This window comes from Eumetopias jubatus, unplaced genomic scaffold, assembly GCF_037043125.1.
Source record: "Eumetopias jubatus isolate StellerSeaLion01/CBP00866 unplaced genomic scaffold, mEumJub1_p1.0 scaffold_14, whole genome shotgun sequence".
Lineage (NCBI taxonomy): Eukaryota > Metazoa > Chordata > Mammalia > Carnivora > Otariidae > Eumetopias > Eumetopias jubatus.
The window spans coordinates 56,698,793-56,987,150 of NW_028274820.1; the positions used below are offsets into that span (position 1 = coordinate 56,698,793).

Here is a 288,358-nt window from a genome sequence, read left to right on the forward strand (position 1 = left end):
CCCATCGCAAAAGTGAAAGACGTGTACGTGGTAACAGGTGAGTGGCGTGAACTCGAAGTTAACTGATGGTGAGGCACTTTGCTCCGGTGATGTTAGTGGGTTAAGAAAGAGCTAGAGCCAAGTGTTCTGGGCTGGGTTAACGATTCGTATGGGTTCCTTCCCTCGCTTATATATTTAATTATATTGTACTCCATCTATGTTTCCAGAATAACTTGGAAAAACCCTGGAAAACTTGTGTAGGAAAAGGGGAAATGATGCTGAATTATCTCTTGTTTTAAGTTTTGAACCTAAAAGCATTACTGAAGTCATCTACTTAAAATCAAGCAATCGTGTGTTGTTTCTATTTTGGGGTATATCTTTTAGATCACGTTCCTGTATTTGTGACTATGTATCAGAAGAATGATCGAAATTTATCTGATGAGACCTTCCTCAGGGACCTCCCCATTATGTTCAATGTCCTGATTCACGACCCTAGTCACTTCCTCAATGAGTCGGCCATTTACTACAAGTGGAACTTCGGGGATAATACTGGTCTGTTTGTTTCCAACAACCCAACTTTGAATCACACATACGTGCTCAACGGAACCTTCAGCCTTAACCTCACTGTACAAGCTGCAGTACCTGGACCTTGTCCTTCGCCTGCACCCAAACCTCCAACACCCACGTCTCCTTTATGTAAGTGTTTTCCAGGTGATCTTTGAGGGGGGTTCCTTAACAGCTAAAAAAGGGGGGGGCGCCTGGGTGGGTCAGTTGGTTCAGCGGCTGCCTTTGACTCGGGTCATGATCCTGGGGTCCCGGGATCAAGTCCTGCATCGGGCTCCTTGATCAGAAGGAAGTCAGCTTCTCCCTCTGACCCTTCCTCCCTCATGTGCTCTCTGTCTCTCATTCTCTCTCTCTCAAATAAATAAATTAAATCTTTGAAAAAAACCCTAATAATATAGGTTACATAATTAGATCCCTAGTTTAAAGGATTGTGTGGAGAGTCTGCTGTGATCCCATTCTGTATGTCGTTCTTTAGCCACTTTATCACCATTTTAAGCTGTTAGAATATGGAAGAAAGGAGAGTACGTTTAAAGTCACTTTGCAAGTAGAATTTCGTGACTTGAGTGCAGCTCTTTGATCTTCCTAATTTGTACTGGTCCTCGTTATGTGTACAGATGCTTTCCCTGTCTGCCCCATCACATTTCTGTTCCCCATTTTTTCCTCATGTGAGAACACACCTTGGCCCTTTATAAGCATGCAGGCCATCCCCACTTTCTTTCTCCCCCCTCCCACATTTCTCCCCACTTCCATTCTCCTCCCTGCTCTGCCCACATCCACCTAGTGTCCTGCGAAAACACAACCATACTTGAAAGTAGTTTCCAGATGGCCCAAGAAAGAATGTACCTTGAGAATATTTCTCGGCAAGCAAGCTGGAAAGACTCTAGACATTAAGATTGTTCTGGATGTAAGGCATAATAAATTAAATTCCACTCTATACTAATAGTATATGAGGCCATTTAAGAAGTTCTTAAGAGTCTACTTTGGAAAGTGTTAGCTTCCATCTGTTGCCCCACCCTACCCCACTCTGCCGTGAGTACTCCGCACCCGGACGACGGCGACGGGAAGGGGACGGTAATAGACGGACATCCTCCCACTGGTCACAAGAGGGCGCCATCACCAAGCCCAGAGGAAATAACTCCAGCACCATGTCCAGACTTGTTGCAATTCTTGTTTTTACCAAAACCTGTTATAAATAATAAATTGTTATAATAGTCTGTTATTAACAAAATGAGAACTCATTAAATTGGGCATGTCTAAATCAGGACACTGTAAGTTATTACTGATGTTGATTCATTCTTTTTTGAAATGTTTTCAATTACAAAATTAATGCATGTTCCTTAATAAAAATTCAAACAGTAGAGAACCCTAGAATAAAAGTAAAAGTCCTATTCACATTCTCCTCCCAAGAGTTAAACCTTGTTAATAGTTGGGAGCGTTTCTTTCCCGATCTTTTTCTATGCCTTTACAAACTGTGTAAGTATATATAGGTGTTGTTGTTTTGATTTTTAAGTAAATGGGCTTATGCTGTATATATGGTTCTATAATTTGCTTTTCTTCACTTAACAAACATGGACATCTTCTTTCCCTTGTCAGTACATAAAATTTAACTCACTTTATTCAATGGCTACATAGTATTTCATAGTATGTATAAACTTAGTATATAAGTAATATAGTATGTATAAATGTATAATTTATATATAATTTATTTAACCATTCTCTTTATCGATGGTTGATTAGGTTAATCCTAATTCCAGTTACAAATATAACTGCATTGAACAACTCTAATCAGATAGCTTCCTTCTTCCCTTTTTTCTTTTAAGATTTTATTTCTTTATTTGACAGAGAGCACAAGTAGGCAGGCAGGGAGGCAGAGGGAGAGGGAGAAGCAGGCTCCCTGCTGAGCACGGAGCCTGATGTGGGGCTCGATCCCAGGACACCGGGATCGTGACCTGAGCTGAAGACAGATGCTTAACCAACTGAGCCACCCAGGCACCCCATATAGCTTCATTCTGATATTTCTGTAAGAGAATTTCTTTTTCTATAAGTATCAACGGTCTTCTTTACAAATAAGGAGACCAGGTGTAAAATTCAAAATAAATTGCAGATGCCTGTAATATCTAGATCTGTCTAGAAATTCCTAAATGGTAAAGGGTTTAATGTTAGTTTATTTAACAGTCTAGTTTTTTAAAGATTTTATTTATTTGTGAGTGAGAGGGAGAGGGAGAGAGCATGCATATGAGCATGCAAGGGGCTTGATCCCAGGACCCTGGGATCATGACCTGAGCCAAAACTAGATGCTTAACTGACTGAGCTACCCAGGCGCCCCTAAAATATGATTTTATCTATCACGGCCTGCTTGATTTCATCAGGATTGTTGTATCACACATTTTAATTTGGTTTCTACCTTTCATTTGATTCCCATGTTTAAAGAAGATACAGGATTGTGTTTACTTACATAATTTAATAATTATAACACCTCCTAGTTCTCGCATCTCTGTGAATCATTACATATTTAGTTCAAATTTCTGCAGTAACTTAATAGTATAGAACTCATGATGTTTTTCTAAAGGGCAAGTAGATGTTTAGATTTTTGGTTATCATGTACCTGTTTAGATTTTGGGTTATTATGTATTACGTATATCTTTTACATTCTCAGCAACTCATCTAAAATGTTTTTATCCCAACTGTCCAGCGTCAGCCGGTGACAGCCCCCTGGAGCTGAGGAAGACTCCCGATGAAACCTGCCACATTAACAGATACGGTTACTTTAGAGCCACCCTCACGATTGTAGGTAGGAGCAGCAGGGGAAGGGTGTTAGGATCTACCCCGGGCCAGCCTCTCGACTCTGGAGGGGTGGGGGCGGGGGCCCTACTCTCTGTTCAACATCATACCACGTGGGCACAAGCAAAGACGCTGCCAGTTTCTAGGTTCCAACTGGCCTACCCCAGCCTTCCTTAGACATTCTGGTGGAAATGAGCCCAGTGTGAGGCCCACCTACTACTGAGCCTGCCCTGGGCCTAGATCCCCCACCCTGTGCATTCCAGAAATCTGAATGTGCCTTGAAGGAAGGCCAGTAGCAAGTTCCCACAATTGCTACTTCCTTCCTCTAGCTGACTTCACAAAGTCCCACGTCTAGTGTGTAAGAAAGAGGGACGAACAGGGCTACCACAGATGGCTGTGTATTGTGGGCACTGCCCACAGGCACCCCAGAGAAGACAGATGGGGCCCGAAGCCCAGCTGAGGCACCCCGGTTCTGGAGATGGGGCTAAATCCCCAGCTGTGCACCCCGGGGCTGAGAGAAGCCAGTGCCCCCTGAGCCCAAGGGCTGCATATTCCCTGGGGATGGGGTTCCCTTTCTCTGAAATTCCTGTCCAGAAGGAATGCAACCTTCTAACACATACACAAGCTCCAGAAACGAAGAGCCAGGTTGGAATGAGGAGCAATTCAGTTTGACTTTGAAAGTGCTGCATAGACACGTATGCATCTGGTGTGATTCTGGTGTGGCAAGGACGCCATGTCTCCGTTTGGTGTGGCTTTCTGATTTATTAAGGAATGGTTGGGTCTGGTTTCTTCTGTGTTTTGATGTGTTTTTCTGTGGGGGGGGTTTTGTTAGACGGAATTCTGGAGGTCAACATCATCCAGATGACAGACGTTCTGATGCCCGCACCACAGCCTGACAACTTGCTGATGGATTTTGTCGTGACCTGCCAAGGGATGTGAGTACATCTCAGGCAGAGGACCAGGCCAAGACCTGAGCAGGGGCCCTAACGCCATTTCCCCTTCAAAGTTGATTTAGATTCCGGTTCATCGGTCAGCCGCGACAAGGAAGGGCCCCAGGAGGTGCTCAGAAGCACACTCTTGCTTTGCTAGATGGAACAATGCTCGTTACCTTTAAGCTGATGGTGAAATTGAATAGTAATTATTGATTGAACACTTACCATGTTCTTAACATCTTGCATCTGTTCTCCTCTTGAATCCTCACCCAATCCTGAGTCTCCTCATTTTACCGATGGGTCCCCTGAGGCACACAGTGATTATAGAACTTGCCCCCATAGATGGTGGGTACCTGCAGAGCATGGTTCACAGGCTATGGTCTGGCTCAGAGCCCAGCTCTTAGGCTCCCTGAGGCCCCTCCAAGTGGTGGGAAGCCAGTGTGGAATGGCCATGTCCTCGCATGAATTAATAGCAATGCCCAATAATCCTGTCTCTCTAAACTTTACAAAGCTTTTTCTTCCTTTTTTTTGAAGTTTTCTTTTTTAATTTTTTAATTTTTTTAATGATTTATTTATTTGAAAGAGAGAGCAAGCGCAAGGTGGGCAGAGGGAGAGGGAGAAGCAGGCTCCCCAGTGAGCAAGGAGCCCAATATGGGGCTCAGTCCCAGGACCCTGGGATCATGACCTGAGCCAAAGGCAGTCACTTAACAACTGAGTCACCCAGGCGCCCCTACAAAGCTTGCATTACGTAATTTGACTTCTAACGGTTTGGTTAGAACTATATAATAGACTAAATATGAGTTAATATATAAATTCACAAATTTATGTGTAATAGGTAAATTAAGTAATTAAAATGTATGTGTGTAAATGTATAAGTTAATCAAGAGAATGAGATGGTATAAAAATGTGGCCTTATCTGATACAAAGGGATAGCTAAGGAGCTCTCCAGCTTGGGGAGGGGGGAGGGCGATGAGAGAGAAGAGAAAAACCTGACGGAGGAATGAGGCCCACTGAGAAGACCGCGTGTCCTGGATGCCACCCCTGCCTCACCAGACCCAGCATCAGCGCGGTCGCTCCCTCCAGAAGGTCCACTCACAAGGGAAACAGGGCCTACCGCAGTAATGCGTGGTCATATCACCTCATGGTTGTCAAACCTCGTTTATTCAAGTCCCAGCTCCACCCCTAACTGCTTGTGTGACCTTGGGCTAGCTGTCTCCCCTCCCTGAGCTGGCTTGTCACCTGCTACACTAGGCTAATCCTACTTTCCTCATCGGGTCACTGAGAGGAATAGACAAGACCATGTCACACACCTACAGCTTTGTGTCTTGCACGTAGTAAATACTGGCTAAACAGCCACTGTTCCTGTCACTGTCAGACCTCTGCAGGGACCCAGGTGGGCCAGCTCTGGCATTTGACAGTATCTTTGCCCCACACCTAAGCCGACCACACCTGCACACATCCTAGGGAGGCCAGGTGTGGAGGAATGACTTGGACTTCGCACAATTTCCAATAGCCCTTTGCCTTTGTGGGGCGGGGGGGCGTTGGTAGTGGTGGTGGTAATTTCTTTCTCCTCCACGCCCAGGGCCACACCTTTCTGAGGGTACAGGGGAAACAGTAGCTCATACCCAGGCTTGTTGAAGAGTAAATTATATGCCACGATTTGACATCATATGGTTTGATATTCTTCTATCAGATGCAAGAATAAAAGAGTAAAGTGGAATTCAAGTTAGTTCTAGTGGAACTCTAGTCAATTTTAGGGACAGGTAATGATTATGATTGTCCCTTTTAAACTGATTTTACATCTCCCTCCCTGGGTGCCGTCTGTCCCCTCAGCATGCCCACAGAGGTCTGTACCGTAGTTTCTGACCCTAGCTGCCAGATCACCTACAACACGGTCTGCGACCCTGTCGATGTGAACACAGGGGATTCGTGCTTCCTGACTGTGAGGAGAGCCTTCAGGGGGTCTGGGACATACTGTCTGAACCTCACTCTGGGCGATGATACAAGCCTGGCCCTCACGAGCACCCTTGTCCCTGTCCCTGCAAGAGGTAAGTTTTGTTTTTATGCTTGTACGAACATTTCATGTTGCAGGAGCAGTGTGTGTCCTATATACTAAAGCCATTCAAGGCTTCACTAACAATGTTTAACTTTATTTCAGTGCAAAAATCATTGAACTATTGTTAATGTGGATTGGACAACTGGCATTAAAGTCCAGTAGCAAATCTACTTAGAGAAGGGATGAGAGAGAGACCCAATGAAATAATGACTAAAGATAAGTCTTCTGACGAAAAAAATCAGCTGTGATCATGGACCAGTAATAATGGGATATGATTACTGCGTGCTCGAAGAGATTTATATGTCAAGGGAAAAGGATAAAGCCTAACATCCAAAAATAACAGTGTTCTCCAATTAACTTATAAAAAGGGGGAGACTGGTACACTGTCGTCGTTAGAATCCCCCTAGGCAAAGACATGAAACCAGGAAGAGAAATGAGAAACCAGCTGGATTGCTGGCTCCTTTCTAATCTGCCATGTGTCCTCTCTTTCCCTTCCCAAATTCTACCAAGCATTACACTGAAACAGTAACAAACCAACTTGCCTAGTCCTCAGATGTTCACCAGTAAACCTACTCTTTGCCGCCCTAGTGCTCGGAGAGGTGAAATGCTAGTGGACTAAGGAATCTCATTGAGAAATTGTCATTTACTGCTGGCTTCCAACTTTCCCAGGCACCAAATTAGGATTCCACCTGGTGACCCTAGCTGAATTTCACTTCAGTCTACCTTGTTGTAAGATACTGCTTTCTCTCTCAGAAGAAACGCTCTGTGGTGGAATGGGAAAGAGGGATTAAATTGTGCACACATTACAACACATGTTTTGCTGCTTCATTTGAGTATTGTTAGGCACAACCTAATGACTAACTCACAACTCCTTTGGATTTGGAGCCTATCTCATAAGGTAAAAATGTACTGAAACATAGATTTACTCATTAACTGTATAAAAGGCAGCTTTAACCTCATTGAAAGAAAAGCTTAAGTAACCATACATATAATTATGTGTATGAGGGCTTATAGTTGGTGAGATCTGAGGCACAGATTTAAAAACAAAACAAGGAGACACGGGTGCCCTGCTTCCTCCAAGGCCGGGGTGGGGAGCTGGGAGGGTGGGGAGGAAGGAGGCAGGCTGGGGCACTTGGACCAAGTGAGTGCGGGTCTTCTGAGCCGTCACCTCCAGGAGCTGCTGTGGTTATTCTTGGGCTGCCAGGGCGGGGTGGGGGGGTGTAGAACAGCCTTTTAGGGTCATAACCTATTCTGTGAAGCTTCTTCGGGGCTGGCAAACCACTGTTCTCTCATCTAGATTAGATGTTTAGACATTGGCTTTCCTTTAATTCTTCTTGCAGTGAGTGGTACCTTTAGGGGACCTGAGCCATTTTCAAAATCCAAATAAAGGAAGCTCAGAAAGAGAGCTTTTAATCCAGGGGGGATTGTAACTTGATGGCTTGGGGTTTCAAAGTCAGAATTTCAGAAACAGATCTTTGGTCAAAAGCAAACCCATAGACTTTCAGCAGAAATGACTTTTATTCATTGATTCCATGAACGTTCGTGAAGCACCTGCAATTCTTTCAACAAATACTCATTGAGCATCTACTCCATGCCCAAAAGAGATGTAGGCATGAGATACACAGTTCCAGACAGAGTGGGGAACAAGATGAAGAAGATCCCTCCCTGCCTTTGTGGGTGGAAAGAGACAACACATAAGATGACATTGTGAAGAAAATAAAAGAAAATAAAACCAGGCATGGAGAGCGACAAGCATGAGGGAGAGAGGGCACAGAGGTTGGCTGTCAGGATTGGGGAGGTCACTGACAGGCCTGCCCACCCAGCAGCATCTGCCTGTGAAGGGCCTTCTCTGAACTGAAACCTTTCAGGAATGAGCAGTCCATTTAGATGGTTGTAGACCACTGGTAGGGCTTGAGTTTTATTCTGTGTATAAGGGGATCCTCCGGCAGGTTTAAAGCATGATCTGATTGATGCTTTTAAAGATAGTTCTGCCTACCGAGGGAAGCAGGGATCATGGGAAGGTGAGAGTGGAAGCAGGTAGACAGGATGTCCTCTCAGGAGGAGAAGACTGGTGGCTGGGACTGCAGTGGTGGCAGAGGGGATGGAGAAAAAAGATAAATTCCAGTTACACTTTGGCAGTAGTGACGAGACGAGTTAATTTGCTGGTTTCCGGGAATACAGAGAAGATGTAATCCCTGCCTTGTGGTTCCCACAGTCTGGTAGGAGAGAAACATGTACAAAGCAGTACTTGCGACACGGTGTGATTGAGGCAGAGGAAGAGAGGCAAGTAGAGGAGTGACACAGGCAGGTGTGGTGACCTGGTGCCCTCGTGAATGTCCGGAAGGCACCCCAAAGGGGTGAAAACTTGAAATGAGCCAGGGGAAGGATGTTCCTGGCAGAGGGCATGGAGATTTGAAAGAGCAGGGGGGAGGATAGGCCACTCCCAGGATTTTTAGCACAGCTGGATAGTGGGAGATGGGGCCAGAGGAGCGGCCAGGAGGGTCATGTAGCCCTTCTTCATGTGGGTGCTGTTGGGTCAGCTGAGACCTGAGCAGGTGTCTCCAGGACATGACATCTCTCTTCTGAGCCCTTGACGCGGTGTTCCAGACATGCTAACTCATTCTCTAAATGGAAGATAAGCTGACCCAAAGACTATGTATTATTTAATGGAAAAGATTACTGAAAACCCAGAGGGAGCCATATATCTTCTGATAGCTCCCTTCCTCATTTATTTAATTGCATTACAAGTAGCATGTCCTCTAGGCGGAAGATGTCGCTAATACTGTCTTCTGTTTTAAGACCCAGCTTCCCCTTCAAGCATGGCAAATGGTGCCCTGGTCTCCGTTGGCTGCTTAGCCATATTTGTCACTGTGATCACCCTTTTAGTATACAAGTAAGTTGCTGCTTTTAACACTTAAATCAGTATAGTATATTGTCAAAAATAAGTTGTATATTCCTGCATAAATGGGCCATTTCCCCTTTTTTGGTTTTAAACGGTCTGTGTAGGGGAGAAAAATCTAACATTGAATGAATACCAAACAAGACTATAATAATTTTGCTGTGAGTTTTTTCTTTTAATCCTAAAAATGCTACCAGACATCATAACTTTACAAAATTGTGTCAGCTTAGTGTTTAACATGTAATCGCAAATTATAGTAGGCAGGCACATTTCTTGCATGAAGAAGGGAAAATAACTATACTTTGATTAGACATCAATGTCTTAAAAGCTGTGGATTGGATTAAATGGAATTAACCCTTTTGTACTTGGCATGTAAGAGATAATAGTAACATATTCCAGTTGGAAATCTTTTTTTTTTTTTCAATCTGTCTAACACATTGTTTTCAGAAAACACAAGGAATACAAATACCTGATAGGAAACGGTACTGGGATTGTGGTCAAAGGCAAAGGCCTGAATGTCTTCCTCAACCACGCAAAGGCCATGTTCTGCCCTGGAAACCAGGAAAAAGATCCATTGCTCAAGCACCAACCGGAAACTGTTTAAATCTTCAGCTTTATTTCTGACCAACAGCTCACTCTTCAGGTGAGCTATTCCAGAGTTGATGACTATTAACTTCTGTTCCTAAAGATTATTGTTAAAATATATACTGGGGCTTAGGGAGGTCCAAAGGGTTTTTTTACGGGCTAAATGATGTCTTAGAGAAGTAAAGAAGAATTGCACTGTGCGCAGCCTCAGCTGTGTTATAGAACTGATAAAAACAGTTAGAACTGCTTTCTTTCATTATGATTTATGTTTCACTTATAATGTCTTAGGTGGTCAGTGGGATAGACACACTATGTCCAAAGAGTAGGGGGAGAAGGTACTATTCATTGGAGTCTGGCCTCAGTTCACTGGAAGGAGAGGCTGGACGCTGTCTAGCTATCCATGTTCCAAGCTAACTGAATGCTACTTCGGTGAACATGCATGAGCTCCTAGCAAAAAAGTAACGGGACAAACACTTAGTGTGATGTGCATGCTTCTTACACTAAAAAAAAAAAAAAGTATATACTAATCTAATACATAGGTGTGAATATTTTCCTGAAACCTGCCATGCCCAGCTGTGTAAAGGAATGCTAATCATTCATTTACTCTGTAGACCTCTACTGAGTACTTTCTGTGTATCAGGCACGCTTGCTAGGTACCCAGCCCTACAGTCAGAGTGCTCACAGTCCTGTATATATATATCTCAATTTCTGTACACTCGGTGCATGTATTTGAAATTATATATTATGATTTTCCAAAGAAGGAGGCCCCTGCTTTTCCTACTGGTTTCTCTATTTGAATGATATAGGGACTTGATCAGTAAGGGTTTTACTTCCATTTGTAATTAAAACTCTCTACCAGATGTCAGACAGGACATGCTTTTTTTTCTCCTTCCTGAAAAATAAAGGATGAAAAGAGATAAGATCTTGGAATTATAATTCTTTTTCCAATTTATTGTTCGCCTTTCTATTGCGTTTACAGTTGAGACACATAAAAAGTTGTTTAGCGCTGCCCCATGGAGCACTGATCATTTCATAAGTATTTTATATTTTGAAATATATATATATAGTATGTTAAATTTCAATAAATGTAATACATAGATATAAATCGGATCGATCTAAAAAAAGGAGTTTCTGTGAGCAAGTGTTCTGGACTCTTTGAACAGTCAGTCTTATATTAAAAATAAAGGCAGGGCGCCTGGGTGGCTCAGTTGGTTAAGCGACTGCCTTCAGCTCGGGTCATGATCCTGGAGTCCCGGGATCGAGTCCCACATCGGGCTCCCTGCTCGGCGGGGAGTCTGCTTCTCCCTCTGACCCTCCTCCCTCTCGTGCTCTCTATCTCTCATTCTCTCTCTCTCAAATAAATAAATAAAATCTTTAAAAAAAATAAAAATAAAAATAAAAATAAAGGCAAGAGGAGAGTTCTAGGTCAGAGATCAGCAAACTTTTTCTGTAACGGGCTGGGGAGTCAACACTTTAGGCTTCGTGGGCCATACAGTTTCTGTTGTAACTACTCACTTCTGCTCTTGTAGCACGAAAGCAGCATTGATGTAAATGAAAGAGCATGCTGTGTTCCAGCAGGAGCATATTTACAAAGGCAGGTAGTAGGCCGGATTTGGCCCATGGGTCATAGTTTGTTGACCAATGTTCTAAACTAAAAAAGACCAAAGAGACACAGCAATCAAAAGTAATTTAGGAATCTAGACTGCATGTTAGCATTAAAAAACAAACCACTATGAAAGGCATTCTTGTGACAACTGAGGGAAATTTGAATACATGCTGGATACTAGATATAAAATTGTTAATTTTCTTAAGGAGTAGTCAAGATTTTCTTAAGCAGTTGGTGGACACCACCATTTAGTCTAGTTCTTTCACTTCGTAGATGTCCTGGAGGCCAAAAATAAGCTATTTTTTTCTGAAATCGTCTCCAAAGATTACAACATTTGCCAAACACAGATTGTTGAAATTCCTCTCTAATTACGTGCTGGCTGTAGGTCAGTGGTTCTCAACACAGATTACTATGCCCCTTGGGGGCACTGGCAATATTAGGAGACGTTTTTGGTTGTCGTAATTAGGGTGGGGGTCCTGCTGGTATCTAATAGGTAGAGGCGGGGGAAGCTGCTGAATATCCTACAGTCTACAGAAGAGCACCCCACAACTAAGCACCCCATGTTATGTGGCCCCAAATGTCAGAAACCCTGTTGTGGACTAAGTGAAGAGGTCCAGAACATGGATGTGAAGACAGGAGGTTTGGATTTGAATCCTGCCCTGCCATTTGAAGCTGAGTAGCCCTGGGCCCGTTTTTTGGCCTTCCTGAGCTCTAGCCTCCTCATCTGTAAAGTGGATATGCAATCCTTCCCTAGCGCAATTCATGGGGCTGCTACCAGTCCACCTGAAAGAACAAATGGACATGACAGCACTTTGTATACGGCAATAGTGGTATATACTCCGTGTGAGGCCCAAGGACAGGAGCAAGGTGAAGAGGTGTTACCATTTTTGTGAGGATTAGGAGGCCGGGACATTAGTTCCTAAAGCAGAAATGTAATATCAGGTTACAGCAGAATCACTTATAGCTTGTTCCAGGTCGGCCAAGCCCCACCCCCAGAGTTTCTAATCCAGTGTTCTGGGGTGGGGCCCCATATCTGGATTTTTTACTAAATCCCAGGTGATGTGGATACTGCTGGTCCAGGACCTGAGAAGTACTGGTCTTGAGATCTCCTCTTCCCTTATCGTATCAACAGGGGGTAGCAGAGAGCAGCAAATACACAGTCGATCACCTAGGAAGCCAGTGGAAATCCCCATCAAACCTCTTCCCTCCATTTAGTCTAACAAAGGGCAGGAGAGAGGGCTGAAATCATGATTTAGATTTATATTCTCCATGTGACCTTGGTAGCAAGTCATTTAATTTCGGCTCATTCGCTCTCTGTGAAATGGGGGAAACAACCTGAAAGATAGTGGGATGACTTGATTAATGCTTGCTGAGAATTAGAACTTCCAAAGAAAATTGAAATGCACAGGTAATAAATTATTCTGGGAATTTCTTATTCCTAGGACTTTTTTTTATAAATGTCTGCACTTTGAACACTTCCGAGTCATTCATAAAGATTGGTTGCCACCGTTGAATTTCCAATTGTTTAAGAGTTTAGAGGGCAATACTTTCAATGCATTCATTACATCCCAAATGGATAATTCCAGACCTAAAGCAACAGGCAAAGAGCAGATGAGAAGACAGTCATCCAGGGGATGAAGGTGACCACCTTCTGACGGGGCTCCCGGTGGGGAGGAATCCCTTAAGGTTTTTTACAAAGAAGCATCCCAAAGCTGCTGGAATACGTACCCTAAAAATTCAGAGGTCAGTTCCCAGGAATCACTCTTTGCAGACTGATTTTGATCCTTCAGCCATCATTTACTGATCCCCAGTATGTCCCAGGCTCTAGTCTGGAGGGGACACTGCTTTGAACTAGAGACAAGGATTCTTCTGGCTTGGAGCTTGGTTCCAGATGTCCATTGAAATGAGGGCCCTAATCTCTGGCCTGGATCCGCCCCCCGCTGCCCCCCATCCTGGCCGATCCCCCATGGCCTCAGTCTAATCTGCAGAGGCTATTCCTCTGTTACTTAGAGCTGAACTGCCATTCCTTTTTGAAATTCTGGAATAAAATTTGCTTGGACAACCTCCATAGGCTATTCGGAATTTGGGTGTCTTAATGCTATTTTAGAATTTAAGCAGTTTGAATTCTCTGTATAATTTTCCCACAGATATCATCATGTCATCTCCCTAATCAAAACTTCTAATTCAGTTGTCACTGTTAATTGCGTTGTATAGGTATTAATGATACAAATTAAATACCAGGGCTGGAGCTTGGTAAGTCCTTAATTTTAAAGTATTTATTAGAATAAATTCCTTTGGGATAAAAAAAAAAGCTTAACTGCTGTTGAGAAGTAGCAGAAGGATTTTGTGGCTGTGGATCTAGTTTTAAGTTTTAGCTTTTGGAATTGAGTTGAGGAAGGTAGGTAGGACTTAAGTGGAGATATCTGAGCTTCAGCCTGGCCTTGTCACTCGCTAGCTACGTGCCCTGAGGCCAGTGATTTTCTCTCTCTGCACCAAAACCTCCTCAACTATAAAAGGGATGAGAGGGAAACTAAACTGGATGAATTCTATCTAAAGTCTTTGGGGTTCTAATGCTCCACTGTGCAAAATGGGGAGGATAACATTATGCAGTTTCCTTACACTGATGTCAGAAGGATTGTATTCTAAATCAGGGGTTGGCACCCTATGGTTTATGGGTCGAATCTGGCTCTCTGCCTCTTCTTCTATGGCCCATAAGCAAAACTTGGTTTTTATATAATTTTTTAATGTTCAGGAAAGGTCAAAAGAGAATATTATTTTGTGCCACATAAGAATTATATGAAGTTCAAATTTCTGTGTCTATAAATAAAGTTTTATTGGAACATAGCCAAACTCATTCATTTATATACTTTCAGCAACTGCTTTTGCATGAAAACAACAGAGCTGAGTAGATGGGACAGAGACCTATGGTCTGCACAGTCTAAAATATTTACTACTTAGTCCTTTATAGAAAAAATGTTTGCTGATCTTTGTTTTAAAGCATTGTTCAACTCTGAACTCAGTTGAAAAACAAGAATTCTTCAGAGAATTTCAATTACGTGAAATGTAATTTTCCTGAGGATTTTGAGCTCTTACCCTCAATTTCATATCACATTATTCTGTAATGACAACAAAGCCTGTATTATCAGACACAGTAAGTTAAGTGTACCTTGTCTGTGAGCCACTGTGGGGAAAAGTCAGAAAAGATCTTTCTGGAAAAAAATATCTAATCCTCTCAGGAGAAATTTCAAATAGGAGAATCATAACATGAAGAACCAAGTGATGAAGGATTTCATAAATCCCCAAAAGTACCAACCATAAAGAAAAAGATTGCTATATTGGATAATGTTCCAATTCTAAAGTTCTATATGAAAAAGACACCATAAACTTCTTGCTTAAAAAAAAAACAACACAATTCTCCTACACTGCTGGTCAAAGTGCAAGATGGAAAACAATTCAGCTGTTTGGAAAAACAGTTTGGCAGTTTCTTATGAAGTTGTTTTGTTTTGTTTTTAAGATTTTATTTATTTACTTGAGAGAGAGAATGAGAGAGAGCACGAGAGGGAAGAGGGTCAGAGGGAGAAGCAGGCTCCCTGCTGAGCAGGGAGCCCAATGCGGGACTCAATCCCGGGACTCCAGGATCATGACCTGAGCTACCCAGGCGCCCTCTTATGAAGTTATATATACACATACCATATGACTTGGCCCTTGTACTCCTAGGTATTTACCCAAGAGAAATTAAGACATGTTCGCACAACAACTTGTACTGAAATGTTCACAATAATGTTATTTGTAGCAGCCTACGTTTCCATCAGTAGGTGAATAAACAAGCAGATGTGTTATGTCCATACAATGAAATACTACTTGACAAGAAAAAGGTATAAACTTTTGATAGATGGAATAACATGGATAAATCTCAAAGCATTATGCTAAAGGAAAGAAGCCAGCCATACTGAATGAGACTATTGATAGGATGTTGAGGAAAAGGCAAAACTATAGTGATGGGGAGCAAATCCATGCTTGCCTGGGACTAGAGAGGAGAGGGGGATTGACTGGGGGCACAAGGGAACTTTTGGGGCAAGGGACACTTTTTAAACCATAATAGTAATTACGTAACTGTATACATTTCTCAAATATCAAATTGTAGGCTTGGTTATCTGTGTTTTACATAATGACACCTCAAAAAAGTTGATTAAAAATGGAAAGATACAGACTGGAAGAATATGTTTGCAATACTTGTAAGCTGAAAAAGATTAATCCCCAGAGTTTACAAAGAACTGTTAGGAAAATGCAAATCATCATTTCACACCCAGTAGGCATCACACCAGTGAGACATCATTTCATACCCAGGAGATGGGCAAAGATGAAAAAATCTGACAAAGTCAAGTGTTGACAAGAACGAACACCAGAACACTTACACTTTGCTGTTGGGAGTTTAAATCAGAACACTGGTTTTTGGAAACAATCTGGCATCATCTGGTGGAGTTGAAGATGCACATACCTGTGACCCAGCCACCTCACTCCTAGGTATAGAATGTTCCAGAGGAACTCTTGGGCATGTGTTCCTGGGGACAAGAACATTCAGAGCAGCATGAGAAACAACCCAAATGCTCCTCAACAGGAGAATGCATACATCAATTGTGATATACAAGCATCAGTGAAGATGAATGAATCTCCAGCTATAAATGCCAAGAGGAAAGACTCGCCAATGTAATAGTGACAGGAAAGAGCAAGTTGCAAAAGAATACATGCAGTATGATGCCATTTACATAAAGTCTCCAAAAGCAAGGAAAACTAAACAATATGGGAAGGTATACAAATATGTCATAAACGGGGTGGGGGGTTGGGTTAGCCTGGTGATGGGTATTAAAGAGGGCACATTCTGCGTGGAGCACTGGGTGTTATGCACAAACAATGAATCATGGAACACTACATCAAAAACTAATGATGTAATGTATGGTGATTAACATAACAATAAAAAATTATTAAAAAAACAAATATGTCATAAACCTATAGAAAAGAAGCAAAATAATTATTATATGAAATTGACCCCAGTGATTGTCCCTGAGGAGGAGGAGCAAGGTACTGTTGGGAGGAGTGCTCGGGCTTCAATAGTACTAGCCATGTTTTATTAGCTGAGCTGACTATAGGTTTGTTTTATTGTTGTTTGTTATATTTTACACGTTATGTGTATTCTTCAGTAGTTTGCAAATGTTTTCAAGTGGGATAAAATAAGAATTTCTAAAAAGAATTTGAAGATAAAGACAACTTAGTAGAAAAAAATTGATTCACGAGCAGACAGTCCACAAGAGGAAATCCAAATGCCAATACATACATGAAAAGATGTTCAGCCACACCAGAAATCGGGGAAATGCAACTGAAAAGAAGAAAGGTATAGCAAAAATAAGCCATTGGTATGGTATGATAATACTCAGGTAAAATTTAAAAAACATTTAAAACAATACTGTAAATTCTGTATGCATACATACAGAGATAAAGAATGGAAAGATGCATGGGAAAGGTGCACATTAAAGTCAGGTAGGGGCGCCTGCCTTCAGCTCAGGTCATGATCCCGGGGTCCTGGGATCGAGCCCCACATCGGGCTCCCTGCTCAGCGGGAAGCCTCCCTCTCCCTCTCCCTCTCCCTCTGCCTGTCGCTCCCCCTGCTTGTGCTCTGACGAATAAATAAATAAAAATCTTTAAAAAAAATTCAGGGTAGTGGTTGTCTCTAATGATGGGGAGAGAGACATGGGATTAGGGAGGGGTGTGAAGGGGCTTGAGCTGAATCTGTAACATGTCTAAAGGGGTAAAGAGGGGGCGCCTGGGTGGCTCAGTCGGTTAAGCATCTGCCTTTGGCTCAGGTCATGATCCTGGGGTCCTGGGATGGAGCCCCGCGTCCGACTCCCTGCTCAGCAGGGAGCCTGCTTCTCCCTCTCCCTCTGCCTGCCACTCCCCCTGCTTGTGTTCTCTCTGTCTCTCTCTCTCTCTCTCTCTCTCTCTCTGACAAATCAATAAAATCTTCAAAAAAAAAAAAAAAGGCGGGGGAGTGATCTGAAACAAAGAGAGCAAAATGAACACCTGGTAAATCTCAGTAGTTCATTTGTTTTTCTCTCCACTCTTCTATAGGTTTGAAATACAGCATTATAACTTTTTAAAAGAATAAGTTATTAACAGTCTTTTCATTCCTCATGTGTAGTCTGGACAACCTTGTAGAAACGAAATTTAAGCCATTGTATTCAAACTTGTCTAGAGTTTTAAAACTTAAAGCCCTGACCTCTTTGCCTTTTCCTACCAAATCTACCCTCCAACTTAAAGACATTATTTCTTATTCGATTCACATTTTTGGTTGGCTAATCCAAAAAATTACCTCACCTCACACAGGCACACCTCAGAGATACCACAGGTTTGGTTCCAGACAATGGCAATAAAGTGAAGCAAATGAATGTTTTGGTTTCCCAGTGCATATAAAAGTTATGTTTACACAATACTGTAGTCTATTAAGTGTGCAATGGCCTTATGTCTAAAAAAATGATGTACATACGTTAATTAAAAGCACTTTGTTGCTAAAAAATGCTAACCATCCTTCAAGCTTTCAGTGATTTTTGGTAATCTTTTCCTGGTGGAGCGTCCTGCCTGGATGTGGATGGCTGCTGACTGGTCAGGGTGGTGGTTGCTGAAAGTTGAAGTGGCTGTGGCAATTTCTTAAAATAAGACAACAATGAAGTTGGCCACATAGATGAACTCTTCCTTCCATGAAGTGCAATGCTGTGTGAAGCACAGAACTTCTTTCAAAATTGGAGTCAACCCCCTCAAACTCTGCTGCTGCTTTATCAACCAAGTTTATGGAATATTCTAAATCCTGTGTTGTCCTTTCAACAATCTTCACAGCATCTTCACTAGGAGTAGATTCCATGTCAAGAAACCACACTTTCTTTGCACATCCATAAGAAGCAACTCCTCATCCATTAAAGTTTGATCATGAGGTTGCAGCCATTCAGCCCCATCTTCAGGCTGCACATCTAGTTCTAGTTCTCTTGCTGTTTCCACCACATCTGCAGGTACTTCCTCCACTGAAGCCTTGAACCCCTCCGCACCATCCATGAGGGCTGGAGTCGACTTCTGCCAAGATCCTGTTCATGTTGATAATTCTGACCACTTTCAACAAACTACAAATGTTTTTAATGGCATCTGGAATGGTGAATCCTTTCCAGAAGGTTTTCCATTTGCTTTGCTCAGATCCATCAGAGGAATCACTCTCTGTGGCAGCTGCAAGCTTACAAAATATATTTTTTCAATAAGAATACTTGGAAGTCAAAATTACTCCTTGATCCATAAGCTGCAAAATGGACATTGTGTTAGCAGGCATGAAAGCAACATTAACCTCAGTGTCCATCTGCATCAGAGCTCTTGGGTGACCAGGTGCATTATCAATGAGCAGTAATATCTTAAAAGGACTCAATACAAGAATACTAATTCAAAGGGATACATGCACCCCAGTGTTTATAGCAGCATTATCTACAGTAGCCACATTACAGAAATAGCCCAAGTGTCCATCGATTAAAGAATGCATAAAGAAGATGTGAGATACATATAATGGAATGTTACTCAGCCATAAAAAAGAATGAAATCTTGCCATTTACAATGAAATGGATGGAGCTAAAGAGTATTATGCTAAGCAAAATAAGTCAGAGAAAGACAAATACCATATGATTTCACTCATAGGTAGAATTTAAGAAACAAAACAAATGTGCAGAGAGAGGAGAAAAAAGAGAGAGGGGGCAAACCGAGCATCAGACTCTTAATTATAGAGAACAAACTGATGGTTGCCAGGAGGGTGGTTTCGGGGGAGAGAAATAGGGGATGGGGATTCAGTTGCTATGATGAGCAAGGGTGGTGTATGGAGGTGTTGAATCACTATATTGTACCCCTGAACCTAATATTACCCTGTGTTAACTAACTGGAATTTAAATAAAAACTTTTTAAAAAAGGAATCCTTTTTCCTGAGCACTAGGTTTCAACAGTGGGCTTAAAATATTCAGTAGACCATGTTGTGAACAGGTGTGCTGTCATCCAGGCTTTGTTGTTCCATTTAGAGAGCACAGGCAGAGTAGATTTAGCATAATTCTTAAGGGCCCGAGGATCTTCAGAATGGCAGATGAGCACTGGCTTCAACTTAAAAGTCACCCACTGCATTAGCCCCTAACCAGAGTCAGCCTGTCCTTTGAAGCTTTGAAGCCAGGTACTGACTTCTCTCTGGCTATGGCAGTCCTAGGTGGCATGTTCTTCCAATAAAAGGCTGTTTTGTTTAGATTAAAGATCAGTTGTTTAGGGCAGCCCACCTTCCTGGATTATCTGAGCTACAGCTTCTGGAGAACTTGCTGCAGCTTCTAATCAGCACCTGCTGCTCCCCCTTGCACTGTCATGTTCTGGAGATGGCCTCTTTCCTTACACCTCACGAACCAACCTCTGCTAGCTTCAGACTCGTCTTCGGCAGCTTCCTCACCTCCCCCAGCCTTCACAGAATTGAGGAGCGTTAGGACCTTGCTCTGGATTAGGCTTTGGTTTAAGGGAATATTGTGGCTAATGTGATCTTTCTAACTATCTAACTACAACTTTCTCCACGTCAGCAATGACGCTATTTTGCTTTCTTATCATTCCTGTGTTCACTGGAATAGCTTCTTTAATTTCTTCTAGGAACTTTTCCGTTGCATTCACAACTTGGCTAACTGGCACAGGAGACCTAGCTTCCCCGCCAACCTCAGCTTTTGACATGCCTTCCTCACTAAGCATAATCAATTCTAGCTTTTGATTTAAAATGAGAGATGTGTAACTCTTCCTTTCGCTTGAACACTTAGAGTCCATTGTAGGGTCACTAATTGGCCTAACTTCAATGTTGTCGTATGTCAGGGAATAGGGAGGCCCAGGGAGAAGGAGAAAGACGTGGGGGCGGGGTGGAGGCGGGGCACCACCTGCCTGTGGAACAGTCAGAAGGCACAACATTTATTAAGTTTGCGAACGTGTATGGGTGCGTTTTGTGGCACCTAAAAACAGTACAGTAGTAACATCGAAGACTGCTGATCACAGATCACCATAACAAATATAATAATAATGAAAAAGTCTGAAATATTTTGAGAATACCAAAATGTGACCCAGAGATGTGAAGCAAGCAAATGCTGTTGGGAAAATGGTGCTGATAGACTTGCTCAACTCAGGGTTGCCCCAGACCTTCAATCTGTAAAAAATGCAGGATCTGTGAAGTGTAAAGGGAAGCACAATAAAATGAGGTCTGCCTTTGTAATAAAACCACTGAATGCTACCAGTGTTATTGGTGCCGAAAGTAACCGTGCCTTTGATGTTATCACCTTGCTCCAGACAGCGGCTTCTTGCATTAGCAGCAGGAAATGGCCGAAAGAGCCTGGAGGAAATGCAGTGTCCCCAGAAGCCACTCATCTCAGGGCTAGACTGGGCCTCGGACCTTTCCCCAGGGAGCTAAGAAAGCCTCTCTGTATTTCAAGAAGCTTGAATGGACCAGCCTGCAGTGCTCCTAATAGTTGTATATATAATATTTCTCAGAATTTCTATTCGGCGTGGATTTGTGAAGCCCCCGGGGAGAGAGGAGAATGGATGTGTCACCACCGTGGGCCTGAATGTCTGTGGTCACTTGCCCCAAACTGTGAAGTTGTAAAGAGGAGATCCCAGGTTCAAATTTGGCCACTTGCCGCCTCTGGGCACCCTCCTGTGGTGGTGACCTGACACAGGGCTGGAAATGAGCCACAGCCGGGACCTGATCAGGGGATGGGAGCTGCAGCTGAGGAGGCGGTTGGTTTGCTCTGAAGCAGCCTGCTGGAGCTCAGCCATCAGGGCTGACGCTCATTTGCTCTTCAGAATTACTCGTGCCATCATAATTCGGAAATAGAGGAAATTCATAAAACTGGGATTATAAAAAGGAAAAGCAAACAGAATCTTTATTCAATTGTCAACAGGTCAGAATAGAAGAAATCAGAGGCCAGTCAGAAATCGGGTTTTGACGGCAAGAGAACAGCCCAAGGTGTTGTTGGTGGGGAGTGGAGCTCTGATTTGCCTTTTGGGTCAGGAGGGCCACAGAGCTCCGCCGTCATTATGTAATACCACAGGAGAAAGCTCATTGACTCAGCAGGGGTGCGGGTTCTGGGGAGAAACGTGTCCTGTGGGTAACATCGTTGTCCGTGCCGTTAGGGACGCCAGAATCTGACTCCCAGCCGAGCTGAAATGCAGACTCAGGGACCTTGCTCCTTAGAAAGACAAAGTTGAGATACATGTGGAGAGTTGGGTCTGAAACCCCTTTCTCTGAAGAGTGTGTGTTGGCGGGGGGAGCGTTATCAAAACTGCTTCTCAGTGTGAAATGACCCACGTGTTTCTGAGGCTTCAGGCAAGGGTAAGATGTTCCATTCTCATCGAAGTAATTCCCAGCGGCAGTTTCTCATAATCTATGATTTCAGAGACAAGGTTTGTCAGCATTGTGTCTTTCATGTTAATTAACAAAAGGTTTTTGTTTCCGTTTGTTTGTTTTTACGATTTTCCTTCCTACCTGAAGTAAAGACTTGGGGGGGATGTTACCCATTAGTGGGGTCCACAGAAAAGCAAAATGTCCCCCACTTGAGAATGGGACCATCTGCTGTTAGGCTTGGATTTTGCTTTCAGTCTGTGCTGCTTTTGAAAGGCGGAATCAGAAGAGGATGATGGTTTGATAATCTCTGCCTTCAGGGGGCTGAGAACAGAGTGTTGAAGCAACTCGCTGAGGGATTTGGGAATTATGTATTAACCAGGGTCTGTGACTAAGAGGACTTCCTAAGATTCTGGACCCTAATAACATCCTGTTTGCTCTGTTTGCAGCAGTCAAAAGGCTCCCAAACTTGTTCCCTGGGGCTTCAGGGGAAGCTAGGAAGGTGGGAAGTTGCAGTCATAGAGGTGTGGGCAGCTAGCCCCAGCGACTGGGGAGAGGGTTAGGGTGCGACTGGTGGAGAGGACACCAGAGGAGCCTCAGGGACCTGCTTCGAAGAGAACACAGAGGAAGGAAGAACAGAGCAAGTTGGGACAGAGCAGAGCCCAGGGGTTAAACTAGAGAAAGGCTGAGCAAGCTTCCCTGATGTACCCACACTTGACTGTGGGGCACTTAACATCACGTCTGGCATATAATTGTTTAATAAATTAATGACTGAATTCATATAGTTTGGGGACTCAGGAGTTTATCAAGTCCAACCTTTGCTGAGTCTGTGCATCAGTTTCTTACACGTTTGTGTGTCCTAATCTGTAAACCCATGAACTTCCTTTTGGTTGCAAAGGAGCCTCAAATCCATATGTGGATCACACATTGTCTTTGGACAGAATAAACAACCATCTCCCACAGCAAATGGATGTAGATGCTAAACGTAATTCGATATAATTTTATTTAAAAGCATTGCTTAGCACACAGCAGCTTTTTGTCATGCGTGTGTGGAAAGAGCCACAATTTTTAAAACAAAAGCTCGTTAAAATTAAAAAGGTTGGGACCACTCCTTTCCAGCCTCAGCTAATGTTCCTCCCTCATTTAAGTTTCATCCTTTTCCCAGATTTCCACTCTTTGTACAGTTTCTGCCCTCAGGAAACCACACAGAGAGAAGGGCTAAGATTAAAATTGCCTCCCTTACAAAGCCCATTAGTTATACTCTAAGTATATTTCTGTTTAAAAATTCTTTTGTCCTGTTTGCAAACCTCCTAATCAGAAGAGGGGGAAATCCTTTTAAAGAGAAGAGAGGAGACGGATCTGGCTCCTGTGAAGTGTGTAGCACAGGTCCTGACTTGGGGGATGCTAGGTAGGTGGTTCTCGTGGCCTGCTTTGTTAACACCCGGGACTGCAAGTACCTGGCCCTGTCTCAGCCATTCAGCTGCACCCAGCAGGACATGCCCAAACGTCGTTGACAGATCTACAAGGAGCTGTGTCACTGCAAATTCACCGTGTGAGCCTCGTATCCCAGGCCTCAAGCCCATTCATTAATGGGCATGGTGACATGGGGGACACTTCCTTCCCAAGAAACTCCAGTTCCTTTCCTCTCTTTCCTCTTCCCACCCAATTTCCTTTGGTTTTTCATATTTAAATGTTTTAATTGATTTCTGTATTTTTTTTCTTTGAAAAAAAATAGAGAGGAGCAACAAGGGCTCATTATTTTATAATGCAAGGGTAAGGCACTGTCTTTCTTCACCTGAGCTCCCCACGGGGCACAGGGTCTGTGTTGCATGCTTTCTCAGATGTTTTGTGTTGGTCTGTCTGGCATGCTATTCATGGCTGTTGCAGAGGGAGTCCAACCTGAACAAGATGAACCACCGAACCTATGGCTTCAGGGCAAACCAGAGCACTGCCAGTGGCTTCTCCCATGAAGGACCATATGAGAGAGTAGGGGGGAGACGCCTTAATGTTTAAGGTAGGTCCTATGGAGTGAGTCTGAGTTCATCTTGTGAAAAGGTGGAGGAAGGGCACTCTAAGAAAATGGAATAGCATATGCAAAGCTCGGCATTGAAAGGTTATGGTGTGTTTGGAAAACAGCAAAAAGCAGACGGTGCTAAAATAATTTTAGTAGAATGCATAGCAGCATGAAGGGAGGAAAAAGTAGAGATGGATTGGTGACAGAGCTGATGGGGACTCAGACTGAGGAGGTGGGAATGAAGACAAGAAGTTGAATTTTTTTTTTAAGATTTTATTTATTTTTTGACAGAGACAGGGAGAGAGGGAACACAAGTGGGGGGAAGTGGGAGAGGGAGAAGCAGGCTTCCCGCTGAGCAGGGAGCCTGATGTGGGGCTTGATCCCAGGATCCTGGGACCATGACCTGAGCCCAAGTCAGACGCTTGACAACTGAGCCACCCAGGTGCCCCAAGAAGCTGAATTTTTAAAAAATCCTTTGGAGGTAGCATAAGCAGGATCTGACAATGGATTAGTTATTGCCAGGAGGTCCTGGAGTGAATGCAACCCAGAGTTTAGGATATGAGGATGATGATCCATTAAATGAGATGGCAAATACAGATGGTAAATCAGGTTTGGGATGTTCAGAGAAAAGGGTAGTAACATGGAGCTGATGGCAAAAGCTAGGAGAAACACACCAAATCCAAGCGTATGTTCTGGGAAATGGAAGTGAAGAGGATGAGACTTAACTTTTATCTGTAATACTGTATTCTTTTTTTTTTTTTAAGATTTGATTTATTTATTTGACAGAGAGAGACACAGCGAGAGAGGGAACACAAGCAGGGGGAGTGGGAGAGGGAGAAGCAGGCTTCCCGTGGAGCAGGGAGCCCGATGCGGGGCTCGATCCCATCATGACTGAGCCGAAGGCAGACGCTTAACGACTGAGCCACTCAGGCGCCCCTGTAATACTGTATTCTTCTTATTTTCAAAACTAACTCGTATTTGGGGTGGTACACACAGGTACTTATATTAGTTTCTGTAGTTTATAATTTCCCCAAAATTAGTGCTTGGAGTTTTTTTCTGTAAGAGAAATTAAATAATGTATCAAGAATTTGGAGTACCTACTGTGTGCTTGGTACTGTTCCAGACATTTGGGATATTTGCCCCCTTCTCCTGGTTTCTTGCTTTCAGAAATTACCAAGCTTGGATTTCAGAAATTGCTTCTAGTTTTGGCTTGGCCAGAGGCAAGTCACTTTTCTTCCCTGGGTCTCTTTCAGCTCTCAAATCCTATGGTTTAATAGTGTAACTGGACCTCAGCATTCTTTGTTCTCACAGAGGTGGGCCCCACAATGCAGGCTCTTGGCCTAAACAACACCATACAGAGAGTGTACACGAAGAAAGTTTCCCAAATGGTCCTTTACACCTCTACCTCCCGCCCCACCCCACCTCAGAATAACAGATTTTCTTCATGGGATTTCAAATTTGCAAGGGAATCTTGATAATTTTCTTGGTAATAGGCAATGAGTAGGAAATTTTATGTCCTAATTCCAGCAATTATTGCAGGATTTATAAGCATAATGGCCAAGAAAGAACTCTTGGGGCATTTTACAGTGCAGCTTACTAAGCTTATTTAAGTAGCACGGGTACAGGAGTCGGGGGTAGAAAGAGCAGCCCTTTTGCTGTATGAAGCTGGTCCTTAAACGCGTAATGCTCAAGGGGGAAGGGAGGGAGGGGACGTGCGGGGAGTATTCGATCCTACGTATCTTCTTCGAACTTCTTCTACTCATAAAACTAATTTCACAAGATTTCTTCGGTGCTTATCATTCAGCTAGATATTAACTCTTGGTGAGAAGTATAGGCAGTGATGAGACCCTTTAAGAATGTAGCAGCCAGTACTATTTGATCCTTATCAGAACTGTGCAGGCTGTAAGTCAGCCTTTTGGGCTAAAGGTGAACATTTTTTGCTTCTATCCCTCATCGTAATCAACAGCAGCAACTTCCATACATTCAGGACCAGCTCTTTTAGGTTCTGTGGAGACCAGTTCAAAACAAACCAAACTGCTTTCGTGCAGTTTACATTCCAGTGGAGGAAGACATTTAGAGAAGAGAGTGAACACCTTAGCGCACTGCACCACGACGTAGGGCAAAGCAAGGGGTGGGCAGTCAAATACTAGCCCACCGCCTCCTACAGAACCTAAACCCAAATCAGCCCTTCCGGGTCACCGCCCGGCCCTCAGGCCTTCAGACTCCGCCCACCTCCGGGCTCTGGCCCCGCCCACGCCCCTCACGACAATTTTCTAGGCCTTGACGCGTTGGCCTGGCCAATGGAAAGCCGACCTGCTCGGGTTCCATTAAGGCCCGCCCCGTGAGTCGTCGCTCGCCGAAGCCGATGGGCTCCGGAGGCTGTGTGGCGTGGCGGCTCGTGTCGCTGCTGTGGCGTGGGGCCCTATTCCCGGGAGCGGGGCCCTCGGTGGGCCCCGGGCCGCGGCTTGGGCTGCTGGCTGCGGGGCGGCTTAAGGCGGGACCGGCGCTGGGTCTGGCCTGCCTGACACCGGACCGCGCGCGCGGTCTGCATGGCGGACCGGGCCTGGAGGAGAGGGCAGCCGGCCAGGGGCGCCCGGATTCAGGCACAGCAGGTACGGGCCTGGAGGAGGGCGGTGGCGGCGGCGGCCGCCCCTCCGGGCAGCCGGGAGCCGGGTCTCAGTCGAGGAGCCTCTGAGTTCCCCTATTAATGCATTTTCTCTTGGAGTCAGCAAAGCTCCTACAGCTCAGGAGCTGGAAGGGACTTCAAAGATGTTGGCCCCAACTTAAACTGACGTCTCCAAAACCCCAGACGTCCGAATGGCCGCACCGGACCCTTGGCATCACAGCCTCACTGTCCTCAGCTCCCTTCATACTCTTCCTAGCGTCCCGAGAAGTGGACTTGGCAAAAGTGTGAGGGTGTGAGGATTTTGAGGAAGAGCTAGGGCTGGAGTCCAAGAGGTGCATAATAAGCGCTAGTGGGAGACGGGGTCAATTGAAGGTCCTCTAATTATTGCAAGTTTTTAGAAATTTGAGAGATTGTAAACAGATGTCATCTGTGAAAGGTTGGGGTGTGAGAGGGAGAGGTCTTAGTGGACTTAGCCAACGGGTTCTTGGGAATCAGTTTTAGAACGTAGGAGAGCTACAATTTACAGGTTCTAATACTCCAAGGTAAAGAACAGAATATGCAAATCTCTACAGAAAAAAAGAAAGTTAAGTTTTCACAGATAACAGTTGCTACATAACCCAAATGGCTTTATAAGAAAACCTTGAGGATTCAAAATGAAAATCACTGTTAAAGTTTAACTCTCACTGTTAAAGTTTTAGCTCTCCCCAAGGTTGGCTTGGGGCCTGCTCATTTATTCTGCTAGGCCTAATCTTCTTCATCTCTCAAGTGTTAAGATTGTGGACCAGACACTACCTAAGAGCCTTTTCAGGTCAACTACAACTACAGTTGTAGTTCTGTGTATGTTCGAGATGTGTCACTCATTTCCTCAGGTATTAGTAAACAGAAAGCCATTTGTTGTGGATGTATGGTTTTACTTGCATGTGGTAATAGCAAAGGATGTATGGTGGCTCTGTGTAACCTGAACATTCACTCTTCCCATAAAAGTTGAGTGATGCTGTATGAAACCACTGCCCAGGTTTAGCTTCCAGGAGGTCTGGACACTGCTGTCCTTCAAAACATTTAGATTCTAAACACCTTCATGGAGGAGCAGTTGTTTTTTTTTTTTTAAAGATTTTATTTATTTGAGAGAGAGAGAGCACATGAGAGGGGGGAGGGTCAGAGGGAGAAGCAGACTCCCTGCTGAGCAGGGAGCCCGATGTGGGACTCGATCCCGGGACTCCAGGATCATGACCTGAGCCAAAGGCAGTCGCTTAACCAACTGAGCCACCCAGGCGCCCTGGAGGAGCAGTTTCATTGTTAGCTGCTGCATCTGGATGCATACAGAATCTTCTGCTTGGCCACCTGACACAAGTGAATCTTTGTGCATTTCAGATCATACTGGTCCCAAGTTTGACATCGATATGCTGGTTTCACTTCTGAGGCAAGAAAATGCAAGAGACATTTGTGTGATCAAGGTTCCTCCAGAACTGAAATATACAGATTACTTTGTGATTGGTAGCGGAACTTCCACCCGACACTTGCATGCGATGGCCTACTACATTGTGAAAATGGTAGGATGCTTTCTCTTCTCTTCGGAATCATTAATAGACGAGTGTCAGTGCATCATGCTGAGGAGCAGCACTTAAAAAGTGCATGATGTAAGAAGCCCAGATTCTCAGTATTTGCATGTGTTTGATGTTCGTTGATAGTGAAAGTTATGGGGACAAATGAGTCAGGATATTTCTAATTCTTGTCTCTTGTGGTCATTGAGTGAATGAATGAATAAATGAATGAATAAAAAATATAAATAAAAATATAAAAATAAATAATTTGAGGCAGGCTAGAAGACAGTATAACCCAAAGGAATTTCTAGAGCAGCACTGTTCATTGTGGTAGCTACTAGCCACATGTGACTAATTATAAAATAAAAATTCAGTTCTACAGTTGTACTAGCCATATTTCAGGTACTGAGTGGCCACATGTGGCTAATGGCTACCATATTGTACAGCACAACTATAAAACGTTTCCATAATTGCAGAAAGTTCTATTGGACCGTGTTGGCCTGTAGTTTAATTCAAATGTTTGAATGTGTCCAGTGTTTCCAAGCACTGTGCTGGGTATTGGAAGGATGGAAAAGATCTAGTCCTCACCCTCCGAATTCATAGGTCCAGTTGAGGAAAGGGAAGGCAGTTCATTTTCTAATTAGACTGAATAGGAATCAGAGTGAGGAATATACTTGGAGGCCTTTAGCTGATTCTGATAACACTCTAAAGGGGAGCATGACCTCTCTCAGCTAGTAGAAAATTGGTCAGACAGTTAAGACCAAAACAAAGTTAGGTTTGCCTAGAGAAGGGTGGTAAAATAAGAAGGGGACTGAAAACAGAACCCTGGTGCAATATGGCAAAGCAAAGGAAGATTCCAAAAAGTAGTTGGAGAGACAGAAAGAGAACCAAGAGGGCATAGAGTTATAAGTTATAAGACGGGGTTGCAGGATCTCTGTTAGATGTTCTAGTGGGACAGAGTAAGATGAAGACTTAGACGTGACCATTGCACTTGCAGATATAAAAGGAATGGGAGGTTTTCCATTTTAACCATTTAACCATTTTTAAAAGTGTGCAGTTAAGTGGCATTAGTTACATTCACATCATTGTGCAGTCATTTACCACCATCCATCTCCAGAATGTTTTTCGTCTTGCAAAACTGAAATTCTGTACACATTGAACAGTAATTTTCCATTCTCCTTCTCTATCCTGGCAACCACCATTCTGCTTTCTGTCTCTCTGAATTCAACTACTCTAAGTACCTCATGTGAGTAGAATCATACCCTATTTATCATTTATGACTGGCTTATTTCACTTAGCATAATGTTTTCAGAGTTCATCCATGTTGTGGCTTGTGTTGGAATTTCATCTTTTGAAGGCTGAGCATTTTATTGTATGTATAGATCACATTGTATCAATTCATCCATTGATTTTCATTTGGGTTGCTTCCACCTTTTGGAGATTGTGAATATTGCTGCTATAAACGTGAGTGTAGAAATGTCTATTCATGTCCCTGCTTTTAATTTTAGGATTGGAATTGCTGGATCGTGATAATTCTGCTTTTAATTTTTTGAGGAACCACCATGCTCTTTTCCTTAGTGGCCACACCACTTTACATTCCCACCAGCAGTTCACAAGGGTTCCAGTTTCTCTGTATCTTTGCCAACACTTCTTATTTTCTGGGTTTTTGATCACAGTAATCCTAATGGGTGGAAGTGGCATCTCATTGTGGTTTTGATTTGCACTTCCCTGATTAGTGATGTTGAGCATCCTCTTACATGTTACTGGCCGTTTGTATGTCTTTGGGAAAAAGCCTAATGAAGTCTTTTGTCTATGTTTTAATCAGGTGGTTTTTTTTTGTTGTTGTGAAGTTGTAGGAGTTCCGTATATATTCTGGATATTAATCCCAAAACAAGTATGTGATTTACAAATATTTTCTTTCATTCTTTAGGTTGTCTATTGGTAGTGTCCTTGGATGCACAAAAGCTTTTAATTATGATAAAGTCCAGTTTATCTGTTGTTGTTCCTGTGCCTTTGGTGTCATATCCAAGCAGTCATTGCCAAATGCAAGTGTCATGTGTCAGGAAGCCTTTCCACTGTGTTTTCTGCTAAAAATTTTAGGTGATATGTTTAGGTCTTTGATTGGTTTTAAGTTAGTTCTTGTACATGGTGTAAAGTACGGGTCCAGCTTTGTTGTGTTGCACGGAGATGTGTAGTTTTCCCTGCTCCCTTTGTTGAAAAGGCCGCCCTTTTCCCATTGAATGAACTTGGCACCCCTGTTGAAAATCATGATTGTATGGGCTTTCTTTTATTCCATTGGTGTCCCTTGCTCACTGGTTTTGTTTTTAAGATTTTATTTATTTATTAGAGCACAAGCAGAGGGTGGGTGGGGCAGAGGGAGAAGCAGGCTCCTCACTGAGCGGGGAGCCTGAGGTGGGGCTTGATCCCAGGACCCCTGGATCATTATTTGAGCCTAAAGCAGATGCTTAACCAACTGAGCCACCCAGGTGCCCCACCCTTTTTTAAAAGATTTTTATTTGAGAGAGTACACAGGTGGGTGGGTGGGCGAGGGAATCTCAAGCCAACTCTGCGCTGAGTGTGTGGCCTGTCACGTGGCACAGTCTCGCGACTCTGAGATGAGATGATCCGCGCTGAAACCAAGAGTTGGATGCTTAACTGACTGAGCCACCCAGGTGTCCTGCTTGCTCACTGTTGTGATTATGAAAGCTCTGTAGTTAGTTTTGAAATCAGTAAGTTGAGAGCTCCAACTGTGTTCTAACTTTTCAAGGTTGTTTTTGGCTTTTTGGGGTCCTTTTAGATTACATATAAATATTAGGATGGAATTTTCTACTTTTGCTAAAAAAGTCTTTGGGATTTTGGTAGGGATTGCATTGAATTAGCTTTGGGTAGTACTGACATTTTACCAACGTTAGGTTTTCCAGTCCCTGAATACAGAGTGTCTGTTTGTTGATGTCGTCTTTAATTTCTTTAGCAACATCTTGTAGTTTTCAGTGTACAAGTCTTTTTGTCTCCATGGTTAAATTTATTGGTAAGTATTTTATTCTTTATGATTCCATTGTAAATGAAATTGTTAATTTCCTTTTCAGGTTGTTGATTAGGTAGTGTATAGAAACACAGCTGATTGGGCATGTTAATTTTGTATCAACTTTGCTGAATTCATTTATTTTAACATGTGATTTTGTGGAATCTTTGGGGTTTTATACATATAAGTCATGTTGTCTGTAAACCATGATAATTTTATTTCCTTTCCAATTTGGTTACCTTTTTTTTCCCCCGTCCCTTGCTCTAATTTCTCTGGCCAGAACTTCCAGCACCGTGTTGAATAGAAGTGGCAAAAGTGGGCATTCTTGGCTTGTTCCTGACCTTAGAGGAAAAACTTTCAATCTTTCACCATTGAGTAGGATAATAGCTGTAGGCTTTTCATGTATGACCTTTATTATCTTGAGTTTTATCTTTTATCTTTTTATCTTTTAGTTTGTTGAGTAATTTTTATCATGAAAGGGTGTTGAATTTTGTAAAATACTTTTCTGCATAAATCTGAGATGATCCTGTGGCTTTTTTCATTTTGTTGATGTGGTTTATTATATTGATTGATTTTCATGTGGAACCATCCTTCCTTTCCAGGAATAAATCCCAGTCATGATATATAATCCTCTTAATATGCTGTTGAACTGGGCTTGCTAGTAATTTATTGAGGATTTTTGCATCAGTGTTCCTCAAGGATAATGGTCTGTAGTTTTTTTTTCTTTTTTGTGGTGTCTTTTGGCCTTGGTTTCAGGATAATGGTGGTTTCATAGAATGAGTTATGAAGTGTTGCCGTTTCAATTTTTTGGAAGAGTTTGGGAAGAATTTGTGTTAGCTTTTGTTTAAATGGTGGAATTCACAGTGAAACCATCTGGTCAGGGCTTTTCTTTGTTGGGAGATTGTTTTTTTCTTTTTTTTCTTCTTTCTTTCTTTTTTAATTGAGATATAATAGTGTTTGGAGGTTTTCAATTTCATCCCAATTCAATCTTGGTAAGTTGTGTGTTTGTAGGAATTTGTCCATTTTGTCTAAATTACCCAGTTAGCTGATGTGTGGTTGTTCATAGCACTCATAATGCTTTTAAGAAGTCATGTCCCCTTGCTTATTTCTGATTTTATTCAGGTCTTCCGTTTTCTCTTAGTCAGCCTAGCTAAAGATTTGTCAGTTTTGTTTATCTTTTTCAAGGCCCAAATCTTGGTTTCATGGGTTTTTATCAGTTTTGGTTTTCTGTAATCTTTTGTTTCCTTCCTTCTGCGAGCTTTAATTTGTTCTTCATTTCCTAGTTCTCTAAGGTGTAAATTTAGGTGGTTGATTTGGGAACTTTTTTTTTTTCATGGAAGCTTTTATAACTATAAATTTCCCTCTTAACACTACTTGCTCTGTATCCCATTAAGTTTTGGTATCATTTGTCTGAAGATATTTTCTGCTTTCCCTTGTGATATCTTCGACTCATTGTTTTTATGACTTTTTGGTTTTGGTTTTCCTTCTGATTTCTAGTTTCATTTCATTGTGATCAGAAAATACACTTTGCAATTTCAGTCTTTTTAAATTTATTGAGAGTTATTTTACAGCCTACATATGATCTTTCCTGGGGAATGTTACATGTGCACTTTAGGAAAATGTGTATTCTGCTTTTGGGTGGAATGTTCTATTAATGTCTGGTAGCTTCATTTAGCCTGTAGTGTTGTTCAAATCATCTATTTCCTTATTGATCTTGTCTGGTTTTTTTATCCATTATTGAAAATGAAGTATTAAGTCTTCTATATTGTTGTGTTGTCATCTGTTTCTCCCTTCAGTTCTGTCAGTGTTTGTTTCCATATGTTTAGGAGTCCTGATTTTTGGTGCATATGTTTGTAATCATTATATCATCTGGGGTATTTGACCCTATTATCACTGTATTAGTATCCTTGTCTCTTGTAATAGTTTTTGACTTAAAGTCTATTTGTCTGATATTAGTATATCTGTTGTTTTGGACCATTCCTAAGACCCGTTGGGAATAGAGACATGGGATAATAAAATCCCATGAATATTGTCCTGAAGGTTGTTGGTGTAGATGAGGACCAGATGTTAGAGTGAGCTTGGTCCTCTCTCCTCAGAGACACCTTGGTGGATATGAGTAGGATGGCCCTTTCAGAAGGGTTTGGGCAGGAGGATTCAGTAGAGAGAGGATAGGAGGTAGGTAGGATTTAGGGGGGGAAATAGTGTCCTCAACATTTATTATGGGGTGTAGTTAATTTGAGAACTAGCCTGCTCATTCCTCTTAAGATCAAGAAAAATACCCCCACAGACCATCCTCAGTGAGAACAGAGACTTCCTCCATCCCCCCGCCTAATATATAATCTGGCTTTTTTCAGTATAAATACCTGAAATGTACAAGTGAGCCTCATGTTAAGATTGAAGGGAAGGACACTGATGACTGGCTCTGCGTGGACTTTGGTAAGTTATTTTGACATATTTTACAGATATTTGTTTTGTCCTAATCTGGAACTATTTTCAGTTGCAAAAGGATTTGAGATTCAGATTGCTTTTTTTCATGTGAAATTTTTATTATTTGTTTACAGTAAGTTTTAATTATAACCCAAGAGGTCTTACTAGCATGTGAAATCCTCACCTAATGTGATATGTATATAACTAGCCATGCAGGTCAGAAAGATGGTGGAGAGCAGAGTGGATAACATGGTAGAGATGGGAGAGGTCCCACAGTGGTGGTAGAAGGCTTGGGGTGTACATAACATTGGCCCAGAATGACTCTGATGAGTTGAAGGTTAAAGGGCATTCCAGGTAATGAGAAGGATAAGAGCAGAGGACTGGAATTTTGAAAAGACCTAATAAATTTGGGTATTAATATATACATAGTTTCAGAGTATCTCCCCCACAAGATACTTACTAAAAAGGGAAAAACAGTAATTGTTAAGAACTGTGAAGGGTCTGAGATTTTATAACAAGTTAGCTGCCCAGTTTCATGGGTATTGGTCAGAGACTCCAAGCTATTCCTGGGTTAGAGATGGCCAGTTTTATTACTCATCACAGTAACAGTAGCAGCATTTTTTTTCCCACCCGCTTCCCTGAGCCCCCATTTCTAATAGATAGAGAAACACAGGGCCAGATGACATCTGCAGACAAAGTTCTAAGAGAGGAACCCTGTTTCTAATGGGCAGGAAAGAGACCCACATTTGCTGTGGTGGAAGACACTTTTTCTGCTAAGGCTGAGGACCACGTGATTCAGGTGGGAGTGGGGAAATACAGCCTGTGCATTGTAGGATGTTTAGTAGTCTCCCTTCTCTTCTCCAGCCCCATTTGTGAAAATCAAAAATGTCCTGAGAACCACTGCTATAAGTAAACCTGTCCTTTGCTCTGGAGGGAGATGGCCTCTGAGACTGTTCACTACACGGTCATCCTTGAAAAGATAGTCTAGAACAAAAGGCAATCCATGCTTTGCTCATAGGATATGCAGAAATGTGATACCCATGGAGCGTGAAGTTAACATCACCAGGAATGTTACATCTTGCTCCATGTACCTCCTGTATGATGCACTTAGAAAAGCAGAACGTCATTTCTGTGGTATTTTTGTAGGCACGGTATCCATAATTTGCATTTCTAGTAAATCCCCAGGTAATCCTAATCTGGGGTCCATACTTTGACAACCACTGTTCTATCACAGAGGCTTGAAAAGCACAAAAATAAAAGCTAATGAACTGCTTCTTTATTTTTAATTCTTATCTGTCCTTGATTGATAGGCAGCATGGTGATTCACTTGATGCTTCCAGAAACCAGAGAAACCTATGAATTAGAGAAATTATGGACCCTGCGTTCTTATGATGACCAGTTAGCACAGATAGCACCTGAGACTTTACCTGAAGACTTCATTCTCGGAATAGAAGACACTTCATCCCCGACTCCGGTGGAGTTCAAATGAGAATAAAAGGATATGAATTGTTTCAGTCATTATCAGATTTGGATTGGGTTACTTCTTAAAAATACAGCTCTGAAACTCCACCTGATTGGTCAGGTTGTTGTCAAAACAAGCCTTATCTGTGGGCACTCATGCTAAATGAATGTGGAAATTGTAGGTAAGTGAGCTGATTGTCACGCCAAGAATCAGTACACTTAAACTAAAATTTTAATATAGTTTTTATTCCTGAGATCCCAGCAGGATTTCCCAGAGTTAACATTGGCCCCTGTACTCTGCCCACAGTTCGATTTTGCCTGAGTGTAAATCTTATTCTGTAGAATGGAATAGTCGTTTTTTTTTTTAAATAAAGCAAAAAACACATAACCACCCCATTGGTCTTATTACTTAAAAACCTACAGTTCTTACTTTATAGGCACCACTGTAGTATCAAGATCCACAGTAAGTACTATAGAATGAAGATGATAAGGTAAGCACCAATATCTAGTGGTAAATTGAGACTGACATAGTATTAGTAAAAATCTGAGTTTATAGCTTGATTAAATTTGAACATTCACATTTATTCGAAAAACCAGAAATAAAACATTCCATACACCAGGCTGCACCTACTGATGAAAAACTTTATTCTGCATCAAGGTATCTGGAAAACGAAGCTGCATTTGGGGCACATTACAGATGAGGAATGATCCATGTGCGGTGAGTACAAAACTCAATTACAGAATTAGATACTCCATTACCATTGCTTAATTAAAGGTAAAACGATTTGCTAAAGGCTAGAAGTGAAATATGATAGAATTTTAAACCAGCAGAAATAAATGCAGCACCTATCTGTGTGTGTGTGTGTGTGTGTGTATATATATATTATATATATATATAAAAACAAACATGAGAAAAATTAAACACTGAGGAAGAGCTCTGGCCTAAGCACATCTCACCTGAAATCCAACCAGAAAGCCAGTCTATGATTTTATTTTTGCAATTCATTATATGAAAAAATTATGAATGCTAGGTGAATTGTGTGAAAGGGCACTTTTTGGCTAAAACTACAAAATGAACTGGTTTTCTGAAAACATTTAGGAAAACATTTCAAGTCTTTTTCAAAATGTTTAATTGATAACAGTGATCTTCAGAATTAATTGATAACAGTGATCTTCAGAAAAACGTATCTAGTCTGTAGAAATTCATCTTGAAATACAAAGGAGGCCATATTTTTCAAAGGCTTATTATATATGCCCTTCAGATCAGTGTGATAATGATGATCAGAAAAACGTATCTAGTCTGTAGAAATTCATCTTGAAATACAAAGGCGGCCATATTTTTCAAAGGCTTATTATATATGCCCTTCAGATCAGTGTGATAATGATGACTGATCATTCAATGAACAAAAGCAACAATTCTGAGAGCAGTGTGGCCTTGGAGACCACCCACACCCACATAATTGTACATACTGGGCTTTGCCATCAAGTTTAGGAATGGGCACATGAATTCAGTATTCTGTATCAAAGGTCAAATGTCTTCTCATAGTCATTCAAATTATATTCCAGATACTGTTTTCTGGTATCCTCTGCTTTTTGACTTTTCAAACAACTGGTTGCAGAGAATACAGAAATCCTTCTGTATTTTATGTAATATTTTAGGTAGCCTTATATTTTTCTTGATCATTGTTTAAAAATCTTCAAAATAGCTTAGTGAGGCTCATGACAGTGCCTGGCACATGGAGATGTAGCCTTGATACTGCCCTTAAACACTGTCCCACCGTCTGAGTACCCCATTGGTCTTCACAAAGCAGTTCTGTTGGGGTCTGCTCAAAGTGTAGACCAACTGGTCTGAAGTGTGTTGGCAAACTAAGCATCCCGTAGGACAAGCTGAAGCTTGCTTTTTGCCAAAGTCCACAGGGGCTGCATCTCTTCATCCATGCACTTTAGGTAGTGATAGTCTAAAGCACAAAGCATTTTTATGCATTTAATCACGTAGCCAAACAAAAAAAACTGAAGTCTCCTGAAACTCATTTAAACTAGCCGTTCCAAAACCTCCTGCAACCACTTTGCTCTGTTTAGTACCATCAAAAGAGTTCCCTACCATAAACGAAAAATTAAATGGTATTGCTGCTCTCCAAATATAGGCACTGCTCCATATCACTGAACATTTATTGGACTTTCCAACTAGTGGTGTCAAAAGCCTCAAAAAACCTGAAATTAATTTTCCAGCTTTACGGTCACCAGCCAGAAGTAAAACTTTTCTGTTATTTTCCTGTTAGCTAATTAAAGTTTTTTAAAAAACTGTTGGACTTTTATCTTTATAAAGTATATAAAATTTTTCAAAACAAAAACAAAAACAATTTGCTTTCATTGCATTACTGAATACCTGAGGTAGTTGAGTAAAAATGCACGTTTAATACCCCTGCCAACACCATTCAGCACTTCCCTTAGGTTATTCATGTTAGTGTTAGATAAAAATAAAACTGAGAACAGTTTTTCTATGCTAATAGCTTAAGTTGCTGTAATCATTCTATTCTGATCCAATTTTAACAATTGGATTTGGGAGCAATCTATATTTTATGAATTTAAGTGACTGCATCATTAAGCCGATTTCTGGCATTAGGGGGGTATATTAAGAAAAATTAGAATATTTGTTACACCGAGAATACAACAAAAGGGAAGTGCAGAGCTCCTCTCTTTCCCTCCCTCCCCCCACTTATTTTTTTTAAAGCTGGGTGTCATACATTTCAGAGAGCATAAAGTATACATTCTCACAGAGACAGGAGTTCAAAAGTTGCCTGGTCCTCAGAAACAACTGGCTAGGTAAAAACTTGTGCATGTAATTCTGGATATTAGGGGTTCAGCGCCCATCTGTTGGTTAAGCAATCTGTCTTTGGTTTGGCATCTGCCTCTGTGGTGGGCTGTTTCCTGAGCCTTTACTTCCGTCTTGACTGAGGTGGTCCACTTTGCAGAGCTTTCTGCTGTTGGTGCTGTTTTACCTGAGTCAAAATTTCCTGAATTTTTCTCTGGGCAACCTGCAAAAGGAGAGGGATTTGAAATTTCTACCTAATCAAAGGTTACTAAAAGTGATTTTACTCTTCCATTTCACCAACTTCAGATTTGAAGGTTAAAGATACATACTAGTTTAGTTTCCTAGTAGTCTGAAATTACCTGCTAAAAAGGGATTAAGCGTGTTAAGCACCAAACAATGCTGAAGATTTATATGGGGTGGGGGCACACCCACAGGAGAATTGCTTCCATTGGGGAAAGAAGCAAAAGAGCTTACCACATTAGAGCCCACTTGCCTGGCAAGCATAGAAGTGACCAGTTATTTTCACAACCACTTGGTCATTCTCATCAGGTGTCTGGTCACGAGGGACAACTACTTCTGCACTTGACAAATTCTGGAGCTCATTCACCTGAACAAGATAAACACATCATGTTAAATTGAGGTTTTAAAAAAAATTACCATTTGCTGAGCACTTACTATGGGCCAAACACTAAACTGTGGCTTTACAAATTGCATCTAATCCACTGATAATTCTATCAGGTTATCAGTACTGTGCCCATTTCAAGATGATAGTAAACTAGTAAACTATCTAGTAATCTAGATATAAACTAAGACTTAGCCAAAAAAATTGATTTGACCCATTACACAAGTGAATGGCAGAACCAGACTGAATCCCTGAAAGTCTGATTCCAAAGTGGATGCACTCAATTACTTCAAAATTATAAACAGCTTTGAAAACACCTTAGAAGTTATATGTGCTAAAGAGAAGCTGGCAACCATTTGCTTTTTTGTTACAGAGGTAGGTTATAAAGGTAGATGACATTTTAAAAAGTTTTCTTTCCATCAAGTGTGCAAAAATCAAAAGCTGAAGTTACGTCAACCAGAAATGCTAAGTGCCCCTTGTACATGAGAGTCCTCCCACACAAAGTGGGCTGAAAGCAAGGCATTACTTCGACTAGTGGCTGACACCAACACTCAGGAAGAACAAAAGGCAGTCTTCTCCAAACCTTGGCCCAGATGATCCTGCTTTTATAAGTTAGCCCAAATTCAGGGACTTGGAACTCCTAAGTACCTTTCAACGCTTTCCCTTTCATACCACTGCACAGGTTTTGCTGATGTACTTGCCGTTTTGCCTCCTTTTCCAATAACTCTGCCAGCAGCAAAGGACGGCACTCTGATATGAGCTTCAAGTTTCACCTCTTCTTTAGGACTAACAAAGTTTTCTTCTTTAATTTTTCCATAAATTCTTCCCTGAGCCTACAGATGAGAACATATCCTATCAGTGTCATTCATGAAGGGAAAGAAGGTCCATTAATGTCAGAGATGGCCCAAATCCACTGGAATGGCTCTTGGTAGGGACACCTGCAGGTGATAGACTGTTGCAGATGGCCTAAGAGGCAAAGTTAGGAAGGTTCACAGTAACAACCAGGCATCACAGAGGTGGCAACTGAATGACTGACTGAAGAATACGATTTATTCTTTGAACAAAAAGAATTAAAGCCAATTAGTACTCAGCCTAACTAAAAATAAATCATTTTTGTGGGCAAATGGCCATTTGCCCTCAGATTGTAAAAGGTAAAACCTTTCCTGCTTTCAGTAAGAAAGTAATTGCGTTTTTCTTGAGGATAAGAGATGGGGAAGAACTATAGAGCCAGCTGTGTCAGGGTCACACCTGCTGAAAGGATATTTTCTATTGAAGGGTTTCTTCATCTTAGCCAAGTGGCTTCTACTTTGAATAAAGCGACAAAATCAGGTTAACACACACTTATGATATAGTCAACACATCCTGATACCTACTGCATGCAAAGAGACATTATGCTTAAGAAACGTCTATTATGTACAGCCATTAATTTGCTCTAGTATATACCAAAGGATAAAGAAGTCAGAGTTGGTTTAATCTGACAAGCTACCAGGGTCAATCACAAAAACAAAAGTACCCAACACATTTTACATTTTCACTGGTGCAGAAATGATAAGCTCATTAGAGGGGGTTACAGAAAAAACAAAAATCCATCTTGGTACCCTATATTCCATTCTCATGTCTCAGGCCACAGATCTAGGTATTAACACAAAGGACATGGGAATATATATCCCTCTTCCAAAACAAAAGCTCTCGAATTCATCAGAAAAAATATGGGATAGGAGGTTTACCACTCCTTAGATCTCTAAAATAATTCACTTGTAATTATCACTGATCACACAAATATTTAAGCATTACAGCTTTTCTTAAATATTCCATTTAAGGGTGTCCGGGTGGCTCAGTTGTTTAAGCGACTGCCTTCGGCTCAGGTCATGATCCTGGAGTCCCGGGATCGAGTCCCGCATTGGGCTCCCTGCTCAGCGGGGAGTCTGCTTCTCCCTCTGACCCTCTTCCCTCTCGTGCTCTCTATCTCTCATTCTCTCTCTCTCTCTCAAATAAATAAATAAAATCTTTAAAAAAAAATATTCCATTTAAGATGACTATACTATACCACATGGGCATTGAAGGATTCAGGGAAACAAAGCGAGTTTCCCAGCATACAAATATAGGAATTTTAAGATAGTAGTTCCATTTATAAAAAAGAGCTCAGCACGAAGAAGAAACATACAGTAATTGATGTCTATGTTTATCTTTTAAGATTTCAAACTAAAAGTGACTGATCCTGTAGGTTTGGGATAGGAAACAGTTTGTAACATTTCTGAGTTAGGACTTCAACTGCCTGGACCAGAAGGCTGGTGTGAGAGACTAAATTTCTTCACCTGAGTTAGACCCCAGCCAACTGCACCCACATCTCAAAGCACCTCCTTTTGTTTCCTGTTCTTTCTGTAAATGAAGTGAAAAAAGCTTTGGATTTTTACTGAAAGATCTATGAAAGTGATATTTTAAAAGGGGGGGAATTGGGGAGAAGTAGGCACTGTTACTAGCTGCATTTTAGAGCTAAGGGAACGTAAGGTTCAAGAGTTGTCCTGTTATACAGGTGGTAAGACTAAGACATGGGTTTGGGATAAAGTAGTTAAATTCTAATGCAGTAGTTATTTTTACAACACTTGTACTAAGTTTTACGGGAGAAATCATGTACTTGAAAGTATGTGTTTTAGAATTTGGCAGAGTCAGTCTGATTCATCCCGAGTCTGCTGAAAACCACCATCAGCTTATTTATATTGTGCTTCCTATGTGGCAAGGAATATTCTAAGCACTTTATATAGTCTTTATACCTTATAACCTTGTTTCAACCTTGTGGGTGTTCTAATCCTCATTTTACAGCTGAGTAGCCAGAGAAAGGTTAAGTAATTTGCCCAAGGTCACACAGCAGATAAATGATAGAGCTGGGATTTGAACTGGCAGCCTGGATGCCCAGTCTCTGCTCTTCATCAACTCTCATTATACAACGAAGGGCATTCCAGCTGCAAAGGTCCCAAACCCCAATAAATATAAACAGTGGTTCACACCAGGACACATGCCAGAAGAGTTTCTACCATTTCTGCTTCTAAAATTGGAAGGATTAGAGTGATTTGTGGTCAGACTCTGGACAAGGGCTCAGAGTTAATAGAAGGGTAAGAGAAAGGAGGGGGGGGCATTTTAATTCAAGGTTAAGGCCTCTCAAGGACAAGAGGGAAATTTGAGGAACAAGCTTTCCACGGCATAATAACCGGACAGGTTTGTAAATGTCAGTCTTAAAGGTCTCACCTTCACATAGTAAGAAGGCACTGAGTAAATTCTCCTTTGGGAGATAGGTAAACTCAGCAACCATTACAAAACTCTCAAAATTGAAACAAAGTCTTGTTTGTTTTTTGTTTTGAAATGTAACTCTGGGTATATTTCTACTCTGTTCTTAGCCTTATGATTTTCCATTGGGAGATTCTTTACTGAGTTTTATTAAGGGAGAAGCCAGGTTATGGAGTTCCTGAAAAGAAAGCATTAACATTCTTTGAATCCATTCATTTGTTACCTGTGCACACACTCTAGAACACATACCTTGAACTGAGCCTCTGGTGGCCCAGTGATAATCACCATCCTCACTTTAGCATCTGGTGCTTCAGCTGGAGCAATCTGTAATAGACACATCAAGGGGGGATGACACGTTCAGGTGCCACTGATAGAAACGTTACATACACCAGCCTGACATTTGTGCACGACTTACTGAAATGTAAAATGAAAGCCTTCTGGAAGAAAGCTACAGAGCAGCAGTGATTAACGTGGGTTCCTTATTTCTGGCTCCTGCCATGAACTGAGCACTTAAATTGTGCCCGGCCCTGATGTAAATGTCCACATGCAATCTCAGGTAATCCTCACTGGGTTCTAATGAGGTGGTACCTGTACTTTACAGAGGGGAAACAAGGCTGAAGAAGTTGAGTTACCTGGCCCACCCATGATCACATAGCTAATCCAGCTGGAGGGAGAATTGGATCTTGTCTCCACTGCCCATGTTCCTCATCACTACACCAATGGTGCTCAAAGTGTGGTCTTTGGCCCATATGCATCAGAACCCCCAGGTCTGTATGTGCAAGGAACTGCTATGTTCACAAATCTAAGACTATTGGTAAATTCCCCTGAAGTATGCTCGTTAGAATAACATGAAATAAACTAGCACTAATTTGGCAGAAGGAAAGTAAATGGCTTTTCTATTTTTGCTGAATATATGAAATCACACAAAAAGCCTGGGCCAGGGGAACTGTTGCAGAGGCTATTGAAGGGAGAGGAAACCAGCATTCTTCCTCAGTCATAGGATTTGGGGACCCAGCTGGTAGTCGTTTTAAAAGAAAAAAATTTGCTAGACATATGCTGTATTAGAAACAAATTCTTACTATTTACCAAATAGATTATTATGTAAGAACAGGAAGCAAAAAAATGATAAAAACTACCCTAAATTCTACCATTCATTATGATCCGTCAGTTACTAATGTAGTTACTAGATCTCTTCCCACACATGTTTACACAATCAAAGAATGTTTTTATTTTTAATGGAGTCATCTTTTCTCTCTTCCTCTGTCACCTACAGCCACGCTAATACTATTCCTACTTTATGCTGGGCACTAATTTTGAGTCTATAAAACAAGCAAATAATTACTTCCCTTTAGTCTAAGCTCTTAGAATTATTCACAGGAAACCCCTGGAACAAAAATATCATTCTTTATCTTTCTGACTAGATTTGTCAATACTGGTGAGGGAGGACTGGGGCTAAGGGCACTCATACATGGAGGTTAAGAGTATAAATTGCTATAGTCTCTGAAAAGCCTGAAAACACATGCCCTTCGACTCACCAAATCTACTTTTATAGACTTACCTTAAAGAATAAGTTTGTATGTAACAATTTGCTAATAGAACATGGCACTATTTGTGCAGAATAAGTTAGGAACAGTCTAAGTGTCCAATAAGTGAACAAATAATTAGCAAATACCAAATATATGCCTATTAAGTACATATATGAAATTTATGTATATGTAAATCTAGCAAAGTGTTAAGAATGGTGGTGCGGGTGCCTGGGTGGCTCAGATGGTTAAGCGTCTGCCTTCAGCTCAGGTCATGATCCCAGGGTCCTGGGATCGAGTCCCACATCGGGCTCCCTGCTCCTTGGGAGCCTGCTTCTCCCTCTGCTTCTCTCTCTCTCTCTCTCCCCATCTCTCATGAATAAATAAAATCTTTAAAAAAAAAAAGAATGGTGGTGCATCTTTCAGATTATGTTTCAGACTTTCTTGGAAACAAAATATTTTACCCTAATTATAAAACCTTTAAAGCCTGAAAGAACACTGAATAACCTAAATATGCAGTTTTTCCAAAGCCAATCTACTAGGTTCTTCTTGCACGTGTCAAAGACTTATTTTTAACTCAATCAGGAAACTTGTAGCACAGTAAAGTTGGTTCAGCCCTCAGTCTTTTACCATCTCTTTCCCTTTATCTGTTTATCTTGGCTGCATTTCCTGTTAATGTATTTTGTTATCTTTTGCTACAAGAGAGCATATGAGGGCTATTTCTGTGTTTTGCTTTTTTATTAACTATTTAATTTACATACAGTAAAATTCATTCTTTGGTAACAAATGCATAGGCAGATAACCACCACTACAATCAAAAATAGTTCAGTCACTCTCCACAATTCTTCCTGCTATCTCTCTTTATATTCAAGCCTATATTCCACCTCCAGTTCCTAGTAACCACTGAATTTTTTCTCTATTCCTATAGTTCTGCCTTTTCCAGATTTTACATACGATTGGATCATAGAGTATGCGGCCTTTTGGGTCTGATTTCTTTCCCTTAGCATGTAACATGAGATCCAACCAACATGTATATATCAATAGTTTATTCTTAATATCCTCTGTATAGGTGGACCACAGTTTATCTATTTGCCCTTTGCTGAACATGTGCTTGCTTCCCCTTGGGCGATAGCTGCAAATAAAGATGCTATAAACATTTGAGTCCAACTTTTTTGTGTACTATTTTTTTTAAGATTTTATTTAGAGATTCACTTATTTATTATGAAAGAGTGCACGTGTAGAGGGGAGGGGCAGACTCCCCACTGAGCTTGGAGCCCTACATGGGGCTCGATTCCAGGATCCTGAGATAATGATCTGAGCCGAAATCAAGAGTCAGAGGCTCAAGTGACTGAGCCACCCAGGCACCCCAGTACTGTATTCCTTTAAATAAAATATCTTAAGGGCGCCTGGGTGGCTCAGTTGTTAAGCGTCTGCCCTTCGGCTCAGGTCATGATCCCAGGGTCCTGGGATCGAGCCCCACATCGGGCTCCCTGCTCCATGGGAAGCCTGCTTCTCCCTCTCCCACTCCCCCTGCTTGTGTTCCCTCTTTCGCTGTCTCTCTGTCAAATAGATATTAAAAAATCTTTAAAAAAAATTTTTATAAAACATTAACAACAAAAAACACCCCACTAGACTGATGTTTTCCTGAAGAAAAATTTCACTGCATTGAGCCATTATCAGTTTGTGCGTATGTTAAACACAATGAGCTATCTCTGTTATATTGTTTCTCAGCATATCAAAATTCAGAATCTTCAGAGCACACAATTCTCTAGTTGGTGGATACCATTAACTGTCCTCTGATATTTGTTATCCCACTTTCCATAATAATAAAATATTTAGCTCAACATTTCCCTGTTGCTCTTTCAGCTGTGTCTGGCCTTCTGATGCAGTTTCTGAGCAATGAAATGGAGATAAAAATATCTTATGGCAGCTAATAAGAAACCTCTGTAAGAGGAAGGTTCTTAGTGTTCTCCAACTGGCTGGACCCCAGACTTGTGAGAGCACAGAATATTGTCATTTGGGGCCAAGAGGGACCAAGGCCATGCCTGGGGAAGATAAGCTAGAACTAACCCAGGTCCAGGGACTTAGTGGGCCAAAACTACCGCACCAGCGGTAGTTGGACTGCTTACCTCCAGACTACTTTTTTCTGAGAAGGCAACTTACTTTGTTGAAGCTGTTGTTCAGGGTTTTCTGTTACACCCTATGTAGCTGCGGTATAGACTGCCACATGCAGTTCGATTATGAAGTGGCAGGACGACTCATGTTCCTGTGACTTACTGTCATTAAAGCACTAACAGCCACGGTTGGCAGAACAGTACCTTAATAGAAGCTCCTGCAAAGCGAGAAAGCTGCTTGATGTGCTGCCCCTGCTTGCCGATAATGGCGCCAACAGATAGGGCTGGGATAAACAGATGAACAGTCTCCGTTTCTGATTGCTGCTGGAAAAGACAGGACATACGTGTGTATTTGGTAAAATTAGGCTATTATCATTGGCAGAGAGGTGGGGGCATTCTCATATGGTAGGAATATTAGGAAGTTGGTAAGAGTGCTGGTAAGAGTTTACCTGAAGTTGAGAACATCTCCTATTCATCCTGAAAGCATCTGAATTTAAAAGGTCACTTTTCTCTACACAGTTTTCTTCAACTTTAGGATGTCACTGATTTACAGATTTAAAAGGTAAGTCAGAGTCATAAAGTTTAGATTCTTGACAAGTGAAATTCTGGGCCACACATCACCGAACACAACTGCATCCAAGGACACCAAGTCTACACCTTATCGGTGTGGGTTTTGCTTCATAAACACATACCTGATGAACTAGTCTCAAAGGGAAGAACTCTTGAGTCTCATTACATAGGACTGAATTGTGTAAAACCTTAGCACCACCATTTGGTACACAACCACACCCAAACATAGGACAGGATTAGAAGAGAACGCTCACATTAGTGGCAAAACGCCCTAAGATTCTTTCCCATATAGTTCGTTATTCCTCCCATCTCTGCCCTTCCTTTGCCACTTAACACACGGACAAATTGGAAAACATTTTTAAGGCTAACTCCTCAAAGGTTCTTCAAATATGGATTTTATCTATACACTTCTCAACTTCCCACTTCAAGCCAACTATGTCCTTCCTGAATCATTTCCCTTCAAATAGTCATTCTTGTAGGGCTAACAGACACTCAAGAGAACACAGTGACTGGGTTCAAAAAAAAGCTAATCCAAGATTCAGTGATGTTACTGGTGAGCTACCGGTTCTAAAATGCAGAAGCAGTGCACATGTTCATATATTAATACTTGCCTTTTTTTTTTTTTAAGTAGACTCCATGCCTAGTGTGGAGCCCACCGTGGGGCCCAAACTTACAACCCTGAGATCAAGACCTGAGCTGGAATCAAGAGTTGGATGCTTAACTGAGCCACCCAGGTGCCTCAATACTTCCTTACTTTCTAACAACATTAAAAAAAACATGCTTCCCAGGATAAGTCAATTCTAAGAAATTTACTCCAGGAAATATATTTTCTAAGACTTTTTTAGAGCAATTTTAGGTTCACAGCAAAATTGAGAGGCAGGTACAGATTTCTCATATATGCCAAGAAATATTTTAAGATGACCACAATTGAATATACTAACTCAATATGCAGTTTTTTAAAAAGTTCACCTACCAACTAAGATTTATAGAGATATTAGAGGATATATTGCAGTAAGAAATGTACACATTAACTACTTGGTAAGAAACACTTCCACAGAATTCTCTCTTGAGCCTTCTTAAATTCCTATTATGGAGGATAGGATAAATTCCATTTCCAAGTACTCAAGTTGGTCCCTCAAGTACTGTAATATGTTCACACAGAGCCATGAAACAGCATCAGTCTAATTTCTAATTTACAAACCCTCTCTAAATTTGTAAAGTCTCGAACAAACAGGTCAACAGTTTGGCTTTCAAACATCCCAGGAACTAGGAAAATCTTTAGAACATGATCATTTTAAGCAGTTTCTGAAAATCTTAGTCAAAGGAAACAGGAGCACTGGGCTCATTCATTTTTACTGGATGTGGAACAAATTTTATGCTACCTAATGTTAGTCCACCAAATGACCACCACTCTTCCAACACAAAAATTACCAGGGGCATTATCAGCTCCATCTTCTCCCTATTAAGCCCAGAGAGCATGGAGCACTCCATACCACGGGTCTATGGGGAGATGGCGCTCAACAGCAGAAACCCACGTATGGATGAATCAGCCATTTCATTTGTCCCTCCACACGCACTTACCAGAAGGCCATTCCACCATAGGACAGTTTACTGACACTATTTGGTAGGAATTTTTTTTAAAAACTAAATTAGTAAACAGAAACACTCTGGAAATAACAAAAAGGCTGGGCTGGTTCTTAAAGGAAAACCTTTTGTCTATGTATCAGTTAAGAAATTGAAATGGGGGCGCCTGGGTGGCTCAGTCGTTAAGCGTCTGCCTTTGGCTCAGATCATGATCGCAGGGTCCTGGGATCGAGCCCCACATCAGGCTCCCTGCTGACTGCGAAGCCTGCTTCTCCCTTTCCCACTCCCCCTGCTTGTGTTCTTGCTCTCGCTATCTCTCTCAAATAAAATCTTAAAAAAAAAAAATTGAAATAAAAAGGGGGAAATATAAGATAAAAAGATACAATGTCAATAAATCTGAAAATATCAAAAATTTGTCTAATAGGATTTACCAAAAATCAGAAGAATTTACATTGACCTAAACAACTGTTAACTTCTATAATCAACTAATTACCTAAAGAAAGCACCAAGCCCAAGTAAGTCTAATTCTTCCAGGCAAAATGCTCAGGAAGAATGACCAAACCCAGCGGAAAAGACGACGTGGGAAACTAGGTAAGGACGGGGGAAATGGATTTAATAAGCCAAAATAGTCAATGAATGGGAACATGCTACAAATAACATGTCTTTGTTTTTTTTGTTTTTTTTTTAAGATTTTATTTGACAGAGACACAGAGAGGGAACACAAGCAGGGAGAGTGGGAGAGGGAGAAGCAGGCTTTCCACTGAGCATGGAGCCTGATGCAGGGCTGCATCCCAGGACCCCAGGATCATGACCCAAGCCAAAAGCAGACGCTTAACCGACTGAGCCACTCAGGCACCCCCAAATAACATGTTCTAATTTGTTTTTTTACCATAACGATACAGCTTGGATCTCATTCATTCATATGGCCCTGACTCATCCCATTAAACAGGGTAGTCCAGCTAGACTCACTACTGCTGACTCATCTCCATGCATGTGTGTTTGTGTATGTGTAGTTAGCAATTTTCAACTAATTCATGTAATGCTGCAATCAAATCTTTGTATAAAAAATTGTGCCCTTGTACAAATACCTCTACTATATAGATTCTTAGAAATAAAACTGAGTCAAAGGTTCTGAACGTTCAAAATTGATAATTATCAAGTTATACAAAAAGTTTCCCCACTCTGTTGGAATCCCAGTTAAGACATTCACGGAATATTTGAGTGCTACCTTTGTGTTTAGCATGGTGGAAGATGAGTAAAAAGCATGCTGAGGTCAAAATTCAAGTTTAGGAAGAAGGCAACTATGATCAGGGAGCAGGGGTATACAGGAGTCCTGTGTGGTGAGAGTTTGTGAGTGTTCTCTGTGAGGTGCATCATCTCATCTACACCTCACTACCCATACAACTAATAGAAACTAACAGCATTTCCGTTTTAAAAATGAGAAAACCGAGCAAAAGAGATTAAGTGACTTGTACATGGTCATATACTGATTAGTGTTGCAGCCAGCATTCAGAGACTTCTCTCTCAAGCCATGTTTCTTAAAAAAAAAAAAAAAAAAAAAGACCCGTGTTTCCAACAGCTATAGATACGCTTTATAACACAGAGCTGCAGAAGTGATTCTTAAGAACAGCCCCGGGGCGCCTGGGTGGTTCAGTCAATTAAGCGACTGACTTCAGCTCATATCATGATCTCAGGGTCTTGGGATCGAGTCCCACGTGGGGTTCTCTGCTTAGCAGGGGGCCTGCTTGTCCCTCTTCCTCTCCCCCTACCCCACTGGAGCTCTCAAAACAGACAAACAAAACAAAAACCCACGTAATAGCCCAACAGAACTCTCAGCTGAGGAGGTGCTGCCTTCCCTGGTGGTATCATTCTTCTATCTACCTCGGTATGATACCTTTCCTGAGTCAAAAGAAATTTCCTATGGGTAGTTGGCAAAAGCTTAAGCCTTTGATTATCAATGTGCAAAAAATGGCATCAGAGATAGTCCATTAAAAATTGTTTATTTGGGGGGCACCTGGGTGGCTCACAGTCAGTAGAGCGTCCAACTCAATCTCGGGTCTTGATCTCAGGGTTGTGAGTTCAAATTCCACATTGGGCGTGGAGCTGCCCACTATAAAAAAAATTCTTTATTTTGAAGAAAAGGGATAACTAAAGGTTAAGAATGATGTAAAGGGGGTCAAAAGGCACAAACTTCCAGCTATATAATAAGTCATGGGAATGTAATGTACAGCTTGATGACTACAGTTAATATTATACAGCATATTGGAAGGTCGCTAAGAGAGATCTTAAAAGTTCTTATCAACAAGGAAAAAACCACCATGCTAATGGATGTTGACTTACTGTGATCGTTTTGCAATATATACAAATATCAAATCATTATGTACCCCTGACACCAATGTTGTATGTCAATTATACCTCAAAAAAATTTACAAAAACTTTAATAGTTTAATTGAATCACACACCAAAAAAAACCAAAAAAAAAGATGCTCCAACAGAACAAGGATCCGACAGCAACAGGTTTGCTCATCAGCACACTTTTTTTTTTTTTTTTAAGATTTTATTTATTTGACAGAGAGAGACACAGCGAGAGAGGGAACACAAGCCGGGGGAGAGGGAGAGGGAGAAGCAGGCTTCCTGCTGAGCAGGGAGCCCAATGCGGGGCTCGATCCCAGGACCCTGGGATCATGACCTGAGCCGAAGGCAGACGCTTAACGACTGAACCACCCAGGTGCCCCTCTATGAGTATTTAACATACTTTATAACTTAAGAGTCTCAATGTTTGTTTCCACTGTGAGAATAAAATAACCACATCACAGAAAAGTTTAAGAAAAAATTCACAATTCCTTCATCTTTACCTGACAGTTATTTTGTTGTATCTGAAGGTACTATTCAAGATCTGCAGAAAATTTGGTTTCCATTTTTTCACTAATTTCTCTAACACTGCCATCAAATCTCTAAACATAAATCCTGTGCCCCTATACAAATACTTCTAAGATTTTTATGTAATAGAAACGCTGGATTGGAGCATTAGCATTTAAAACTGACAGGTTATTTCCAAATTTTCATACTAACACATTTATTTTATGGTCAACATAGATATTCAAGAAAGGGGGAAATCATCTTATTTTGAACCACGCCTTTCACACTTACGAAACAGAAAGCAACATCAGACTCGAGACCCCAGGCCGTGTTTTCTACAAATGCAAATCATCTGAACTGTGCTCTTCTTTCTAAGTCTCTTTCTTGACCTGTAACCCACACGTACCTATTTCCTGTTAAGAGTTAACCCCAAATCCAACTCCAGGAAATATTACTGAGGAAAATCATTGGATTCTGTTTCTTCAGCATATGTATAAATAGTTGTACTACTTTCTTTACAACTTAGTATCCCTGGTGTTTCCCAGGACGTCGTAACACACTGCAGGTCTTAATACAGCAGTCAGCTACATGGAGCCTGCCTGATCTCCATATAAGCACTCTTAGAGCAAATATACCAGAAGAGGGTTTGCCTTCCCACTAAACTCTGAACTGTGGAGATCTGTGATAGGGGCCTGTCCTGCACAGCTTGGCCAAATCACTTCTGTTGCTATTCACCAGTGAAGAACACTGAACGAGTAACATTAGTTCATTCTTTTAGTATTTCCCAGTCCCAAGAATAGTGCCTCTGTGTGCAAAGCACCATACTTCACAGCCTGTCAGTGTGTTCTGTAATGACTAAGTACCATTTATTCCAGGGGACACTTTAAGGCCTTTCTTATTTTAATAACTGAATTAATGAGGACATTGACCATAAATGGTGCTTAATGTTAATATTAATTTGTCATTCTGGTCCTTATGGCAAAACTGATAACATTAATCCTAACTTTTTCTTTAAGTAAAGATAGAATCTAAGTATTTTATCTCACTGAGAACATCTATACCATGTTCTTCTGAATAATATGCCTTTTTTTTGGCCTGACAGCGATAAAGACCTTTTTAATGATCAGACTAAACCCAATCTGTAACTCGCCCAGATCTGCCCCATTGTATTTTGCCATGACTGTGTAATTATTTGTTTTCTGGGCCTTGTTCCAGAAAGATTTTAAGCTGCTCAGAAAATACACATAATCTAGAAGTAAAACAAAGGAGGCGAAGAAATAAGACCATAGGGACCTGAATATAAAAGATGAAGCCAGGAATGCTGTTCTTGTATACATTTGGAACTAAGCTTCCTAGCAGCTAATTTTAAAAAAGAAAATCAGCTGCATAACTGAGTATGCCTGGAAGAGAAAAACTATCCATTTGCTTAGTAAAAAACACTTTTCCCAGGACTGAGCCCAGAGAGCACAACTTCTTTCTGTCTTCAGAGGATTGATGTTAACAGGAATCCTTGGAGCGAAAGCTGCAGAGCTTCGCAAGCACAGAGCGGGCATGTGTCCTAGTCCAGAAGATACTGAAGACAACTCTGCTAGGAGAAAAGCTCAAACCTATGCTACCGCCACAAAAGCTGAACAAAAGCCAAATAATCTTTCTGACATAGTGATGAAAGGCCATCAGCGCTTTTTTTCGTTGCTTTTTGGGAGTGGGAATCAAGTAGGAGTGAACACGTCCAATATGAAGACTAAGAACAAACTGTAAAGTTGTGTGAGGCTTTGGAAAAGGAGGGGTGGTCAGTAGAGAAGGGCCGAAGGGACCAAATTTTAAAGTTAAGACATAAAGAATCCGCATACAGAAAAATGTTCTGTGCTGCAATGAAAACAGGAACAACAAAGTTTGTCAAATAACAAAAGCAGTGTCAGAAAGAAGCAAACTAAACGTACCAAGAGGTGATGCCCCACACTGATGGGCAGTGATGTGCACTCCTGGCAATAGCACCTTAATAAAAAGTTGACTCATCAGAAGTCTGAGGCTTGATGAAAACTTTTTTTTTTTTTTTTTTTAAGATTCTATCTACCCATTTGACAGAGACACAGCGAGAGAGGGAACACAAGCAGGGGGAGTGGGAGAGGGAGAAGCAGGCTTCCCACAGAGCAGGAGCCCGACACGGGGCTCGATCCCAGGATCCCGGGGCCATGACCCGAGCCGAAGGCAGATGCTTAACGACTGAGCCACCCAGGCGCCCCATGATGAAGACATTTCTGAACATCACCCAACTCCCTTCATGCCAATTCCATATCCACCGAGCACCTCCCCAACCGTAACTTTTTTTTATTATGTTATGTTAGTCACCATACATCATTACTTTTTGATGTAGTGTTCCATGATTCATTGTTTGCGTATAACACCCAGTGCTCTCCATTCAGTACATGCCCTCCTTAATACCCATCACTGGGCTAACCCATCCCCCCACCCCCTTTTAAAGGAACTTTTTCTCTGGGAATATAAGGCATCTCACATAATTATCCTATCTGACAATCATTAAACTGGCTCTGTGGGGGTCGCCTGGGTGGTTCAGTTAAGCATCTGCCTTCGGTTCAGGTCATGATCCCAGGGTCCTGGGATCGAGCCCCACATTAGGCTCCCTGCTCCTCGGGAAGCCTGCTTCTCCCTCTCCCACTCCCCCTGTGTTCCCTCTTTCGCTGTGTCTCTCTCTCTCAAATAAATCTTTAAAAAAAAGATTTATTTGAGAGAGAAAGAATGAGAGAGAGAACAAGTACATGAGAGGGGGGAGGGTGAGAGGGAGAAGCAGGCTCCTCGCTGAGCAGGGAGCCCAATGCGGAACTCGATCCCGGGACTCCAGGATCATGACCTGAGCCGAAGGCAGTCGCTTAACGAACTGAGTGAGCCACCCAGGCGCCCCTCAAATAAATAAAATCTTAAAAAAAAAAAAACTGGCTCTGTGGTACAAATTACTGTTGTGTAGAGTTCTGCATAGTAAGCCATGTTTCCAGGATTTGGATATGGAGATGATTCTTATTTACAGAACTAAGAAGCCAGAACAATGGGTTATGATAAGCCCCTTGCACCTGTGACTTTAAGTCTCTGAGATCAAGCTTGAAAAAACTCTTTAGCATTACCCTTTCTTGTTACACATTCTTTGCATTTAGGTTAATGTTCAGCTGCATTATCCTGAACCCTTCGTCCTAAATCTTCAGAGGTGAAGGATGGTCACATGACCCAAGCTGCTTCCCAATGGATTTCTGCCAGATGCCTATCGGCAAAACTTCCTTTGGACTTCTTGGCAGACTCTACGTTATAGCTTGAAATAACATAAGAACAAAGCTGCTCAACTGAAAGTTTGCATAACTGGTGAAGTCTGCCAATGAGTAATTCCTAATCATCTATCATGAGGAGATACAAGAATGAGCAAACAGTAAGGTTAAGTGTATTTACTTTGTGGGGAACAGAATCGAAGACATCACAAAGGCATGGAGACCTGCCTGCCAGCCATCAAGACCAGCCTTCAGGAACCTGGAAGGATGCCAGTGTTTCCCTTTGGTTTGTATAACAGATACTCCTGGGGGTGGGGGGGGTTGTTTTGGTTTGTTTATTTTGTTTTAATGGATTTGAGTCTGGAACTGAAATTAAGTTTACTCAACTCCATGACCTGAACAGAATATTGAAAACTTAAAAAAAAAGGGGGGGGCACAGAAAGTTTCTCCCCATAGCTAAGTAAAACCAAGGCCTCCTAGAGCTACTCAGTGGCTAATACAGTAAGTTATTTACTTTGAATTTTTTTTTTTTTTTACTGACAAAAGAGCTGTACCTACAATAAATCCTAAGGCTAAGAGAACGGATTCAAAAATCCCTTCCAACTCATAAAATATTTTTTCTTAAAGAGCACCTTGAACTATCTAAAAACCTAAGAAAATGTTCATCCATCTTGCCTCTTCGATAAACAGTAAGTTTGCAATTGTAAGATCACACTATTGTTCTGGAGACTTCTGGGAAGATTCCAAAGACGCTATCAAAATTATGAAGACAACAGCACTGGAGCTAACTTCTGCCAACCCGAACGTCAGGAAATAACATTCAGCTATGGATGCTGTTCTATGCTATGCCAGCTTCAGCTCTTGCTGTGTTCAGGGGCTGCCAATTGCCTCTTCCCTACTGTCTGAGCGTTTTTGAAAGGAGCATTTCTTGTCATTTCTAAACTCAAAGTTTGCCAATTAAGTACTGCCTGAGCCAGCTGCTAGGCAGGAACTAGAGACTTTTTGTCTGTTGGAAGAACCGACTCTGGCTCTATTAGAAAAAAATCCACCTGGCAGGTTCCAGTTAGAATACATTGTTGGGGGGGGGGGGGAGGTGGGGAGGTGGGAGGGTGAGCAAAGTTCTGGAATAGAACGGAAGCAAGGGATTTATCCAAAGTCGAGGTCCATCAGTTCGCCTTTCATATTACAAAGCAGCAGTGAGAAAACAGGAGTAGAAAAATGAAACAACTCTAAAAAAAAGAGGAAGCAATACATAAAAAGAGAGTCAGAGTCTTTGAAACATTGAGTCATCAAAACCTACTTACCAGGCAATATACACTTAAAGTAAAAGAGATCCACTGCTAACCTACAGGGCATCAAGGATTAAAGAGTCAACCTTAATAAGTAACCGACTTCCCTGTGAGAGCTTCTAAGGACCAGCAAGCTTCTCATCAGCAGCTGTGGATGCCAGGCTGCGGTGGAAGAGCAACCTCACGTGCTAAGCGCAGACACCTGCCAACCTTTATCCCTCCAACCCAGTTTTTAAATAAATGTCATCACAGACCCTCAAAGACCTACAATACTAGGTTCCTCAGCAAGAAGAAAAGTGAAGCCAAAGGGAAAAAAAGGGATGTAAAAAGAAATGGTAAGAAAAAAAATTGATAAAGCTTTGGTAAATTTAATTATTGCCTTTAAAAACAAGTTTGTGTTTCAAAAAGTGGTGACCATTAGGTAAGACTTAATAGTATTAGTGATCTGAGTTTAGACAAAGAACCGAGTCTAATAATATACAGTGAAGACAAAGCTATTCCAAATTAAATACTTCCCCACCAAGAAGTTCTATACTAAAACAAAACTTGTCAAAGAATTGTTCCCTTAAAACAGTAAATCAGGAAGTTACCTCACAGCTATTTGGAAGTATAGTTCACTCTACCTAGGATCCAGAAACACAGTACATTCTCTGAAAATGGTGTTTTCCCTTTGTTTCGATGTGAAAATGATCTGTAGGAGTGGAATCTGAAAGATCGAATTTTCTCCTCCAGAATCAATTTAGATTATTCTGGGGTTTTTGGGGGGTTTTGTTTTTTTTTTTTTTTTGCATGGTTTTTGTTTGGTTTTGTTTTTGAGAGAACTTAAAAGCTCACCTGCACCCTCCCAGGCTCTGCAAGATTCCTTTTGCAGGTAGTATTACTAAATCCAGTGGGAAAGAATTATTCATCTCTTCAGTTACAGACACGGTTTCCCAGCTTCTCTTGCAGGTAGCTGTAACCGATGTTATGTTCTGGCAAACATGACCAATGCGTGGAAGTGTAAAAAGCTATTGTCAGTGTCCTTATATGAGGTGGCTCTTGATTTTTTATCCTTCATTCTTGCTGGCTAGAATCAGACTCAATGGCTGGAGCTTGAGCAGTCATTCTGATCTGGGAGGCAGCATGCTAACTAAGCCAATAGGAGCACCTGTCCTAGATGATGCAGCACAACCACTACCAGCCTTGGATTGTCTACCCTTCACCTCTTCTGATGAAGAAGGAAAATTCATTTAAACCAATTTATTTTCCTGTAACACAGAGCCAAAGCTAATCCTGATACACATAGCATGCCAAAATATATTTAGAGGCATGAAAACAGACATATGGCAGCATCTCATAGATGGTTTTGGCCTGATATTTGTGGGTTGTAAGAACAGGTGATCCAGAGAAAAGGGGGCAAAAGTTTTTGACCACGGGTTTTTTTTTTTTTTTTTTTTAAGAGAGAGAAAGTGCAAGTGGGGTGAGGCAGGGAGGCCTAAGAAGAGAAACTTAAGCAGGCTCCACGCCCAGCATGGAGCCGGATGCGGGGCTTGATCTCATGCCCCTGAGGTGATGATCTGAGCCCAAATCAAGAGTTGGACGTTTGACTGAGTCACCCAGGCGCCCCTTGCCCACACTTTAAAATAAAGCACCATACAAGGTAGAAAGAGTGACATACCTAAGTGGTATGTATTTATGCTTATCCCAAATATTGTCTACTGTGCATTGCCCTTAATATTTTTTCCAACATTTAAGTCCACCTTCCATAGAACAGTAAACATTACTTGCAGAACAGCAGTTTGGCAATGAATGGGTAACGAAAAACTCCTGATGACCTTTACAAAATCACAAATTTCTGAGCTTCCATCTGCTCCCACTGAGATTTTGATTCATGTAAGTCCAAGGAGAGGCACAGGTCCTTAACCAGTTAAACAGAGCAGCTGTTGTTAACCTTGGCTATCTCCACACTGGAGTCAGCCAGAGAGCTTTTCAAAGTAGTAATACCTGAGTCTCACTCCCAATTCCTACCCTTGGGGATGGACTCTAACACAAAAGGTCCAGGGTAATTCTAATGTAAAGAACAAAAAAACATTTTTCCTCGTAAAGCAGAAAGTAGAGAAAGCTATTCTTTACAGAACATTGCCAACTAATACATGTAAAAGACGACGGACATAAAAATAGTAATATAAGATTAGGCAAATGTCAGCAATGGATATTAAACCCACTGGGGGAAAGAATGTTGGGGAGCAAGACACATATTCTCAAAGTACTACTGATTACATCTTAATCATAGATAGGAAAGATACCTTTACAGTGCAGAAATCAGACAGACACTACCTTAATTTTATGATCAAACAACATGGCCAACAATGAAACACATGACATCATCTGCTTCCCCTGGGACACAGAGAAGGTATTCCTGCCCCCCCCCAAAAGGTACAACCCTGAGCCTAATCATGTACAAATAGTTACTCAAACCCAAATTAGGCGGCATTCTAACCACTAGCCTGGATTTTTCAACGCCCTAAATAAACAAGTGGGGGGGATAGGCAGTAGGTGACACCACATAGGATGCACTCCTGCTAAAAAAAAAAAAAAGGGGACTAGAGAGACATGACAACTGCAATGTATAATCCCTAATTGGATTCTTTACTAAAAACACTGCTATGTAATAGAACATTATTGGGATAACTATGAAATTTAAGTACAGACTGCATATCAAATAATAGTACTGTGCCAAGTTTCTTTCTTTTTTTTGGATTTTATTTATTTGACAGAGCATGCGAGCAAGCACGCACACAAGCAGGGGGAGTGGCAGGCAGTGGGAGAGGGAGAAGCAGGCTCCCCGCTGAGCAGGGAGCCCTATGCAGGACTCCATCCCAGGACCCCAGGATTATGACTTGAGCTAAAAGCAGACACTTAACTGACTGAGCCACCCAGGCGCTCTTGTGCCAAGTTTCTTAAGAGTGATGATGATACTGTGGTTAACATCAAGGTGAATTCCTTGAGGAGACTAAGTTAAAAATAGTACAAAGCTCCCATTAATAATTACCTTTAATTACAACGTTTGTACACATATATACCAAATTTCCAAGACAGGATTATATACCTATGTATTTCTAAGAGGAAAGGCAATTGCGAGCACATATTTTTTGAAATCCACAAAAACAAAGATTTATTCCATTCTGGAGAAAAGGGTAGATTACAGGAGTAGTTCTCCGGATAATTGCTGACACATTCTTTGAGGTCTAAGACTAATATGCAGAGATAAAGTTAGCAGGTTTAAATCTACAGAAAAATCACAAGAACACACTCATCTACAGCAAACACATGCAATATACCCATAATTTATCAACCATTCCACCTAGATAGATGATAGATTTGTCTTCTTTCTTAGCACTGTTTTGAATGCTACCTCCTACACCAATTTAGAGAAATGTCCATGTGTGAAGGTGGGGATTCTATTATACCACTGCCTACGTATATGTAGAATAAAATGCCCACTTGAATTCTGCAAAGAACTTGGATTGTTAAGATTGTCCACATTTTATCCGTTTAGGAAGAGACTTTCCTTTCCTTCCCCTGAAACCACCAGCCCTCAGGGGTTCTGAGCTCCTTCCCCCTTGCAGTGTTTCTGCCGTTACTACCGGCAGCTTCTCCATCTTCCGATCTCATTGGCTGCTTCTACACCTAGCTGATTTAGTTCTAAAGTCTCAGGAAAAGCAAAGACCACCTATTCCAGTGGGATCTTCCTTACATTTACTTTTGATTCGCTTTTATTAAAGATCACTGACCCTCTTACCCCATTCTTAAAATGAAACAAAATCTCTACTTGCTTCAGTCACTCAGATATTTAAAATCATAAAAAATCCTTTGGAAATAATGTTTTTAACATACTCTCCCTTCTCTTAAAAGAATCCTAATTTTTCTTGGAACACAACCCATTACACAGAACTGTATCACTAAATTACAAAACTGAATAAATCTAGATAATATTCCTCTTATTTATGTATCTTAAAAATAGCTACCTAACAATTCACTTTAGGAATTTCTGCACTGAGGCAGCCACATAAGTGTAAAGGACAGAATGTTCTGTAATGCTACCAGTTGTAATGTGAGAAGCTTTACTGATCATGATATGTAACCAGTAGAGAGAAAAGAATTTAAATGACACTTCAGTTTACAAATTGGGAAAGTGAGGGACAGACAGATAAAGGGGCGTGTCCAAAGAGAAAGCTAGTTTAGGACAGCTAGCAGAGATGCAGTTTACATAAGAACTTCTTCAGCACAGAGTTACTTTAAATAATCAGCTCTTTGTCACTTTTAATCAGTGCTGTTTTACACAGAAGTGTCAGGGATACATGTGCCCTAAACTCAGTAATAGGACAAATGCATCTATTTATAATAAAGAAAATAGCAGCCATTATTAGATGTTAAGTCCATAGTCTCTCAAATTCCTGTTTTAGGCTTACTATTACCCTCCTCTTAAACTTTTTATATTATTGAATTATGTAAAAACTAGAAATGCCTAACTCGAGAGAAGAGTCCTTAGAGATAATTCATCTATTTTAGTTTCTTCAATGCGCAGGTGAGAAAACAAACGCAGAGGGAAAAGGAGAGTGACCTATGGTGATATAAAGCGCAGGCAGAGCTGGGCTGGTCTCTCATGGTTCGTCTCCCCCTCCGATTTCCCCCCTTCATTTTTCCCTTCCTTCTCCTAATGTCCTCCATGAGGAAAGGACTTTTAAAAGGCTTCCTTCAAAAAAATAAAAAATTAAAAAATAAAAGGCTTCCTTCATCTTTAACTTCACTTGGAAGTTAACTGCTTTGAAAGGTCAATAAAGGGGCACCTGGGTGGCTCAGTCGGTGAAGCGTCTGCCTTGGCCCAGGTCCTGATCTCAGGGTCCTGGAATCAAGCCCTGTGTTGGGCTCTCACCCCAGGGATCCTTACCCCAGCCCCTTTCAGCATCAAGGTACACACAAGTTAGATACTTCACAGCACCTTTAGCTGTGTTGGAAAGCTTCAGATAATGCATGATGTATCTATTCACACTGATGTGGAGTTGAAATTTTGATGCCTATCCATAGTTTAATGGGCTTTGTTATATGGATTCTGGCACCAAACATGTTCGGAGTGGCAGGTGAGTTGCAGGGGAAGATGCAAATGTTGCTGATCATGAAGGCAGAAACACTGCAAGAGGCCAAAAGTGAAGAACATCTAACACAGTCTGGTGGTTAAGGACAGGCCAAGGAAATTCTCCTTCATAAAGGGATAAAATATGAACAATCTTAGCAATCTGTGTTCTCTATACAATTCCAGAAGCATTTTACTCTACACATAGTCTAGGCAGTGTTATAATGGAATGCCCAACGAATTCCAGCTGGACATTTTCCTAAATTGGTATAGGAGGCACTACTCAAACCATCTAGTATAGAAGAGTCAAACAGGAAGGGAGAGAAGTAAAAACAAATCCATGACGGAAGATCCTAGAATGATGCTAAATTTATTTCACATGACTGTCTACCTCCAATTATCATTGACTATGCAAGAGAATTGTGAACTACTTTCCCAAAAAATTACTATGTAAAGTATCTGCTATGCTGCAATTATTTTTATACTATCACTGGTCTCCCATTTTTGAAACCTCAGAGAAAATGCTCTTCTTAAAAAGCAAATATAAAAATAAGGTTTCTTTCTTAACAGTCTACCTCTTTACAAACAAATAAAAGCTGTTTAATGGTTGCGCACACACATACGTAATAGACCTGTGAGCAAAACTATCTTGAGTTCACTGTTTAAAAAGCACACTCAAGGGATGCCTGGGTGGCTCAGTCGGTTAAGCGTCTGCTTTCAGCTCAGGTCATGATCCCAGGGTCCCGGGATCGGCGGAGAGACTGCTTCTCCCTCTCCCTCTGCTGCTCCCCCTACTTGTGCTTTCTCTTTCTCTCTGGTAAATAAATAAAATATTTAAAAAATAAATAAAAATAAAAAGCACACTCAAAATGGAAAACATGTATTAACCTTTAAAAAATTTTTTTATTTATTTGAGAAAAAGAGCATGCACTAAGAGAGCATATTGGGGGGTGGTGGGGAGGCAGGCTACCTGCTGTGCCGGGAGCCCAACACGGGGCTTGATTCCAGGACCCTGAGATCAGGACCTGGGCCAAAGGCAGACGCTTCACCGACTGAGCCACCCAGGCGCCCCTTTATTGACCTTTCAAAGCAGTTAACTTCCAAGTGAAGTTAAAGATGAAGGAAGCTTTTTATTTTTTAATTTTTTTTTTTTGAAGGAAGCCTTTTAAAAGTCCTTTCCTCATGAAGGACATTAGGCAAAGGAAGGGAAAAATGAAGGGGGGGAATCGGAGGGGGAGACGAACCATGAGAGACGATGGACTCTGAGAAACAAACAGAGGGTGTTAGAGGGGAGGGGAGTTGGGGGGGGTGAGCCTGGTGATGGGTATTAAGGAGGGCACATACTGCGTGGAGCACTGGGTGTTATATGCAAACAATGAATCGTGGATCACTACATCAAAAAGTATGATGTATTGTATGGTGACTAACAACATAATAAAATAAAATTAAATTAAATTAAAACAAAAAGTCCTTTCCTTCAATTTTTAGAAATAACTTCTCCCCCCCCGCCACCAAGTCTCAACCATTTCTTTTGGTATTTAAAAACCAATGTTGACAACCCTACCACCCCAAAACTTCAAAAGGTAATTCACATGTCCACTCTACAAAGGGGTAGGAAAAAAGGTTCCACTGACAGGAACTGGAAAGCATGTGCTGGCTCCCAACTGATAGATCATATGGGAACCAGGTTTTACATTAGAATTTGTCCCAATGAGCATTTAATGTCACATGGCTTGAGGGCAACAAAGTCTGACTGTGGCCCTCTGACTGCATCCCACTCAACCACACAGAAAGCCAAGGTACATTATCTTACCTCAAACTGTGGGTAAGGAGGAGTCATAGCTGAAGGGGGCCCTGAGGTGGGAGGTGGCATCCCTGAAGTGGGTGGGAACAGACCCAAGGCATTCAGATTTAATCCAGGAATTAAATGTGCTTGAAGCTGCAACAGTAAAAAGGTCTCTCATTTTACAATTAAAAAATCAAGTGTAAGTATTTATAAGTGACAATATTCAGATTGTGACCTCTTGTCAAGAAAAAAATCATTTTATAACTCAAATTTTAGAACAAAGCAGATGTTCCATGTGATTCTACTTGAGTATTTGTTCATATTTCTTGATATTTTAAAATCCATGTGCTCATTTGCCCCCTCTTTAATGCAAAGCTACACTACCTTTCTTAAAGCAGGAAACACACCCTCTTCCTTTAATGATCAGCTCACAGTGCTTAAACAAATATGTACTCTGTATGCTATGGGCACACAGTAAATACAAGCTGAAAAACATGCATTAGATGAAGAAGTAAGCAAACAAGATTTGTGCACTGAAAAGCAAACCAGATATACAGAACAAGCTATTAAGAGATCTTTAGTACTTGGATAAAATTTGGCAGCCATGGGTCTAAAGGCCTAAAACAAAGTCAAGATCTTTGCAATCAGGTCCCAGCCCATGTAACTATGGCAACTAAACCTATCTTTGGAGTAGATCCAGGAGCCAGAAAGGGGATTTTGTTTTGGTTGAATTTTATAAAGATTCAGGAAGTGAGGTGGAGATGACAGAGCTGAGATGTGAGCATACTTGAGAAGCTCTTTAAAAGGTATATGGAATTGGATTTGCTCTCAAGGGACACTGAAACATCAGATGAGCAGTGATGATGAGAAGGTAGGCCAGGAAGCCAGTCATGTGGGCTAAAACAATCAGCATTCTTCTAGGCTCTTCTCTCAAAAGGTACTATCATTTCTCTATTTCCCTTCTTTTAGGTGTAGGGCCCCACTGAGGAGTGTGTTTTTCAATCATTTACTTGAAAATTCAAAATGGACTTTTGAAATGTTATATTTTCTGCATCATTCCATCCATTAAGGAATGTCAGCCGTTCACTTCAATTGCCTTCATTGTGCTAGACAAATTATTATCATTTTTAATTCGTCTCCAAGGTTTATGACTGACCAATTAAGTTTTAAATTTGAATTCTTTACAGTTGATTTTATATGCACACTATCTAGTGTAATCCCAGTCCTAATCATGGAATCAGTATAACCATAGTAGCCCCATTTTACAGATGAGGAAACCAATGCTTGGGGACCAACCAAGAGAACAGAACTGTAGCTAATAAGTGATTGAGCTGGGATTCAAACTCAGTTCACATACCTACCTCTTAAGCCCACGTTCCTACTATACTAATCTTCTTCAAATTAACATTGTGTGGAAGATAGAAACCTTTTTAGGTAGGTATTAGCCTTATGTAACAGATAAGGAAGCCAAGTCTCAAAGACTAAATAATTTGCTAAAATCACAGAGAACAAAGCCTAATGTCAAAGCCTTCTTCCCAACTATCCCAGGGCACACTCACTACAGTGCTAAAAATCAACTAGAGACTCCATCTAATGCCGGCACCATTAAAGACATCAATATTTATGTAATTGACAACATCTTTTAACTGTTCATCAAAATAAAGGCATGTCCTCCATATTAAAACTAACATTCATAGAAGCAATATCATTTTCATAAGACTCCCTGATTTTCTTCATTATCTCTTCCTCAGCTTTGGCACATGTTTCAACGTTGCCTTTGACTGTAATGGTGCGCTCTGGATTATACAGCGTCAATTCCTGCAATCTGCAGAATGAAAAAGAGGAGAAAGAAAAAGAATGGAAATTACAGGAGGAAGACAGTTAATTAAACTTCAGCCACAGATGGCAACTAAAACCCAACTATGGTGCCTGGCGACATGTAAAAATGGGTGATCAGACATGAACAATGAGTAAGCCCCCCAAAGACATGAATCCAAGAACTGTAAAGCTGCAGAAGAAAATACTTCCCCCTCCTACCTTCTCAATAAAAATTACTGGGTGTACACAGTTCAATGAAGTCCATGTTTGAAACACAGTGTACTTCTTGCCCAATTAAGGTGAACCTTTTTCACAATTTAACAGTGAAACAAAGAAAATGATCAGAGGGATGTACGGTTTTAGTGGAAACCAAGAACCAGACGTACATAACCTTTAATGAAGATGTTCCTAGTCTGCACTGACCAATTCTAAACTAATTGGCATTCTCATGCAATTGCATCTTCGGGGTCACCATGCAATAAATAAGCATGGAAATATTCCCAAAAAGCAAACCAGAATTCATGTGTCCAAACTTCCTTTTTGCCAAAAATTTTAGAGTTTACATCAAAGTAAGCTGGAGAAAATAACATAAATCAGTCTGTCTTGACTAAATAAAAAAAATGACCCTTGATGATCATTAAGACCACTGAAAAGTTAGAAGACATTAGCAATATTCAGCAACTCCCTACTTGACCTAAGTCCTGCTGAAGCTTCAAAATCCACTCAGATGACATCTGAGACGCCTGAGCCTGAGCCAGTCAACAGCCTTGAGAGAAGCAATGGGAGACTCTTAGCCATGGAAAATAAGACTAAGTACATAGATTGAAAGGATACAGAAAATTGGTGTAGCTCTCCTTCATAACCGTAGTTAAAATTCTCATTTTCACTACTTAGCAGAATGTCTTAAGCTAAACTTGAGCCAGATGAATGGGTTAGTATTCCTTAACTTTTTCTCTAATTTGCTAAAAAGGTAAACATCTACACAATGAAGACTGTTTCGCAGACTAAAAAAGTTTGTTTTTCATCTCTGGTCTCACCTCTCCCCTAAGCATTTTATATTACAGGGTTTTTTTTGTTTGTTTGTTTTTAAATAGCTGCTTTAGAATAGCTTTTAAGATTTTTTTTCTCTTAAAACTCTCCCCTTTCTGGATGTAAAATTCAAGACCGGGTAGGATCATTTATTATGTGGGGTTTTTTTCCTTTACAACAAACAGGACCTTCCAAATTCCTACCTCTCCCTTCTTTGAAAACTCCTTGCTACATGAACATGTTGCCTATCTCTCTTTACCATTCTTCCTCAGTTTATCAATCTCTTCTCACCTCATCTTTTTTGGGTACTCTGCATAAACTAAGAATAGTTACCCTTAGAGAGACCTTTCCGTATAATTTCAGAGGATTCATGGACCCAAGGTGTGGCAGCCAGCTTCCAAGACGACCTACTCTCCAGTGAGTGCAGTCCTCTCCCCCACTGAGTACAGCTGACTTGTGTAAACCGTATTAGAAAACTGACAGTGTGTGATTTTGGAAACTGTGTTATAAAAAAATGCTGCCACTTTTACCTTGCGCTTTCTTGGATAATCCACTCTGGGGGAAGACAACTACCAGTTCTTTTTTTTTTTAAGATTCTATTTATTTGACAGAGAGACCCCCAGCGAGAGAGGGAACACAAGCAGGGGGAGTGGGAGAGGGAGAAGCAGGCTTCCCGCCCAGTAGGGAGCCCGATGCGAGACTCGATCCCAGGACCCTGGGATCATGACCTGAGCCGAAGGCAGGTGCTTAATGACTGAGCCACCCAGGTGCCCTGACAACTACCAGTTCTTAAAGATACCCAACGAGCCCTGTGCAGAGAACTCACACCAACAGCCAGCATGGACTTGTCACCAACATCAAGAGACCCCAAGCCAGAACCACCCAGTTAGGCTGCGCCTGAATTCCTGACCCACAGAAATTAGGTGAGCAATACCTATTTACTACTGTCTCAAGCTGTCAAATGTTGGGATAATTCATTACACAGCAATGGATAATAAACTGGGTTATATATTTCCACTTTAGGAGTATATATCAGAAAACCTAAGACTTCAGCTAGAAAATATGAATATAAAGTATTTAGTGCTTTCTACGTCTTTAGTAGGAACAGATAATGCTTTCAATATGGGTTAGACACCAACAGTAGATTAAGTTTGAGAAATAAAACCTAAGTATGGTGGTACAGGCTAGCTCAAACACCTCTAAAATGGGAGAAACTCTGCTTAATATATAACCTACAACTCAACAAAAGTGCTTGAGAATTTTCTAACTCAAAAGCAAGGCAGCACTTACGGAGATATCGTGATTTTAGTGTCAGTGTCTTGCTCAATTTTTTTAAGGTTTCTTCCCTCCTTACCAATAAGACGGCCTACAAAGTTATTATGGGCTAATATCTTCAAGGGAATCTCTTCTGTGCTGTAAGTAAAAAAGAAAAAGGTCATAAAATCAGGATAAGTAAACCTTCTCCTAGGTAAAAAGACAATATCCACTCATTAAACATTTACTTCCACCTACCATATAGGAAGCAAAATGCCAGGTAGAGTTTAAAGTCTGCTGACCTACATTCTAGTAATGCATGAATAGAGGGCACGAAAAAAAAAAAACCAGAAGTATTTGAAGTTAATTTTTTTTAAAAATACTTATTTGACAGAGAGACAGCGAGAGAGGGAACACAAGCAGGGGGAGTAGGAGAGGGAGAAGCAGGCTTCCCGCGGAGCAGGGAGCCCAATGCGGGGCTCGATCCCAGGACCCTGGGATCATGACCTGAGCCGAAGGCAGACACCCAACGACTGAGCCACCCAGGCGCCCCTGAAGTTAATTTTTAAAACTTTTTTTTTTTTATGCATCTCAGGGAATATCTTCCAAGGACAGATTCTCCTAGTTCACTGAAAACACATTTTACTCAAATCCATATTCCTAAATCCCCAATACCAGAACACAATGTAAATCCAAAACCATATAATTTTGCTATAAATTTTTAAAATGCCTACCTAGAGATATATGCTTAATTTACAGAAGGAACCAGAAGAAACTCAACAGTGATTACTCTTTAGGGGAAGAGTGTAAGAACAGGAAGGGGGGCTTTCACTTTTCATTGAGTACCTTTTTGAATTTCCAACTGATACCTATCACTGTTTGAAAATATCACTGGTATTATCCAGATGGTGAACTTTTTAAAATTTTTCTCTATTTTGAAAGAGAATTATAATTTTATAATATAGCAAACATATAACACCTTATAACTAAAATATATTTAATACATGTTAAAGGTCCCTACAAATTAAGTGCTGTTGATTAGGTCCCCAGGCTAACTCCAGTACCTTATTCTGGACTCTCCTTTTAGGGTAACATTGTGTTGTACATTCAAATGGCATGGAACCCAAACTCCGCTCAAAGTTCCTGTGGGATAGGCATTTAGAGTTTCAACTTGGAACACCCAAATAAATCTCTAGTTTGCCTTAGCACAGGATTAAGGATTTCTCAGCTCCTATCTTCCCTGCTGCTGCAGAGTAGGGCTGGGCACACAACACGAACAAGAGCTCCAGTGAGTTCAGAATAAAGGAGTCAGGATTTGAGGCACATTTTGGGTAAATCCATGCGATACTTCTTGGTCCTTAGGTGGGCTTCCTATTCCCTAAGTGCCTTCTTCTACAGTTAGACTGTCCCCATTCATACCAGTCACCCCAAATCCAAACATGAATGAAAATAAAATCTTTTAAAGACTTATGCTTTCCAACCAAATCAATAGTGCCAACCACCGTAGCTCTTCAGGACAGGATTTCCCTGTGTTGTTCGCAATTCCTAAGAACTGTGTCTTAGAACTCCAAAATCAAACAGTATGAACATCAGCCTCTTCACAGGTTAATCCTCTTTACTCACAATTTTATATCTTGAGCTTCCTTATGCATAATCTCCAGAATAGACTTACAAGCCGCAGAGGTACCTTCAGGGGTAGAGAGGATAGTAATTGACTTCTCAGCAGCACCCGCATTCTCTTTACGATGGACATCAATTCTTACGGTGAGTGCAAGGGAAGAAGAAAAGGAAAGCTGTAAGCACGTATTCACAATTACAGAGTCTGTAAGTACCACCTTCACAGTCATAAGACTTCCGGGCAAAGAGTGGATGACTCACTTCCCTCAAGAGTATAAACTCTTGATAAAAGCTGTCAACTTTGATGCCTTAAAGACAAATTTGAATTCCAGGAATATCCACCACCCCCCATCCCCTTTTCTCAAGTAGGCACATCTTTTCTTTCTCCCAAGCAGTATGAGCCTAATTTTTCAGCTTGGTGTCACAGAGCAAACATCTCATGTCAGAAAGGCTTGGTTCAGACAAAAGGCTTTCTTCTGCTCTAAGGCAAATAGGAGCTGGAACGTAAGTCAAGAGGGCCAGGGTTGGAATCCCACAAGCCACAGTGAATTCATTATGCCACACAGAATATCCACTATCCATCATATGAGACTTCGCTCATCTGTTTCTTCTTGCAAGGCTCTTTCCATATTTTTGCCTCCTTGATAGAGGAAAGTCCACAAACTAGAGAGTGATAGCAATGGAACCCCAGAAGATGGCAATTCTACTTCAAAGAAAACCAAATGGCTAATAAACACAAAATGATGTTCAACCTCCCTAGTAATCACATACAAGTCAATCAAAACAAGAGGTCATTGGGTTCCAGATCTTCAAATAGTTTAGATTAAGTGTTGGCAAGAGGATGTAAGTAGGCACTCTCACACTATGGTGTGAGTGTAGAACAAACTGGCAGGACCTGTCAAAGCAAAAACGCTTATCATCTCTTGACCCAAGAATTCTACTTTCTGTAACACCTCCTACAGATATAGTCTCATATGTGGGCCTAAAGTGGTATTTCTCACCCTCAGCATTATTGACATTTTGAGCCAGATTAGTTCTTTGTTGCGGGGAGTTGTCCTGTGCACTGGAGGATGTTCAGCAGTATCCCTGGCCTATACCCACTAGATGCCAATAGCATCCCCTCATCCAGTTGTGACAACCACACTGGACATAACCAAATGTCTGCTATGGGGAAAGATCACCACTGCTTAAAAACCACTGGCCTAAGAATGTTCACTGTGGCACTACTTACACAGAAAGAAAACTGGAATTATCTTTAAAATGGCCATGAGGAGGAGGTGTTTAAGTAACATGTCATCTAGCAGTGTAAAAACATGTCAAATTACAGGTACCAACATAGTACATGAAAAACAACACAATACATATGATAGGGTTTCTCTCTTAAAGCTACACGTTAGTAGGTACGCAGAACATGTCCTATAAAGTTACATTCCCACCTTAACAATGGCTACCTCCAGGAATAAGATAAAAGGTAATCCCCTCTTTAAAAAAATTTGCATGCTGTATATTTTGAATTAAATACAAAATAAGTCTTCTGTTGTTTAAAAAGTACAAGAAAGAAAATCAACTATCTGGAAAAGTAGATCTGGGGAAAATCAAGTACTGGTGAGTCCCTCTAGCCACTCAAACACTAGAAAACCTACAGAACTCCTGGCCATTAAGAATGACCACTTCAGGGTGCCCGGGTGGCTCAGTTGGTTGAGTGACTGCCTTCGGCTCAGATCATGATCCTGGAGTCCAGGGATCGAGTCCCACATCGGGCTCCCTGCTCGGCAGGGAGTCTGCTTCTCCCTCTGACCCTCTTCCCTCTCGTGCTCTCTGGCTCTCATTCTCTCTCTCTCAAATAAATAAATCAAATCTTAAAAAAAAAAAAAAAAAAGAATGACCACTTCAGGGGCACCTGGCTGGCTCAGTCGGTTAAGCGTCTGACTCTTTGATTTCGGCTCAGTTCATGATCTCAGAGTCCTGAGATCAAGCCCCATGTCAGGCTCCCTCAGGCTCCGTGCTCAGTGGGGAGTTTGATTGAGATTCTCTTTCTCCCTCTCCCTCGGCCCCTCCCCCTCCTCTCTCTCTAAAAGAAATAAAAATGAAATAAAATGTACTTGGTTTAAAAAATAAAAAGAATGACCACTTCATCACACCAATAAAGTCAAAGTTTGGATTTCATTTTCTTAAATGTTTGAAAACTGAAGTTTATCTCAGAATTAAAACCTAGACCTAAAAATAAGGGCAATGAGTAGGTGGGGGGATGGGTGAGATAAAGGGCACACTTAACATGGTAAGCACTGAGTATGTATGCAATTGTTGAATCATTATATTGTATACCTGAAAATAATGTAACACTGTATTGTAATTACACTTCAATTTAAAAAAATTTCCAAACTCTTAGAAAAAAAGAAAAAGGCAATATAAAAATGAAACAAATAAGCGACATTTAGAAATAATTAGATGTGCCTTAGGTAACAGTCCCAATCTCAGGAACCATCTTTCCAACCACTGTTTCAATCCCCCATCACTGTAAATTATAGCTTATCTTCTAGTAGGTAACATGTTAATCTCTCTCCTTCTAGTTTATTTCCACCCATTCACAGTGTTAAGGATTATAAAACTCTGATCCTCTGAGAGAAGGAATATTGCTTTACAGATCAGGGTAGCCCTCTGAGACCATTCCAGAAACAGAGGATCTAATAATGACTAGTTTCAACGGCAAGAGTTAATTAAATCCACTGGCAGAACTCTGCAAATGAATCATCGGATATAACAAAAATTGCTTCCCTTCCCTCTCCATCCTCCATCTTCCTGCCTTAAATAAAACAAACAGTTCAATTTAAATCATAGAAGCCCTTTCCTCTGACAAGGAAATGAGTAGCTTTAAAAGGAAAACTCTAATCTGCCACACGACAAGGGAGGGAAACCATTTAATAATTAGTTTCTGCAGGTAACAGTGGATCAAGAAAAGCAAGGAGCCCTTGAATTTTAATATTAAAACCAGGCAAATTTAAGATTAAAAATGATCCCAACTATGGTTCAACTGTCTTCTCCACTCCCTACATGATGAAGTCAAAGACCATTGATTTAGCACAAAGGTAATCCATATCCAACATCTCCTGCTTCAAAGCAGGGGAAGGCTGGGGAAGGCAGGATCAGACATCACTCTGCAGGTAGAGTGGGCGTGCAACACCACTAAGCACAGTTCATTTTGGTTCTGCATGAGAAATGAGTCCACTAGTTCAACACAGGCATGGTCCCTATGATAAATATGGATATCCTCTTAAGCCTATTGGAACAAACATACATAAGCAAGATATACACAGCACTATAGTTGTACTTTCAGGAAAAGACTGCTTAATTGCTTGGACCACATAAAATGAAATCATTTTCCTTACTAAATTTAAAAGGCAAAATAAACCATTCTCATCTCTGTAGCTGGGCCAAGGCCATTTCCATACTCTTTTGCATACAATGACACGGCCACTTCTCCCCAGTGCACTCACTGTTCTTCAGGAAATATGGAATATGCTGTCCCAGAGATGTGCCTAGTGCACTTTAAAGAACAGGGGTGCAGACAGTTCATTGCTAAGCTTCTTTGGGTCAAAATCTCCACATACAGCCTAAAAGGATGGTTAATAAAGCAGAACAACTAATATATAATTCGTTGAAGCTTTTAAATTGATAGAGTATCTTAGACATATTTTAAGGGCATTGAGCATAATTTACATCCAGTCATTTCATTCATTTGACAAATATGAGAGCCTTCTACATACCAGACAATGTGTCAGCACTGGGGCTACTGTCTGTTTATAGCTCCTGCTTTCTACTCCTGCAAAGCTAGCTCCAATGTTTAATGGAGAATCTTCCATTCCCTTAAAATTTTCCTATTAAAGCTATCAAACATCCTTAAAAAAAAAAAAAAAGTCAATCTAACTACATGGCTTAATCACAGGATAAGTTTGGAACATAAGCTGGATGATTTTTTACTGAAATAAAGCAAGACTGAAAACCGTCTCTGTACCGGACCCCAGAAAATTCCTTCCTATAACACCGAAGGCAGGTATCCCAGGGGATGGTGGTGTGGATAGGAGAGCAGAAAATAACCAAGAAGTGGCCCTTTTGTTCATCAGTGCCTCCCCCATCAGAAAGGGATTGGGGATCGTTTTCCACTCATGTATGCAAATTTGAAGTTCTCTTGGCGATTAAGGTTAAGCCTCAGATTTACATAAAATGAACACTAAGACATCAAATCACAAGGGTTTTCCAGATTCCCAAGTACTGTGCAAGGAAGGATCACAGCCACACTCAGAAGGACACCCAGTACCAGAACAACTTACTCTGTTAAGATTCAAAGGGAAAAACATTAATACCCACTGCAGCCTCACTAATACTCACTTAGACTGAGTCTGTTTGGTAATGTTCCGAATGGTGGCACCTTCTTTTCCTATTATGGCTCCAACAAACTGGGTGGGGACCAGCAGGCGTAGAGGCAAGTCACACGGTTTCTGCTTGGAGACTGATCCTGGAGACCCCTGCCTCGATGAGCCCCTCTGCCCAAACCCACGGCGACCTCGGGGCTGCTGCAAGGGGTTCTGCTGGGCAGCAGTTTCATCAGGGATGTAGGCCACTTTCAACGTGAAGCTCTCCAACTGGAATCCATTCAGTTTGTCTAATGCTCTGGAAAATGACAAAGAGCAGAGTACAGGAAGAGAAATTGAGCTCTAGAAACCTTTCAGCAAAGCAGTACCCATCTCTTCCACTCAGGATTACTACCTCTGAAACTTCTGAATAAAGCCACTGAACAAGTAGCAAACTCCTAACACATGTAACCCAACCTACACACACACACACACACACACACACACACACACACACACACACACACACACACACACACACACACGGAAGAAAAGACCAAGCTTCCAAAGAGAACATATTTACCACCTACCAATGAAAAGTAGAAAATAAAAAAGCTTAATCAAAAGAGCTTGACAAAATGTTACTACCTGTGAGGTTAGGAACAGCTTATGAGTACCCGAACAGCAAGAGAAGTGAGTGGACAGTCTTTGTCTTGTCTTGTTTTTCCGAATCAGAATGGAAAAGACATTACAAATGTGTACCTCCCTCACTTCACCCTCTTAAGAAATACAAATATTAAAACATTTTAAGAATTTAAGGACAAGTATCCCTAAACCACTCAACAGGAGATTCACAGAAGTTAATACTCAAGATAATCAATCAGTCAATAAATTCTAAATTCTCAGTGCCTATTATGAGCAAGTCCCTGAGAAAATAGCAGTCCTGACCTTGTGGAATTTATGATCTGATTTGGGGCAGAGAGACAGGGGTGCTGGTGAACCAAAAAGAGCAAATGAAGCTATTTTCTACTTTATCTATCCATCCATCCGTGCATCCATGCATCCATTTATCCACCCATCTCTATATTTGGAAAGGAGCTCTTTTTCATCATTTTAAACCTTACTATGGAAAAGTACCCAATCTTTAGCTTACACCTCAATGAATTTTCTTAAGGTGAACATGCATATCCAGATCCAGAACTAGGACATACCAATGTCCCAGAAGCCCCACCAGGACCTCTTTTCAGTAATTACCCCTCCCCTAGATTTCTTTTTTTTTTTTTTACACAATAGATTAATTTTGCCTATTTCAAACTTCTGTATTAATAAGTATACATGAGTATACATTAGGTACTATCATGCCTAGCATCTTCTACTTATGTTTGTAACATTCATCTACATTGTGTTCTATATTACCTACATATTTTATAAGTGGATAACTCAACAAAAAATTGATAGAGAAGATATGGCCAAAATTTTAAAAGCACACATAAACACTCTTAAGAATATACACTCCCCAGTACACAACAAAATTAAAAACATATAAAGGCCCCACACTTTTTCTCTAGGGTTATACAAAGTCTTTGCTCAGATTCTGTTCCAATGGGCACTGAGATCAGCTCAGGCAGGGAACAAAAAACAGGCATGAAGCAGTTTCTCTCCAGTTGCTCAGAGTGGTCATTTCTTGTTCACATACTGTTTTCCTTATTTGCAGATTCAGTTTCTGACTTGGATGCTAAGGGGAAAAAAGCAGTAGTTCTAACACCAAAAGGGTACCATAAGCATGCAATTGGCAGACAGGCCTAGGCAAGTAGAGAGGGTGTGATGTTCTTGGGACCCCCTAATTCTGCCCTCTCTTCTTACTTGAATCCTCTGCTGCATCACTGTCCTACAGTGCCTAGAGCGCAGAATGAACTCAGATTACAAGACATCCCAATCAAGGAGAAACATACAAGTAACAAGAAATTTCTCTGTCCCCATCATCAACCCCCCAAGACCCTTCCCAGAATCACTGTTAACTGAACATCTCTGCAAACAGACCAGTACTTTCCATACATTTACACGTGTGTATGTGTTCAGTACCCTGTTTAAAAGCATCATTGAACCTGAAACTAATGTGACATTGTGTCAACTATACTCAAATTTTAAAAAGCTTTTTAAGAGGTACAAAATTTCAGTTTTAAGTACTATGGATATAATATACAACATATTAACAGTTAACTCTGCTGTTTGGCGTATTTGACAGTTGTTAAGAGAGAAGATTCTGAACATTCTCATCAGGAGGAAAAATTGTTTCTCTTTTTTTTAATCTATGAGATGACCCATGTTAACTAGTTTACCTTGGTTATCATTTCATCATATATGTAAGTCAAATCATGATGTACCCCTTAAACTTACAGTGTTTTGTCAATTATTTCTCAATAAAACTGGTAAATAAGAAAAATTATAAATTATACCCACAAATACACACGTATACATTTGAACACAAATATAGAAAAGAACAGTGCGTGGCTTCTAAATTATCAATAGTTTAGTCATTTTTTAATTAAAAATTGCTTTACGATACCTTAAAAAATAAAAGCATAATTGAGATCTTATCATAAATGTTTCCGGTCTTGCGTCCCCCCCACCCCAAATACAATATATCTTGGGATATTTCTCAGTGATTTCTATTTCAGAGGATGTTCTTTTTTTTTTTTTTTTAAAGATTTTATTTATTTATTTGACAGAGAGAGAAAGAGGATGAACAGGGAGGAGCGGGGGGGTGAGGGGGAGAGGGAGAAGCAGGCTCCCTGCTGACACTACGTGGGGCTCGACCCCAGGACCCTGGGATCATAACCTGAGCTGAAGGCAGACGCTTAACTGACTGAGCCACCCAAGTGTCCCAGACAGCATTCTTTTCTTAAGTTTCACAGGGTGATAGCAGCACACACAGCACCAACTTTTATCAATGCTCTGATAACAGAACCTTAGGTTAACACATTGTTCCTTTCTCCTTCTCCTCTTTTTCCTTAAGGAAAATGTGGATTAAGGTCCAAAAAATATTTTGGTTATTTCTCAAAGATGACAACAGCTGAGAAATTTTGTTAACATTTATGAGGTATACTTATTATAGAAAGCTGGGATTGCATACAAGTTTCAACCAATTAGATATTCATTCAAAGCAACTTTTAACTTTTTCAAAGGCCATGGTGAAACAAATCACTGACGGTTCTTTCAAAAGCATAGGGAAAGGGGTGCCTGGGTGGCTCAGTCAGTTAATAAGCATCCAACTCTTGATTTTGGCTCAGGTCATGATTTCAGGGTTGTGAGATCAGTTCTGCATTCTGTATCAGGCTCTGTGCTCAGTGGGGAGTCTGCTTCTCTCCCTCTCTCTCCCCCTCTCTGCCCCTTCCCCCGCAACTCATGTGCACATGCACACACACGCTCTCTCTCAAATAAATCTTTTAAAAATAATAATGAAATAAAAATAAGGAATGCAATAATGAAGGAATCAACTATATCTGTGGGCATAAAGGCAATACAGTTTGCTATAATATCCTTTCCCACTATAAACTGAATATTGCTAACTTCAGAAGAAAAGTAGTAAAATTTGTGGAGATAAGTCAGTAATGTTACCAAAAAAAGGTAAGTAACTTCTTTCTTGAGAGAAAGGACCATACACAGACAGACATAGACCTCCTCCTCCATGGGGATATAGACATGTAAATCACCAGCCGCTTCTAAGTATTCTGAGGCTATCTAAATAAAGTCACACTTGTCCCCAAGAAATAGCCCTCTCAACTTCGCATAAACTCACTTCCAAACTTCACTGTTTTGCTTTAAAAAAAAGATTTTTGAGGGGGAAAGAAAGGTCAGACAGCATGGTGCTTCGGTACCCAGTGCATAGCCTGGGTCCTCCATGCTCCAAACTCAGACTGTTCCTGTCAGAGAGCATTCAGCATTCATACTCTGTGTATTCCACTGTCTAACTGTCAACTAAGAGTTCTGGAGCCCTCAAACCACAGTGCTCCAAACTTGGATATAGCTGAAAAAGTACAGGAGTAACCTAACTGCAAACAAAGGATTCCTCACAATTGGAGATTGTAAGTTGTCAATTACTGTAGCCTTTTTATGCCCAAAGTTTAAAATTCAGTTATGTCATCAGGTGGTCTGCTGAGTTTATGAGGCCAACATAATATTTTCACCAAACCTGCTGCAAATGCAAGATGTATGATAAACAATTATAATTACTCAAAACACATGTGTTTCAGTTCAGCGGAACTCAAGGATGTTTATCAAGCAAGCACAACCTCAGGATCCTGTTTCCCATCATTACAAGACTGCTCTGATGCGATTTTAAGAGTCATTCAGAAGGAGGTAAATAGTTTTGCTAGGGGTAGCACTTAATCACATTGATAAGTTTATCAGGGCAAGTCACAGTGTACAGCTGAAAGGGCCTTTAGACAGAGAATTAGTAGTTTAACTCAAGGATGAGGAAGAGGGAGGTAAAGAAGAATTGAGGCCCAGAGAAGTTAAACTTATCCAAGAAAACACACATACAGTTCTGAGTAGTACAAAAGAAGATGGACCAAGGACCAGAATTCTAATCAACTTGAATAATAAGTAGCCAAGTAACCTTGGAAAGGTCATTTTCTTGTTTGGCATTAGCCTCCTCACTAACAAAACTAACAGATTTATAGTCCCTTTAAACTCTAAAACTCCAGACCTCACTAGTGTATATCACATAGTTCTGAACAAAATGAGGTTTAGCCATTACTGAAAAGTCAAACCATTCTGTTTTCTCCTTGTAGGAAGAATAAGAGGTTTAAAACAAACAAAAAAAAAAAGGTTGAGACATACAATTCTGCTATAATTAGTAAACATCTGGTAATATACCATTGCAGGGATGCAACATAAGGCAACTATTATGGACAAAAACCAAATATTTACCTGCAAAGGAATTTTGCAGGTAATATTAAACTGGTTCTAAAAGCAAAAAAAGCAACCTCCAACAACCTAGATACGCAGTAGAGAGCTGGATACATAGAGACTGTGGTAGGAACAAAATATTACACAGAGATTACAAACGGTATAAATATGTTAGTGGCAAGACAATCTGCAATACTGCACAAAATTATCTTTTGTCACTTTTTAAGTTATGACGGGACAATGTCTACCAAACTTGATGGCAAACATAAATGTTATCTTAAATGGCAAAATGGCAAGAAATCCCACTGTTTTTACTGCTTTATCAGTCATTTCTTTTTCCAGAATAAATCTTCTATTTACATAATTTTCAAAGTTTAGGGTCAATTTCCTCCCCCTCAGCCATCAGTCACATTGTTTCAAACACTTCTTCAAATGGATGTAAAAGCATCTGCAATGCTAGCTTCAAACTATAAATAGACTGTATTCCTATTCCCTAATAAAAACATCAACATCAGAAGTAAGAACCCTAAAGAAAAGGAAGTATAAGAACTACAGAAATGCCTACAAATTCTGAAGGGTTATTTCTGTCACACATGACAAACCTTCCAATGAGTAATGTCTGTCTTTGCATCATCTAAGCGTCCCCAGAGAACAGAGGCAACAGGGGGATCCAGAGACCCAAGCCTCTCTTGCTCCGAGACACAAGAAATACTGAAATACAGACTTCTGTTTTTAATGATTTTTTAAAAATTTTCATCATTGTTACCCATTTTATTATTTTAACAAATTAGTAATTCAAGACTTATGATTAAAACTAATGTATGTATTTCCTAGCAATGTATGCATTATTAACCTTTGATTTTTCTTAGCCAGAAGGTGGCAGGAATTTCCATGTTAAATTCTAGAGACAGCCTTACTGAAGAATCCTCTTAAAAGTGGCATTCATAGAGCTGTAAGTAACAAAGAGGCAGCCACAAATGTTTTTAAACCAGGACCTGATCTCCTGAGTATCGGTGGCCAGTCATTATCTGAAATGAAGTATACTATATAATAAATAATAGGGTATTAGCAGCAGTAATGAAAAATGTTAGGAAAATGCATAATAGCTGCTACCTTTAGAGCTCTTACTACCTTTTAGGTATTATCACAAGTGTTTTGGAGGCATTATGTGAGTTTCTCTGAACAGTTTCATGAGCTAAGGACTATAATTACTCCCATCTTACAAGATGGGGGTGAACTAAAATAGATTCATCTGGCCAGAGTCACAGTGAGAAAAGTGGTGGCGCAGAGACCATTCCATGGAACTGGACTCTGGAATATAGTGTCCACCCTCTTCTCCCACCTGTGCAAGCACATCCCAGTTCTGTGCACTCTCGGGTAATACAGATGCTAAGCAAAGAAGTCAAATGAGATTATCGATCCCCTCCCCCCCCCCCCCCCCCCCCCCGCTCTCGTTACCTGAAGGCATAAGCTTTGGATGGCTGCCAAGGAAAGGGTATGGAGAAATCACATCAGGCTAGTGTAGGCAGCAGTCATACTGGAGCCCAGAGAGCAGGCAACCAGGCTTCAGGGGAGCAAGTCCTAGAGGGACCAATCTTCCCCAGCTCAACCTACTTCAAGCTGCTCTAGAAGCAACCCAGAAACAGAGGGTTGAAGGTGAGGCCCTCTTTACTGGGTGTCTATGTGTCAGGCCACTTGATAAGACCGTTTTCTATAAGTATGCGTGTACATGCATGAATATATTTGTCAACCCTCGTTTTGCAGCTGAGAAAACTGAAAATCAGAGAGGTCAAGGTTACAGTCAGAGCTGTCTGACTCCAGAGTCCATGCTTTCTCCATTACATCCAATGCCTCTCAAGATAAATTCTCCTCACAGAACAAGAATGTACTCCACATCTTTTTTAAAAACTTACTAGAGAACTTTAATGGACAATTTTCATAACATGGTTTCACAAAATTGGTTTTTTTCCCCATTTTTTAAGTCTACTAACTTTCTCTGAATATGCCATTATTTTCTAATTCTCTTAGAACTCAGGAATTCTTGAGGGGGAGAAACCCCAATATGCTTGTAAGGAAACTCAACTTGGGCAGGAATTGATCCCCCTCCATTACTCTCTTTCACCACAGGGACGTATATCCTTGAGGATAGTGACTTTGCCTTTAAATTCACTGGTATCTTTTGGTCAATAGTTGATACTCAATAACTCCTGGCTGATTAACTATTAGAATAAGGGATATGATAACTATTTCCCTCACTGAAATGCTCAATTTATTTGTTTAGGTTACCTAATTTATTAAATTACAAATTCCTAACAGTCTTTGGGATCAACAGGAGCCTGCCAATTTCTAACAACCACTACCAAGTACCTTTAGACTAAAATGTCCCTGCATTCGCATTGCTGTCACGTTCGGATCCATGTCCGCAGTGACTGTGCCTTGACTGGCCACTCTACACCTCCCGCACTTGTACTCTTCTTAGCCGGTTGGGGTACTTTTTTTAAGAGGGAGGGGAGCGCTAAACGTCAGCCTGTCCCTACTTAAATTCCTCTATGTTTCTTCAAAGCTGCATGAGTTATGTCTCCTTATAACTAACTGTTGAATTAAGTATTTCCCCCTTTACCCAGCCTCACCTAAGTTTTCAAATAGACAGCTAGAACAGGCCTCTGTCTCCAAATATCTTCAGGTTTAACATGTTATCTCATATTTTCCATCTAACAGGGAGTTGACTCTACCAAGTATTCATTAAAGATCTTTGTAGAGACTGAAATACAGAGATAAAATGGAGCCTTCTATTCTTACCGCCCTCACTCTGATGCCCCAATCTACTTTCCTGTATTTCCCCTTACACGATATGGTTGAAGAAAAGGTTTTTTTTTTTTTTTAAAGCCAGTTTTACAACTTATACCACAATTTCTGTAATATCCAAACACCTCATATAAGCTTAAATTTTTTCAAATGAAGATACAAACAGAGGGAAAAATAGAGTGCTTTTAAACATATTCAAAGTTTCACGTTAAAACATTAAAAGTGAATTCCATTAAGTCTCATTTAGGAGAAAAAAAATGAAATTAACATAATTAATTACTACTTTTTACCCACTAGATCAGCAAAGTTTGATGAAGCCCCATGTTAGGGAGAATAAAGAGAAACAGACTCACAGTGCTGATGGGAATTTGAAGTATTTCAAACTCCATGAAGGATAATTTGCCAATATCCAACAAAAAAGAAAGCAGATACATCTAGACTTAGCAAATCCAGTTCTAGTAATTTAACCTGTGGCCATGTTCACACACATGCAAAATGACATGAACAAAGGGATTCACTACAGCACTGTTCATAACTGCTGGAAACTTAAGACAACTTAATATCCAATCTGGGACTAAGTAAGTCATAAATGTATTTACATGTACGAAACAGTCAAATGTTAGGGTATCACGTGTATGAAGAGGAAAAATACACACATTTGTCTTCTGTGTAGTTATCTCCAAGGAAGGCAACAAAGTGACTGGGGACAATACTGGAAAGAAGATTTACATCTTTGTGCCTCTAAAAATTTGAACCATGTTAGTATTACCAATTTAAAAAATAAGTCCCATTTGTGTTATGCAAATCCCCACCTCCTTCCCAGCCCTGTCTTTCCTTTCATCGTCCTTCCTTGAATGGGTGCTGCCTTTGTAACCCAGCTCTGTTCCCACCCATGAAACTGGTTTCACCTTTCCCTTTTAGGGCTGAGGGTCAGCAAGCATGGTAATGGTTTCTCCTCTCACCTCTACACACGCAGAGGACAGGCAGTCTGCTCCTGCCTGTACTGTATCTAGAGGCAGTTAAGGCTTCCATGGTCTACGGACACTCAGCACGTTGCCATAGGCACCTCGCATGCTGTTCCTCCGCGTTTTGTGTTCTGAGGAGCTCTGTCCAAGGCAGTGTTTGTGACATCCTCATCTAGTCTAGTGCTCAGTCAGTTCATTACATCACTCCCAAGCCTACAGAATTATCTTTTCATCTGTGAAGTTCCTCCTGTCAACTGCATTGGAATCTATTTTTCAAATCTAAAGACAAATTACATTGATCCAATGTCTGCACACTCCTCTATTTAATAGTAATCATTAGAAAAATCAGTGACCAAGAAAACTTACCCAGGTGTTAGTTTAACACATGATCAACTTACCAGCTTTACATTAAATAGCAATACTGTATGTAACATACCGATAAGAAAAAAAAAGTCTTTATATAATTTGGCAAGGATCTCCAGGCCCAAAGCTTTTTGCAAATAGGATATAATTCAGCTTCACACTGTGTCACTCTATTATTGGCATTAAAGACATATTAAAAATGTAATAAATCTTTACCAGGGCTGATTCTTATTAGACATTCAAACTTAAAAAGAATTGCAGGGTCAAACTTTGCAAAATAATACTTATTTCTGCTACCCAACCGCCCAAAATATAAGCACTGTGCTTAACCTAGTTATTACATATAGATTAAAAGTTCCAAACTGCTTACTGTCTAGCTTGGTCCTTACTGGAATAGGTTACATTTACGACTGCAGTTTCCGAGTCAGTGTTCACTAGAGGAAGAGAAAAGTGAAGAGAAAAAAAATGTTAGTTTTCTTTCTATTTCCTTCCTTTTACAAATTTGAAAGCAATTGAGAAGACATGTACCTTGCTCACAGCTTTCCACCACTCCATACTGGACTAGTAAACTATCCAGCACCTATCAGGAGGGCGAGAAAAAATTACAGATTTTCAATTTCCCAAGTTATTAACAAGGGCAGAAATATGTTTTAAAATCACAAAGTAATTGTGATGGAAATGAGCCAAAAAAAAAATTAACTGGGGTTTTGGGACTACAAAAGCAAGGGAAGGGTACCATAGAGAGCACACAGTGGGATTCTCTCTCCTGCCTATTCCCAGATCTGACTTTAAGCTCACTTCCTATGGCTAACCAAGAAGTTAAGTGGCTCAGCAAAGTATTCAAAACCATAGCCGCCTGATTCCTGAAGCTGGAGGAGAAAGAACCATGTATTTCTCATACGTATATCAACACATCATCATATGAGATAAGGCCCCAAGTCAAGTTTTATCTTAAAGATGTTCCTTTTCAAAGAACTTCCTTTCACAGCCATTATGGGCAAATGAGAACAGACTATTCTCAAGGCAGACTGGCAAAATGAAAAGAATAGTTGATTTTCTACCCGGAGTCTTAAGTTGAAGATTAACCTAACTGACCTGAAATTAATTTAACACTGTTGGAAAATGTACAATTTGAAACTGTTTTTACCATCTTTCCCGCAGCTGCATTATTATTACACTGTGCATGTTTCTCTAAAGAGAAGCTGTTAAAACAGTAACTAAATTCTTTTATAGTATAAACTGCAGATGTACATCTCATGGTCTTATCAGTATAAACCAAATTCAACTGTCCCTAGTTTCCAAGAACTGTAAAGCTTTTCTTGAAAAGTAAAACAAGTTTTTATTAATTTATAGTGAACCACTTACTCAACAATTTAATTGCAAAATTAAAGGACAATTCCTTGAGAATGTTTTCTGCCCCCAACACAGTAAACCATTAAGGAACACTAAATTTTTTTTTGTTAATTCCCTACTAAACTTCAAAGCAATTTCTTCAAAACGAACATTTATCTCGTGTGGTATCTTTCAGTCATTTATTTTGTTTACTGATTTAAGTTTGAAATTTATAGCAAGGTTTGTCTGGGGATGCACTTTAATATTTTTCCCCATTTTAAATAGGGCTAATACCTATTTGTGAATGGAGTAGTTACCTATTTTTATACTGCAGTTTTGATGTGGTAGTGGTAGAGAAGGGGTGTAGGGAGTAGGGATAAATGCCAATATTAAATAAACACCATTCGTAATTCTTCCTAAAAGCAATTTGTTCAGTAATACATTAGTCTCCACATAGCTTATACTACCTTAACTTGTACTACTATACATATACACACTTATGTGTAAATATATACTATATACATATACACAGGCATTAAATAAGAGATATAATTTAACTTAAAAAATCAAGGAAATGTACATCAGAATTTTCACTGCGTATATTGTAGAAAGCTTAGTATTTTCGTAACAAAATTGCTTGAGGGCGCCTCACTGGCTCAGTTGGTAGAGTATGCAACTCTTGATCTCAGGGTCCTAAGTCTGAACCCCATGTTGACTGTAGAGTTTGAAAGAAACTGCCCCCCCAAAAACAAAAAAACTGCTTGTAGTTATAACATCTATTGCTAATAATAAATGCCATTGTTTGTCAATGATTTCGTGTGTAAAATCTCTAGAAAAGTAATTAGAAACTACGGTTCTATACACTAAAAAGGCGAATTTTATTGTATGTGAACTGTACTTAAATAAACCTGATTCTAAAGAAAACAAAAACACTATAATCCTAAAAACAAACAAACAAAAAAACAGGTCCAGCATCAATCTTGACACCTAGTTAAGAATCAAGTTAACACCACAACCTGAGGGGTTTTATCTAGACACCAAAAGATGAATTTCAATGGGTCTTTGAGGTCTTAATTCAAATTTTATGCACAAACTTTGGGGATCATCACAACTGAGAGACAGAGGAAGGACTGTTAATAGCCCCATGCAATTCCCAAATCCCAAAAGGGTTTCTAACCCCCGCTAAGTAAGCAGTGCTATAGTGACCAGTTTTCCTTAAGTCTGTTAGGCAGGCATTTGTCTCCATGTGCTATGTCAAACAGGTCAGGACTACCAAACTGTATCATGCCACTCCAACCCACTCAACTCTCCAAGAGTAACTACAACTTAACCCTAAGTAAGTTCGGACATTTTGATTCATCCTGCATTAATTAGGAAGACAAACATTCCTGTTATCTGTCAGTTAACCATCCACCCCCTGGGTTTGGGTATCTTTTCAGTTGCTAGAACACCTTGTAGTTTCTACCTCTCCCATCTATTTCCGCTACACATGTTTTAAATTAAACAGCTTTGTTTGAAGGTAAAAAGTAAAATAAAAACTTCCATTGCACATTTCCAACATTTCCATAAATCTCTTCATTCTCAATCCTAAATGAATTTATTTTACTCAAGCCACAAAGGAAACATTTCTCTATGTGTCACTAAGTTTTAAATTCCAACTGGAGGGGAAAGAAGGCATCAAAGCAAATTAAAGCCTCAGAGGAAATGTCTTGGTGGAATGCCCCTTTTTTATTATTTAGGACTTAAAAATCTCAAATATTCAGGCTTTATTTTAAAAAAAGTTCATCCACATATAGAAATAGCATCTCACAATAAATACCAAGATTATCATTGTCCTTCACATAGCTGTGGAGGAGAATTAAAATCATTTGTAACTGTATAGAGTGGAAACAATCTAGGGTGAGGAATGGATAGACAAATGTGGTATAGCCATACAAGTGAATATTATTTGGCCATAAAAACGAATGAACTACTAACATAGACTACATGAATCAACGTTGAAACGTTAAGTCAAAGAAGCCAATCACCAAAAAAAAAACAAAAACAACATGTCAAGTGATTCCGTTAGTAGGCAATGTCCAGAAAAGGGAAATCTATAAAGACCGAAAGTAAATTAGTGGTTGCATAGGGCTGGTGAGTGGGAATAGAGGGTGACAGCTGAAGAGGCTTTTTTCTGAGATGATAAAAAAGTCAATAAACATCAGCTGTGGTGATGGGTACACATATCTGTTACACTATAAAACAATGAATCATACATTGTAAATGGGTGAATTGTATGTGAATTGTATTTCCATAAAGCTGTTAAGAGTAACTAAGATCGGGGTGCCTGGGTGGCTCATTTGGTTAAGTGTCTGCCTTCGGCTCAGGTCATGGTCCCAGGGTCCTGGGATCAAGCCCCAGGTGAGCTCCCTGCTCAGTAGGGAGTCTGCTTCTCCCTCTCCCTCCTGCTCCCTCTCTAATAAATAAAATCTTTAAAAAAAAAAAAAAAAAAAGAGTAACTAATAACTAAGGTCAGTATTACTTAATAATGGCCTAAGATTTTTTTTTAGCTTTGAAGAGCTACTGTAATACAATGAACCGCACAAAATTTGATCAGTCCCGCCATTATGTACACTCTCCTGAGGCCACCACCATAATCAAGCTAAGTTTCTTCATGCCCCTCTTCAACCTAGTAGGCTGGTTTATTCATACACAGAACATCGAAATAAAGGTACCTGGAAAACTCTTTGTGCCTTGGACAAGATCAGACTTCCTCTGCCACAGCAGACCACCTCCACCACCACCATCCCTGCCCCCGATCAAACGAGCTGGAGGTCAGAGGTGCCCTTATGGGCATTATGCATAATTCATGCTCTGCAGATAAACCTTCTGCTAACTGCTGATTCTTTATACCCACTGCTCATGAGGTCCCATTACCTCTGAACTAGCTGAACTGAGGGGTCTGACATCTTGCCTCCAGTCCACCACCCTATCCCGTCACTCTTCTGCTAAAAGTTACTACTCCTCAGTGACTTCAAATAACTGACAGAAATTGTCACAAGTTCAACATGGTGGAGAAGATAATCAATGATCTGGTACTGCCTACCTCTTCCATCCTCTTCAATATACTTCCCACACACCTAATGCTCCAGTCACACCATCAAGACTGGATAAAACACCCTTGTTTCCATAGTACCTGAGCTCACCTAATCCTAGAAATGAAAGCAATGTCATTTTATAATCTCTTCACTGATCTTTATTCTCCCACTAGACTAGTCATATTTAACCATAGCGATGTGATTGTCAAGTGTGTCACAAATAATCTATTCCTAATGGTTACAATGGCTTCCACACTTAAGAAAACTTACAGTACATATACAATAATAGAATCCAAGTCCTTCTTATGTGCCACGTGCGTTTCAGAAGCTAATGGGACAGTGCTGGATATTACAATCTTGTGTGCTACTCTTTTCTTCAAGTGCCTCTGGAAATGCCCCTCCACCTTTATGCCCCTCCGCCACACAGAGCTCCACTTGTCTCTAAACTTTTAAGGAAAGAGACCATAGCTTTGTTACCTGAGAACCATACACTTAGCTCAGTGAGGAGCAACAACAAAAACTAATGGGTTAAAAGAAAGCCACCAAACATTTTTTGTCCTAAGAGCGAAGGAAACTAATTCCAGGTTCCTTTACAAGTCCAAAGTGATATAAGTGAACAGGTATTCATCATGAATTCATATAAAAAGATGTAGAAGTGTAAAGTCAAGCATTATAAGAACAAGTTACATTAAAATTCAAAGCAGGATATTTAATGCTCTCTTGCCCCAACACACACTTTACCAAAATACATACACGTGGACACACACCCACACAATAATAAACGTTCCAAACACTAAAACCACACTCAGACTCTGGGGAGGGGTTACCAGAAAGAAGTTGGGTTTTTTGGGGGGGGAGGGGGGCAAGTTACTGACTCTCTCAGGGCTCTTATTTCCATAGTTCTGGAGGCCGGAAGTCCAAAATCAAGGTGTCAGCAGGGCCCTGCTCCCTCTGTAGGGTCCAAGGAAGAATCCTTCCCTGCCTCTTCCAGCTTCTGGTTGCTGCTGGCAATCCTTGCTGTTCCCGAGCCTGTAGCTGCACCACTTCACTCTCTGCCCCCCCATGGCACATGGCCTCCGCCACCACCTCTGTGTCTGGGTCTCTGTCTCTGCATCTGAATCTGCCTCTCCTTTCTCATATAAAGACGTCAGCCATTGGACCTAGGACCCACTCTAATCCCGTATGACATCATCTTAATTTGATTACATCTACAAAGACCCAATTTCCTTTTTTTGGGGGGGGTGTTAGTGTAAATTCAATTAATTAATATATAACGTATAACTGGTTTCAAAGGTAGAGGTCAGTAATTCATCAGTTGTATATAACACCCAGTGCTCATCACATCACATGCCCTCCTTTATGTCCATCACCCCATTACCCCATCCCCCCAACCCCCTCCCCTCCAAGAAAGAAGTTATTTTTTACTATTCCCCATTTCAACAAGAACAAGGAGGAAAAACCTCCACAAAATCAACTTTGGAGAGCCAGGTATGTAGAGATAAAGGGAACTTCCTTCAAATACAGCTTAACACATTTTAGAGAAACAGGAACCCACTTGTTGCTCTTTATGGATAAAAATCATTCCAGGAATTTTTTTCTTTTACATCATCTATGAGAAAACTAGCTATATTAACAAAGAACAACTCTATATTGCAGGCCTCAATAAGCATTTGTAATACTGGTACAAAATTCAGATCGAAAAAAAATTTAAAGAAATATCCACCTTAATGAAGAGTTCCTTGAAGTGTGATCACCATAAGTATTTGAGTAACAAACCATTTTCTCACACCAAACTCCATATAAGATTTCAATTCAAGAAGGCCAACATACACAGACCAGATCTTTGACAACCTCACAAGCCAGGTGGCACATCATCTTTATCACTGATAACACCCAGAGGGCATCTCAGCCTCCATCACCCCACATGAATGTGTCAGTGTTAGAGGTGCATAGAGCAAAGCCTCACAACTTCCTAGCCACACTCCACTTCCAAGTTAGATCCTCTAACATGGGAAGGAGATAATAATTTAGGATTTTATAAAATCATGTGATGGAGCAACTGACAGAGAACAGTCGGGTTACCATGCACACACACAGGCCTCAAAGTCACAGCAAGCCCCAGGAGCTCCTGCCAGGAGAAATTTTATGATCGCCATCCATGCCCAAACCCAATGCTGTGTCCATTTGTCCCGCTACTGCCTATTATAGTCAGTGGTGATACAGATATAGAGTTACAAATGCCAGAGCCTTGCTCATTTAAGCCTCAAAAATTTCACCTTTAACCCCATGAAGCTCAGTAAAAGTCCATCTACACATTGTTTTGGGCCTATCCACTGCTCTCGCTTCTGCCATGCCAGACCCAGCCTCCATCACCTCTCTCCGCGCTACTGCAAAATGCTCCTGGGTTGTCTCCCCGTATTCATTTCTGCTTCCAATTATTTGTTCTCAAACAACAAGACTTACATTGTCAGTGTGCTAGCCACTGGGCACCTGAAAGGTGGCTAATCCACATTTGAAATGTGCTTAAATGTAAAATAAACACCAGCGGTGCCTGGGTGGCTCAATCAGTTAAGTGTCCAACTCTTGATCTCAGTTCAGGTCTTGATCTCAGGGTGGTGAGTTCAAGCCCTACATTGGGCTCCATGCTGGGTGTGGAGCCTACTTAAAAAATAAATAAACACCAGATTTTGAAGGCTTAGTACAAAATATATAAAAATCCCATTTTTAAAATATTGATTACATGTTAAAATTGTAATATTTTGGATATATGAGGTTAAGTAAAGTACTATTAAAATTTTCACCTTTTTATTTTAACATGGCTACTAGACAATTTTTAATTGCATTAGTGGCCTGCATTTTCTTTCTACTGGACCATGCTAAGCTAGACCGATTTTTTAAAAGCTGAGCTAATCAACTTACACCCTATGATAAACTCTAAGAGCTTCCCTTTGTATTTGGGAAAGGATCCAAAGTCCCTAACAAGCACTCTGAAGGACCCATGTGAGCTGCTCGTCATCTAATGCCAAGCTCTCCTTTCCAAATATGCTGGCCTTCTTTCAGTAATGAATTATGGGTGATAACATTTGGTGCTTTCCAGTAGAAGCACTGTCTTAAATATTTTATCTATTTTAACTCATTTAATTCCACACAGTCCCATAAAGGAACATCCCATTTTATAGATGCGTAAATCACGGCATGGGGAAGTTAACGGTGTTTTAAACTTGGATAGATAAGTGATACAGAAATGATTTAAAACCACAGCTGTCAGATTCCAGTGCCCACACTTTTACTACTTGGTCAACTAAGCTGCCTCATTTTCCCACACAATTAAAATATAATGGGGGCGCCTGGGTGGCTCAGTTGTTAAGCAGCTGCCTTCGGCTCAGGTCGTGATCCCAGGGTCCTGGGATTGAGCCCCGCATCGGGCTCCCTGCTCAGCAGGAAGCCTGCCTCTCCCTCTTCCACTCCCCCTGTTTGTGTTCCCTCTCTTGCTGTCTTTCTCTGTCAAATAAATAAAATCTTTAAAAAAATAATAAAAAAATAAAATAAAACATAATGATACAGACTGAAGCCAGTCAATCCTTTCTTTGCTGGAAGATCAAAATCAGCCTTTTGGTAGGCGAAGAACTTTATCAACTCTAAGGGTCAACAGGCTTTTCTAGCCCTTGTTCCAAGCACTAAACACTGTATTTCTATATACCTCAATCAGAGTAACTTGTTCTACATTTTACTAACTGCAATACTTGTGAAACACACCAAATAATATAAAGTTAAAAGGTCCCTCTGACTACCTGCTTTCAAACCAGTTACTTCCCCCAAATCCTCAAAGAAACCACTGTCAGTTTGATGGCTCTCTCCAAGTGTTTTTAGAAGTATGTGTCCCATGAAGAGGTGTTCAACTCATCAGTCATTGAGGAAATGTAAATGAAAGCCACACTGAGATTGCTTCACACTCACTAGATGGCTGTAATTTTTTTTTAAGGAAAATAATAGAGGTCTTGTCAAGAAGGTGAAAAAATTAGAATTCTCATACTTTGTTGGGAGAAATGTAAAATAGTGCAGCCTCTATGGAAAACAGTATGGCAGTTCCTCAAAAAAATTAAAAATAGAATTACACATGACCCAACAATTCCACTTCCGAATATATACCCAGTAGAACTGATATCAGGTACCCAAAGAGATATTTGTACACCTATGTTCCTAAAAGCATCATTCACCATCCCTGAAAGGATAATGCGGTATACACACACAAATGGACTATTTATTACTCAGCCAAAGAAGGAATGAAGTACTGATATGTGCTATAATGTGGATAAATCTTGGAAACATTCCGCTAGGTGCAAAATAAGCCAGACATTCAAGGTCACATATTACACAACTCCATTTATCAGAATCGGTAAATCCACGGAGACAAAAGCAGACTAGTGGTTGCGGGGGGCTGGAGGACGGAGAAACGGGGAGTGACGGCTTACAGACGGGGGTATTCTTTCTGGAGTGATGAAAATGTTCTGGAATTTGTAGTGATGGTTGTACAGTCTTGTCAATATGCTGAAACCCACTGAATTGCACACTCTGACATGGTTACTTTCATAATTATGTGAATTTTAGCTCAAGTTTTTATTTAAAGTACATGTAGATGTTTATGTATTCACACATCCACCCACAGAAGATGATTTTGTTAATTTTCATAAAATCAATTACTGTTCTAAACAGCTTACTTATACTTTCTCAATTATCTCTCACAATGTGGCTACTTTCCCCATTTTGAAGAATAAACTGAGGCAGATTTTAAGCAACTTAAAAAAGTCTGACATTGTCTTGCCTTCCCCCTCCCCAATCTATCATCTTTGTGGCCAGTCTATGTTGGTAAACACAAAATTACATTCTTCTTTTTAACTGCCACATGGATTTCCACAGTACAGACTATTAACCTGCAGTCTTTTCTTCAGTCCCTCAATCTTCCAAACCTCGAACACTGAGCTGTCTGTGACCTACCCCAACATGCCACAGGGTCTGGAGAGAGCCCAGCAGAAGACTAAGAGCAGTGACTGCCTGGTCTTCCTTCCAGACCTTGCCCCCCACCCCGCCCCGCCCCCGGGGGCTCCACAACCAAACATGGAAAGATTAGGAAATCCTAGAAGTAAACACAAGTTTCAGTTACTTACTTACTCCTTTAGCAGAAAGGTAGGGATTACCACTCCAAACAGCTACAAATGACTAAAGGAAAAGAGAAAGCAGTTCAAAAGCCTAATTACAATTCTAACATTATCATGGGTGAAGGCACTAATTAAAAAGCGATTCATCTAATGAGGTGAGAAATACCCAAGATTACAGTGGCCTCCCAAAGTGGTAGTAGACAATCCCAGATGCTGGCATTTTATCTATTACCCCTATTGGAAGTTTATTTAAAAATGAAAAATACAGGGGCGCCTGGGTGGCTCAGTCGTTAAGCATCTGCCTTCGGCTCGGGTCATGATCCCGAGGTCCTGGGATCGAGCCCTGCATCGGGCTCCCTGCTCGGTGGGAAGCCTGCTTCTCCCTCTCCCACTCCCCCTGCTTGTGTTATGTCTCTGTCAAATAAATAAAATCTTTAAAAAAATTATTTAAAAAAATGAAAAATACAAACAGCTGGAGCAGAAAAAAGAGGTTGGTGCAAAGTCAGTATGGATTAGAATATCTCCCTTAAGAATTAGTCCTTCAGATGTGCTTTAGGTATTCTACTGGGCTCTATGGGGCCTTATAATAAAATACTGGAAGTGATGAATGGATAACAATATATGGTAATAATCATACACTTGAATACTGTCTGGCCATGAGAAGGAATGAAGTACATACTACAATGTGGATGCACCTTCCAAATGTTAAATGAAAGAGGCCACGTATTGTATAATACCATTTATATGAAGTGTCCAGAAAAGGCAAATCTAGAGAGATAAAGCAGAATATGGTTGCCAGGGGCTGCAAAAGGCTACAAGGGCGGAAGGGCAGTGAGTATTAATGGCTATAGGGTTACTTTTTGGGATAATGAAAAATGTTCAAGAATTACATAGTGGTGATGGTTCCTTACACCTTGTGAATACACTAAAAAATACTGAATTATATGCTTTAAAATATGAATTTTACGGTATATGAATTATAGCTCAATTTTCTTAAAAAGCACATTTAAGACATAACAGGATATCAACTTTACACATACAACACAATCTAACCATGTTGAACAATGCCTATCATACCAAAGTGAACTATGAGTCATTTAACAATATTGCCACTGGGGAGAAAGAGACTTTTTCTTCTTTCCTTTTCTCCTTCCAAATTTTGTACAATGAACATGTAATTTTACAATCAAGAAAAAAAATGAGATCAAACTGGATTATACTGACCTTTAAATGGTTTAAAAAAAAAAAAAAAGAATGCCAAGAAAATAGTGTTCCTCCCCGCCCCCCCCATTCTTAAGGCTCTCACTTGGAGAGAGTTCTAGAGAAACAAATGAACAAAGGGCAGAGCCAAATCCATGAATTTTTTGGGCAGAGGAAAGATGCTTACCATACCAACCTACTGTAACAGACTTGAACCCTGCTAAGACACAGTGCTAGAAGAGACAAAAAAGCGGAACAAAAGTCAAGTGGAATCCTTTGCTCATTGCTATTTGTTTCCTATGACAGATGTGCATTTCCTTAATTGCTTTTGCACAGTGGGGTGGACAAATCATCACAATACTGCCAAGCTAAAAGGTGCCCATACAAATGTTCTTGGAATTTCTACACTCTGCAATTCACTGGTCAAGTGAGGCAGGCGCGTCCACATGGCAAGCCATGGTTTCCCCCACACCCATCCATTGTTCTCAGTCACTGGTAGTGGATTACTCAAGATCAAGGCCTAACCTGGAGCCCAGCCACATATGTGCTATACTTAAAAACCACTCATTAGCTCTTGAGCACTGCTTTCGCTCCAAAATTCTACTGCACAAGCTTTTCACCCAGATCCTACCCCTCAGATTTTAACATAATCCTACTATGTGCCATTTAGAAAATATTTGATTTTCAACTTGTATAGCGCCTATTACTGAAGAATTGGGACCAGAAGTGGGCATGCTCAAATAATTTTAAAGCTTTTAGGGTGGCTGGGTGGCTCAGTCAGTTAAACTTCTGCCTTCAGCTCAGGTCATGATCCTGGGTCGGGCTCAGCGGGGAGCCTGCTTCTCCCTCTCTGTATGCCCCTCCTACAACTCCCATTCAGGCTCTTGCACGTGCTCACACACTCTCTCTCAAATAAATCTTTTTTAAAAATGTTCTTATATTTTATAGACAAAACCCAAATTTTTATTTTTTAGCAGTGTCTCTGAAATTAAAAAAAACTCAAGCAACATATCTGTCAGAATTTCATTTATGACCAAAGGTTAAGCTAAATACAAACTCACTTACTTCACAACCAGTGCATCATCTGCTACCCCAGTAATTACCCTCCCAGCCCTGTTTATATCACTGTTGTATTATAATCTCTACAAGTCAAACAGAAACAGCCTGCTCATTAGTGACACCTCAGACAAGTATAGAAATTAAAATTCAGAATCCCACAATAAACGGACTCATTTTCCCTAAGCAAAGCCATGTGTGGAAACACTAAGTACATGGGTCATTCTGATCAACATGTCTTTTTTTTTTTTAAAGATTTTATTTATTTGATAGAGACATATAGAGAGAGGGAACACAAGCAGGGGCAGTGGGAGAGGGAGAAGCAGGCTTCCTGCTGAGCAGAGAGCCCGATGCGGGGCTCGATCCCAGGACCCTGGGACCATAACCCGAGCCGAAGGCAGGCATGTCTTCAACACTAATTATTCACATACATACAATGAACACTGATGGAGGTACAGGGCAAAAATTAGGACAGGTGAGGGGAGAGATTTACATGTTTACATGCAGACTAATGTGTAAATTATATCTGGTAAGTGTCTTACATCTAGAATATATAAAGAACTCTTACAACTCAATAATAAAAGATAACCCAATTTAAAAATGGGTAGAAGGGCACCTGGGTGGTACAGTTGGTTAAAGCCTCCGCTTCCTGGTTTCGGCTCAGGTTGTGATCTCAGGGTGGTGAGACTGAGCCCCAAGTCAGGCTATGTGTTCAGCACAGAGTCTGCTTAAGTTTCTCTCTCCCTCTCCCTCTGCCCCGGGCCTCCGCTTGCTCATGCATGCATGCGCGCACTCTCTCTAAAATAAATAAATCTTTTAAAAAGAAAATGGGTGGGAGGGGTAAAATAGGTGATGAGGATTAAGGAATGTGCTTGTTGTAATGAGCACTGGGTGATGCATGGGATTATGGAAATCACTATACTGTACACCTGAAACTAATATCACACTTTATGTTAGCGAGAATAAAAACTTAAAAAATGAAATGGGCAGAGGACCTGAATAGACATTTCCCCCAAAGAAGATATACAAATTGCCAAAAAGCACATGAAAGGATGCTTGGCGGGCGCCCGGGTGGCTCAGTTGGCTAAGCGACTGCCTTCAGCTCAGGTCATGATCCTGGAGTTCCGGGATCGAGTTCTGCATCGGGCTCCTGCTCAGCAGGGAGTCTGCTTCTCCCTCTGACCCTCCCCCCTCTCATGCTCTATCTCATTCTCTCTCTTAAATAATAAAATCTTTTTTAAAATTTCAAATAAATAAATAAATAAATCCACTAGGATGGCTATAATCACAAGGTCAGATAATCACAAGGTCAGAAAATCACAAAACAACAGACAAAGGATGTGGAGAAAGCAGAGCTCTCATACACTACTGCTAAGAGTATCAATTTCAGGGTGGTACAGCCACTCCAGACAACAGTGTGGCAGTTCCTCAAAACCTTAAATGGTTACTTTAGGACTCAACAACTGCACTACTATGTATGTTCCCAAGAGAAATGAAAACATGTTCGCATCAAAAAAACATGTTCACAACAGCATTATTCACAATAGCCAAAAACAGTGCAAACAACCAACATGTCCTTCAAGAGATGAACAGGAAAACAAAAGGTGGTGTATGCGTACAATGGCCTGTAATTTGGCGACAAAAAAGGACAACATACTGATACATGCTACAACACAGAGATGCCTTGAAAACATTTTGCTGGGTGAAAAAAGCCAGACACAAAGACTATACGGAATGTATTTTAATGAAATGCCCATAATAGGCAAATCTATACAGACAAAAAAATATAGTGGTTGCTTAGGGCTAAGGGGTAGGTGGAGGATAAGAGGGGTCAGCTGAAGGGTACAGGATTTCTTTCTGATGTGATGAAAATATTCTAAAATTAACTGTGATGACAGTCACACATACCTATGAATATACTAAAAACCATTGATTTGTGTACTTTAAACAGATGAATTGCAAGACGTGATTATCTCAGTGAAATCATAATAAAAGGGGGTCTTTTTATAAGAATGAGAAACTGGAAAACAATCCATATACCAATAAAAATAAGTTAGTCTTTTCAAGTTATACAGCCATCAAAAAAGGCCATGAACGGATCTCTACAACACACCTGGTAAGTACTAAAAACTAGGCCTGCAAAACAGCACTCATGGTATCATTCCACGTATGTCAATAACCACACGTGTATAGCCAAAAAATAAAGCATGTTCAGAAAATTCTTCACTAAACCTCCTCATCAATGGAAATTTTCACTTTGACTTTCTGTTTGACTTTTTATATAAGCAGCATGTATTTTGCTCACAAAATGAGAACCTTTAGTTCACGTTAGTGTCATTTACATGCTAGTAGTTAGCTTCTTTGCTTTTTTTTTTTTTAAAGATTTATTTATTTGACAGAGAGAGACCAGGAGAGCACAGGCAGGGCGAGGGGTAGAGGGAGAAGCAGGCCCCCCCGCTGAGCAAGGAGCCCGATGCAGGACTCAATCCCAGGACCCTGAGATCATGACCCAAGCTGAAGGCAGACGCTTAACTGACTGAGCCACCCAGGAGTCCCTAGCTTCTTTGCTTTCTTAACACAGACGTACTGCAGGAGGACTCAGGAGACAACCTGAAAGAGCTCCCACCGGATAAAAATGGGACAAACTATCAGTAAAGCTAACAAAAATAGACTGAGACACAAATATTATAAACTCAAGTATCAAGTATATAAACTCAAATATTTCAAAGTATCTGTTACCGCTGGAGAACCAAGGCTAGTAAATAAACAGAAACAAACACTGCCTTTCTTGTAGGAAATTAATCTCACAGTAACCAAATAGTATCTCTGCAGAAGTTTCTCTTTATAAAACTATTCCAATTAATGAGAATAAAACTGAAAAGTCACCCTTTTTGCTTCCCTTCATAAAATGATTTCTCAAAAACTATGGATGCTAAATTACAACCAAATGACAGATGTCTGTACTACCACCTATGAATTATTCTCGCTTAAAGAGAAGTTGGCGGGGTGGGGTGGTAGAAAATCTGCATATGGCCAAGACTTGTGGTCTCAACCTTGGCAACACAGCAGCATCACGTGGAGAGCTTAAAATACTAAAGCCTGGGCCCTAACCCTGGAGTTATGATTTAATTAGTCTGAAATATAGCCTGGACATTAAATTTTTTTATAAACTCCCCGGGTGGTTCTAACATGCAGCCACGGCGACGATCCCTGCTCTAGACTTAACTACCAATTCACAGGAATATAGAGGGCTGAGAAACAAAGCTACAAACTACAAGGGTAGAATTAACTAACCTATTGTGACAGGACAAAAAAAAAAAATCCAGTTTCTTCAACATGTAACAAGGTAACAAAATGGAGAACCCAAAGATTAAGAGGCTTAAGAGTGGGGCACCTGGAGACGCCTGGGTGGCTCAGCCAGTTAAGCATCTGCCTTTGGCTCAGGTCATGATTTCTGGATCCTGGGATCAAGTCCTATATCGGGCTCCCTGCTCAGCGGGGAGCCTGCTCCTCCCTGTCCCTCTTCCTGCTGCTCCCCCTGCCTATGCTCTGTCAAATAAATAAATAAAATTTTTTAAAAAGGGGGGGTGGGGCACCTGGCTGGCTCAGTCTGTAGAGCCTGTGACTCTTGACCTTGGGGTTGTGAGTTTAAGCCCCACAGTGGGTAGAGAGATTACTTTAAAAAAAAAATAGAATCTTTATTTTTTTTTTGAAAGATTTTATTTATTTATTTGACAGAGAGACACAGCGAGAGAGGGAACACAAGCAGGGGGAGTGGGAGAGGGAGAAGCAGGCTTCCCACGGAGCAGGGAGCCCGATGCGGGGCTCGATCCCAGGACCCTGGAATCACGACCTGAGCCGAAGGCAGACGCTTAACGACTGAGCCACCCAGGCACCCCAAAAATAGAATCTTTAAAATAAAAAAGGCTTAAGAGAAATCAACCAACTGCAAAGTATGGACCTTATTTGGTTATAATGTTGAAGGGTGATATATAGAGGAAATGAGATTGGCCATAAACTGATCATTGTTGAAGTTAGGTGAAAGGCTCATGGGGTGATTCATTACACTACTCTCTTTACATTTGTATATGCTTGAAACTACCCATTTTAGAAAGCTTTAACAATCAAACATTTTTTGAAGTTAAAGCTCTAATATGGCTGAAGAATAAGCATATAGTTCATACAAATCAGTAAGAAAATGAAAATTACCTCCAATATTCTTTTAAAGACTCTTTTAAGAAAATGAGAAAACCAGCAAATGAGACTGGAAGCAAATATTTGCAAAGCACGCATCTGATAAACTTTTATCTGTGTGTACGTATCTCAGAAATTTCAAAACTCAGTATAAGACAACTAATTTTTAAATGTTCAAAAGATTTAAAGATTTATTTCAGAGAGAGAGTGCGCACAGATGTGCATGCATGTGGGGGGAGGGGCAGAAGGAGAGGGAGAAAATCTCAAGTAGACTCCCCACTGAGTGCGGAGCCCAATGCAAGGCTCGAACCCATGACCCTGAGATCATGACCTGAGCCAAAATCAAGAGTCGGAGCTCAACCGACTGAGCCACCCAGGTGCCCCAAAGGTTCAAAAGACTTAAACAGAACACTCCACCAAAAAAATCTATGAACAGCAACTACATGAAAAAAATGTTCAATACTTTGGGTAATGAGGGAAATGCAAATTAAAACCACAGTGAGAGGGGTGCCTGGGTGGCTCAGTTGGTTAAGCAACTGCCTTTGGCTCAGGTCATGATCCTGGAGTCCCAGGATCGAGTCCCGCATCAGGCTCCCTGACCCTCCCCCCTCTCATGCTCTATCTCATTCTCTCTCTCAAATAAATAAATAAATAAACTTTTTTAAAAAGTTCAATACTTTTAGTAATGAGGGAAATGCAAATTAAAACCACAGTGAGAGGTGTGCATAGGTGGCTCAGTTGGTTAAGTGTCTGCCTTCGGCTCAGGTCATGATCCCAGGACCCAGGACTTGCTCAGCAGGGAGACTGCTTCTCCCTATCCCTCTGCCCCTCCCTTCCCTCATGCACAAGTACTCTCTAATAAAATTTTTAAAAATTTAAAAAAGTCAAAATTTAAAAAACCCCACAGGGCGCCTGGGTGGCTCAGTTGGTTAAGCGACTGCCTTCAGCTCAGGTCATGATCCTGGAGTCCCGGGATCGAGTCCCACATCGGGCTCCTTGCTCAGCGGGGGGTCTGCTTCTCCCTCTGACCCTCTTCCCTCTCGTGCTGTCTCTCATCCTCTCAAATAAATAAATAAATAAATAAATAAAACCCCACAATGAGATAACACTTCATACCCTTTAGGATGGCTAAAATAAGGATGATAAAAATGTAGAGAAATTGCAACCATTATTAATTGCTAGTGGGAAATGTATAAGGATGCAGTCACTTTGGAAAACAGTTTGGCAGTTCCTCAAAACATTAAACATAGGGTTACCGTAGGTCCCTATCAAGGAAACAGGATATGCCCACACAAAAACTTGTAAACAAATGTTCATAGCAGTATTCACAATATCTGAAAAGCGGAAACCATCCAAATGTCCATCAACTGATAAATGAACAAAATGTTATAGCTACAGAATATTATTTAGCAATAAAAAAGAATGAAGTACCAGTAATATTTAGTTTGATATAATTACACAGATATATTTATAGATGTGTATATACACAGGTTAGTATATACATATGTATTTCCTTGCTGTCAGCTGTGAGAAGCCAGAAGCAATGACACCCCAGTGGTAATGGTCATACCCACTGCCCAGGTATCTTGGTTTCTAATACCATTCTCCAATATAAAGAGCCACAGCTCCTTAAAGAAATGGCTGATTCTAGGACTAGAACAGGAATTATACAAGGTGATTGCAGAATATCTTGTGCTGCTGGACAGTAAAAAAGTTCTCAAACAGAAAAACACACACGCGCACGCACACACACACACACACACACACACACACACAATGGTTAGGGTATCGCAGGGAGACAGGTACCAACTGAAAGCTCCCAGGAGCCAAAGCTGGAACAATATCAACAAAATGAATATTGGATTATAACTCAAGATATAAAATAAATATCCACAAGTTTAAATGACTGAATAAATGAATGAAGGAGAATAAACAAATGTCCATGGAGAAGAATTCCAAATATTTTACATTAGGTATTCTGCCCTCAAGGAGGTAAAGCATAACTCCCCATTCCTTAAGTGTGGGCTATACACAGTGACTTCCTTTCAATGAGTATAGTATGGAAAGGGGATTGGGACAGAGGGCAGGTGGAGGAGCAGCTTCACGGTGAAACAATCTAACATAGCTATTTCATCCAGGGGATCAAGCTTAACTTCAAGAGTGGTAAGTCATGTTGATGGTATATAGTCTTGACATGATGTAACAGGAATGGCATTTTTACCTCTGTGGCCTTCCACCCCAGAACCTATAAATCCAGTCTAATCATGAGAAAAGCTTCAGATAAGTTCCCCAGAGACATTATGCAAATACCCATCAATACTCCTCAAAACTGTCACGGTCATCAAAATTAAGGAAAGCCTAAAAACTATCACAGCCAAGAAGTGGCTAATGTGGTATCCTGGATGGGATCCAGGAACAGATGAGTGATATTATGTAAGAACTAAGAAAATCTGAATGAAGTATGAACTTCAGTTTATTACAAACTAGGATCCAACAAGATTAGTTCATTAACTATGACAAATGTACCATACTAATGTAAGATGTTAGTAACAGGGGAGACTGGCTGTGGGGTATATGGGAACTTTCTGTACTACCTTTGTAATTTTTCTATAAATCTACCAATTATTCTAAAATTACAAATTTACTTTAAAAAAAAAATGAAGTGGGCACCTGGCTGGCTCAGTGAGTAAAGCATACAACTCAGGGTCACAAGTTTAAGCCCACGTTGGACCCAGGTGGAGCCTACTCAAGAAAAAGCATCTGGGGCTCCTGGGTGGCTCAGTCGTTAAGCGTCTGCCTTCGGCTCAGGTCATTTTCCCAGGGTCCTGGGATCGGGCCCCGCATCGGGCTCCCTGCTCCACAGGAAGCTTCCTTCTCCCTCTCCCACTCCCCCTGCTTGTGTTCCCTCTCTCACTGTGTCTCTCTCTGTCAAATAAATAAAATCTTAAAAAAAAAAAGGCATCAATACATGCCATAACATGAACCTTAAATAATTATATTAAGTGGAAGGAGCCAGTCACAAAAGGCTGCATATAGTATGATTCTGTGTATCTGAAATGTCCAGAATAAGCAAATCCAGAGAGACACAAAATAGATTAGTAGTTGCCAGGGACTGCTGAGAGGTGTAAAAGGCAAGCGAGTAGTAAAGGGTACAGGGTTGATTTGAGGGTGATGAAAATGCCCTAAAATTACATAGCGGTGATGTTCCACAACTCAATTAATACACTAAAACCCACTGAACTGTACACTTTAGGACTAAAGCTCTCAAAACTTACTGGTGGGAACATAAAATGGTACAGTAACTTTGGAAAACAGTTTGGCAGTTTCTTAAACGTTAGACATATATCTATCTTGTGACCCAGTTATCCTACCCCTAGAATTCACCCAAGAGAAATACAAGTGTTGGGAGAAAAACTTTTTTCCTCTAACAACTTAGGTTCTGTGAATGGGGAGCCTGTCAATTTAACTGACAACAGACGGATTAACAAGAAAAAAAAATTACAAAGTTTATTCACATACCCATGTGGAAACACAAAAGAAGTGCTTCTCTAACTAGCTAAAGATGGGGATTGGTATGCCTAACTTGATGGGAGTGGGGGCAGGGGGATGAGAAAAGACTTCATAGTTAGAACCAGGGGGAGCTAAGGTTTGTGATCATGTTCACTTATAAAGGAGCAAATGGTCTTTTCTTTTTTCAGGCCAGTAAGACTCCCCTGGAAAGAGATTTATGTCAGTCTCCAGAAGTTTCTGCCCTCAGTCAGAAAAAGCTTTCAATAGGCTTCTTTCAAAATCTGTTGATCTCAAATGTCTTTCAGCTTAAAATAATCTTCATACAAACTCTCAAACTCAAAGTGTGTCCCCAGAAAAGTACACATCCATGTAAGAGACCTACACATGTCAAATGAAATACTACTACCAATTTTTGCAGATAAAATTGGCTAAGACTTTAAGTATAAAGAAGTACAAAATTTAGGGGTGCCTGGGTGGCTCAGTTTGTTGACTGACTGCCTTCAGCTCAGGTCCCAGAGCCTGCTTCTCCCTCTCCCCCGCTTGTGCTCTTTCACACTCTCTCAAATAAATAAATATATAAAATCTTTTCTTAAAAGTACAAAATTTATACAAAAGCTTTTTAACTGCAAACATCCTAAAAGTTCAGACTCCAATATGCTAGTTCAACTTATACGTATACCTGCATAGAAATGAGAATATACCAAGCCTTTTTTTGTCATTTACTTCCCAAATTTTATCTAATGAATCTTTATTACTTATGGGGGGGTGGTTAGGTTGTTCCTTTAATCAGAGCTTCTGCAAAAAAGCAGAAAGCAGTTCAAAACCAAAATACCAACTGATTAAGAGCTGACCTGTCCTTTGACTGACCAACACATATAGGATACAGATAAAGCAACTGAGCCAAAGGCAAGCAAAGAATACCACTAGATTGGAGTAAACTACTACACCTCTACCAGGCAGAGATACTTGGAAGATCTGGGTAGCAGGACCCCTCCATGACATCCCCATTCTTGCACATGAATGAAATCTCTCATATGCCAGCTAGAACTAAACCCAGAATCTGTAAGTACACTACCATCCTTCTCTCTTTCCCTCCTTCCTCGTGGGCTATGTATACAGCATACAGATCCCAAAGTCACAATTATATAGTGCACAAGACTCACACTTTTGGAAAGAAGACTAATCACCTTGGTTTGGTCCTTGCCTTTCTTTAATCTCAATTTTATGGCTACTGAAATAGCTTCCCCCCCCTAGTAACAGTCTTTGTCAGGGAGTGCCAGGGCAGCTATGACAGCCGTGATGGGCTTTTAAAGGCACTCAGACATTCTGACCAATTACTGGGAGCCCATGCAGATCCGTTTTTTACCTTCTTCAGAACTGAGCCCCAAACAAAACACAAAACTGAGAACTGTCAACAATGACCAAGGAACTACAGATTGTTTCCTGAGAATCTGGTATCATGAGGGGTGTCTGGGTGGCTCAGTTGGTTAAGCTTCCAACTCTCAATTTCAGCTCAGGTCATGATCTCTGAGTTGTAAGATCAAGCCCCTTAAGATTTTCTCTCTACCTCTGACCACCCCTCCCACCCCGGGCCAAGAAGAATCAAGTATCACCAAACCAAGGCAAAATAACTGAGAAATGTTTCATCCAAATGATTTTCAACACACACACACACACACACACACACACACACACACACACAGTGTATAGAAATAAAATAACAAAAACAGTTGTCTATAGACAAGCCCAATACATACTCTTGTTGAATAAACTGGTAACATATAGAAGGCAGAATAAAATCAAAATGAGTAAGAATTTGCACAAGGCTTTGACGTGACTGTTCATTAACCACCACTTCTAGCCCTTTCTGGTAAATGCATTTAGTTCAAGAAACAAGTACATTCATTGCTAAGCATTTGAAAACAAAGCTAAAAACTGAACAACCCAGGAAATCTCATTAACAGTCATTCTAGGATATCATAGCATAAAATAGAGTACTCTCAGGGGCACCTGGGTGGTTCAGTTGTTTGAGCCTCTGACTCCTGATTTCAGCTCACGTCATGATCTTGGAGTCTTGGGATCAAGCCCTGTGTCTTAGGGAGTTGGCTTGGGATTCTTTTTCTCCCTCTTCCCCTGCACCTCCCCGTCCCCCATGCGCACTCGCTCTTAAACAAATAAATCTTAAAAGAAAAAAATATAGCGCTCTCAGATTAAAATGTACAACACTGCTACCCTAATCAGCTTAGCTAGCCTCACAAAAATATAAAGACAAGGTATTTGGGTTCAGATATTATTGGGGGGGGGGGGACAGTACCAAAAAAGGAACAGACTGCTCTTCTTTACATTCATAATTCCTGCTTAGTGGTAAATGTATGGCCAATACTGTCCCCAGTATGGCAGATGTGGCCAAGGCAGGACCACCAGTCCCTACCTCATTAACCTATTAAAAAAAAAAAATCCCAGCGCTTGGCTAAACCTCAAATGAGAAAAGGCAACACTTTCAGTAAACTTTTCAGAGTCCCAGATAACACAAAGGCTCAGCTTAAGAAACAGCTGATTCAGTAAGTGGTGCTACCACAACTGAAAGAAAAAAACCATTTTGGAGGAAAAATCCAAAGAAACTTAACTAGCTCACTCTGTATATATACAGATCAATAAAACACACAACTATCATTGATGGTTACCTCTGGATGATAGCATGACAGGTACTATTTTTTTTTTTTTGGTTGATTTCTTTTCCCTACAATGAACACTTCTATTTAAAAATTAGAATGTGGGGGTCCCTGGGTGGCTCAGCTGGTTAAGCAACTGCCTTTGGCTCAGGTCATGATCCTGGAGTCCTGGATCGAGTCCCGCATTGGCCTCCCTGCTCAGCAGGGAGTCTGCTTCTCCCTCTGACCCTCCCCCCCATATGCTCTCTCTCAAATAAATCTTTAACAAAATAAAAATTAGAATGTGTATACCTCAAACTAACATTATGTGTTAACCATACTCAATTTTTTAAAAATTACAATTAAAATTTAAAATAAAATTATAACTAACTCCTCACAGATCCTTATTGCTTTAAGATGACCAATGGTCAATTTCTTAGGAGTTCACAGTGAGGAGAACCTGATACCTCAGTACCTTAGGGGACACTCAGCAAGTTTCATCACCTTGCTTAGCGTTAACCTACTTCAACTTCCAGAATCAAGGAAAACTTGCTGTCATCCAATCTCAGCATGTTCTCTGCCCACGTGGTCTTCTAAAAGAGCCCTTCGCCTGCAGAAACTCTATACCTATCACCTCACCACTAATCACCCTAACTGGTTTGTCATGCTAGCACCAAACAGCACAGTTAAGAAGGCAGACACCTCATTCTTAGAAATCTCCACACACATGCCTTTTAACAAGTAAATCAGTAATACTTTAATATTCTTAATACCTAAAAGCTGGTTAAACTGTAATCAAAGTCTCATGTCCAGGGAATGTGGGCACGTAATCTCCCCTTCACTGAACAAATGTTAAGGAGAGGAAAGGTCCTACACTGCACTAAGCACAGTTTAGATCCATGTGGAATACTGGACTCAGTTGTAAACAGTTCTCTCAGAGATTCAGAAACCATACCCCCGGAGGGAAACAAGCTGGGAGAGGTCAGAGGTATAGAATAGAGGAGAGACAGAGATGAATGATCTGGGCAAGTACATCTCAGAGAAACAATGTACTCCCTAAACTGCTCTCTCCACACAGTGGGAGAATCTGTGTATGTCAACAAGGTAGCAGATACTCTCAAGGGAGCAGAACCAAATAGAGATTTATATAAAATGAATAGGTTTTTAAAATATCATTTACCCTAAGGAGACAAATAATGTTCTTTTTGCATTCCAGCTGCAAACAATTGGTTGTGACTATTTGGAGCACTGTGTAAGAAGGGTTCTGAGGCTTTAACTAGGCTCATTGGGAAAAGAGTTTCCCTGCTAGAGAGTCCCCCTGGTGTGGAAAGGAGGCATGGCAACCTTGGATTTCCCACCATTGATCCTTATCAGTGGATTGGATCCTTGAGAAGCCATAGTTATTCCAACAGATATACAAATCCATACATACTTTCATGAATTTTTGGTAAACTGAACAACAATGAATCTTACACATGTGCATACCACAATTTTTGGATGTATGTGATTTTAAGAAGGAATTAGGCTTACTGAGAGTCTCATTTTCTAAAAGGAGGGAACCATCAATCTAGTTCACACACCAAGGTCTTTTAGATACCAAAAAACCTGCATGACTAAGAACTACTTACCAAAAGGATGAAGCAACTTACAAAAGACAATCAACATAAGATTTTTTTTTTTAATTTCTATTAAGGAAAAATAAGACCAGGGGAAATTCAGGGTTAAAAAAGATTAGTATGAAGTCAGTGGTAAAGTTGAAATTCTATACTGTAAGGTAGAGGTGACCCTTAAACTCAGGAAGAAACAACATGCCAAGCTGAACCCACTCAGCAGAAAATAGCTCTTGCAAGTAGAAAGGCTCTATCATGTACTACAAAGCTTTGTCTCTAGCAGCAGAGGGAAGCATATGAGCATAGGTCCACTTATTAAACAAACATTAATTAGTGCTCGCTTCGGCAGCACATATACTTAACAAACATTAACATCAAGTCAGGGTAAAATTCCTAGCATACAGAAAAAAAGCTGTGTCTGATGAAATACTCGCCCATGTTTAGCTAAGCAAGAAACCAACATGATTAAGTCATGTCTTTTATGGAAAAGAAATCATGAAGATTATTTGAAATCAGAAATACTTGTTCAACTGGGCAACTTCGGGTCCTGTTCAACAATACTGGCATACTGGAAGTGTACAGAACATGCTCAGAGTTGACGGGTATCAGATTTGCTGAGAAAGGAGAACATGGAGGTAATGATGGGTGTAAACTCAGGAGGGCTTAGCATTAATCCATCCTAATGAGGCCGGCATCTGGGGGCACAGCCTGCTCAGTAACAGCCATAAAGAGCATCACTCAGTGATGCTTCCGAGTTCTTTGTGACTCATTTCTTCAACACTAAGGTCTGAAGTTTTTCTTTAAAAGAGAAAACCCAAGTTTTCTCCAAAACATTAAGTTAAATTTTAAGTTAAATTCTTTTAGAAAGTTTAACCAAAAATACCTAAACTACTTAAAACAAGTAGCCAAAGCAAGATAAAATACGTGCAAGGTATCTCTCTAAAGAACAACCTGCTGGTGAAGAGCCCAACATAGCTTGTAACAAGATTTCAATTTATTCCCACAAAATAAACACATCATTAGAAAAAAAAAACTTCAGTGAACTGATCTGTACGTCAATAAAACTCAATGACCTGGGACAACAAATTTACATTCTTTTTTAAGTAATCTCTACACCAAATGTGGGGTTTGAACTAATGACCCCAAGATCAAGAGCCACACACTCCTCTGAGCCAGCCAGGCACCCCTACATTCTTTTTTTTTTTTTTTACATCTACCTTTTCTCCACCCCTTCCCAAAATCCAGATTATTTTTTTTAATCTATTACAAAGTTGGGCACCTGGGTAGCTCAGTCGTTTAAGTGTCTGATTTCAGCTTGGGTTATGATCTCAGGGTCCTGGGATCGAGCCCCACGTCAGGCTTCCTGCTCAGCAGAAGTCTGCTTTGCCCTCTCCCTATCCCTCTGCCTCTCCTCTGCCACTTGTGCTCTCTCAAATAAATAAAATCTTAAAAAAAAAAAAAAAAACTATTACAGAGTTGAAAACATTTCCAACCAAGAGATGTTCAGTGTGTGGATACAACCAGCTAGTCCGCACCAGGGAATGTTCTGGGTCTTTGAAAACAACTTGGTGGAGCGAGGGGAGAAGAAGGGGGCACTACCTTCTACCCTCAAAGTTTAGGGTCTAATAGGGGAATAGAAACAAGTCAGAAGGCAATTAAAATATGAAACACTAAGTGGTACTATAGTGCTAAGTATGGGAGAAATACCGGAGACACACCTAATAATTCAAGTACGACAGAAAAATATAACAAGGTTTTGTACAAGAAATGACATTTAAGCTGAGGGCTAATTAATACGAATTAAGACAGACAGAAAGCAGAGAATGGATACTTAGAGAAAACATATGTGGCAAAAGCTCTGAAACTAAGTGAGTGGTGGGGGTTAAAGAAGCAAAGTACTTCACTACAGCGGAGCAGAGAGGATAAGAATTCCAGCCAAAGGACAAATCCCTTGAAGAAGTGTATTTGTAATAAACTATGCAGTGAGGCACTTGTGTTATTTGCTGGTTCTCACAAGGATCCTCAAAGGACCATATTACTAGTCCCCTTGTCACAGATGGGCAAGAAGCTCTGAATGGGTGTTACCTTTGCTCCAAGTCTCAGCCTGCAAGAAGTTGCCCTGAAAGTTCCCTGTCTTTCTACTCCATCATTCTGGGGCTTAGTGTTGGGCTATGGAAACCCCATCACCTCTGCCTTATATACTATGAAAACAGTTCCCCAGATTTATATGGAGAGTAAGCCAGACACTGGAAAGATTTAGTGAACATCAGAGCTAGGAAGAATCCATTTTTTTGTGGAGTCCAGAGAAGCTGACTTCATACAACATAAAGCTGCTCCATGCAGCAGGTCCAGCTCTCAAACATAGCAGGGACTCAAACAGGTTCAATGAGGACTTATCAAAACAGGCAGGAGCAAAGAAGGGGAGGGGCAAGGCTCAGCAGCTCTGGGAAGGGAGATCAAAATGGCACTAAGCCCAAGAGAGCGCCGTTTTGTCAGCTGGCCAAGGCAAAACCCGAGATGAGGCACCGGCTAGCATCACCTTGAACCTCATGTTGGACTGCTGGAGTCTTTTAGGTCTCAAAAGACACCAAGTTATTAACTAGCCTTATACAAACATGTGCCTCCTTCTTCCTTGTTATCTGAAGGGAATGCCACATCCTCTACACAAAATGACAAGCTGTGCTCTGAACAGAGATCCTTCGAGGTTTTGAAGAACTTAATCTTGATGTGTTTCCCTGTGATTAGAGTCCCCATGCTTGGGATCACAGCCCTACCATTTACCTGACATCGGAGTGCTGACCACACGGAGGTCCTACTGTGGCAGTCTGAATAACAGTCCCAAATGCATATACCTCCTAATCCCTAAAACCTGTGAATATTATCTCATATGGCAGGAGAGACTTTGCAGACGTAATTAAAAATCTTGAGATAGGGGGCGCCTGGGTGGCTCAGTCGTTAAGCGTCTGCCTTCGGCTCAGGTCATGATTCCAGGGTTCTGGGATCGAGTCCCACATCGGGCTCCTTGCTCAACAGGAAGCCTGCTTCTCCCTCTCCCACTCCCCCTGCTTGTGTTCCTGCTCTCGCTATGTCTCTCTCTGTCAAATAAATAAATAAAATCTTAAAAAAAAAAAAATCTTGAGATAGGGAGGGCACCTGGGTGGCTCAGTTGGTTGGGCGACTGCCTTTGGCTCAGGTCATGATCCTGGAGTCCCAGGATTGAGTCCCGCATCGGGCTTCGTGATCAGCGGGGAGTCTGCTTCTCCCTCTGACCCTCTTCCCTCTCGTGCTTTCTATCTCTCACTCTCTCTCTGAAATAAATAAATAAAATCTTAAAAAAAAAAAATCTTAAGATAGGGAGAATATCCAAGTGGGCCTAATGTGAACACAAGAATCATTATAAAAGGTGCGTAAGAGGAGTCAAAGTCAAAGAGAAGGCCAGGTGACAATGGACGCAGAGACTGTAGTGATGCACTCTCAAGACAGAGGAAGAGGCCACAACCCAAGGAACGCAGGTGGCCTCTAGAAGCTACAAAAGGCAAGGCATTCTCCTCTAGAGTCTCTGGTAGGAATCAGCCCCGCCAACACCTTGACTTTAGCCCACTGAGGCTGATTTCATACTCCTGGCTTCTAAAACTGTAAGTGAATAAATGACTGTTGTTTAAAACACCAAGTCTGGGGCGGCCTGGGTGGCTCAGTCGTTAAGCGTCTGCCTTTGGCTCAGGTTGTGATCCTGGGGTCCTGGGATCGAGCCCCGCACTGGGCTCCCTGCTCAGCAGGAAGCCTGCTTCTCCCTCTCCTACTCCCCCTGCTTGTGTTCCCTCTCTCGCTGGGTCTCTCTCTGTCAAAATAAAATAAAATAAAATCTTTAAAAAATAAATAAATAAAACACCAAGTTTTAAACACTAAGATGCCACCAAGTTTGTGGTAACTTCTTACAGTAGCAATAGGAAACTAATACACCTATGTTTATGCATAGCATGTCAAACAAGTTTTCTGTACCACCAGTCACCCCTGAATTGCTTTTCAATAATCCAGAAAATAACAAAGTTAAGGAATATAGGTAAAACAAGAACAGAATGTTGATCATCTTTAAAGCTAGGTGCATGAAGGCTCATTATACTATTTTCTCTAGGTGTCTATGTTTGAAAACTCCCCAAATACAGAATTTCAGAAGCCATTTTTAAATTCCTAAGGAAGGTACCACATTTCTACAACTTTCCCAACATCTCGGGATGCTCTAATCAAGACCACAGACTGGGTGACTTAAACAACAGAAATTTATTTTTCACAGTTCTATGGGCCGGAAGTCCAAGATTAGGGTGCCAGCATGACTGGGATCTCGGTGAGGGCCTTCTTCCTGGTTTACAGACAGTGCTCTTCTTGCTCTATCCTCACATGGCAGAGAGCAACCATCCCTGGTGTCTCTTCTCATAAGGACACTGACTAATCCCCTTCACGGGGCTCTAGTCTCATGACTGAATTATCTCCCAAAGGCTACACCTCCAAATACCCTCACACTGGGGATCAGGGATTCAACATGAATTCTGGGGAGACACAAACATTCAGTCCATAGCACCCACGAAGGCCAAATGAGCCAACTGTTCCTCCAACACTGGAACAAGATGTTATTTCTGTATTTAATACACATCAGGTTACGGACTGGTGGTTAAGACAAACATGATGTAAAAAGTAAAAAAATCCCTTAAAACATGTTCTCAGTATGTATGAGGCACACAGAAGCTGAGCAACTGAAGAAACAGTCCTATTTCCCATAACCAATTTCCCTCGGATGAAGGATCATGAAATAAAATGATGTACAAGAATTCTCCACCTAAAATATTTTTTTTGATCATGTATACATAAATCCAACTAAAATGAACACATTTCTGACAACTCAACTCTGTAAAAGTCTAAAAACAAAACAGCCTCTGCACTGTATCTGAACAGGGTTTTGGCCTCAGAACCATCGCCGGCTTTGTCCTGCTCCTCCAGGGTACATATTATGAGAGCCACAGGGCTTCTTCAAAGAACACCCCCACCTCTGTCACACAGATAGCACAACCAAAGGGAGCCATTCCAGCCAAGGCCAACCCAGCCTCGCAAAGGAAAGCAGGTACTAAAATCACATCCTTCCCCCGAACTGTGTTTGTTATATGCACCACCTAAATGCCACAGCATTTTCATTTCACTTGAGAACAACTTCAAAAGCCACGTTGGTACCCTGTGCCCAGATCCATCGCAAAAATACTTACCTGAACACGGCAAAGCCAACCCTATGCATCACAGAAGGACGGCATGTGAACGGAGTCAGCTGGAAGGGGGTAGGTATTCAAAATGCTAAAACAAAACTCAGATTTTTACCCAGCTTTGAAGGAATGGTCCCTATGAAAACCAGATCATTGTTCTGCTGTTCTAGTCCTCTAGAACCCCAAATGGTTAAGGAAGCAAAGCTGGTCACGAAGAAAACTGAGTCACTCTGGCAAAACCAGCTCACCTCCCCAGCAGTGCTCACCTTCTCCCCACAAGAAGAGCGGCTGCAGGCCCCTGCTGGGCGGGGGGTTCCGCCATCAGCGTCACCAACATGAGCTGCTGAGGCACGTTATTATCCAGGACCCTCCCTGACTTGTCATGTGAATTATCTTCAATCACTATGACACTCACAGTATGATCAAACAGAGCAGGAAGTCTTCTGAAATTAAGGTTAGAAAAGTCACTGCTTCCCTCTGGGTTTGCATGGAGAAAACAGACTGGATTTTCAGTATATAAAGCTAAGGTGAAATCAAAAACAGTTTGAGTTATGCCTGTTAAACTACACTGCAAATTTGTATCATAGAATTAAAAAAAAAAAAAAGCATCCCTGGTAGCGAAGGCAGTTAAACTCATTTCCATGATTTCACACTACAACAGTTTGGTAAAAAGTAGTATTTATGGGGGCGCCTAGGTGGCTCAGTCAGTTGGGTGACCGACTCTTGTTTTGTCTCAAGTCTCGATCTCATGGGTAGTGGGATCCAGCCCTGCGTAGGTCCGGCACCATGCTCAGTGGCGAGTCGGCTTGAAGGATTCTCGCCCTCTGCCCCTCCCCCCACACACGCGCGAGTGCTCTAAAATAAATGAAAATCTTTAAAAATATAAACATTCATTTATTTCTCTCTGTGAAATAAAAATCTTTTAAAAGATTTAATTTATTTATTTTTGAGAGTGAGAGCATGCAAGAGCCAGGGGAGGGGCAAAGGGAGAGAGAGAAGCAGACTCACAGCTGAGCAGGGAGCCCAATGCAGGACTCCATCCCAGGACCCTGAGATCATGACCTGAGCCAAAGGCAGACACTTAACCAAATGAGCCACACAGGCGCCCCTAAATAAAAATCTTTCTAAAAAATAAACATTCTTTTTTTTTTTAAACTAGTATTTATGGACAACAAAGGAGGTGCTGGGAATAGAGCATTTGGCTAGGGAGAATGGGACTAAAATCTTCCAAAAGGAAGAATTTTTCTGGGGAGACAGAGAGGAAAATGAAGAGACCACACAGTGACAGGTTAAGTTCTGAAATGGAGATTAAGCATTTAGAAATTTTTATAGATTGCAATACTGATATCTATTAAGAAAAATCAGGGCTTGTCTTTTTGATGGACTTTAAAATTTTATTTCTCCAGTAACTGTCATATTTTACAAAGTCAGTGATTGATTGGGGAGAAAAAAAATGGTCCTTCCACACAGCTGTGAAAGCAATGATCTAGAGCAGTAATTCTCACTGGAGAAAGCTTCACTACTTAGGGAGTGGTTTTAGAAATCTGTGAGTCCACTGGGGTGGGGGAAGGGGGCTTCACGGACACTTGAATGTCAGAGACCATTTGAAATGTCAAACATTCTGAAGTGGGCAGGATAGTCTCACACCATAAAGAGATACCCCATGTCCTGCTATTGAAGATCCTTGACATTCACGTATGCAAAAAGCCTATTTACCTGAGCCTATGACCTATTTACTGCTCAGCTTTAACATATATTCTATTTTCCAAAACTACAACTACCATGTAAATCAAGATGCACTTGTATTTTGGTCTGCTTAGCACCACTATAGAAAAGGAGCAACACAACTTGGAGTCGCCCATATAACCTACCTGTATGTTAGTGTTCATACTGGTTCACTGAGGTTTATTCTGTGTATGGCACGAGCACCTGATTACTTCATTAAGCCTTAAGTTCCAGTCATGCCCAAGTATTTATGCACTGTAATATTATTCTGTATAAACTATTTCCCTTTTCTGGCATTACTACAACATGATACTGATTTTTAAATTATATATGTAAATGGGTTCTATTTTCTGTGAATTTCATTTCAGAACTGTAACTGGAACATTAGAAAATATTTGTAAAAAGAGTAGGGGCACTTGGTGGTTCAGTCAGTTAAGCATCCGCCCTTGGCTCAGGTCAGGATCTCATGGGTCCTAAGATCAAGCCCCGCATCAGGCTCCCCGCTCAGGGGGAGGGAGTCTGCTTGAGATTCTCTCCCTCTCCCTTTGCCCCCCCTTCTAAAAAAATATTTATAAGAGAAATATGAAATATCAATTCATCACCATCAATCCAACTAAGCTAATTAAACAATTTCATTCTTTTTTATAGATACTTGTACATAGAGGAGTGATAAAAAAACATCAGACCAAGAAAGAATCTACCAAGGTAAACACAGAGATCTCTCTTTGGCTCATGATCATGTTCCAGAAACCACCACATTCTCAGCTCAACCAGTGCTTACTAACCACCACCTTTTGTCCACCAGACAAGAACCAATACCTGAAGAAAAAAAGTCAGTGCATTTATACTAACCATCTAGGAAAGACCACAGAAAATTACAGTCGTTCACATCCACATATGGGTAGAAATTCTGAAGAGTAAGACTGTGTTTTGATTACAACGAAGTAGGCCATTTAGCCATGCTAAAACAGAAAGGGGGAAAATATCCTGACTACTGAAGGAACCTTGCCTTTCTGGTTGCTGGTGCTAAAATTAGAATTAGGATTAAGAGTGCCCTGCCATTCCCAATTGGTTTACTGTTCTAAACCCCTGCCTGGGCCCCTCTCCCTCCATGTTAACCCTGAATTTGTTCATTCATATCAGAGGTAGGAAGCAATAGGAAAAGAACAACAATGGGAAGTTTCTACACACTTAATTTTGAAATGATCTCTTTTAGCATTACTAGCGTATCCCTAGTGCTGAATCGCATGGACAGTTTAAATACGTTTATTTTTTTTAAATGATAGCCAAGGTTTTGTTCAGCTTTAATTCAATTCAACCAAGGGCTACACTGGTCCTAAATATATGAGTAGTTATTCCACTCTTGAGAAATAAGTGATTCAACTCACTGCTTGTGAAATTCAAAAGGAATAAAACACTATCTTCAAAGGAACAATTCAAACTTGAATGGATCCAGAAAAAACCGAGTGGACATATTCTACCCTGTTTCTCCCATGAAATGCAGAGAAAAAGCTGGACAGAATGTATGAAGCAACTACCTGAAGACTGAGAAGTAAATGACAGCAGATGGATAAGGCGATGTGAAGTAACACTGCACCTGAAGTGATTCATCACTCCTCCTCCTTCCCCCTGGTATGCTTCAGCCTGGACTCGGGACAGTTCAAAACTTGGAAACTGTTTCTGAGTGCAAAGACAGAACTCTAAGAGAAGCCCTGTAGCTCTGGCTCGAGGAGCAGGAAGGCAGTACCCAGAGCTCTGGAGAGGAGGAGCTATGGTTCCAAGGAGATGGGTTGAATCCCACTGCTTTTTCCTTCTGTCTTCCTGCCATTTAGCCCCAGACATGGGTGCAGTGACAACAAGTACCCAGCTAAGGCTTTTCTGGCTGAAGAACCGAAAAGGGAAGCCCTTGGAAGTAAGAAAGTACTAATCAGATCATGGAAAGGGAGGAGCTCAGGAAAGCAACTGCATGAAGTTGTTTAGGAACTCCTGGGTTTAGTCTCAATCTATGCGTGCTTGCCTCTGAACCTGAACAGATTATGAGAGCGGAGACCCCGGGAAGGATCACGCAGGTCCCAAACGAGCCACCACTGGGTGGTGCGCACATGAGACTGATCCAAAGAGGACTTCAAAGACTTCAAAAATAGAAGTGAAATTGGAGCCATAATCTACAAAAGGCTGGCTACAACTTTCAACCTGAAGCCAACTGGGTCAACTGCATCCTAAAATGAAATTATCGACATTCTCCACCAGATCTGAACAAGACCCAGAGTCTCATAAATACTATATTCAAGATGTCCAAGATATAATCCAAAACTACTCAGCATATGAAGCAGAAAAATCTCAACTCATATGGGAAAGGGCAATCAAATGTAAATGCAAAAAATCCCACGGACACAGAAATTATCTGACTTTAAAGAAACTATTATAAAAATGCTCCACAAAGGAGCACTCTTGAAAAGGAAAGATAGAAAATGTCTAAAAGGGGTGCTTGGGTGGCTCAGTTAAGCATCTACCTTCAGCTCAGATCAGGATCCCAGAATCCTGGGATTGAATCCCACATCAGGCTCCCCCCCCTGTTTCTCCCTCTCCTCTGCTGCTCCCCTGCTTCTGCTCTCGATTGCTCTGTGTCAAATAAATAAAATCTTTTTTAAAAGAAAGGGAGAAGAAAATGTCCAAAAATTAGGAAATACAAATAAAAATTTAGAGCCTAAATATAATAACCAAAATAAACTCATTGGATGAATTCAACAGACACCTTTTAGAAACAGGAAATTGTCACTGCTCATGAAGACAAATGAATAGAAATTAGTCAGTCTGAACAAATGAGAGGATCACAAAAACAGACACAATAAGTCATCAACAAAAATGTCAGCAAACTGAATCAAGCTATATATTAAAATACCAGGCCACCTGGGTGGCTCAGTTGGTTAAGCATCTGCCTTCAACTCAGGTCATGATCCCAGGATCCTGGGATTGAACCCCAGGGGGAGCCTGCTTCTCTCTCTCTCTCGCTATCTCTCTCTCTCTCTCAAATAAAATCTTTTAAAAAAAAAATTAAATTAGAATACCACAAACAAGAGGAGTTTATAGTAGGAATGCAAAATGGTTCAATATTTAAAAATCAATGTAGTCCATTATAATAACAGCCTTTAAAAACTACATGATCTTACCTATTTATACAGAATAAGCATTTGACACAATCCAACATTCATTCATTAGGAAGAGACTGTCAACAAATTAGGAATAGATGAAAACATACTACGGACACCTGGCTGGGTCCATCAGAAGAGCATGTGACTTGTGATCGTGGGGTTGTGAGCTCAAGCCCCATGTTGGGTGTAGAGATTACTTAAATAACTTTAGAAGAAAAAAATAACATCCTCAACCTGACAAAGACCATCTACAAAACACCTACAGCTAACATTTAACTTAATGGTCAAAACGTGAGTATTTTCTCACAAAGACTGAGAAAAAAGCAAAGGATGTCTACTTTCATTCAAAGTCCTAAGCAATGTAACAGGCATGAAAAGGAAATAAAAGGCATAAAACTGGAAAAGAAGTATAACTATGCATTTTGAAATGACATGATTGGTTAAGTACTAAATCCCAAGCAATCTATTAAAAAAAAAAAAACGTTTAGAACTAGTAATTTATCAGTGTTACAAAATATAAGGTCAATACCCAAAATTTAAACACGTTTCTACATATTAAAAACAACTAAAGAGAAACCAAAACTTAAACGGTAAAATTTAGGCACGCCTGGCTGGCTCAGTTGGTAGAGCGTCCAACTCTTGATCTTGGGGTTGTGAGTTCAAGCCCTATGCTGGATGTGGAGACTGCTTAAATAAAATGGAAATCCCAGTGAAGGAGGAACCTTTTTTTTTTTTTAAATAAATCAATAAATAACAAGTGTTGGCAAGGATGTACAACACTTGAGCAATGTTGGTGGAAATGTAAAATGGTGCAGCTGCTATGGAATACAGTATGGCAGTTCCTCAAAAAATTAAAAATAGAATTGCTTTATCATCCAGCAATTCTACTTAAGGGTACACACACACACAATGAAAGCATGGTCTCAAAGAGATTATTTGTACACCCATGTTCATAGCAGCATTATTCAAAATAGCCAAAAAGTGGAAGCAACCCAAGTATCCATCAACAGATGAAGGAATAAACAAAATGTGGTACATAGACAATAGAACGTTATTTAAACTTCAAAAGGAAATTTTTTTTTTCTTTCAAAATTTTATTTAAGGGGCCCCTGGGTGGCTCAGTCAGTTAAGTGTCTGCCTTCAGCTCAGGTCATGATCCCAGAGTCCTGGGATTGAGCACTGTATCAGTCTCCCTGCTCAGCGGAGAGTCTGCTTCTCCCTCTGGCCCTCCTCCCTGCTCATCCTCCTTCTCTGTCAAATAAATAAATACAATTTTTAAATTTAATTTACAGTTAGTTAACATATAGTGTATTAGTTTCAGGGGTAGAATTTAGTGATTCCTCACTTGCATATAACACCCAGTGCTCATTATATCTAGTGCCCTCCTTAATGCCCATCACCCATTTAACCCATCTCCCACCCCCTTCCCTCCAGCAACCCTCAGTTTGTTTCCTATGATTAAGAGTCTCTTATGGTTTGCCTCCCTGTTTTTATTTTATTTTTCCTTCCTTTCCCCATGTTCATCTGTTTTGTTTCTTAAATTCCACGTGTGAGTGAAATCATATGGTCTTTGTCTTTCTCTTAGACTTCAAAAGGAAATTCTGACACATTCTACAACCTGGATGAACCCTGAAAGTATGCTAAGTAAAATAAGCCAGTCACAAGAGGATAAATACTGTATGGTTCCACTCATGTATCTAAAATAGTTAAATTCACAGAAAGAGAAAGAAAGGCGGTTGCCAGGGGCTAAGGGAAGGGAAAATTGGAAGTTATTAATGGGTATAGAGTTTCAGTTTTCCAAGATGAAAAAGCTCTGGAGATTGGTTGCACAACAATGTAAATATACTTAACACTACTCAACCATATACTTAAAAATGGTTAATATAAATTTGTGTATTTTACTACAATTAAAAATTAAAAACCATGTATAATAGAATAACCCCTCCCTCCAAAATTTAAATATTTTTGACTCTCACAAAACACATAGGACCTATTTGCTCCCAGCAGGATTTTGTGTAGATAAATAGATGTCCTTGTTCTAAAATATTTATGTAGGGGTTGCCTGGGTGGCTCACTGGTTAAGTGTCTGACTCTTGGTTTTGGCTCAGGTTGTGATCTCCAGGTCATGAGATCAAGCCCTGCACTGGGCCCCACGCTCCATGCAGAGTCTACCTGTCCCTCACCCTCTCTGTTCCTCCCCCTATGCGTGCCTGCTCTCTCACTCAAATAAAATCTAAATTAAAAAATAAAAATACATATATAGGGGCACCTGGGTGGCTCAATCATTAAGCGTCTGCCTTCGGCTCAGGTCATGATGGATCGAGCCCCGCATCGGGCTCCCTGCTCAGCGGGAAGCCTGCTTCTCCCTCTCCCCCCCCTCCCCGCCTGCTTGTGTTCCCTCTCTCGCTGTGTCTCTCTGTCAAATAAATAAAATCTTTAAAAAAAAATACATATGTAAAGGCCAAGTAACTAGCATAGTCACAACCATTCTGAAAAAGAACAGAGTTAGAGAAACAGTACTAGCCAATTTTAAGACTTACTATATAAAGCCACAGTAGCCAAGAAAGTACAGTATTGGCAAAGCTATAGACCTACCAATCAATGGAATAGAATATAATCCAGAAATAGACCCACACGTATATGGCCAATTTGTGACAAAGATGAAAAGGCAATTCAATGGAGAAATAATAGTCTTTTCAACATGTCATGTTGGATTAATTGGACATCTATACACAAAAAAAATAAGCCTCAGGGCACCTGGGTGGCTCAGTCGGTTAAGCATCTGCCTTCAGCTTAGGTCATTATCTCAGGGTCCTGGGATGAACTCTAGTGGGGCTTCTTGCTCAGCAAGGAGTCTGCTTCTCCCTCTGCCTCTGCCTCTACCTCTCCCCCCTCGTGTGCGCGCACACACACACACGTGCACTCTCTCCCTCTCTCAAATAAAATTTAAAAAGCTTAAGAAGTTAAAAAAAAAAAGCCTCTGCCTAAGCCTTACACGATACAAAAAGTAACTCAAAATGCATCATAGATCTAAATGTAAAACTTAAAGACTATAGAACTACCACAGAAGAAAACCTTCAAAACCTGGATTTAAGAAAAGACACCAAAAGTACTATCCATAAAAGGGGGGTGGTGAAATCAATAAATTAGACTTCACTAAAATTTTAAACTTTTGTTGATAAAACAATTGAGAGAGAATGGAAAGACAGTTACTAGGAGAAAATATCTGCACATCACATATTTGACTAAGGATTTGTATCCATAATATATGAAGAACTCTGAAAACCCACTGGTAAAAAAAAACAACCCAATTAAAAAGCAGAAGACTAACCAGACACTTCAAAGAGAATATGCAGAAGGTAATTAGGTACACGAAAAGATGCTCATCATTACCCAACCGAGAAATGTAAATAAAGCCCAAATGAGATAACACTACACATATATTAGAATAGCCAAAATAAAAAATATTGACAATACCAAATGCTGATGAGGATGGTGACCAACTGGATCACTCATAAATTACTGGTGGGAAAACAAAAATGGTACAGACACTTTGTAGATCAGTTGGTCAGTTTCTTGTAAACATATTTACCATATGACACAAAAATCTTTAGTTGTTAGAGGTAGGTAAGGAGACTAGGACTACACAAGAGTATCATTAGGGTATCTTTTTGTCCTGACAGATTCTATATCCTGACTGCAACTGTATCACACAAATATATACATGTTCAAATTCAAAGAACTGTAATGCCAGAAAAAGGTCAGTTTTAATGTAGGTTAATTTCAAGGAAACTTACTCCTATATGTTATTATTAACAAGTGAGCAGGCAGGCAGACACCAAGAACAACAGAGAGTCATCAAGTCAGTGAGACTAACATCTTTTCCCACTCCTGCCCCCAGCCTTTGTCACATGCTCTCCTGCTGGAGTCCTAAAGATTCCCTTTTCTAGGATGAACAATCTAGGAGCCCCTAGTTTATGTGAATGACATGCCACCTTCAATGGATTTCAATACTCATTTATTTTGAAGGATGTTGAGATATTTTTTGTTTAATAATTTATTTTATCCAACAGAATACTATATAAAGCTTTCCTGATCACCAATCTTCATAAGTGTATTTTTTTAATTTTTTTTTAAGTATTTTATTTATTTGAGAGAGAAAGAGATAGTGAGAGAGAACACAAGCAGGAAGGAAGGGGAGAAGCAGACTCCTGATGAGCAGGGAGCCCAATGCAGGGTGTGATCCCAGGACCCTGGGATTCTGACCTAAGCCGAAGGCAGACACTTAAGGACTGAGCCACCCAGGCACCCCTATTTTCTTTTTTAAAATCAGGTATATTTCCCTTTTTCTTCTCAGACTCAGTAACTTATACATATTTTGGTTCCCTATCAAGTGAGGGGCACCTGGCTGGCTCAGTTGGTATAGAGTGTGACCCTTGATCAGAAGGTCATGAATTCAAGCCTTATGTTGGGCATGGAGCCCACTTAAAAAAAAAAAAAAAAAAAAGCCCCATAGTCACCCCTAAAATATACTCAATCTGAGTATTTAGGTTAAATGCCCTTACAAACAAGGTACAAAAATAACAAGCCTACCACCACTGTTAGTGTTTTGACTTTTGGTCTTCCGGGCTTGTCCTTTTTCACGTCTTCTTAATGGTTCATATGAGTAAATTGAACATTCTAAAATTTCTCAACATTTTTAAATACTCAACTCATTTTCTCCTTAGTTTTCACAGGTGTTATATATTGCTCACTGTATTAAAAAAATAAAAGTTAGATATACAAATGTCCCATAATTTATAGGCTAACTGCCAAACCTCATTTGACATCCAGTGGGTATGATTTTTTTTTTTTTTTTTAAGTAAACTCTACTCCCAACACGAGGCACAAACTCACTACCCTGAGATCAAGAGTCACATGCTCTACTGACTGAGCCAGCTAGAAGCCCCTGATCCACCACTGTTTACATCATGGTGTTAACAGAACCAAATTCACCTTTGATTCAGTTCAAGTGCTGTCTGCTTACTAGCTTTACAAGAAGTAAATACTTACATGTGGTAAATTACTTAAATTAAAACTTAAGTTGTTTTGTTTAAACATATTTGTGTTTTCACCAACAGAAATTAAACAAAAAGCAGAAGAGAATGAGAGGGGGAGAAGCTCCATGCCCTTTCCCCCAGACCTTGCCCTATGCATCTCTTCCATTTGGCAGTCCCCGAGTTGTATCCTTTATAATAAACCAGCAACAGTACAGAGAGAGAGCAAGAGTGAGAGGAGAGGAGGAAGGGCTAGGAAGGGGAGGGGAGCCCAAAGTGCCACGTAGGACACTGAGGTGTGGCTTTTAACCACTTTCATCTCACCACACATCATCTCTTTTGGCCTCTTCTTCAACTCATGCTACCTGGTAATCTATTTGGTTTATGGATGCTTCCTTCTACATTACCTGAATGCCGTTCTAAAATAAAGTATATGGTTATAATCAGACTTATTATTCTACCATTCCTTCTTTCAAAAGTTTGTGTCAAGCAATGCCAGGCACTGAGAATACGAAAGTCTCCTGCAGCATAAGAAATATGTATTTCGTCTTTGTCCCTGATTCCTGATACAGAGCTCCTAAATCCCTTAGAGTTTCCTGAATGCTCAGGGTGATAGGAATGTCTTCTGTTCTGATGAGCCAACTCTTGGTGGGTCCTAGACAGCTTCAGAATGGAGGCTGGTCACCAGAGAGACCAAGGCACGATTGGAGACTTAGAACTTACACCCCACTCCCCAAACTCTGGGAAGAGGAGGAGCGCTGGAGATTGAATTAATCACCAAGGCCAGTGATTCAATTAATCATGCTTATGTAATGAAGCCTTCATAAAATCCCAAAAGAATGGGTTCGGAGAGCTTCCAGATTGGCGAACACATGGAGATGTGGCAAGAATGCTGTACCTGGAGAGGACATGGAAGCTCTGCAACCCTTTCCCCTTACCTTGTCCTGTGCATTTCTTCCATCTGGCTGTTCCTGAGTTACATCACTTATACTAAATTGGTAATAGTAAGTTAAGTGCTTTCCTGAGTTCTGTGAGCCATTCTAGTGAATTACTGGTGAGAAGGGAGAAGGGAGGGACATGCTACTGTAGGACTCTCCAAATTTATAATCAGGCCTAAGTGTGAGTAACCTGGGCATCCCATTGCACGTGGCATCTGAGGTCCAGACAGTCTGGTGAGATGGAGCCCTTAACCTGGAGTCTGATACTAAATCCAATAGTTAGTGTCAGAAATGAATTGAGTTGTAGGACACTTTGTTGGTGTTGAAGAGTTGGGAGAATGGTATTGGAAGAGATACCATGTACTTGGTACAAGAAGTGTTCTAAGTAATAATGACACAGATCACCCCCTCTCAACATTCTCAACCAGGCCAACAAACCTCTTACCTCACACAGAAAACAGCAAGGTTATGGGTATTTTGAGAGCTCCTGAGACTTTAGAACATAAAGATCCATCAAACCCATGCAGAAAAAAGATTAGTTTTTAAATAGGCTTTGTAAAAGTTACTTTGTTATTTGGCTGTTTGGTCATGAAGCATTAAAGTCTGCTTAACTATTGCGTTATTTCCCACCCCAAGCATTTAACTTCCTTTCCTCTCAGTCTTTATTCATAGGATCACACTTATTCCTAAATCGCCAATTTGAACTGGGAAGTAGCATGGGAATCCTGTAGAAAGCTCTGCCTGAAACACAAATGAAAGAGATTTATTTACTAATTATTTCTTCTTGGATCTGCCAGGACTGCAAGTGAATAGTACTGAAACCAAAGACTCTCTTTACGACCTTTCCTGTTTACAACTATGAACAATCTGTTTGTGGTTGTTGGTAGCTTAATGTAACTCGAACAGAAAAGACCAATTGTTTTCATCTGAAGAGTTACAGGACTCATTTGCAGATTATGAAACTGAAAGAGCAATTTCACAACTTGGCACTAAAGCAGAATCCTAAAATTAGTGCTCAGGCCTTTCTAAAGATAGTTTTAAAGCTTGAGAATACAAAGCAGGAGCCCTCACGGTCAGCCCTCAGAGGGTGGTTGTGACCACAATGTTTTCTCCATTTACACATGGTAAGATGCTTAAAACAGTTGCCTTAGGACTGAATTTTCTACAGGGTGGTAGCCACAGGGTACAGGGAAATACACCAAAGGAAGCATGGTGGGGGGGGGGGGGGGCAGGGGCCAGACACCTAGTGTCCTGTGGCCAAAAAGCAAACAGGAGAGAGAATCAAGGGTGACCTCAAGGCCAAGCCCATGTGACCTAAGCACTATTAAAATTCACAGGGAAAGCAAAGAAATGATTTGAGAGGGAAAGAAACTCTGTTTTAGACCTTAAATTCAAAGAATATTCCAGAGAACATTTGCTTCCAAGCAAGAAGCAAAACACAGGCAGCAACAAGTGGAATTTCTAAGAGAAAAAACAAAGGAGTGAATAATAGAGAAATGTTCAATTTAGGAATGGAAAAGCACATGTCAGGGCACAGAAGAGTGGCCATGACTAAAACCGTTAGAGGAGCTAAGAACATAACTGTTGCAAACAAAATGAACAACCAAGAAAAGGCCAATGGATTTGGTCCCAAGGGGGGCATGACACTCTGTGATCTCTCAACCCCATTTCCCAAGGAGCCAGGCTCCTGAGAGAAAGGGCTGATTCCAGTCCTTGGAGCAGAAAACATACAAGATGAACCTGGAACTTCTTGAAACCCAAATCAAGGAAGATCTCAACTATGGAGGTAGCATCCAAAGGACACTGGCGGGACACCTGGGTGGCTCAGTTAAGTGTCTGCCTTTGGCTCAGGTCACGATCCTAGGGTCCTGGGATCAAGTCCCGTGTCAGGCTCCTTGCTCGGCAGGGAGCCGCTTCTTCTTCTCCTCTTCCTCTGCCTGCCGTTCCCCCGGCTTGTGTGTGCATGCGCACACTCTTTAACAAATATATAAAATCTTAAAAAAAAAAAAAAAGGACACTAGCATGGTCTTGAAGTTTTCACAAGCCTCTCAGGATTAGGGTAATTTGAGTATTAATATGAATGATTCCAATAACTTTGAAACCCAAAGTTATGTAAATCCATGAGCTCACAATTATATACATAAAAACTCATTGGTAAAAACAAAACCCTCAGTGGTCACTCTTGTAGGATGCCAAGGCACCCATATTTATAAGGTAGAAAATGAAAAATTGAGCACTTTTCCTGTCTGTCTTACAGACTTTACCTCAGGGTGGTCAAATAACTGACGAGAACAAGTTTACAAATAATGAAGAAATTATAGAATTAAAATATTACCATCCTACAACCACACAATTACGCATCTAAGCAGCAATCAGCAGCATTTCACATCATACAGACAGACATTATGTACCTATTAGAAGAATGCATAACCACCTATTACTTTGTTTTGTCCAAACAAAAAACTGAACTTACATCTAACCCACAAGGGTTAGAGGAACACGTTAAGGGGTAACACAAAGTAAGAATGTAGAACATTGTACAGAATAAACCAACTTCAAAAAAATACATAGCACCAGGGGCGCCTGGGTGGCTCAGTCGTTAGGCGTCTGCCTTTGGCTCAGGTCATGATCCCAGGTTCCTGGGATTGAGCCCCCTCATTGGGCTCCCTGCTCAGCGGGAAGCCTGTTTCTCCCTCTCCCACTCCCCCTACTTGTGTTCCTGCTCTCGCTATCTCTCTCTCCGTCAAATAAATAAATAAATAAAATTTTTTAAAAAATAAAGAATAAAAAATAAAAAGACATACATAGCACCAAAAAAGGGGATGGGGGGGTTCTTACTGATTAACTGTCTTAAAAAAGATCTTGCTTAGATCCTGATTCAAACAAAAACTTTTATACATTGAGATAATCAAGGAAACACAAATGATTAGATATTTCAGTTACTATCAATTTAATATGTATTTTTTTTTAAAGTAGTTTCCACACCCAGTGTGGAGCCCAATGCAGGGCTTGAACTCAGGACCCTGAGACAGAGACCTGAGCTGAGATCAAGAGTCAGATGCTTAACCAACTGAGCCACCCAGTGGTGAATTTTTAAAAGAGACGGTTATGGATTGAAATGTGTATCCTCAAGATTCATATGATGAAGTGTTAACTCCCAATACCTCAGATTGTAACCGTATTTGGTGATCAGGACTTTACAGAGATCCAGTTAAAATGAAGTCATTAGGGGGCACCTGGCTGGTTCAGTCAGTAGAGCATGTGAATGTGACTCTTGATCTTGGAATCATGAGTTCAAACCCCACATTGCACATGGAGCTTATTCAAAAAAAAAAAGTCATTAGGGTCGATCCTAATGCAATACAATGGATGTCCTTATAAAAAGGAGAAATTTGGAAACAGACATACACACAGCAAGAACAGCACATGAAGACCGGAGTTTCGCTGCCACAAGCCAGGGAACTACCAGAAGAGAGAAGTCTTGAACAGATGCTTCCCTCACAGCCTTCAGGAGAATACAAATGCACTGACAGCTTGTTATCAGACTGTTAGCCTCCAGAACTATGAGATTATAAAGTTTCTGTTGTTTAAGCCATCCACCTTGTGGCATTTTGTTACAGCAGCCCTAGCAAACGAATACAGAGACATTATCTTTTAGAGATACACATTGCAGTTATTTACTAAATGAAATTAATAGGAAGTCTAGGATTTGCTTCAAAGTAATCTGGAAAAGGGTAATAGAGTAGAGCTATAAACAAAATGGGTTCACCATATATTTATAATGATTGAAACTGTGTATCATATATTAACCTATTTTTATGTTTGATATTTTTTGTAATTAAAGGTTTAGGGGCGCCTGGGTGGCTCAGTCATTAAGCGTCTGACTTCGGCTCAGTCATGATCCCAGGGTCCTGGGATCGAGCCCCGCATCGGGCTCCCTGCTCAGTGGGAAGCCTGCTTCTCCCTCTCCCACTCCCCCTGCTTGTGTTCCCTTTCTCACTGTGTCTCTCTCTGTCAAAGAAATAAATAAAAAATCTTAAAAAAAAAAAAAAAGTTTAAATGAAGGGCCTGGAGACCTTTGAGATAACCATCTCAGAAGAACAACAGAAGTACAGGGCATAAGTCCAGGATCATGGTGCAAGGGCACTGTAAACACATGGAGGTAGCAGCTTGGGACCAGAAATACTTGCCGCATATACCATTTCTATACAGGTCATAGGATAACTCTGGTATTCATTCCCCTACATGTCTTTCACTGAATCTTTTCTAATGAGACCACGTCCAACCCATCCCAGAGCAATGATGCATAAAGAACACCACTGTCCACAGTTCTCTAAAAGGAAGAGTTTACCAGTAACTTACCCAAATAATCTGTTCAACCCCATTCATCACTCATAACCATGCATTTCCTCCAAACCTGGGGAGAATCCCTTCTCTATTGGGTTCACTGTCAAAATTGTAGGGGCATCTTGAAAGCAAATAAATGATAATTATAAGAAAGAGAAACTTACCTTTGGGGGAAGTTTTCTGTTTGAGTAACCTGATTAAGAGCAGAAACTCTACCACTTTCCAGTTGCGTGACCCTGGGCAAGTTACTTCACCTCTCTGTACCTCAGCTGCCTCATCTGTAAAGTGGGGACATGGGACTGTTGTGAAGATAAAATGGGTTAATTCAGCGCCTACCACATAAGTGCTCAGTAAGTGTCAGCTATTTACGGGCCAGTGATCAGAGTCAGGTCACAGTGAAGAAAGATCACCTATCTGTGTCAATGGTTTCCTCAACTTGCCTGTTCCAGTCCTTCAGATTTATTTGACAGAGATCAACTAGCTCTAACAACTGATGTCACAGTGATTTTCAACGAGGCCCACGAAACTTCCCCAGGGGCGAAAGAGGGAACCAGCAGACAAGGTCCTATGCCAGCTTTCAACAGCTCTGCATTTATATTCATATACCAGGCTTCTGCCATACCATGTCCTTGAAGAGAAAAGTCAGAAAATCACCTACCAAGAACACTGTTTATCTGTTACTACTTTATTTACAACTCAAAGATATCTACTGCAAAAGCCAACCTTTAAATGGGCTATTTGTAATATTCAACATCAATGCCTCTTGTAACTTCTCATTCAATTCATGGTTAACGTCAACCCCACTATGTCTAGAGATGTCTTTTTCTGTTTGATTGAGTACCTCATCTTGTTAGCTTTTCATCGTCAATTATACTTAAACGGTTCAGTCCCACCCAACTTCTGTTCATCATTAATTCATGTATTCACTCTGGGCCAAAAAGCATCTGACCAGAGCACCAAACAATAATCAGCACTTGCACAGATGAAGATGAATGAGTTTCTGCCACTGAACACATCCACCAGGGATGTCACCGAACTGACTCCATGGCCCTGGCTTAAATCTCTTTACTGGGAAGTCATCCCCCCTACCCCCAGTGTCCAACACAGTCTTCTAATTCTCAGCACACACTCATCCAAGGCTTATTAGGAGGGCTCTCCGTGAACTACTTTAGTTAACTATGATACAGTTTTGCTCTCCCCCTTCCAGACTGGATAACGCGGCATCACTACTTTCTTGCCTACTTCCCTATTTCTTTCTAAAAAGACTCCTTTGGTTTCCCTTCTGTCAGAGCCTAGTAATATTGTTATTTCCACTTGCTAGTAGTACAGCCAGGGTGCTTCTCCTGTAATCAATCTTTCTTACTATATTCAGAGTCCATACAGAAACAAAGTAACAGACATGAGATGTTACCAGCTTTATGAAACTGTTACTAATCTTATGCATATTTCTGACCTCTACAACTTGTCTCCATTAAGCATTCTTCTAAATGCAATATGGATAATATAATTTCTCCATTCTGAATACTTGCCTCATCTCACAAAATATCCATTTTCTGAGGTTTCTACCTTATTTATTACAGTAGGTCTTCCACTGCGGTCTGAAATGTGGCCATCTCTCAAAAGCTTTAGCCCTTCTATCAGACAGTGGACAGGACTAACATGAATGTAATTTACAGGGTTCTGCTACCATCCCCTATTAGGTCTTACTATCAACAACACTCCTCACCACCACACTATAAAGGAATAAACTTTTAATCATGGAGGAAGCCAAGAAAGTTTTAACATTCCCTATCCCCTAGAAGTCAACGTTCTCCAAGCTGGTTACTAGGAGCTAGGTTCAAAACAAACTAGCCAAACACTAAATACAGTGTTGTTAAGGCAGTACTATAGCCCTGCGAAAGAAGAGCCTCCTAAAATTTCCTACAAGATATACTTCCAAAAATTGCTTCAAGCACATATGGAAGCACCAAAAAGACCTTTAGAAGAAATCATTAAGGGGCCCCTGGGTGGCTCAGTCGGTTGAGCATCCAGCCCTTGGTTTTGGCTCAGGCTGTGATCTCACAGGTCATGGGACTGAGCCACAAGTCAGGCTCTGAGCTCAGCAGAGTCGGCTTGAAGAGTCTCGCCCTCTGCTCCTCCCTCCACTCATGCGCTTGCATGCTCTCTCACGCTCGCTCAAAAATGGATAAAGAAAAAAAATCATTAAGGTAACTCTGCTCTGAGAAGAAAACCAAACAGTATTTTATGTTGCTATTTCCAACTTATAGCTTTGGTTTTTCATTTTTAGTACATTGGTTACTTGCTTTCCCTGTCCAGAACCAGAGACCAACTCATATATGTCCGAAGGCTGAAACAAACGGAGAATGCTTTAGTTATAAAGAAAATCCCTTTACCCCTCTCCTACGTTCAGCCCATGATATCACTTCTGCTTTCTCTACTCAATCACACCAGACTACACACATGGCAGAAACAGACCTTACACTGTGGAAATCTCTTCAGGGTTTCTTCCCAAGATACCTGTCTTCCCAGCTCAGTTAAGTCCAGGAAAAATTGGATATTCAATCCTTGAGGTAAAGCCAACATACATTCTGGATTTTCTACCAAGACTGTGATATCAAAGTATGCAATCCTCCTAAGTATTTGTCAGACCACATATTCAAATCTTTGCCTTAGAAAATATAGTGGTGGGGCGTTTCGGTGGCTCAGTTGGTTAAGCATCTGCCTTCGGCTCAGGTCATAATCTCAGGGTGCTGGGATCGAGCCCCGTCACAGGCTCCATGCTCAGCAGGGAGTCTGCTTCTCCCTCTCCCTCTGTCCTTCCCCCCAGCTCACGCTTCCCTCATGCTCTCTCTCAAATAAAATCTTAAAAAAGAGAGAGAGAGAGAAAGAAAATATGGTGGCTTCAGTCTTGGGCAATGTCAGGGCCTTGTCATACAGAACCCCTCAGATGAAGAGGACGAACTGGCTCAGACTCTTCTCCCAGACAGGGAACTTGGGGAAACACTCTACTTTTATTGCCCAACCCCAAAATGAGAACCTAACTTACTCTTTATAACATTTCATTTACATAACTAATGAGTCTTACATTTCTTTCAGAGAAGGTACTCGTTTTGGTATTGAGAGTACTTATTAGGAATTTTGATTATCTAGACTGGAAAGGAGTAGTAAGAGATTAGGAAATGAGATTAGGAAAAACTCTCTTTGACAATCCTTTCCTAAGCCTTGGCAATTTATTTGTTAAATGCAGAAAGAAATTTCTTAAATTTAGGAAATGGGGCCCATCTGAGACGCTGAATAAAAAGAAACCATGTTCTCAAAGGTGTTGAAAGTGAACTGTACTGCTGGGACTCTGTCACTCCCCCACCTCTGTGTTGTTTGTCCAAGAAGGTACCCACTCAAATCCTTAGCACACATGCTCACCTCGTTCAGGGCATCTGAAGACCCAGGTCTGCTGGCCATCAGGACTGTAGATGTGGCCCTTCTATCATTCTGGTCACATCAAAAATCTACCCTTCAAGTATCTCAGGCAAGGGGAAGAGAAGTAGAAAAGCAGCAATTTCTCCTATTCCCCTTTTACATTCCACATACTTGGAGAAAAACAAAACTACCTAATTCTCCAGCAACAGGTCCTTCAAAAAGTTAGTTTCCTCATGTTTTTATCTGCCAAAAAACAAACACTTAGGTAGTGAAACAGTTGGCCAATCCAATACCCCTAAGTGCTTTATCATCGTCCAAAACTACACGGTTAGAATCTGTTTAACCCCTGCTTGGCACACACAGCATGCAAAGATGCACTACACAGAGAACCCGAAAGGAATCCCCTTCTGATCATTTAGTATACGGCAGTATAAAGAAAATATAAACAATAAGTGAATGCAAACATAAAATAAAAAATATTATAGTGGAATGAAGTAATTAACAATCCAACTACAGATCTGATAAAATGTCACAGAGCATCATATTCAGTGTTTCTACCCTGGTTCCAGATTCTGTCAGCTCTTTAGTAACCTCAAAGAAAATGGCTTGACTGGCAGAACAGGGCAGAAATTTTCACTTGTGGGTTAGAACTCTGACTGAAGAGCACCTGGGGTGGCTCAGTTGGTTAAACTGCCTTTAGCTCAGGTCATGATCCTGGGGTTCTGCGATCAAGCCCAGAGTCAGGCCCCCTGCTGAGTGGGGAGTCTGCTTCTCCCTCTCCCTCTGCCCCCCCCCCACAGCTCATGCTCTCTTGCAAATGAATGAATGAAAATAAATAAGTAAATAAATAAATAAAATTAAAAGTAAAATTAAAAAAAAAAAAAGAACTCTGAGTGAATATTAAGCTCTTGGTTCCAGATCTACCTTTCAACTTTTCAATGCTAGGACTCTATACCCTATATCACTCCTTTGACCTCAGTTCCCTGGTAGTTTCAGAGACTGGAAGTCAGGAATGAGGACACAGGACAGGCTCTTTCCCATTTATCAGCTGTCCCTATCAGCAGTGCGTTTCAGTCTCTAGCTGCCATGGCCACTCCTAGAGCCAGTTTCATAACCTCCCTCCCCCACCCCCATCCCAGGCACCAGCCACAACCCTTGCTCAGAGTCTCAAATACTCAGGGCTCTCTCTCCAAGTTTCGAAGATCTGATCATCTCAACCTTTTCGTCTGACCCCTCAGCCTTCAAATGGTAGCCATTCCCTGCAGTCATCACCTCTGGATTCCCCCTTTCAGTCCTCCAGCACCTGTGTAATCCTTTACACTCAATTTCCCCTGGTGAAAAACATAGTATTTTCTGGGCAGGCGGGACCTAAGACAAGCACCAGAACATAAAGTTAAGAGGAGATGAATTTGGGGGCACCTGGGTGGCTCAGTTGGTTAAGCGACTGCCTTCGGCTCAGGTCATGATCAGGGTCCTGGGATTGAGCCCCACATCGGGCTCCCTGCTCAGCGAGGAGCCTGCTTCTCCCTCTGCCACTCTCCCTGCTTGTGCTTTCTGTCAAATAAAATCTTTAAAAAAACATTTTTTTAAGAAAAAATATTAAAAAAGAGAGAAGGTGGATTTGTTGCTCATGTCCTAGCTTAAATGTAGTGTGCACTTCCATGTACCACGCATTTTTAAGGGCTTTAGCATACATCACTCTATCAATGTTCACAGCAACCCAATGAGGTGGCTGCGATCCTCATCCTCATGTTATAAATGAACAAAATGAGGCTCAGAAGAGTTTTAAAACCTGCTCAGAGATCACACAACTAGAAAGTAGTGGAGCTGGGATACAATTCCAAGTCTAACCCCAAAAGCCTGCTTTTCTAGATACTGACCCCAAAAGCCACTAAGGCTTTTCTAGATACTTCATGCTGCTTCGAAGGACTATTGACATGATTCACAGATGACTTACTTTAAGCATATGCTTGTTTGTTATCCTTTTAGGTCCTAGTCCCTAACAGTTCTTCTCCCTTTTAACATGCCCTTGTTTGACTAGAACAGTATCACATGTCCTGTGGAATGTCTCATATTCTGGACTTGACTAGTTGTTTCTTCATGGCATCATTTAAAGTTGTGCCTCTATTGTCTATATTTTTGGTGATTCAAAGTTAGACTGAAATTGAAACCAGTCAAGTCTTTTTTTTTTTTTTTAATAAGGTTAGACTATTTCACCTGTGTTTCTCTGTATTTCCTCACTGCATCCAATCAGAAGGCACAAATGTTTGGCCATTCCATTGTCAATGAATCTAAGATAAACCAGTGGATTCAAAGTTTAATCCCTCCATTATAAAGGGAATCTGGACCTTTAAATCCAAAATTATCACTGTCTATACGGCTTTGGCACAAGACAGCCAGCATACTCTGTGTGTACAAATAAAACGTTATACAAAGTGACTCATCTCAAAAAGGAAGTAACAGATGGTATTCACTCAAGTCTTCAAGTAAAAGGAAACACCCTAATAGTTCATTCTACTCCTGACAAGCCCTCAGTAATTTTTTATCAGTATTTCAAACATTTAAAAAAAATTTAAAATCAAAGGTCAAGAGTTTCAAAGTCTAGTTCTAAGCGTCTTACAATTCAGTAGTAGTTCTTATTTTTTTTAATCCTGTGTGCCCTTATTCGCCCACCTGAAAAAGGAGATAGCGCCCCCAACTTCACCTTACCTCAAAGGGCTAGGAGGAGGGCAAAATGAAATATAAAAAAGTTAAGAAAGAGTTGAACACGGCAAACAGATATTTATTCTAATGAATTAAATCTTACCCAGAATGAGAAAGAATACAGTAAACTAAAACCTTGAAAAGCCACCAAAAGTACAATAAATTAAATGCTTCAGAAGCTAGTGCAATCTAAATTTGAAGAGATACTATGAATGAATAAAAAGAGAACCGCCCCTTGCCTGTAGCTGACGTGCTAGTATTCCTATCTTAAAACTGGCTGCTACCATTTGATTATTTCATTGAAAGCTACACTATACGAGTGTATACAAACCAAAAATCATACAAACCAAAATAGAGGGATCAAATATATCAATAAAAATAAAATAGGGGAACCAAATCAGTAACCTTGACTAGCACAACACTTGATTTGAGTACCCATCCTCCAAACTACTGAATTTCCTAAACAAGTATTAATCTAAAACAGGAAAATGCCTTAGGTTTAATCTTAAAAGTCACTGTTTCCATCTACAAAAACATACTTTCTATACATCATATAACTTGGAAAATATTTAGCATATACCGAAGAAAGAACTCCTCCAGCAAAGATTAAACTCAATAATATTGTTCTGAAAATAAATGCTCTAGAATATTACGAGCATAAATGATTTGTTACCAAATGGGACCTTGGGAGAATCACACCTCAGACCAACCTGCCTTAATTTACTGCCAAAGAAACCTTTCAACCATACTTTTCATTTCAGTGAAGGTTTTGGGTTTAGTGACTGACTCATCAAACGTCATTTCAGAAGACTAAAGTGAAACACACCAAGCTAGCTACTCTTGATTTTTATTTTAGAAAATATATAAAAGCTGAGCAGTTTTCCCGGCACCACTTCTCCAAGGTGCCAGGAATTTTCAGGTTCCATCATCAGGAAGATTCAACAGACATGGTTTTTAAATCTCTTCAACCACTGGTGTCTCAAATTCTCACCATGACATCATTATTATGTTTTGGAAGTTACTGACAATGGGATTCAATTGTGCTAAATAGTTTGTTTATACATAGTCACTACAGTGCCACCGTCTGAGCAAAAGAAAGCAGAGTTAACATTTTAAAATAAAGCATAAGTAGCAGGTATGTGTCTTTAAAAATTCTGCTAGGGAGAGAAATCCATATTTAAATATAACTGGTGAACTCATCAGAAAGATCTCAAACAAGATTCTGTTAGGATGGGACTGAATGAGGAAAATTACCCAGTTAAAGTATATCAAAGAGCAGATTTTTAACAGAGATACTCTATGCCGCGGCAAAGAAAACCCCACAGTAAGACAATACATAAGAATTTTGTGTTCTAGCACAACCCAGAGTTGGGGGGAAGTAGAAAAATGCTTGGAAAAAACTAAGAGTAAGCTTAGATACAGAAATCTTGACTTTATTAAATATGTAAATTCTTACCTCCCACTGTAAGTGAGGCGGGATATTCCGTATCTGAAGTTTCCGGATCCTGCAGAAGAATTAAAATGTTTTATAAAAGAAAAATAAAATATGAAAACAAAAGACATTAATAGCCAACATGGATGCTTTGAAGTTATTTAACATATTAACTTTTTATTAACTACATACAAACCAATGTATAATAAGAAAATGCAGCCCAAGGAGGAAAAAGGAGACCAAGTTGATCACAGGATCGTATTAAGACTATTTGGAGATCCAGCATCATTGGATTATTACAGTTTATTTTAAAAGCCACTAAAATTAGTTTTTGAGATTTTTTTTTAAGTAATCTCTACAACCAATGTGAGGCTCAAACTTACAACTCCACGATCAAGCATTCCATGCTTTACTGACTGAGCCAAGCCAGGAGCCCCTAAAATTGGCTTTTTTAAATTATATTTGAGAAACATTTCCTCTGGTGACTATATTCTAAATTCAAGCCCTCAAGCCTCAAATTAAGCATACCAGGACACAAACAAATCCATACTACAGATGTTCTTAATCTAAGATCACAGCCAAGGGGTCCATAAATAGATACAGGGAACCTAGATGGGGGGGATAAAAGTCACCTATTTATTTTCACTATCCCCTAACTGAAATTTAGTACCTCCTTAGTTGTGAATGTTGGCATTAAACCACAGTAGAATCACACTACTTGTAATTTTGACATTAATATACAGCAGATATTTTTATAACGCATTAACTTGCTGCAGGTTTTTATCATCTACACCCCTTACTGTGAGATTCAGAGGTGTTGCCAGAAATTATGTTAAGCAGTACATATTTACTATGAGTTTTAACATTTTGCTAACTGTATTTCAAAAATCAGTGATTTCCTTCATAATCCTATGTATTTTATGTTATGCACTGAAAAACATCCTATGAGGTCCATAAGTTTCAGGCTACCAAGTACAGAAAACACTAAAAATCCCTGACTGGCCTTACTAACACTGTATGTTAGTTAACTCAAATTAAAATAAAAACTTTAAAAAAAAGAAACTTCAAACTATTTTTTTAAGATATTATTTATTTGAAGGAAAGTTTCTAACTAGTTGTTATATAAAAGATCTTTAATGAAATATGTATTTAGCTAGGTATTACGTATTGAGTACACCTCCACTGATGGTTCCTACCGTCATTGCATAATGCTCAAAAATATGTTATCTGGGCACCTGGGTGGCTCAGTCATTAAGCGTCTGCCTTCGGCTCAGGTCATGATCCCAGGGTCCTGGGATCAAGCCCCGCATCAAGCTCCACACTCAGCGGGGAGCCTGCTTCTCCCTCTCCCTCTCCCACTCCCCCTGCTTGTGTTCCCTCTCTTGCTGTGTCTCTCTCTGTCAAATAAAAAGTCTTAAAAAAAAAATATATATATATATATATACACACACATATATATAAAGATTTCTGCTTTCGTTAAGTTTATGGAATTTTTATTAGGCCTAAAACCTTTCCAATGGAAATAATTCTGGTTGGCATTTGGAAATGTGCATCCTCTCTTTACTGGTCAAAAACGCTGTCAATTTGTCTCTTTACCTACTCAAACTTGCTATTCGAGTTATTTAGCATTCTTTACAATCACTTGTTATATATACAAAACACTTCATTACTATGATGGTTTTATTGGTTTTACTGACACCTAATATAATTCTAATGTCTCAGCATCCTACATGTACGAATCTTTGTGTCATCCACTCAACTCTTTGGTATTATATCTATGTGTATAAATTGTTTGGATATTGCCTAACTCGTTGTATGTGTAATTATTAACCATTCTGATTCATTAAGCTTTCATACCTCAATACCCCCCAAAAAAATCCGACCTTAGTTCAAATGTCCATATATATAAACACATAGGTTACATAATATCAATTATATACAAGAATACTTAATATAATGCATTTAATCCTCTCTTCTTCTATCCCTTGTTCAACAGTCAGAGGGAGAAGGGGAGGAAGAGATTATGTGAGATTGTAAAATAGAGGCCACACACAAAATCACCCCCCTTAGAAGGTAAAGGAATTTATAGTCAACTAGCTATTTAAAAAATATATATATTAGCAATTGGGCTTAACATAAGTGAAATAATTAAATTACTTAACTTCTAAAACTAGAAATCTCCCTTTCCTGGTCAAATAATCCACTTATTTTGAAGTACCACAGCAAAACACAACTTAGACCACATTCATAACCCAGTCCTTTCTTTCTTGCATTTCCCTCAAAGCATGAGAAATATGTGTCAGATACCGCCTATCCCTTAGGGAACTATAAAGAACATGTAGATTAACCAAACTCAGGTACATCCTGTTTGTACGCATAAACTAAGGAGGAAGGAAAAAGCAGTTTTACATTATTTTTATGGGACAGTAAAACAAAGCCCAGTCATCAGGGACAATACACCAAAGAGATGGTAAGAATGTCAATTTAAGAAAAAAAAATTTCAACCACCACCTAAGTCTCAGAATTTACACATGAAATGCTAAGTCTGAGATTTGTTTGAAAATAACTCATGTGCTAACAAATACTAAAGTGCAGGGCACATACTGTCTCTCTGCTTTTGGATAATGTTATATTTCCCATAAAAGCCTTTAAAAATACACTCTACTTGGGTATCTGGGTGGCTCAGTGAGTTAGGCATCAGACTCTCGATCTCAGCTGAGGTCCTGATTTCAGGGTCATGAGTTTGGGCCACGAGTTGAGCTCCATACCCAAATTAAGAAAAAAAAAATACATATACACACAAACACACTCTACTAAGAGGTCTAATGTACAAATTACACACTGCTATATGTTGCTTTAGCTAGCAGAAAAGTTACTCAACATTGTGTAGTATTTACCATGGGTAACCAAGGAATAAGATTTACCACACGCATGCAAGTACACATATGCAAGTACTAAGTTTTTGGTTGTTTTTTTTTTTTTAAGATTTTATTTGAGAGAGCGAGAGAGCAGAGCAAGAGACAGAGCAAAGCAGAGCGAGAGAGAGCGACAGAGCAAAGCAGAGCGAGAGCGACAGCAGAGCAAGAGAGAGGGACAGAGCAAAGCAGAGCGAGAGACAGCGATAGCGCAAAGCAGAGCAAGAGAGCACGACAGCGCAAAGCGGAGCGAGACAGAGGGAGAGAGCAAAGCAGAGAGCGAGCGAGCGACAGAGCAAAGCAGAGCAAGAGAGTGGGACAGAGCAAAGCAGAGCGAGAGAGAGCGACAGAGAAAAGCAGAGCGAGGCAGTGACAGCAAAGCAGAGTCAGAGAGAGGGACAGAGCAAAGCAGAGCGAGAGAGAGTGACAGAGCAAAGCAGAGCAAGAGAGCGACAGAGCAAAGCAGAGCGAGAGCAACAGAGCAAAGCAGAGTGAGAGAGAGCGACAGAGCAAAGCAGAGCAAGAGAGAGCAAAAGAGCAAAGCAGAGCAAGAGAGAGCGAAAGAGCAAAGCAGAGCGAGAGAGAGGGACAGAGCAAAGCAGAGCGAGAGAGAGCGACAGAACAAAGCAGAGCGAGAGAGAGGGACAGAGCAAAGCAGAGCGAGAGAGAGCGACAGAGCAAAGCAGAGCAAGAGAGAGGGACAGAGCAAAGCAGAGCGGGAGAGAGAGCAGAGCAAGAGAGAGCAGAGCAAGAGAGCAACAGAGAAAGTAGAGCGAGAGAGAGAGCAGAGAGAGAGCAGAGCGAGAGAGACAGAGCAGAGCAAAAGAGCAGAGAAAGAGCACAAGTGGGGGGCGAGGGGGGCATCAAAGGCAGAGGGAGAATCAGGCTCCCCGCTGAGCAGGGAGCCCAACTGGGGGGCTCAATCCCAGGACCCTGAGATCATGACCTAAGCTACTCAGGCACCTCTGCAAGTACTAAGTTTTATTCAAGCACCCGTCAGTAAGTATTAGCAGCGCAGTGTTAAGAAACTAAGTATTCATCCCCTTTGACTCTTTCCTGGGTATATATATTATCAAAATTTTCCCCCAAAAGTACACATATAAGGGTACATACAGAGTTTAGGTCAACTAACATGTGATTATTCATATCACAAAAATAAATCCCACTTCACAGGGCTCCCAAGAAATTCTTTAAATAGAATACCATCTTTTGTACATTAGAAGTAATCCATTAGCCATGTTTTCCCAACACATTCTTCAAAATGTATATCCAACACCCATTTACTTATTGAAAGTCACTCCAAACTAATTATTTCCCTTAAATGGCTGTCCAATTTCCATTATCTGATTCTCTCAAGTTTCATTTTAGACAAACATCAGATTATTTTCATATAGTTAATGTTTTCACATCTAGAGTTGTTCTTTCCCACTTACCAGTAACTTACCTTAACCTCTGCAGTTTCTCTCCTGCTCCTAACCCCATGCTCCCTTCTCAACAGTACAAGACCCAAAAGGCTCAGCATTAAAAGAGACCTAGAAAAGGCATGAATTCTAACCATCCAGCACATAAACACAAACTTCTGACCTGGGAAGTCCTCGAGAACATCCATCCCTCTGCTGCACTTAACGAGTTGGCTATGCACAACCTGCGTGCTCCATTCGGCAGCACATATACTAAAATTGAAGCGATACAGAGAAGATTAGCCTGGCCTGAGCGAGGATGACACGCAAATTCGTGAAAATTTTTTTTAGAACTTATTTGAGAAAGCAAGAGAGAGGGCGCCTGGGTGGCTCAGTCATTAAGCGTCTGCCTTCAGCTCAGGTCATGGTCCCAGGGTCCTGGGATCGAGCCCCGCATCGGGCTCCCTGCTCGGCAGGAAGCCTGCTTCCCCTTCTCCCACTCCCCCACTTGTGTTCCTACTCTCGCTAACTCTCTCTCTCCGTCAAATAAATAAATAAAATCTTAAAAAAAAAAAAAAAAGAGAGAGAGAGAGAGAGAGCACGTGCCCACGCGCATGTGAGTGGGAGGAGGGGCAGAGGGGGTAGAAAGAGAGAGAGAGCATCTCCAGCAGACTCCTCACTGAGAGCGGAGTCTGATATGGGGCTCAACCCCAACACTCCGAGATCACGACCTGAGCAGAAATCAAGAGCTGGATGCTCAATCGACTGAGCCACCCAGGCGTCCTGCATTCCCTATTTTTATAGATAAATTTACTATATATAAATTTTGCAAGTTATTTTTTTGCTCAGTATTATGTTTTAGATTTTCCTAGCAATGCAAGTAAAGTCAGGGGTGCCTGGCTGGCTCAGATGGTAGAGCATGCAACTCTTCATCCCAAGGTCATGAGTTGGAGCCCCACATTGTGTGTAGAGATTATTTTAAACAAATAAAACAAGGTTAAATTCTATTAAAAAAATTATCCAAGTAAATCAAGTTCATTCATATTTAAAAAAAGAAAAAAGGACCATCAACTACTTCACTGATCTCCCACCCCAGCTTTTAAAATTAGGTTATATTTAGGTTTGATTCTAAGTAGTTAAGAGTCAAGAAAATGGATACGGATATGCTTCTACCATATGATTACCTAATCACTCAAGTTCAGTTTAACTATCAGCAAAGTGAGTTGGTGTTCTACCTCCACCTAAAGCAAACCTAAGTAACAATAGGATATACACGCCTTAGAACAGAAACTAATTAATTAGGCTATCTCATTCTCTGTTGTGTTTAGAACCTGGAACAGTGCTTGGCATCTGAAAAGCACGCAACTGATAGTTAAATTAAAATTTGTTATAATCTATACCTGGGGAAGAAAAACCCAAGACTCAAGGATCTGCCAATCAGAAACTACCAGCATTTCCAATGATTTTCTTACAGCTCATAAGAGGGAAAACAGCCAATAGTGTGCTCGTTCTCTAAAGAGAAACAGAGACTATAAAACCATCATGCTCCTCAAAGCGATTTACAGAAATTCCTTGATATCAGATATCTATTCTATTTCCAATTGCTTAATAAATATCCTTGTACATTTGGCTTATTCCTATCAAGATCCTACAGAGGGATACCTGGCTGGCTCAGTCAGTAGAACACACACTATTTGTGATCCCGGGGTTGTGAGTTCAGGCCCCACCTTGGGTGTAGAGCTTACATTAAATCCTAACAGAATACACACATGTGGACTTGATCTCTTTTAGGTCTTCACTCATTTTGCCATTTATTTGGTGGATAGGTCACAGATCCTGAATGATTACTCATTCTGGAATTTTTTTTTAAGATATTTATTTACTTGACAGAGAGAGAGAGAGAGAGAGAGAGAGCGCACCCGCAGAAGCAGGGGGAGCGGCAGGCAAAGGGAGAGGGAGAAGCAGGGAGCCCGATGCAGGGCTTGATCCCAGGACCATGACCTGAGCTGAAGGCAGACACTTAACTGACTGAGCCACCCAGGAGTCCTTACTCATTCTGGATTTTATCCCTTTTGTGTCATTTTCAATAAATTGTTTACTATGTTGAATTTGATATACAATGTTTTATGCTTTATAATATAAAAATATTACACATCTACGAATACACCTGCCCAAATAATTAGAACAAGACAATTGAAGATACCCATGCTTCTCTCCCACTCCAAAGGCCTGCCTCCTGGAACATACCCACCATCCCAAATTTGCCACTTCTGCTTTTTTTTGTTTTTTTAAGATTTATTTGACAGAAAGAGAGACAGCGAGAGCGGGAACACAAGCAGGGGGAGTGGGAGAGGGAGAAGCAGGCTTCCCGTGGAGCAAGGAGCCCAATGTGGGGCTCGATCCCAGGACTCTGGGACCATGACCTGAGCCAAAGGCAGATGCTTAACGACTGAGCCACCCAGACGCCGCCACTTCCGCCTTTTATTTATGAATATTTGTAGCTCTTTTATTTTTTTTAAAGATTTTATTTATTTGACAGAGAGACAGCGAGAGAGGGAACACAAGCAGGGGGAGTGGGAGAGGGAGAAGCAGACTCTCCGCTGAGCAGGGAGCTCGATGGCAGGGATTGGATCCCAGGACCCTGGAATCACTACCTGAGCCAAAGGCAGCCGCTTAACCGACGGAGCCACCCAGGCACCCCTCGTAGCTCTTTTAAAATGGATTTTAAAGGGGCCCTGGGTGGCTTAGTCATTAAGCGTCTGCCTTGGGCTTGGACTCAGGTCGTGATCTCAGGATCCTGAGATGGGGCCCCATGCTGGGCTCCCTACTCAGCGGGGAGTCTGCTTCTCCCTATGCCCCTCCCCTCCCCCCTGCTTGTGCTCGCGCTCTCAAAAATATAATCTTCAAAAAATTTAAATAAGGGGCGCCTGGGTGGCTCAGTCGTTAGGCCCCTAACACAGTGAGACACAATCTAGTCACTAGAGTGCTCATTATTATTAGGGTGGTCATTGCTCCTAGGCCACAGCTGGAAAATTGACATTTTGTTGGAAAGAGAAATAAACCACATATTCATGTGGATTACTTCCAATTCAAATTTTAGATTACTAGGTTATTGCCACGTATCTTTCTTATTTGCGTTTCTTCACTGTAAAGTTTGACAGCAGATAAGAATATAAACAAGGAAATGTTGTTATGGATGGAACGCTTGTGTCCCCCCACCTCCCAAAATTCCTATGTTGCAGCTCTAACCTCCAACATGATGGTATTAGGAAGCTGGGCCTTTGGGAAAGTACTCAGGCTTAGTTAGATGATGTCATGAGGATGGAGGATTACTCCTTTTTTTCCTCTAAGATTTTTTTTAAAGTAATCTCTACACTGAACATGGGGCTCCAACTCACAACCCCAAGATCTTGATCTGCATGCTCTTCTAAGCCAGCCGGGCGCCCCAGGATCCCTATCTCTGCAAGAAGAGAGACCAGTGCTCCTTCACTGGCACATGTTGAAGAGAGGCCATGTGAGCCACATCAAGAAGGCAAGAAAGCGTCTCTCCACAGGCCAGGAAGAAAGGGCTCTTACCAAGAACAGAAAGCATCTGCCTGCACCTTGATCTTGGACTTCCCAGCCTCTAGAAAGGTGATAAATGTCTGTTGTTTAAGCCACCCAGTCTGTGGTATTTTGCAATAGCAGCCACACTGCCTAAGACAGTGTCTGTTACCTCATTCAACCCTCTCAGTCAGCATTTTATCGATTAGGAAACAAAGCATAAGTTTAACCTGTCCAAATCTACACTGCTCATGTGTAGCAGGGTCAGCATCCATCTCCAGGCATTCTGGCTCCAGAGTCTACTCTCTTAACTATGTTATATTCAATCACTGATTTCACTTATAATCCAACCAACAATGTAACCACATCAAATGACTTCAGAAAGATTACAGGCTGTAATTTTTATTACACCCTCAAGGTCAAAAATAGGCTAATCCTACACAAAATTTTCACTTTATCCCACAGCTTTAAACCAAAAAATGATCATTTACATATCAAGACTCAATATTGACATTAAATGGACAAAGTTACATATTAATACCAAGAAAGGAAGGCAACAATGCTGAAAACTTGGCTAACTCAACTGCCTCAAGGTATCAGGACAACTGCATACACAGGCACCCAGGTGCTTAGGAAGCCAGTCATTTCACAGGTAAGTCCTAATGCAAGAAACAAAAATGTATTAGACTTGCAACCTTCTGTCCAAACTACCTACACGTCCTGAATGTACATTTTCTTCACCTTATTTCCCACATAAGGCTCTGTTGCACCCCTTTCTTTCTACCAACACTTATACAAATCAAGGAAATCACTGATTTCTCACCTCATAACAAGACTGAGGCTCTAATCACAATCTAACAGGCTAACACCAGCAGAAGGCAGGAAAAGAAAACCAAATCTAACTTGTAACCGGTTTCTCTCTGCCTTGTTTTCTTACACAAGGAAATAGGATACATGGTCCACATTTGGACCAGTCGTTTTCCAAAACAAAAAAAGCCAAACCTGTGGATTTAGAGCAGTATAGTGTGGCCTCTTTGACCCACCACATGGAGGCACTCTGTACCAGCCGCACACTTTAATTCCAGCTGTACCAACCAATTCAATCTATACTCAAAAAGGAACCTGTTCAACCCGGCCAAATTTAGTATTGCTAATTACTTATATTAGTAATAGCATTCAATATTTTATATATGCATATATATCATTCCTGATTTTCTAGTTATGAATTGTTTTTTTTTAAGCAGTGGCTCTTTAAAAGAGCCACCTCTTTTTTTTTTTTTTTTTAAAGATTTTATTTATTTATTTGACAGACAGCGAGAGGGAACACAAGCAGGGGGAGTGGAACAGGGAGAAGCAGGCTTCCTGCTGAGGAGGGAGCCCAATGTGGGGCTCGATCCCAGGACCCTGAGATCATGACCTGAGCCAAAGGCAGACACTTAACGACTGAGCCCCCCAGGGGCCCTGGTCCACCTCAATTTTTAAAAAAGTTTAATACACATTGTTGGTGAAAAGCAGCAACTGGCATAACCTTGCCTCATCACTGACTTGACAGTCTCTTATCAAAGCCTCTGATTCAAGGATTCTCTTTCTTATGTTATTTTCTCATATAAAACTGTAGCATGCTCAAAGACCTAGCCTTAAATTTGTAGAGGAAACTACGAAGCACCCAGAGACCCAGTAAAAGGGACCATTACACACTCCAGCTGGGAGAATCATGGGTGGCTTTCAATTTTTTTGGTTTTGTTTTATAAAATAAAGCTTACTTATTGTTAAGGGGGACATCAGCCTTATTTCCAACCTGTAGTATAATCTAAGATAAAGCAAGAGAAACCAGTTCTCGATTCCAACAGTTCTAACTAACTCTGTAACATCAGAGTGCTTTCTCTCCCAAAGATTTTACAGCCTAGCAGAAGAAATCAGACATTTTAGGTCAGTCTTAAAGTGTCAGTAAAAACAGGAAGGAGGGAGCAACATGGAGTAAATCAGGTAGACATCAAGTTAAGAATCTCTGTTAAAGGGGCGCCTGGGTGGCTCAGTCAAACGTCTGCCTTCTGCTCAGGTCATGATCTCAGGGCCCTGGGATCCAGCCCCACATCAGGCTCCCTGCTCAGTGGGGAACCTGCTCCTCTCTCTCCTGCTCCCCCCTACTTGTGCTCTCTCATTTGCTCTGTCAGATAAATTAATGAAATCCTTAAAAAACAAAACAAAAAAACACGTATTTGTTCCAACAGTTAAAGAGGATGCCAGGTCCTAGTGAACTGAATACTGGATGGGAGAAAGGAAAAGAGGAAAAGTATGGTGTCCCCTCAACCATACAGATGTTATTCCAAGTGTGGTCTACAGGACCAGCTACATTAGCACCAGGAGGGCTTCTTAAAATGAGAATTTCAGGGCACCAATGCAGACCTCCTAAATCAGAATCTCTGAGGTGGGCTGGAGAAATGTGAATTTACACATACTTAAGTCTGGGGACCACTGACGTCTATTTAACAGGGCAAATCCCAGGAGGGCTAAGTTATTTCTATCTTATTCACTGTTGCATATTCAAGTGCTTAGCAAATTGCCTGGCTAATTATGAGCAATTTAAGCAACATTGCTTAAACAAGGAATGAATGAAAAAAAGTTGGAAGTGAAAATCTGAAGTGATTCTTCTGTCATCCCCTAACTCCCAGATCACCATGGGAACCACATCCGTGTTTTAGTCCCTTTAAATAAAACAAGTGTATATATGTTTTAAAGTTGCACACCTTATCTTCATCTATGTAGAAAAGTCTCACAGCCATAAGTGCATGGATGAAAACTTGACCAAAGCCAAGGGTACAGCATAGGCTGGCAGAGTCCAAGAAAGGCTAAATGTGCTTCTGTGTGCTGGTCCTATTACTAATGTTTGCAATACACACTCCTATCTCTCTTGTAGGAGAAATGTCCCATCAATGGAGAAATACAAAGTTCTTACACTTCCTTAGGACATGTGCAAGGCAATACAACAGAAGAGTGTTCTAAAATAGTTGAATTAATACGGTACAAACTGATCCTTAATTCCTGAATAGCTAAAGATTTCTGTAGTCTTCAATCTGAAACTGAAACTGAGCCTTTAAACAAAAAAGTCACCACCTGTATTTCAACCAACCACTGAAACACATGCAGTTGAACACTAGGGAGTTACTATTTAAATAAAAAGCTCACTGCCTGTTTAACTCTGAAGTACAACATTAACACAATATAGCAAATTACATGTATCTTCCTTGAAAATTAGGGTGATCACAAGGGAATACTCAGATACAAAATGTCTAATATGTTTGAGTCACACTGAAAATTAATCATTCCCTAAAAAACAAAAAGCAAAGAAAATTATTCATTTCCATGTTTTTCCAGTTAAATTAATTTTATAAATACCAATACATTTTTTCCAGCAAGACTCATTTTTAAAAAGTGATTTTAAAAGCTGTCTGTATTAAAACAACTCTGTCCAATGGAATAGCAACTAGCCGCACGAGGCTGGAAATGTGGCTAATCCAATTTGAATTGATGTGTTCTGTGAGTATAAAGTATAACAGATTTTGAATACTTAGTACAAAAAAAATTTTAAATTTCTCAAAAGGGGTGCCTGGGTGGCTCAGTTAAGCATCCGACTCAATTTCAGCTCAGGTCATGATCCTGGGGTCATGGGATCAAGCCCCATGTCAGGCTCTGCGCTCAGCACAGAGTCCACTTGTCGCTCTCCCTCTGCTCCTCCCCCTGCTCATGCTCACTCTCTCTAAAATAAATAATTTTAAAAAAAGATTTCTCAACAATTTTTAATACTGACCACATGTTAAAAGATTAAAATTTTAGATATATTGAATTGTATAAAATACTAGTATTAATTTTACCTGTTACTTTTTACTTCTTACTGTGGCTACTAGAAAAGTTAAAATTGCATACATATACAGTTCACATTTTTCAGTTGGACAGAGCTGCTTAAAATCTAGTATACTTGACACTCAAAGGCAAAACCAATTGATCAAATTTTATTTCTGTTTGTCAATGGAATTTCAGGATCAAGAAAAAAGTTTCATAGGGAATTATATCTCACTTAAAATTCACCATCACTAAGTAAACTGTAATTGTACCTGCAAGAAGAGGTGTTTTAAGGTGATTAAACTTTTAAAAGTGCTGTATTTTGAATATAGGGGTATCTCTACATTAACGCTTTTTATTTCACGTTACTACTAACTGGATGTTGTTCGTATCTAAGGCCAATCCTAAATCCTTGGATTTTGGTTTTGTTGGCTTTTGGGGTTTTAGTTTTTTTTTTTTTTTTTTAAGTGAAGTCGACATTTACTATTAAATTCTATCACCTACTCATGAACTTTAGACACTACAATTATCCCACTATCTGAGAGTCTGAAGAAGGAAGAGTGTAGATGCCTTGTTTCTAAGTAGAATTATACAACCCACAGGGTTTATATTTCCAATTTTAATGTTTTATATAATCAAGCAAATAAAATAAGCAAACAATTGTTAATTGCTCACAAGACAATCAGTATGAAAATTCCCAGTTTTATGTAAGTCAAGAATTCTTGGGGCACCTGGGTGGCTCAGTCAATTAAGCGTCCGACTCTTATTTCAGCTCAGGTCATGATTGGTCATGACATCGAGCCCCGAGTCAGGCTCCACACTCAGCCAGGAATCTGCTTTTTTTCCTCTTCCTCTGACCCTCCCCCACTCACACCATCTGCCTCTACAATAAATTTTTTAAAATAATTAGGTCTTTAATAATTCTTAGGTATCAAGAAAACAAAGAAGGTATATAAGTTTTATCCAAACATCTTGGTTTGACATACTTTGTACCAAAGCAACCCAACTCTTGCTTTTCTCCCAAGATATAACCATATACCACTTTGTAGATAATCCTTCTCCCAGCAAAGAGCATAAATAACAAGTAATATAAATGCAATGCAACCTTACCAGGTTTATAGCAGCCAATTTTTTCTTGCTTAATAAGCTACTTAACTTTCTGGTGAGGGGGCGCCTGGGTGGCTCAGTCGGTTGAGCATCTGCCTGCAGCTCAGGTCATGATCTCAGGGCCCTGGGATCAAGCCCTGCATTGGGCTCCCACTCATGGGGGAGCCTGCTTCCCCATCTCCCTCTGCCTGGTACTCTATCAAATAAATAAAATCTTTAAAAAAAAAAACAAAACTACTTTCCAGTGAGGTAAAAAAACAAAACCAGGTATGTCTACACTACTTAAGGAAGAATAGGTTGAAGAATCTATGCTTCACTTCAATGCAACATGCTTCCTCATCTATAGACTTGAACTCACATGAAAAAAACTACTTGAATCTGTTATTCCTTTATACAAACACAACTTGGCTAAGACATTAAAACATTCTCATGTCTTGCCTTAAACATGTTTGCCAATTAAAAAAATAATAGTAGGGGCACCTGAGTGGCTCAACTGTTAAGCGTCTGCCTTTGGCTCAGGTCATGATCCCGGGGCCCTGGGATCAAGCTCCTCATCAGGCTCCCTGCTCGGCGGGAAGCCTGTTTCTCCCTCTCCCACTCCCCCTGCTTGTGTTCCCTCTCTCGCTGTCTCTGTCAAATAAATAAATAAAATCTTTAAAAATAATAATAGTAATAATAATAATAAAGCATCACTGAATATCATAAATACTCTAGACCTATGGTGTCCTCTGGGGACAGAGGTACATGTTAAATGACATCAGCAAAATCCAGACCCTGGGAAACTCTCCAGGACAAATATCTAAGTTGTATAATAAGTATCAAAAAGATGGGGAACCTAGACATTAGAGAGAGAGAGAAAGAAAGGGGCGCCTGGGTGGCTCAGTCGTTAAGCGTCCGCCCTCGGCTGAGGTCATAATCTCAGGGCCTTGGGATCAGGCCCCACATCGGGCTCCCTGCTCAATGGGAGTCTTCTCCCTCTGCCTCTCTGCACTGCTTATGCTCACTCATACTCTCTCAAAAATAAAATCTTTTTAAAAAATAAATAAAGCCTTAAGACATATCAACCAATCACAAATGTATGGAACTTACATAAATCTTAATTCAAATAAACTGCCAAAACAAAACAAAATAATTAGACAACTGGGAAAAATTGGGACTATTTGTTATCATGAATTAGTGCCAATGTTTTTTATAAGTAATGAGTCTTTAAGTCCTTGTCTTTTACAGAAACAATGTAAAGAACTTGGAATATGATATAATTGGCTGTCTTGAATTTGCTTCAGAAATAATCAGGGGATGTATGACACTGGGGCATAGATATCCAACCGGCTGGTTACCAGGCTGGTCATCAGCTGGTGATTCTTGAAGCTAGGTGATGGGTGAAGAAGATTTATTACATTATTGTCTCTACTGTAGTACTTTTGAAATTTCTTTTTGCTCTCTAGTCTCTAGAGGTCACCATCTTCACAAATGACAAACCCCACCAAAATCAAGCCCAATACTTGTAACATGAGAAAAGAAGTTTTAGAAGAAAAATATGATTTAAGTTTGTATAACTGTCTAATAGTGAAGAAGCCTAAGTACTTTTCACTCACATAACCTTCAACCACATTAGCATTTCCCATATTGCAGAAACACTAAAAGGTCCTAAGACTGCCCCCTCTTTTTTTAAAGATTGTACCTATTCAGGGCACCTGGGTGGCTCAGTCGTTAAGCGTCTGCCTTGGGCTCAGGTCATGATCCCGGAGTCCTGGGATCCAGCCCCACATCCGGCTCTCTGCTCAGCAGGAAGCCTGCTTCTCCCCAGGCTTATGTTCCTGCTCTCGCTATCTCTCTGTCAAATAAATAAATAAAATCTTTTAAAAAAAGATTGTATCTATTCATTTGAGAGACAGTAAGAATGAACAAGAGCAGGGTGAAGGGCAGAGGGAGAAGCAGACTCCCCACTGAGCAGGAAGCCAGATGTGGGGCTGGATCCCAGGACTCCGGGATCATGACCTGAGCCAAAGGCTTAACGACAGAGCCATCCAGGCGCCCCCTAAGACTGCTTTAGATGACAGTCTCCTCTTGCCTAAGGTGGATAGTACAAGATTCCTTTCATTTTAATAACTACAGTGTAACTTCAAATATAGAATATTCACAAAAAACTATCTTGTAACAATGTATATTAATGAAATTATCTGTGCCGTTCATTTAAAAAGAATTCTTTGGGGGCGCCTGGGTAGCTCAGCCATTAAGCGTCTGCCTTCAGCTCAGGTCATTACCCGGGGGTCCTGGGATCAAGTCCTGCATCAGACTCCCTGCTCAGCAGGGAGTCTGCTTCTCTGCCCTTCCCCCTGCTCATGTGCACTTGCATCCTCTTTCTAAAATAAAATCTTCAAAAAAAATAAAAAATAGAATTCTTTGTTACACGGTCCAACAATTCTACACAACTTGGATTTATGCCAATTCTGATACAAACAAAAAGATGCAGCAGATGAAAAGTTGCATTTTCTACTGCTAGCAAGATTAAAGTCAGCAACACCCAGGGAGAGTAATCATTTCCAGATTATTTCTGCCACAATTACAATTTAAGAATCAATTTTTAAATTTCAATACTGAGAATTAAAAGAAGAGATACCATTTATTCAGTGACTTCTAAAGGGCAAAAGATCATGCCAGGCACTTGAAATACATTTTCAATGTGTCCTTACACCAACAACCAGGTCAAGTAGGCATTAATAGTCCCACTCTAAGGAAACAGTCTCAAGAGGTTCTTTTAACCAAGGTAAAAAGCAGGTAAATGAAAAGCCAAACTGAAACTTCTCACTCCAATTTCCATGCTATTTCTACCTTAATTTTAGGTGCCTACTATTTGACTTTCATGTAAGAAAAAAACCGCTCCCACAGATCTTCAAGAAAACTGTCCAATATAAACATAATACTATCAATCCCAATCTCCTGCAGAAAATTCTAGAAATTACTTAGTTTATATCCACATTTCATAGAGAATGATCAATGAGGTCACATCAAAACAGAGTAGATCATTTCAGGTAACCAAAATATCCAGCTTCACCCAGCAGCTAATACGAGACATGAATAAGACAAATAACTCTACTGACAATAAAATATCCAATGCATAGGATATTTCAAGAAGTTCCCTTCTGGGAAGTCCTTTCAACGGCCCAACATGTTTATATGTAAAAGCTGTTTGCTAAAATAATCTTAAAAGTATTAGGCATTAGTCTTTTAATTAACAAAGCTTTACAAAAGGGGCACTGGCTGGCTCAGTTGGAAGAGCATGCGACTTCTGATCTCCAAGTTGTGAGTTCGAGCTCCACTATGGGTGTAGAGCTACATTACTTAAGTAAATAAAACTTAAAAAAAAAAAAAAAAGCAGCTTTATGATAAATCTACTTGTGTTTTTTCTTTAGAACTTCAGTAACTATATTTCACATTTCCAAATTATATTCTTACTTCCAATTACATTCTGAAAAAAGAAAAAGATGACAAATTTCCAAGAGCAGTGATGGTAAAATCTAAATAAACCTAAAAACCCCAGATGCTAGAAAATTCAACAACTCCACTTTCTGCCATGTTTAGAACGTGACATATTAAAACTGCCTATCATGGCTGCCTGGCTGGCTCAGTCAAGACAATCTAAAATGTAGTATCATGCTTATAATCATTGTGAGTAGGGGCACCTGGTTGGCTCAGGGGATGGAGCATGCAACTCTTGATCCCGAGGTCATGAGTTCAAGCCCCAAGTTAGGCATAAAGATTATTTAAAATAGTAATAATCAAAAAAATAATCAGTGTGATTATACCCTAACACTATCTATGACTCACATCTCCAAACCCATGAAGGACAGACAGTCTCTCAAAGGCAGAAACTTTTGGTCTTCTTTACCATGTTAATGTAACTGGCCAAAAAGTTTAGCATAAGCCAAAAGGAGACAGGGCACTGAGCACCAAAGGTATACAAGTATACAGGCTCTCACCTTTGCACAGTACATACAGTACATTCCCTCAAGTGTACCCACAACACATCTACCTGCCCTCAGGCTTTCTCTGTAATACTGACATCAAGAGTTTAAAATGGCCCTTTCCACCCGGCCTGTCCAGCCCTTTCCTAAATGTTCTGTTTTGAAAGCTTTACTATTAGAAAAACTATCACAAACTAAATCTGTCGTTAACAATCTGTACAGGGCATTAAAATTTTAGTGGGCTGGGCTTTAGACTTTAACACCTTGTAAAAATGTTAAAATAAAAGCTTATGCATTTTCAAAACACTTAAGAACGTGTTAAACAGCCAAGCCATTAATTAATTGCCTGAAGACTGACTTGTAGAAACAAATGCAGAAGGTAAGCTATCAGGACAGACCATCCACCAGGGGGCAGCACACAAACACACCCTCTAACCACCATTTGTCCGCTTATCAGGTCATTTTAATTTTTACCCAGGCTTCAGAAGGGCTGGGAAAGGACCTAGGTCAAAGTTTTAACTTTTTTTCCTAAAAGGTCTTACATACACTTACATTTAGCATACTCTACTGATGATTAAAACCCGAATACATCTTAAATTTAAGACTACAATGTCATTTACAAATATTTGGGATTCTAATTCCTTTCCCTACAGATTTAACTGTTGGGACAGCCTTTATTTATTTACCCCTATGTTTAGAACTTTAAGTATTTCAGGACCTGGAAGGCTTTAAATATAGAGACTGGGGAACTAAAAAACTATTACAATTCTATCCTCACTCTAATACAAGCAGAAAAAGCAACAGGAAAAATGCTATTTGTGCAATTCGGTTTATCTCTTCAAGAGCCTGTAAATTCAGAGTCATGACAGTTAGGAGACCAAACAAATAGCATCAAAAAAAACCAAACAACCAAATCTGATTTACTTATAACACACACATCTTAAAATTCTGTAGACAGAAGAGACTTCCAGAATGTTAACAGTTCCCACCTCCTCTAGAAACTGCAAATTATCAGTCTGAAAGATTAAGTCCAGCTATGCATTTAAAGTTACTGCCAATTACGACAATGGCTAAAAAGATGTTAATGCACATTTCAAATAAATTTGTTCTAACTGAATAAAATTACCATAAAATGTTAGTTTTTCTCCTTCAAAAGAGAAAATAATGCTTTTCTGTCTCCCTACCACCTGGCACACAGGTGATCACTAGCAGGGCTCAATAGGTAAGCGTAAAGAAAAACTGAACTGCAAGTAAGCCAAGAGGTCAAACTGCAAATACCAATAGCTTTAAAACAATCTCTTGAAATAGATTTATTATCGGTTGGCTACAGATTCATGTCATCCTGGGAATTTTAAAGTTTTGTTCAAATAATGAAGAAGTATAATTTTCAAAAATTTTAATTCAGCATTTCTGTGTTTGCTTCATTATTGGAATAACAAAATACATACATACTCAATCTTTGCTGAGACCAATACCCAGATTTCAAGAAGTCATGTTTCAAAGTTAATCAAAAAGTTTCAGTACTGGGGTGCCTGGCTGGCTCAGTCAGAAGAGCATGTGATTCTTGATCTCAGGGTTCTAAATTTGAACGCCGTGTTGGTATAGAGATTACTTAAGAATAAAATCTTAAAAAAAATTGTTTTAGGAATTTTGAGGTTATTTTACTAAAACATCCACCTAGCCCACTGACAAATTTAGAGATTTAGGATAGCAGTATTTAAACCAAATTAAAAATTACAATAAAACTAGTTACCAGAATTTTAACCAAGAAAGCATTTTAGTGAAATTTTAACATTTTTTAATTAATAGCATTATAAAAAACTTTTTTTTTTAAAGATTTATTTGTTTTTGGGGGGAGGGGCAGAGGGAGAGAAAGAATCCTAAGTAGACTCCCCCTTGAGTGTGGAGCCCAACGCGGGGCTGTATCCCTCAACCCTGAGATCATGAGCCGAATTAAGACCCAGAGGCCTGACTGAGCCACCCGGACAACCCTAGAAAATTTTTTTCATGTAATCTCCACCCCCAGTGTAGGGGCTCCAACTCACGACCCCAAGGATCAAGAGCTGCACACCCTAATCACTAACCCAGCCAGGTGCCCTGCGCTACTATAAAATTTAGAACTTATTCTGAAAAAGTTAAACATTCACACTGATACAAATCTAAGATGACCAAAACTCAAATGTCAGATCTACATATTTAGAAAGTATAAACAGTGTTCTTTTTAAAACTTATTTAGATTGAAAACACATAACTAATCAGATATATTACACAGTATCAAATTATTAGCTATTTCATTATATTTAATAACATTTAATTATGTAGTTTGTATAAAAGCTATCTTTAAATAAGTCCATAAATTCAGAATCAGCTAGACTGACGTACACTGATGTTTTAAATTTCCACCTAAACAAAACACACCAGTATTTCATTCGTTAAAAATTCATTAATGTAAATTTCACTTTACATCATTTATGTTAACAGCTTAAAAGCTAAAAATAGGGCTGCCCAGCTGGCTCATTCAGTGTTGACTCTTGATCTGGGGGCTGTGAGTTCAAGCCCCATGTTGGGTGTACAGATCACTTAAAATCTTTAAAAAAAAAAAGAAAAAAGAGGCACGTGGGTGGCTCAGTCGGTCAAGCATTTGCCTTCGGTTCAGGGCGTGATCTAAGGGTGCTGGGATGGATCCCTACCTCGCTTCTCCCTCTCCTCCTCCACCCCACTTGTGCCCGTGCTCTCTCTCCAATAAAATCTTAAAAACAAAAAAAAAAACTAAAAACTAAAAATAATTTCCTTCTTTAAAATCCTGAACTATTTTTTCTTTTAAGTTTACAAATCAAATTTCAGTCTTTTCCAGAATATTTTAATAAGACTTTTCAACAAAAATTCTAATTTTAAAAATAAAACAGCAGGTTGGGAACCCAAAGAAGCAGTTTAAGAACACCATTAGAAAAATAAAAAACATTAAAAGTAAAATATCCTAAGTATTTTTAGGGGTGCCTGGGTGGTTCAGTTGGTTAAGCCTCCAACTCTTGATTTTGGCTTAGGTCATGATCAGATCAAGACGCCTCTCCCCCCTGCTCATGCTCTCTCTCCATGCTGGGCGTGGAGTATACTTAATTGAAAAAAATTAAATTGAAAAAAATTAAAAATTTTTTTTGAACAAAGAAGTTGAGGGGCACCCAGCTAGCTCAGTCAGTAGAGCATGCATCTTGAGTTCAAGCCCCACACTGGGTGTAGAGATTTGCTTAAAATCTTAAAATCTTAAAAACAAAGAAGTTGGGGGGAAAAGAACACTAAGAATTAAATTTAGAGCACTGAACTAGTTCCAGTTAATGTAATATGTTTTTTTACATGTCCTTTAAAAGGACATTTTTAAACTACTCTGTAATTTTCATAGGTCTGGGTTTTTGTTTTTGTTTTTTTAAGATTTTATTTATTTATTTGACAGAGAGAGACATAGTAAGAGAGGGAACACAAGCAGGGGGAGTGGGAGAGGGAGAAGCAGGCTTCCCGTGGAGCAGGGAGCCCAATGCGGGGCTCGATCCCAGCACCCTGGGATCATGACCTGAGCCGAAGGCAGACGCTTAATGACTAAGCCACCCAGGTGCCCCGTGGTTTGGGGGTTTTGTTCTTTTTTTCTTTTGGGTCAATATTGCACAAACACCTTTCTTATCTCCATAATTGATGATGGGAATAAACCACATGCTAGAATTTTCAGAAAATTTTAATAATCTATAACAAGTACTAATAAGGAAATAACGTAACACTGTTAATATCCTACTAATAACAAAGGCATTTATGATCCTGGGGTCCTGAGATCGAACCCCGGGATCAGGCTACCTGCTCAGCAAGAAGTCTGCTTCTCCCTCTCCCTTTGCCCCTTTCTCCTGCTCATGCTCTCTCTCAAATAAATAAATTTTTTTTAAAGATTTTATTTATTTGACAGAAAGAGATACAGCGAGAGAGGGAACACAAGCAGGGGGAGTGGGAGAGGGAGAAGCAGGCTTCCCGCTGAGCAGGGAGCCTGATGCAGGGTGACCTGAGCCAAAGGCAGACACTTAACGACTGAGCCACCCAGGTGCCCCACAAATAAATTCTTTAAAAAAAAAAGAAAAGAAAAAATTAAAAATAAAACAAATTTTAACATATTATCAATCCAGATATAGGTAAACATACTTTACTCCTCAATCAAGACTCCACTATTTTGGAGGCACCTGGCCGGCTCAGTCCATGAATCATGTGACTCTTGGATCTCAGCATCCTGAGTCCACAATGGACATAGTTTACTTAAAAACAAAAAAACACTATTTTTAATCCTACTGAACATACTATATCACCACAATTTCCCCCCCTCCCAGCTTCCAACACATTTTTTTTTTTTAAGATTTTATTTGAGGGGCACCTGGGTGGCTCAGTTAAGTGTCTGCCTTCAGCTCAGGTCATGATTGCAGGGTCTTGAGATCGAGCCCCACATCGGGCTGGCTCCCTGCTCAATGGGGAGCCTGCTTCTACCTCTCCTTCTGCCTACTGCTCACCCAGCTTGTGCACTGTCAAAAAAATAAAATCTTTAAAAAAAATTGTTTTTATTTGAAAAAGCACGAGAGAACGAGAGATAGCACAAGCAGGGGGAGGGGCAGAGGGAGAAGCAGGCTCCAGCTGAGCAGGGAGCCTGATGGGGGGCTTGATCCCAGGACTCTGGGATCATGATCTGAGCCAAAGGCAGCCACTTAACAACTGAGCCACCCAGGCGCCCCCAAAGGCACTCTTAAAAGTGCTTTTTCAGTGGCACCTGTATGGCTCAGTCAATACAGCCTGCAACTCTTGATCTCAGGGTTATGAGTTCAAGCCCCACTTTGAGTGTAGAGCTTAAAAAAACAAAACAAAACAAAACAAAACACCTACTTTTTAAAACCTCTAAAAACACTAAGGGGGCTGGGGCGCTTGGGTGGCTCCATCAGTTGAACATCTGCCTCTGGCTCAGTTCATGGTCCTGGTACCCTGGGATCAAGCCCCGGGTAGGGCTCCTGCTCAGTGGGGAGTCTGCTTCTCCTCTTCCCTCTGTTCCTCCCCCTGCTCGTTTTGTCTCTCTCCCCCCTTTCTCTCTCAAATAAATAAAATCTTTAAAAAAAAATAAGGATTTTATAACTTTTTAAAAAATTGTATCAAGGGGCTCCTGGGTGGCTCAGATGGTTAAGCATCTGCCTTTGGCTCAGATCATGATCCCAGGATCCTGGGATGGAGCCCCTGCATTGGGCTCCCAGCTCAGTGGGGAGTCTGCTTCTCCCTCTCCCTCTGCCTTTCCCACTGCTTGTGCCCTCTCTAATGAATAAATGAAATCTAAAAAAAATTTTTTTTTTAATTGTACTAAGTCCTATGCCCAATGTGGAGCTCAAACTCATAACCCTGAGATCAAGAGTCGCATGCTCTACCACCTGCACCAGCCAGGCACTCCTTCAATCTTCCAACGTTTTTAATTACCATAGGAAAAAATAGTTTTGCCTAATTCCTGTGGGTGTTCTGTATATAGTATATTATCTCAAAAAAATAGTTTAAGATTACATTTGAGGGGCGCCTGGCTGGCTCAATAAGTGGAACACGTGACTCGATCTTGGGGTCATGAGTTCAAGCCCCATACTGGGTATAGAGATTACTTAAAAATAATTTTTTTTTTAAGATTTATTTACATGAGAGAGAGAGAGCATGAGCAGGAGGGGGAGAGGAAGAGAGAATATGAAGCAGTATCTGTGTGCTCAGCATGGAACCTGATGCGAGGATGAATCTCATGATGCTGAGATCACAACCCGAGCCAAAACCAAGAGTCAGATGCTTAACCAACTGTGGCACCCAGGTGCCCCTTAAAAATAAAATCTTAAAAAAAAGATTACTTTGATTCAGTTCAGGGTGCACACCACTCACCAAGAGACAGAAGATTAAACACTGGAGAAATATATGACAATGCTCTACCAATTTCACACTACTGAATTAGTGCATCAAAATCCAACAGCCTGGGAAAAATGCACAATTAGGAGCTACAATTAAGTAAGGCAGTATGGTACAAAATAACCTACATCTGAATAACAGTTTTTGTAAGTGATGTGTAATAACTATTGTCTAGTATATACATTTTCAGGTACAGGACATAGTATCTGAATTTAGACTTAATGTATCCGATACATGAAGAAGGACATGATTTTCACTAGTTATAAGACACCCCCTGATGAGTCAAAGATAGAAGATTTATTGCATTTAGGCAGTTACGTTTTCAAATTAAGTACAAAGCTGCTCGTCTAAAATGAAACACTATCATGCAAGATTTCATCCAGTATTTTGGACATTTGGTTATCATAATCATTTTTCCATCTGTGCTGAATCATGCCTTTAGCCTACCACCACCATGCTAATATCTTAAAAGTGCTTTTTAAGTGGCACCTGTATCGCTCAGTCATACCTAGTCCATATTACTATTAACAAATGAAGAAGAAAAAAAAATTTTTTTTATTTTATTTTAGAGACAGAGCAGGGAGGAGGAGCGGAGGCAGAGGGACAAGCAGACACTGTGCCGAGCATGTAGCCTGACGTGGGGCTTGATCCCAGCCAGGACCCTGAGATCATAACCTGAGGCGAAATCAAGAGGAAATCTCTTAAGTTAAATACCAACTAACAAATGTAGGAAAAATAACGGGATTAGAAAGTCACCCTATCGCAGCCATTAGAGTAATAATGGTTTCAGATAAGAATTATCAACGAATGCTAAAACTAGTGAAAGTATGATGAGAAATAGGATCTTTTCACAGTCTTAAAATACACCCCGCCCCCCGCAAGATTCTTAATACAAACGAGAAAATAGTAATTTTATACTAGAGAATACTGGCAGATGCCACTCTAACAAATCAGTCTAGGGGTGCCTGGATGGCTCAGTCAGTTAAGCATCTACCTTCAGCGCAGGTCATGGTCCCAACCTCCTGGAATTCGGGCCCTGCATCAGGCTCCCTGCTCAGTTGGGAGTCTGCTTCTCTCTCCCTCTTCTCCTCCCCCAAGCCCCTGCTCTCTGTCAAATAAAATAAAATCTTTAAGAAAAAAAAAAAAATCGGTCTAAGTTAACACATCTCCACTACTGGAACAAAAATCAACATCTCATATTCCTGATGTGGTACACTAAGGACACCATTACTTTTGTGGTATTCCATCAAAAATACATGACCTGATTCTAACAATGGGGAGACATCAGACCAACCAATACTGAGGAACATTCTACAAAATAATTAGCTTATACTCCTCACAAACATGAAGGTCTTAGAAAAAACAACAAAAAAATCACAAAGGACAGCAAAGACAAAAGATGAAGGAATTGTTCCAGATTAAAGAAACCAAAGAGGGGCGCCTGGGTGGCTCAGTCATTAAGCATCTGCCTTTGGCTCAGGTCATGGTCCCAGGGTCCTGGGATCGAGCCCGCGTCAGGCTCCCTGCTCGGCGGGAAGCCTGCTTCTCCCTCTCCCACTCCCCCTGCTTCTGTTCCCACTCTCGCTGTGTCTCTCTCTGTGAAATAAATAAAATCTTTTAAAAAATAAAATAAAAATAAAAGAAACCAAAGAAACATCACAACTAAATGCAGTATATAATCTTGGATTCAATCCAGGATAAAAAAAAAAAAACAGTGGGACAATAGGCAAAATCTAAACATCCATATATTAAACACTATTGTATCAATGTTAACCTTTTTATTTTGGTAATTTTACTATGGTCATGTAGTAGAATGTTCTTGTTTTTAGGAAACACATACTGAAGTATTTAGAGGAGAATGGCAGTAGTTGTGCAAGTCACTCTCAAATTTTCCAGAAAATTTTGAGTAGTCAAAGCGAATGTGGGACAACTAAAAAGAGGGTATATGGATCATCTGCACTGTTTTTGCAACTTTCCTGTAAATTGAAGTAAAAAGCTTTTAAAGCTCTCCCTTTTAGACCACAACCCCTCCAACTACCATCCCATTTCTCACGTCTTTATAGCAATCTACGTGAAAGCCTAACCATACTCACTGTCTCTACCTCTTCTCCATCTATCCATTCACAAACCCACACCATTCAGGGTTTCAGTCGTACTGTTCCATTAAACTACCTATCACGACACCAATGATGATAATGTTGCCAACTCCATTCTCACCCTTTGCTACATTTGTCACAGCTGATGACTTCCTACTGAACACTGTCATCAAGTTTCCAACCTCCAGGGACTTTTCAAGATTCTCCTCCTCCTCAATGGGCCTGTCCTCGGGCTCCATCACCAGTTCCCCTCCGTTTACTATCCATTAACTGTCCTATCTCCACCTGTCTAATAGGTATCTCAAACTTAACCCTGGTCAAACTGAGTTCATTGTCTCCCCTATCCCTCATCATGCCCTCCCACAATCTGGCTCATCACAGTTAGTGGAAACTTCATTTTTCCAGGTGCTTTAGCTATATAAACTGTCAAGGTATCCTTGGTTCCTTCGTCACTCCCTACACCCAGTTCCTCCACCTTTGCTCAAAATAGAAGATTCTAGGGGCGCCTGAGTGGCTCAGTCGGTTAAGCATCTGCCTTCGGCTCAGGTCACGATCCCAGGGTCCTGGGATAGAGCCCAGCATCGGGCTCCCTGCTCCTTGGGAGGCCTGCTTCTCCCTCTCCCACTCCCCCTGCTCGTGTTCCCTCTCTCGCTGTGTCTGTCTCTATCAAATAAATAAATAAAATCTTTAAAAAAATAATAATAATAGAAGATTCTAGGGGTACCTGGATGGCTCAGTTGGTTAAGCCTCTGACTCTTGGTTTCAGCTCAGGTCATGATCTCATGGGTGGTAGGATCGAGCCCCACACCAGGCTCCACACTCAGTGTGGAGTCTGCTTGAAAGATTCTCTCCCCCTGCCCCTCCCCCACTCATGCCATCCCTGTCACTGTCTCTCTCTCTCAAATAAATCTAAAAAAAAAGAAGAAGAAGAAGATTCTAACCATTCAACACCACTACCACAACACCTCAATAGCTCTGGTCCCAATATCACTGTCTCTGACCTCTACAATTATAATCTTCTAACTAGTCTCCCTGATCCCATTCCACCAGCCCACCATGGTCTATTTTGAGAGAGTTCCCTTTCAAAGATAAATCCCATCACAACTGTCCCTTCTAAAAACCCTTCCAGGGGCACCTGGGTGGCTCAGTTGGTTGAGCATCCCACTCTTGATTTCTGCTCAGGTCGTGATCTCAGGGTCGTGAGATCAAGCTCCACATTGGGCTCTGCACTCAGCACAGTGTCTGCTTGTCCATCTCCCTCTGCTCCTCCCAGGCTCGTGCGCACATGCATGTTCTCTCTCAAATAAGTAAAATCTTTTTAAAAAATAAAAACCCATCCATGGCTTCCTCTCATCCCATTCCTCATCTACCAACATGCACGCTCCTCTCCTATGGCTCTCCTTCTGCTCTAATCCAGTCATGATGGCCTCCTTAATGACTAGAAAGGCAGTGAGCATGCATGGGCTTTGGCTGTCCCCTCTGCTTGGGTCACTCTTCCCCACTTGGCACCTACCTGCCTGCTCACCTCATTCCCTTAACCTCCTATAAGCCTCTGCTCATGCAGCACCGTACTGGTGAGGATTTCCCTAATCATCCACTATGAAAAAATCAAAACCAAGCCCTTGCCAGTTGTCTCATTCTTCCTCACCCTATTTTTCTCTGTAGTCTTCAACATGCCTCACGTTACATATTTATTTTGTCCATATCTCCTCTCTAAATCTGTGCTGCCCAACAGAAATAACACAAGCTGCAAATGCAAGCTACATATATATTAAATTTTCCCATAGCCACATTCAAGTAAAAATAGGTGAAATCAACATAAGAATTATCTGAGATATTTTATATTTTCTTTTTCAAGAGTCTTCAAAATCCAGTGTGTATTTTATATGTACCCAACAACTGAATTTGGACTAGCCACATTTCCATTGCTTAGAGAGCCACTTGGGGCTGCTCTACTGGGCAGTGTCACTCTACATCCCATGCTTCATGAGTAAGTTCCTATCTTCCACTTAATTCTCTCCCAAGAACCTAAAGCACTCCCTAGTAGTAAACACTCAAAAATTTGTTATATCAGGGGTGCCTGGTGGCTCAGTCGGTAGCGTCTGCCCCAGCTCAGGTCCTCATCCCAGGGTCCTGGGATCAAGCCCCACATCGGGCAGGGAGCCTGCTTCTCCCTCTGCCTGCCGTTCCCCCTGCTTGTGCTCCCCCCCCACCCTCTGACAAATAAATAAAAACAAAAAAAAACTTGTTAAATCAGTCATTTAAAAACGGCCAAGATGAGGAGCACCTGGGTGGCTCATTTGATTAAGTGTCCGACTCATGATTTTTGGCTCCAGTCATGATCTATGTCATGGGCTATGGGATGGAGACCCACAACAGACCCATGCTCAGCGGGGAGTCTGCTTGAGATTCTCTCCCTCTGCCCCTCCCCAAACTCACGCACATGCATGCATTCACACAGGCTCTCTCTCAAAATAAATCTTAAAAAAATAATAATAAAATAAAAACTCCTAAGATCCAAAATCAACAAAACAGAACCATTTGCAGAAAGATAACATAATGGCAAGCTACCAAGCTTTCTCAAACCAGAAAAAATATACAGAATGGAAAAGACTTGAAAGGTCATTCATTGTATTTAGGATTCTTTTTTTTAAGATTTTATTTATTTATTTGAGAGAGAGAGCACATGAAAGGGGGAGGGTCAGAGGGAGAAGCAGACTCCCTGCTGAGCAGGGAGCCCGATGTGGGACTCGATCCTGGGACTCCAGGATCATGACCTGAGCCAAAGGCAGTCGCTTAACCAACTGAGCCACCCAGGCGCCCATTGTATTTAGAATTCTTAAAGAAAAAAATTGTCTAAGGCAAGAAAAGAACCTCTCCTGTGATAGGAACAAAGGTAGTTATTTTCTATATTTAACCAACAGTTACTTAGGGCAAGGAAAGCTGGCTGATATAGGTCAGAGACAGGACTCTTCACTTGGTCACCATTACAAACACACAGTGAGTCACCACAAACTTCCAGCCTCAAAACACCTCAACTTTGATGATGCCCTGATATTCTGATTAGAATTCAATGTCCCAGGAATAACAAAGGTACTGAAGACTTTTCATTTCCTGAGGCACAACCAGTAGCCAACAACATGTGGGGTTCACTTTGGTTTAAGGAACTTCAAGCGTGACTGTGGGTCACTGAATCTCCAAACTCCAAACTCCTTTCATTTCAACTCACGTGCATTCAACTCAAGTGCTCCCCAACTATTTATTCTAATTATCTTATCCTTCATACACCTAGATTGTTCCTTTGTGCTTATTTTTTGTTTTTTTCCTCTTCCCACACCTGTTTTTCACAAACTGACTTGTGTAAAACTCCCTATTGAGGCTAACATGCCACGGAGTTGCAGAAAATCCTCACTTGTTCTTGCCATCTGTTGTGTGATGATGTAAATACATATTCACAGGAGAACCTAATCCAAATAATTTCAAATATCACGTTCGTGTAGAGCAGCAATTCTCACTGTAGAGTATGCAGACTCCTAGGGGGTCCATGAGACACTGTCAAGAGGACAAGAAGTCAAAACTTTTTTTTTTTTTTAACTATTTTTACAACACTAAGATGTTATTTGCCTTTTTCATTGTGTTGACATTTGCACTGAAGCAAACGGGGCAAAGACAATGGTGGGTAAACTGTTGGCACCTTAGCATGAATCAAAGCAGTGGTACTCAACTGTAGTCGTCACTACATTCTTCACAGGCACTCACAGTAAAATACAATCCAAGTTTCATTTTTAAATGTCCTTGATGAAGCAGTAAAAACTATTGATTTTCTTCAATTACCCTTGGATACACACCTTGTCAATAACTATGAAGAAAAGGACAGTAGGCATAAAGTACTCCTGCTATCTATCATGGCTTTTTCTGGAGAAAAAGCACTGTGCAGTTGTTTGAGTTGCAAGACTGAATCAGCCACTTTTTTTTCACGGAGCACCATTTTTACTTGAAAGAGCTATAGACAAACTATGTTTATTTAAGCTTGAGTATCTGGCAGACATTTTCTCAAAAGAGAAGAAAGTCAGCCAGTCACTTCAAGAAAAACTAACAGTATTTGTTGCCAATTACTAAATTTGAGCTTTTAAGTAAAAAAAAAAAAAAATCAAAATTTTGGCCATGAGCTTTGACAGTTTCCTAATATTTAAGGATAAGGGAGCCATTCAAAGTGCAAGAGAGATAAATGGATTTTAATCTAGCAGAATAAAATTCACTGATAATGATTTCACATTGATACAATATCCCACGTTTCAACTAGCCTTAAAAAAAACTACCACTTGTTGAGTTCTGGTGTAGGAACAAAGAATATCCACAGTTATCTAAAAAGATGATTAAGGGGCGCCTGGGTGGCTCAGTCACTGGGCATCTGCCTTCAGCTCAGGTCACGATCTCAGGGTCCTGGGATCGAGCCCTGCATTAGGTTCCCTGCTCGGCGGGAAGCCTGCTTCTCCCTCTCCCACTCCCCCTGGCTTGTGTTCCCTCTCATGCTGTCTCTCTCTGTCAAAAAATGGAATAAAATCCTAAAAAAAATAAAAAATAAAAAGATTAAAATATTCCTTTCTTTTTCCAACTATACATCTGTGTGAGGCTGGATTTTCTCTGCATATTTCATATGCTTGGTTGAGGGGTAGTTACATTTTAAGTTCTAACAGATACTGCCAAATGACCTACCAAGAAGTCTGCCAATTTACTCTAGCTTATGAGTGCCCATTCCTTCACACTCTTGCCAACACCAGGTATTATCAATCTTGTTCATTTTTCCCAACCTGATAGGCAAAAATTGCTCTTACAAATGTCATTTACCTAATAACTAATAAGATTAGGTCTCTTTTCCTAAGTACATTGGCTTTTCAGATACTTCCTTCTGAACTCCCACTTCTTTGTACATTATAGTTTTATTTCTTTTTTGTACATTTTTGTACTATGTTGTCTCCCTCTTTGAAATTAACAGCAGTTATTTATCTCCTAATCTTTTTCTAAAGTTTTTATTTTTGTGAGAGGGAGCGTACGTGCCCTCGAGGTGGGGGAGGGGGGTCAGAGGAAGAAGCAGACTCCACACTGAGCAGGGAGCCCGACGTGGAGCTCGATCCCAGGGCCCTGGGATCATGACCTGAGCCGAAGGCAGACGCTTAACTGCCTCAGCCACCTAGGCGCCCCTCCTAATCTTTTTTTTTTTTTTTTTTAACATCTTAAGACAATTTCACAACTAGATACATTTTAGGGATCCTAAAAGCTACAAACCTAGACACAAAGTAAAAAGTCTTATTCACAACACACATTCTACAAAGAAATGTGGAAACTTTCTATGTGCATGAGGCACAAGCCATGAGATTATGCAGGAATAATTATCTTTTTTTTTTTAAGATCTATTTATTTATTTGACAGAGAGAGAGAACACAAGCAGGGGGAACAGCAGGCAGAGGGGGAGGGAGAAGCAGGCCCCCCACTGAGCAGGGAGCCTGATGCAGGGCTCGATCCCAGGACCCTGAGATCATGACCTGAGCCAAAGACAGACGCTTAACTGACTGAGCCACCCAGGCACCCCGGAAAAATTATCTTTTATTTTCAATTGCCACATGTAAATACACAAGCTTATTAATATGAGACAATACCACTTAGGTGTCAGATACTCCAAGGAATCCTTTACAAACATCATTGAATTCCTGACAACCTTGTGCAAATAAGTTTTATTGACCCTATTTCTAGATAAACTAAGGAGTGCAGAGAGTTTCATCACTATGCCTAGGAGCACTGAGCTGAACAAGGATTTTAACTGAGGTCTAGGTGATTCCAAGCAAGATGTCATTGGCCCTCCCTACTGCTGTGCTTTACTGCCAGCCCTAATTTTGCTCAGTTAATCACGTGTGCACACAGAAGTGTCTCATTTTGCTCCAACGGTTCATTATATCATTTGAAATGCCTTAATAAAAATCACAGAGTACCAGGTGTTTTAATCACTGATGACTGTCTTGTCATAAACGACCTAAAAAAGGTAATATAACAACCCAGGCTCAGTCAGTCTTACTATAGGGTTCCTCGTCGTATCACAATTTACCCCAATTACCCTGTCAGAGGGTGTCCTAAGAACAGCCCTAAATCCCATGGAGTTTATTGGGGCACAGTCATTCCCACAAAGTACTTCAAAGGTAAAAGCATTTCAAGATGATCTCTGGTGAGCAGAACCCTAAATTAATCTAGGCATCAAGTCTTGCATGATGATCCTAAATAACCATCTGCTAAATGGCATTAACTAAACTGACTGAGCCCTGAAAGTTAAACACATCCAAGAATCCAAGTAATAGACCCTCCTCAAGCACACAGGCTGCTCTCACCAGCCCCTCTAGGCTCAGCCTCAACCAGTATCCAGCCTCACACTTGAGCCTCTCTAATCCCAAACAGCCTGTAGTTCCCCAGCACACACCAGGATATTTCACACTCACATGCCTTGGCTCCTGCTGTCCCTTCTGCCTTCTCCATCCCCACTGCACACAGTTAGCCTCCATCTACCTTCACATCCCTTCCTGGCTGGCTGTACCAATACCCACCTAAGCCTAATGCCCCCCAACCCGTGTTTCTGGGGCATACCACACATACCCCATGACATATTTACACCTTCTCTTTACCTGCAGAGATATTCATCCACCCTCTGGATCAGTGCCACAATGAGCCACTGCTGGTGTTCAAGATAAAAATATCACCCAGGCATTGACAGAGAACAAAGTGAAGGCCACTATACGCCACGAACTTTTCTTCAGAACAAGTATCTTATTTTTCTTTCTAGCTCCTGAAACCCAGCATTAAACTGACCTTGAGCACCAGTGCCCAATCTATGCTTGTTAAACTAAAAATTTACATCAGCCATGGGAAATAAATTCATTTCTGAAACTCAAAAATGCAGAAATTGGTAAATTAGCATAGCACCCAAAAAATTTTAAGATTACTTTAAAATTAAAATTTTCACCCATACTTCTCTCTCTCAAAAAACAAAAACAAAAAGCCAAAAAAACACAAGAGCTTCTCCATTTTTCCAAGAGTAGCTTACTTTTATTACAAACATTTGGGGGGCGCCTGGGGGGCTCAGTCGTTAAGCATCTGCCTTCGGCTCAGGTCATGATCCCAGGGTCCTGGGATCGAGCCCCGTGTCGGGCTCCCTGCTCCGCGGGACGCCTCCCGCTCCCGTTCCTTGTGTTCCCTCTCCAGCTGTCTGTCAAATAAATGAATAAAATCTTAAAAAAAAAAAAACGATTACCAAATTTTTTTAAAGATTTTATTTATTCACCTGACAGAGAGACACAGCGAGAAAGGGAACACAAGTGGGGGGAGTGGGAGAGGGAGAGGCAGGCTTCCCGCCGAGCAGGAGCCTGATGGGGGGCTCGATCCCAGGACCCTGGGACCATGACCTGAGCCGAAGGCAGACGCTTAACGACTGAGCCACCCAGGTGCCCCCCCTTTTTTTTAAAGTGGGCTCCACACCCAGTGTGGAACCCAATGCTGGGCTTGAACTCACCACCCTGAGATCAAGACCAGAGCTGAGATGAAGAGCCCGGCGCTTGACTGACTGAGCCACCCAGGTGCCCCTAAAACAGACATTTGGGCATGACGGGGAAGAACACAATCATTTTTCAAACAGCTTTACCATTATAGGTTCCTTTGGTTTTAAATGACGTATTGTTGATGTGCAATGTCACATTAGTTTCAGGTGTCCAACACAGCAATTCAGCGAGTCTGTGTGTTACGCTCTGCTCACAAGTGTAGCCATCATCTCTCACCACATAAGGCTATTAGAATACCATGGACTATACTCCCTATGACCTCCTTTCATCCCCATGACTTATTCCATAACTGGAATCACAGGTTCTTTTAATTAAGCTCCCCAATCATCTGCCCAGCTAGAGTGGGAAGCTGAGGAGCACTCTGTTTTGGAAACTAATTTTTAAATCAAATTTTTCCTCAAAATATGACTTAGTAAAGTTCTCACTGCAAGAAAGTATTATTAGTCCCTGAGGTAAAATCCAAACTTCAAGGTGCTAAGAACAGGAGAACATAAACCCTATGTATTCGAGCTACAAGTTGTCAGAACTTAATCATCATAGTTTTTAACTTAATTTTTACATACAAAAGGCACAAAGGAATAAGGACTAGACTTGTCAGCCATATCCATGTATAAAGAATAAGGCTATTCCCAGATTCATACAGTCCTCTATGCTTGAAAAGACAGTTTTTAACCAAACTGTCTTACTGCATACTTCATTGAAAATGGCTCTCTTGAGCTCATTTTGGCAGCACGTACATTAAAACTAGAACGATACGGAGAAGATTAGTACGGCCCCTGCATACAGATGACACACAAATTCGTAAAGAGTTCCATAATAAAAGGAAAAAAAAGGCAGAAAAAGAAAACTGCTCTCTTGGTTGTCTTATGACTAACCACGTCAATATAAGTTAAGTGTTTTTGGCAGAGCACTTACAAATTAAAATGTGCATGTCTTCTGACATTGTAATTCCCAATCTAAGAGTTTACCTTATAAAAATATCCAACCAAGAGTCTTTTTTTTTTTAAGGGTGTTTTTTGTTTTTTTGTTTTTTTTGACACAGAGAACAAGCGAGAGAGAGACAGAGAGCAAACACAAGCAGGGAGAGTGGCAGGCAGAGGGAGAAGCAGGCTCCCTGCCGAGCAAGGAGCCCAATGCGGGGCTCGATCCCAGGACCCCGGGATCATGACCTGAGCCGAAGGCAGACACTTAACTGACTGAGCCACCCAGGTGCCCTCAACCAAGAGTCTTATGACATTAAAATACACTCAAGTGAGACTACTATGAAAAGAATGGTTAAACTGCTGCACACCTATGTTGAACAATAGGGTGAGTTTAAAAAAAATTAACTGTTTGTACCTACACTGAAGATTCTTCAGGATACATTATTCAGTAAAAACAAATTATAAACAATATAGTTTGATTATTAAATTTAAAAAATGTTTATTGAGGGGCACCTGGGTGGGTCAGTTAAGCATCTGCCTTCGGCTCAGGTCATGATCCCAGTGTCCTGGGATCCAGTCCCCGCATCAGGCTCCCTGCTCGGCAGGAGGCCTGCTTCTCCCTCTCCCATTCCCCCGTTTGTTTTCCTGCTCTCACTATCTGTCAAATAAATAAATAAAATCTTTTTAAAAAATAAAAATAAAATCAAAAAGTGTCAAATAAATAAAATCTTCAAAAAAAAGTTTATTGATACATGCATAGAAGAATTTCTGGAATATACCAAATTACTAGGTATAAGACCAGGGAAATACATGGAGATAAAGAGGAATAAAAAGCAAGTTTTTCACATTTTATTTCTTGTGTTTTGAATTAACTTGCATGCATACATACATAAAAATTCAAGTTGTTTACTTAATATTTATATACTCTATTGTATATAGGTTATACCATATTTTTTAAAAAGGTATTACAAGCTCAATGAAAATAAAAACAAACACACCACCCAGATTTCTATCTACATGAGTCCACATCCAAAACCAGAACAAAAGTTTTCCATTATTTCTCTTATCACCAAACATAATCTACAGCCAGCCCTCGTACTTAAATCTCAAGGGCAAAAAGACAACAGCGGCCACTGAAGTTACTACGGAAAAATACCGTAGTGATGCTTGACACACGTTGTCCCCAGGACCCTATCAGGCATTATTTACCATTCTAACCTCCCCAGACCTGAATTTGCTTGTCCTTAATCATCATGCATTTAGAAAATGTAGCTGGGATTCAACCCAGATCTCAGACCTCATATCCCACATTCTTCTGGCAATACCCTTCAGTTCAACAAGGGCCCATGGCACAAGCATCAGAGCTCCACATCAAGAAGTTCCAGCACAGGGCGCCTGGGTGGCTCAGTCATTAAGCGTCTGCCTTCAGCTCAGGTCCTGATCCCAGGGTCCTGGGATCGAGCCCCGCATCCGTCTCCCTGCTCGGCGGGAAGCCTGCTTCTCCCTCTCCCATTCCCCCTGCTTGTGTTCCCTCTCTCGCTGTGTCTCTGTCAAATAAATAAATAAAAATCTTAAAAAAAAAAGAAGTTCCAGCACAGTTTCTCCCTCCTATTCTCTCCCAATCCTTAACAATATTCCAAGTTTAAAAGCCTTCCTTCTGCAAGCCTGGATCCCAGTAAACTTGCTAAGGAGCTGGGACAAGCAGGCACCGTGGACTCCACTCCAAACACTTCTACCTCTTTTGCAATCTAAAACATATCCCGTGAGTCACAATCACATGCCTGAGATAAAGCCATGGCATCTACTTCCTCGTGCCCTCTGTTCTACTCTCCTACCTCCTTAGGCGCCCCTCTAGCTTTTCTACAATTCGTTTATATTAAGATGAAGCTGCTAAAAAAAAAAAAAAAAATACCTTCAAGTAAGAAGCCGTTCCCCTTTCCATCTTACAACAGATGTCCAGATATTTTTATTCTATAGTAAGCCCCAGAATTCCAGGCTATCTGTACTTGCCTTTTTCCTACAGGAGGACAATAAATCAACCTTCAAAGAAGCCAAACAAGATTTCTTTTTTTTTCTTCAGAGAAAGCAAGAAACGGGACATCTCTGCTCCAACTTGCCACTGCGAACGTGATCAGGCTGCTGTGTAAGCTACTGTTAGGATCTGACAATTTAAATGAGAGGAACGAAGGCAGGACAGAGTCGAAGGGGAAAATGGGTTCCACTAATTACCTGCAGTGCCCTGGGCAAGTCACTTCTCCAGGCCTTTATGGAGAATCCTTTGGTAGAACTACTAATGCCACTAAAAAAATCTATTACGCTATCTCATTTTTATTGGTTTTCTTTTCTTTAAATAGGAGATATTTAACACATTCTGAAAGTAGTACTTGACTAATCAGAGGATTTGCATAAACCAAGTCTTTTTTTTTTTTTTCTAAAGATTTTATTTGACAGAGAGAGACACAGCGAGAGAGGGAACACAAGCAGGGGGAGTGGGAGAGGGAGAAGCAGACTTCCCGCTGGACCTGGGACCCAGGACCCTGGGATCATGACCAGAGCCGAAGGCAGATGCCTAATGAATAAGCCACCCAGGCGCCCCACATATACTGAGATCCAGTCATCAGTCTCCAACTGATTGAACACATCACCTAGTTTTGGTGACTATGGAAGCCAAAACCAGAATTATAATTTGAGGAGAAAGCTGCTTTACCAAGGACCAGATTTTTAAATATGCAAAAATGAGGGAATTTAGTGTACTTACAAAAGGTTTCTTGTATTTCTTATAGCTAAATTTTTATGAATAAAATGGAAGGAATGCTTTACTTATTCCAGCATCCTAAAATAACAAAGTGATTGAAGTATTTTAAACTTAGCCCATGATATCCACAAATGTTTTGGCCAATAGTTTCAACCTTGCTTGTCAAATCAAGTCTTTAAGTTTTTAGTTCCAGTTAGTTAACATATTCCAATCAAGTCTTTGTTTTTTTTAAATATTTTACTTAGAGGCGCCTGGGTGGCTCAGTCGTTAAGCGTCTGCCTTCGGATCAGGTCATGATCCCAGGGTTCTGGGATCGAGCCCCGCTTCGGGCTCCCTGCTCAGCGGAGAGCCTGCTTCTCCGTCTCCCACTTCTGCTCCCCCTGCATGTGTTCCCTCTCTCGCTGTCTGTGTCAAATAAATAAAATCTTTAAAAAATTAAATAAAATAAGTATTTCATTTATTTGAGAGAGAGAGAGCAAGGAAGCACAAGCAGGGGGGAGGGAAAAGCAGGCTCCCCAGTGAGCAGGGAGCCCAAGGCGGGACTCCAACCCAAGACCCTGGGATCGTGACCTGAGCCAAAGGCAGATGCTTAACTGGCTGAGCCACTCAGGCGCCCCCCCCCCTTTCTTTATGTGACAGAGAGAGAGTACGCACAAGCAGGGGGAGCAGCAGGTTCCCCGCTGAGCAGGGAGTCAGATGTGGGACTTTATCCCAGGTCCCCAGGATCGTGACCCAAGCCAAAGGTAGACGCTTAACCGACTGAGCCACCCAAGCACCACTCAAATCAAGCCTATTTTTTTTTTTAAGATTTTATTTATTTATTTGACAGAGACAGACACAGCGAGAGAGGGAACACAAGCAGCGGGAGTGGGAGAGGGAGAAGCAGGCTTCCCGCTGAACAGGGAGCCTGATGCGGGACTTGATCCCAGGACTGTGGGATCACAACCTGAGCCGAAGGCAGATGCTTAAGGACTGAGCCACCCAGGTACCCCAAATCAAGTCTTTAGATAACCACAGAGAAGCACCGGACCTGGATCTACACTGCCTTGAAACCTAAGACAGCTTCAAAGGATTTTCCAAATGTATAATAAAAAGTAGAACGGGTAATCTAGAAAGTAAGCTCAGTCACCAGAAGTGTTGAAACAGATGCCAGAGTAGGTCAACTGAAACAAACAAGTCTTGTCCAGTGGCAAGAGGATCTACCCAACCTAGGACTCTTCCATCTCTAGCAGGTTATAAATAGAACATGCTCAGAGATATTTCTGGAAAGAAAAAGAAGATTAGATACTAATAAATGAATTCTGAAAGAAAGGCTATATTCCAGGTTGCTCCAAAATTCATCAATCACTCTCCATCTATCTACTGCCCAACCAGAAGGCTGGAACTTACCACCATCCCCACTCACTTTGGTCCATCTAAATCACACTCTCTCAGTGGTATTTCATCCCGGTGACTACACGTTCCTTATCCACGGGCTTTTTTCATGAGTCTCCCAGAAGCAGATCACTCTGCTTGCTTTCCTCTACCTTCCTGGTAGAGGAAATGTAGCTTTCAGATATTTTAGGTTTCAATCACTTTGAAGAACTACTCCTCCCCTCCTTCCATTTATGGAAGAGAATCTACAAAGATGGTCACTATCAATTCCTTCCTCTCTGTACATTCATGCCACTCAAATAAAATCTTAAATAAATAAATAAATAAATAAAAATAAATAAAAGAGATGGAGACTATTTCCATACCCCCTTGAATCTGTGCTGGCCTTGTGACTTGCCCTGATCGACAGAATGTGTAGGATAATGTGCCAATTCTGGGCCTAGCCTTTAAGAGGTCTAGCCGCTTCTACTTACTCTCACTTGGTAACCAAGGGCTACTACAGAGCGCTGAGATACCATGTGGAGAAAAGTCATGTGGACCAGCACGAGGAGGCCAGCCATGTGAATGAAGCCTTCTTGGACCTTTCAGACCAGCTCAGCAAAGGACCCAGAATGACACCATGTGGAACAGAACCAACCAAACAGACCCACAGAATCATGAGGAAGAATAAGTTGTTTTGAGCCACTAGGTTTTGGGGTAGTTTATTATGAAGCAAGAGATAACTGAAACACCATGTTAGCAATGGACTCAACTTCTAAACAACTAAATGATAAGGCCAGCTATTCTAAGACTTAAACCTCTCTCAACTTACACCTCTACGTGGGGCGCCTGGCTGGCTCAGCCAGTGGAGCATGAATCTCTTGATCTCAGAGTTGTGAGTTTGAGCCCCACGCCGGGATTACTTAATAAAATCTTTAAAAACCAAACAAAAAAAATTATAGTTCCACTAGATTCCTCATAGAATACATCTATAACAATTTCAAACTACTTCCTAATCAAGTTAAATGGCCTCGGGATAATTCCTCTAAAATGCATAATTTATGTACTATGTATTCCCCTTCAGGGCAACAAAATCCACATACTATATTAATATTTATAACTGTGTTTATTTACCAATACTTGCCAAAGAGCAATTTCAGACCATGATAAATTATACCTTCAGTTTTATTTTTAAGTTGTTTTTTTTTTTTCTTGGACAGAGAGAGAGACACAGCAAGAAAGGGAACACAAGGAAGGGGAGTGGGAGAGGAAGAAGCAGGCTTCCCGCCGAGCAGGGAGCCCCATGCGGGGCTTGATCCCAGGACCATGACCCAGGCCGAAGGCAGATGCTTAATGACTGAGCCACCCGGGCGCCCTACACCCTCAGTTTTAATGGAGCACTGAAAATTGCATTTGCGACCAGCTTTCAAGCAAAACCCTGCAAGACCAAGCCAGTTTTTTTAAACATCAGATTTACGGGGCAGAGTTCCTAACTAAAAACGCCAATACCATCCGTTGGTCACCGCTACCACACTGCCACCTCCTGTCTTGTGACTCTAGAAGCTTGAATCAGAGGCAATAGTCAATAAAGGAAACTTGGCTAAGAATAGCACAGCGGTTCTCCATCCTCCCAGAGCAAACCACCAAAGTTGGTGGATAAATAAATCTACCATAATAAATGGATAAATCATACAATTCAAAAATTAGTTACTGCTAGGAAAGTTGACATCTGAACACTGAAGACAATTACAATAGAGCTGCTTCAAATATATATCCAGGTGGCTCAACAGCTTCACTTTAATAGAAAATCCAACACCTATTTGACAACACATTAACTGCAATGGTATGACTCATAAAAGGATTTCAAAGTATGACAAAGATCATTTCCCTCTTGCTGACTGCCCGAAAAAGGTACACGTGCAAAAGCAACTGAGCTGCCATACTACAGAAAATACAAGAAATACAAGTTTTATACAGGGAAGACCCTACGTCTCATTCCAAAAGGTATTTTTAAGCCTCAGCTGGTAACTCATTTCAAGTAGAATGGCAAAACTCAAAAAATATGCCCCCTGTTAGTTTACTATAGTGGCATTTGGCATGAACAGAGAATGTAAGTGATCACACAAATCAAAAGGAAAGCCAGAAACAGAAGCCAAGATTCTCAATTCCCACTGGCTCCAGGCACATGTCATGTTTCCATAAGGTCTTCCTTGTTACTGTGGACAGCCCCACAGAAGCGACTCATCAACGTTCATTTATATATTTTTTTAATTCTAATAATGCTGAAATTAAGAAATCTTTTACTCTCTCTCAAGCTGTACTAAGAAAACAACATGAAATCAAGAAAAATCTTGTTGGCTACAATCACTTAAGCAGTCATGCATTACTGACCTTAAACTGAGCACTCCAAAGACACTGCTTATGATTCTTTACCAGCCATGAAAGTTTCCTAACAGAACCTCAAGTCTCTGTGTGAGAAACCTTTCCAATTCACAAGACTCACCTGTTCCAAACTGATAAGCAAGGAGCAGCACAGCTATTCATGCCTATGTTTAAATGTTCAGCATTAAAAACAGCTTTTATTGGCCTGAGACAACAGGATCATATGCCCTGGCTAATGGACAAATTGCTGGTTATGGCCCCATGCTATTCCATATATAACAGCTGTTAAAATGCAGCACTTTTAAATAGACATTTAAAGTAAGATACAGGGGCACCTGGGTGCCTCAGGCATTAAGCGTCTGCCTTCAGCTCAGGTCATGATCCCAGGGTCCTGGGATCGAGCCCCACGTCGGGCTCCCTGCTCCACGGGAAGCCTGCTTCTCCCTCTCCCACTCCCCCTGCTTGTGTTCCCTCTCTCGCTGTGTCTCTCTCTGTCAAATAAAACCTTTAAATAAATAAATAAAGATACATTTAAAACCCCAGTAACTTTTACATATGCTATGTCTACCTAATTTACATACTAAACACAAGACTCTAATATAGAAATAAGTTGTTCACTTAGTTTTCTTTTTTTAAGGAAACAACAAAATCATGTGAGCTTAGACACCAGTCTGTTTTAATGGATCCTTCCTGGAAAAATATTTAACTACAATATCCTACCATTTTGTTTATCCTTCATTGAAATATATTTTGGCTTCATATAATCTTAATCAATGCTGACAGCTAAATCATGAGCAAGTTTAAGCCATAAAAAACCAAAAATGTAAAAAATTTTTCATAACTTAAAAAAGTCATGGAAAACAAACTAAAACGACCATCCTGTCAGTTCCCCAGTGTCAGCGACTTTCCCATTCCCTCTCCCATGCCCAACAGCCCACAACATAACAAAAAAGGAAATCGGTACTATTTACATAATCACATAGGGGCACATATGCGGTCCCACAAGATACCAGCGGCTCTTCCAATCAAACTGAGCTACAGTCTTCTAAAGTCACAACAATTTTCACAGCCACCCTTGCCCCCAAGGCAGGGTGGGGAGTGGGGTGAGTGTTCAAGCTTATACTTCAGAGTGAAGCCAAGTATTCATGTGCTGAATCCTTTACCTCCGAACAGAAAGTGCAACACTATCACAGATATTCAACACAATCTTTTCATTCTGGACCCAGGGGATCTCAAGCTCTGTAAAACAGTGCTATCATCTTCCCCAACTGAGGGGTACCTGAATGCAGAAAAGCAACATTCCTTCCACATTCCCCTGAGACTTCGGCCATCAAAAGCCAAGCTTGGTCAGAACCAAACTCCACAGTGCCCCTTCCTGAAAGGTTCTGTGCCCAGCTCAGCTCCCAGTCACAGCTGGGCCATCAAATTGCCTCCTGGGCCTGCTCCTCTATTTAGTTGCTGCAAGCCCACTCATCCATCTCAGAGTGCTGCCATAAGCATTCTTCAGCACCAGGCTCCCAACATGCCTTGCACAGCAGGTATAAAGGTCACTGCTGCACATGTGGGTGTGCCTGCCTCAGATGCCCACATGATGATGGGATGGAATGCAATGACTGCTAAGCACAAAAAACTCCACGCAGAAGTCTAGCAGGCTCACTTGGCAAAGACTGGTCTGCAGCATTCACCAATACCAACTGTCACCAATACCACTTTTTTTTTTTTTTTAAGATTTTATTTATTTGACAGAGACACGGTGAGAGAGGGAACACAAGCAGGGGAGTGGGAGAGGAAGAAGCAGGCTTCCCGCGGAGCAGGGAGCCCAACGTGGGGCTCCAGCCCAGGACCCTGAGAACATGACCTAAGCCGAAGGCAGACGCTTAATGACTGAGCCACCCAGGCGCCCCACCAATACCACTTCTTGACTATCTATAGGAGCTAGGCATGGATCCACCAACGTGTCTCCTCAGCCCCCTCCCAAAGCCTATTCAGACAGTGTAACAGTCCAGATAAGGGAAACTGCATCACAGTTCCAAGGTTCAGTTAAAACAAAATTGTATTATAATTAGATTTCTAACAAATTTCCCTGGGCAGAGAAAAGAAACCTCTACTTTTCTTTTTTGCCATTTCAATCCTAGAAAAGGACTTAATTATTCTCCCTATAGGTAGAAAGTTGTCTCCAGGGGCACCTGGGTGGCTCAGTCGTTAAACATCTGCCTTCGGCTCAGGTCATGATCCCAGTGTCCTGGGATTGAGCCCCACATTGGGCTCCCTGCTCCACAGGAAGCCTGCTTCCCCCTCTCCCACTCCCCGCTGCTTGTGTTCCCTCTCTCGCTGTCTGTCAAAATAAATAAAATCTTGAAAAAAAAAAAAAGTCTCCAATGTCCTCATTCTACTTGCTAGTAATATCTCATTTAAAATTCTGAGCATTTTGGGCGCCTGGGTGGCTCAGTCGGTTAAGCGACTGCCTTCGGCTCAGGTCATGATCCTGGAGTCCCAGGATCGAGTCCCGCATCGGGCTCCCTGCTCGGCAGGGAGTCTGCTTCTCCCTCTGACCCTACCCCCTCTCATGAGCTCTCTCTCTCATTCTTTCTCTCAAATAAATAAATAAAATCTTTAAAATTCTGAGCATTTTAATGTAAGCGAAATCAGCCTGAAATTTTAATCTAAGTTGTTAAAATGAAAAAGCTTTCACTGATAAAGATCTGCTGCCCCTGGTGGCATCATACCTTATATGCTTTCCTAAAACAAACTCCTATTCGTTATAAAGTAACAAGTAAGTATGTTTTTAGGTTGGGCAAAAGCCTTAAAGGTAAAACAGTCTGTTACCAGATGTTTTTAATTTCATTCCCTACACATGGGGGGAAATTCACACCAGGATGGAAAAGAAAATCAGGAGAGCAAAGCAAAATAATCTGCATTTCCATGCAGGTCCATAAATTGTATCTGAAAAATGCCAGACATTTAATGTTTAACTTTAGAAACTCTCAAATGTTAAAATGCCAGTCCTTTGACACAACCATTTGCCTCTTTTTTATCCAACATTTGAAGAAAATTAGGACACACGGGCTAAACATGAAACCAGTAAGAATTTGCAGAATGCACCTACATTTTTCCCACCCTACTTATACAATACAGACTATGCCTTTAAATATTTAAGGAAATGTGCCTTTTCCCTCAATTTTTCACTTCCTATTAAACGGAGATCAGTTTAGATACTTTTCAGTACATGTTCTATTATTTTAGAAGCTCTTAAAAAAATAATTCCCTTCTACTATGTGAAATAACTTGACCTCACAAAAATTCCCAACTAGAACTAAATCTATCTCATCACACAAATCCTTTTTCAACAATGCTAATAAAAATTAAGTACATGAACAAGAGAAATCCACAAAAATCTAGCTAACAAAAACAAGGTTTGTGAAAACGCTTTACCTGAAAGGGAGCTCAATATAGAAATAGGCACATGGTGACACTTCGTGTAGCCACCTCTCTGCAGAGCACCAGGGAAATGCATAGCAAACCTCTCCTGCCCTCTAACACACCACTCACCAATACCTAACCAGACACATACAGCCCTAGTTTAGATTAACTTTCAGCTTATTCTTAGCCCAAGTTAGGAGTGGGGGGATGGAAAGAGAGAAAGGCAGAAACCCTAACCCCACCTTGCACAACTCAGAAAAGCACAAACTAAACCTAGCACCACAGTAAGGGAGCAGCGCCTTTCCAGTTAGTTACAGAGCGGGGATCTGGCCTGCTCTTGAAGGAGCCATTTCTTCACAATACACCAGAGGTTAAAACAGTCTGCAAACATTCTGTAAAGTGACACACTACACTTGCTCTCCAAAAAATGCAATTCCCTTGCTTTAGTACAAATCTTTAATCTTCACGACCTCTTGGTGGTTATTTGTAAGCAAAAATATTGGCGGGGTGGGGGACGAGGAGGGAGGGAGGGGGTGGAAGACAAAGGCTGGTTTGCACCAACCTGTGTAACTCTGGAGTGACTGAAAGGCGCTTCTGGGCAGGAGAAGCCCAGGCGTTCACTCACGTGTTCCAATCAGCAAATTCCTCTCTTCTCAGACACACAGACGGCCTCCCAGGCCTCTCAGACTCATCGCCGCCAACTCGGGACAGAGAAAAAAACACTCCATACCCACGCGTGTTTGCAGCTGCTTTCCTCTATCCTGTACTTATAGGTGGGGAGTGGGGGAGGGTCACCCACTGCTTCCTAATTCCTACAGATCCCAAAATTGCCCTTCAAGACTTTGATTTCCTATTGTAGCAACTCGGAGAACATACAGCTGTGAGAGCTTCCTTGAGAGACTTCTACACCAATAATCCAGTGGCAGGAGCGACGGGCAAGATCTTTATTCCTTACCAGCGCACGCACACACACCTGCCATAAACTTAAACGCAAGGAATAAAAAACGGAAAAGCCAAGCCATACAGCATACAGTAATCCAAAAAGCGTCAGAGAAGTTGTTTTCAGCTGTGTTGAGTCTTTCCTCCCAACAAGGGAGAACAGAATTAATGAAAATGTGATAAATAAGCTCACCTTTGTCTTTTTGGGACAGAGTGCTCGACTTCCATTAATTTCCCGTGCAGTTCCACTTTACCTGAGGACACACAAGAGGTGCAAGACAGTTGGCCGGGTTTAGCGGCTCTTTCCGCACGAAGGACCGGCAAAGCCTAAGCAGTGACACAAGTGACTTCCTGAGACACCCCCACCCACCCACCCAAGGCACCCGGATGTGTCTCAAGGCCGGGAGGAAAGCTGACCCCTCAGGGCTGTGTAGAACTTACAGATGGGTGGGGAAGAGGGCCCATTAGCTGGCCCACTACTTGGGTAACAGTCTACCCCCAGGCCTCCACCGCCCACCTCAGGGGTCACCCAACTCCACGACAGCCGCAGTACGGACGCGGCCCTTCCGCCCACCTCCCCGGGCACTCGCACAAGACAAACTCTGCAGAGTGGGCTACGCTGGCTTTTATTCGGGAGGGGACGCTGAGCCCTTCTCCCGGCTTCAAGCCCAGGCCCTCCAGAAACAGGGAGTAGCTGGAGAGGTTCGAGGACGGCAGGGTAGGCACAGAGTGCACGGCCAGACAGGCATCTCAGCACAGAACGAACGAGGCGCGAAGGACTGCGCGGCGCCCGCCACACAGGCTCCGGGGGCGGGGTGGGGGGGACGGGACTCGAGCTTGCCCCACCACCCCCGGAGGCCGCGGCCGGGACGAGGGGAGCGACGGGGGGCCCGGCGCGGCGGCTGGGGCTCCCTTGCCAGCGACCACTGGCCGCTCTCGCCCACCTGCCCCTCCGGCTCGTCGGACGCGGGGGAGGTGGAGCGTGGCACCCAGGTCGCACTAGCCTGCGTCCCGCAGGATCTAGAGGAAGCGCCGGGCCGCCTGCGCTAGGCACCAGCCCGAGGCCTCACTCCGCAGCAGGGTCGAGGCCACTTGCATTCTCCCACGCCTGGGGTCTGGGGCGAACCGGGAGAACTGCGAAGCCAACACCATAAATAACGTGCAGAGAGGAAGGAAGGAGGGAGGGAGAGAGAAGCGGGCGAGCGCGCTCGGCCCCTAAGGCCCGGCGTGCCGGAGACTGGAGCCCGCGCCTGGGCCCGGGCGGGGCGAGCGCTGAAGGTCCGGCGGTCGCGCCTCCCCCAGCCCCGCTGCCCTCGGAGCCCGCGCCGCGGCTTTCTGACAGCGCGTCCGCCGTCCGCCCGCAGAGCCCCGGCGGGAGGAGGGGAGCCGGGGGGGCCGGGTTGGAGCCCTAGCTGAGGAAAGCACCCCGGACCTCACGCGTGTGGGCGCCCGGGCCTCGCCCCACCTCCCCGCCCGCCCTCCGCGGGGCCTGGGGCCCTGTTTGGACGCCCCAGCGGCAGCCGCGGGCCTGGCTCCGGGTCCCCGACCCCGGCAGGCCCGGGCGGGCGGCGCAGGGCTGGGGCGGGCGCGCCGGCGGGGCCGGGGCGGGCCCACCTGAAAGCGCCTCGATGGCCTTGAGGGCCCAGCTCTCGTCCGGACAGTCCACGAACGCGTAGCCCGTCTTCACCAGGAAGGGTCCCGACACCGGGATCTTGGCGTCCTTGAAGATACTTTCCAGGTCCGAAGGGACGGCATTCTCGCTGAGGTTTCCGATATACAGTTTGTTCATTGTGAAGAGTGGTTGCTTTTTAAAAAATTCGGAGAAAAACGAAAAATTAAAACCACCCACAGTGATGGAGGGCTCCGGCGGGTTTTGTTCCCCTCGTCTTCTCGCCGTTAAAACACACAAACACAGTAAGAACCAAGAACAAGAACGAGGAGCGAAAAATCAAATCCTAAGGTTCTTGTTTTTCCTTTTCTGGGTATTAAAAAAAAGGAAAAGAAAAAGCCTTGCTGCAAACCAAACGTATCAACGAGTCTTCCTAACTCTGAGGAGGAGGCGGGATTAGCGAGAAAAAGGAGAGGAGGAGGAGGGGGGAAGAACTACTTTTTGTCTCTTCCTCCCCAACCCCTTTGGCATCGGCCGGCGGACTGTGAAAATATCACACTACGTGAGGGCAGGCACCGCCTCCCCATAAAAAAACCCAGAAGGGTGACTGGCAGGAGGGAGGGGGGAAGGGGTGGAGGGAGGAAAGCGCAGGAGGCGGAAAAAATCCGCTCCGAGTGTCCGGCTTTTTGAATGAGCCACGTGTTCAAACTACAAATCAACGTCTCACGTGAGGAATCCCAGCGCCTCAATTAGAGTGGGTTTCGGGGGGAAAAAAGAGCGAGAGAGAGGAGGAAGAGGGGGAGGGGAAATGAGCTTGAGGGAGAGACCCTGAGAGGCGGGAGGAGGAAGAAGGGGAAAAATACTAAAGGAGCCTCAGCCGGGGCTCTGAGGGGAGCGCGGCTGGCGGCGCTGATTGTCACAACAGAGTTTAGAAAGGGTTATCTGGTCGGGGCGGGTCCTGAGGGGGAGGGGAGGAAAAAAGGGAAGATTTTTTTTTTTTAATGAGATACGGGTGGAGGTGCTAACTAGGCAATTTCTCAGCTCTAGTTACCGGAGTTTTAAATATTCGATTTTTAAAAAATAGGTAATTAACAAAACCAAAGAGTCCCAATTTCGAACTCGCCTTGTGGCTTTGATGACATTTGAAGTGTAACCCCGGCAAAGCCGCAAGCACGTTTCCAGGGCTGGCAGGGGCGGAAACGCAGCAAGGGGGTGGGGGGAAGGGGGCGGCAGAGGCGGTCAGACGCGCCCCACCCCAGGCACCCTTCACGGGCCCTGGCACCGGGGAAGTGGGGCGGCCCCGAGCCAGGGGCGGTGGGGGATGGGAGCCCGCGGCGTCCTGGGCGGGTGTCTGGGCGACACCTCCTCCGCCTGCGCTCGCGTTGGCTCTCGGCTTCGCGTTTGCGATTGGTTGCCCGATTCAGAAAAGGCTCAGAGATAAATGAGGCCGGGGGCGGGCTTGGCCACCGGTGGGGGAGGGGAGCGTAGGGGCGGAGGTATTTGGCGTGGGGATGGGGGCGGCCGGAGCCTCGGAGGCCGGAGGAGAGAAGTCAGAGTGGGAGAAGTCGGTATCTAAACGGAAACCAATTCTTCCTGTAGTTTCCAGAGGAGGAGGAGTGGGGTAGGCTGGTACTTTTATTTAAAGAATTTTAGTTGGAGAACTTGGGACTCTTGAAACAGGAAGACCATTCTGCGTTACCCCTAGGTGATATTAGCACTTGAAAAATTGTTCGAGTCCCTTTCTGCCCGCATTCGGCCATGAGAACCATTCATAATTTCCCCCGTATGTAACGAGTACAATGGTGGGAGTGTGGGGGAGGGTCTGGGCCCGGTGAAGCCTTTACTGGGCCAACAAAATGTAGACTGGAGAAGAGGAATACGGAAATGAACATAGTGCTGGGGTTCTTGTGGAAATCTGCAAGTGTCGTTTCATGATTGTGTACTCCACTCAAAAGCTTCATTTGCACCAGTTACTTGTGGCGTATTTTTAACAGGTATTCCATGGAAAAGATGAAAAATGCTTATTTTTAAAGTGAATGAAATTCTATGTAGCATGGAAATAAAAACAGGAATCTTTAATGACCTGGTACTCCTAGTAGTAGAAAATGTATTGTGCGAAAGAGAAAATATGATTTACATTGAAACATTTTCAGTAATTAAAATTGATAAAGAGTTCGTTTCTCTTTGTCAAATCCGTATATGGCATTTAAATGTGTATTTTCCCATTAAAAGATGAATGACATTTTTTCTACATGTGGGATCTATTGCAGGATATAGAGTATTTACATTTTAGCTTTTAAAAGGAACTTATTTTATAATTTTGTGTTGAACCGGAAGGTGTCAGATCATCCATTTTAAATGCAACTGTTCTTTTTAACAGGTTTTTTTCTGTTAAGCAAATCCAACTTTTTAAATGTAAACTCACTTTCACAGTATTTTCATTGATATTTGGTGAAATGTTTTTACTTTATGAGATCGAGGAGACAGATGTGCTCTTGTGTAATGTTCAGTAATTATGAGCTCTATCTTTAAAGAACATTTGGGTGGTGAGATTTTAAGTTTATGGTTAGGTTTAACTTTTTAAAAAGAGCTTATTTTTCCTTTTCATGTTTTGAAAAAGAAAATCTTGGTTCTAAAAAAGACAAATAAGTAACTTCTGTGGTATTCAAAATGTAAATATAAAAAATTATGAATTTTTCATGTACCTGTTGCATGTGATCAAAAACTACTTGGAGAAATGTGCTTTTCATTCATTTAGTAATACTTGCTTTTGTAACTCTGTAATTTATAAAAATTAGTCTTGATCATTTAACTTTTAGTAATTTTTCATTAAGAACAAATTTTCTATATTCAGCTTGCTTCCAAAGTCACTTGAATGGTGCCTTCGGGATTGTTCACTGTATTTGCTCTTATTAAAACTGAGACCTAAGGAAGTAGCTACTTCTAAACCATGGGATAAATTGTTTATTTTCCGTAAATGCTGGACCATGCTTGTCTGTCACTATCAAACACATCTAACACCTGGAATTTAAGACAAGTGTGTGCTGTTTTGATGAAATATGTTCCTGGGACTCGTGAACTTAATCTGTGTATTATTGTAACAAACTGGATACTCCGTGTAGGACCTTAAAAACATACAGGAGTTGTATAAGCTCAGACATTAAAGGATGGTAGATACAGTCCACTCCACTTCCAATCTTCCAGCCATTTGAGGGGCAAGTATATACTCACTGGCTGAGTAAAAAGAGCACGGGTAATTGTCTTTTTTCGGGCATTTCAAGTGCAAAAATATCTTTGGTGGATTTTCAAAAATGAATATAAGGTCAGTCAAACTGTTCCAGTCTTACGATGAGTCTCCCACAGGAAATTAACCGTGCACATGGGCTACTTCCGAGTTCTTCCCGAGGCAGTTGCAGCTCCTAATTAATGTTAACCCCACGAGAGAATCCCACCCATTGTGTGTGCTCTGATGTGGCTGAGTGTCACCAACTGCAGCCTGTTTATGCTTTGGACAGCTGCACCTACTCCTTATCTCCTGAGGGCAATAAAAATGCTTCTTATGGGTCAGTGTAATATTAAAGAAGAAAAACTATGTTTAGAAGGTCGGTTACCGTTGCTGTATCCACAGGTTATGAGCGAAGGCTGAGCATGTAGAAGCGAAGGAAAGGGCATTTTTGCTGCTACCCCTAAACCCCGTCCACTTCTGAGAGCACCCGAGAGCCGAAGTCCTTACCGCGGGTGGGCACGCAATGCCCGCCGCGACGCCTGGGCCCCATAGGAGGTGTTTTTATCATACTCTTGCTCCTTCCAACAGCTCTCCTGGACTCGTTTGTTGAAACCAGATGCGTGATAAGTGGTAACTTGGCTCTGCCCTCTCCGGCATCTGCCTTCAGTAATTTTTGTTTAAAAATCAAAAATAGGGCCCCAGGAGATGAGAAGATGGGGTGGTTTCCTTTTTCCCCTGGTTCTGCCCGGAAAAAAGAGGGCGGGATTCTTGCAGCTCCCACTGGGGAAGACCCTTCGTTCCTCGCCTGCTCGCCTCGGAGGCCCTCAACCACCGGACCGTCCTGGCCCTGCCGCGGGACAGGCGCCTTCTGGCTCCGCCGCAGGTTCTGTCCCTCCGCGCGGAGCTGTGGACGAGTTAAATGCAGGGGTCGGGAGAACCTCTACGGTTCCCCTCGGCGCACGACACCACCTGAGGTTCTCTTTCGCCAGCGCGCGCCCGCCCGCGGCAGCTTGTGTTTGGCGACCCTCCCGCAGTTCAGGCCTATTTCGACTGTGCGAGGAGCTACATGGCGCTGGGGGATGTTTGGTACCCACGGAGAAAGACCGCAAGGAGCGCAGGCTGAGCCAGGCGCCTCGGTCCGGGGCGGGGCGGGGCCGCGAGACGGGCGCACGGCGCGCAAACGCGGCCCCGGGGCGGGGTTTCGCGCTCCGCGGGGCCGACTCGCCGAGACCAAGTTGAGCAACCGGCATGGAGAGAGACACCGCCCCTGGCTGAGGAGGGGGCGGGGGGAGCTGCTTCTCTCACCCGATTGGTGGACGGAGGGAGCCTATCACCGTCGGCTGTCGCCGCCGGAGCCGTTTGCTGGTTTCCATTCATTGGACCCCGAGCCGCCCCTGGATTTCCATCTTTTGTGGCGCGAAAATAACCCTTTGCTCCCTCTCATTGGTTTTGTTGTTGAGGGGTGGGATTGAATTCCTCTCTTCGTCTTCTCGTTTTTCCTGCCCTTTAACTGCGAGCCCCCCGCCCCAACCCCAAGGAGGAAAGAGGGAGGAAGAGTAGAAAATAGTTGGGAGTGCGTGTGGAGCCCGCCCCTTGGGCTGACCGCGTGGTGCCCGCAGAGTCCCCTCCCTTCCCCCAACGTCCAGCACCCGGAGGTCCTCGGTTTGCGCCATGCTCAGCAGCTGGAGTCACATCGTTTCCCTGCCCGTTTCCAACATCTTAGAATTTATACCTCTTTTTTATTTAAAACAACAAGATAGGGTTTCAGATGCCTGAATTTTCCTGGGCTTCCAGAGAAACCGACTCATTCTGCCCCCTCCCTTTCTAACCCCCTTTTGTGGTCCACAGGGTTGTTTTAAGCAAAACCAAACAACCCCTCCAAAAAAAGCAAACGAAAAATTCCGGGTAAAATCAACTATGCCGAGACCACGTTTTCGTTGAAGCTGCCCTAAGACCAAAGAAGCCGAGACCGACCTTGAAGGATTAGCGATTTCTGTAACTGAAATGTTCAAATTTTACTGACGTTTGGTGGAGACGGTGAGAAAAAATAAGTAAGAATTTGGCTTGGAAAAGGACAAAACAAACGAATAACCATATTTAATTTGGTTAACTGAAAAAGCTAACAGCTGTAGTGCTGTATTCTAGGGAGTGGTGTCTTTGGTGGGTTCGTATTTATAGACATACGTTGCTATTGTTCTTCTCAAAAATAAAGATCAGAACTCTGGCCATAACAGAAAAGAGGGAAGTGTAAATTTGTTTGGAATATCTAATTTCATAACAGACTCAAATTCTTTCATTATCTGAAGAAAATGAAATGTACCAATTAGAAATACAACTTAATAAATTGTTCACAGATAATATAATTGTTCATTTTTTAAGTCTTGACAAAATACCTGGTTTGGTTAAAAACCAGTAAAACAAAAATTGCCTAGTAAATATTAAAAACCTTCAGAGAATCGGCTTAAAACTGTGAGTTCAAAATTTTTTCTATATTGTTAACTCTTAGCTAGTAATGATGTTACATCATCCTCCTAAGTTCTTTTGGAAAAACTATTTAGTTTTTTCGTTTTAATCTCTAAAAGCCAACTAACTGAAGTAAGGTAAATTACCACCTACCATAATACTAAAAGCTATTTGAGCAGCTCTTTAAAACAAATTTTTAAAAACTGAATTAGTAAGGAAAAACTTTTTAAATACAGATTTTGTTTACATTTTGTATATATATTTCAACTACGTTTCTCGAATGTGGTTAATAGGTATCTATTTTTGAAGTTTCATGTAAAATTATTTCTCAGAAACATCAGAGTAACTTACAAATGATTTATTTTGAGTTGAACAAATTAAACCTTAGAAACTAAATTTATAGTGTAATGCTGAAGATTATAGAGTTAATAATTTAGATAACCCTTAAACACCTAAAAAATTTTAAATGTGAAGATGATTATTTGTGAAGTGATTCTAAGTTGGGACTTACATGATCTGTAATTTTTATATTTTGAAAATGATATAGTAGAAAAAATAAAGAATTTTTAGAGTAAATTTCAATTGAAAAAGAAAGTTCCAAAATTAATCTGAACAAGCCAAAACTCTAAAACCTGAGATATTTTCAAACGTTTTCTCAAATTCAAAGATTTATATAACCAATATTTTTCTTTAAAAAAAAGATTTGTTCTGTTTGGGAGAAATTGATTCATTAAGTTTTCAACTAAGTCAGGATTACGAATTTTAATCTATCTGGTAAACTTTATACATGATTGTTAAAGTAGTAGATAAACATGATTCCTTTTATTGCAATTATATCCTTTATTGCTTCACTTGAGTGAAACTTTAAAAATATTCATTTATTATTACTATTCTTATGGGAGGAGGGAGGAATGAGACCTTTAGTGGAAAGAGTCTTTGGTAATTGGTGTGTGTACATAACTATTTGCTGACGGGGCCACAGAAAACAAAGAAGATAGGCATTTGTCTGTGGGGGGGAGGGGTGTGGAGAGGCTGAGAAGAGTTGGGCATTTAAACTTGTTTTCTTGGTTGTAACTCTGCAGGTTTCCTTGCTAAAGGTGGAGGGAAGGTGGTAAAGAGAATGTATTACCTAATGGAGTAAAATGGGACAGTAATCCAGGCATGAAATCCCACTGGAAAGAGCAGTAAGAACCTACTCTCCTCACTCAAATAATCGGAAAGCAAAGCACATGCTGAGGTCATGGCAAGTTTTTAGCATTTTCTAACACGTGCATTTAAAAGACACATTTTAAGGTACTATTTTCTTATTAGGACCCTTTCTTTTCCTGACCATTTCTCAGAATCCCATTACAAAAAACTCAGGAACTAAAGTGCCCTTCATGAAACAGCAGATTTTGTGACATAAGTAGATAAAAACAAATCAGCTCCTAGGTGATTTTAGTGACAAATTGAGGAATTCCACATGCTGTCTATAAATAGAAAGTGTATTTTTAGATTTTAGTAAGGCAGAGTATATTTGTAAATTCCTTACTTGCAGGAATAATGGTAGACCATTACCATTTCCACTTTGGCTCATTAAAATTCATTCCTCCTTGAGTTCAGTTTACATTTTAGTCCTGAGCTTCTCTTAGTATGATGATCCCAGTTTTAAAGATGGAAGCAGCAGGCTAGGTGAGGATTATTATTATTTCAAAACATCTCAGCTGAAGTTCATAAGAATCTGAGAACATAAGACATAGCAGAAAAGAAAACAAAACTAATCTGAAATCTTTATCAAAATTGACACTATAAAGATCTGTCCTAAAAATTGTGCCTAACAATTCTTTTGAAATATTTACCTCTTTTTTGTGGTAGATTGCTTAAAAACATAAAAGTTGGTGGTAATTTTTGTTGCTTTTCTCAAATGACAAATTACTGATCAATTATTTTTAAAATGACAGTGCTAGTGCCTTCTCTAAGGCAAAGTTTTATTTGAACTGAGGTTTGATATCAATAATTAAACCTGTTTGATAGTTTCTCCTTATTTAATTTTGCAGGGAGGGTGTCCTGTGTCAATCATTGAGTAACTTTTCTATTTTTAAGTTATTTTTCTTTGTAAACTATTCATATCTTATTTGTAATCTAAAAATGTTTTTCCCAGCACTCTCCAAGTCTTGGAGAATACTTTAAAAGTAACTACATCTTACCCCCCCAAATATTAGTAAAGACTTTTTAAAATGTGTATAATTTCCTACAAACAAGTAGGAAACATATTGAATATTTTCCATTAAGCTAACATAACTATATGGTCTTTCTTTCTAATTCTAACACATCTTAATTCTAATCCAGCTATTAAAAATCTAATTCATAAAAGGATACTAACAAAGGTCATAAAAAAACAAGAAAAAAATACCAATTCTGTTGCATCAGAAATAGGTATGGTCTCTGTTATGTTGATAACATTTTGTTCTGGAACAATTAAATACAGAATGATGTCGCCATGTTTTGTTTTCGTTTGTTGAAAATTGCCTGGATTTTGCTCCTTAATCCTATTATCATATCTCTTAACGGTTATTTCTTTCCTCTTATAGTTCTTTACTACCAAGAATAAAAAGACATTTTTGGTTTTGATTTAAGTGAATGGCCATCTATAAAAAGCCAAATAGAAAAACTAAAAAATCTGAAATTTTGGTGTGATGCATTATTGGTGCTTATCCCTGGCAACCATAGTTATATTCAAATTTTATTTTAATTTGGAGCCAAAGTTGTGAACTTTTAAAAACAAGATTAAATTGAATTTTGTTTTAAATATTAATAAACAACAAAAAATTGAGTGTTTCCATCTAGTAAAATAGATAATAGAGTTACAGGTAATATTAGTCTTTCTCCTCAACAGCAACAAATGTGGTTGAGGGCAGTTTTGTTGGGTATGGAATGCAGTCAGTGTGTGCAATTGGATGTGAGAATATACACACATAGTCCTGTTGAGAAGCCTTTTGTGGGGATTTGTAAGGAATAAAGCAAGATAGAACTTGTGTTCAAATTCTGAGTTTGCAGGTTAAGACAGGCAAGGTCGACACAATTTTTTTTTTTTTAAGTTTTTTCCTTCACCATCAGAATTCTTCAATACGGTGTTTTTAAAGCTGGGGAGAGAAGAGTAACAAACAGACCAAACTGGAATTAGGATGCTATTAATACATCAACAGTAGAAATTAAGTAATTCAAAGTGTTTTATTTTTCTCTTTCTGTGCCTTGTTTTCTATTTGTAAAAGACTTATTATACCCATAAAATATCCAATGGCATTAATAAAACATACATGTGATCAATTTAAGAAGTTACAGAATAACATGATCACCTATTTTGAAAATGGTTTTGAATTTATTTACAAAATAAGTTATCACAAATCCTTCCTGTTGGATTGTTCTACCACTTCTATTTGTAAACATGATCCATACGTTGATAATTTGTTTTAATCAAAGTAAGTAGCATTGTTTGAGAAAATGTCTCTATAAAAAAAAAAAGAGTTGAAGATAGGGTCTCTTGCTGTTTTGAAGCAGCGTGTTTTGAAACCTAAATTTGGAGCCATTCAAATGGCAGTGGAAAGGAAACTCAGATTTTAAGTGAAAGCTGGGTCCTGTTATTTACTGCCTTTTTGATATTTATTGAAGGATAAGGAAATGGATTAAACTCTAATGTTGCTTCAGAGCTGACCACCAATAAAGTTTTTAGTGGCTATAAATGAAGAATGTTGTTTCAACCAATGATAGTCCCTTCCTATTACTATTTGTGTAAAATATTCTCTTTCCCTGATTATTAAATATCCCTAAGTTATTTCATTACCAAGGAGGTGGGATGGGGTCGTGTTATATTAGAATAGCCAAATGTTTTAACACTTTGAGTTTTTAAACAGATGAAGAATGACCAGTGCTTTTTAAATAAAAGTTTATTATTTATTTCACAATAAGTATTGCACTTACTATCTTGTCTATGCCATTGTTTTGCTAATATAATAATAAGCTGAATTACTCTCAGCTGTGGCAGCTAATGGAAAAATATATTACAGCCAAGCACAGAGAAGATGTATAAGCAAGAAAAAAGATTAAAATCATGTTTGTGGAACTCTTTTTTGTTTGTTTTTGTTTTTGTTTTTTCTTGTGGAACTCTTGATTAAGCCAAAAATGAAACTGTCTTCCCACAACCAAATCTAGTGATCGGGTTCCTAATTTTTATTGTTAATAGTTAATAAACTTGAATGTATGATTAGTATGCAGATATTACTAATTAACTTGGGAAGAATCTCTTTAATAGTTTGTAGTTTCATTTATGTGACTTTATATGTGATATAAAAACATTACTTGGTTTTTTAAAGGTTTTTTCATGTTTCCTTGCAGAAAACTAAAAAACCCAAGAGTTAAGCTAAAGACTTAATTATTTAGTTAAAATCTATTATCTATGGGTTAAGATATTGTTCTTTTCCTTCTAATTTTTCCATGAAAGCTTGAAACATAACCTATTAAAAACCAACAGACTTAAAGGCATTTATAAGTTCATAAAACAGGTTTTGCTGATTTTTTTTTTTAAATCTTACCGGTAAATTAAGGATATCAGAGAATTTGATTTTATGTATATATAACCGATTAGAAGTTGAATATTCAAAGAAATTCATTTTGAAAGCAATACAATTCAAGCAACTTGCCACAGAGTGGCATTATCAAAGTGATTATGCAATGTAATATGAAGTTATAGGCTCTGGATTTTGAATTCAGCTATGGACATACCAATATAAGTATGCAAATAAATTATTGTTTTCAAAAACCTAGACTCGAGTGGATAAAGTTAAGAAAGCAGAGTCTGTGGTGTAAAGGGAAGTCAAAGTGTTTAAGGCACTTGTAACAGGAAAAGGCTGTGTGAACCGGAAGATAATCTAAATTCACTATAGTAAATAGTTAAAATTTCTCTAAAATGTAATTTCAGTAGTTAATATTTTGTCTCTGGAAGCATATACTGTTAGCACTTTTTGTTTAATGGAAAGAGAAAGAGATTGATGCAAAATGTTAGAGACTCCCACTAAAAGACTCAATGTGGGAAAACATCTCCCCCTTTTTATATATATTCCAAATTCTTGGATACCTTGTATAAATAATTTTGGATTTTTTGTTTGTGTGTTTCATTAGGAAATTGTACAGAGTATCTTCTCTTTCATATGACTTTCAGTAGAACCTGTTTCATAATGAAACAATTCTATAATGTGCAGGTTGGAAGGATTATTAGGGATCTGTTAGTTTCTCATTTTACAGTTGAGGAAATTGAGGTCAGGGAAGGTCCAATGCAGGTTCAGTGGCAAGGCTGAGATGTGCTTATCACAGAATGAAACCATGTGCCAGTCCTGAGTGGGAGATATAACAAATACTTTTTTTCCTATTTTTGGTGATAAGAAAACAGACCCAAGGTGAGGTTTGCCCAGACTCAATACCATTACTTAAAAAAACAAAACAAAACAAAACCTACAATTATCCTGATGCATGGTTCTGTGAGTCCTTGAAAGCTAAAGGCAAAAGCCTCGAGGTAGAAGAGACCTGTGGGGGCCGGGGCGGGTGGGGGGAGTGATGGTTCATTTCACTAACTCTGTCCAGAATCTCATTTAAACTATCCCAAATATAAAATCAGTTCAGTGGAAAAGGCTGGTATAGAAGAAGATCCAATGATTTCTTTTGTATATTCTCAAAAAACTTGATTCAAGGCCCAGCTACAATCAGGACCTCTAGGGGCCAAGAAATCTGCATTAATAACCACCTGACACACTCTTAGTGGTAAGCTAAGAAATTCTTCCTCATATCAAACTTCAAAAATGGGATGTTCTCATTTACTCCATATAACAGTTTCACAGTGGGCTTGGGTTTTCTTTTCTTTTTGCTTTCGTGAAATTTCAGGGGTGGGAGGAGCTGTGTATTACTACACACACACACACACATACACACATCTCCCCAGTAACTCAAACTCTTCCCTCCTCTTCTATCCATTGGATTGTTGAACCGTTGGCAGAGGCTCACGTGCCACCAGCTTCTGTTTGCTCATACCAGTATGGAGTGGTGGTCACTGGCCATAAATCCTTCTGGCTCCCCACCCCTAACTAGATACATGACCCTCAGAGCTCAAAGTCCTTGGCTGTACCTTTGAATTAAAAGCTGCCCTTACATAATGTTGTTTACCTGGAGATCTGTTGGTCTTCATAAACTGTGGACGCCACAACAGCACCTGTTGCAGCTGACCCTCCTGTCACCCTGGGGTGGTTGGGGTTTTGTTTTATTTTTTTCTTTCAACCTCCTTGGCCTTTGTTTCCACAGCTGTAAAGAGAGTTTAAACTATTTACACCATCCTTTACCTTTTTCACAACAGAGCACCGAGTAGGCTTTCTACAAATATTTGTGGAATTTAGTTTCAGAAAAAGGAGGAAGACTAGGAATATCAGTGAAATTATTGGACCACTTCAGAAAGTTCTATAAAAAGCAAGTGGGGAAGGGATTACTGCTTGAAACCGAAAAATAATGAAAGGAGGGATATTTTGTGTACATATCACCAGTTTCAGAGAAAAGAAAGCTTATTTAAATACCACAGATCTGTAAAAGTGGGAAAAGAATAAAAACAAAAATCTTGGGGTGCCTGGGTGGCTCAGTCGTTAAGCATCTGCCTTTGGCTCAGGTCATGGTCCCAGGGTCCTAGGATCGAGCCCCACATCGGGCTCCCTGCTCGGCGGGAAGCCTGCTTCTCCCTCTGCCACTCTCCCCGCTTGTGTTCCTTCTCTCACTGTGTATCTCTCTGTCAAATAAATAAATAAAATCTTTAAAAAAAAAAATCTTCCTTGTAAAGGAATCCCTTATTGATTCCAACCACTAACACAAGCCAATGTCCTGATCAAAAGTTATAAGAATTAAAAAAATAAAATAAGAAATTACTCTCCAAGTAAAATGATTTTTTTAAAGATTTTATGTTTGGGGTATCCAGCTGGCTCATTCGGTGGAGACTGACTCTTGATCTCAGGGTTGTGAGTTCGAGCCCCACACTGGATGACTGAGCTAGCCAGGTGCTCCCACAGTTTATTTTTATCAAAGGTTTCCTTCTGTTAGAATTTGATCCTCATGCTTCGTATGAACTTAGGTAAGAAATTATTACCATTATACAGAATTTATGGGCTAAAGAGAATATAAAAGCAAAACAAAAATGTTAAGAATTTAAAAACAGGTGAGTCAAATGTCAAATTAGTAGATGATCAGTGTGAATGTTTATTAATAATTAGTTGTCTTTAGTTTTCTAACTGCTTCCCTTAGATTTCTGAAGAATGTACCAATTTAGATATTTTAATTTTATAGAAACAAATTAGAGATCATTAGAACAAAAACTGAAGCCTCTTCATGTGATTTTTTTTTTTTTAAGATTTTATTTATTTGACAGAGAGAGACCCAGTGAGAGAGGGAACACAAGCAGGGGGAGTGGGAGAGGGAGAAGCAGGCTTCCCGCCGAGCAGGCAGCCTGATGTGGGGCTTGATCCCAGGGCCCTAGGGTCATGACCTGAGCCGAAGGCAGATGCTTAACCACTGAGCCACCCAGGCGCCCCTCTTCATGTGACTCTTGATCTCAGTGCCATGAGTTCGAGCTCCACATTGTGTGTAGAAATTACAAAAAAAAAAAAAAAAAAAACTTGAAACCTAAAAAAAAAAAACCCGGGAGCCTCATGAGACCAATTGGAAGATATTCTAGATCAAACTAAAGGGAAACAAAATATCATTAGATTTAACTCATATATACTGAATTTAAAGAATTTAAAGTGCTCAGTTTAAATATTTATGTTTACTTCTATTCTTGGTGGTTTCTTGAAAAATTCTGTAAGAATTATTTAGAAAAAAGACAGACATAAAATTCTCATTTGAGCTGCAGTGAATATCTCTGGCTTGGGGTTTTCCCTTCTAGAGTTGAAACATTCATTTGAGCAACATTCAGAAGGAAATTTCCATAGAATTAAAGAATTTCAGCATAGTTGCTCCTTGCAAAATAGTTTTAGCAGTGGCGAACTTGAAAAACTAGCAAAAATAATGGGAATAGCAGGGCTCTAAGAAAAAAAAATTTCTACCAATGAATCTTTATTTTAAATATTTAAAATAAACACAGTTATAGGACTCAGACTTTAATACTCTGTGATATGAGTATCCCTGTGCATTTTATCTGTTTAATTCATTCTTGTAAAATGGAGAGAGAAGCTTGATGAAGCAAACAGTGATTCAGAAGACATTTCTTATTTCTCACTTACTTAAAATAATAAAATTTAATGCCAAAAAAAACCAGTTCATTGGAATTTATTGAAAGAGATTTGGGTGGTGCTTTCACCTATGATATTTCAAATTTTTGCAGAGACTAAAATTTTCAGAGTCTAGGCAAATTGAAAGGATATTTCGTTAACACAAATTTTATAATGTGAAAATAAATGAAGACTTTCAATGATAACTTAGTAGAAAAGATTATTTATTTAGTTTATAGCTCCCAGGCTTATAAAAATAAAAGCCTTTAAAAAAATAAATAAAAGCCTTTTAATCTGGTTCTGCTACTTTGGAGTTATTAATAATGCAATATAAGATAAGAGATTTTTATTTGATAAAACTTTTATTCCACTGCAAAATTTTAATATATTTTTAATGAGAAAAGTCATTATGGTCTAAAATCAGAACTAACAGTTCTTTGAGAAACAAGGCAATCAAATTTGGGTTTATTTTTCCTTTCAATTCCTAAGCTGCTATTTTTTCAGGTTAAAAATATTTCATGTCCATGACACATTCAAAGGTAGACACATTGTGCACTTTATATTTTAAACTTACCTCCTTTTTCTTTGTTCTTTTTATTTTGTAATATATGAATTTAAAATAATTATGTATCAGTTATTCATAGCTTAGACATTTGTAGGTTGGCCTCAACTGAAACTATTTTCCATGAAGACAGTCCTTGATCCTTGAAACTAGAAACAATCTCTCTCTCCTCTGATAGCAGAATTTTAAAGTATGAATTTGGGGGTGCCTGGCTGGTTCAGTTGGTGGAATGGGTTACTCTTGATTTTGGGGTCATGAGTTTGAGCCCCATGTTGGGCATAGAGGTTACTTAAAAATAAATAAGCAAAAATAAAAACAAAGTCTGATTTTTTTTAAGATTTTATTTATTTATTTGACAGAGGGAGACACAGCAAGAGAGGGAACAAAAGCAGGGGGAGTGGGAAAGGGAGAAAGTGGGCTTCCCGCTGAGCAGGGAGCCCGATGCGGGGCTCGATCCCAGGACCCTGGGATCATGACCTGAGCTGAAGGCAGACACTTAATGACTGAGCCACCCAGGCGCCCCTAAAGTCTGAATTTGACATAGCACTTTGTCTATATATTGCAAGACATTTATCATTTAAAAAAAAATTTGGGGGGCCCCTGGTTGTCTCAGTCAGTGGAGTATTCAGCTCTTGAATTTAGGGTTGTAAATCAAGCCCCAGGTTGGGTGTAGAGATTACTTTAAAAAGGGGAGGGGGGTGCCTGGGTGGCTCAGCTGGTAGAGTGGCTAACTCTTGGTTTCAGCTCAGGCCATAAGCTCAGGGTCCTGGGATAGAGACCCACACTAGGCTCTACACTCAGCAGGGAGTCTGCTTGAAAGTTCTCTCTCCCTCTCTTCTTCCCTCCCCCTCTCTTCTTCCCTTCCCCTACTCATGCTCTCTAAAATAAATAAATCTTTTAAATAAATTAAAAAATAAAAATCCTTGAAAAAATAAAAATTAAAAAAAATTTACACTTTTCTCCTCTATTAGAGCGTCAACTGATTGGCGAGGTCTGCTTTATCTTTGTATGTAAGTAAACTCCATGAGGGCAGGGATTTTTTTTTTTGTATTAGGTCTATGTTGCTTACGGCTAATTTCCCAATACTTAAAATTTTGTCTGGCATGTAGTGTATACTCAATAAATATTTGTTGAATGAATGCATGATATTATCTAACGTTCAGTCTTCTATGAAGCAAGTCCTCAAATAAAGCTGGTGAACATACAGATGCTAGGATGTTTGTGCAAACACATACTCCACTCACACTCTAAAAGGCATGTGATGGGGCATCTAGCTGGCCCAGTCAGTGAAACATGCAAGTCTTGGTTTTGAGGTTTTGAGTTTGAGCCCCACGTTGGGTGTAGAGATTACTTAAAAATAAAAAAATCTTGGGTGCCTGGGTGGCTCAGTTGGTTAAGCGACTGCCTTCGGCTCAGGTCATGATCCTGGAGTCCTGGGATCGAGCCCCACGTCAGGCTCCCTACTCAGCGGGGAATCTGCTTCTCCCTCTGACCCTCCCCCCTCTCATGCTCTCTCTCTATCTCATTCTCTCTCTCAAACAAATAAATAAAATCTTTTAAATAAATAAATAAAATCTTAGGGGTGTCTGGGTGGTTCAGCATCTGTCTCTTGATTTCTGCTCAGGTCATCATCTAAGGGCTGTGGGATAGAGCCTTGCGACTCAGGCTCTGTGCTCAGCGGGCAGTCTACCTGAGATTCTTCCCTCTCCCTCTGACCCTCCCTTCTGGTGCCTGCATGTTCTCTCTCTCTCTCTAAAATAAGATAAATCTCTTAAAAATAAGAAAAAATGTAAAAATTAAAAATCTTAAAAATAATAACATAAAAGGCATGTGGTGACCCAGTTTCAAAGAAAAACTAGCCACTTCAGGATTGAGACTATAAACTAATTCTGAACCAAAATATGTTGGAGCTCTATAGTTTTCAGTTTTGTAAGGGTGATGGTAAATCTGTGCTCATAATTCATTATCAGTACAGTCATGTCAGAGTATCATGAAGTTTTATTCATACATAAACTTCTAAAAAATAAGAGAATTCAAAAAAAACTTTTTTAAGGCTTACTATGAATGATTTTCGTCACATTTGACAAAATATACTGAGTAAACATAAAATTTTTATGATTTAGTCCTAATGATGTAGCCCTATGATATAGTCCTGTTTGAAAAGAAATAGCAAAATGTCCAGAAAAAGAGCTAATCTGATCTAAACTCCTTAAACAATAATTCTTGGGTGAAAAAAGTAAACCTGCTGAGAACTTCATATAAACTATCAAATGGGGTTCTAGGAATTTACAGTAAACTCATGGTAACTTCCACTTTAAAATAGCTGTAATTATCAGATAGTGAAATATGTGCTTTGATTTTTTTAAAAGATTTTGCTTATTTATTTGAGAGGGAGAGACCATGAGCAGGGGGAGGGGCAAAGGGAGAGGGAGAAGCCGACTTCCCGCTGAGCAGGGAGCCAGATGCTGGACTCAATCCCAGGAGCCTGAGATCATGACCTGAGCGGAAGGCAGATGCTTAACCAACTGAGCCACCCAGGTGCCCCATATGCTTTGATTTTAATGGAATCCTTAATTTTTACATTTTTTAAAAGATTTTATTTATTTATTTGACAGAGAGAGAGATAGCAAGAGCAGGAACACAAGCAGGGGGAGTGGGAGAGGGAGAAGTAGGCTTCCCACCGAGCAGGGAGCCCGACGTGGGGCTCTATACCAGGACCGTGGGATCATGACCCAAGCCTAAAGCAAATGCTTAGCGACTGAGCCACCCAGGCGCCCCTCTTTTTTTTTAAGTAATCTCTACACCCAACGTGAGGATCAAACTCACGACCCCAAGATCAAGAGTTGCATACTCTACCGACTGAGACAGCCAGGTGCCCCAGTTTTTACATTTTTTATTTTATGATGGACAATAGCAAATAGCATCATCTAAAATGTAGTAGTATAATGTTATAAGGTTTCATGGTTTGGCGAGCTAAAAAACAATCATATATGTGATCACTAGATTCTGAAAATGATGTATATAGCAGATAGATTTTTCTGTAAAGACTTCTATGTACTGGGCACACTTTGAAATGGATTTGTTCATCTGCAATTCTCTGTTTAATAAGTGTCATCAAAAAACATTTGGTGAGGGACACCTGGGTGGCTCAATCGGTTAAGTGTCTGCCTTGGGCTCAGGTCATGATCCTGAGGTTTTTAAAGTTTATTTATTTAAATAATCTCTATACCCAACGTGGGGCTCAAACTCACCACCTCGAGATCAAGAGTCACATGCTCTTCTGACTGAGCCAGCCAGGTGCCCCTTTCAGCAATTTTTGAAACACAATCATATATCCTCTTATTTTGACTTTCTAGATTACAGTATCCTGGTTCTCCCAGTCTTGTGTCTTAAAATATTCATTGATAGATGCCTTTGATCATTTATTGCCTTGTTCCAGACTCCTGTCTTTCTTTCATTGTTTTTGGAGCAATATTCAACATCCAGGCATGGATTCACGATGATTTTGTGAAAGTAAAAGTTCACAGGGTAGTGGTTATTGGCTCAGAGCAGAGCCCCTCATTTTCCCCTTCACCCTTACCTAGGCTGAAGCTTATTTTGCACTCTTCATGTTCTTAAGCAAATGGATGGAGAAAAAAACAGGTAATTGTTGGCCAGTGTGTTAACTAAGCAGAAATTATTATTATATCAGTGCACTGTCATATTCCCAGATGTAGGATACTCTTGCCTACTAATGGTTAACAAATTAGACTCACCTAAATCATGTTTAGCCTTAAACATTTTATCTGGCTGTTCCCTAGTTTGAAAATGAGTAGGCTGGACTAGATGACTTCTTTTTAAGATTTTATTTATTTATTTGACAGGGAACACAAGCACAGGTAGGGGCAGAGGGAAAAGCAAGCTCCCCACTGAGGGGGGAGCCCGACAAAGGACTCAATCCCAGGATCCCGGGATCATGACCTGAGCCAAAGCCAGACCCTTAACTGACTGAGCCACCCAGGCGCCCTGGACTAAGTGATCTTGAAAGCCCTTTCCAGCTGTGAAATTTTACTGATTCTCGTGAAACAGGAAACTGCTACCCAAGGATGATTTTCTCTACAGCTTAGTTTTTACATTACTATTTAAATATTGTTTGAAGAAACATATGTCACAGCTAACATGGAGATATAGATCATAATTAGATTATTCTGTTAGGAAGAAATGCAGAATATGGTAGAGGATAATGCATTTCCATTTAGAATTATAATTGTGGTAGAATTCATTTTTAAAAAAACCTCACTTATAAGAGTGCTTGTGTTCCCTCTCACGCTGTCTCTCTCTCTCTCTCTCTCTCTCTCTCTGTCAATTAAATAAATAAATAAAATCTTTAAAAAAAAAGTGAGAGAAGGAGTGAGTGGGCTTTTGTCCTTAGACACCACTCTTTAAAAATTCTTTTAGAAAAATTACTTCTCAAAAAATTCATCATTTGGGGGGCGCCTGGGTGGCTCAGTCGTTAAGCGTCTGCCTTCAGCTCAGGTCATGATCCCAGGGTCCTGGGATTGAGCCCCCCATCGGGCTCCCTGCTCCACGGGGAGCCTGCTTCTCCCTCTCCCTCTGCCCCTCCCCCTGCTCATGTGCTTTCTCTCTCTCCTTCTCTGTCAAATAAATAAAAATAAATAAATAAATAAAAATAAAATAAAATGTACAACACAATAGCATTTTGTATATCCACTATGTTATGTGACCATCACCACTAACTAGTTCCAAAACATTTTTTTCAAAACTTTTTTTAAATTGTTTTTTTTTTTTTAAAGATTATTTGCTTATTTGACAGAGAGAGACACAGCGAGAAAGGGAACACAAGCAGGGGGAGTGGGAGAGGGAGAAGCAGGCTTCCCACTGAGCAGGGAACCCGATGCGGGGCTTGATCCCAGGACCCTGAGATCATGACCTGAACCGAAGGCAGATGCTTAACGACTGAGCCACCCAGCACCCCATCCAGAATATTTTCATTGCCCCAAAAAGAAATCCTATCTAAGCATCACTTTTTTTTAAGCATTTTTAAAAAATTTTATTTATTCATTTGAGACACAGAGATAGAGCATGAGGAGGGGGATAGGCAGAGGGAGAGGGAGAAGCAGGCTTCCTGCTGAGCCAGGAGCCCGATGTGGGGCTCGATCCCAGGACCCTGGGACCATGACCTGAGTCGAAGGCAGACGCTTAACGACTAAGCCACCCAGGCGCCCCTAAGCATCACTTTTAAGGAGAGAGAGAGCAAACATATTTCATGGACCCTTGGACATCATTTACTCTTCTGATTTTACTACCTATAGAATGAAACATGAATTCTAGGGGTGCCTGGGTGGCTCAGTCGTTAAGCATCTGCCTTCGGCTCAGGTCATGATCCTGGGATCCTGGGATCAAGCCCCGCATTGGGCTCCCTGTTCAGTGGGAGGCCTGCTTCTCCCTCTCCCACTCCCCCTGCTTGTGTTCCCTCTCTCGCTGTGTCTCTCTCTGTCAAATAAATAAAATCTTTAAAAAAACAAAGAATCAGAGGCTTAACCAACTACACCACCCAGATGCCCCTCAAAGTCTTTTTAACTTCTCTGTTTATGTACTACACAATATTCTACTAGTTGCGTTTTTCTCACAATATGAGGCCAGGATTTGTTTTCCAAAGGATTAATCTGCTGAAAAATATTCTAAGCCTATTTGCAGTGTAGTTAGCGAAGTGAAATTCCCTGTGCCAACAAGCCCAGGAGTAGTAATTCATACCATATACATTGTAGAAATGTTTTTTGTTTGTTTAAGTAGGCTCCACACCCAACAGGCGGCTTGAACTTAAAACCCCAAAATCAAGAGTCGCATGCTCTGACTGAGCCAGCCAGCCACCCCATTTAAGAAATGTTTCTGGGGGGCACATGGGGGCTCAGTCAGTTAAGCATCCAACCCCCCCCTTTTTTTTTTGGTTGTTTTTTTTTTTTTTTTTAATGATTTTATTTATTTATTCATGAGCGACAGAGGTGGGGAGAGAGAGAGAGAGAGAGAGAGAAGCAGAGGGAGAAGCAGGCTCCCAAGGAGCAGGGAGCCCGATGCGGGACTCGATCCCAGGACCCTGGGATCATGACCTGAGCCGAAGGCAGACGCTTAACCATCTGAGCCACCCAGGCGCCCGGTTGTTTTGTTTTTTTAAAGCATCCAACTCTTGATCTCAGCCCAGGGCTTGACCTCAGGGTCATGAATTCAAACACACATTGGGCTCCAAGCCCAGTTAAAAAAAAAAAAAAGAAAAAAGAAATGTTTTTGGAGATTGGACCATTCATTTCTTTCTTTAAAAGAAAACGGAAATTTTCTTTTACGTTGGAGAGGTCTGGCAGTCACCACTTTAACAAAGTGATCAGATCTAGCATCATCAATAGTGGAACAACACATGTGCCTCCATGAATTTTTTGGTGCCGAAACCCAGGATCATTCTTATTTTAAAGGTAGGATTTTTTCCAGTTTTTTGTTTATTATAATTGAGTATGCTTTAACCACAGTTGTCTCCCCTTTCAAATGATAGGTTTGAAACACTTTAACATTTTAGTCTCTCTCTGTTTCTTTCTTTCAAGTAAACTCTATCCCCAACATGGGGCTCAAGCTCATGACCCCAAGATCAAGAGTCACATGCTCTGCCAACTGAGCCAGCCAGGTGCCCCCATTTTAGTTTTTGTTTAAATAAATTTATACTTACTGATGATTTGAAAGACTATTAAAAAGAATAAATGTATTTTCTTGGGTTAGTTCTTTAGTATATTTATTTTTTTCTGGAAATTGGTCTGTTTAAGCTTTCTGTCTTTATGGAGGGAGGGTAATACTGATAAAAGGAAACATATTTTAATATGAGTAAATGCATGCTAATACCTCTAGTTCAAATCCTACACGACGGAGATCTTCCTCACCTCCTCTTATTCCATCTTTCTTTTCCCACAATGAAAAATATTGGTTCCCAACATCCATATTTCCACTCATGATTTTCAAACCAAAACATGGCTTCAATTCTGTTAACCCAAAAGACCATGGTTTTTTATTTGGGGAGTATTTGGAACACTTTTTAGAATCTGATAGGAGGATTAAGGTATTTAGAGAAAATATACACAAATACAAACACATCTAGTTCTGAACGTATATTAAAAGGTTCATGGTCTCTTTAAAGTTCATTACTCCTAGCCATGGACCCTAGGTTAAGACTCATTTCCTTAAACTACCTAATCTAAGTAGTAACTTGTTCTAGAGGGGATTCCATCATTAGATGGAGAGTTGGATTAAATAATTATAAAATTTTACTTAATCCTGAGATTTCAATCTAGAATGTCTAGCTAAATGGTTAAAAAAGAAGAAGAAGGGAAGCGTGGGTGGACTCAGTAGGTTAAGTGTCTGCCTTGGGCTCAGGTCATGATCCCAGGGTCCTGGGATCAAGCCCCACATCTGGCTCCCTGCTCAGTGGGGAGCCTGATTCTCCCTCTCCCTCTGCTCCTTCCCCTGCCCCTCCCCCTGCTTGTGCTTTCTTTTTCTCCCTCTCTCTCAAATAAATAAAAAAAATCTTAAAAAAAAAAAAAGAAAGAAGAAGAAATGAGCATAAAAGATTGACCAAGCATTTATGGACTACTTATCCAAGTAGTCAATTTTAAAAGGGCTATATGAATTTAGAATGGTAACTAAGAAATTCTTCCAGGTAAGAGTTTCTTGTTGTTGTTGTTTTTAAGATTTTATTTATTCATTGGACAGAGTGACAGAGCACAAGCCAGGGGAGCTGCAAAGCAGAGGGAGATTCAGGTTCCCTGCTTGGCAGGGAGCCAGACATGGGGCTCGATCCCAGGAGCCTGGGATCATGACCTGAGCTGAAGGCAGACACTTAAAGGACTGAGCCACCCAGGCGTCCCTTCTTGTTTTTTAAAAATAATTCTTTCCAAGAATTTCAGTGTTGGTTTTTTTTTTCATACATTGAGAAACATTTTCCAGTAAATCAGGTGACGAATATCACTCCATGTTTTAAAATTATACATTTTATCTTTGGAAATAAAAAAAAAATCACAATTTGATTGTTTATTTTATTTCATTAAATTTTTTAAAAAATTTATTTATTTGAGAGAGAGAGAGAGAGGTAAGGGAGGGGCAGTTGGAGTCTCAAGCAGACCCTGCATAGCGCAGAGCCCGACACGGGGATCATTCCCAGAACCGCGAGATCATGACCTGAACTGAAACCAAGAGTTTAATGCTCAACCAACTGGGCCACCCAGGCACTCCTAAATTATTTTATTTTATTTTATTTTATTTTAATTTTATTTTATTTTATTTTTCTTAAAGATTTTATTTATTCATTTGAGACAGAGAGATACAGAGAGAGCATGAGCAGGGGGAGAGGCAGAAGCAGGCTCCCTGCTGAGCCAGGAGTCAGATGCGGGGACCCGGAGATCATGACCTGAGCCAAGGGCAGACACCCAACCATCTGAGCCACCCAGGCGCCCCTAAATTATTTTAAATAAACAATAAACATATATGATTTTTAAAAAATTCAAACAGTGCTGGGGCACCTGGGTGGCTCAGTCGTAAAGCATCTGCCTTCGGCTCAGGTCATGGTCCCGGGGTCCTGGGATCGAGCCCCGCATCGGGCTCCCTGCTCCGCGGGAAGCCTGCTTCTCCCTCTCCCACTCCCCCTGCTTGTGTTCCCTCCTCGCTGTCTCTCTGCCAAATAAATAAATAAATAAATCTTAAAAAAAAAATTCAAACAGTGCTAATGAATGGACTGAAAATTAAGTCTCCCTTCAATATGCAACCTGCAGTAAACTAATTTCCTTCCCCAAAGGAAACTACCATGTCCATTTCACATGTATTTTATTTTTTTTAAAGATTTATTTATTTTTAGAGAGAAAGAGAGCATGAGTGGGGGGAGGGGCAGAGGGAGAGGGAGAGAATCTGGAGCAGACTCCCACAGAGCGTGGAGCCCTACATGGGGCTCGGTCCCATATCATGACCTGAGCCGAAACCAAGAGTGGGTCACTCAACTGACTTGAGCCACCCAAGCACCACTTACATGTGTTTCTTAAGTATTTACAGCAATATGTACATATCTCCATTTTATGCATGTACATATATACACCACACATAAATACATAAATTACAGCATAGAATACATACTACTATACACCTATGTTTTTTGCTTTACCAATATATCTTGGAGATTTTTTTTTAAGATTTTATTTATTTATTTGTTGGGGAGAGAGACATCGAGAAAGACAGAGAGAGCACAAGCAGGGGAAGAAGCAGGCAGAGGGAGAGGGAGAAGCTGACTCCTCGCTGAGCAGGGAGCCCGACTTGGGGCTCCATCCCAGGCCCCTGGGATCATGACCTGAGCTGAAGGCAGACACTTAACAGACTGAGCCACCCAGGCATCCCTTGGAGATTGTTTTATCAGTACACATAGATTGTATTTTTTTTAAAGATTTTTATTTATTCATGAGAGACAGAGAGAGAGAGAGAGAGAGGCAAAGGCAGAGGAAGAAGCAGGCTCCCTGCGGGAAAGGGAGCCCGATGCAGGACTTGATCCCAGGACCCTGTGATCATGACCTGAGATGTAGGCAGATGCTTCACGGACTGAGCCACCCAGGAGCCCTGTTTGTTTTTTTTTGTTTTTGTTTTTTTTTTAACTAGGATCCATGCACAGTGTGGGGCTTGAATTCACAACCCTGAGATGACTGAGCCAACCAGGTGCCCCAGATTGTTTCATTTTTTAAGGATTTTTCTTCTGCAAGTTTTTTTTTTAAGATTTTATTTATTTATTTGAGAGAGAGAGAGAGAGAGCAGAAGCAGAGGGAGCCGCAGGCAGGGGAGAGGGAGAAGCAGGCTTCCCGCTGAGCAGAGAGCAGATGTGGGGCTCGATCCCAGGACCTTGGGATCATGACCCGAGCCAAAGGCAGACGCTTAACAGCTGAGCCACCCAGGCGCACCTTCTGCAAGTTTTAATACCTAGACAGTATTCTGTTGAATGGATTGCCATTATATAATTTAACTAGTCTCTTGTTGATGGACTTCTAAGTTATATCAATAAGGAATTTTATACATGAATATTTGTGCCCACGTTCATGTATACCTAAGGTATATTCCTAGAAGTGGTTATTTAAATTTAAGACCATCATTTTCCTACTAGTTTGGCAATTATTAAGTAAAAATAAGTGTATGTCTTTGGGCATATTCTAAGAGAGAAAAACAATCTAAACTGTCAATTAGCTTTTTAAATGTACTAGTGTTCTGTTGTTCAAGAGATGACTGAGAATTCTAAATCTAAATGTCCAGTTCAGATTTGGAGTACTATATAGGATCAACATAAATTTAACTCAAATTTAGGCCCATTTCTATGAATATTCATGTTAAGATTTAGTAAAGTTTTGATCATCTGTTGGACTGATCTGGTTAATTAAATTGTACCAATTGACTTTTGGTCAGAAAGTCCTTTATTTCAACTCTTAAAGTAAGTTTTAAAATCTGTTAGCTTCCAACTTTTTTTTTTTTTAAGATTTTATTTATTTACTTGACAGAGAGAGAGAGCAAGCTGGGGGAGGGGCAGGCAGAGGGAGAAGCAGGTCTCTGCTGAGCAGAGAGCCCCATGTGGGGCTCTATCACAGGACGCTGGGATCATGACCTGAGCTGAAGGCAGATGCTTAACCGACTGAGCCACCCTGGCGCCCCTAGCTTCCAACTTTTAATCTAATAAACAACGTTTAGCAATCTTTACATACCTTAAAATTAAGTCTAATTGTAATTTACTATGGAAATTGAAGGACCTTTATTAAATCTCTACAGATAAAAAGGCCATAGAATGAAAATTATTTCACTAAATAAAATTTTGGTTATCACTTTGTTTTGTTATGATACATCTGTTACCTAAAAGTAGAGTAAGCCTTAGTTTACCAAGGATTTTTTTTAAGATTTTATTTATTTATTTGACACAGAGAGAGAGAAAGAGAGAGAACGCACAAGCAGGGGGAGTGGCAGAGAGAAGCAGACTCACAGCTGAGCAGGGAGCCCGATGCGGGGCTCGATCCCAGGACCCCCGGATCATGACCTGAGCCGAAGGCAGACACTTAACCAACTGAGCCATCCAGGTGCCCCGTTTACCAAGGATTTAATTTACTTAAACTTTTACTTTAATTTAAACTTTAATTTCCTTTTAACTTTTTCTTAAAATCTGGAAAGTCAATTCACAGATTTAATGGGATAAATACTAAGGAGGGCCTGAGCACAACTGACAATATGGGATTCTGTACAGGTTTCTGCACGGTCGAAGCGGATTAACGTAAACCGCAACTGCATACATTTCAAAAATCAAAAATCATACTGTACACTTAAAATGGTTAATTTTATGTAAACTATACCTCAATAAAGCTGATTTTAAAAAGGGCTAGAAGAAGGATTAATAGTATGAATCCTTATAAGTGAAAACAAAACATTTAAAAATATTTTTAAGGCGGGGCGCCTGGGTGGCTCAGATGGTTAAGCGTCTGCCTTCAGCTCAGGTCATGATCCCGAGGTCCTGGGATCGGGTCCTGCATCGGGGTCCCTGCTCCTTGGGAGCCTACTTCTCCCTCTGTCTCTCTCTCTGTCTCTCATGAATAAATAAAATCTTAAAAAAAATATTTTTTTAAGGGTCACCTGGCTGGCTCAGTCAATCATCTGACTCCTAATATCAGTTCAGGTCATAATCTCAGGGTCATAGGGATAGAGCCCAGGTGAGGCTCCACGCTCAGCAGGGAGTCTGCTTGTCTTTCTCCCTCCCCTTAGCCCCTCCCCTCACTCTTTCTTTCTCTAAAAATGAATAAATAATATCTTTAAAAAATTAAAATAAGAAATATTTTATTTTTTTATAATTTTTAAAAAGATTTTATTTATTTGTCAGAGAGAGAGAGAGAGAGAGAGCACAAGCTGGGGGAGCGGCAGGCAAAGGGAGAGGGAGAAGCAGGCTCCCCGCTGAGCAGGGAGCCTGATGCAGGGCTTGATCTCAGGACCCTGAGATCATAACCTGAGCCGAAGGCAGAGGCTTAACCATCTGAGCCACCCAGGTGTCCCCAAAATAAGAAACATTTTAAAAACAAAAACAGCAAGACAACCCCAGATCATGGCTTGCATTCATGTCTTTTCAGTCTCCTTAAATCTGGAATATTCCTCAATCTTTCTTCTTTCATGACATTGGAATTTTTGAAGCATACAGATCAGTTACCTTATAGAATGTGTCTTGACTAGAGGTTATCTGGTTCTCCTTATGATTAGAGTCATTATATATTTTTATACAATGCACAAGTGATATTGCCTTTAGCTCAGTCTATCAGGAAGCATATAATGCCCATTAATCTCATTGGTGGTGATGCACATTTTGAACACTTAGGTAAGGGGTGTCTGTCAGGTTTCCCTGGCGTAAAACTACAGACTTTTTCCCTTTGTAATCAGCAAGCAGCTTGCAGGGAAAGATGTTCAGACTCTGTGTTTCTCGTCATCCCTTAAAACTTATATGTCTACCAGTTTTAGCAACCATTGGACTCTTGCTTGTCTTATTACTATCATGATTGTCAAATGGTTAATTTATAGCTTTATTTTTTACCTGTACATATTTAACCCACTTGTAGTTTATATTAATGTAGTATGAGGTAAGGGTGTGAATTTAATTCCTTCCAAAGAGTCAATTGTACTATCTTTTGTCCTTTTCCTACCAAAATGAAATGTCATATTTATCATATAAATCCTAACAGGTACTTCCATCTATTCTGGACTCTCCTTAACAAAACCCTGCCCCTTTCTGCATGAGAATTTGAGAGATTCTGTACCGCTTTCTGTGCTGTCGAAGCAGATTAAAATGAATAAAGGTCAAATTCTCTGGCACCCTGGTAACTAGAATACGTCAACTCAGTTACATTTGCTTATGGTAAAAATGACCTGATTGGTAAAATGCATCTGAACCAAAAGAAACTGTATCTGATGGGGACACCATACTTGGAAGCTTCCAAGCGCAGTAACACAACTGGACAGGCCTTCCAGGAGCTTTGGAAGTTATACTACAGAGTTGTCAAAAGAGATACTGGGTGCTGATACATAAAGCTTTCAAAGCCGGGAGAGTCCTGCACTTGCATGCTGTGGATTTCATCATCTTGCACAAGTTGTACTGCTGTGAGGACTACTACAGCAACTTGTGCAATGTCCGACCCTGCCCTGCTGCATGCTGTTTCCCATCCTATATTTTCCTAAGTGGATATGATGCCATATGTGAACTAACATAATTTTCTATGTCCGAATGTTTGCTAGAATTTTTTTTAAAAAAGATTTGAGAGAGAGAGAGAGAAAGCACGCTGCGGGAGGGCCGGAGGGAGAGGAGAATCTCAAGTACACTCTAGCGAAGTGTGGAGCCCAATGCAGGGCGTGATCCCACCACCCATATCACTACCTGAGCTCAACTGAATGCACCACCCAGGCACCCCTGAAAGTTTGCTGGAATTTTAAAAAAAGATTTTATTTATTTGAGAAAGAGAATGAGTCGGGGGTGGAGCAGAGGGAGAGAGAGAAGCAGACTTCCCACCGAGCACAGAGCCTGACGTGGGGTCAATCTCAGGACCCTGAAATCACTACCTGAGCCGAAATCCAGCCTGCCACTTAACTGACTGAGCCACCCAGGCGCTCCTGTTTGCTGGAATTTAAGAAGACACCTTGATCGATGTAGCAGAGTATTCTGAAACTCCACTGAAATGTATATATAAAGATGGGGTAAGGATTGGAATATTTATATTAGGCTTCCCATTCAGTAGTGTACAAATGGATTCAGGACCCATGTATACAAGACAACAAATATTGTTTTCTTCAAGTCTTGTATTTATTTATTTATTTATTTTTTAATGTTTTATTTATTTATTCATGAAAGTCAGAGAGAGAGAGAGAGAGGCAGAGGCAGAGGGAGAAGCAGGCTCCCTGCCTAGCAGGGAGCCTGATGCGGAACTCGATCCCAGGACCCTGGGATCATGACCTGAGCTGAAGGCAGATGCTTAACCATCTGAGCCACCCAGGCGCCCTTCAAGTCTTGTATTTAAATTCATGGTATTAATGGGGGTGCCTGGCTGGCTCAGTCAGAATTTAACTCTTGATCTCAGGGTCGTGAGTTCGAGCCCCACACTGGGCATAGAGATTACTTAAAACTTAACAAAAAAGTAAGTGTAAACAACCCTAAATAATCCTGAGGAACCAGAACATATAAACAATAATTTAAATTTTTAAGTTGTATTAAAAGTTTAATTACATTTGTACCTTTACAGAGATTAGTGAAAATAACTTTTTTTTTTTTTTAGATTTTATTTATTTATTTGACAGAGAGAGAGGTCACAAGTAGATAGAGGAGCAGGCAGAGGGAGAAGCAGGCTCTCCGCTGAGCAGAGAGCCCGATGCAGGGCTCGATCCCAGGACCCTTGGGATCATGACCTGAGCCAAAAGCAGATGCTTAACCAACTGAGCCACCCAGGCACCCTGAAAATAACTTTTTATAAATATTCTTTTCCAATTTTTTAAAAGATTTATTTATTTATTTAACCGCGCGCGCGCGCGCGCGAGAGAGAGAGAGAGAGAGAGAGAGAGAGAGAGAAAGAGCGCGCGCGCACAAGCAGGGGGAGTAGCAGGCACAGGGAGAAGCAGGCTCCCCACTGAGCAGGGAGCTCGATGTGGAACTCGATCCCAGGACCCTGGGATCATGACCTGAGCCAAAGGCAGATGCTTAACTGACTGACCCACCCAGGCATCCCTGAAAATAACTTTTAAAAAGATTTTTTAAAAGTAATCTCTATACCCAATGTGGGTCTTGAACTAACAACCCCACAATCAAGAATCCCATGCTCTAGGGCGCCTGGGTGGCTCGGTTGGTTGAGCGACTGCCTTCGGCTCAGGTCATGATCCTGGAGTCCTGGGATCGAGTCCTGCATCGGGCTCCCTGGTCAGCGGGGAGTCTGCTTCTCCCTCTGACCCTCTTCCCTCTCGTGCTCTCTACTCATTCTCTCTCTCTCAAATACATAAATAAAATCTTTAAAAGAAAAAAAAAGAATCCCATGCTCTACTGGGGCACCTGGGTGGCTCAGTTAACCGTCTGCCTTCAGGCTTGGTGATGATCTCAGGGTCCTGGGATCGAGCACTGTGTCAGGTTCCCTGCTTAGCAGGGAGTCTGTTATCTCCTCCCTCTGCTCGCTTCCCCACCCATGCTTGTGCTCTCTCTCAAATAAGTAAATAAAATCTAAAAAAAAAATCCTATGCTCCACCAACTGGGCCAGCCAGGCACCCTGAAAATAATTTTTTCTTAAAATGTTTTTTTTTACTTATTTATTCATGAGATTGAGAGAGAGAGAGGCAGAGGCAGAGGGAGAAGCAGGTTCCCCACCTAGCAGGGAGACCGATGCGGGACTCGATCCCAGGACACTGGGATCATGACCCGAGCCGAAGGCAGACGCCCAACCATCTGAGCCACCCAGGCGCCCTGAAAATAATTTTTTAAAAGATTATTTAAGGGCACCTGGGTGGCTCAGTTGGTTAAGCGTCTGCCTTTGGCTCAGGTCATGATCCTGGAGTCGTAGGATTGAGTCCCACATCGGGCTCCCTGCTGAGCAGGGAGCCTGCTTCTCCCTCGGACCCTGCCCCCTCTCCTGCTCTCTCTCTCAAATAAAATCTTTAAAATAAAATAAAATAAAAAATAAAAGATTATTTAAGTAATCTCTACACCCAATGTGGGGTTCAAACTCACAAACCAGAGATCAAAAGTTGCATGCTTTACCAAATGAGCCAGCCAGGCGCCCCCTTGAAAATAATTTTTAATGTACAGTACTCAGAAAACAAAGTTCATGTCTTTCTTTCAAAAAAACATTTTCCACTGTGACTTCTCTACACTTGATTTTGTAAATATCAGAATGCTTCACTTATCTGACATCAGGGATCTGTGTTCCATATAAATGAACTTTCAAGGTGACTTAAGCACCAATCCTTTTATAATTGTTATATTGTCACTACTCTTCCTTTATTAGAGGGGTTTATAACAAAGGTGAGTCTTAACCCTTTTAGAGGATCAGCATGATTGAATATACTTTCATCCTATACCCCCCTTCTGTTACTCCTTTTATATTTTAGCTTTTTAGTTTAACCTGATGGAATTTTCTGATTGGGAATTTAGTTTATGGACCCTACCAATCTTTTTCCTGTTACTATCCCCATTCATTCATTCATTTGTACAAACATTTATTGGGCATTTACTCCATGCCAGGCACTGTTCTAGGCACCAACGATACAGCAAGTCATGAAGCAAGTCACTTCATTGGTTACCTAATCACTTGGTAACTATCAAATGACAGGATACACCAGAGAGAAATAATACCAAATAAGATATGTATGGATCTTTATTTTTCTTTTAAAGATTTTATTTAATTGACAGGGAGAGAGAGAGCGTGAGAGGGAACACAAGCAGGGGGAGTGGGAGAGGGAGAAGCAGGCTCCCCACCAAGCAGGGAGCCCGATGTGGGGCTCGATCCCAGGACCCCGGGATCATGACCTGAGCTGAAGGCAGACGCTTAACGACGGAGCCACCCAGGTGCCCCTGTATGGATCTCTATTTTAGGGAGTTTGATTTTTTACTATGTCTTTGTGTGTAGTAAACTACACATATTTACTATTTGTAAGAGTGCACACATCTGTGGCATTAAGTGCAAATTCTGCAAACTTCACTACCATCCATCTCCAACACCCCATTCTCTCCTTTATACACGCTTTGAACTTTCTCAAACTTAGAGTGATCAGAGGGGCACCTGGGTGGCTGTCAGTTAAGCGTCTGCCTTCAGCTCAGGTCATGATCTCAGGATCCTAGGATGGAGCCCTGTGGTGGGTTCCTGGCTCAGCGGAGAGCCTGTTTCTTTCCCACCCCGTTCCTGCCCTCCTTCTGACAAATAAAATCTAAAAAAAAAGTGAACAGGGCTCCACTGTTTTACATAATTTGACACCTGTACCCATACTCACCTCTGAGGGGATAGTATGATAATCTACTTGGGCCCTCTTTTTATAGTTTTTTAAAAAATAGGCTCCACGCCTAACATGGGGCTTGAACTGACAATCCCGAGATCAAGAGTCACATGCTCCACCAACTGAGCCAGTCAGGTGCCCCTAGGTCCTCTTTTTGATAGTCTCATTTTCCCCAAATCTGTAAATTTTATCCCCAACTCGGTAAAATTACGCCAGTTACACTTCCTGCATCAAGGGAGTATCCTCTCAGATTTACAAAGAAACAATATTTGTAGAAGTCTGAAAATTATGCCATGAAAATTTATCCCTGGATTAAGTTAGATTGCACATCACAGTATATCATGGGGACTCAAGACTGCGTTAAGCAACAGCTTTCTATGACTACAGTTCATGGGTTTCTTAAGTGGACAGCCTTTTGGGGATCAATTACACATATACACAAGAATTAGCTAATCATTTCAAGTATACAGGATTCCATAGTATCCATCTTTGTACTAACATCTTGTAGTCTTACTTTACCCCTTAGTTCCCTTAGCTTTTTTAAAGTAAACTCTACACCCAACATTGGGGTCGAACTCACAGCCCTGAGATATGGAGTCACATATTCTACCGAGTCAGCCAGGAGTTGCTCCATTCCTCTTTTTATCTTGTCATATTGTTTTTGTAAAGTGTTAATTTCATTTTGAAACAATTTTGTGCTGTAAATAATTAAGAGTATAGCTTATTTTCCTTTAGTAAGATCTTAACTTTATTTAACAGAGAGAGACAGCAAGAGAGGGAACACAAGCAGTGGGAGTGGGAGAGGGAGAAGTACGCCTGCCAGGGAGCAGGGACCCCGAGGCGGAGCTCGATCCCAGGACCCTGGGATCATGACCTGAGCCGAAGGCCACCCAGGTGCCCCAAGATCTTAACACTTTTTGTTTCAAGAAAAGATCTCCCTCTCATATACTGTTGGTGGGAGGTTAAAGTGGCAAAGCTTGTTATTCCACTTGCGTGTATTTGCTTTCTTGGAAGTTAAGTTTTCTTGTTTTCTATATTCATGACTCCCATCGGTGGTATATTTCTCATCTTACCTTTCTATTTATCTATTTGACAGAGAGAACACAAGCAGGGGGAGTGGGAGAGGGAGAAGCAGGCTTCCCGCGGAGCAGGGAGCCTGATGCGGGGCTCGATCCCAGGACGCTGGGACCATGACCTGTAGCGACTGAGCCACCCAGGCGCCCCGCAGTTCCCCCTTTCTATAAAGGAATTTACCTCTTAACTGTTGAAGCCATACCTCCCAACCTCCTCTCCCCATAACATCCAGCCCTTGGATCTGATCTGTCCTCTCAGGCCTCCTGTCTTCGCCAACGTTTCAGGTATTCTAGTGCCTTAAGGCCATTGTATTTGCTGTTCTCTGTATTTAACATGTTCCTCCAGGTACCTACAAGGCTCTCTCCCTTTTTTTATTAGGATGATTCAGATTATCTTAATTTGTTCTGTATTTTTCTATTTATTGATATATCATTAAGGTTTTTATAATTTTTTAATTTTTAAGATTTTATTTGACACAGAGAGATAGCAGACAGCCAGAGCAGAACACAAGCAGGGGGAGTGGGAGAGGGAGAAGCAGGCTTCCCGCCGAGCAGGGAGCCCCATGTAGGGCTCGACCCCGGGACCCTGGGATCATGACCTGAGCCACCCAGGCGCCCCAGGTTTTTACTTTTTTAAAGATTTTATTTGACAGAGAGAGCACACAAGCAGGAGTGACAGAGGGAGAAGCAGGTTCCCCACTGAGCACGGAGCCCAAGCCCTGATCCCAAGACCCTGGGATCATGACCTGAGCCAAAGGGAGACGCTTAACTGGCTGAGCCACCCAGGTGCCCCAGAAGTAAAATCTTTAAAAAATAAAAATAAAAAATATGGGGTGCCTGGGTAGCTCAGTTGGTTAAGCGTCTGACTCTTGATTTTGGCTCAGGTCATGATCTCAGGCTCGTGAAACTGAGCCATCAGTGAGTAGTCTGCTTGAGATTCTCTCCTCTCTCTCCCTTTGCCCCTCACCCCAATCTCTAAATAAGTATCTTTAAAAATAAGTAAAAAACAAAGATACCTGAGGCACTTCAATCTCATAGATCCCATCAGTGTATTACATAGATTATAATAATTTAATTCTATCCCCATTGCTTTGAGGAAGAAAACAAAGGAGCTCTCACTCCTACACCTTTTTATAGAAGTCACCCGAAAGATAATACACCTCTTTACTAAAGCAACCTCACCTTACATTAGAGTTGTCTGAGTATGTTTTCTATTAGAGTGTGGGCTTCTTAAAGACATAAACTCTTATTATTTATCTTTCCTTCACCACAGTGCTTGGTACCGAACATTCCCAATATCGAAAACTAAGATGACAGAAAAAGGGAGGGAAAGGGGCGCCTGGGTGGCTCAGTGGTTGAGCATCTGCCTTCAGCTCGGGTCATGATCCCAGCACCCTGGAATCAAGCCCTGTGCCGGGCTCTCTGCTCGGCGGGGAGCCTGCTTCTTCCTCTCCCTGCCACTCCCCCTGCTTGTGCTCTCTCTCTCGAATGAATCTTAAAAAAAAGAAACGAAAAAAGAAAAGGGAAGAAAAATGATTATTTAAGACTTTATTTGAGAGAGAGAGAGAACATGAGCAGCGGAGAGGGGCAGAAGGAGAGGGAGAAGACTCCCCAATAATCAGGGAGCCCGATGTGGACAGGGCTCAAACCCAGCACCCTGGGATCAGGGCCCAAGCCAAAGGCAGGTACACAACCAAATGAGTCACCCAGGTGCCTCAAAACAAGGATTTTTAAAGAGGAAGAGAAACAATTATACTATCGGGTATAAGTAAAAATGTCAGGAAAAGGATGGGTTCCCAAATCAATCCAGTTATATATTTTTTCCCATTCTACCATAATAAAGAGACAATCCCATTTTCAAAGAAATTAACTTTTATTTGAGACTACTTTTCCTCACACGTATCTTCTAAGGACTCTATACTATACAATAACAGCCTGCTTAACCATTGTCCCAACAGCAAAATTTCTAACAGGAAAGTATATAATTGCTCTAAGTAATAAATAAGAGTTGTCCTTCACTGATTAAGGGAATACTTAAATTTCAATAAATTCAACACAAAAATCACACTTTAAGTTTTAACAGATGTATTTTAAATACAACATATTTTGTAGGAGTCCACAAGCTTTTCATCTCTAAAAAAATGACGTAATTTTTAGGGTTCAAAAATTTCGTTCTTCAAAAGAAATGACCAAGTGTTTTCTTCTATAGCTTCAAATTTTCTACACCCAACTATTTGACTGCTCCATGCCACCCCAGACAAACTTGACATGACTGAACTACTTTATGTGTTACTACCTTCCCCAAAAGAAAGTTAAAAAAGGAGTTTGTTGTAAATGGAGGTCTCTAGTACAATATCTAATATTTAACACAAAAGCTTTAAAAAGATCATTTCTTTCCTCATTTGATTAGCCAGGAGTTAATTTTCTGTAAAAACAAAGCAAAAAAAGAAAAAAAGTAAAAAAGTAAAAAAAAAAAGAAAAAAGAAAAAAATCATTTACAAAGCCTAACACTGGGAGTTCCTTTTTTTACTTAAGATGTTTAACTACTCAAATGACAACAATTACATCTTAAGAGCATACTAAAAGGGGTGGAAACAGCAATACAACTGACATAGTGTAGATGGTGAATAAACGAAGTTTTTTTTAAGGGTTCTTTTTAAGAAGTAAGAAGGATTAGAAGCTTGGGGAAATCCAGAATTAAACAAAAACCAAACCAAAACCAAACCAAAACAAACAAACCCCAAATCAACACACACACACACACACACACACACACACAGAAAAAGATGTCCTCATCTGCAACCATTCTGTTTATCAATAGCGTCCTGAAAGAGAGCAAAAAAAACAAAAGTCAAAAATGACAATTATAGTTTGACTTGCCTATTATTTGTCCAACTATCAACAATCTCCATATACCCTAATTTTCTAAAATAAACCACTAATTAGGAAAGGTTCTTAATGCTACAAAATTAAAAGTATACATACTTGGGCTGTAGGAACGAGATCTCGATCGTGACCTGTACCGACTATAGTAAGGAGAAGGTGATCTTCTTCTGTAAGAAATAAAAGATTACTTAGCATACCACATAATCACTCCATTGAAGCAAGTGCAAATAAAAATTCTCCATCATTCAAATACTATTACATTCTCTGTGTGTCAATTAATACTAGAACAGCAAGCATATGGGTACAACAAAATACTGGCAAATACAGATAATTAACCTTTGTTCTCAATCTTGAGAAAATCATCTCCCTCTACTTTCTTAAGAAACCATCATCTATTTTAAATATTTTTATTAATATGTATGAAACATAAATTAGAAGTGCCAAATAATACAACCATCATTTAATTTAGAACAGAAATTACCAATTAAAACATTACCTGTACCGGTAATCATAGTCTTCATATCTGTCATACCCACGATCATATCCTCTATCATAGTAAGAATCTCGACGCCGGCCACCGCCTCCACCTCCACCACCGCCTCCACCTCCACCACCACCACTACTATAGAAGAATGTAAAAATTTTACATCAATGAGATTTTCCAGTATCATTTAATACCAATTGGTACTTAACTAAAATGGAGGGAGGTGGGAAGATAAGGGAGAAAGAACAACCCTTTTCATGTCAGTGACTGCCATGTCTCTCACTTTGCTGACTCCCATGGTATTATTTTGCTTGTTTCCTATCTGTTACATAAATAACCATGAATAGTTTCACAAAACTCTCAAACTATAAACTGTTCTTTTATTAATACACAACCCAAATCAGCAGGACCTTTTCTTTTCAACAAGCTGAAATGAAGTACTGTGCTGGGAAACAGCACCAAAATGCTAAGATGTAAGTCCTTATGACTAATTCAAAAGCAATTAATAAACATCAAGAATTTAAAAAGGTTAACTGACCCTGAACAGCAGAAAGAATTAACTACCTTACGCTGAGGTCTGGCCCTAAAATAATTTCAAGGTCTGGCTTTTAAATCTTTGGCAGCAAATTTAAACTCTGAGCACTTTCTCCTGTAGTTTTTCCCAACTCCTAATCACAGGGACACTATTTTCACTTTAGTTTTTTTTGTAGGCTTTCCTTACCAAACCCTACATTTTCCCCAGTAAGGTTTCAAAGTAATTGAAAGCTTACTTATATTCCTCTTTCACTTTTTTTTTAAAGATTTTATTTATTTGACAGAGAGACACAGCTTGAGAGGGAACACAAGCAGGGGGAGTGGGAGAGGGAGAAGCAGACTCCCCAACGAGCAGGGAGCCTGACGTGGGGCACGATCCCAGAACCCTGGGATCATGACCTGAGCCGGAGGCAGACACCCCCAATGACTGAGCCACCCAGGTGCCCTTCCTTCTTCACTTTTAAGAAATACGTTCTTCAGTTGTTTTATATTTAGAAAAAAAAAAACCAAAAAACATTTATAAAAGCCTCTATTTCTGTATGATGTGAAAACTGGCTTAAAAAAAAATACACACCAGTATCAGTAAAATTCTTCCCTATCCACAAGGCTTCCGAAGTCACATAAAAATAGAAAGAGAATACTTAAAGGGTGCCTGGGTGGCTCAGTCGTTAAGCGTCTGCCTTCAGCTCAGGTCATGATCCCAGGGTCCTGGGATCGAGCCCCGCATTGGGCTCCCTGATCGGCAGGAAGCCCTGCTTCTCCCTCTCCCACTCCTCCTGCTTGTGTTCCCTCTCTCGCTGTGCCTCTGTCAAATAAATAAATAAAATCTTAAAAAAAAAGAGAGAAAACTTAAAAGCATACACTATTTTTCTAGTATTTAATACTTTTTCTATTTGTACAGCATCAAGAGCCAGGAATGACTTTGATGGTTTTAATTTGTCCCTCTCCGCAAACAGATATAAGAATATACACAAATAACTTTCAAATCTAATTACAGGAAAAAAAATCATTTTATCTTTTGATTAATCCAAAGTTTGCATACATTTCTGGTGAATTTCTGGCTCTTAGTTTAGCCTAAAAAACTTGAAATCTTACTGAGTTGGTCTGCCCATGTAGATTCCGGGTGTAGGTGTGTGAGCTCTCTTGGTAATAGAATAATCCACTCGAATTCTTCTACCATCCAGCTCCATTCCATTTGCCCTTTCCATAGCCTTTAAAGGAGAAGAGGCACAGAAAGTCACGCATAATTCGCTAATGAGAAACTACTAAAAACTGCAACAAATTTAACACTTTTCCATTTGAAATTTAAATTAAAAGTCTCTAAACTTCTTTCCCAAACAACAGGGGCCAGGATTTTACATATGAATCCTTGCTATACGCATGTCAACGGCCCTGAGTTTTCTTATGTACACATCTGCCGGAAGACTGGGGGCAGATACTGAGAAAGAACTATACAAGCTGGGCAACTCCAGTCTAGGCAACTCCAAGCAGAAATTGCAATTCAGCTGACAAGTCTAGGTTAGCCAAAAACCATTCCTTAGGTAACACACCGCCACCTAGTGAACTCCAAATATAAAAGAACTTCTAAACCTGCCAACAAGTGCTCCTGTCTTTGTATCTGCATTCACATTCCCTATCACTCTGCCCCTCAGCACTAATACCAATAAATGGGATAGTAATTCCAACTACTTTTCCAAATTTGGAAGTTCCATGGAACTAAAGTAAAACTGCCACTTTCATTTTATTTTATAAAAAAAAAGAAATAACCCTGGCAGGGTGGTTACGGGAGGAATCAAACCTAGGACAAATTTCATATTAAAAAAGAATCTTAATTGTGGTATTATTTTATACTTCACAACTTTTACTTAAGGTCAGATATCTTAGTATTTTTTAAATTTATACCTTTGCCTCGAGAACAGAAATAAATCACAAATGTGTAACCAAAAAAAGAGTCATAATAATATCTGACATCGAAACATTAGAGGGGCGCCTGGGTGGCTCAGTGGGTTGAGTACCCCAACCCTTGATTTTGACTCAGGTCATGATCTCGGGGTTGTGAGATCAAGCCCCACATTGGGCTCTGCCCTGGGCATGGAGTCTACTTAAGATTTTTCTCTCTCCCTCTGCCCACCAGCTCATGCCTGCTCGCTCTCTCGCGCTCGCTCTCTCTCTCTCTCTCTCTCTCAAATAAATAAATAAATAAAATTAGAGAATGCTGATTAGAATGTCTATTACATAAATGACTTACAACCTGGAGTGTTATTTTGTTAGAATTATCTGGGGTTTTTCAACCTCCATACTATTGATATTTCTGGACTGCTAGTTCTATATTGTGGGTGGCTATCCTGTGCATTGTAAGAGGTTTGGCATCATTCCTGGCCTCCATCCACTAAATGCCACTAGCATCTACCAATTTTGAAAGATATGCTAACTTTATTTATTCATTCTTTTTTTTTTTTTAAGATTTTATTTGAGAGAGAGTGAGCAAGAGAGAGCACATGAGCAGAGGGAGAGGGAGAAGCAGACTCCCCTGCTGAGCAGGATCATGACCTGAGCTGAAGGCAGAAGCTTAACAACTGAGCCACCCAGGTGCCCCAGATAGCATCTAACTTTTATTATGACTGTTTATGTTGCAATCAAATGCTGTTGATGCATATAGCAATGACCTGTGTCCAATTACTATCACATGTAAAATGATACATTTGCCATTTATTGTTTTTGTTTTTTTTTTAAGTAAGCTCTGCACCCAATGTGGGGGGTCTAACTCATGACCCTGAAATCAAGAGTTGCATGCTCTACCAACTGAGCCAGCCAGGTACCCCGCCATTTATTAAGGTTTGATTAAAACAACAACACTTACTTCTTAAAGTAGTGGAGACCCAATATGGGGCTTGAATTCATGACCCTGAGATCAAGACCTGAGCTGAGATCAAGACTCATATATTTAACCAACTGAGCCACCCAGTGCCCCAAAAAGGGTTTGATAAAACTTTAACAATGGGCTTCAGATTCCTTAAATGGAATTTTCTAACCCAATCACTATGAACTATTAGTATAGAGAAAGCAAGCCTACTGCTCCCTTTATACAATCCAGTATCTAATACATTAGAGTAGCACAGCTTCAGGGGCGTTTGGGTAGCTCGGTCGGTTAAGTGTCCGACTCTTGATTTTGGCTCAGGTCACAATCTCAGGGTTGTGATATGGAGCCCCACGTGGGGCTCAGCACAGAGTCTGCTTGAGATTCTCTCTCTTTCTCCCCTTACCCCGCCCCATGCTCTCAAATAAAATCTTACGGAAAAGAAAAAAAAAAGAGAACCAATTCTATGCATTATATTTTAATTATAGAACAGAATGACAGATATGAAAATAGAAAAACAAAGCTCTGTATCTATACATGGGAAGCTAATTCCACACAAAATTAAATAGCTTAAAGAACATAATTTCTTTTTAATTTTATTTTTAAGTAATCTCTACACCCAATATGGGGCTTGAACTCACAACCCTGAGATCAAGAGGAACATACTCCAACTGAGTCAGGTGGGAGCCGCAAAGTATCATGTAATTTCTAAAAAGTTAGTTTAATCATCTGCTTAGAATATGAGTAACATTAAGTCAAAAGAGAACATTTATATACTTATTACTTTTTCCATTAACTCAAACACACATACTTCACTTTACAAAGCCAGATTTCAATCAGGATATGCCTACACCAGAAAATATTAGCTGGAAAGTGAACTGGCAATTTCCAATTGTAACAATGAAAGAAGAGTTGTCTGTTGTTTTTTTAAATTTTATTTAGGGGCGCCTGGGTGGCTTAGTCGGTTAAGCATCTGCCTTCAGCTCAGGTCATGATCTCAGGGTCCTGGGATCGAGCCCCATGTCAGGCTCCCTGCTCAGCGGAGAGCCTGCTTCTTCCTCTCCTCCCTGTTCCTGCTCTCTTTCACAATCTCTCTCTCAAATAAATAAAATCTTAAAAAAAAAAGATTTTATTTATTTGACAGAGAGAAAAAGAGCATGCACAAGCAGGGGGAGTGGCAGGGAGAGGGAGAAGCAGGCTCCCCACTGAGCAAGGCACCTGACATGGGGCTCGATCCCAGGACCCTGGGATCATGAACTGAGCCAAAGGCAGATGCTTAACTGACTGAGCCACCCAGGTGCCCCTGAAAGGAAGAGAGAGTTTGAACCAAACTCAGGTTAGGGAATGAAAGACAACAGCTTATGGAACTGGGAGACTATTAGTCAACTTTTAGCACATAATCATGCATATCAGAAAAATTTCATATTGAAAAATAATTATAAAAACAAAATTACCTCCTTTGAGTCATCTATTCTTTCAAAATAAACAAAAGCAAATCCTCGTGATCGTCCAGTTCGCTGATCATAAACCACATTGACACCACTCAATGGTCCGTATCGAGAAAATACTTCACGAAGATCTCTCTCAGTTGTGTATAAACTGAGGCCAAACACTCCAAGACAAGTGTTGGGATCTGGATTTGCCTGTTGAATAAAGATGTGATTTAATTTCAAGCTCCAAACTGAAATAAAAGTACACACAGAAATACTTTGCTTAAAATACTTCATCTAATACACAAAGACTATACTGTTTCAAGTCACTTGGGAAAGAAGAATTTAAGAGGAAAAAAGCCTGATGAGCTGTATTTTACAGTTCACAGTACACTCAGGCATTCTTTGGAGTATACTTCCACTGTAGCCCGAATAAAAACATCCCTACTTTCTAGTCCAGCAATTTTTTTTTTTTTTTACAGATTTTATTTATTTATTCATGAGAGACAGAGGGAGAGAGAGAGGGAGAGAAAGATAGAGAAGCAGAGGGAGAAGCAGGCTCCCAAGGAGCAGGGAGCCTGATGCGGGACTCGATCCCAGGACCCTGGGATCATGACCTGAGCCGAAGGCAGACACTTAACCATCTGAGCCACCCAGGCGCCCCTCTAGTCCAGCAATTGTAAGAATGTATACTAAGAATCTACCGTAGTTTAAAGCCGTATTTGTGATTTATTCAAATGTTTTCTAGCTTACAGATTTGTACTTAAAATGACTTATCTATAATTGCTGATTAGACTTTCCTCCATTTTCATTCTTACCAAGGGTATTTCCTTCAAACTTCCCACTATCCAGATTTGAAAATCTATGTACAGATTCCAAAACATCATTAAATAGCAGACTCCATCACAGTTAAATAATTCAGTATCACATGGGGGAAAAGCACAACACAGCACAGCAGTTAAGCACAGGAACTTTAAGAGTCAAGCAGCCTGGTTGAAACCTGGGCTCTGCCAGTTAGCCAAAAACCAAACCTCAGTGTCACATATCCAAGACTCTTATCCATTAAATGTATTGAAAAGCTGCACAGTGCTCAATATGTGTTAGCTGTTATTATTATACATGTTATTTCTTTGCCAGCTTCCCCCAATCCCCACCAAAACTTTTTCTTCTCAATATTCTCAACTCAGTTTATACTTTTCATTTTAATTCTTAGAACATGTATTTCCCCCCCCAATTTCATCTCTTTTAACTACTCAAAGTCAAGAAAATACATTTAAATGTATATAAACAATATTCATATGCTTAAGGATGTTTCTGGAGTACCACTTTATTTTTTATTTCCTAAGTAATCTCTACACCCAATGAGGGGCTTGAACACACAACCCTGAGATCAAGAGTCACATGCTCCACTGACTGAGCCAGCCAGGTGCCCCTGGAGTACCACTTTAAAACAATGGTCTAGTCTCATGAAAGCAAGATACTATGCTATGATTAAACACATAAAGACAAAATAAGTTTTCGGGCGCCTGAGTGGCTCGGTTGGTTAAGCGACTGCCTTCGGCTCAGGTCATGATCCTGGAGTTCCGGGATCGAGTCCCGCATCGGGCTACCTGCTCAGCAAGGAGCCTGCTTCTACCCTTCCCCCCTCTTATGTACTCTCTCTCTCTCATTCTCACTCTCTCAAATAAATAAATAAATCTTAAAAAAAAAAAAAAAGACAAAATAAGTTTTCATTAATTTTCAAAAACCACATACCCTGCTGCCTGTATGTCTTCTCCGGTTAGACATTGGAGAATGACTTCGGCTTCTTCGACGCCGGTATTCTGGTGTATATGACCTACTTCGAGATCGTCTCCTATGAGAGTGAGAATGGGATCTGGATCGAGTGTAACGTCTATGAGAATGCCTCCTCGACCTCGACCTTTGAGAGAAATACATTTAGGTAAAAATACTGAAACAAGATGGCTAATGCCAAGGATCTATATACATGTATCCCAGTTCCCTTCTGAGGAAAGAATATTCTTCCTCTTGTTCTCTTAATCACTACAATCATGTTCTCAGTCTATCCCTTCTATTCTCTTTTCACTTTACATTACAAGCATGTTACAATTCTACCTTCTTTAAAAAGAAAAAACTAGCACTAAAGAAATCCTGTAATATTCTGCAACACGGATGAAACTTGAAGACATTTTGTTAAGTGAAACAAGTCAGTCTCCAAAAAGACAAATACTGTGATTACACCTATACAAGGTTCTTAGGGTAGTCAAAATGATACAGAGACTAAAATGGTTGCCAGAGGCTGGAAGGAGGGGAAAACAAGGAGCCACTGTTTTAATGAGTATAGAGTTTCAGTTTTACAAGATGAAAACAGCTCTGGGGACAGATGGTGATGATGGCTGCACAATGTGAATGTATTTACTACCAGTGAACCGTACACTTAAAAATGATTAAAATTGTAAATTTTATGTGTATCTTACCACAACAAAGACAACACAAACCACCAACTACCATTACCACCACAGTAAAATCCTTTAATTCTTACCATCTTCTCAATATAGTTCTATATTCCCTTCACTATTAAATACCATTTCCCTTCTAATCTTTCTTTAGCCCACTGCAATCTAGCATCTGCTAAACTAATTCAACCTAAATGCCCAAGTAATAGTCTTCATTTATTCAAGCTTCCCACAGTACCTCACCCATCCTCCACTGCTGATTCCCTAGGTCATCTATCTCTTATTTCCAGTCACTCTGATTCTCTTTGCCACTGAATGCAACAATTTCTTTCTTTTTTTTTTTTTAAAGATTTTATTTATTTGAGAGAGAGAGAAGAGCAGAAGGAGAAGTGGGCTCTCTGAGTGGAGAGCCCAACGTGGGGCTCTATCCCAGGACCCTGAGACCATGACCTGAGCTGAAGGCAGACGCTTAACGACTGAGCCACCCAAGCGCCCCTTAATGCAACAATTTATTTACTATTCATGTGACCCATCCTTAATAAACACCCAGATCAGAAGTGATCAGTCTTTTTTTTTTTTTAACATGGGGCTTGAACTCACGACCCTGAGATCAAGAGTTGGATGCTGGGGCGCCTGGGTGGCTCAGATGGTTAAATTTCTGCCTTCAGCTCAGGTCATGATCCCAGGGTCCTAGGATCGAGCCCCACGTCCGGTTCCTGGCTCAGCAGGGAGCCTGCTTCTCCCTCTGCCTCTCCCCCTGCTCATGCTGTATCTGTGTCTCGAATGAATAAACAGAATATTAAAAAAAACAAGAGTTGGATGCTTAACCAATCGAGCCACCCAGGCACCCTAGTAATGATCACAGTCTTACAAAATAACTTGAATGTTCAATAAATGTTATACATGCTAAGGGCCAGAAAGTTTAAAAAGACAGCGCCATGGGTGAAGGGAATCAAACTAATGAGGGAAGATTATTCAAAACAAAGAAGGTTAACAATAAACCTAGGAGACATAAATTTTACTAGGTAGACAGGGGAAAAGTGTTTTAGGACTAGCAAGAACAAAGGTTCCTTGGCAAGACATGGAGATGTGGTTCCTAGCAGATTTAGGATACTTTTAGATACTTTCTATTTTCCTTAGCACTAATTTATAGCCTCAATGTAAAAGATAAACATTAATAAGAAAACCTGTCATTTAACATGTCGTTATTTTTTTAAAGATTTTTTTTTTTTAAGATTTTATTTATTTATTTGACAGAGACACAGCAAGAGAGGGAACACAAGCAGGAGAGTGAGAGAGGGAGAAGCAGGCTTCCTGCAGAGCAGGGAGCCCGATGTGGGGCTCGATCCCAGGCCCTTGGATCATGATCTGAGCTGCAGGAAGACACTTAACCGACTGAGCCACCCAGGCGCCCCATCAATTGTTATTTTTAAATAGTAATGAAAAATGAGATTAATTAAAAACCCTTCAGGAGTGCCTAACTTTCCTCTAAATCAGATAGTGTCAAGTCTTATGAAAAAAAATTAAGAGTAAAGGGAGGGGCGCCTGGGTGGTTCAGTCATTAAGCATCTGCCTTCAGCTCAGGTCATGGTCCCAGGGTCCTGGGATCAAGCCCCACATCAGGTTCCCTGCTCGGCAGGAAGCCTGCTTCTCCCTCTCCCACTCCCCCTGCTTGTGTTCCCTCTCTTGCTGTGTCTCTGTCAAATAAATAAATAAAATCGTAAAAAAAAAAAAATTAAGAGTAAGGGAATAAAATATTCTCAGGTGACGCTCAGGCAGAGAATAAATCAAGTAACTGAGTATCTGAGAGAAGAGAATTCTAGGCTGAGAGCAGCAAATGCAAAGATCCTAAAATGAAAATATGCTCAATTCTGTCTGTACACCCAAATTCTACACAGTGCTACTCTGCACATGTAGATTTAATTAGAGTGGTTAGTAAATCAAGTTGGATCCTGGATATGATAAAGACACAGCTGTGGACTCAAGAAAAGTACAGCCCTTTAACCAATTCTTCGGTCTCATGCTCCACTGGCAAGTAAACTCTATACAAAAACAAATTATGTCTCTAATCAATTATGACTTATTGAATTACCTGTCCAAGTTGTTTTTAAACTTTCTTTCACCCACCCCTGCACACCTGGTACAGTGAACTTTGTAGTGGTGCACTAGTGTTTTTGTTGTCAGTAGAGATGATACTGGCAGGGGCTTCTCAATCATCCAGAGACTCCCCCACTCCCTGCCCCAACTATATATATCTGGCCAGAGTTCCACCCTGAACCTACTGAGTCACAATCTTCAGGTAAAGGATGTAGCTGGAATGTCAATCTTGAAAAATCTTCTCAAATCATTCCGATAATTAGTACAACATAGATACATCAACCTTCTCTGCACTAAATTACATGCCAAGTCTCCAACGGAGAAAATTACATTTTTGTTGAACAAATAAATAAAACCAAACTCCAATCCCCATTGCCAAGTACATTTAAATCAATCAACACATTTAATTTATAGTAATAGCTAGCTTAGATAGGTTAACTGGGCTAAGAGATGACTCGACTTTGCCTTATCTAAATCTTTATCTAGAAAATCAAATCTTTATCTAGAACGTTCATTTTTTTTGAAGATTCATTTATTTATTTTAGAGCGGGGGAGAAAGAGAGCGCACGCAGGCAAGCATGAGTGGGAGAGGAAGAGAACCAGACTCCCTCCTGCGGGCAGAGCCTGATGCAGGGCTCAATCTTAAGACTATGAGATCATGACCTGAGCTGAAACCCAGAGTTGGATGCTTAATTGACTGAGCCATCCAGGTGCCCCAAGAACATTCATTTCTAACTCCCCCGTTTGAGAAAAACTTCATGATTTTGTGAAATTTCTATACAAAATGCAGCAAAAATGAAGGACTTGGTAAAAACCACCTTGCTCTGAAAAATCTCATCTTAAGTATTATTTTAAGCATACTTACCTGGATTTTGATCTTGATCGAGAATGGGATTCTGAGTGTTTGGAAACCCTTGATGGACTACGAGATCCTGACCTGCTCTCCGATTTTACACGAGCAGGAGTTCCCGTTGGAGATTTTGACTGAGAGCGAGACTCCTAACAAAGAAGACAGTATTACAAATGGCACTGGTCACATAGATGCCTAACACCTAACATTTAAAGTACCGTAATTATTTATATTGATTGCTCCTGAAAAACAAATGGTTAGGCAACACCCTCCAGAAAAAAATTTCAGCTCATTAATAACCCATTGTTAATACTGCTAACTGTCCTCAATAATTCCCTACTTGAACCAGATCACCAATTCTCTATTAACTAAGAAATCATGCAAATTCATCTACAACTTGATCATACAGACACTGGAACATAAACCATACATTTACTTAACCTAGGACCCATTCATTCTTCCAGATTCTTTTAATTCTACTTCACTCTTGCTTTCTACTTCTCTTCATTCTTCATTGAGTTTTTCATTTTTCATACTTCGTGTATTCTTCCCCAATTCAAACAATTCAAAATAGCCTTAAAAAAAATATTCAAGTGCTTCTATCTGACCAATCTTCTGTTCAATTTTTTCCCCCATTCAATTTTAATTTTCTGATCTTTAATACTTTTCATTAGCCTTCTTTTATCTTGATTTATCTTCCACATTCTTGGAAAAAACTCTTCAATTTCTTCACGAACATTAACCTTAATGGAAAAAGAACATTTAGTATATTTAAGCACGTGGGGTTTATAAAACTCTGCTGGAGTTCAGAATGTTATCTACCAAATGGAAAAGCCAGCAGGTAAAGTGCAAATAACTAGTTTATTAAAAAACAATTTTATAAGCTTTAAAATTGTCCAAAGTCTAGCTTCTAACAAAGAGAATTTACTGAATTTCTCTAAATGTTTTTACCATATTCTTCACCCTCCTCCCCTTTCATGTTTCATCCTAGTTCCTAAAACGTGAACAATTTTAATATAAATACTTAACACCCAACATAAATCTAACTGTAACCCCCCCAACCTAGCTTATAACTTGAAGATTCTTAGTCATCTTAAAATAAGCTTTCATTAAGCCATGCTAAGATACCAAGGTACAGTTAAAGCAAAGCATTCTAGGCTGAAATTTGTATACACCTACCTAAACTCACATATTACAGGACACATGCTGAGGTTCAAAGAAGTAAAAAAATTAAGTTAGTGAAATTACTAACATCTTCTCCCAAGTATGTTTGACCACTATCTTTGCACATTCCAACTTAATCAGAAACATATGTTCTAATGTAAAAGCAACATAAAGAAAAAACTAAGGGGAAAAGAGGGCATGAAATTCTTAAAATTTCCCCTTTGGCTTGTAAATTAGTAATACTTGTAATTTTGCAACCATGCCATTTTAATATTCTATATTATCCATGAAGTATAATGTACAAAAAGTTACAAAATTAGTATCATGGGTCTTTATTTTTTGATCCCACCAATTTTATTCATAGTTTTGCATATTTTATGCAGTTCTGCATACATATACTTCCTTCAATGACTATATCCTGTAACAGAAAACTGGCTTCTGAAAAAGTTGGATATAAATCAGAACTCTCCAAATCAAATGATTTAAAACTGATTAAGAGACTTTTTTAAATTTGACAGATATATGAGGCACTTATGACCAAAGCAGGACGGACAGTTCAGTTTCTCTGTCCATCCAAGCCTTGATTATTAGAGTAACTAATCACCCCAACTTCACACCGATTTTCATTTATGCCACAAGACTACCTACCACACAGCTTTCTTAAGACTTTCCCTTTACTTTCAGTTTAATGCCAACAGACTTACTTATCAAGAACTGTACTAATGCTGCTAGGCCTAGGCCTATTTATTTTTCAGATGCAAACAAAACTGAAATATACAGCTACCTTTCTGTTCAATATCAACCTTTCCCATTTAGCTACCTACAATAAGTCTTTCACCACATCTCTGATACCCTCTAAATTCCTGGACAAATGCCTAGAGCAGGCACAGCAATTTAGGCTTTTTCATTCATTGAAACTGTAAAAGCAGCATATTCAGTAAAAAAAGTAATAGCTAATTTGCTTGTAACTGAAGAATCACACAGGCTGGTTCATTAAGCTGAAAAGAGTATCTTCCCCTCTCTCTTGGCTTTCCCTTCTATAAAATTGATCCCGTGGTATAACATTTGTTTATGCTGTTTAACAGCAGTTGATGGAACAGTATCTATGAATATCACCATAGTTCATGTTATACATACATTTCAGAATGCTTTGCATTCTGTGACACTGTTAAACCTTTAATTTTGTTAAGTATAGAAATCCCAGTCTTATATTAAAATCCAAGATTTATTCTTAAATGCTTACTTTCTAGTACATGATAAAAATATTATGGTCCAAATATGTGTACACTCGATGTCCAAGTCTTCCCTTATAAACAGCTGAAAATTGTTCAACAGTGCTGAAAATTGCCACTTCTTAGGAATTAATGTAAACAAGGCAACTTAGTAACATCCTAAATTTTAAAGTTTAAATTTCAGTTCTGGCATAGCAACTCACTGGAAAAAATGAAAATTTCCTTTTGGTTTGGTAACAAAACATTAAGATGCAAAAGTGTCTTTTCAAAAGATATTAGGATTTATTTTTTTAAAAGTCTTGCTTTTTAATTATCTAAGGTGTCATAAATACCTAACACCTCCTTTGTTGCCATCCTTCAGTTTTTATACCAAAGAAACCTGAATCTGCATAAATTTCTTCATGGAATCATTCAAGGTAAAGAAACAGTCCTCTTAACTCCCTTGTAACACCTAGTTACAAAGCTGTTATTACCATTTTAACCTCCAAAAACAATTTGGAGACATCAAAAAGGTTAATCAATAACTGTCAGTAAACTTAACCTGAAGAATAAACTACAAAGCATAAAATAAACTTAATTCTTCAGAATTATTTTTATTGTAATACCAAAAAAAAGGCCCACCATTCTAAGAACTGGTAGTTAAGTCTTCATGCACACAAAATGGTCGTGTGAATATTTGCCATATTTAAGTAACTTCATTTTTCAAAACCTAGTACCAAGTACCATTTTCACTAAACTGTCCATTAGATATCAAGGTACAATAAACCCTTTATGGACAAATGCTAGATTATCCTTTTCTACCTTTGACTTGTCTTCATTACAAAATGATAACTTCAATTTTTTTTTCAAAGACACACATAAAACTATTCAGAATTTGGAAACTGAATTGAAAATTGCAAACAGAAAAATAAAATACTGAGAAGGGGCGTTATCTGTCCTGTTTCACTACCCTATACTTAACCTACTCTTAAAGCTGTCCCATCAAGAAATTCTGCTAATTCCTCAGTAACCTGCATGTGGATCCAACAACCATTTAAAAATATGCTGTCTAGTTGAAATGTGCAGATTGACTCAACCAAATTATATCCACATTTTTAATAGCAATCATACAGGCTTCCAGTCTACCTTACCTATTATAAACCAGAAGCCAGGCAGAAAGTTTTCACAGTACAACCTGCTTAAACGGTGTGTTTTTGTTCTTTTAACTATTCTTTATTATCAAGGTACCTCAGGTGGAAGCTGAAGGACATAGCCGAAAATAAAAAAGAGAGCTAACTATGAATACTATGAAAGTACCATAGTATATCCAATTCAAGCAATGTGTTAAAATACAACTGCCATTTTACACACTGTAAACAACCACAACAACCACCTTCAATCAAGGCGAAGGGTTATTAAACATATGCGCACATTGTTGCAGAACATGAACTATTCCTACAGTAAGCAATTGCAGTCTTTTATCTTTTAATATAGCTAGTATCATATAATAGGTGGAAGAAAAAAATTCCAACAACAAATATAAGCTTAGTACTTATAGCCCATTAAAATAAACACGTAACAGGGCGCCTGGGTGGCTCAGATGGTTAAGCGTCTTGCCTTCGGCTCAGGTCATGATCCCAGGGTCCTGGGATCAAGTCCCGCATCGGGCTCCCTTCTCCTTGGGAGCCTGCTTCTCCCTCTACTTCTCTCTCTCTCCCCCTCTGTCTCTCATGAATAAATAACTAAAATCTTAAAAAAAAATAAAAAATAAAATAAACACATAACATAAAAATGCTAAACTGTAACCCATTCTATTATGGCAATGCAAATTCTATGCCAAGTCATAGTGCCAAGTTTATACAAATTCAAGTCTGTAATAGCATAAACTTTTAAAACAAACTTTCTCAAATATATTTTCCCACTACTTTATGAAAGTTGGAGGTCGAGTTCCATAAAAATACATCAGTGCATTTAGGTAAATTTCATGTCCCAAGGGGGGAGGGGTACTCAAATTACTCCAAAAACTTATAATATTTATTGTACTAAGAACTTCATTCTTTGTGGCTTATGGGAAATTTTTGTTTATCCAATTCTTTAATTTCAGTCTACATAAATAGCAGTTCTTGAGTATGATAGGCTGCTTCTCTTGGACTCTCAAGCTTATAAAAGAAGTACTTCCACTCTCTTAACCCGTAACTGCTATTAAAGCAATTCCTTAAAAAAGAAAATACCTACATGCTGCATTCTAAGTGAGGTTAAAGCAGTCTTTCCATCTACAAAGGCCCACAGATTCTAACACTGTGTCTTTACATTCTCTGAAGTTTGGAATAATTCTGGAAATGCTTAAAGAAATTATATAGGATTTGGCACTTATGCATACATCATCAAATTTAAACTATCCACAACTGTGAAATTACCTGTAAAATTTATATAATCTTCTGTATAAATTTTAAATATGGTTCATAAACCAGCCAGCTTGTGTGTCATGATCAATCGTAATGTCCAAAAAGTTTAGCCATATTAAAAGCCAATAAATAACTAAAAACAATACTAAGAACCTGTTAATAGAATTTTCTACTTAAGTTCTCATCTTCTAATATCATGGGACTATTTATGAATCTTGAGTAAGAAAGACTACAGGACCTTAGTTTAAAAAAAATAACTTCTACCTCAGATTGGTCAGGCAGCCCTAGTCACTTATACTTTTGGTGAAAATCATGAGATAATAAGGATTATACACAACTACATATTGACAGTAATCTAAAGGAGGGAAGGGAAACCACATTTCCTTTCATTATTCCCCTCTCAACTTTTTTTTTAAACAGTGTTTACTGATTCTTTTCCCCATCTGATCATTATCATTTTCTCACCTGCACTTCTGTCTTGCTAAATCTGTTACACAGGTGAACAAATAATCCGTATTAACTCATTTGGCATGCAAATATATACCTTTTACAAAGGTCCCAGGGTTAATTATTTGATGCCTGAGCACCCACTGACAGTATCAAAGAAAAGGTTTTCACACTGTCAGGAAGATTTTAGGAAATTATGATGTTGATTATCCATGGCCATTTCACACTTGTTTACACTACACATACCACAGGTAAATAACTTCATTTACAAAAATAAACCCATAAACAAAACTCATCTGTTTTTTTTTTTTACGACTCTCCTAAATATTTAAAACCCTTTGAAATCTTTCAAATATCAGGACTTTTTATTCTCATTTTAGGAATGGCACAAACCATTAAGCATCTATGACAAATCCGTGCACTGAGGGCACAATTAGTTATACTGCTCCTTTAAAAAATCCCACCTTCTACTTAAATTGAGCAAATTAGCACCCTTCAGTGAAAGAGTCTCAAATATTAAAATTTGAGCATTAAAATGTTTCCTTAAGTGGGGCGCCTGGGTGGCTCAGTCGTTAAGCGTCTGCCTTCGGCTCAGGTCATGATCCCAGGGATCGAGCCCCGCGTCAGGCTCCCTGCTCCGCTGGAAGCCTGCTTCTCCCTCTCCCTCTCCCCCTGCTTGTGGTCCCCTCTTTCACTGTGTCTCTCTGTCAGATTAAATAAAAATCTAAAAAAAAAAAAAAAAGTTTCCTTAAGTTTACAAAAATTCTTTGCTTAAAAAAATGACAGGAGGAATAAAAAAGCATTAAAACTGGATAAATGACAGCACTTAGCTTTAATAAACTAAACCCAAGACAGTGCTGTCTTGGGTTTAATACTGTCAGTATCATGAGAAAGGAAGTCTTATCCTTTTGTAATAGGTTGATGAGATATATGAAATTAAATTGCGGAAGAAACTAAGTATTTTGAAAAGCTAAATTGTTGACCTGACATTCTTACCTGTAAAAGAGAGATTCTATTTTATTTGTATTTTTTAATTTAATTTTTTTAAAGATTTTTATTTTTTTTAAAGGAAGGGAGAGGGTAAACCTCACTTGTACTCTCACATTTATTAAAGTTTCATCAACAGAAAAATTTAAAGCAAAGTTTAAGGTTTTTTTTTTTAAAGCCAGTCACCAAAATGGGTCTTGAATGGCACAATCATCACCCCAATTATTACAAATCAGGTTTCAGGGAAGAAAAAAAGCTTCCCACATTTCTGCTATTCTTTAACAAAATACCTTAACACACATTTTAATTCCAAACGGGTACAGAAGAGTTTGTATTTTGCTTTTCACTTCTGTCATCCAGTCAAACCATCTAATACATTAAGAAGGAGAACACTAGGAGTCCTTTAAAAATATTCTAGCTACTCAAGATGCCAGAATTAACTCTGAAAAGAAGACAAGTATTATCTTTCCTCTTCAACTGTACTACAAAGCATAGACAATTATGGAATTATAAGATGGACCCCTACATGAGAATCATTAACCACTATTAAAAACAATGGGCCACTGTATGAGAAAAAATTGGGCTTAACATTTTTCTAAAATTGGTTAAAAAAATAAATTAGGGGTAGAAGGTGAATAAAATAAGTAAAATTGTAAGAAAAGCTTAATTTCCATTTCCCTTAATTTCTATGAAGGAGACTACAATTTTTTTGAGGCCTAAATCCTAATTTTAGTTGAAGCTGTGTGAAGCCAACTCTTTTGATGAAGATGACAAGCAAATTCATAGCTCAAGTGCCAGCCTCATTCTCAGCTCCAAATTTCCAATTAAAGTATTTCTGTTAAATTGATATACATGCCCCAAACTGCTTTAATGAAACTATTTTAATGGTACCCCTCTTCTCCTGGATCCCTTGAAAATGTCTCATTCATTCTTTACATCCCACTGCTGTCCTGTTTAGACCAGAGTTTTCATAATTTCCTTCCTTAAATAGCTCAAGTGTGCCTTGCTGCTCTTCTTGCACCAGTCCTTCTGTTCTTTGCTAAAATTCCTTTCATTATGCCACTCCCAGAATTAAGAATCCATACATTTCTTACTGCATACCGGATTAAGTCCAAATCCCTATATCTAGAATTAAAAACCCTCCATTATCTGACTGCCTATCGAGTCAAATCTATCCTCTCACTACTCCAGCAACCTCCGCATTGTCATATCCACACAACCAATCTATTCTCTAACCATAAAATCCAATGTGAGTTTTACATATTAGGTAAAGCTTTCCCTTTCCCCAGCTCACTAAACTACTCAGCTCCATTTTCTCAATTCCTTATTAATTCTATCACAGGACACTTGATTATATACTTACTTTTACCCAGATTTGAGCTGTCAGTCATCTCTTAGACTCCAAGTTCTTTTTCCCTCAAGAACACCTGACCTTTACTAAAAAGGCAGCAGATGCTTAACAGTTTTACCTCAGGCAGAAGCGAATTTTGATTGGGTTAACTATTAGGGTTACTTATAACAAAATTCAGCCAATTATATTTTCTTTCCTAACGTTCTTTTACTCCAGTCCTCTACAATGGAAGAGACATTAATCTATAGTGGAAAATTAAGCTGCTATAAACTGTTTTTAGCAAACTAATATGTGTCTGAGACACTGAAGTACAGCGTGCTTTTTAAAAACTAAATCAAAATATATACAGTATACTGTATGTATGCAATGAGCAATGGACTAGGACCTGTAAATCTGATTCCTGGCTACATGGTCTTCTAGGCCTCAGTTTTTAATTTCTACAAAGGTATGAGTACTCCAATCCTTGCAAAATGATTACAAGTAGTACATTTGAAAATATGTCAAAGATCTGGCGGGAGGGTGGTAAGATTCTAAAATGCTATAAAAATAAGAACTATTAGTATTAGTCCTGTTTCTCTGATGTGTTCTGCAGTCTCTAGGAAATTACCCTCTAAGTCTAGGTATCTTTACAGTAAGATGGGGTTAATATGTACTTATTTATTCCAGAGATAAAGCAAATGAAATCTGACCTGTCAATGAAACCTCAAAAACATCATTTGAAAATCCTGTTTTGAGCCTCTCTAAATGGTCATTACACTTAGATACAAAGATAACACAACTGTAGTCTATAAAAATTTTTAAAAACTGGTTTGTGGTTAGCAGATAAGAAATCAAAGTAGTTTAAAAACCAAAAGCACTAGTGAATATTAAATTGTTGTAAGAAACAATTTAAAAATAGAAAAAGTACACCCTCAGAAAAGCTTCTGGCATTCTTCTAATTCTTTAACCAATTACAAAAAGACAATTACCTCAACCTACAAAAGAAAAAAAAAGATGTAACAAGTAAGGGTAGGCGTATTCATTATTCAATCTGCTGAGTTCATTTACACTAAAATACACTTAGGTATCACGTATCAAAAAATATAGCCATAATAACCACTGTAAGGGGGGGATGGAGAACCCTTCTATTAACATAGAATGTTAATGCCTACATATATTTTAGCATAAAATTGGGTGGGAATCTTACATTGCTTTCTCAGGTGGGTAAGGTGACAGTAATCTAGAACTTGTTCCATTCCTCGACTTGGTAAAAACTTAAAGGAAAACAACATCCCAAATAGTAGTCCTCTTCACTTTCCCACAAACCAAATCAAAACAAACATTAGCAAAAAAATAAATTTCTGTACTAAAATCAATGGACGGAAAGATTAATGGGTAGCAAAATTACTTCCCATAACTACCTAACATGATCAAAACGAGCAGCTTACAATTACCACCAAATGTTTTTATTATAAGATTTTTAAAAAGTTTTGTTGGGACAATCAGTATCTCATCCTAATAAAGCAGGTTCAACTACTCACTCATAGCTGGGATCGAGATTTTATTTTAAAAATCTAATCTTAAAGGCATTAAAAAGTAGTTTTGTTTCGAACCTATTTAAAATCTTTTTCCTCACAAAGAACAAAAGCCCAAACTGACCTTCTGATTTAACTGGTTCCAAGTACTTATATTATGGGCTTCTAAAAAAGACAAAATTCATTCCATCTAGCATACACCTTAAGTGTTTTTATGCGTTTCCCCTAGTGACTAGAATACCAACACAACAGCAAGAACACGCTGCCTGGGGATTTTCTTTCCAGGGTTTCACACTAACCCACTTCCATCAATTACCACTGAGGGTAACTTCGGAAGCAGAACTCAAACTATCAATGTTCTACTACATCTAGGCTAAGAATAAGGTATCTTTGTGATCTTTACATTCATTGACCCCAAATAATGGAAATCCTTGAGCCCTCTTTGTAGGGGGATGGGGTGAGAAATGGGAGGGAGATCTGTAATTTTCAGGTAGCGTTTTGAGTTACGGAATAGTGTAAAACTGACTAGCTATTTTTAAAATACTGAGCCACAAAATCTGTTCAGTTATGTAAGATTAAGATTTTTTTGTTTACCGTAAAAACCTGTAAAGAAGTGGTTTTTAGATGAAAGCTCATAGGAAGGAAAGCATTAGAAGTTGAGATATAAAGAGAGAAAAAACCCAACATCAAGGAATTAGAAAAATCAGGCGTTATTAGCATTTCCACATTCATTTTGAAGTGAAAAGAAAGTAGAAGGGACATTAAGGGAAAAGGACTCCTTGCGTAGTTTTCCCCTCACAGCTCTCGTCTTAAGAACGCTTAAGGGTCGGTGCGGTCGTTGACTAACCACTTCATTAGGCTCGTCCCACCTTCAACCTCAAGGCTTTCGCCTTTATAGACGCAACGCCGCCGGTTCCAACAGAGACGCGGCCGCTCACTGCAATAGAGAGCCAAGGAGACACAGGCCCCAGCTAGTCCCACGCCAGCTTCTCCCCGCCCGGACAACAGCCCCGCGCAGTTTCGACCCCGAGACCCTCTACGATGCTCGGGGTCGCCAGAAATGCCACCGCAGGAAGCACCTACCACTATCCGGCCGGAGGGGAACTCCCTGCCGTCTCCTCCCGCCCCACCGCGACGGGGACCCACTCCTCGGAACAGAGGTAAGGAAGCCTCAGGGGTGGGGAGAAGGGAGGGCGCACTGCGGGGGGAAATCGGACCCAGGAGTCCAGGTATCAGTCAGTCTCCAAAAAACGGGGAGAGGGGTTATCCGCGGTGTTTGGGGAAAGAGTGGAACCCAGAAGCCATCTTGGTATGTGAGGAAACAACCGCGATGGCTCCAGAGGCTGCTCCCCGCGGGCCCCCGCAGGACTCCCCGCAACCCCGCCCGACCGCGCTCGTCCCCGTGAAACCCCGAGCATCGGGGCGCCGCCGAAGACGGCTCCCGCGGCTTTGTACTCACTCTGCCCTCGAAGTTGTTCTCCTCTACATCACTCATGTCGGCCAGGCGCTCCCCAGAACTAAATAAGAGACAAGTCTCGGCTTGAGGGCCGATAGCCTAATCAACCGCTGACTGGACCGTGGGGAGGAGGAAAGAGTCGGCAACAACGGCCGCCCCACTCCACTCCCACTCGGTCACAGGCTCCGGCAAAATGGCGCCGGCCCCGCCAGAAACCTTCTGGCCTCCCAGTGCGCGACGTAAGGGGGCGGGACGTCTCTGGACGTCACTAGCCCCGCCTCCCGCGAGGCTTTGTGGTGGTCCCGGCCTAGCAGGGGGTTGACCTGTGTTGGGAGTCTCATCGCGTTGGAACAGAATCCTCAGCAGAGTGACCTCCAAACTTAGGACCCCTTTCTAACACGTAGTTCTTTTTGAAGATCTTGAGTAACCAGATGAGCTTTTATTGACCTTGGCCCTTTTAAATATTTTCCAAATGGATTCTGATGGAACAGAAAAAACTGGAAGCATATACATTATAAAATTAATATGTTCTTATTTTTGGGTATTTTCAGCAGTCTATTACTTTTCTGCAACCATTGCCCTTTATAATGCTATCAACATAATACATCAACGGGGGGGTGTATAATGAAAAGTCACAGTTCCTTGCCTCACTCCTGTCTCCAGTCCCTCCCCCCTGAGGCAACTGTATCAATTTCATTTTTCAAATGTATTTACTTTTTTTAAGATTTTAAAAATTTTATTTACTTGACAGAGAGAGCACAAGTAGGCAGAGCGGCAGGCAGAGGGAGAGGGAGAAGCAGGCTGTGCACGGAGCAGGGAGCCTGATGTGGGGCTCCATCCCAGGGCCCTGTGATCTTGACCCCAGCCGAAGGCAGCCGCTTAACTGACTGAGCCACCCAGGTGCCCCTTTTATTTATTTATTTTAAATATTTTATTTATTATTTGTCAGAGAGAATGAGAGTGAGAGAGGCAGGCAGAGGGAGAAGCAGGGTCCCTACTGAGTAAGGAGCCTTATATGGGACTTAATCCCAGGACCCTGGGATCATGACCTGAGCCAAAGGCAGGCACTTAACCGACTGAGCCACCCAGGCCTCCCTCATTCTTTTTTTCTTTTTAAATGCTTAGCTCCCTGGGCGCCTGGGTGGCTCAGTCGTTAAGCATCGTCTGCCTTTGGCTCAGGTCATCATCCCAGAGTCCTGGGATCTAGCCCACATTGGGCTCCCTGCTCAGCCGGAGGCCTGCTTCTCCCTCTCCCACTCCCCCTGCTTGTGTTCCCTCTCTTGCTATGTCTCTCTCTGTCAAATAAACAAATAAAATCTTAAAAAAAAAATACTTAGCTCCCTAGTACTCTTTGAGACATTTCCTTACAGATTATAGGCAAGACCTCTCAAATCTATCCATTTGGTTCTCAATTCTCTCTTAGACAAACAAATAAAATCTTTAAAAAAATTTTAAAAAATTAAAAAGGTGTTGAACTTTATAATGAGGGAATCAGACTGATACTATTTGAACCTCCCAATCCATCTTAGCACCATTAAAACAGAGACAACCAGACATTGATGTACCTTCATGTGATGTGATAGTGAATACACAGCGCCTTTTATAAAGTATCTGTGATTCCTCCAAATTGAGCTCAAATCTAATTAAGCCTTAGTTCTAACCAATAATTTACAGGAAATACAAGGAATAGAAAAATTAGTTAAAAAAAAATCAGTAGGAAGGAAGTAGTCTGTTTCCACAGAGCAAATAACCAAATTTCCCCAACAGAGTAAATAAATTTAAAAACATGGGTATGGGGGGGAAGGTGGACTATTAGTGACTAAAAGAGTTTTAAGAGACATAAATAAGTACCTCATGATTTTGATTTTAAAAAAACTGTTTTAAGACAGCAAGATTTGAATAAGGACTAAAAATGTGATGATATTGAGGAATTAATTTTATCAGGTGTGATAATGGTATGGTACCATGAAATGATGTATCTGGAATTTGCTTTAATTAATTTATTTATTTATTTATTTATAAAGGTTTTATTTATTCATTTGTCAGAGAGAGAGAGAGAGCGAGAGAGAGAGTGCACAAGCAGGGGGAGAGGCAGGCAGAGGGAGAAGCAGGCTCCGCACTGAGCAGGGACCCCAATGAGGGACTCGATCCCAAGACCCTGGGATCATGACCTGAGCCGAAGGAAGACACTTAACCAACTGAGCCACCCAGGAGTCCCTCATTCTTTTTTTTTTTTTGAAATGCTTAGCTCCCTGGTACTCTTTGACTGAGACATTTCCTTACAGAGTTGTAGGCAAGACTTCTCAAATCTATCCATTTGGTTCTCAGTTCTCTCTCTCTGACAAACAATAAAATCTTAAAAAAAATTTTTAAAAATTAAAAAGGTGTTGAACTTTATAATGGAATCATGACCCGGGCCAAAGGCAGATGATTAACCAAGTTAGCCACCCAGGTGTCCCCAGAAAGTTTTTTTTTTTAAATATATTGCAAGAAATTACTTTTTTTGCGTCATATTAAATGGCTAATGAAAACACTTTCAAAAGATCAAAAACTTTATCACAACTTTACAATAAATAACATCTCAGAGATAGTATTTTTTTCAGAGATAGTATTTTGAAGGACAATAATTATTTGAATGGACAAGTTCTATTTTTTTTCTCCTCAGTTTGAAATCATTTTGAGCTCATTTAAAAAATTATAAAAATAGTTCAAAGAATTCTCTTCATTCAGCTTCCCCAAGTGTTAATGTCTTACAAAACCACAGTACAATTGTCAAAACCGGGAAATTGACAAAGTCTTGACTAATCTGCTGACTTTATTCAGTTTCATCAACTGTTCCACTAATATTCCCTTTCTGGGCTAGGATATAATCCAGGATTACACACTGCATTTAATTGTCCTCTCCCTTTCATCTGAATAGTTCCTCAGTCTTTGTCTTTCATCTTCAGTCATTGTCTTTTATGACCTTGAAACTTTTGAAGAGTACTGGCCAGCATTTTGTAGACCTACTTCAGTTTGGGTTTGTCTGATGTTTCTCCTGATTAAATTCAGGTTGCATGTTTTGGCAAGAGTATCACAGAAGTGATGTTTTATTCTTCTCAGTGCATGATATCTGAAGGTACGTAATCTTCATGTTTTATTACTGGCGATATTAACCTCAATCACTATTTATCAAGTGGTATTTGCTGGATTTCTCCAGTATAAAATTGCTTTCTTTGTCTTTGTAATAAAAGAGTATTTTGTGAGGTGATTCTTTGAGACTTCGTAAATATCCTGCTTCTCATAATACTTTCTTGCTTACAACAATTATTACCACAGTGTTTGTTAAGTAGTGGTTTTCTATTTCCATCATTCCTTCCACATTTATTAATTGGGTTTCTACTTTAAGGGAAAGCTCTCTCTTCTTTCATGCTTTCATTCATTCAATTTACTTATTCAGTCATTTATTTCTATCAGTATGGACTCATGGATATTTGTTTTATTCTATGGGTTAGAATCTATTGCTATTATTATTTTGTTGCTCAGATTGTCTCAGATTTGGCTGTAAAGAATCTCTAAGTGATCTATGAGTCAATTTGAATCTGTTTTTTTTTTAAGATTTTATTTATTTATTTGACAGAGAGAAACATAGCTAGAGAGGGAACACAAGCAGAGGGAGTGGGAGAGGAAGAAGCAGGCTTCTCACTGAGCAGGGAGCCCAATGCGGGGCTCGCTTCCAGGACCCTGGTCATGACCTGAGCCGAAGGCAGATGCTTAAGGACTGAGCCACCCAGGCACCCCCAATTTTTTTTTAATATTTTAAGTAATCTCTATACCCAATGTGAGGCTTGAACTTACAACCGTAAGATCAAGCGTCACATGCTCTACCGACTGAACCAGCCAAGTGCCTCTGAATCTTTTTATATGTTTAAGCATATATATTTATGTTTTGCTTGTGTATTGTCTATTCATGTCTTTTTTCCATTTTTCTATTGAATTTGTCCCCAATTCTTAACAGTTCTTTATGTACAAGGAATATTAGAATTTTATTTGTGATGTATGTTGCAAATATTTTTTCCTGATTTCTCAATTGTCAATTGTCTTTTGATTTTGTTTATGGTATTTTTGCATACTTTTTAAAATGTAATCAAATTTATTATTTTATTGCCTTGGGTTTTGAGTCATAGGTAGAAAACCTTTCTCTATAGTGAAGTTAAAGAGTTCACTCATGTTTTCTTCCAATCATTGTATAGTTTTATATTTTACATTTAGATTCTTGATCCATTTGGAGTTTATCCTTATCATGTTGTGGAGTATGGATCTAATTTTACCTTTTACTAAATGGCTACCCATTTGTCTCAGTACCATTTATTTAAAAAGCCCGCCTTTGCCCCAGTAAGGTAAGATGCTAACTTTATCATATACCAAATTTCCTTATGCACTTGAATCTGTTTCTGGGTTTTTTTTATTGTATTCCCTTGGTCTGCTTGTTCATGCACCAGTACTATGCTGTCTTTTTTTTTTTTTAAGATTTATTTAGAGAGAGAGAGAGCACAAATGGGAGGGGCAGAAGGAGAGGAAGAGAAAGAGAATCTGGGTGTGGAGCCCCTTGCGGAGCGGAGGGGGGCTTGATCTCACCACTCTGAGATCACCACCTGAGCCTAAATCAAGTCGGACACTTAACCAACTCTGCCACCCAGGCACCCCATGCTGTCTTAATTATAAAGGCTTTTAAGTTTTAATCTGATAGGGCAAATTCTCTTTCTATCTATTGTGTTTTTTTAAAAAGATTTTTTTATTGGGGAGCCTGGGTGGCTCAGTCAAGTTGGGTATTTGACTCTCAATTTTGGTTCCGGTCATGATCTCAGGGTCGTGGAATCAAGCCCCCTGTTGGGCTCTGTGCTCAGCACGGAGTCTCTTTGTCCCTCTCCCTCTGCTCCTCTGCCCATTTGAGTGCGCTCTCTCTCTCCCTCTCTTTTTATTTATTTAAGAAAGGGAGAGAGAGAAAGAGAGCGAGAGCGCGCGCGAGCGCGTGCACAGGCGCAGGAGCAGCAGAGGGAAAGGGAGAGAGAATCTCAAGCGGCTCGGAGCTGAGTTCAGAGCCCCATGTGGGGCTTGATCCCATGACCTCAAGATCACGACCTGAACTGAAACCAAGAGTCAGATGCTTAACCGACTGAACTAACCAGGTGCTCCCCCCACTTCTATATATTGTTAAGTAAGCCTCATAATTTACTAGCCACAATCCATTTTATGGGAAAAATAGTACCTTTTTATTATGGACTTCCTAACAAAGGAAAAGAAACATCCTCCTAATTCTCTCCTCATTATCATCATCATAATAACATTTCTACCATCATGATGTCATCTGTACTCTCTATACCATCTATTATGAATCATTTTATATGCATTTTCTTATTCAGTAAAGCATCGATATCCAGGCAGACCTTGGGAGAAGTTGAAAATATGAATATGTAAAGTATGTTTCCTTTCCCCAAGCTCAACTTCTCACTCCTGGTACATGAGGAGGTTTTGGTTATTTGAGGCTAACTCTCCTGTTCAAGTCTATATTAGTGAAAGTTTGGTAGGATCCTTCATGATCAGAGATATTAGAAATGGATGGTATCTCCAGTCCTTTCATTTCAAATGCAGAAATGGAAGCTCAGGAAGGAGAAGTCACTTACACCAATAGAGAGATAGTTTAGAAAAAATCTAATCCAATTTCTTGGGTTTACAGAGGTGGAATTTGAGTGACCCACCCAAGATCATGTAGTAATTAAAAATACCTTTGGCTCCTCAGCCTGTGTCAGGCACTGTGTTTAGTACTTTACATAGTTTATCTTATTACCACAGACACCTAAAGAAGAGTTAAACATATTATTGCCTCTATTGTATGGGTAGGAAAACTGAGGCTGAAAGTGGTAGAGTAGCTTGTGAAAGGTCAGTCAGACCACTGGAGCAAGGCAGAGTTGGGATTTAAAATTGGGCAGATATAGGGGCATCTGGCTGGATCAGTCAGAAGACCATGCAGCTCTTGATCTTGGGGTCATGAGTTCGAGCTCCACATTGGGGGTAGAGTTTAGTTAAAAATAATAATAAAAATAAATAAACTTGGGCAGATTTATACTCCTAAACACTAGGCTCCAGGGCTCCCAGCAAGCCTCTAGCACTGTAGATAGAGAACTGAGGTGAGAGACCCGAGATTAACATCAGTCATTCAAGTCTTGCTTGTTAATCAGGAACTGAGGTGTTGAAATCATACACTTTCATAAAAGTAAAGTAAAAGTAAATACACAGAAGAGTTTATATAAATGATTTGACAGTGCAGCAAGACTGCCCAAAGAAGTCATTATCTTGCAGTGATAGTTTTTTTTTTTAAGATTTTATTTATTTATTTGACAGAGAGATCGTGAGAACAGGAACACAGGCAGGGGGAGTGGGAGAGGGAGAAGCAGGCTTCCTGCAGAGCAGGGAGCCTGACGTGGGACTTGATCCCACGACCCCGGGATCATGACCCGAGCCGAAGGCAGACGCCTGATGACTGAGCTACCCAGGCGCCTGCAGTGATAGTTTTTTAAAAAAATTTGAGTGTTTGCTTTAAATATGCATACAAAAAAGACGATTATAATGTGTGTTTTAATTAAATTGAAATATCCTGATATTGCATGACTTTCAATATACATCTTTTAAAAAATGACTTTTCTTACATAACTGCAACATTATTTCCTACAATACCATTATCACACCAAAAATGTAACAATAATTCCCTAGTACTATCTAATAGTCCATATTCAAATTTCCACTACTGTCCCAAAACTTTTAAATTTTTTTGTTGAAATTTGATTCTAATTAAGCATCGTTACTACTTTTGCTTGTTTTGCCTCTTAAATCTCTTTTAATCTAGAATATTTCCAGTTTTCTCTTTCCCTTTTGCCCTCTCCCCTCTTTCTTTTTTAAGATTTATTTAGTTATTTGAGAGAGAGCACTCATGCTTGAGCAAGCCAGGGCGGGGGAGGGGCAAAGGGAGAGGGAGGAAGAAAATCCCAAGCGGATTCCATGCTAAGCTTGGAGCCCTACCCAGGGCTTGACTTCACCACCGCAAGATCAAGACCTGAGCCAAAATTAAGAGTCACTCACTTAACTAACTGAGCCACCCAGGTGCCCCTCTCTTCTCTTTCTTCCTTTCTTTCTTCTTCTCTCCTTTTTTCTTTTATTCTTTCTTTCCTCCTTTTTTTTTTAATTTTTTAATTTTTAAGTGACATTCAGCTGTTAGAGAGACCTGGCAACAGAGGTGTATTATGTCCCTCTTCCTAGATATATTTGATTGTTTCCTCGTGATGTCATTTCACTGGCTCCTGTATTCTCTATATTTCCTATACTTTAAGGGCTTGATTAGATTCAAGTTAAATATTTTTTGGCGGGCGCCTGGGTGGTTCAGTTGGTTAAGCGACTGCCTTCAGCTCAGGTCGTGATCCTGGAGTCCAGGGATCAAGTCCCGCATTGCGCTCCCTGCTCAGCGGGGAGTCTGTTTCTCCCTCTGACCCTCCCCCCTCTCATGTACTCTCTCTCTCTCATTCTGTCTCTCAAGTAAATAAATGGAATCTTAAAAAATAAATAAATAAATATTTTTTGGCAAGAATACCTCATGGGTGATGGTGTACATTATATATCAGAAGCTACATGATGTCAGGTGACCACACTAGCATTGATGCCGAGACAACTCACTGGGTCAAGGTTGCAATATCCAGGTCCCTCCCCTGCTAAGCTACATTCCACCAGCAAGCAATCAGGGATCGATATTTCTACACCATCTGAATATGCAATTTCCCATCAACTCTTCATTATTTCAGTACTGATTGAAAATCCTTGTTGGAATCAATCATTCTGTTCAAGATGGTGATTTTCTATCTCTGCCTTATCCATATATTCACCAGCTGGCAATCTGCCAAAACAATAGATTTTTTTTTTTTGAAAGACCTTTCTTAAGCAACCAGATTTGACTACTCTGAAATATAATTCCTGTTAGAAAGGATAAATGTTTAATTCTTTCCCTTTAATTGTCAACTTCAAAGTAAGGTATTTAACAGTGACCTCCAAAGGTGGCATATAAAGTTTTTCAATGATAGAACTGAAAGGGATTCCCACTTACAGTGCTTTTCCACTTAGATACGTTGTATCACCTAGAGCACTTGTAGCAGGTCACTGCCAAGTTCACCTGTAACCTGTAACTTCAACACTGACAAGTAAAAGAGAGACTGATATCAAAGAAATAAATAGATAAATTAGACTTCATCAGAATTTAAAACTTTTGTGCTTCAAAGGACACTATCAACAGTGTGAAAAAGCACATAATAGGAAAAAATATTTGCAAATTACATATTTCATAAGTCTAATATCTATAATATATAAATAACTCTTACATTTCAACAACAGAAAAACCCAAACAACTCTATTTGAAAATGGGCAAAGGACTTGAATAGATTTTCTCCAAAGAAAATATATAAATGACCAATATGCACACGAAAATATGTCCAACACCATGAGTCATGAGGGATATGCAAATCAAAACCACAATGAGGTACCACTTCACACCTACTGGGATGGCTATAATAAAAATTTTTTAAAACCAGACAATAGTAGGGGCGCCTGGGTGGCTCAGTGGGTTACCTGTCTGCCTTCAGCTCAGGTCATGATCCCAGGGTCCTGGGATCCAGTCCTGCACTGGGATCCTTGCTCGGCGGGGAGCCTGCTTCTCCCTCTCCCTCTGCCTGCCGCTCCCCCTGCTTATGCTCTCTCTCTTGCTATCTCTCTCTCTGTCAAATAAATAAATAAATAAAATCTTAAAAAAAACCCAGACAATAATAATTGTTGACAAGAGTGTGGAAAATAGAATACTGAAACTCTCATACACTGCTGATGTAAAACAGTGAAGCTGATGTGGAAAACAGTTTGGCAGTTCAAAAAGTTAAAACACAGAGTTGCTATATGACTCAGCAATGCCACTTCTAGGTGTATACACAAGAGAACTGAAAATGTTTGTTTGCATAAAAACCTGTACACATATATTTATAGCAGCATTGTTCCTAATAGTTAAGAAGTGGAAACAACCCAAATGTCCATCAGCTGAGAAGTAGATAAACAAAATGTTGTATATCCCTACAATAGAATATTACTTAGCCATAAAAAAAAAAAATACTGGGGTGCCTGGGTGGCTCAGTTGGTTAAGGGTCCAACTCTTGATCTCAGCTCAGGTCTTGATCTCAGGGTCATAAGTTCAAGCCTGGTGTGGGGAGCCTACTTAAAAAAAGAAAAGAAAAGAAGGGAAGAGAAATACCGATGCATGCTACAATGTGGATGAAACTTGAAAACGTGGTAAGTGAAAGAAGCCAGACACAAAGGCCACATATTGTATGATTCTATTCATGTGAAATGTCATGTTTAGGCGAATCAATGGAGACAGAAGGTAGATTAGTGATCATCCAGGAGATGAGGCGGGGGAGAGATAGGGACTAACTGCTAATAGGTACAGGATTTCTTTTGGGGGGTGATGGAAATGGTCTGAAATTAGATAGTGGTAATGGTTGTTGCACAACATAGTGAATATACCAAAACCCACTGAAAATATACACTTTAAAATAGTGAATTTTATGTTCTATAAAGTATATCTCAAATTTTAGAATGCTATAAGAAAAGAAGGAAAAATCAATGAAGAGAAAAAAAGCATCTAAATAATCTACCTGGAATATAAAACCATGATATTGACTCTTAATTGCTTTAAATGATTCCACAATGATGCCAAACAAAATTGCCCCAATGAAGCAATAGTGAATCCATGGTGATGATTATTTTTTTTCCTTTCCAATTTATTGCAACAGTAAAAAAGAGTCAGATGTTATGCTCAAGTAATAGAAGGACCCTATAGAAAAGTTATGATGCTGTATAAGGCATTAAATGATACTTAATTGATTATACAAACTGATAATGCAGTTATAGAAAATATAAGAAGTTTTTAATTTTAATTTTTAATTTTTATGTTGAAGTATAAATGACATACAATGTTATATTAGTGTCAGGTAAAGTATAAGAAGTTTTAAACTGTGTAACATATAACAGTATCATTTATAATTAAATATGATGGTGTGGTCTTGTCTAAGAATATAATACATTAAAAAAATCTATTTAGCATCCATATTAGCTTGTATACACACAGAGTATCTCTGAAAGGATATAAACAACCCTGGTATTATTCTTTATCTGGGCGGAGGGAAACTGAAAGGCTTAGGTGAAGGGAATATTTTTTACTGTAAAGTGTTCAGTACATTCTGAATTTTGAACCATGGGACTGTATTGATTACTCAAAAAATATCTTAAACCAACAACATTACTTATACAGGATCATCAGATGACAATTCCAATTTATGGAATCTTTTTTTTTAATCTTTTTTTAAAAGATTTTATTTATTTATTTGACAGAGAGAGGGAGAGAGAGAGCAAGAGAGTGCAAGCAGGAGGAGCTGCAGAGGAAGAGGGAGAATCAGGCTCCCAGCTGAGCAGGAAGCCTGATGTGGGGCTCTATCCCAGGATCCTGGGATCATGACCTGAGCCGAAGGCAGACGCTTAACCAACTGAGCCACCCAGGCACCCCCAGTTTATGAAATCTTTTCCAGGTTTCAGAACTTCCTGTGATTACATTCTTGGATATGTCAACCTCATGGTAACCATGGAATTTTGTCACTGTCGGTTGGAACTGCATTGATGTGGAGCTTATATCTTAAGAGCTGCAATAATAGCTAAGTCTGTTAGCTTTTTGTCCCTGTTACATGGGAGCATCAACACAACCTTCATAGGATGATGATGATATCAAGGAGCACAACTTCAGAAGCAGAGAGACACCCTTGCACAATACAGAAAATTCATTGCATCTGTAAACACCTCAGTAGGACCGACCTTGACCTGTCATCTGCCAAAGTGATATAATTTGAGTGGTGCACAGAAGAACTTTCAGCTTAAATTTATCTGCACCTTTTCCGCTATGCCTTCTGTGGCTCATGGTTAATCATCTGCAAAACCCTCTATGTCCTAAATCTCTTCTTTGAATACTTCCTTCACCTTCTTGCTCTAGCCCCATGGTTGTCAACGGGGGTAAGCTGCCGTGCTCCTCAGAGGACATTTTGCAAGGTCTGGAGATATTTTTGATTGTCACAATTGAAGGTGGTGCTACTAACAACTCGTGGATAGAAGCCAGGGATGCTGCTAAAGATCCTACAATGGCCAGAGCAGCCCCCGCAGCAAAGAATTCTGAGGCCTCAAACCTTAGTAGTGCTAGGTTGAGCAACACTGATTCTACCCTGAAGGAACTGCTTTTCCAGGAGCCTTCTCAAATAGTGTCTGTCTTGTCTTGTAAGTGAACTTGGAGGTGGGGTTGGACTTCCTTCCTCCTTATCACTGCTTCCAAACTATTCTCCTTCCCTAAATTATTTTTTAGAATAGTTTTGGATTCCATATCAGACTTTATCACTCACAGCCTCTCCTTAGTGCATTTACCTACTTAGCTCATTTTTCTGTCCTTCTCTTGAACACTACAGCAATCTTAAACCTGGGTGCTTTCACTATCCATGTAAATGCACTTTCCAACATCCTAGACTCTGTTCCTCGTGTTCCTTCCCTGCAAGATTCTTGCTCTCCACCCTACCTCAGTCACTCACTCACTTATTATGAAGGTTGGCATTGACTCTAAATGCAACCCCTCCATCATCTCCTTTCAAGCAGTCCATCTGATTGATTGATTGATTGATTTTTGGTGAGAATACTTAAGTTCTCTCTTAGCAAATTTCAATTATACAATACAGTGTTATCAATGATAGTTACCATGTTATACGTTAGATCCTCAGATCTTACTCATAACTGAAAGTTTGTACCCTTTTACTAGCCTCTCCCTATTTTCCCCACCCCTCAGCCCTAGCAACCACTCTTCTACCCTGTTTCTCTGAGTTTGACTTTTTTTTTTTTTTTAAGTTTCCAAAAATGTAATACTGTGTAGTATTTGTCTTTCTTTGGCTTCTTTCACTTAGCATGATACCCTCGAATTTCATCCATGTCGTCACAAACGGCAAGATTTCCTTTTTTTTCAAGGCTGAATAATATTCTATTATGTAAATATGTCACATTTTCGGTTCATCTGTCAATGGAGACTTAGGTTGTTTCCATAACCTTGACTATTGTGAATAGTGCTGCAATGAACATGGAATATATACCTGGAAGTGGGGTTGCTGGATTATATAGTAGTTCTAATTTTAATTTTTTGAGGAACTTCCCTACTGTTTTCTGTAATGGCTCTACCAGTTTTTATTCCCACCAACAGTGTACAAGGGTTTGCATTTTTCCACATCCTTGCCAGCATTTGTTATTTCTTATCTTTTTGATAATAGACGTCTTAACACATATGAGGTAATATCTCATTGTGGTTTTGATTTGCATTAATTATGCATCCTTGATGATTAGTAATGTTGAGCATCTTTTCATGTACCTGTTGGCCATTTGTATTTCTTCTTTGGAAAAATGTCTTTTCAGGTTCTTTGCCCATTTTTAATTTGGATTATTTGTTTTTTTGCATGAAATCCTATATGTTTTACATATTAACCTCTTATCAGATACAACATGGTTTGCAATTTTTCTCCCATTCCATAGGGTGCCTTTTCATTTGGTTGATAGTTTCCTTTGCTGTGCAGAGCTTTGTTATGCTTTTGTTAAATCAACATTTGCTAAGTAGAGCCCTGAGGTGCCTATGGTTCAATAAAGGACCACAAGAGAAATTGAGATACAGAAGCTTATTGCTCACAATCCTGGAGAGAATACATCACATGATGCCTCACAGGGCCACATGGGGAGGTCAAGGCAGGGTATAGGCAGAGAGAGTGACAAAACCTGGGGCACATGCCTTTATTAGGGTCTGAGAATGGAGTCCTTCCTGGGCAGAGGCTGGATTGGTCAATTCTTACAAAAAAGAGTGGAGTTTTGGTAAACTGTGGGGGAGGAAGTCTCATCTAAGGTGTGTACAAGGGGAAGGCTCTGGGAGGTTGGGGAAACTGTTTATTCCAAAGGCTGCTGGAAGAGTCACATCAGGAATTTACATTTGCTCATGTTCCTGAGGGCTGTTTGTTATCCAGGAGACCCACCTGCACAACGGGCTAGCATCAGTCTGAAGTCCCCACAGGGCAGTTGGCCAAACAAAATGGATGCCAAGACAGCAATGCCATGGAGTAGCTTAGCTAAACTCTCAGTAATCCATCCTGTGATGCCTCAACATCAGGAATAACAATGACATGTGTAGCAGATACGTTCAAAGAATAGGTATTGTTTTCTGAAGCCATTGTAAAGCACGTTTAATGAAGGCAAGGATGATGAAGCCTATGATTAGTATACTTGCTACTGTTTGAAATCCGGTTCTTAGTTATTCTCTTGGGTGGATGGTGAAAGCCATGAGAACAAACCGGGGAACTCGAGGAGTGTGGGAATTTGTTGCAATATTTTGGATGTATGACGAGTGATATGTAAAAAATGACACATCTTCTGGAGGTTGACCTGTACCTGCCCTGACTTGTTAAAAGTACATGCCGCAAAAAGTTCCTTGTAAAGAAGATTCCACACCATTCAGCCAATAGGAAATCTAATGCCAGTTGATTATCCATCACTGCTTTGTACCAGCAAGCATTACTGCTGCATTAGACTCAGAGTATGACGTAGCTTCTGCATGTGGTTGGTTAGGATAGTTGATAATTGCCGAATGGTTTTGAATATTTGATCTTGTTTGGCTAGGGTGGAAGCACTATTCCTGTGTCTGTCATCTAGTGGTAATAGCCAGTCCCAACAGAATAGGGATAAGAATGGCTTTCTTGGTACAGATCTGAGGTGGAGAGGTGCCAGGAGAATAAAGAGTAGCTGGAATATTGGAGGTAATGGTGTTGCAGTAATAAGGGTCATCTCTGTGGTCTGCTTGTAGCCTGAGTAGGGTCAAGTGGACTTGCTCCTGGCCCCTTGAATTAGGTACACAGTAGAATTTGAATTTGAATGGGATATTATTTATTATTAAGGGGCTCTGAGCATACGGGGTGAGGTCCAGACTTTTGTGTTTCTTTCTTTTTTTTTTTTAAGATTTTATTTATTTATTTGACAGAGAGAGACAGCGAGAGAGGGAACACAAGCGGGGGGAGTGGGAGAGGGAGAGGGAGAAGCGGGCTTCCCGCCGAGCAGGGAGCCCGATGCGGGGCTCGATCTCAGCACCCCGGGATCATGACCTGAGTCGAAGGCAGACACTTAATGACTGAGCCACCCAGGTGCCCCAGCCTTTTGTGTTTCAATATAGTTGGGAGCCTTTAGATAGTACCGCTGTGGGGAGTTAATTATTTTGATCTTACCCACAGGGTGCCCTGTTTGGGGTCTAGATTAGGGGTCTGGTTTAGCCAAAATGAGATTCGTGGTGTTCAGGAGGGTGAGGTTTAGGACAAAGAACTGATCACTAGGAAGAACGGTGGGATAGGTAGTGAAATGGGGCTGTAGGTCTGACCCTGACCCTAAAAGATCCAAAATCATTTTTAAAAAAGAGTTTATGTATTTATTTTGTTTTAGAGAGACAGTGTGTGCACATGTGTGCACATGAGTGGGGGTGGAGGAGGAGGCCAAGGAAGAGGGAGAGGAAGAGGGAAAGAATCCCAGGCAAACTCTGTGCTGAGCATGGAGCCCAATGCAGGGCTTGATCTCACGACCCTGAGATCATGACCTGAGCTGAAACCAAGAGTCAGACACTCAAACAACTAAGCCACCCAGGCACCCCCAGATCCAATAGCATTTTACTTGCAAGGCCTGGGTTGCTATTTTGGAGGTTAGTATGAATGTAGTCATGTCAGATCTGGCTCACTTGGTTGTGGCGTGGGGCAGGGCTGTGGCATACAACGGGGAAGAGTTTATGGATAAGCTGTGAAGAGGAGTGTAGGTAGCAATTTCAGGTGTCCAAAAGGTGCTGGTGGTTGTGGTGGGAATAATGAGAGGAGCAGGGTCTGCCATGGATGCAGGGGGTGGAAAACAAAAGCTGTAGTCTAGTACAGTGAGCAGTGAACACAGCAGCAGGAGGTCCCTAACCATGGGAATCTAAGCAAGTCAAGTTAGAGATGTTGCAACCAAGTATCTTACTTTGGTTAGTGCTGTTTAGAAAGTCTGGCCTGCCGTAAGGATGAAGCAATGGCTGGTGCTGCCAGGGGCCCTTACCGTTTTGCAAGCATTTTGATGGGTGCAAAATTCATGAGGCAAGTATTTAGCTATTCCAGAAAAATAGGACTCTGGGGGATTCTCAGGGTTCATCAACTGAGGTATTTTTGCAACTTCGACTTGAGGCTGATAGTCATCACAGTCACTTCTCTCCTGGTGTGGAGACAATCCAGGATGGGAAAGTCCCCATGTCCAGCAAGGCTGGAATGCTTTGTCTTCCTCATCTGTCTCTTGGATTGTGGCATTGCCATCTGAGCTACAGTTGTCTCCAAGAGTGAGCTCTCACTCAGTCTGGGGCCATGTCATCTGAGGTGTTGGTGTGCTTGGGGGTGGCAGAGGCCAACCCTGGGGAAAGATGGCCTTCCCAGATGGAGATCCATGAAGGGTAAGAGTGACTGGCTGGTATTAAATTCCAAGTGTATAAAAAAAAGACTCTTATTTTGGGGCGCCTGGCTGGCTCAGTCAGAAGAGCACATGACTCTTGATCTTGGGGTTGTAAGTTCAAGCCCCATGTTGGGTGTAGAGATTACTTAATAATAAAAATTTTAGGGGCCCCTGGGTGGCTCAGTCGGTTAAGCATCTGCCTTCAGCTCCCATCATGATCCCGGGGTGCTGGGCTTTGGGCTCCCTGCTCAGTAGGGAACCTGCTTTTCCCTCTCCCATTCCCCCTCTGCTTGTGCTCTCTCTCTGTAAAATAAATAAATAAAATCTTTAAAAAAATTTTAGGGGTACCTGGCTGGCTCAGTCAGTAGAACATGCAGCTCTTGATCTCTGGGTCCTGAGTTCAAGCCCCATGTTGGGTTTAGAAATCATTTAAGTAAATAAACTTAAAAAATTAAAAAAAAAATTCCAAGTGTATATGCTGGAGGCCTGACTCAGCATGGAACCACAGGTATGGGCTCTGCTGTTAGATGAGCGGATCTCAGTGAACTCCATCAGATCATTAAGGGTGCACCTTGTAAGGAGCATGCAATATCCATGACCAAGATTTTTGGAGACTCCATCCACAATTTCTATAGATAACGGGCATATTGATACATTAATTGTAGGGACATTTTGTGGATAGCAGCTTTACAGTCTAGAGATTAGCCCATTACAACTATAGGAAATTCATCAGGGCACAAACCTGCCATCCAGATGACTCTGATTTGGCTGCATTGGGAAGGCCATTCTGCCTGGGAAATAATTTGGGACATAGTGTGAGGAGGGAGTAACTCATTTAAGTATCACTTTCATTGGCATCATTTAATGTGGTTGGAGGTGAGTTTTGGGTCAGGATCTATGCTCCACAACATGCTGGCTAAAGCCCTTCTAACAGGACCCACCAACATCTGGCACGCAATTGTACAACTGACTGATTTTGTTCCAGCACATCTGAAACAAGGTTAGGCCCCAGGGGTCTACTAGCAACCCTGTTATCCAGGCTGTGCACAATAACAGTAATAGCCACAACAGAGAACATTTGCATTTGACTAGCTTGTGGGGTTTCCTTCTATTGAGCAATCTGGATACTGACCAAAGGATGAGTGTATGTACTTTGGAACAAGATGTCATTTACCTCTTCCTCAAAGGTGGGGTAGAGACCTTGTCTCAGTCTACTGATAGCAGCTCTAGATCCAAGGATTTCTGTTGGATTTGTTTCCTAATGTGACTGGCAAAGTTGGTGGCCTTAGCTTCACTGCTGGTACTGGGCCATTATCTGGGCTAATGATGTTTGTTTGTTTGTTTGTTTGTTTATTTGTTTGTTTATTTATTTATTTATTTATACAGTAGGCTCCATGCCCAGCATGGGGCTTGAACTTGCGATCTTGGGATTGAGAGTTGCACACTCTACTGACTGAGCCAACCAGACTGGGCCAATGATATTTATATAATCGTGATTGCTAAGCAGTTTGGTAGAGGTTTGTCTCCTTGGGCTCTCTCTCTTTCTCTCTCTCTCTCTATATATATATTTTTAAAGATTTTATTTATTTATTTGACAGAAAGAGACACAGCGAGAGAGGGAACACAAGCAGGGGGAGTGGGAGAGGGAGAAGCAGGCTTCTCGCTGAGCAGGGAGCCCGATGTGGGGCTCGATCCCAGGACCCTGAGCCACCCAGGTGCCCCTCCTTGGGCTCTCTATTATAAGAGGGTCATATTGCACAATCTGCCCTTGATCAGGTTGCCAGCATGTGTAAGATGGTGAGATGGTGGAAGAGTCAACATGGTAAAGGGAGCATTCATATGGTGAGCAGATGAGTGGTGTCCTCTCTGATATGGAGGTTCCCTGGAAATGCTATCAGGGGAGTCCTTGGAGGAGGCTGATAGTTGATGTGGGAAATTTGGAGACACAAGGTCTGGGAATTAAGCAGTATTATAGCCTGGGATAAAATTTCTATCCACTTGGGGAACCACTTATTGTTTAAAAGCTTAAGAAGCAAGTAGGTCACTGTGCCTGTCTCTATAAGTCTAGCCTCTTGGGGCCAGTAAGCTAGGTTGAAATTCCACAAGATTCCATGTTCTAAAGCCTGTGACCAAACAACTTGGGAGGTGAAATGGGTTCCTTGATCTGAATCTATGATATTTGGTGAGCCAAAGTAGATGATCATATACCTGGTTAAGAGGGAGATGACATGCTGGGAAGTGGTCAGCAGGACTCTAGTGAAGTTATCAGTGATGGTGGTTATGTACTTACCAGCTTTAGCAGAGGGTGGCAGCGGCCTGAAAAAAATCAGTTTGCCATTGTGAGTGGAGTCTGTTACCTCAGGAGATATGTGTCTTCCAGAGCCTTCCAGAGTTTTCTTTGGGAGCAAAGAGGGGCACTCACTGATTGGGCTTATTGTCATTGTGAGGGGGAACGCAATGACAATGGGCCCAGTCAGTGAGTGCCGTCACTCCGCTATGGCTTGTTGGAATATGGGCCCACTCTGCTAGTGGGTATGACATCTCTGTCATAGTGTCTGTCATTCCTCTCTGTCATTCCCAGTCTCTGTCATTCCTCTCGGGAGGAATAGTTGTGTCCAGAACTGTGTCTGATAGTTTGGGAGGTGGCTCATGCAGAGTCTCGGAACAGGTGTGTAATCTGAATAAGGAGTCTGCAGTGTTATTATAATGTGGTCCTGGTGTTTGTTGGCATGTGTGCAGAGACTGACTATGATTGACATATGTGAGTTGGCTCTCTTTCCAAGTGGAGATAATCCAGATAGGCTTTCCCTGAATCATGAAATTATTTGTTGCTGTCCAGACCAGGCTGAGGGCCTATTGGCTACCATCCAGGAGTCAGTAAAAATGTGTGCCCTTGGGAGTCTCATTTTTATGGCCTGTGGTAGAGTCAGGCACAACTGTTACCAGCTCTGCCAGTTGCGCTGAGCCAGGAGAGCTCCCCTGGACGAGGGATATGCAGCTAGCAATACGACATGCAATAGCCTTTCAGCAGGTGGCCTTATGGACCATGGTGTTGCTGCCTGCCCTCTTTCCATGTCAGGCAGTTGCTCCCAAAGGGTTCCCCAAACTATTAGAGGGGTGGGCAGTGAAGGTGCCTCTAGCTGCACCTCAATGTCAGTGGACAAGGGACTAAGCATGGGGAAAGCCACATCCTCCTGTAATTTGGAAAACCCTTGTTAGCAGGTTTAGCACTTTCCTAAATTCATACCTAAACAGGTATGAATTCCTGTTTAACAGTGAGGCCTCAGTGCCCATGCTAAGTCTCTTTTGCATTGAAACACTAAACCAAGGCAAGATGGGAATGTGGTGTGTGAAGCTGGGAGCCTGTTCATATGTTTTTCTCTGAAAGGGTCCAGCAGGCTACCAAAATTTGGTGCTTAAGTGTCATGCACCTGACTGCTACTTGGGGCAGATGTTTGGTCCAGGACCCCATGGGCAGCCAGGTAGAGCCATGCTTAGTCCAGAGACTCCATGAGGTGTAACGAAGCATCACCAGTGATTCAATTCAGAAGTCTGGGCCTCAAGGGACTAAGGCAGGGCCTGCTGCATGTCTTGTTGGCCCGGCCATGATGCAGTTTGTTGAGGTACTGCCCAATAGAGAAAAGCTGATTTAGGGACGCTTGGGTGGCTCAGTCGGTTAAGTGTCTGCCTTCGGCTCAGGTCAAGATCTTGGGGTCCTGGGATCGAGCCCTGTGTTGGGCTCTGTGCTCAGTGGAGAGTCTGCCTGTCCCTCTCCCTCCCCCCTGCTCCTCCCCCTTATCCTCCCCCCTGCCCCTCGCCCAGCTCCTGTGTGCATGTGTGCTCTCTCTCTCTCAAATAAATACCTAAAATCATTAACAAAAAAAAAAGAAAAAAAAGCTGATTTGCATATAATGGCATAAATAGGCCTAAGTAATATGGATAAGTGTGGGACATGTTGTCCAAAGATGAAAAGACCTCATATGTGCTGTGCCTGCCATAGTGTAGTGGGAGGCTTAATTGTGAGGAGTTGATTATTTTTAAAGGAGATAGAAGCTTATTGAATATACTGCAAGGGAGTGGCATGCAGGACAGCAAAGGAGAGGCTGTCTGCCACTTGTCAGTTTTTAATAGTCAATTGTTAATCTTCATTCATTGGTGGCTGGATTTAAAACTTGCCAGATAGAGCTATTAAAGGGGGGAGATGGTGGGCCTAACGACCTTGGTGTCAAGCATATCTTTAATGATGAGCCAAAAGCCCTCTGTGCCTTGCTTCAGCCAATATTGTGGTATATTTACTATTTTCACTGGAGGAAGCATTTGGACAGGTTCCCATTTGGCAGCTCCCATAAGAAAGGCCAGAAATTTAGTTTACCCCACCAGGTTTGTGGCTGAGTGAGGGCTTCCATAACTATAGTAGGAAAAGAGAGCTAGGGGGCCATCATCGTTGGTAATTGTTTTAGAAATATGGTACTAACAGACACGTGTAGCTTAGTTTGTACTCTCTTTACAGTTTTACCTGCTATGCATTATAGTCTGTATGAGGTTCCCTTGGGGAATTTAGAAGGGTTACCCGGAATTACTGTAACTTGGACCCTTGTGTCTAATAGAGCCAGGAGTATTTATCAGGTCATTAGAACTTGTGCCATGTGCCAAGTATGAGACTCGTGATATCCCATAAAATCAGGGAATGCGGTGTGACAGCAGCAAGGTATGCAGTGACAGAAGGACCATGGTCCCAGTCATACTTGCCTTTGCAAGACGCCATGGCTTCCTGAGTGAAGGTGCCCCTGTCATACTGGTTAGGACTCTGAGTTCCAGCGCCCATCCACAAACACAGGGGTCAGAGAAGCAAAGTCTCCTCCTTCTAAAGGCAGTGCCTGGCACCTTGGCAGCCCACACTAGGTGGGAGTTGTCATTAATGCACAGGACTTATGAAAATTTTAGCCATTTGTCCTAATAGTCAGTGGCTGGGTCTGTGCTTAGAGTCAGGAAATATACCTGATCTAATACCCACTGGGAGAATTTACCCTCTGTGGGGCAATTAATAGTCTGAAAAGACATCTGAGGCACCTCAAATTAGCTTTAATGAGCAATGCTCTGAGGTTCAGGAAAACTCTGGTTGTTTCTTTTGGAGTTTGCGCTTTGGGATGGGAAGCCTCAGTATGCTGCAGTGTAGGGGAAAGTAGCAGAAAATGTGTGGTCCAAGGTGTGCTGTACATTCTCCAGGACCTGTGAATAATCAACTTCTGTATCTCAATTTTTCTTATGGTCTTTTGTTGAGCCAGGGCTCACCAGGGCTTTTCTTAGCAAATATTGATATAAATAACAGGATGGTAGAGTTATGCTTGCAAATGACCACAAGGAATGTCTTGTAGCTGCAGTGGTTGACTGATTGGCTCTCCCAGGTGAGCAATTCTATCTGGGAAGGGTCCATTCTTTGCTGGTGTTTCTTTCTGCTACTTTGTGGAAACAACCACACAGTTTAAGTCCAATTTTTTTTTGTTGGTTTGAAAGATCTATCCTTTGTTGAAAGTGCAGTATTGAAGTTCCCTGCTATTATTGTATTGATGTCTATTTCTCTCTTCAGGTATGTTAATGTTTGCTTTATATATTTAGGTGTTCTGATGTTGGGTACATCAATATTTCAACTGTCATATCCTTTTGAAGGATTCACCCTTGTATCATACAATGTTACAGATTTTGGTTTAGAGTCTATTTTGTCTAATGCAAGTATAACTACTGCTGCTTTCTTTTAGTTTCCATTTGCATGGAATATATTTTTCCATTGCTTCACTTTCAGTCTATGTATGTTCTTTAAGCTGAAGTGAGTCTCTTGTGGGTAGCATATAGTTGAGTTTTGTTTTTTTATCCATTCAGCCACTCTATGTCTTTTGATTGGAGAATTTATTCCATTTACATTTAAAGTAATTACTGATAGTATGCACTTGCAAACTGAACTACTGCCATTTTGTTAATTATTTTCCAGCTGTTTTATAGTTATTTTGTTCCTTTCTTCCTCTCTCATTCTCTTCCTTTGTGATTTGATGATTTTTCTATTACATTTTTCAGTTCAGTTATTGTATTCTTCAGCTCTGTGATTTGTTTGGCACTTTAAAAAAATTTTTTTTTAAATTTTATTCATTTTAGAGAGAGAGCATGGGGAGAGGAGTAGAGGGGGATGGAGAGGGACAAGCAGACTCCACTGTGAGTGTGGAGTCCAACACAGGACTCAATCTCAAGACCCCAAGACCACAAACCTAGATGAAACCAAGAGTTGGATGCTTAACGGACTGAGCCACCCAGGTGCCCCTATTTGGTACTTTTTTATATTTTCTATCTCTTTGTTGAAATTCTCAGTTTGTTTATGCATTGTTCTGACCTATGACTTATGTTTTTAACAATTTGTTTATTTATTTTAGAAAGAGAGAATCGGGTGGGGAGGGGCAGAGGGAGAGGGAGAGAGAGAGAATCTCAAGCAGGCTCCACACCCAGTGCAGCGTCCAGTGCGAGATCATGACCTGAGTCGAAATCAAGAATCAGACCCTTAATTGACTGATCCCCCAGGCACCCCACTATGACTGAACTTTCTTTGGTTAATCACTTATCTCCATTTCATTACAATTTATTTCTAGGAATTTATCTTTTTCTTTTGTTTGGAATATATTCCCCTCTTTCTTCATTATCCTTGACTCTCTGTGTTGGTTTCTGTGCATTACATCCACATTTCCCATCTGATAGACTGGTCTTGTGCAGGAGATGAACCTTGCCAATCAGCCTGGTCTGAGCTCCTGGTTGCCTCTCAAAGCTTTGTGATTGTCCAAATTACCATTTTTGTTCTTAGTGGCTCCCAGTAACTGAAGGTGTGCCAAGACCTGACAGTGACCCAAAAGGAAGGATCACAGTTAGCACCTAGATGCAGGCTTATTAGAAGCTGGACTCTCAGGCACTAGTATGAAAGTTTGGAGTTAAACACCTTTTGGAGAGAAACTGGGAGATGAGCATTTTTATCTGTTCCCTCTGTGCTGAGCCCAGATATAGGGCTCAAGGAGTGGGGTCAGGTAAAGTTCACGAGTGCCTATTTAAAAACTACTTCTTTGTTTGCTGTAAATGCAAGCCCCGTTGACTATCAGAACTAGGTGATTTTGGGGCCAATCCTTTAGGTGGAAGCCTTAAAAGTTGGGACACTAGATGTGTGACCAAATCCTTTGATCCTCAGAGAGAAGCTGGTCCTCCTCAGTGAGGACTGATCTTAATGAAATGGAGTTGGGAATTCCCTCCTGATTGTGTGGCACTGTACCAGGGGTGAAGTTTATGGTGAGAGTGTATCTAAGTCTTTCCTACCTATTTTGATGTGGGTATTTTCTCATTTGCCTGATGTGTAAAAGTCATTCAGCTAATTTCTGAATTTCTCTCAGAGGTAATTACTCCATGTGTAGCTGTATATCTGATGCATCCATGGGAGGAGGGTAGTTCAGGAGCCTCTTATGTCACCATCTTGGTCCCTCCTTCCTCTTTCCTTTTTCTTTATTTTCAACACTTTTCCCACTTCAACTCACTTGCTTCCTATGTCACTAGGAAAACAAGAGAATTTCTATAAGCTCCCACTACCCTATCTACTTACCCAACAGCAGCTCTACCAACTACTGTTTCTTCCCTTTGTTACTACGGATGAATCATCCATGCTCTTAGACAGGGTCAGCTAATCCAGCAGTGGGTGTGCCGCCTGCTCATACCGGCTCACAAGGGCTGATTGTTAACATCATAGGAATTTTAAACCTCCAATAGTTCAGAATTAGCCACAACAGAAGTATTTATATTACAGAAATCAGCAAATGCTACAAATTGGTGCTTTTCCTCATGTTAGCCTGTGGTTAACATGTACTCCTTGCCTATTCATGCAATGTACCTTAAGATATACACACACATATTTATGTTTATGAGATGCGTTCATGTGGATATGTATAACTCTAGTTCATTCATTTTTACTGTCCTGCCCCACTCCACAAGAACATGAGCTCCATTTCCATCAGTTATACTCTCTGCTATATTTCTAGGGCTTGGAGCAATACCCAGCACAAAGCAGGCTCAATACATATTTATTTGATGGAACAAATGGGGTGTGTCTGAAATTTTACCTCTGCCACCTCTCTGAGTTAATGTTAATCAGTTATTTGGGAATTTAGTAGATCTTTTTATTTTTATTTTTTTAAGTAAACTCTGTGCCCAACGTGGTGCTCGAACTCACAACCCAGAGATCAAAAGTTGCATGCTATGTGGACTGGGTCAGCCAGGCGCCCGAGTTTAGTAGATCTTAATATGCTGAACTACTTGGGTTTTCAAGCCTTATCAAGGAATTCATTTTGCATGTCCTTTACAATCAGAAGAGGGCACTTTTGGGGGAAGAATAGGTAAGAGATGGTGAGTCATAAGTGTGGGGGACCCTACCTGGTTCAGGGATTCAGATGAGATCCCCCAGCGCTTCAGGGTGGCAGGAGAGTAGACTGCTTTGGGGATTCAGTGCCACCAGGTGGCAGTATGAGCACGCTAGAAAGCCAAGGTCAGGGATCGTGGCCACATGGGTCCCTGAATGCAGGTAGGTGACTCAAAGATAGACATTTCCTTCTATTTTTTACCCCCTTTGGCCAACTCATCTTTTGCAGCTTTATATAAGTTGTTGCTTTATATATCCCCTTACATTTGACAATACTAAATTTAAAATATTGGAGCAGAAGAAACCAGATTAAAAAAATTTTTTTAAGTTTTAATTAATTTATTCATTTTTTAAAAAGTAATCTCTGAACTCAACATGGGGCTTGAACTCACGACCCCAAGATCAAGAGTCGCGTGCTCGTCTGACTGAGCCAGCCAGGTGCCCCCTCCAAAATTTTTTTTATTGATATAAAATTCACATAACCTAAAAATTACTATTTCAACTATTTTAAGCTGCATGACTGAGTTTTAGTATATTTACAATTTTCTACAACCATTATTATTGTTAATTCCAGAATATTTGTATTACTCCAAAAAGTAACCCTGTACCAACTATGTAGTCAATCCCTATACTCCCTTCCCTCTATCCTCTAACAACCATTAATCTACTTTCTGTCTCTCTGGACTTGCCTACGCTGTGCATTTCATATAAATGGAATCATACAATATGCAGCACATTTTTTTTTCAGTTAAGTAGGCTCCGTGCCCAACATGGGGCTTGAACTCACAACCCTGAGATCAAGGGTTGCATGCTCTACTGACTGAGCCAGCCAGGTGCCACATATTTTTAATGGCAAGATTTATCTATGGTGCCAAAATAAGGCTATGTTCTGTCTAAAATATCAGAGTTTATACAGGATGGGAAAAACATACAGTTTTGAAATAATTAGTAACTCTAACTTGCCTTAATATATTTTTTCCCCTAATATTTCTTTTTTTGTTTTGTTTTTATTATGTTATGTTAATCACCATACATTACATCATTAGTTTTTGATGTAGTGTTCCATGATTCGTTGTTTGTGTATAACACCCAGTGCTCCATGCAGAACATGCCCTCTTTAATATCCATCACCAGGCTAACCCATCCCCCCAACCCCTCCTTAATATTTGATGACAGAGTTTTAGGGACTACCCAAATGAGGTTTGCCTGACTTCTTGCACAGGAACACACCTTAATTCTTTTGATTACAATTAGATAGAGACTAAAGGATAGAAGCAATAAAGACTGATTAATGTGGCTCATGTCCCCTTAATTCCTTAGTAAATAAAAACCAAAGCAGGGGCGCCTGGGTGGCTCAGTTGGTTAAACGTCTAAGGTCATGATCTCAGGGTCCTGGGACTGAGCCCCGAGGTGAAGCTCGCTCCCTGCTCAGCAGGGAGTCTGCTTCTCCCTCTCCCTCTCCCCCTCCCCCACCTCATGCTCCCTATCTCTCTCTCTCTCTCAAATAAATAAAATCTTAAAAAAAAAAAAGAAGAAAAGAAAAAGCAAAGCAGTATCCAGACGTTACCCACCATGTATTCAGGCTCCTGCTGAAGGCAGGATTCTTTAGTAGTCTTCATGGCTTTAGGCCCAGACTGGTTGCAACTGGTCCCTGATGGGTTTTGCCCACAGCCTGCAGCACTGACAATTATGGGGACAGTTAAGCATTCGTCAGCAACAGTTGCAGGAAGCAGGGAGAGGGGTTTGTCCTCCTTTTATAACTTTCCCAAAGGAAGAAATTGTGAGTTAACAGCAACACTTAATCACATCTTTCATCTTATTTGGGATACACAGAAAATAGATTCTCTTGAAGAGTTTTTTTTTTTCCTTGAAGAGTATTTAAAGACAACTATATCAAAACAAAAGGAAATAGAATTTCTAACCTCAGGGGACATAAGCAGGGGATTTAAAGATGCTTCAAATTCTGAATATCACCTTCTCAGTTTGCAAAGGGCACAGATCTTTCTTTAAAGCTGTTGTCACTGGGGTGCCTGGGTGGCTCAGTTGGTTAAGCGACTGCCTTCGGCTCAGGTCATGATCCGGGGGTCCCTGGATCGAGTCCTGCATCTGGCTCCCTGCTCAGTGGGAAGTCTGCTTAGCCCTCTGACCCTCCCCCGTCTCATGTGCACTCTCTCTCTCTCAAATAAATAAATAAAATCTTAAAAAAAAAAAGCAGGCTCCTGGGTGGCTCAGTTGGTTAAGCAACTGCCTTTGGCTCAGGTCATGATCCTGGAGTCCCGGAATCGAGTCCCGCATCGGGCTCCCTGCTTAGCAGGGAGTCTGCTTCTCCCTCTGACCCTCCCCCCTCTCATGTACTCTCTTTCTCTCTCATTCTCACTCTCTCAAAATAAATAATAAATAAATCTTTAAAAAAAAAGCAGTTGTCACTGGCTGTTAGTCCTGATGACCATGAAAAAGAAAATCATTACGTGTATGTGTGAGGGGTGTCAGGCCCAAGAAGTTTTTTCTGAGCAGCTCCCAGAACCCTGAGTTAACATCTTCGCTAGTTAAAACAGAAAGATGTGTATGCTTTAAAAATTGGAATTAACTGAAGTAAAAATGACAGTAATGTAGGGAGAAAGTGACTCTACCTAAGTCATAAATTATTATAACAATAGGAATATCCAACTATATCTTGAAAACTACAAAGAAAAAATCAGATTATATAAAGTGCAAAGAAAAGACAAGCATAGGGACACTTAGGTGGCTCAGTCAATTAAGCGTCTGCCTTCGGCTCAGGTCATGATCCCAGCATCCTGGGATCCAGTCCTGCATCAGCCTCCCTGCTCAGCAGGGAGCCTGCTTCTCCCTCTCCCACTCCCTCTGCTTGTGTTCCCTCTCTCGGTCAAATAAATAAATAAAATCATAAAAAAGAAAGACAAGCATAAATCCATGGAAGTGATTTTCATTCATTTATTATCATTTATTAAATATGTATTTTCCTTGTACTGTGGTAGATGTACCATGATTAAGAAGATTGGGTTGCCCTTAAATATTCAATTCTGGAGCGCCTGGGTAGCTCAGTTGGTTGGGTGACTGCCTTCGGCTCAGGTCATGATCCAGGAGTCCCTGGATCGAGTCCCGCGTCGGGCTCCCTGCTTAGCAGAGAGTCTGCTTCTCCCTCTGACCCTCCGCCCTCTCATGTGCTCTCTCTCTCTCTCATTCTCTCTGTCTCAAATAAATAAATAAATAAATACATAAATAAATAAAAATCTTTAAAAAAATATTCAATTCTGATTACATAATTTTAAATGACTTCAATGAAGAAGAAAGGAAGGAGGTATCTGAGGAAGACAGTATGATATTATGAGATATTTTCTGATTAGTTCAGATTTTGAGACAAAATTTACATATGATGGAAATAAGGAAATATGACTAAGGATTAATAGAATATCATAAATCTGTAAAAACACCAAAGTCCCAAATAAGTTGAGAATTGTAAATCTGCTGAGGACAAATAAAAAAGTTTCATAAATCATATTTAGAGCAAAAAGATAATGGAAGAGTTAGGTCTGATGCTTGGGGCTGACTCTATAATGTGAACAAGTGGCAGAGTAAGCAGAATCTTTGAGTCTCTCTTCCATGTCAAGGGGAATGTTTTCATATTTAAAAAAGGTAAAACCATAGTGGGCTAGAAGGAACTGGAGCCTAAGATGGATGAGAAAAGCAGTACCTAAGTTGTGCGGAGGTCTAAATAATTTCAGTCAACTAGACTGCATGAATTGTGTCTAGCATACTCAGTCAAGAATGAATAGTTGAATATTTGTTATTTTGAAAATCAAAGAGGGTTGCCTGGGTGGCTCAGTCAGTTAAGTGCCTGCCTTCAGCTTAGGTCATGACCCCGGGGTCCTGGGATCGAGTCCTGCATTGGGCTCCCTGCTCAGAGGGGAGCCTTCTTCTCCCTCTCCCTCTATCTGCCGCTCCCCATGCTTGTGCTCTCTCTCTCTGTCAAATAAAAATCTTTAAAAATAAAAAAAAGAAAATTAAGGAGAATGACACCAAGTTCAGATATCAGCAAATACAGTGGCAACTTCCCAAAAGAAGATGGAGCTCTTTCCTGTCTTTTTTTTTTTTAAAGATTTTATTTACTTATTTGAGAGAGAGAGAGAGAGAGCACAAGAGGGGGGAGGGTCAGAGGGAGAAGCAGACTCCCTGCTAAGCAGGGAGCCCGATGTGGGACTCGATCCCGGGACTCCAGGATCATGACCTGAGCCAAAGGCAGTCGCTTAACCAACTGAGCCACCCAGGTGCCCGGAACTCTTTCCTGTCTTGCGAGATGGCGGGTGAAAAAGCTGACAAGCCCTATACTAAGGAGAAAAAACCTGGGCCAAGAAGGCTAATTCTGGTGGCAAGGTCAAGAAGGGTAACCATGAGGCTAAAATACCAAAGAAGGAGAAGCTCCACTGCAAGCCCTGTCCTAGTCAGAGGATTTGGTGGATATTCCCAATATGCTGTGTATTCCAGAAAGGCCATGTACAAGAGGAAGTATTCAGCAGCTAAATCCAGGGTTGAAAAGAAAAAGAAGGTTCTTGCTACTGTTACAAAACCAGTTGGTGGTGACAAGAATGGTGGTACCCAAGTGGTTAAACTTTGCAAAATGTCTAGGTATTGTCCTACTGAAGATGTGCCTCAAAAGCTGTTGAGCCACGGCAAAAAAAAAAAAAAACCTTCCAGTCAGCGTGTGAGAAAACTGTGAGCTAGCATCACTCCTGGCACCATTTTGATCATTCTCACTGGGTGCCATAGAGGCAAGGAGGTGGTTTTCCTGAAGCAACTGAGCAGTGGCTTGCAAGTTGTGACCAGACCTCTGGCCCTCATTCGGGTTGCTTTGCGTAGAACACTAGAAGTTTGTCATTGCCATCTCCATCAAAATTGGTATCAGCAGTGTGAAAATCCCAAAACACCTCACTGATGCTTACTTCAAGAAGAAGAGGCTGCATAAACCTAGACACCAGGAAACTGAGATCTTCAACATGGAGAAAGAGAAATGTGAGATTACAGAGCAGCACAAGGTTGATGGGAAAGCTGTGGACTCACAAATCTGGCCAAAAATCAAAGCTGTTCCTCAGCTTCAGGGCTACCTCCCCTCTGTGTTTTCTCCCACAAATAGAATTTACCCTCACAAATTGGTGTTCTAAATTTCTTACAAAGAAGGGTGCCTGGGTGCTTGGGCAGCTCAGACCCGTTAAATGTCTGACTTCGGCTCAGGTCATGATCTCAGGGTCCTTGAATGGAGGCTCATGTTGGGCTCTGTGCTTAGGGAGCAGTTTGCTTCTCCATCTCCCTCTGCTCCCCCACCTCCTGTACTCCCCCCACCTCGAATAAATAAATAATTAAAATAAATAAATAAAATATCTAACAAAGAACTAATTAAATAACCAATCCATTAAAAGAAAAGAAGAAGAGGGTGGAGTACTCAGACCTGATTTTGCTCCCGGGCAAGATTCAGGAAAGGATTATTCAAAGTATCATTTATGTGCTCTTACCAAGTAAACACATTATTAGAAGTGAGAATTTGCTAGGGACATGTATTTTCAGATTAACCTTTCTTTCTTTTGATAGGATTAATGAATTTGTGAAAAAGTGAAATAAATCCTGACTTCTACAAGGTTTTGGAATAGTTTCCTTATTACATCTTCTAGATTCCAAGGTCTTCAAGTGCAAGAGATTATGCTTCATTTGTCTTTGGGTCCCTAATGCCTGAACAGTTCTTTTTCTTTCTTTTTTTTTTTTTTAAGATTTTACTTATTTGACAAGAAGAGACACAGCGAGAGAGAGAACACAAGCAGGGGGAGTGGGAGAGGGAGAAGCAGGCTTCCCGCCGAGCAGGAGCTTGATGTAGGGCTCGATCCCAGGACCCTGGGGCTGTGACCCGAGCCAAAGGCAGACGCTTAACGACTGAGCCACCCAGGCACCCCCAGGAACAGTTCTTAATAGTTTGCTATAGTCTGTGCTCTGGATAAATAAGTATATTAATTGAATGAAGGCTGCAGAAGTATGGCTCAGAAGCTGGTACAATTGAATGGTTACTGGTTAGACAATTTTTTTAAAAAAATATTGCTGATGTCACATTTCCATCTTTTTAAAAGATTTTATTTTATTTTTAAGATTTTATTTATTTATTTGACAGAGAGAGAGAGAGACAGCGAGAGAGGGAACACAAGCAGGGGGAGTGGGAGAGGGAGAAGCAGGCTTCCTGCTGAGCAGGGAGCCCAATGTAGGGCTCAATCCCAGGACCCTGGGATCATGACCTGAGACGAAGGCTGAGCCACCCAGGCTCCCCCTGGTTAGACAATCTTACCTAAAAGATCCAGCCAATGGCTAGATATCAAACTAGACAAATGAGAAGTTCAAACTGTGAAATAATAGGTAAAGCACAATACCAGTTTGGTTTTGAAAATGATATATTTGCGTGGAATAATAGGGGGAAAATCTTTATGTATTTCAGAAGGGAGTTTATGGCTAGTATGGCTGTTCTAGTGAACAATCAATATTCAGTGAAATTAAAAATTTGACTCCTGGGTGCCTGGGTGGCTCAGTTGGTTAGGCGACTGCCTTCGGCTCAGGTCATGATCCTGGAGTTCCGGGATCGAGTCCCACATCGGGCTCCCTGCTTGGCGGGGAGTCTGCTTCTCCCTCTGACCCTCTTCCCTCTCGTGCTTTCTATCTCTCATTCTCTCTCTCTCTGAAATAAATAAATAAAATTAAAAAAAAATTTGACTCCTGAGTATGTATTTCTTCGTAGATCCTTAAGGAGACAGAAATGAGAATATTTATCATATTTTTTAAAATTTTGTTTGTTGGGACACCTGGGTGGTTCTGTCAGTTGAGCGTCTGCCTTCGGCTCAGGTCATGATCCCAGGATCCTGGGATCGAGTCCCGCGTTGGGCTCCCTGCTCAGCGGGGAGCCTGCTTCTCGCTCTGCCTGCTGCTCCCCCTTGTGCTCTCTCTCTGACAAATAAATAAATAAAAATCTTAAAACACACACACACACGCACGCATTTATTAATAAAAAATAAATAAATAAAATAAAATTTTGTTTGTAGCAAAGGATAGGAAGCAACATAGAGGCAGTACCTTAGACGTGGGTAAGTGGTTTGTGACATAAATATAGCAGCTGAGGAACTTTGGCAATAACGAACAATTCATATTACTAAATGTGTACGTGTGGTTTAGACATATGTGCTTAAAATGGAAAGCTGATGCTTTAAATTGGACACTGAAAGAATTATGAATAGCTTTACTTTCATAAAAATATGTTAAAAGTTTAGTTAAATTTTCAGAAAACTGAATTTAAAATTCAGCTTTATTTAAACAATTTTGGCTGAATACTCTAATATCTATTAATTATAATTTATGTTGCATTTTAATATAAATAATTTTGGATACTTTTGAAGAAAAAAAATTTTTTTGAAAATAGTATATGATATTTCATTTTAATTTTTACTTTTACATGTATTTTAACTTTCTTTTTAAAGATTTTATTTATTTATTTGAGAGAGAGAGAGCACCCAAGTTGGGGGGGAGGGTCAGAGGAAGAGGGAGAAGCAGACTTACCCCTTCCAAGGAGCTGGGCTCAACAACGACACAGGGTTTGGGCCTCTATGCCAGGACCCTGAGATCATGACCTGAGCTGAAGTCAGACACTTAACTGACTGAGCCACCCAGGCGCCCCTGTATTTTAACTTTTAAAATGAAAATATATTTAAGTTGTGTAAAATCTGAATATATTACAGATTATTTTTTAATTTGGATTGTTGAGAATAAATACAAGTCAAGGTCATCACAAATATAGAAAATACAAAAGTGGAGCTCTATAGAAAATACAAAAGTGGAGCTCAAAAAGAAAAACTGAAAAGAAATGAAATGGAAAGTCTTTTTTTTTTCTGTAAATTTTATGCCCATCGTGGGGTTTGAACCCACAACCCTCTGAGATTGAGAGTAGCATGCTCTGCTGACAGAGCCAGCCAGGCTTACTAAAATAGGAAGTCTTTTTTGTTTTTGTTGTTCACACTCTTCTTCTTCTTCTTCTTCTTTTTTAAAATTTTTTTGACAGAGAGAGAGGGAACACAAGCAGAGGGAGTGGGGGAGGGAGAAGCAGGCTTCCTGCTGAGCAGGGAGCCCGATGCGGGCTCAATCCCAGGGGATGCGGGGCTTGATCCCAGGACCCTGGGATCGTGACCTGAGCCAAAAGCAGAGGCTTAACAACTGAGCCACTCAGGCACCCCTAGGAAGTCTTTAAAAGAAGCAGTTTGCTTAAATTTTTAGAAGTTGGAAACAATGATAGATAGTTGAGAATGGTTCACTTAACATTCTTAAATAGATTACAGGTTGTTTATTTAATGGAGATTTAATAACTAATCAATACAATGAAAGCAGGAAGAAAATTATTCTCTTCAAATACACAACTTGAGTGGGTCAAATGAAATCTCTGTAATTTCACCTTCTTTACTAATTAAGGTTTGGCAACCGACTGAAGCAATTAGAATTAATTGAGAATTATTCATGAAATCAGCAGGTGATTGAGAAAGAGAAACCCTGAGGTTTTCAATGTTTGTTGAGCAATGATGCTGGACAATGACCATCACATTCTTCTGTTTCAACTGAATGATTGTAATTTTAATTTTTATTTTCACTCAGGAAAAATTTAGTAATTTCCTTTACACCAAAATGCTTTCAAATGGAGTACAAAACTATAGAATTTGTATTTTATATTTTAAGTTTAAAGGCTATGTATTTGGTTATGCTGTTATGCATCTCACAACCAATTTTCAAGGTCAACTTTGGCCAACAAAATATTTGTGACTAGAAATAATTTAGGGTTCTGATTAAAAGAACGGAAATGTCACTGGCACACACATGCTATTATGGAGCTGGGAAAAGAAAAGATTGAGTAATTGTCAAACAATGATAGCATTTATCAACACAAATAAACACTGACATAGGACATTATTGTAATACTTTTTTTTTGAAGACTTTATTTAAGACAGAGTGAGAGAGAGAGAGAGAGCGGACGCATAGAGGGAAAGGGAGAGGGAGACTGCCTGACTTGGGGCTTGATTCCAGGGCCCTCATGACCTGAGCCGAAGGCAGACGATTAATGGGCTGAGCCACCCAGGTGCCCCTATTGTAATACTCTTAAAGTAATTTTATTTATTTATTTATTTATTTATTTTTAAAAGATTTTATTTATTTATTTATTTGACAGAGAGAGACACAGTGAAAGAGAGGAAACACAAGCAGGGGGAGTGGGAGATGGGGAAGCAGGCTTCCCTCTGAGCAGGGAGCCTGATGCGGGGTTCAATCCCAGGGCCCAGGTATCATGAACCAAGCGGAAGGCAGACACCTAACGACTGAGCCACCCAGGTGCCCCAAAGTAATTTTATTTTAACAGCACAACATTTACAGAAAGCAACAGAACATTTCTAGATTCAGAATAAATGATTTTGAAAGTTGAAGCTAGAGTGGCTAAACATTTAAGACAGATAAATAATTATCACTATCTAGGATGGAAAATTAAGTACAAGATTATTAATTTAATGGCTAGTGAAGTGAGAGAAGAAATCATACACAAAATAAAACTTAAATGTTTACATTATCAACTTCAATTCGATTGTAAAGTCATGTTGAATAATTATACACACGTATACACACACTTACTTTTGAACTACCATAAGAAAACAAAGTGAAAAATTAAAGAATGTTTCATTGGTATTACCCCTATTGTAAAAAAAAAAAAAAAAAAGTACAAGATTTTGGCCAAAGAGAAGAACTGAGAAAATATTTGTCAATTTAAAGCATCGATTCAAAAGATTGCTGAAGGTAAGTCCACTAAGAAACAAATGTGGAGGGGCACCTGGGTGGCTCAGTCCGTTAAGCGTCCAACTCTTGGTTTCCGCTCAGGTCATGATCTCAGGGTCCCGAGATTGAGCCCCACATCAGGCTGTGTGCTCAGCATGGAGTCTGCTTGAGATTTTGTCTTTCCATCTCCCTCTGCCCCTCCCCCCTTTCACGCTCTGTCTCTCTCTATCTAAAAAATAAATAAATAAATCTTAACAACAGCAAAAAGAAACAAATGTGGATGGCCCTGGAGGCACATTTTCTGGCTCGGTGGCTTACTAGAGAGCTGGCTCAGCGGGACTGACCCTGTCTGCAGAGGAACAACTAAGTTGTTGGCTAATGCCAGGGTTCCTGGCAGGTAGAGACTCTTCAAGACTGTTCCCAAGGCACTGGGTGTAAGAACTCAGCCTTGGGCTTACACACTCTTAGTGTTCTTCTTGGGCCTGAGATGCCTTGATATATTCTTGTTTCTTGGAGAAACTAGATCTTCCCTATACTCTCTTAGTCCGGTTAATAAATATGTAACACAGGGATGGGGCAGAATCCGTTCTTGTTGAGTGCTTGTGGAAGATCTAGTCCATTGCCTTAGGCAGGCCCTGGGACTTTGACCAAGATGCATTGAGAACATCTATGCCAGGCCTATGTCATAGGGTAATGAGAAATCAGGGGACTGTGTGTATGTTTTACCAGTAAATCCTATGTAATAGATGTGCCATGCAGCACTAGTGGTGTATGTCTGTGTCAGTGATCTGGTCCATGTATGAGGAAGACTACGATAAAGGCCTTGCTAAAATAAGGTGAATATACCATAATTTAGCCCTATCCCAAACATTCCTGAAACCATTTATGAGCTTTGTTTGAATCTGTTGGTTTTAATCATGTTAATAGTAATGATATTCTTTGGAACAAACCAAGGGTTGCATGCAACATTCTGGATCTGCCCAAATGTTGAACATCTTGATGAAGCATATACAAAAATCACTCTTGAACACGTGGAGAAAATATTTTGTCAAAATATTACATTTTGTTAAGATAATTGGATTTAATTTAGACAAGATATAAGATGCATTAGAAAAGTTTAAAAAAAAATAGAAGATTTCAGAGGAGGAGCAAGATAGTGGAGGAGTAGGAGACTTACATTTCGTCTGGTCCCAGGAATTCAGCTAGATAGGTATCAAAATATTCTGAACACCTATGAACTCAACAGGAGATGGAAGAAAAGAATAGCAGCAACTCTCTGAACAGAAAAGCGACCACTTTCTGGAAGGTAGGACGTGCGGAGAAGTGAATCTTCTAGACGGCGGGGGAGGGGGCCTCCATCAGCGGCTACTGGCAAGTGATAGAGCCCCGGAGCACAAAATCATAACTTTTAGAAGTCTGCTCCGCTGAGGGACGTTGCTCCAGTGGCAAAGCAGGAGGGTGGAACCCTTGCTGGGACAGTGTGGTCTCAGGACCCTCGGGGTCCTGAAAGAAAGAAAGACTGGGGGTGCCTGAGTGCAGCAGAGGTCCCAGGTATCAGAGTGGGGAAGCCGGCTGCAGAGAGGGAGCCGAGGAGCAGGCTCTCACCTCGGGGTTGCCATAAACCGTGATCTGCGGCACAGTAGGGCCCCTGCTCTTCCAGCAGGGACCCAACAAGTGGCAGATCCGGGGAGACTCCCCTTTCTCCCCTGGGAGGAGTGGTGTGGGAGTGCACTGCAGGGATCTGCTGTGTTTGGAGATTCCACATGGGGTCGGGTGCCAGAGATAGAAATGCTCGGTCACAGGCTGGGTGAGCACGGAGTGCAGCTGGAGACTGGGGAGACGGGAGTGATTGATTACTTTTCTCTGGGGGCACACTGAGGAGTGGGACCCTGAGTTCTCGGCTCCTCCAGGCCGGAGATTGGGAGGCGGCTGTTTCATTCTTGTCCTCCAAAGCTGTACAGAAAGCTTGCAGGGAACAAAAGCTCCCAAGAGCAAACCCAAGCAGATTACTTAGCCCGGACCAGCAAGGGCCGGGCAATTCCGCCTCCAGCAAAGACATCTGAGAACCACTGCAACAGGCCCCTCCCCCAGAAGATCATCAAGGACAGCCAGCCAAGACCAAGTTTACCAATCAATGAGAATGGCAGAACTCCAGCGCTAGGGGAATACTGCACATAAAATCCATGGCTTTTTGACCATGATTCTTTAGTCTTTCAAAGTTAATTTTTAAAATTTTCTTTTTCTATTTTTTTTGAATTTTTCTTCTTTCCCTTTTCAACCAACATCTTATCAATCCTTTTTTAAAAATCTTTTATTTTTCATTTTTAGTCATATTCTATCCCTTCATTGTAGTTAACCTGATTTTTTGTATATATATAAGTTGTTCTCTCTTTAAAATTTTGGGATACAGTTTCTTCTAACAGGCCAAAATACGCCCCAAATCTAGTGTGTAGCACTGATCTATTCACCAGCCTGATCATATTTGATCATATTTTTTTTCCTTTTTCCTTTTTTCTTTTATCTTTTTTCTTTCTTTCCCTTTCTTTTCCCCTGGTTTCAGGTCTCTTCTGATTTGTTTAGTGTATATTTTTCTGGGGCCGTTGTTACCCTGTCAGCATTTTGTTCTCTCATTCATCTGTTCTCTGGACAAAATGACAAGACAGAAAAACTCACCTCAAAAAAAAGAACAAGAGGCAGTACTGACTGCCAGGGACCTGATCAAGACGGACAGACATTAGTAAGATGTTGGAACTAGAGTTCAGAATGATGATTATAAAGATACTAGCTGGGCTTGAAAAAAGCATGGAAGATACTAGAGAAACCCTTTCTGGAGAAATAAAAGAACTAAAATCAAACCAAGTTGAAATCAAAAAGGCTATTAATGAGGCGCAATAAAAAATGGAGGCTCTAACTGCTAGGATAAATGAGGCAGAAGAGAGAATTAGTGATATAGAAGACCAAATGATGGAGAATAAAGAAGCTGAGAAAAAGAGAGAGAAACAACTACTGGATCACAAGGGCAGAATTTGAGAGATAAGTGTTACCATAAGATGAAACAATATTAGAATAATTGGGATCCCAGAAGAAGAAGAAAGACAGAAAGGGGCAGAAGGTATATTGGAGGAAATTATAGCAGAGAACTTCCCTAATTTGGGGAAGGAAACAGGCATCAAAATCCAGGAGACACAGAGAACCCCCCTCAAAATCAATAAAAATAGGTCAACACCCTGACACCTAATAGTAAAACTTGTAAGTCTCAGAGACAAAGAGAAAGTCCTGAAAGCAGCTCGTGACAAGAGGTCTGTAACCTATAATGGTAGAAATATTAGATTGGCAACAGACCTATCCCCAGAGACCTGGCAGGCCAGAAAGGACTGGCATGATATCTTCAGAGCACTAAATGAGAAAAATATGCAGCCAAGAATACTACATCCAGCTAGGCTGCCATTGAAAATAGAAGGAGAGATAAAAGCCTTCCAAGACAAACAAAAACTAAAAGAATTTGCAAACACAAAACCAGCCCTACAAGAAATATTGAAAGGGGTCCTGTAAGCAAAGAGAGAGCCTAAAAGTAACATAGACCAGAAAGGAACAGAGACAATATACAGTAACAGTCACCTTACAGGCAATACAATGGCACTAAATTCATATCTTTCAATAGTTACCCTGAATGTAAGTGGATTAAATGCCCCAAACAAAAGACACAGGGTATCAGATTGGATGAAAAAAACAGGACCCATCGATATGCTGTCTGCAAGAGACTCATTTTAGACTCAAAGACACCTCCAGATTGAAAGTGAGGGGGTGGAAAACCATTTACCATACTAATAGACACCAAAAGAAACCTGGGGTGACAATCCTTATATCAGACAAATTAGATTTTATTTTATTATTTATTTTTATATATTTTTAAATATTTTATTTATTTATTTGACAGAGAGAGACACAGCAAGAGAGGGAACACAAGCAGGGGGAGTGGGAGAGGGAGAAGCAGACTTCCCGTGGAGCAGGGAGCCCAATGCGGGGCTCAATCCCAGGACCCTGGGATCATGACCTGAGCCAAAGGCAGACACTTAATGACTCAGCCACCCAGGCGCCCCAGACAAATTAGATTTTAAACCAAAGACTATAATAAGAGATAAGGAAGGACACTATATCATACTTAAAGGGTCTATCCAACCAGTAGATCTAACAATTGTAAATATCTATGCCCCTAACATGGGAGCAGCCAATTATATAAGCCAATTAATAACAAAATCAAAGAAACACATTGACAATAATACAATAATAGTAGGGGACATTAACACCCCCCCCTCACTGAAATGGAGAGATCATCTAAGTAAAAGATCAACAAGGAAATAAAGACTTTAAATGACACACTGACCAAATGGACTTCACAGACATATTCAGAACATTCCATCCCAAAGCAACGGAATACACATTCTTCTCTAGTGCCCATGGAACATTCTCCAGAATAGATCACATCCTAGGTCACAAATCAGGTCTCAACCAGTAACAAAAGATAGGAATCATTCCCTGCATATTTTTGGACCACAATGCTTTGAAACTAGAACTCAATCATGAGAGGAAAGTGGGAAAGAACTCAAATACGTGGAGGCTAAAGAGCATCCTACTAAAGAATGAATGGGTCAACCAGGAAATTAAAGAAGAATTAAAAAATTCATGGAAACAAATGAAAATGAAAACACAACTGTCCAAAACCTTTGGGATGCAGCAAAGGCAGTCCTAAGAGGAAAGTATATAGCAATACAAGCCTTTCTCAAGACACAAGAAAGGTCTCAAATACACAACCTAACCCTACACCTAAAGGAGCTGGAGAAAGAACAGCAAATAAAGCCTGAACCCATCAGGAGAAGAGAAATAATAAAGATCAGAGCAGAAATCAATGAAATAGAAACCAAAAGAACAGTAGAACAGATCAATGAAACTAGGAGCTGGTTCTTTGAAAGAATTAATAAGATTGATAAACCCCTGGCCAGACTTATCAAAAAGAAAAGAGACATGACCCAAATAAAATCATGAATGAAAGAGGAGAGATCACAACCAACACCAAAGGAATACAAACAATTATAAGAACATATTATGAGCAATTATATGCCAGCAAATTAGATAATCTGGAAGAAATGGATGCATTCCTAGAGATGTATCAACTACCAAAATTGAACCAGGAGGAAATAGAAAACCTGAACAGACCTATAAGCACTAAGGAAATTGAAGCAGTAATCAAAAATCTCCAAACAAACAGCCCAGGGCCAGATGGCTTCCCAGGGGAATTCTACCAAACATTTAAAGAAGAATTAGTACCTATTCTTCTGAAACTGTACCAAAAAATAGCAATGGAAGGAAAACTTCCAAAACTCATTTTATGAGGCCAGCATTACCTTGATCCCAAAATCAGACAAAGACCCCATCTAAAAGCGGAATTACAGACCAATATTCCTGATGAACATGGATGCAAAAATTCTCACCAAAATACTGGGCAATAGGATCCAACAGTACATTAAAAGGATTATTCACCACGACCAAGTGGTTTTTATTCCTGGGCTGCAAGTTTGGTTCAACATCTGCAAATCAATCAATGTGATACAATACATTCATAAAAGAAAGAACAAGAACCATATGATCCTCTCAATAGATGCAGAAAAATCATTTGACAAAGTACAGCATCCTTTCTTGACTAAAACTCTTCAGAGTATAGGGAGAGAGGGTACATACCTCAATATCATAAAAGCCATCTATGAAAAGCCCACAGCAAATATCATTCTCAATGGGGAAAAACTGAGAGCTTTCCCCCTAAGGTCAGGAACACAGCAGGGATGTCCACTATCACCACTGCTATTCAACATAGTATTAGAAGTCCTAGCCACAGCAATCAGACAACAAAAAGAAATAAAAGGTATCCGAATCAGCAAAGAAGTCAAACTCTCACTCTTTGCAGATGATATGATACTTTATGTGGAAAACCAAAAAGACTCCACCCCAAAACTGCTAGAACTCATACAGGAATTCAGTAAAGTGGAAGGATATAAAATCAATGCCCAGAAATCAGTGGCATTCCTATACACCAACAACAAGACAGAAGAAAGAGAAATTAAGGAGTCGATCCCATTTACAATTGCACCCAAAACCATAAGATACCTAGGAATAAATCTAACCAAAGAGTCAAAGGATCTGTACTCAGAAAACTATAAAATACTCATGAAAGAAATTGAGGAAGACAGATAGAAATGGAAAAACGTTCCATGCTCATGGATTGAAAGAACAAATATTGTGAACATGTCAGTGCTACCTAGAGCAATCTACACATTCAAAGCAATCCCTATCAAAATACCATCCACTTTTTTCAAAGAAAGGGAACAAATAATCCTAAAATTTGTATGGAACCAGAAAAGACCCTGAATAGCCAGAGGAATGTTGAAAAAGAAAAGCAAAGCTGGTGGCATCACAATCCCAGACTTCAAGCTCTATTACAAAGCTGTAATCATCAAGACAGTATGGGTACTGGCACAAAAACAGACACATAAGTCAATGGAACAGAATAGAGAGCCCAGAAATGGACCCTCAACTCTATAGTCAACTAATCTTTGACAAAGCAGGAAAGAATGTCCAATGGAAAAAGACAGTCTCTTCAACTAACGGTGTTGGGAAAATTGGACAGCCACATGCAGAAGAATGAAACTGGACCATTTCCTTACCCCACACAGAAAAATAGACTCAAAATGGATGAAAGACCTAAATGTGAGACGGGAGTCCATCAAAATCCTTGAGGAGAGCACAGGCAGCAACCTCTTCGACCTCGGCCGCAGCAACTTCTTCCTAGACCCATCGCGAAAGGCAAGGGAAGTAAGGGCAAAAATGAACTATTGGGACTTCATCAAGATAAAAACTTTTGCATAGCAAAGGAAACAGTCAACAAAACCAAAGACAACCGACAGAATGGGAGAAGATATTTGCAAATGACATATCAGATAAAGGGCTAGTATCTAAAATCTATAATGAGCTTATCAAACTCAACACCCAAAGAACAAATAACCCAATCAAGACATGGGCAGAAGACATGAACAGACATTTTTCCAAAGAAGACATCCAAATGGCCAACAGACACATGAAAATGTGTTCAACATCGCTTGTCATCAGGGAAATCCAAATCAAAACCTCAATGAGATATCACCTCACACCAGTCAGAATGGCTAAAATTAACAAGTCAGGAAATGACAGATGTTACGGAGGATGCAGAGAAAGGGGAACCCTCCTACACTGTTGGTGGGAATGCAAGCTGGTGCAGCCACTCTGGAAAACAGTATGGAGGTTCCTCAAAAAGTTGAAAATAGAGCTACCGTAAGACCCAGCAATTGCATTACTGGGTATTTACTCTAAAGATACAAATGTAGTGATCCAAAGGGGTACATGCACCCCAATGTTTATAGGAGCAATGTCCACAATAGCCATACTATGGAAAGAGCCAAGATGTCCATCAACAGATGAATGGATAAAGAAGATGTGGTATATATATCTCCATCCTTCTTTGTGTGTGTGTGTGTGTGTGTGTGTGTGTGTGTGTGTGTGTGTGTGTACAATGGAATATTATGCAGCCATCAAAAATCTTGCCATTTGCAACAACGTGGATGGAACTAGAGGGTCTTATGCTAAGCGAAATAAGTCATTCAGAGAAAGACATGTATCATATGATCTCACTGATATGAGGAATTCTTAATCTCAGGAAACAAAATGAGGATTGCTGGAGTGGTGGGGGGTGGGAGGGATGGGGTGGCTGGGTGATATACACTGGAGAGGGTATGTGCTATGGTGAACACTGTGAATTGTGTAAGACTGATGAATCACAGACCTGTACCTCTGAAACAAATAATACATTATATGTTAAAAAAAAAAAAATAGAAGATTTCAAGCCAAAAGCAATTTGTGGAAATTTCCTGCCTTTGCAGGAAAATAAAATTTATTTTGAAGTTGCACTGGTCATAATTATTTGGTATAAACTATTCATTGTTATTACTAATGTTAGCAAAAATTTACCAAAAAATAAAATCTTACATAGCTACATTTCCTTTTGGAAATAATAAATCCTTTCATTTTAGAGAAAATAGTTTTTCAAAATCAAAAGATATTCAACAACAATGTCAATCAAATAAAATATAAGGACATTAGAGCAAAGAAAAAGGCTTTATATAAATGTCATAAATAAGACATGTATAAATAACCATCAAACTAATTTCCATAGAGCATGTTTTCTGGCCATGATAGATTCAGATATAGTCTCAAATGAAGAGATTTTGAGCAAATTGATTAGTATACTTGTTTTGGTTTACTTTGTGATATAACATTGAAAATTTTTAAAGAGGAACTCTGAAATATTCTAAGGGCCTACATGGTTTTAAGAGATGAAGTGGCAATATAACTGAAAATTAGTAAAATGAAAATATTTGTAATATTTTCTGTTATAATAATAATTTATGCATTACAATATTGTAATGTGATGGTATCATTTTATTATCGTGGTATATAAGGATAGAGATAATGGTGCAGAAAAATGTTGGGGGTTGGAGCAAACTGCCAGAAAAGAATTCCTGAGACATCTTTGGTGCAAAAAGGTGGTTTTATTAAAACACAGGGACAGGACCCAGAACCCTTGGTTTCAACTGATGTGACAATGTTGGGGTTAGGGGGAGCAAACAGTCAAGAAAGAATTTTTGAGATGTCTTTGGTGCAAAAAGGTGGTTTTATTAAAGCATGGGGACAAGACCCGTGGGCAGAAAGGGCGGCACTGGGGTCATGAGGAGCGGCCCATTATATACTTTCAAGTTGGGAGGGGGGTGGGGATAGCGTAAGTCTCTAAGGAATTTTGGAAGCAAGGTTTCCAGGATCTTGAGGGGGCTAGCTATTTTTGGGAAAAGGTCATTTATTACTTTCTAATAAACCCTTAGTCATGAGACCCTTCAGATGGATATTAGTGGACCATATACTTGGGGGATGATTGCCAACACATATCTTGGGGGGTAGAGATAAAGGAAATGTCTGAAGGAATTTTTATATGTTAAAGTAGACTTACAGGATCCTGGGGGGTTAAACAAAGATTGCCTTTTGCCCTTAGCAAAGTATTAACGTTGAGGCAGCTGAGCTCCCAGAGGAAGATCACTCTACCTGTTTCAAGGACTTGTCAATGGGCTGTAAGTAGTAAGGAAATTTAATTTTTTCTTTTGCCTTTGTTTTCCACATCAATAAGAATAATGGTCACTTTGTGGGGGTACAGACTGAAAGGGGCACCAGGGAGCCTTCTGAGGGGCTGATCTATTTCTTGATCTGGGTGGTGGTTACATGAGTATAAGCGTGTAAAAGGTATTGAGTTATACACTTTAAGATTTGTGTACTTTACTGTATGCAAGTTATATCTCAACATAAAAGTTTAAAAATTCATGGTTCTTTTTTAAATTTTTTTATTAAAGAGAGCAATTGAGCAAGCATGAGCAGAGGGGTGGGAGAGGCAGAGGATTAGGCGCAGAATCTCAAAGCAGGCTCCATGCCCAGTGTGGAGCCTGACTTGGGGCTCCATCTCACGACCCTGAGGTCATGACCTGAGCCAAAATCAAGAGTCAGACTTTAACAATCTGATCCATACAGATGCCCCTCATGGTTTATTTATTTATTTTTTATTTTTTTTAAAGATTTTATTTATTTGAGAGAGAGAGAGAATGAGAGATAGAGAGCACGAGAGGGAAGAGGGTCAGAGGGAGAAGCAGACTCCCCGCTGAGCTGGGAGCCCGATGTGGGACTCCATCCCGGGACTCCAGGATCATGACCTGAGCTGAAGGCAGTCGCTTAACCAACTGAGCCACCCAGGCGCCCGCCCCTCATGGTTTAATTTTGAATCTAAGTATGGCTTCAGCTGAGTGAGATTTCTCCAAATTAATTAAAAAATATAAAAACTATACTTAAGAAAATTTAAGTTGGCATTACTGCCAATAGGAAACAAAACGGGGAAATTTTGATCATTATAATATAATGATTTTAATGAAATAAAGACAAGAAAAAGTTTTGGGATAAATTATCTAATTTTAAAATTACATATGTCATTATTACTCATCCAGATGTCACCAGTCCATCAACAGAATAACCAGACATGTGCAAAAAGAATTAAATTTAGTTCTCTTGGGTGTTTTTGCCAATTGTAAGTCATATAAAAATCAGAGTAGTACAGCTATGTTTCTGTTTTGTGCTTATGAAGGAATATTCGTCAGAGAAAGAATAATTTTTTTTAAAGATTTTATTTATTTATTTGACAGAGACACAGCGAGAGAGGGAACACAAGCAGGGGGAGTGGGAGAGGGAGAAGCAGGCTTCCCGCAGAGTGGGGAGCCTGATGCGGGGCTCAATCCCAGGACCCTGGGATCATGACCTGAGCCGAAGGCAGACGCTTAACAACTGAGCCACCCACGCGTCGCAGAGAAAGATTAATTTTATAGTGTTTTCTTCACTTATGTTTTTTAAAATATTTAGACATATAGTGTATAGGCCTCCTGGGTCTTTTGCCTTAGGCCCCACAAATGTTAAGGATGGGTAGGTAAAATGTGGCATGCGGTTAGACTTATATATCATGATATGGTTGATCTAAAAAAAATAACATTGAGAGAAATAAACTGAATAGCAGTTATGTTTTTCAATGATGCACATTTATTTGACATTGATTTAGCATCTACACAACACCTATTATGTGCTAGACACTGTTCTTAGCACTTAATAAATATTAGCTCATTTAATATTCATAACAATCTTATGATGTAGGTAATATTTTTTCTTCCCTTTTTAATTTATTTTATTTTATTTTATTATTTTTAAAAGATTTTATTTATTTATTTGACAGAGAGAGACACAGCAAGAGAGGGAACACAAGCAGCGGGAGTGGGAGAGGGAGGAGCAGACTCCTCGCTGAGCAGGGAGCCCGATGCAGGGCTCGATCCCAGGACCCTGGGATCATGACCTGAGCCGAAGGCAGACGCCCAATGACTGAGCCACCATGGCGCCCCTCTTCCTGTTTTTCGATGACACAACTGAGCTACACGACCTAGGCTAGGTAACTTGCCCACAGTCACACAGCTGCTAGTGCCAGAGCTGGGATCGTACTCAGGAAGTCTGGCTCCAGAGTCTTAACCAGTACTCTGCACTTTTTAACTAAATAAATGTAGGGAGGTATATGGGAAGAACCTGCAGTTAACTACACTGGAGTGGGCTCCTGTTGGGGGAGAACAATATTGGAAGTGAAGGAATGAGTAAAACTGGTTACACCAAAAGAGGAGCCATGCTTGGGGTGGGGGGTGATTGCCAACATGTATCTTGGGGGGTTTAGAGATAAAGGAAATTTCTAAAGGAATTTTTATATGTTCAAGTAGACTTACAGGATCCCGGGGGAAGGGGGGTTGGGCTAGGATTGTCTTTTGCCCTTAGCAAAGTATTAATATCCAGGCAGTTGAGTCCCTAGACGACTGTCACTCTGCCTGTTTCAAGGACTTGTCAGTGCGCTGTAGGTAGTAAGGATAATTTTTCTTCTGCCTTTGTTTCCCACGTCACTAATTACCTCCCAAAGGTCTCACTTCTAAATTCCATCACACTAGGGATTAGGTTTCAACATATGAATTTGAGGCAGTTTGGGTGGGGAGACAGACAAACATTCAAATCTATGGTACTGATTTTCAGTTCCCATACTCTATTTTTCCATGTTTGATTTTTTTGAATGTCCTTTCAGTCTCCTCATGAATCTCTGCTTCTGGGTTTTCATTCATGTTGTAAGCCTTGTTAAAACAACAGCAACAGGGGCACCTGGGTGGCTCAGTTGGTTGAGCATCCAACTCTTCATCTCAGCTCAGGTGTTGATCTCAGGGTCATGAGTTCATTGGGCTCCATGCTGGATGTGGAGCCTACTTATAAAAACAATAACACTCCTTTCTCATTGTAAAAGTAATACATCCTATTAAGAAACTTTGGGAAATATAGATTAGCAGGCAAAAAAATTGCCCATAATCTCAGCAACCAGATATGCCAATTTTATTTATTTATTCTTTTTTTTAAGTTTTATTTAAGTAATCTCTACACCCAACATGGGGCTCAAACCCACGACCCCAAGATCAAGAGCCACACACTCCTCCAACTGAACCAGCCAGGTGCCCCCAGATATGCCAATTCTAAAATTGCTGTTCATATTCTCTTAGTCTTTTTTCTATGCAGGTGTATATATAGCTTACCAAACTGTAATTACACTATAAATACTGGTTTGTAATCAGTCTTTTCACTTAACGGTATATTGAGAACATCTTTATATGTGATTAAACAGTTTTCCATTGCATCATTTTAATGGTTGCACAGTATTCCATTATATGGATGCCCAATACCCTAACTTATTCTAGCAGTCCCCTACAAGTAGACATTAAGATTATTTCCTTTCTTTTTTACTTGCTATTACACTTGAGACAGAGGAAAAGAGTCCCTAATATCTGCGTGCTGGTTTGGTACTATCAGCTGGTGATGTTATGACCTGGCCTGGCACTCGCAGCCACACCTTGATACTCTCCTGTTACCATAAATAACCCCTCACAGAACACCCATATCAGATAAGGCTGCTCTGTGATTATGATGGACATCTGTTTGAACACAGACAAAACACATACAGTACATTGTCCAGAATCATGAAAATGATCAAACGTCTCCCTGTCCTGGAAAAATATGAGTTGCTTCTTTAGCATTCCAGCTTTAGCCTCATTTTAGCTTTAGCCTCTTTCCTACGTCTAGGTAAGGCTTATTAAGATAACAATCATGTAATTGTCTCTGTTTCCTGATATCATTTAATATTGTTCAGCATTGGGTATTTTTCTAATGATCTTTTGGCTAGAGAACATTGGTATAGTCATCCTAGGTTTTGAGTTATTAGCTATATTGTACCTGCAAAAAATATTCCCTGCTAAAGCAATGGGTATTCAAGTGGGATAACTCAAGAGAAATGTTAACTATCTATTTTTATAAATTCTTTTTTACCCCTATTTCAATTCAAGTTATCATTAAGCAATATGTTTGCAATGTATTATCCTGGGTTTCCTCAGAAATACCTTTTCTCTCATTTTACATTATATTTTGACTTTAAGTGTCACATTACAAAAAAAAAAAGTCACATAAAAAGTCATGGTGAGGGGCGCCTGGGTGGCTCAGTCTAACGTTAAGCGTCTGCCTTCAGCCCAGGTCATGATCCCAGGGTCCTGGGATCGAGCCCTGCATCGGGCTCCCTGCTCAGCAGGAAGCCTGCTTCTCCCTCTCCCACTCCCCCTGCTTGTGTTCCCTCTCTCGCTGTGTCTCTCTCCGTCAAATAGATAAAAAAAAAAAAATCTTAAAAAAAAAAGTCATGGTCAAACGTAGCATACCTTTGTCTTTTCTGTAACACTTTTATAAAAATACATGTAATAATTTCATAGTTAAGTGCTAGGAAAAATGTTGATCTCTTTTTGTGGTAGCTGTTCTTCAAAGAAGACTCCAATAAATCATGCTTCCTGATATTCAGACCCTTGTGTAGTAGTCCCTCCTACAAGGAATCTGGCCAGCCTGTGACTTGTTTTAAAAAATAAAATGTGGCAAAAGTGACATTGTGTCAATTCTGGGCCTACTGTTTAAAAAGACTGGTAGCGGGGCACCTGGGTGGCTCAGTCGTTAAGCGTCTGCCTTCGGCTCGGGTCATGATTCCAGGGTCCTGGGATCGAGCCCCGCATCGGGCTCCGCGGGAAGCCCGCTTCTCCCTCTCCCACTCCCCCTGCTTGTGTACCCTCTCTCGCTGTCTCTCTCTCTCTGTCAAATAAATAAATAAAATCTTAAAAAAAAAAACTTCTAAAAAAATAAATAAAAAATAAAAAGACTGGTAGCTTCCACTTCTGCTTTCTTGGAATACTCACTTTGGGGAGCTCTAAGCTCATGTCAGAAGTCCAGCTACCCTGCTGAAGAAGCAATATGAAGAGACTGAGTGGAGAAGTCTACATGGAGAGGAAGAGACAGAGGCCCAGAAACCACATGGATAGAGAGGCCCAGCCCTCCTATCCCAGATGAGCAATTCTCCCAGCTCTCCACCAGTGTGCCTCAATTGTGAGTGTCCTCTAGAAGCTCTCCAGGCAGTTTTAGGTCCCAGATGTGGAACACAAAACCATCCAGCTGATGAGCCCAGTTGACCCATGGGATCATAAGTGGGCCATAATTAGCTGGTGGTTGTTTAGAACAACTAAGTTTTAGGGCAGTTTGTTATGCAGTAAGAGACATACTTCCTTATGATCTGGTGAGAATGTTGCCATTTCTTCTTTTCCTTAGCTGTAAGAACTGTGTGATTCATGGTGATTTTCCTTCCTGCCTTCACTTCCAGGAAACTCAGAACCTTTTGTACTCATTTTGAGTTTCTTCTCTTTATTAAGTTTTGTTTTGTTTTTGTTTTGTTTTGGTGTAATCATACTCTCCTTAACCTCCATCATCATCTCAATTAGCCACTGCCCCTCCCACTTCTGGGTTGAGTGTTTCTCTCCTTTGCGCTTTGTGTCTGATATGCATCCTTGCATTTAACTAAATATTGTTTCAAATCCTTTGTTAAAGAGGCAAGGTAAAAGCTGGAAATAAATTTATACAGTGAGTATGTGAGGTGAAAGCATCATGGCTACGGGCATGGGCTTGGAGTTAAGATACAGGTGGCTTTCAATCTGGGCTTTATACCTTACTTGCTGTCAGATCTTGGGCTGACATTTAACTTCTCTGAACCTTAATTTTCTCATCTGTTAAATGATACAGTTATAAAAAGTAAACTGAGGCAATGTATGTAAGGCGCATCATAGTCAGTGCTTGATAAACAAGAAGTAGAGCAAATTCCTTAAGTAACCTAATCAGGATCTAAGAAGACACAACTGCCCAGAGCAACGGGTTAAATCTACCAATGTTAAATTTGTAAGCATACATTTAAGACACTAATTTTGGAATTTCAACTCTCCTTTTTATTATCTATGACCTAGGACAAGTTATTTAAACTTTTAAAGCCTCAGTTTCCTCATGGAATAAAATGTTAAAATAGGACTCTTCTTGTTCCCGTTGTGAATGAGTCCCCCCAAAATGATTATAAACTATATCGAATTCCAAAGTGATGGGTAAGATCACCAAATTAGAAGTTGAAGAGGAGGTGGCTGAACATTGGTTTCCCAACTCTTAGCTGACCACACCCCTATCCTGAGAGGAAGGCTGGAAATTCGAATAGCATACTTGGAAAGAACTGTCACTCTAGGTATCCTGTGAGGTCCTGACCCTGAAGTGGGGTCCCCCTCATGCATTACATTTAGTGTCATGTGTCTTTATTCTCCTTTAATCGGGACAGTTCTTCAGCCATTTTTGTCCTTTACGACTTTGGTATTTTTAAGATTATAGGCCATTTATTTTGTAGAACATCTCTTAATATGAGTTTATTAGATGTTTCCTATGACTGGATTGAAATTTTGCATTTTAAGTGGGAATATTTCATAATTGACTATGTGTTCTTCTTAACACTACATCAAGAGGTACATGGTGTCAGTTTGCTCCATTATTCATGTTAACTTTTATTTTCCTTCTTTTTAAATACGCTTCAGGCCAAATGTGGGGCTTGAACTCATGACCCTGAGATCAAGAGTTGAATGCTCCACCAACTAAGTCAGCCAGCAGCCTCTCATGTTAACTTTGATTGCTGGGATAATACGGTGTCTGCCAGATTTCTCTATCATAAAGTTATAATTTTCCCATTTTTTAAAAAAAGATTTTATTTATTTGAGAGAGAGAAAGAGAGCGTGCAAATGAGAGAGTGAGAGAGAGCACAAGCAGGGGGAGGAGCAGAGGGAGAAGCAGGCTCCCTGCCAAGCAGGGAGCCTGATGCGGGGCTCAATCCCAGGACCCCAGGACCATGACCAGAGTTGAAGGCAGACACTTAACCAACTGAGCCACCCAGGCGCCCCTAATTTTCCCATTTGTAATGAATAACTATTTTGAAGGAAGATATATTGAGACAATATAAATTTCCTTTTTCCTCATCAAACTTCCACCAGTTATGTTTAGCAACCATTGATGATTCTTGCTTGAATCAATTAGTGCTATGACAATTGTAGAATGGGAAGTTGGAAGTCAACCTATTACATGGGACTGGACATTTTAATTATTGAACTAAGACTGTTTTAGAAGCCTAGAAACAGACTTTTTATTATCTGAGTGACCAGAAAAGTCACAGGACTTGCCTAAGATTTCATCCTTGAAGAACTGGTTTGAATGGAAAGGGGAGAAAAGAAAGACAGTTTTTTTTTTCTTTTTTTATAACTTGTGAATCCCACCTGTTCAGTGTATCAGCCATACTCATATCTCATACAACATAATAATAGTGCCCACTCAATAGGTTGTTGAGGAAAGTAGGTGAGATAATGCAAGTCAAATGCTAAGCACCTCCTGGTATGCACACCCCTTTGTATTTGTGACTTTGTATTGTGGCTCCCAACAAGAAGTGGAGTCTATGTATCTAGTTCTAATCTGAGCTGGACTGTTTTTCGTTTTGGCCAATGGAATGTGGCAGAACAACATTGTGGGAATTCTTAGGCTGGGTCTTAAGAGGCCGTATAGCATCTGCTCTCACTCTCTTGTTGCCCTGACACTAGTGGTAAAGTAGTCTAGACTCCTTGGGGACAAGAGAGCATGTGGAGAGACATGAAGCTGACAGCCAGGACAAACACTAGACATGTGAGTGGGGCCATTTTAGACCACCCAGCAACAGTCAAGCTGCCAAATGATGCATAATGATTCCAGATAAGACCAGTAGAAGAGCCATACAGCTGAGCTCAGCTCAAATTGTTGACCCTCAAAACTGATGGACCTTGGAAAAGAGAAGGCACAGTGTGGGAGGTGTGGGGGGGCAGGCCACAGGTGGAATGAAGGGTGATTATGTTTGAGAGTATTGTCCTAAAGGGTAGGACTTAGGCCAAGAAGTGGATGGCACAGGAAGTATGTTTTGGTTGTTGTTGTTGTTTTTAAATATACGCAAGAAATTTAAGCAGAATTTCCCAGAGATAAACTTCCTTTGAAAGTTGTGAGTTTACTATTACTGCAGGAATTTAAAAAAGCGAGCTGGGTGACCTTTCAATGTCAGGGATGATGTAGAAGGGATGGACTCAAGTCTTGTGTGATTCCCTTCCCCTCTTACAGTTCTTGGATTCTGAGAAAACTTTGCACATCAGTTTGGCCTGGCAGTTCTGAAAATACTTTCCTTTTAGTATTCACTATAGTAACAATTTTAACAGTTTTCTACAAGTTTACAGTAACAAAGATGATTCATTGCAAACATCTGTCAAAGCTATTCCTTTTTGTCCTTTCATTTTATAAAACTACAGAGTTTGAGCTCTTATAGTCTCCTGAATCTCTTAAAATTTTATAAATCCTAATAATTTTATAAATTATAAGACACATTTTTTTACACGTTGACATCTGTAAAATCAAGATGTATCTGCAATCACCATCAGTCAGGTGGCAGTTATGAAGAGATGTAATTATCTGGGTAACTGTAAATATGGCCATAGCTGTTCAGCTGAGTTAAATGCATTATTGGTACCACATATGTTGCATAGAATTAATGTTTAGAATGACTTAAAAATGGATACCAGTAATTTCGTAGATAATCCCAGAGATAATTGGTAGTGCTCTTTTTTTTTAAATATTTTGTTTGATTTTTTAAAAGATTTATTTATTTATTTTGGGGGCATGGTGTGGGAGGGGCAGGAGAGGGAGACAGAGAGTCTCTAGCCGACTCCTAGTGGAGTCCAGTGTGGGGCTGGATCTCACGACCCTGATATCACTACCTGAGCTGAAACCAAGAGTCAGATGCTTAACCAACTACACCACCCAGGTGCCCCAGAATATTTTATTTTTTTTTGGGTAATCTCTATACTCAACATTGGGCTTGACCTCACAACCCCAAGATCAAGAGTGGCATGCTCTCCTGACTGAGCCAACCAGGCACCCCAGGGACCATTCTTTTAAGCAATGCTGTATCACCAACATTCTTGATGGAGTGGAGGATGAGATTGTGTAGAAAAAGTCTAATTCAGAGAAAAGCATTGTATCAGAGTTTGATTAGAAGTGATTTTCTTCCATTATAATTAATAAAATAATGACATATTTTACAACTGGTGACATCAATTGATAATGATAAAATACAGTAGCTATTAACTCAGCCTACCAGTGTTAGTGCTTACTGTGTGTTGGCCAGGCATAATAGGAAGGGTTTTACACGGATTATCTTAGTTTGGTCTTCACTGGAACTCTACAACGTAGGTATGTTTATTACCCACATTTTTACAAATGAGGAAATTGAGGCCCAGAGAAACTAATGTTTCTAGGGTTTTGCCCCTAATAAGGGATGGAGGCAAGATTCAAATTTAGGCAGTCTAGTTCTAGAGCAAAGGTTTTAAGCACTATATTGATCTGTTTTCCATGAGCACTTTTTTTCCCCCCAGATTTTATTTATTTGACAGAGACACAGCGAGAGCGGGAACACAAGCAGGGGGAGTGGGAGAGGGAGAAGCAGGCTTCCCACTGAGCAGGCAGCCTGATGTGGGGCTCGATCCCAGGACCCTGGGATCATGACCCTGGGATCATGACCTGAGCCGAAGGCAGACGCTTAATGACTGAGCCACCCAGGCGCCCTCCCATGAGCACTTTTTGGCCCCTGGCATATGCTTATTTTGAAAATTCTTTTTTATATTTTTTGTCTCCCCACCTAGACCATAAGGATCATTAAGCCAAGACATTTTTTTTTTTGGCCTCACATTTGGGTCTTCAACACCCTGGCATTGTGCCCAGATAAAGCTTATTAAACGTCCTGAGACAGAACAGAATTTTACATTCTGTGTTCTTACTTGGTCTTAGGTTATAGCCTTTCTCTGGGGGCTATGTCAGGGCTAATTTAGTTGCAAGAAACAGAAACTGTAGTAGAATTTTTGCCTTTTTTGGTAGTCCAGTATCCAAGTCCTTCCTGTATGGGGAATATCTTATTAAGATGGAAGCTTTTGGCGAGACCGTGCTGTGCTCCCCTCCTTGGTTGCCCCAGAGGGGAGTTCCTTTCTCTCCCGCTCTTTGCAGCTGGAACACTGGCAGGTGGCCTTAGGCCTGACCCTTCATCCTCTCCCACCTGGGGCTTTACGTCTGGAGCAAACAGAACATAGGTGAAGGGACTGTTAAGAGTCATTAAG

The 288,358-nt window shown here is 40.6% G+C and overlaps 4 protein-coding genes, 1 non-coding gene and 2 pseudogenes across 8 annotated transcripts in view; 5 read left to right on the top strand and 2 right to left on the bottom strand.

The window, feature by feature from the left end:
* Positions 1 to 10,716, top strand: part of GPNMB (glycoprotein nmb) — a 22,590-nt gene extending 11,874 nt beyond the window's left edge. The window contains exons 5-11 of one of the 2 annotated variants that reach the window (XM_088018483.1): positions 1 to 37; positions 364 to 681; positions 3,242 to 3,334; positions 4,157 to 4,259; positions 6,090 to 6,304; positions 9,112 to 9,205; positions 9,659 to 10,716. The exon at positions 1 to 37 is cut by the window's left edge and continues 122 nt beyond it. In XM_088018483.1, the coding sequence (XP_087874609.1) occupies positions 1 to 37; positions 364 to 681; positions 3,242 to 3,334; positions 4,157 to 4,259; positions 6,090 to 6,304; positions 9,112 to 9,205; positions 9,659 to 9,815 (1,017 nt within the window). In that variant the 3' untranslated portion in view covers positions 9,816 to 10,716. Of the gene's footprint in view, positions 38 to 363; positions 682 to 3,235; positions 3,335 to 4,156; positions 4,260 to 6,089; positions 6,305 to 9,111; positions 9,206 to 9,658 lie in introns of both variants that reach the window. The other variant, XM_088018482.1, reaches the window with a different exon arrangement.
* A 15,462-nt stretch (positions 10,717 to 26,178) lies between these two features.
* MALSU1 (mitochondrial assembly of ribosomal large subunit 1) lies at positions 26,179 to 35,304 on the top strand. Its single transcript, XM_028119259.2, has 4 exons — positions 26,179 to 26,448; positions 27,834 to 28,012; positions 33,380 to 33,461; positions 34,763 to 35,304. Exons 1-4 carry the CDS (start codon positions 26,202 to 26,204, stop codon positions 34,939 to 34,941), a joined length of 687 nt encoding a protein of 228 aa, XP_027975060.1. The 5' UTR covers positions 26,179 to 26,201; the 3' UTR covers positions 34,942 to 35,304.
* A 170-nt stretch (positions 35,305 to 35,474) lies between these two features.
* IGF2BP3 (insulin like growth factor 2 mRNA binding protein 3) lies at positions 35,475 to 178,961 on the bottom strand. Of its 3 annotated transcripts, none has more exons than XM_028119257.2 (15): positions 178,423 to 178,961; positions 177,002 to 177,062; positions 132,657 to 132,705; positions 81,379 to 81,430; positions 81,221 to 81,284; positions 71,844 to 72,125; positions 67,464 to 67,598; positions 65,877 to 65,999; positions 63,429 to 63,564; positions 61,767 to 61,892; positions 45,471 to 45,587; positions 41,879 to 41,953; positions 39,049 to 39,180; positions 38,219 to 38,332; positions 35,475 to 37,948 (listed from the first exon to the last, which is right to left on the bottom strand). In XM_028119257.2, the coding sequence occupies exons 1-15, from the start codon at positions 178,595 to 178,597 to the stop codon at positions 37,850 to 37,852; spliced, it is 1,740 nt and encodes a 579-aa protein (XP_027975058.1). In that variant the 5' UTR covers positions 178,598 to 178,961; the 3' UTR covers positions 35,475 to 37,849. The 3 variants fall into 3 exon arrangements, with proteins under 3 accessions (XP_027975058.1, XP_027975057.1, XP_027975059.1); XM_028119256.2 differs by having other exon boundaries at positions 45,471 to 45,590; XM_028119258.2 differs by lacking the exon at positions 45,471 to 45,587.
* LOC114221256 (U6 spliceosomal RNA) lies at positions 137,197 to 137,296 on the top strand (annotated as a pseudogene).
* Positions 165,751 to 165,857, top strand: LOC114221259 (U6 spliceosomal RNA). Its single transcript, XR_003611716.1, has one exon. It is a non-coding gene; the product is annotated as a U6 spliceosomal RNA (small nuclear RNA).
* Positions 178,962 to 212,899: 33,938 nt separating the features above from the next.
* Positions 212,900 to 235,387, bottom strand: TRA2A (transformer 2 alpha homolog). Its single transcript, XM_028119282.2, has 8 exons — positions 235,178 to 235,387; positions 224,655 to 224,788; positions 220,992 to 221,157; positions 219,261 to 219,449; positions 216,045 to 216,160; positions 214,428 to 214,553; positions 214,031 to 214,098; positions 212,900 to 213,870 (listed from the first exon to the last, which is right to left on the bottom strand). The coding sequence occupies exons 1-8, from the start codon at positions 235,211 to 235,213 to the stop codon at positions 213,860 to 213,862; spliced, it is 846 nt and encodes a 281-aa protein (XP_027975083.1). The 5' UTR covers positions 235,214 to 235,387; the 3' UTR covers positions 212,900 to 213,859.
* Positions 235,388 to 263,544: 28,157 nt separating this feature from the next.
* On the top strand, positions 263,545 to 264,406 carry LOC114221136 (large ribosomal subunit protein eL6 pseudogene; annotated as a pseudogene).
* The last annotated feature ends 23,952 nt before the right edge of the window (positions 264,407 to 288,358 follow it).

Bases quoted from the DNA above. Each gene is read 5' to 3' on its own strand.
- TRA2A (XM_028119282.2), bottom strand. From the start codon at position 235,213: ATGAGTGATGTAGAGGAGAACAACTTCGAGGGCAGA. The intron at 221,158-224,654 runs GTAAGTATGCTT...TTTCTCTCAAAG, and splicing joins CGATCAAGATCAAAATCCAG to GTCGAGGTCGAGGAGGCATT. The intron at 219,450-220,991 runs GTATGTGGTTTT...TTTATTCAACAG, and splicing joins GAAGACATACAGGCAGCAGG to GCAAATCCAGATCCCAACAC.
- IGF2BP3 (XM_028119256.2), bottom strand. From the start codon at position 178,597: ATGAACAAACTGTATATCGGAAACCTCAGCGAGAATGCCGTCCCTTCG. The intron at 67,599-71,843 runs GTGAGTATTAGT...ACTCACCGTAAG, and splicing joins ACCAAACAGACTCAGTCTAA to AATTGATGTCCATCGTAAAG. The intron at 45,591-61,766 runs GTAAGATAATGT...TGTCTTTTCCAG, and splicing joins CTCCTTACCCACAGTTTGAG to CAGCAATCAGAAACGGAGAC.
- MALSU1 (XM_028119259.2), top strand. From the start codon at position 26,202: ATGGGCTCCGGAGGCTGTGTGGCGTGGCGGCTCGTGTCGCTGCTGTGG. The intron at 26,449-27,833 runs GTACGGGCCTGG...TGTGCATTTCAG, and splicing joins CCCGGATTCAGGCACAGCAG to ATCATACTGGTCCCAAGTTT. The intron at 28,013-33,379 runs GTAGGATGCTTT...GGCTTTTTTCAG, and splicing joins CCTACTACATTGTGAAAATG to TATAAATACCTGAAATGTAC.